The sequence below is a fragment of the Anolis carolinensis genome, chromosome 6, assembly GCF_035594765.1.
Source record: "Anolis carolinensis isolate JA03-04 chromosome 6, rAnoCar3.1.pri, whole genome shotgun sequence".
NCBI lineage: Eukaryota > Metazoa > Chordata > Lepidosauria > Squamata > Dactyloidae > Anolis > Anolis carolinensis.
The window spans coordinates 48,734,163-48,939,691 of NC_085846.1; the positions used below are offsets into that span (position 1 = coordinate 48,734,163).

The following is a 205,529-nucleotide window of genomic DNA, read 5'->3' on the forward strand; positions in this document are numbered from 1 at the left end:
TGGTATAATGTCTTAATAACTTTTTTCCCCCTTTGCATAATTAACTCCCAAGGACCTGCAGTTTGTTTAAAACCTATTTTAACGTCTTCTTTATAGCATTGTATTATTTGGTAATATTTGTCTTTTGTTGTTTTCCTTCACTATTGCATTTGTTCCAGATCTGTTACTACAAACTCATACGGAGTTGTGAGTCTTTGTTAAGATGCAGCTTCAAATGCACCTGACATAAAACATATTTATTTACCTTTCAAATAGATTTGTCGTTTATCCCTTTTTTCTGTCCAGTTAAATCTATTATTTATCTTTGAATAAGAGCTGGTACCTTTACTGTCTTATTTTTATATGAACCTGCAGAGGAATCAGGTTGTATTGAACCTGTGGTATCATGTTAATTTCCAAGGCAACAACCAATTATGTCAAAAATTCTACATTGTGAGACATGGCCAGCATTGCTTTTTAAAAGGTTGAGGTTGGTTTGTCCGATCAGTGGAAAGTCCTCAATGCAGCTGATTTCAGTGTCCTGGCCCAGTTCCATACACTTGTTTCCTTTTTTGAATGCTCCACATGCCAACCTTATGCTAAAGTTTGCTTCCCGATGACGTCAAGCCTGCTTGCTCTCAGCTTAAGATTTTAAGTTTTTCTTCTATTGTCTTTATTCTTTCCCTGCCTGCCACACACACACCTTTTAAATCAAAACAGCAGGGCTAAACTCTTTGTGTTAAAACTCTAGCATTTCTTGGAATGTTTGACTTTGACCCCAGGCTTACAAAACTTATAAAATATTGAGCAGAGGATGTGGTCAAGCACTCAGAAAGTTAAGAATATGAGAACAAAGCACCACCATTAAACAAAATGCCAGCTAGTGCTTTGTTAGGCATCTCTTATTATTAAATCTTCCTGTTAGCAACTGGTGTTCTGCATTTAAGCTACCTCCTGTGCCCACAGAGATTGGTCAGAGTAATATCAAGCAGGCTGATACTATTAAAATAGCCAGAAAAGAGACTGGGACTTGACCCGCAGTGGCTGTGGTCCCAGACACATGTCTCCCTGAGCATGTGCCACTGAATTCAGTGGAATTTCAGACTGCTATTTGTATTGTACATGGAACCTACTGTCTGTCTGTAGAGGTCTTGGTGCCTTCTATTGTATATGGCAGCATAGAAGTCCAGGATAGTTGTTTCCAAAACAAGCAGCCAAGGAAGACTCTACCATACTACTCATACAGTAGTATGTTTGCTGAGATGACATTCTTTTAAACATTATTTATTTATTTATTTATTTATTTATTTATTTATTTACAGTATTTATATTCCGCCCTTCTCACCCCGAAGGGGACTCAGGGCGGATCACATTATGTACATATAGGGCAGACATTCAATGCCCATAAACACATCGAACCGAGACAGAGACAACAGAGAGACAGACACAGAGGCAATTTAACCTTCTCCTGAGGGGATGTTCGATTCTGGCCACAAGGGGGAGCAGCTGCTTCATCATCCACTCTGATGACACTTCCTTACTTCCTCATTCCAACGTTGTAAATTAGTTAAACTTGCCTCCCCACTTTTATAAGTGGTACCTTATTTCCTACTTGATAGATGCAACTATCTTTCGGGTTGCTAGGTTAGCAAGGAGCAGGGGCTATATTTTATTTTTAATTGACGGGTGCTCACCCCGCCATGGTCTGGCCTCGAACTCATGACCTCATGGTCAGAGTGATTTATTGCAGCAGCTGATTACCAGCCTGCGCCACAGCCCGGCCCCAAAATTACATAGTTTTAAATGTTTTTCATGTACTGGCAATCATTTAATAATATAGCACATCTAGGACAAAAAGAAAGTGTTACAGGTAACAAGAGATTCAAGTTGAAGCTTAGTTATGATACACCTACATAAGACTTGTAATAATCCCAGTCAGTAGGCTGGAACAAAGATCTTTCAGATTTCACAATACTTCACAGTAAATTCCCTACTTAAGACACACATGCATTTGCCAGGCAACCTTGGCTAGCACCTATCAGCCACCCAAGGTCATAAAAACAGCATCTTCAGCTATTAGACCATGTTAAAACCTATAAAATATATAAAAACAGTAGAGTCTCACTTATCCAACATAAACGGGCCGGCAGAACGTTGGATAAGCGAATATGTTGGATAATAAGGAGAGATTAAGGAGAAGCCTATTAAACATCAAATTAGGTTATGATTTTATAAATTAAGCACCAAAACATCATGTTATACAACAAATTTGACAGAAAAAGTTGTTCAATACGCAGTAATGCTATGTAGTAATTACTGTATTTATGAATTTAGCACCAAAATATCACGATGTATTGAAAACATTGACTACAAAAATGCATTGGATAATCCAGAACGTTGGATAAGTGAATGTTGGATAAGTGAGACTCTACTGTATACCATTCATGGGACAATATGTCTACTTGTAAATGTGGTTTAATTTTACCTAGGATGCTGTAGCTCATTCCTGAAGTTATGCATTTTCTTATGCTTTGGCTATTCTGTCTTTCAGAGTAATGTGGTGGTGTGGTTAGAGTGCTGAACTTTGGAAAACCAGGTTTCAAAATCCCAGCTCAACCATGGAAATCAACTGGGGGACCTTTGGCAAATCTAAGGACTATCACACATGATGTAGTGTGCCTCCACTACTGGTTTCTCCCCCCCGACCCCCAAATCATTCTCCCATTCTTAGCCTCTGATGGGTAAAATCAATAGCGTCCAATTGTGCTACCTTTCCATCACATACTTTAGTGTGATGGGTCTCTTTTGTTTCTGTGCCAGCAGTAATGCGATGTCAGGGGACAGGATTCCTTCCACTCTGCTCTCCCCCTCACAATTCCAAAGCTAGCTGTTTTGCTTTTATTTTGTACATAGCTTTGCTAAAATTGCACAATAAGAAACCACAGGAAGGTGTGATTATGTGAGTATGCAGAATTATTAAGGTTGGACCATGAAATGGTGAACTGGCGCAACTGCACAATTGACGAGAGGTGTGATATTGATGGTGTTCATTACAGTATGTATCCATTATCTGTGGTGTCACAACTGTAGCAAAATAATGGATTGGTGTGATAAAGTCCATATTCTCTCTATCTGACAATAATGAACTCCTCTGAACAAATCTTTCCAAGCACCAAAACATCATGTTTTACAACAAATTTGACAGAAAAAGCAGTTCAACACGCAGTAATGTTATGTTGTAATTACTGTATTTACAAATTTTGCACCAAAATATCACGATATATTGAAAACATTGACTACAAAAATGGCTTGGATAATCCAGAAACTTGGAAAAGCGAGGCTTGGATAAGTGAGACTCTACTGTATATATATTTTTCTTCTTCCTGATTTACAGGGGCATCTTTCCCTTTTCAAAACATTATCTTGGTTAAAAGCAAGGGAGGCTTTGAAAAATAAAACACACTGATAAGGGAGGGTAAGAGGAGAGAGAAATATATATTGCAAGCAATGTCCTCCAGGCTCCGCTGCCCCGCCTTGGCCCCCTTATAAGCTAACTGAGGCTTTATAAGCTCAAAAAAGGTCTGAAAAACTCAGCTTATCTTTGGTAGTTTCTCTGTGCAGATAACACAGGGCATCTTTTGTCTACACAGCAGCAACATGAGTTTGCTCTTAACAGTCCAAAGTCTCATGGCATCTTTCTATCTTCTAAAATAGAGTTTGAGCTTTGAGCAGTCCCAGATCTGATCGTGTGGTCTGCAGCCCCTCCCACAACTTTAAAAAACATAGAGTAAAGAGAAAGTTGCATACCAAAACATACATATACAATACAGTAAGCAAACAGAATCATATGTAACACAAATTACTAGTGGAGGCTTGAAGAAGGTTTCTATTACCAACAGAAATGGCTCTAAATAATGCATTGCTACAACTCTCTCAATAATCTTTGCCCAAAAGGGAGTGTGTTGTAGTTGGTGGCACCTGAAAAAAACCAAGGGCCCCAAAATTAGTTTATTTCAAATCATTGCTTCCTTAAGGGCAACAAAGTTCATTCATTCACATTTTAAAAACACATTCATCACATCCTAGACACACTCAGTCCTAGCTTTTTTACTAACACTCATCAGCCAGAAGGGTTAAGAAGAAGAGAACACATGGTTGGACGCTTACTGCAAGCATTTTGTCCACATTCTCCTGCCACATCAACGAATTTTAAACAACCGACCCTCCTTCAAATCTTTACACCATCAATCTCATAAATTGAAATACAGATTAAATCTAGAGTATGCCTACTCTATGAAATAGGCCAATAGCAACTCATGTTGGAGTCCATGAAGTCTCAAGATGATCTACAGAATCAGCTTCAGTATGAATGATAACCCCAAGCTCGCTGTCATGGGTTGTCTTGAATGAGTAAAAGATTCATATCAACAAGTTTATCATTAAGCAATAATACCATTTTGGCTAGAGGACATAGTGGAAGAGTGACCTTGTATTTAAGAGGTGGGAGAAGTACTAAAAAGGAAGCAATACATAAAATCTGTATACCCACCAACCTCAATAGCCTTTCCACCACTCCCTTGCCATCTTTCAACCATAGCAGTCCAGGATATGTCATTCAAACACTAACAAATTAGAAAATATTCCCTGGTTAGATATTAAATTTTCTAAAGGCCTGCACTAAACAAGAAAAAAAGACTTCACATTTCACAAGGGCTGCTCTTAAGAGAAGACTGAGATTGTAGTTCTGACCAAATAATCTTTTCCAAGCAAAAAAGAAATCTTGTTGAACTGTGCTGTGAATGGGCTGCTTCTTGTTAATGCTTGTCTCTTTTTCTTTTCTTTTACAAACATCATGATGATGATAGGCCAATAAGCAAAAGACCCCAACAGAGCACTCCTATCTGTGTTAAGTATATATATGCACAAAGAAGCCCCTTTTGGTTTAAAGGAATGCACAACTTTAAAAATGCTCTGTAGCCAGGGTTGCTGTATTCATGGATTCAAACAGTCACAGCTCGAAAATATTCAATTTTTTTTTCCAATAAGCAAATTATGATTTTTCTATGTGCCAAACATTACACTGATGTAAGGCTCTTTTTGGCACTTGTTTTGAGTTGTTCACCATTTTCTATAAGGGACCTCATCTTGCTACATCGTTCTATATAATGGGTCTTGAGCTGCCACGAATTTTGGTATCTACAGGGGCCTTGGACAAATCCCAGCGAATACCAAGGTCCCACTTTACTAATGTATACCACACAAGGTTTCAAGGTTTTGGGGAGAAAGCCTGGAGAGACAAACAGAAGAAAGGTAAGCCAAACAGTTAAGCGTCACTAGAAGTAGTTGTAGAAAGGGAAAGAGGATGCGAGAGAAGGATGGGGAAGAAGAGAATAGCAACATGTAACAGGCCCCATCTACACTGCTACAAACTTTAACCTCATTGAATTGGATTATATAGCAGTATAGATTCATATCATCCAGGTCAATGTGGTTTAGTGTGCATTATATGAGTCTACAGTGATCATTATATTGCAAACTAGATGATATCACATTGGATGGGGCCTAGGGAGAGGGTGAAAGAAAAGATTGAAAGGAAGAGAAGGAATAAGTGTGTAGGCAAGAGTTGACAGGGCAACCAGAAAGAGAAGGCTAAGGAGAAGACTTGCACAGGCAACAATTGTTCTCACTGGGAGGAGAAAAAGGATGAGAAACAGGAAAAGATGAAATGAAGAATTAAAAGAGAAGGGATGAAGTGCCTTATAGACTTGTTCACAAATTCGGAGTAGTCGTACCCTTTGGCCAATCCAGCTTGTTTGGCTTGGCTGGATGCCTGTAACGGCAAGGACCCAGCTGTTACATTTTCCTGTCCATAATGGGACCACGCAGTCGCCGATCACGGCTCCTCCTCCCCTATTCAGCATCACAGTGGCATATGGCTTCAGTGTATTTTTTGTCTTGCTTCTGGCTTGGCCTCTCTCTTGAATCTTTTTGACTTTCCTTTTTTAAATTATTTTTTCTTTAGTGAGACTGGCTGGGAGTTGGGAAAGTACACGACAGGTGGGCGGGAGGGCTTGGAGCAGGGGACCTCAAACTTTTGAAGCAGAGGGCCGGTCCACAATCCTTCAGACTGTTGAGGGGCCGAATTATCATTTGGGGAAAAAAATACAAACAAATTCCTATGCATATTGCACATGTCTTCTTTGTAGTGCAACAACAACAACAACGAAAGAACAATACAATATTTAAAAATGAAAACAATTTTAACCAACATAAACCTATCAGGATTTCAATGGAAAGTGTGGGCCTGCTACTGGCCAATGAGATAGTCAAGTTAATTAGGATTGTTGTTGTTGTTGTTGTGTGCCTTCAAGTCATTTCAGACTTTGGCCGAGCCTAAGTCTAAAATTAATTATTGTTTACTACATTTATATCCCACCCTTCTCACCCCGAAGGAGACTCAGAGCAGCTGTATGTACAAACAATATATTATATTATTAGCATAGCACAATATTAGCATTATATATTACTATATTGAACTATACCACTATACTATTATATAATATGTAATATTTAACATATAATTAATATTATTATATGGTATTGTTATTAGTATTATATTGTATAACATATTATTATCAATATTATATGTATATACAATATATTCTATTATTAAAACTGATATAAAAATATTGTATTATAAAACTGAGGGCGAGGGCCAGGTAAATGACCTTGGAGGGCCGCATCCGGCCCCCGGGCCTTAGTTTGGGGACCCCTGGCTTGGAGAGTCACCCTTTTAGCTTCTTTTTCTCCTCTCCTCTCCTCCTTCAGAAAATACTTCTAAAAAATAATAATAATTAATAATAATAGTAATCACAGTAAACAAAAAGAAAACCTAATTCTCAGAAAACTCCTACACCTAGTTACCTCTCCTCTAGAGTAGAAAGTAGAAACAGCTTTAAGGAAGCATTATACACTAAGCAGAAAGGCTTAAGGGGGAGAAAGGCGGGCATCACTCCAAGCAGGACATGCACTGCAAATAAAAAAGAGAGAGAGGATTTTTTAAAAAGAAGCCCAAGGTAGGATAGCTCCAGGTCATCACTCTTCCTTCCCGGGGAAGTGGGAAGCTTCCTTAAAATGCCTTGGAAAGCTGCATGCAGGAAGAGAGAGTGCAAACCTGCAACACCTTTGTAATGCTTGTCTCCTCTGGAGTAGAAACAGCTTTAATGAAGCATTAAACCCAGGTCTTCTCTACAGACCAAAGGGAACGGATTGCTGATCTTAACTCTGATCCTTTTAAATCCAGGTCTTAATGAAGAATATAAGGACAAATGATGCTATTGCCTAAAATGATGTGAAGGGGAGCCTGGGGAGCCACCCCATTGCCACCAATGGGGTAGATCCGGCCATATTTTCCAGCTGTGGACCAAAAACGGCTATCTGGCTACCCACACATTTTCGGAAGGCACGCAAAAACGGATAAAGGAGTCTACCGGTATCCGGCCAGAAGAAATGGATCGAACTTCAGCCAAAATGCACAAGTCTAATGCCTTACAATAACAGGAGAAGAAAGAAACATGCACCCAGCTTGGTGCAACTGACATTCAGTTCCAATCTTTTCCCCCCGCAGTTTGGAAAGTGAGAACAGAACTCGAATAGTTAACAATAAAACAGGAGGACTAACAAAGCAGTAATTCCAGTAGTACAATATTTAGCTGATAATATATCACTACATTACCTACTCCCCAAGAATCACTCCTTGTAACCTGCACCTGGCTGCAATTTCAGAAGCTTGGAAAGGGGGAATAAAGGTGATGGCAAACATAGGATGCAAAAAAAACAGCACTCCTTCCCCAAAAATTCTCCCTTCACCCCAAGGCTCAGCAGAGAAAACAAGTGTCCTGAAATGTGAAAAACATAGTGGTTCACAGTACTTCCACAAAAGATAATAGATTTTCCCAAGTTTTATAAAGTCCGGGGTGGTAGGAGGAAGGGAGACTAATTTTGTTTTTGTGTTGCTATTTTCAAATCCTTGGAAATCTGCTGCAATTCATGCAGAGATCTATTTTTTGCTCACCCTTAGTTTAAAAGATCCTATTGGGTATACCTGGGCTCAAAGAAGTGTCCATTAACTAATTAATGAGCTACTCCACTGCAGAAAGCAAGTTTTTATTATACTGAACAAAAGGCAAGGCAGTTTTAGAAATGGGCGTCAATGCAGTTGAGAGACTGGAGTTGGGTGAAAATCGTCCTGAATAAGCACACATTTGGATTGTGCATCTTTAGATTTTAGCCAAGGTCTCTGCCATAAACACTCCAGTGTTGTACCTGTTTGAACAAATCTTGACAATATGCATTAAAACCCATGTACTGTAAAGTGTGACACACATGGGTTGGTGTAATGTTGAGTAAGTCCAATTTTCAAGAGTCCGAGACCAAGCACCAATATCAAATAGTTCATTGAACAAGTACAGCCAGCAACAATTCATGTTAGCTAGTTACAAACATATTCCAGCAAGAATGCAATAAAAGTAGCTGGAAAATACTTAGAAGATAAATCCACTCTTAGGACTAAGGATCCATTTCTGGGGGCTTTGTATAGAGAAGAAGAGGCTAAATATAACTACTAATTTATTCACAGATGAATAATTCAGCCAGTTTGGCTAACACCCATGCTGAGATTGCTTACAGCTTCCTCTCTGTTTCTAACACAGTCTGTCAGCTATAATGCATGGATGAATCACTAGGACACCTCTCCCCACTGCTCCCTGGTAAATGCCAAGGGACAGATCCTTAGCAGTCACGGATTGTTACAGATTTCTATATCTTAGACTAGACAATAGTGATCTTTCAATTCTCAGATTTGTTTGGTAGAATAGGATTAGAATAACACTACAGGCAAAATCTTTCAAATTCTCCATTGTATATATGACACAAGCCACACATATTTCATAGAAGTGAAAGACTTTTCAAATATAATTTTTGAATGAACCTCATTTCAATTGAATGTAATAACATTAATTTAGTTTTGGAATACATAAGAATATGTATAGGATATACACAGAATAAATGCATCATATTCTCTCCTTGATTTCAAAAATCTCAAGCTCCTATTACAGCATACATCCAGTCAGTATATGCAAGGGCTATCCACAAAGTAGATTACGTTTTGGAATTAAAAATGAACAAAGTATAGGAGAAAACATTTACCATATGCAGTTGAAAGCAACATTCAAATACCACATCTCACGTAGTCTCCATTCAAATCTAGACACTTACCATAGCGATGAATGAGCTTTGCAAATCCTTCCCCACTAAGTTCTGCCACTTGCATCCTCAACCACTTGTTTCCAACAATGGGGGCGTGGCTGGCAACGCAGCGTTTTGGCGACTCTGCGCAGCTACGGAAGGGCTGACCAGCTGGTTGAGGATGCAAGCGGCAGGATTTAGTGGGGAAGGATTTGCAAAGCTTATTCATTGCTATGGTAAGTGCCTAGATTTGAATGGCAACTATGTGCGATGTGGTATTTGGGTGTGGCTTTCAACGGCATATGGTAAATGTTTTCTCCTATACTTTGTTCATTTTTAATTCCAAAATGTAATCTACTTTGTGGATAACCCTCGCAAATCAAACACATTAACATAAAATGGGCTAACAGCATAATAACATGACTTCCTGGTATAAAAAGTTTACGAATCCCTGAAAATAACAGACAAAGCACCTCATCACATGGAGGTCCTTAAGCTGGGGGACAGTGGGGGAATCCGTTGGGCAGCAGGGGAAACCATCAGACAATGGCCCACATTGTCCCCTTACCAACACATGTAGTTTCCCATCTGTTCCTGGCTTGGTCCTGCTCTGTCCCTGGCTTAGTCAATGAGAACACGGGTGACCGTCCCTGTTCTCAAGGCAGTCTCTCAACACGCTGCAAAGACGCAGCCAGGATGGAGCCGCCAAAAGTAATCCTGCGTCATGAGATGGGCTCTGGAGGGCTGCATCTCAAAAGTTTCCTTGGATGGGGCTTTTCGCCCAAAGGCATTGCCTTACAATAATTGCACATCTGCAATGAATACAATGCCTATAACAGTGTAGTGTGATAATGCTTTAAGAGACAACACCTTGGTGGATTATAGAAATGTTTGGATTGGCTGAATAAAATGTTTGGAAAAGAGAATGATTTAATAGTCTCCTTGGATTCAAACAGACCAGTGCTTTCATTTTTCCTGTTCAAACATAATAATAATAATAATAATAATAATAATAATAATAATAATAATAATAATAATTTATTATCTGCCTTTTCTAATTGCTCAAAGTGGGGTACAACACAGTCAAACACGGTCAACATCAATGCATAGGTAAAGGTAAAGGTTTCCCCTGACATTAAGTCTAGTCGTGTCCGACTCTGGGGGTTGGTGCTAATCTCCATTTCTAAGCCAAAGAGCCAGTCTTGTCCATAGGCACCTCCTTGATCATGTGGCCAGCAAGACTACATGGAGCACCTATTAGGAATATATTAATAACCTGTTAGGATTATGATACCAATATGGTTAGATATTGGTGCAGAGTAACAAAAATACAGATGTCTAGGGGTTTATGTGAGCAGAGGTGAGAAAAAGCAAAATAGCCAGCCTCCCTTTCCTTTTAAAAGAGTCATGTGCATAAAATAAGCATCAGAGACATCAAAAATAAAATAGTAAAAATATGTTTACTCACAATCTTGTATTATGATGGTCATACAGGTAAAAACATCTTAGTTCCAAAAGTATACAGTTCAGGATACTACATATCTCTTAACAAGAAGTAACATCAGGCAGCATGGCTGGATGAAGAGCCAAAAGGAGGAAGAGCAAGAAGAGAGAGAACAAAAGAAAGTCTCTTCTTTTATGCCCCAAATTCTAAAGGCATATGTAACTTCCTGTATGTCTCCAGGCAATATACTCCCATTTCCCACATCACATGCAAAACCCCTAAAATGGTGCCATCAACTCTGGAATGCAGCTTTGGCTTCAGGTTACTAAGCAACAAACAAAACTAACTACATAAACCATCCCACATTGAAAATGCATGCATCATTGCTAGATAACCCAACAGCACCGTTACCTTCCCACAGAAGCAGTACCTATTGATCTACTCACATTTGCATGTTTTCGAACTGTTAGGTTGGCAGAAGCTGGGGCTAATAGCGGGAGCTCACTCGGCTCCCCGGACTCAAACTACCAACCTTTCAGTCAGCAAGTTCAGCAGCTCAGTGGTTTAACCCACTGTGCCAGCAGGGGCTCCACATAAATGCATACAACAAAATAAATATATCAGAACACACCACTATATAACACGATACAAAAATCAAAACATAGTGGCAATAGAATGCAAATCTAAAACGATTGCTGTATTTAGTCCTGTGTGGAAAAATTTCATTTTTTTCCTTGTTTTTAATACAGGTCTGCAGGCCACTACAAATTGTTCGCCTAAATAATAAAGTCTGAAATTAATACAGATCTCAAAGACCATGACAAGGCAGAGCTAACAAGCTTCAAATAATGTCATTACCTGATTGGGAGTAGTGATAGTGTAATACAATTAGAATAAAAAAAAATAACAAGAGAGAATGTTAATTTATGGTCCAATGACTAGTGTTTTCTAGCTGCTTTTCAAAATTACCTCTCAAAGGATTTTGATAGGGTCCCCCTCTCACAACGTTTTGTACTCAAGCCTATGGGTTTTTCCCACTCCAAAGTAAAGCAAAATAATGAAAAAGAAAAGAGTTGGACTAAATTAATTTTAATCATGAGCTTTGATAAATGCAGCAATGCATTTAGTCACTATAGCGAGTAATAGAGAAGAATGACATATTAAAAGTAACATTCCAAGCTCTACTGTAAAGCTCCAAGCTAAAATACAGAACTCAGAGATGTACTTAGCAACTAAAACATAAATACATATAGAGACAAGCTCCTGTTTCCATAAATTCGTTCAGATCTCAAGTCCCCACAGCACCCCCTCCCCCCAATAAATTCAAGTCTCATTCAACACACTACCTTCTTTACAGACCACAAAGACAAATCAAGCTATTAATAAATAAATACATGGTAGAGACTTGGGACCAATATTTTTTCCCTCAATTAAAACAGCTTCTGAATTTTCCATTTTGGTGAATGGAACACATCTTTGGATTCTTGATTTTTTTTATATTTTGATTTGGATATGAAATCCAGTTATCTCTGAATCTGTGTCCAGTCAGACTTGTTTAAAATCATCAAATCATCATGTGAACAAAATATGTTGGTTGATGCACAAGTATTTGTCCACTCTCTCTCATTCTTTCAAATGGGCTTTGATTCAGGATTTTCATCCACTGTATCCCTTTCCTGAAGGCTGCACTCCAACTGTTTAAGTTACTTTAGATTTGATCTTCTATTGAACCAGGATGCGAGTTTTGTCATTTGCACTTTGATAGATTTTGAAAATAGAAAAGAATATCTAAAAGCTATCCAACATCTTTCATAAAGGTTTACAAAAGTTTCACATATGCTTTAGATATTTTTTCCACTATAGAAACTTTAGCATTTTAATGCAAAAATGCTCTTTGCTCACTTGCTGTCGAATAGAAATATATTTTCAGAGGCATAGAAAAATCATTTTTCCAAGTTTGATTATCAGGAAGTTTCTCTGAAATCCTGAACATGGGGTGTAATGGGATGAACGGAAAATAATGATGGCAACTTTTGAAATAGAGCATAAAATAAAATGAAATATAAGAAAGTGAAAATTACTTCTACATACTATAAAATTTGACTACATACATTAATCATACATTATGCAATTCGAGAACTTCAAGTCTCTTCTTCAGATGGAATATGTATTTTGAAGCTGGAATAGACAATCAGTGAAATATATTAGTATATTATTCATTTTGAAAGTAGAATGTATTGATAGGAAACTTTTTAAAATCGAAAAGGTGGCAGTGCAACTTCTAAAACTAATCCTGAGGGCAGTGGGAACTAACAGGAGATGTCGATTGACCAATTATAAATGAATAAGTCCACGAGAATGACAGTGAGAATATTGTTATCATCCATATGTGGAAAGGGTCACACTGATCAATGAGTATATGAGAAGAGACGACGAAGAATCCAAAGATCCATAAGTATCTAACATTTCTTTTTTTGGCAAGCCTCTGGAGCTTGTGGTAGCCTCCCAGCTCCAGGAGTTTCTGGATGAGATGGATTATGGAGATCCATTGCAATCTGGCTTCATCAATGGTGGATCTGTGAGAAATTAAAAGAATTTTGGAAGACAATACATCAAATAACACAGGAAATCATAAGAATCAAATTTAAATTAGAACCTGAAATATATTTACTAAGCTTTACAAATTTTTAAAAAATGAGGACAGAATATTTTTCTACATAAGCACTGCAGCCAGACTAACAATAGCGAAAGTCTGGAAAGGGAAAAAAACTTCCTACTCCTGAGGAATGGTTAATCAGAATCTTGGACATGATACAAATGGATAAGCTAACACAAAAAATAAGAGAGGGTAAAAATAAAACAGACTGGACAGACTTCATAAAATTCTTGATAAAAAGAAGAATGGACTTCACAATAGACTTATCTACAGTATAAAACAGTTTAAGCGAAAGGAGACTAAGGGAAAATACCAATATGTAATCAACGAAAGAGAAAACTCTGAGGCCAAGATGGGAAGTCAACCAATATTTTTTTCTCTTTTTTTCTTTCTTTTTTTCTTTTCTTTCTTTCTTTCTTTCTTTCTTTCTTTCTTTCTTTCTTTCTTTCTTTCTTTCTTTCTTTTTTCCCCCTCCGGTTTTCTCTCTTCACCTATTTTCAAAAAACAATAATGTTTACAATGGTCCCTCTGTTCACTTACAGAAGTCCACAGTCAGAATAGTCCTTTTTCAGTCCACAAATCTGCTTCAGAGAAGCATACAGTCCTGGTTCTTCTCCCTCTTTTCTCAGCAGCAAATAGGCCTTAAAATAGCAAGACCTCTCTGAGTACACACTGCTCTCTCTTTACCAGCAGTACTCTATCAGCACTGAAAACTTGTCCAAACTGGTTCTGCAGCAGCAGAACAGGAACAGTATCAAATCAATACCCAGGTCTTTGCAGACTCAGCCAATCGGCTTCATGCACTTCATTTTCCAGTTAACAAACACAGCACAGTGTCTTTGCAAACCATGACACGTGTCTCTGTTGGTTCCACTGGGCCTTTCAGGGGCTTTCCATACCATCGGCCCTGATGTGCTTCAGGGCCAACTCTCTGAGATGGGGATTGTAGACACTATTATGTCGCAATGTTTTTGGAGAGGGAAAATCAGAAGACAATATTAGAGAAGTCCTGTTCATTGCCATGGTCATTGGTGTGTGGAGGCCCTCCAGTTTCATCTCCTTAATCCTAATCTTTCCCCAAGCGTTTGCATTGGCAATCATTGTTTTAATTACAAGCGGGCAACAGGGATTAACATCACACAAGGAAATTGGCCATTTTGCCCATCTCTACATGGGGAATTTAAAAATAAGTCAATTGCCAACTGGCTTAGGAATCGTTGGGGAAACCAAAACTTTAGAAATGGCAAAATACAGTAGAGTCTCACTTATCCAAGCTAAACAGGCCAGAAGAAGCTTGGATAAGCGAATATCTTGGATAATAAGGAGGGATTAAGGAAAAGCCTATTAAACATCAAATTAGGTTATGATTTTACAAATTAAGCACCAAAACATCATGTTATATAACAAATTTGACAAAAAAGTAGTTCAATACACAGTAATGTTATGTTTTAATTACTGTATTTACGAATTTAGCACCAAAATATCACGATATATTGAAAACATTGACTACAAAAATGGCTTGGATAAGTGAGGCTTGGATAAGTGAGACTCTACTGTAACTCAATCCCATGGCTGAAGCCTGCGTTGCGTGAAGGGCACCATGGGTTGCCGCTTCTTAAATGTGTAGAAACGCTGATTTTACTGTGTGAGATGAAGTTCCTAATCTGAAGCCTTTCCCAATAATATAACTGAAAGACCCTACTGGGATCCATTGTGACTATCTGAAGGCATTTTAATTGCCATGATGATGATGATGATGATGATGATGATGATGATGATGATGATGATGCCATGTCTCCATGCAGTGCAGTCCTGGGAATCATAGTCTTCCAAGTAACATACCCTTCTCCATACCCTGGTGCATTTACAATATGGAATTAATGCCCTTGAACCCCACTTTAAATGCCATGGGTCCATGCGATGGAGTCCTCCTGGGAGTTATAGTTTCCCAAGTTCTAGACCAGTGCTTCTCCCAAGTTGTTTTGGCCTTCAACTCTCAGAAATCCTAACAGCTGCTAAACTGGCTGTGATTTCTGGGAACTGTAGGCCAAAACACCTGGAGACCCACAGGTTGATAATCACTGGTCTGCACCCTTCTCTTGGTGCATTTGCACTATGGAATGAATGCTTTTGGACCCCACTTTAACTACAATAGCTCCATACTATGCAATCCTGGGAGTTATAGTTTTCCAAGGGGGAGAGGGAAGGAGGGGGGGGGAGAGAGAGAGACAGACAGCATGTTGCTTTCCCTCCCGGTTTTCAATAATGAGCAGGGAGAGGAATGGTGTGCAACTGCAATGAAAGAACAGGGAAAGGAAACAGAGATATTTAAAAGTGTGATAGAAGGCAGGGAAACATCTGTTTCATTACAAAATGGAGAAAGACTGAGCTCTTGTCTGCTCTCCTCTGCCACACACTTCCCTGTCTAATGTGATAAAATTGTTAGTAGGAATGGGGCAGCCTATTTTGAAAGATTTGCCATTCTTCCTTGCACATCGCAATAGCATTGCAGGTCGATCCCACTTTGTAATGTTCACAATTGCAAAACCTATACAAAAAATTCACATTTTATAAGATCTGGTTTTAGAATTAAACCCATTCCAAGAACTGTTGTTATTACTTGTAATTTCTTCTCAGACCTGTTGGTGGAACTCTTGTCTGTTTTTTGGCCTTGCCACATGTGTACACAACCATTACTATGATTCTCAGTGGAATTTTCCCATAAGCTCTGGGGGTGACATTTTGGATTGTGATTCAATAAAATATCAAAGGATACAAAAAAGAAAATAAGAGTCCAAATATATATATCTGGCGGCAGCAGCACCAAATATTTGCTTGGGTTTACTAAAGCCTTGCATTAAAAAGGTAAAGGTAAAGGTTTCCCCTGACGTTAAGTCCAGTCGTGACCGACTCTGGGGGTTGGTGCTCATCTCCATTTCTAAGCCAAAGAGCCAGCGTTGTCCGTAGACACCTCCAAGGTCATGTGGCCAGCATGACTGCATGGAGCGCCGTTACCTTCCCGCCGGAGCGGTACCTATTGATCTACTCACATTTGCATGTTTTCGAACTGCTAGGTTGGCAGGAGCTGGGGCTAACAGCGGACACTCATTCCCCTCCCGGGATTTGAACCTGGCACCTTTTGGTCCGCAAGTTCAGCAGCTAAGCTCTTTAACACACTGTGCCACCAGGGGCCCCTAAGCCTTGCATTAGTTGAGCATAAAAAATTCGGGAGTGAGACATGAGGAGGGGGGCACAATGAGTATTATGATGGACACCAAACATGCAGCACTCCAGATTGCAACCCCCATCACCTTTAGCCAACATGACACTGAGAGAATGTTGCTGCCTACAACAGCCACGTTTTTCCTTTGTCTTTGCACAAGATGATTGGATAATACTTTGCTGGTCAGACGTATCCTCTTCAACTGTTTCAGGCTGGTACCACTGGGTAGGTAACAGTTCAACAAAGGTGCATCCACAACCCTAAAACAACATTCATTGATGCTGTCATGCTTGTGTGCTTTTTCCTTTATTTTTTCATTGTCCAATGTTGTTGTTTATTCATTCAGTCGCCTCCGACTCTTCGTGACCTCATGGACCAGCCCACATCAGAGCTCCCTGTCGGCTGTCGCCACCTCCAGCTCCTTCAAGGTCAAGCCAGTCACTTCAAGGATACCATCCATCTGGACAGAATGGTCAACATACAAGGAAATGTTGGTAAAAAGGAATAACAAGGAAGGACTGAATATAAGAAAATATAAAGAAATCTCTCAAAAATATAAGCACATTTCTTGGCTGCATTATATGCAAATCAAAGAAGCCTTTATGATAGACAGGAAAATAGGATTCGAAAATCCCCAGAACTGCTGGGATAAATTATTAACATCGGAAAGAAAGAACATAACAAAACTGTACAATAAATTAATAGAAAGGGAAACTGAAAAAGAAGAAATAACAAATTCAATGGTACTTTGGGCCAGGAATATTGGGAGACCCATAAAAATGATAGAATGGGGAAAAATTTGGACCAAAAAATTAAAGTATATGTATGCTACGGAACTAAAAGAAAACAGCTTAAAAATGATACATAGATGGTATCTAACACCAGAAAAATTGGGAATAATGTATACCGACAAAAAGTGCAAAGAACAAACGGGGTCATAATTCCACATGCGGTGGAGCTGTAAAAGAAACCTAAAATATTGGAAAATGATTCATGAAGAAATTAATAAAATACTAAAAATAAAGTTACCACTGAAACAAGAATGTTATCTATTAGGGATAACAGACATGCAAGTGATGAAAGAAACAAACAACGACAAGCTCTTCACCTATCTAATATGGAGCCTCCGGTGGCCTAGAGGATAAAAGCCTTGTGACTTGAAGGTTGGGTTGCTGACCTGAAGGCTGCTAGGTTCGAATCCCACCCGGGGAGAGCGCAGATGAGCTCCCTCTATCAGCTCTAGCTCCATGCGGGGACATGAGAGAAGCCTCCCACAAGGATGGTAAAACATCAAAACATCCGGGCGTCCCCTGGGCAACATCCTTGCAGACGGCCAATTTTCTCACTCCAGAAGCAACTCCGGTTGCTCCTGACATGAAAAAAAACCTATCTAATAACAGCAACCAGAATAGTATTTGCAAGATTTTGGAAATTGGAAACTATACCCGAATGAGAACTTTGGATAGAGAAAATAATCGATATCAAAAATATGGATAGACTGACATTCTTGCTGAAAAAGAATACCGGCAAACCAATAAATGAGACAGACTGGACGTGCTTCAAGGACTATTTGAAGCGGGAATATTAAGGAAGATATTCAAAGGAAATGATGGGGTTAATAATACTGAACCATGGACCTATACCAATATTGAAACCGATCATCTTCAGATAAAAACAACAGGAATCCGGAAGGAAGCAGAACGGAAGGCGAAACAAATCCCCCCCAAGCCCCCCCTTTTTTCCTTTTTTTTCTACCCCCTTTCTCCCCCCCCCCCCACTTCCCTATTTCCTTCCCTCCCCCCCCCCCATCCCCTCCTCCTCTCCCCCACTTTCCTATCCTAGCCTACCCATTTTATGTACTGTTACAAAACACTTTTCAATAAAAAATATTATTTTTTAAAAAAAGGGATACCATCCATCCATCTTGCTCTTGGTCAGCTCCTCTTCCTTTTTCCTTCCTTTTTTCCCAGCATCATTCCCTTCTCTAAGTTTTCCTGTCTTCTCATGATGTGGCCAAAGTACTTCATATTTGCCTCTAATATCGGTGTAGTAAGGACAGAAGTGGATTCTGATGCCATGCACCTCTGAGGCTGTACTGCCATATAAAATATATCTTGAAATCAATGGACTCATCTGCACTGGAGAAAACCTGTAAGGTGCTGCCTGTTCTCTCTTGTTGGTGCCCCAGCTGTGTTGATGGGGAACCAAGGGAGAGGAGAGAGTAGAAGAGGAAAAAGGCCCTTCCTCTCTCTCTTCCTCCCTCCCTCCCCAACACTCCCCATCACCCCCAGATGACATCATGACACATGACGGAGAACATACAGGACCCTTTTCATGGCCAGAGACCACTGCGATATGGGTGGGGAGAAAGGATCTGCCATCCTGTGTCCCCAGGTCACCTGAGTCCATGAAATGCAGGATGATAGTGAGGATAGTTGCAACCGGTTCTGTTTGGGAACTGGACCTATGTTCTTTTGACTCAGCCAAGAAAACCTCCTTACCTCCTTACATCAACTGTAAGGTGTACCGTACTGCTTGGCTGCTACAAAACCTTCTCCACTTTAATGGACTTCAGCTACTGCTGCTTCTCAGACGCATAGTCATTTCCAACTCTTCGTGACCTCATGGACCAGTCTACGCCAGAGCTCCCTGTCGGCCATCACCGCCACCAGTTCCTTCAAGGTCAAGCCAGTCACTTCAAGGATACCGTCCATACATCTCGCCCTTGGTCGGCCTCTCTTCCTTTTTCCTTCCATTTTCCCCAGCATCATGATCTTTTCCAAGCTTTCCTATCTTCTCATGATGTGGCCAAAATACTTCAACTTTGCCTCTAATATCCTTCCCGCCAGTGAGCAGTCGGGCATTATTTCCTGGAGGATGGACTGGTTGGATCTTCTTGCGGTCCAAGGCACTCTCAAGATTTTCCTCCAGCACCAGAGTTCAAAAGCTTCTATCTTCCTTTGCTCAGCCTTCCTTATGGTCCAGCTCTCACATCCATAGGTTACTATGGGGAATACCATTGCTTTGACTATGCGGGCCTTCGTTGCCAGTGTGATGTCTCTGCTCTTTACTATTTTATCAAGGTTGGCCATTGCTCTTCTCCCAAGAAGTAAACGTCTTCTGATTTCCTGGCTGCAGTCTGTAGTCTATAGTTTATTATAAAACAGAAGTCACCTTCAGATGTCACAGTCAGGTAAGAAACCATAGTCTTGAATTTGTAAGGCCTGGCCAGGACTGCTGAGTAGGGTTCTTGAAAGTCTCTCATTCATGGTCCCAATGAGTCAAAGCCAAAATTTTTTTTAAAAAAAACAGTAACAGTAACAAATAAATAAATAAATAAATCCCAAGAAATTTAGCATTCTCATATCTGAGAAATTATAATGATAGACCTAAGCAATTTGAAGGTTTTTAAAAAAGATTGCTGTAGCCACTGTCAAAGAAGTAAGTCGTACACACAAACTATTATTATAATTACAGTGAAGATACTGATTCCCAGAGAAAGTCGTTAATGCTTGTCCACTAAAATCAATTGAGCAAAGTTGTAATAAGCTGATTTCCATAAAATTAAAACACGATTAGTTTTCTGTTGATCAGGGGAAAGTCTACTATTAATGTCTTTAAATAAACATGTGTATTGTTTCCATGCGCATTTCACAATTGGGCTTAGCAAAATAAAAATAACTTTGTCTACAAACTATTTCTTAGAATCATTGTTTCTGTACACATTTAAATTTGAAAGAATTATACAGTCAAATTGAAATGTGCCTTTAGTCTGTAATGGTGCCCAATGTGTGCGTGCACATCTGATAGCAACAGCATAGTTGCATCCATGGAAGCAAGAAATAGACTAGATCTTTATTTTAATTAAATAGTTAAGAGTCTGGGACACTTGATAATAAATTATATGACATGTAGAATGTATTTGCTGTAAGCTGTTTAAATGTTTACCAATGGGCTAGTGTTCTATTTGTTTGCAAAGAAATCTGATTAATTATTTTGCTACCAAATGTTCTCCGCAGCACATACTTTGCTCTCAAAATTAGATGTTGTAAAAATACATTAGGAATTCCTAAGTCAATATTGACCTAAGTCTTCTGCCACAGGTTTTAGGTAAATATATGCACAGCCACTCTATGTCTAATCCATGTGCACATAATTAGCAATTTTTATGAATTTTCAGTTTACATATAATAATTACTTTTATTGTACTTTTGACCACCTTTGAAAGTGCAAATACAAGTACAAAGGTAGATAGAAATGCATTTCTCTTATTTCCAATGAAATGAATGGGAGAGCAGAATGTTGTTATTGTGAGGACCTATTTGATGTGAGAAAATACAAAAAAAAATTAACTCCCTGTAGAAAAGTGAGTAATAGCCAGGTGAGACAGCTTAATGGTCAGAGACTAGTGTTTGCTGGGCTGCAGTAAGCCAGCAAGAATTCTAACTGCTGTGTCCTAAATCCTTATCTTAAATATAGTTTGAAGTTTTCGCCTTTTCTTCATGCACCATCCCAGTCCATGCAGAGCCAAGCTTAGAAGGCTACCCATAAAATCTATAGGTTTTAAAACAAAATTTAGAATCCTTAAATGCAAGAACTGGTAATTGGTGCAAAAGACATAGAATTAACAAATGTTAATGACATCAGAGAAGAAAACAACAGCAAAATTTTTTACAAGAAACTATTAGAATGGTAAACGGAAACAGAACAGATCAAAGAGTGCATGATAAAATGGGCTGCAAACATAGGGAGAACAATTAGATTGGAAGAATGGGAATATATATGGAATAACAAATTAAAGCAAACAGATTGTTGTGAATGCGCCTTCGGAGACTGTGGATGATAGTGGTGGGATCAGGAGAGGAAGGAAAAACCCTCGCGAGGAGGGCTTGTTGGAGGATTTGTTTAGGAAGAGGAAGAGGGTCAGGGAGACTGATGGGGAGTCTTCTGAGGAGGATTCAGATGGGATCTGGAAGAGGAAATGGATGCTGGGGAACAGGTATTAACGGAGGAACCGGGCACTGACTGGGCACGGGCACCGGAGATGCTTGGAGAAGCCCATGGATGCTGCTGATGCTGGGGAAGCTTGGGTGTCTTCAGAAGCAGATCCCATTTGGTCTGCTTGGAGGAGTGAGAGGGGGTCCACAGGTGTGGATAGAGTTGGGCATGGGCAGGATGATTGGGATTCTGATGAGGAATTTGGAACACCTGACCCAAGGGCATTGGCTGTGTGGAGTTCTGATTCAGATTAAGAAGTTGAGACACCTGCTCTTTGGACGTGGATAGTTTGGAAGCCCAGGGAGACCTGGATATATTGGGGTTGTTTGGCCATTATATCTTGCGTGTGGCAAGGTGTTGCTGGGCACCATTGGGTTTCCTGTGTGTGTTACTGAAGACTGGACTGGTACTTTGCAACAGATCTGCTGTTCGCCCTCGTTGCTTTGGCTCTCTGTGCCATTTCGTGTTGTGACCTTCTTGGATGACTTCAACCTCTTGGACCTTGGACTGGAATTTGACTCGGCTTTGCTCTTTGCTCTCAAATCATGGTTTGGCATCATTCTCTATTCGGTGGCTGCCTGACTGCTCATTCCGACTCCGGACCGGCTTGACAACACTTTCTCGCTCTACCCCTTTAACTTCTGGCTTGGCGTTTGTTTCTACAACGGCTTGGTGCTGCTGGCTTATCCCGACTCCGGACAGGCTCGACGACGCTTTCCTGCTCCGCTTCTTTAACTCCTGGTTTGGCGTGTGTTCCTGCAGCGGTTGCTGCGGGCTTGCCAGCGTCTCGCTGTTCTGCTGGCTTGTTTGCTCTTAACTGAGAGTCCTTTAGCCCAGTTTGGGCGTTTGTTTGGTTTTGAACTCCTTTTGAATGTTTAAGTTTTGGGAAGGGTTTGTGGGCTTCAATACTGCTTGTCTTAGTTTTTGCCCTCGTTTTTCGGCCCATTGTGAACTCTTGAGTCAAGTTCTAGGACTCTGAGTTTAATCTGGATTATATCTCTGGTTAATCCAGATTATTTGCCAGTCTTTGTTTTTGGGGTTTTTTCTCGCTCAATCTGCTTAATAACACTGAAAGTTAAGTGTTTTAAGCCTTTTTGTGTTTGTTGAGCTATTTTTGGACATTTGCTTTAATAAACTCTGTTTTGCTCTCTTATTGGCGTCTGACTTTTGACACAGATTCATATGATTTAAAAGAAAATTGGCTTAAAATGATGCATAAATGGTACATGACCCCGCATAATCTAGGAAAATATTACAAAAACATACAAAACAATTGTTGGAAGGAACCTTCTACCATATGTGGTGGTCATACACCAAAGCTAAGAAATATTGGAAAGAGATTCAAGAAGACTCCCCAAAAATCTTTGAGATAAATTTTCAAATGAAACCAGAGTATTATTTACTAGGGGTCATAGATGTGAGAATGGAATTCAACAAAGAAGTGCTTTTCAACTATCTAACCACGATGGCAAGAATAATGTATGCAAGGAAGTGGAGACAACAACAAATACCTACAAAAGAACAATGGTTATGCAAAATCTTAGAAGTGATGAGCATGGACAGATTAACTCAACTCCTAACAAGACATCAAGGAAGACCTAAGAAGGGGACAGATTGGCAATCATTTAAAACATATATGCAGAGAGAAAACAAGACTTTAGTCATATAACTAATATGAAAAAGACATGTTAATGGACAAAGACATAAATAAAAAGAGACGAGGAGGAAAGAGACTATTAAAAGATAAGAATATAAACCCAGCGAAGAAGAATGGAAGTACAACCCCCCCTTTTTCTCTTTTCTTTTTCCCTCTTCTTTTAATGCTTATCTATATAAAATGTGTCCACGTGTTTATCACATTTTCAGCACTGTTCTTTATAACATTTTGCCAATTTTGGGGGGTCACGTACCACTGGTACATCATTTTGTACCATTTTTCTTTGAGGTCATAGGAATAGGTATAGTGTAATTTGTAATTCCACATCTTTTCCCATTCTTCCATCCTTATGGGGTGGCCCAGATGTATCGACCATTTTGTCATGCAGTCCTTGACTTATTTCATTTCTGTGGCCCATTGTAACAAGATTTCGTAAATTTTTGTAATTGCTTTCTTCTTCATAAGCAAGATTTTTCCCAGATGGTATCGTTTTCTGAAAAGCCATTCTTTTTATCTTTACGGTAATATTCTTGAATCTGTCTGTATTGGTACCATGAAACATTATTGAATCGAGTCTTTATTTCTTCTTGCGTCTTCAGTATATGTTCTCCATTTTGTTTTCTCAGAAAATCCTTGTATGTTGGCCAATCTTCCCATCCTAGCTCTCCTAGCTCTCCTTTGAATAGCTTCTATTGGGGATATCCAAAGTGGTGTCTTTTTTTGTAAAATCTTGTTTTATATTTTTCCTATATCTTATTTATTTATTTATTTATTTATTTATTTATTTCCTGTGCTGGTCTATGACCAAAATAAATTATTTGATTTGATTTGATTTGATGAACGGTAGCTTTTTAGGGAAATTAGAAATGACTATGTGGCTGGGTATATTTTCCAGGGGGTCTGATTTCTCGATAACATTTTGAGAAGTTTTAGATCTGATTACAATCCAATCAGAATTAAATACATTGCTCCCTTGATTCCAAAAGATAATAAAACCTATGCTTCCCCCCTCCACTATTGAAATCAAGATAACATGGAAGTAAAAGTGCATGATAGGGTAGGTTAAATATGTAGCATGTTGATAATCCCACCTATTTGTTTAGGAATTTACTCATGAAACTGTGATAATCATAAAATCACAGATTATTAGAGGAAGTTTAGACCTGTGTTGGTGTGCACATTTCTTTACAGTTAATCAAACTTCTTCCAATATTATTTAAAGAGCTAAAGCTTAGTCTAGTAAAACATTATTTAACATTGCCGACTTTTCCCTAAAACAACTGATTTTGTAAAGCAACATTGCTCTTTTGAGAAGTGGTCCATATTTCAATTTCTACAACATTAGCTACAACAATTTTCTGTTTGAACAAGCACATTTTGCCAGAGCATTTTGTGACAGGAGTATGTAAATGGCTATTTTAGAAGCTATCTATTTTTTCTGTATGATTGTGTTGGTACTCACTTACAACTTAAGACATACATTCAAATGTAGTTTCTACTCTGTACATAATTATTGGAAGAATGCTGCACTGAAACTGATATTTTTAACTACAGTCGAGTCTCACTTATCCAACATTTGCTTATCCAGCGTTCTGGATTATCCAACACAGTCTGCCTCCCACCCAGATCCACAGCTGTTTCTCTAGGCAGCAAGGACTGAAACTTTTATGCATTTAATTTCTGACAATGTTGTTGCTGTAAGTTCATTTTATGCAATTCTTTCTTTATTTGTAGTGAATTTGTTAGTAGCCAATGTTTTTGTAGTCAATGTTTTCAATACATTGCGATGTTTTGGTGCTAAATCCGTAAATACAGTAATTACTATTTATTTATTATTTATTTATTTACAGTATTTATATTCCACCCTTCTCACCCCGAAGGGGACCCAGGGTGGATCACATTATATACATATAGGGCAAACCCATATACACATAGAACCGAGACAGAGACAGATGCAGAGGCAATTTAACCTTCTCCTGAGGGGATGTTCGATTCTGGCCACAGGGGGGAGCAGCTGCTTCATAATCCACTGTGATGGCACTTCCTCATTCCAACGTCGTAAATTAGTTAAATTTGCCTCCCCACTTTATAAGTGGTACCTTATTTCCTACTTGATAGATGCAACTATCTTTTGGGTTGCTAGGTCAGCAACAAGCAGGGACTATTTTTTTATTTTAATTGACGGGTGCTCACCCCACCATGGGCTGGCCTCGAACTCATGACCTCATGGTCAGAGTGATTTATTGCAGCAGGCTGCTCACCAGCCTGCGCCACAGCCCGGTGCTATTACTACATAACGTTCCTGTGTATTGAACTGCTTTTTCTTTCGATTTGTTTTAAAACATGACGTTAATTTGTAAAATCATAACATAATTTGATGTTTAATAGACTTAATCCCTCCTTATTATCCAACATTTTCGCTTATCCAACGTTCTGCTGGCCTGTTTATGTTGGATAAGTGAGACTCTATTGTATATGGTTTGGGTGCCCATTTTTATTAGGGGTGGAGAATGATTATAATTGTGGGGATCCAGATTCATTAGGAGAAAGTGATACTATGCCTGTTCTCAAATGTCTCTCTTTAGCAGGACAACAGTGAGAAGACATTCTGCACATATTCAAAGATAATGTTTTGTTCTGTTCACCATTGTTTTAAGGAGGTCAATAACATCACCCACATCATCAGAGGTGCATTTTCTTGTTCTTACCCTAATCTGAAATATTCTGTTGTATGACAGCAATGCCCCATCTACACTTTACATTGACTCTACATTGGACAGTCTCTATGCAAGTGACACATACCTAAACATTATAAATAGCAGTAAATTTTACATGCAAACCCCTTTATGGGTATCTCCTTTGGAAGCCTTCCAAAGGAGAGAATTGGGATGGCGAATCTGGCCTACTTATGATGATCTGCTAATAAAACAAAAAGGGAAATTTGAACTAAAAGAGGGGAAAAAACATTAAACTTATGTTTCCAAAGTGCTCCTGGTTCCACTTCAGACAGGTGTATGATCTCTTCAGGAAAGATAAAGAGACAGGTTTTGCAGATAGAAATGGCTTCTGGGATAATGTAATGAAGATCGATCAAAAATTAATTACAAATTTATATTAAAAAAATTACTAGAGTGGGCTACAGTAAAAGATCAGATAAAGGAGTGCATGGTGAAATGGGCCCAGAATGTGGGACACCAGATTCAATTAAAAAGTTGGGAGAAGGTTTGGAACCAGGGTCTGAGATATACCTATGCATACAACATGTGGGAGAATTGGTTAAAAATGCAATACAGGTGGTATATCACACCTTACAAAATTTCTAAATGCTATAAGAATACATCGGACAAATGTTGGCAGTACAAGCAACAGACAGGCACTTTTTTTCATTTATGGTGGACTTGTCCCAAAGCCCAACTCTATTGGAAAGACATAAATTAGGCTATAGAAATAATTTTAAAGACAAAAATCAAAAGAGAACCCGAATATTTCCTACTTGGAATGTTAGACTTTGAACATGATAAAAATAAAGAGATCCTGTTCAACTACCTGGTTACTGCCGCGAGAATAACATATACCAGGTTTTGGAGACAAAAGGAGATTCCAAATAAGGAGGAATAGTTAAATAAAGTCATAGAGGTGATGAACATGGATAGACTTACATACTGGTTATCTCCAAGCCAAGGTTTACCAAAGAAAGATACCAACTGGGACCTGGTAAAGGACTATTTAAAACAAATGAAATTTGATCCTTTCTGCTGAACAGATACAATCTTAGAGACTGACAAGGACAAAGGGGATGTGGTGATTTACCGATCTCTACGAATATTTTTTTTCTTTTTTTAATAACAAAAAACCTATGATGAACCAGTTAAAGTCAGATGGAAGTCAACAATTTTTATTTTTATTTTTTTTTTATTATTTTTCTTTCCTCTTATCCTATTTCCTACTTTCTATTAACAATAAATGCTCTCCCACTTTCGATGTGAAAACTTTATTACTTGCAAATATATACTTTTTTTCTACCTTCAAATATAAAATTTCTAATAAAAATATTTTTTTAAAAAAGAAATAGCAGTAAAATTAGATTCATGTAATTTAGAATTTATCAGGTGTAAACAAATTTTTCTTTAGTAGTTTTCTATTATGGGCAATAGTTTTCAGGGCTCTTTTCTTAATTTTATTTTTAAAACCCCTATGGAGAGATGGGGCAGAATACAAATAATGATGATAATGATGATGATGATTAAACTCTAAGGAGACAAATATTTTCAAACAAAAAATAAAATACAACAAAGTTTCGGCAATGCAATTGCAAGAGGATGATTTGCATTGAGCTCATGTATCTTTTTAATGACGTGTCGGCATTGAATTGTTGCCAATTGTATGCCGCCCTGAGTCCCTTCGGGTGAGAAGGGCGGGATAGAAATACAGTAGAGTCTCACTTATCCAACACTCACTTATCCAACATTCTGGATTATCCAACGCTTTTTTGTAGTCAATGTTTTCAATACATCACGATATTTTGGTGCCAAATTCGTAAATACAGTAATTTCTACGCAGCATTACTGTGTACTGAACTGCTTTTTCTGTCAAATTTGTTGTATAACATGATATTTTGGTTCTTAATTTGTAAAAGCATAACCTAATTTGATGTTTAATAGGCTTTTCCTTAATCCCTCCTTATTATCCAACATATTCACTTATCCAACGTTCTGCTGGCCCGTTTATGTTGGATAAGTGAGACTCTACTGTATTGGAAATAAATAATAATAATAAATATCTTCTCTAAACGCAATGTCTTGAATTAGGAGACCACACTCATAAAGCTATTCCTTTTCAGATCTCCACCCTTTGTAAAGTTAATGTTTTATAAGCTCAGAAAAAAAACATGCTAGTTCTGCTTTCTCTAGTCTGAAATTTGTGCAATGTTGTTGATGCCTGTCTTGGTGCAGCTGGACTTGTTTTCTATATGAAAACCCAGCATGACACATAAATGCTTGTTTGGATTTTCCCCTGGGGTATAAATCCATCTATTCACATAACAGTGCATTAAATAATATATTTGAGCAGTTGTGTCTTTAACTTTTAGCGATCCTCCATGTAATATTGCCCCCATTTTATTGCCAAATAGTTAAATTCCTCACTCTATGTAATTTTGTGCTTTCAGTACAGTTTATCAGAAGCTATTAATGAACTACCATTAAGGCTGCATGGCTGCAGAGTGGAGCAGATGAAAGCTGCTGTGGGGGCCCTGATTACAGACATTAAAATGGTGTGTATTGGCTTACTGCCGCTTCCCAGCAGGAAACCTTACTCGTAATTCCTTTGCATCTAGTCTCAGCAGGAGAAGATTGACAGGATTGAAGACCATGTCAACAGTGCTGCTGTGAATGTTGAGGAGGGAACCAAAAACTTGGGGAAGGTAGGGCTCTGCTCCTGCTGGCGAATCAATGGCACTCTGCCTCCCAGCAATCTTCTGTATTAACCCCATTGATCTGCCCATCTTTACTGTGAAGGAACCAGCAATTAAGGAAATAAGGAAGAAATGACACATAGGTAGGAGGGGGAGAGGGGAGGGAGAGAAATCAATCGTTCTCATAATGTTCTGTCACATCCAAACTGCCAGAAAATAACTTCTCTTGCCTAAAGCCTCATTATACAGATGCTCTGTTGCTGCTTTTAATGGAACATCAGCAAAACCAAGCAAGGGGTTAAATAATTGTCTCTCCAAGAAATGAAAGTGTGACAATGGCACATGTAGAGATCAAAACCCCAATAGTCAATAAGGAGCTGGCTGCAATCCTAACTTATTTGCATGAAAGAAAGTCCCACTGGAAACAAGAGATGTTACTTCCAAGGAAATGAGATTGAGAGCAGCATGTAAGTATCTCTTTTTGTATCTTCTCCCCTTCTTAGTTCAAACACCAGACAAATACAATTGACACATTTGCTGTAGAAAAGCCTCTCTACATTTGCCGTTTCCATTCATTTTACTTTCTGCTCAGGAGCCAAAGAAAGGTTAATAATCATAATATACTTTATTTATATTCTGCCCTATCTCCCCGAGAGGACTCAGAGCAGATTACAGGTATATACAGTAGAGTCTCACTTATCCAACATAAACGGGCTGGCAGAACGTTGGATAAGTTAATATGTTAGATAATAAGGAGGGATTAAGGAAAAGACACATCAAATTAGGTTATGATTTTACAAATTAAGCACCAAAACATCATGTTATACAACAATTTTGACAGAAAAAGTAGTTCAGTACGCAGTAATGCTATGTAGCAATTACTGTATTTACGAATTTAGCACCAAAATATCACGATATATTGAAAACATTGACTACAAAAATGCGTTGGATAATCCAGAACATTGGATAAGCGAGTATTGGATAAGTGAGACTCTACTGTACTTTATTTACATTCCGCTCTATCTCCCCGAGGGGACTCAGAGCAGATTACAGGTACATATATGGCAAATTTCTGCCAACCTAGCAGTTCGAAAACATGCCAATGTGAGTAGATGAATAGGTACCGCTCCGGCGGGAAGGTAACAGCGCTCCATGCAGTCATGCCGGCCACATGACCTTGGAGGTGTCTACAGACAACGCCAGCTCTTCGGCTTAGAAATGGAGATGAGCACCAACCCCCAGAGTCAGACATGACTGGACTTAACGCCAGGGGAAAACCTTTACCTTTACCTATATGGCAAATATTGAATACCGTTATACAATTGACAAAGACAGACAGTACATAAACAAAGGCAAGGCTTCCCTCTTTTTCATCTCCGGCATCCAGCTGTGCTCAATTCGGACTTGGGAAGGTGCTGTTGTTTCATTTTCCATGCCAAGGAGTCTGTCGTCCATGGACGCCTTTCCTGGTCGGATTTTTGCCAGCATGTTTTTTCAGGGCACCTTTTACGTTCCCGCCAAAGCGGTACCTATTTATCTACTTACATTGTTGTTTTTGAACTGCTAGGTGCGCACAAGCCGGTCTGGCAATGGGACCTCACTGTTGCACCCCTACACGGCAGAGGCACCTCAAAACCACACTGGAGCCCCAGAATGTAAGAAAAGCAAGCTGTTTATTGAAGATTACAGTGTTCCCTCACTTATCACGGGGGTTAGGTTCCAGGACCACCCGCAATAAGTGAAAATCCGTGAAGTAGGGACACTATATTTATTTTAATATTTAGACATTATTTTAGTAGTTAAACACTATTTTAAGTCTTTATCAACCAATCGTGTGTTGATAAATCGCCTCCTTCTCCTCCCGTTGCTGCTTGGGCCCCCTTTCTCTCCCTTTGGCTTCTCCTTCCTCCCTTCCTTAGGCTGTAAATTGTAATTTTTTATGATTTATAATAGTCTTTTAGAGTTTATTGAAAAACCGCGAAACAGCGAATCCGTGAAAAGTGAACCGCGAAGTAGTGAGGGAACACTGTATACGCAAGCAATAGAAAATCAGAGTTCAAAGTCAATGCAATAAAGCTTAAGTCCATAAGGTACCAAAATACTTGAGAATCTCGAAATAAGAGTCTATGAAAGTCACACAAAAGATCAGAGTCTAAACAAGATATCAAAATAAGTCCAAACAAGGTATCAAAATTAATCCAAGGCACAGGATTAAACTGGAATGCAGGAATCAAAGCACCAAGGAACAGGTTCAAGGCTGGAACACAAGACGGGATCTTAACTGGCCAAACTGCAAACTCACAGGTACAATAACTGGATAATCCAAAAATCCACAAGAGCAGGGATAAAGTCTGGAACAAGACTCAAGGCACAAGGCTGCATAAATTGACATAAAGATCCACAGGAACATGGAACAGGATTCTTGAAACAAGGATCTCTCTTTCTCTCAATGAGCAAAGTTACCACCTCTGAATCGTTCACAGAAGCAGCTCTTCTTTAGGATAATTTCAAGGCCTCTTCTCAATTTTCCTAATGTCGCAATCCCTTAATACAATTCCCCATGTTGTGGTGAGTTGTCATCTGCAGATAAGGAAAGTATTAATATCACAGTGGTTACTGTGTCCAGGCTGGATGTTTTGGATAGGCAGTCTAACCACCTAATCAGATTGAGAGGGGAAAGCATGTGTGATTGTCTCTTTAAGGAAGAGAATTACCCTGTTTGGAGTTCTGTCTCCCCATCAGACTCACACGTGGAAATACATTGATCTTATATTCATCACAAGATTAGTATTACTTTTTTTAATCGGGAGAAACAACATTATCCCAAAACCAAGAGATTGCTTGCCCGGTCTGAAGTTCCTTACATTAAAGGAGACTGGCAACAGTTTAAAACCTCATCTTCCCATGGGATCCTATTGATCTGCATGGAACCCCAGAGGATACAAGAGACAATGAGCCAGGTTAAAACCATTTCTTTTCATGGGATCCCATTGATCTGCATGGAACCCCATAGGATACAAGAGATTGCTGAAAGCTGAGCAATGAAACAGGATGGGAAAACTTTGATGTTTTCCATCCCACTTGTTTTTCAGTTGTAACAATGTGAGTAAAATGTGTTAAGAGACAGGAACTCTGAACACAATTGCTGGCCCATGCTCAGAGTTCCCTCCTTTCAGGGCATTTTAGCCTCTTTACAACTCTGGAACATGTCATGAGATCTGTGCCTTTCCATGCTAGAAAAGAGGCTGAAGTATCCTATGAAGGGGAAATTTCTCAATGTGATGAGGTCTATTGCTGGAATTCTCTCCTTTCAGGACACTTCTGCCTCTTTTCAACTATTGAGGGCTATTTATGACCGCCAGAAGTTGTTTAACAGATGTGATTAGTTTGGTGCCTCTCCATGCTTAAAAAGAGGCTGAAGTGTCCTACAACTGGGAAATTTATCAATGTGATAAGGTCATAAGCACCTTAGGAAGGCAGCTAAGGATTCAGGGATCAGTTAAGGCAAGGTTAAGTAACCAAATCTTGTGTTTGTGAGGTAGCAAGAGGGGGTGGAGAGAGAAAGAAAGGAAGTCTATATAATTTAATTCTAGATATAAATCTTCCTATAAGATTTATACCTGGCATGTATAACAGAGACCTGGTTGGACGAATCAGGTGGACCTAACCAAACTCAGTTCTGTCCTCCAGGTTACTCTGTTCAGCACCAGCCAAGTTCCGGAGGGCAGGGAGGCGGGGTTGCAATAATCTATAGGGATTCTATCCCCGTAACCAGAAGCCTCATCCCGCAATCTACCTCATTTGAAAGCGTCCACCTGCGGGTAGGAGACCGGGACAGTATAGGGATATTTGTAGCGTACTGTCCAGCCCGCAACACTACAAACTCCCTGACTGAGCTAGCCAGGGTGATCTCGAGCTTGGTGTTGGAGTCTCAGCGCCTTCTTGTTCTGGGAGACTTCAACATGCACGCAGAGACCACCCTGTCGGGAGCGGCTCAGGTTTTCATTGATACCATGGCAACCATGGGACTGTCCCAAGTGATTTCTGGCCCTACCCACTGTGCTGGACATACATTGGACTTGGTATTTTGCCAGGGATGGGAGAATGGTGGTGGTGTGGAAGAACTCTCGTTAGTCCCATTGTCATGGACTGACCACCACTTGGTCAAGTTTAGAATTACTGCAACCCCTAACCTCCGTGGGGGTGGTGGACTCATTAAGATGGTCCGCCCCAGGAGGCTTATGGATCCAAATGGATTCCTGATAGCTCTTGGGGATGTTCCCGCCTCCTCGGTAGGCGATTCTGTTGATGCTCTGGTCACTCTCTACAATGGGGAGATGGCCAGGGCAATAGACATGATTGCTCCGGAGTGGCCCCTCGCAATGCACAAAGCTAAACTAGCGTCCTGGTTCTCCGGGGAGTTGGCAGCGATGAAGCGCAAGACGAGGCGCCTAGAGCGCGTGTGGCAAAAGCGACGGAACAAATCAAATTTAGAACGGGTTAAAGCCCAAAGGAAAACATATTGCAAAGCAATGGCTGCTGTAAAAAAAACCTATAACAGTTCTAGAATTGAGGCAGCCAAAAGCCGTCCTGCCGAGCTTTTTAGAACTGTCAGAGGGCTGCTTAACAACACCCCTCAAACTGTGTACACAGACGACTCGGCAGAGAAATGTGAAGCTTTTTCCCAGTTCTTTTCAAATAAAATCGCTTTGATTCATTCCGAGCTTGACACTGCGGTTGATGCATTCTCCAAAGATGTAGCGAGAGCACCTGTTTGTCCTATTTTGATGGATTCATTTCAATCTGTGCAACCCGAGGACGTGGACAAGGTCCTTGGAGAAGCGTCCTAGACCCCTGCCCATCCTGGCTAGTTAAAGAAGCCAGACGGGGGTTGGTCGAGTGGGTAAGGGTGGTGGTGAATGCCTCCCTCCAGGAAGGCAGACTTCCAGCCTGCCTCAAACAAGCCGTAATAAAACCGCTGTTGAAGAAGCTATCACTTGACCCCACTAATTGGAATAACTTTCGGCCTGTTTCTAATCTTCCCTTTTTGGGCAAGGTCGTGGAACGCGTGGTTGCCTCGCAACTCCAGGGGTTCTTGGAAGAAACTGATTATCTGGATCCAGCACAGTCTGGCTTCAGACTGGGGCATGGAACTGAGACAGCCTTGGTCTCCTTGGTGGATGATCTCTGCAGAGAGCTGGACAGGGGGAGTGTGTCCCTGCTGGTTCTCCTGGATCTCTCAGCGCCCTTTGATACCGTACACCACGGTATCCTTCTGGGTTGCCTCGCAGGAATGGGCCTTGGGAGTACTGCATTGTAGTGGCTCCAGTCCTCCCTTGAGGACCGTACCCAGAAGGTGTTGATAGGGGACAGCTGTTCGACCCCACAACCATTGTCTTGTGGAGTCCCACAGGGTTCAGTACTGTCCCCTTTGTTGTTTAACATCTACATAAAGCCGCTGGGTGAGATCATCCGGAGTTTTGGAGTTCGGTGTCATCTGTACGCAGATGATGTCCAACTCTATCACTCCTTTTCTCCAGCTTCCAAGGAGGCCGTCCAGATCCTGAACCGGTGCCTGGCTGCTGTGTCGGACTGGATGAGGGTAAACAAATTGAAGTTGAATCCAGACAAGACAGAGGTATAGGGTTACAGGATATAGGGTTACAGCCTGTGTTGGACGGGGTCGCACTCCCCCTGAAGGCGCAGGTTCGCAGTTTGAGTGTCCTCCTGGACTCATCGCTGAGCCTGGAACCCCAGGTTTCGGCGGTGGCCAGGAGGGCCTTCGCACAACTCAAACTTGTGTGCCAACTGCGCCCGTACCTTGGGAAGCGTGACATGACCATGGTGGTCCACGCTCTTGTTACATCTCGTTTGGACTATTGCAATGCGCTCTATGTGGGGTTGCCTTCAAAGATTGTTTGGAAGCTGGAACTAGTCCAACGTTCCGCAGCCAGGTTATTAACTGGAGTGCCGTACAGGGAGCATACAACTCCTCTGTTGAAGCAGCTCCACTGGCTGCCTGTTAGCTTACAGGCACAATTTAAAGTGCTGGCTTTGGCCTACAAAACCTTAAACGGTTCTGGTCCAACTTACCTCTCCGAACGTATTTCCCCCTATGAGCCGCCCCACAGATTAAGATCTTCCAGTGAGGCCCTGCTCTTGGTCCCGCTGCCATCACAGGTGCATTTGGTGGGGACGAGAGACAGGGCTTTTTCGGTGGTGGCTCTGCGGCTGTGGAACTCCTTGCCAAGGGAGATTAGGGAAGCCCCCTCATTCATGTCTTTTAGGAAGCAGCTGAAGACCTGGATGTGGGACCAAGCTTTTGGCCCATCCTAAGATACGGTTGATATAATCTGATGTATTTGTTGGATTAATGTGAGGTTGAATACAGACTGGCTCTGACTTTTGGCCCAATGCTACTGCCCCTGTTGTAACAGTCACACAGTGTTTTACTGTTTTAATGGGGTATGAAATTGATTTTTAAGTGTCTTTTTATGACTGTTTGTTTTTACTATATTTTGTATTACATGTGGCATTAATCTTGCCATTATGTAAGACTGCTCTGGGTCCCCCTGGGGAGAAAAGCAGTATATAAATAAATAAATAAATAAATAAAAATAAGCTTTCAGCTAAATCCAAGTGTAATATGTTATATAATAATTCTTGTTTTTTAGGACATCTAACATGACAACTAAATAAACGTTGTAAGTTATAGTCATACTTTGTTTACAATTCTATTTCAAATAAATATTGTCACGCGTAATGATGGGGAAATACATCAGTGCAGGCTCATGATCTTAAAAAGAATCCCTCCCAAACACAAGTTGGCAGCTTGCCTGTAGCAGGTGCACTCCTGGGTGTAATGAGGGGCATTGAACTCCTTAAGGTTCCAAAGTGGCAGGAACTGCAGCTGCACTTGGTGGTGGTGTATTGGGCTTCCCAGGTGAAAGTGATGCAGAAAAACAGAACAAAGGATAATTTAAGATCTCTCCTTCAGCTGTCTAAATCCCCCAAGATGGAGTAACAGAGAACTGAGTGGAAGACTCTACAAGGCCTTTGCAGTTACATTTCCAAATCAGCTGCTCTATTTTAATACAAGAATAAGCTTCTAATCAGATATTAAAAACACTTCTTCTAATACCAATCTGCCAAAAGAGTTGACCACTATTATGGTTGTTTTTAAAAGTAACTTTCATTTATCAAAAGTGACTACAACTTCAGTTACATTGAGAAAAAAAACTTGAATGCTACAAGCAGGCCTGGAGCAGGGTTTCGATTTGGGGGGGGAGGGGCTGAGTCTGAGTGAGAGAGGATCTACCCTAGCACACCTTTTGTATCGTTATTCCAATACCCCAATGCATATGGGTCTTATATTAGAATGTTGTGAATGAGTCTTCTGAGGTTGTGAGTGATAATGGAGGGATCAAGAGAGGAAGTAAGAACCCTCGCGAGGAGGGCTCGCTGGAAGATTTATACAGGAAAAGAGTCAGGGAGATTGATGAGGAGTCTTCTGAGGAAGATTCATGTGGGGACCTGGGAGGGGATCTTGGGCTGGAAATGGATGCTGAGGAACCAGTGGTGACAGAGGAAGTTGGCATAGATTGGGCACGGGCTCCGGAGGATCTTGGGGAGGAATCTGGGTCCATGGATGCTGTAAATGCTGGAGAGACTTGGGTATCTTCAGAAGCAGATCCCACATGGTCTGCCTGAAGGAATGAGGGTAGTTCCACAGGTTTGGATAGAGTTGGGTGTGGGCAGGATGATCTGGACTCTGATGAGGAGTTTGGGACACCTGATCCAAGGGCATTAGAGGTTTGGACGTCCAAGGAAACCTAAATAAATTGGGGATGTTGGGACACTATGCTTTGCGTGTGGCAAGGTGTTGCTGGGCGCCATTGGGTTTTCTGTATGTGATTCTGAAAACTGGCTTGGGACTTTGCAACAGAAGTAAGTTTGATCCGGGTTATTCTGCAATGGAGGGCTGGAATTGTGTGGGTTTCCCTGGACTGCACTGTTATTACTATTTTGCATTAGCTGCTGTTCACCTTCGTTGTCTTGGCTCTTTGTGCCATTCCATGATGTGGACCTTCTTGTGACAACTTCACCCCTTGGACCTTGGACCTTGGACTGGAACTCAACTCGGCTTATCTCTTCGCTCCCAAACTCGGCTTGGCGTCGTTCCTGTCTTTGTGGCTGTCTACTGTTGCTGATTTCTGGCTTCGTTTCTGACCCTGATGCATTCTCCTTATCTCGACTTCGGACCGGTTTGACTACGTTACAGCGTTCTGCTCCTTTAATTCCTGGCTCGGCGTTCGTCTCTGCAGCGGTTTGCCGCTAACTCTTCAGCGTCTTCCAGTTTCACTTGTTTTTGCCGCTCACAGCAAAGAGCTTTTTAGCCTGGTTTGGGTTCTTGTTTCAGTTTGGAATCGCTGTTGTACTTCTGGGTTTTGGGAAAGTTTTTGGGGCTTCATAACTGTTTGCGTTTGTTTTGCTATTTTAAGCCCGTTTTGAGCTTTTGGGCTAAGTTCAAGTATTCTATGTTAAATCCAGATTATATCTCTGGTTAATCCGGATTATATGACAATTAATGCTTTTGGCGTGTTTCCTGCTTTGACTGCCTAATAACACTGAAGATTAGGTGTTTCAAGTCTCTGTTAATTTACTGAACTATTTTTGGACTATTACTTTAATAAACTATATTTTGGCTCTCAGTTGGCGTCTGACCTTTGACATAGAAGATAGATGGTGTATGAATTGAATAAACAAATGTTTACAAAATGCAAGGTCCATAATGCATTGATAGAAAATAATCTTCCCTTTATTTATTTATTTATTATTTTATTACAATATTTATATCCCGCCCTTCTCACCCAACAGGGGACTCAGGGCGGCTTACAATAAAACGCATATATAAAAATTATACAGTGCAATATAAATGATTGATTATGCATCTGATAGCTGAATGTTTTATTCTCCAAAGCAGATAGAAAGCAAAGACAGTTGGTTTATTAGTGTAGTGAAATTTAAGGTGTGCTTAGATCGAGGAACTTGTGGTCCTTCAAGTATTTATGAATATCTCTCAATTTTAGCCAGGCTGAAAGATGCTGATTGGTATTGGAGATTGAGCTCAATAATACATGAAAGGTTAGCGTCCCCCCAGCTTTTTTGCAACTTTTTTTTTGCTATTCTTCTATTGAGCAGTCATTTGGCTGATTGATTAGCCATCGATTATGTACAAGCAATGACTCAGTCTCTAATGTATAAGTACACCTACAAACTGTGAGCCCATGGGAGAAAATGATGCATTTTCAGTGTTGTTAAGCAGTCCAAATAAAAATATGGCAAAAAGTACGTTTTAACAAATAGACCAGATTATTCAAGCAAATAATCTGGATTAAACTAAAGATTCTTCAGTTCGACTCAAAACGTTCTGAATTGGCTTGGAATAAACAGCCAAAACAAAGCAAAGACTTGGAAACTCCCAAAAAACTCCCCAAAGTCCCAAACTAGCAATACAAACTTAAAGCCCCAAACGAGAACCCAAACTGGGCAAAAGAAGCTCTCCACTGAGAGCAACTAGTAAACAAACTTGAAGGCTGGTGTGAAAGGGAAAGCGGCTCCAAGCCGCTACGGAGGCCAGCACCAAGCCGAGGAATTAAAGGGGCAGAGCAAAGAAGCGTCGTCAGAGCGGTCCAGAGTCGAAACAGGAAAGCCAGCGAAAACTCGCTACAGGAGCTCAAGCAAACACCAGGAGCCCAAGGAGTGAAGCGGAGAGACGTCATCAGGACAGTCCAAGGTCTGGAAAGGAGACAGCGATGGGGTCGAGAAACAAGCCAGGAGTCAGGAGCAGTAGGTAGACACAGACCAGAGAGCAATGCTGAGTAGCGCTTAAGAGCGAAGGCAGAAGCAAGATCAAGTTCCAACAAGGTCCAGAGGTTGTAGACATCAATTCAAGGTCCACAAAACAGAATGGCACAAAGAGCCAAGGCAACGGAGGCAACAGCAGCTAATGCAAAATAGTAATAACAGTGCAGTCCAGGAAAACCCACACAGTTCCAGCCCTCCATTGCAGAACAACCCAGATTAACTTATATCTGAAGCAAAGTCCCAGTCCAGTCTTCAATAACACGTACAGGAGTCCCAGTGGCGCCCAGCAACACCTTGCCACACGCAAAGTAAAGTGGCTAAACATTCCCAATTTATCCCAATCCCCCTGGGCGTCCAAACACCAACGCCCAAAGAGCAGGTGTCCCAATTCCTTAATCCGAATCAGAACTCCACACAGCTAATGCCCGTGGGTCAGGTGTCCCAAATTCTTCATCAGAATCCCAATCAACCTGCCCACGCCCAGCTCTATGCACACCTGAGGATCCATCCTCACTCCTCCAAGCAGACCAAATGGGGTCTGCTTCTGAAGATACCCAAGGTTCAGCAGTATCCATGGGCCCCAATTCCCCAGGCATCTCTGGTGCCCGTGCCCAGTCAGTGCCCACTTCTTCAGCCACCACCTGTTCCCCAGCATCCATTTCTTCCACAGACTCCCCATCTGAATCCTCCTCAGAAGACTCCCCATCGAGGTCCCTAATTCTCTTTCTGTGCAAATCCTCCAACGAGCCCTCCTCGCGAGGGTTTTTCCTTCCCCTCCTGATCCCACCACTATCATTCACAGTCCCCAAAGGCGCAGTCACAACAATAGCTGATGGTGAAGACTGCTGGGACCTATAATCCACCAACCTCTGGAGGACTACACAATCCAAAAACCTGACATAATACCCTGTTTCCCTGAAAATAAGACATCCCCAAAAAATAAGACCTAGTAGAAGTTTTGCTGAAGTGCTAAATATAAGGCCTCCCCCGAAAGTAAGACCTAGCAAGGTTTTTGTTTGGAAGCATGCCTGGCTCCCGCCAAACAAAACACCATAGCATGCAGGATTGGTAAATGTACATAATAATAATAATAATAATAATAATAATAATAATAATAATAATAATAATAATTATTATTATTATTATTATTATTATTATTATTATTATTATTATTATTATTATTATACATCACACAGTCCTAGACACTTGGGAAGTGTTCGACTTGTGATTTTGTGATACGAAATCCAGCATATCTATCTTGTTTGCTGTGTCATACAATAAAATAATAATAATAATAATAATAATCATAATCATAATAATAATTTTATTTTTATACCCCGCTTCCATCTCCCCAGAGGGACTCGGGGCGGCTTACATACCAGTTGTATATGGAAATAATGATAATAACAAGAAATTCTTGACAGGAGTCACAGTTTGTCTGGTTTAGTTATGTTGGTTTGTGATGACAACTACTGTACAGTATAGAATAAATGTTCATTTTTTTTGTTCAACAATAAATATAAATTCGTCTTCATGGAAAAATAAGACATCCCCTGAAAATAAGACCTAGCGCATCTTTGGGAGTAAAAAATAATATAAGACACTGTCTTATTTTCGGGGAAACACGGTAGGTCATAGTGGGTGTGCCGGCATATATAGTTCACTCTTGTTGTAGTTTCAACCAGGAATTGAGGAAACTATTAAAATCACTGAACAATCCCATCATCCTTTCCTATTGACAGAGCTGATGAGAACATCAGTCTGCTACCAGGATGATCTCTTATTCCTCAGTCCAGATTTATGTTCTCATTTGTCTAGGGCAACACCTGAGCAGGATAAACTTTTCCAAATTGTAAATTTTACCTTGTGCCCCTTTCACAGTCTTTTGACATCTTATCACCAAGGAATGTGCAATGAATAGTTGATGCTTCCTACTAGCTATTGGATTGTTTGTATTTCCTCCAGAAACACATGTTCATAGAAGTATTATTTCCTCGATAGTTGAATAATCAGTGCCACAGTTTAGCATCAGAGATCTTACTTAGCCAACGGGAGGAGAGCAGTGGAAGCGCTGTGCAATCCTCTTGCTCTGCTCTGCAGATTATCTCTTGAATGAAGTTGAATTCCAGATGGGTGAAAATGTACAAGGAGGATTTTCCTGTTCACAAAATCATAGAATCATCGAGTTGAAAGAGATCATATGGGCCATCTAGTCCAATCCCCTGCCATGCAGGAAAAGCACAAAGAACCCTTGAAAGATGGCCATCCAGCCTCTGCTTAAAAGCTTCCAAGGAAGGAGCTTCTACCACACTCTGAGGCAGAGAGTTCCACTGCTGAACAGCTCTATGTCAGGAGGTTCCTCCTAATGTTCAGGCTGAATCTCTTTTCCTGTAACTTGAACCCATTGCTCCGAGTCCTATTTTCCAGGACAGCAGAAAACAAGCCTGCTCCCTCTTTCTTATGACATCTTTTCAAGTACTTAAACATGGCTATCATGTCTCCTCTCAACTTTCTCTTCTACAGGCCAAACATACCCATTTCTATAGGGTGTTCCTCATTGCGCATGGTCTCCAGACCTGTGATCATTTTAGTCAATCTCCTCTGGACACCTTCCAGTTTGTCAATATCTCTTTTGAACTGTGGTGCCCAGAATTGGATCCAGTATTCCAGGTGAGGTCTAACCAAAGCACTGTTAATTTAAATTAATACTGTTAATTTAAATTCAGTTCTGAGTTTTAAAAAAACAATAATGTCTTTGTTGAACAGTGGAACTCTCTGCCTCAGTGTGGTGGAAACTCCTTCCTTAGAGGCTTTTAAACAGAAGCTGGATGGTCATCTTTCGGGGGTACTTTAATTGTGCTTTTCCTGCATGGGGGTTGGACTAGATGGCCCATGTAGTTTCTTCCAACTTTATGATTCTATGATATATGATTTTACCAAATTCTGTAAATTCAAGTCAGTATATCGGTAGATCATCTCTGAGGCCATTATTACCTGAGGCAATAAAGTTTCTGATGCTTGACTTTGTAGATTTTTAGTAACATATTAAAACATCAAGCACGGAGATTTATAAGATCAGCTTTGTGTTTTCCAAGCAGTTCCTTGCTGGTAAGATTTTATATGGTTTCAGTGATATGTTCATTAAGCTCTATAGTGATGTCTTCGTTCAACCATTTGCCTATATTCTCATCTTTCAGTTGTCTTTGGCATTTGGCTGTGTAGTATGTAGTGTGGAATATAAAACACATACTCTTCTGTTGTGTAACAATATCTGCTCATGTCTGGAGATTTTTTAGGACTATGTCTTTAACAAGATCCATAAGTAGGCATTTCTCTGTGACTGTTAATAATTCTGTTGATATTTTTCATGTGTGCTGTATTGTAGTCTCTACATGCTGTGCAGAATTCCACTGGATAATAGATGAATTTCAGCGTGAGAAATCTTTCCTTCATTAATGTTTTAGTTATCTTTGTTTGCTATGGTAGTTGAGCTTGTTTTTGGATATACAAGATTTGCCAGAACATTTTTGAACCTCCTGTTCCTCTAACATTTATTACTGACCTCATTATTAAGGGTAGATTAAAGTATTTGCTTGTAGAATATCAGGATGAAGTTGAATGGCAGAACAGGAAGGTGATATAAGGGAACATCTAAGTTTTTCTTCCTGGTAGCAAAACCATTGTTAAATGCAACAAAATACAGAAACTACAAAAGAGCAATACCCTATTCACAAACCAAAACACACAGAACACACCATGCAAGTTTTTGAAGCTCTACTATAGGCAAAAAAAAAAATTAAAATCATACAAACGCAGCAAAATGATGGTATTAAGTGCCACAAATCTATATTTTGTATCAGATGATGTTTCTATTGTAGTTCAGTTGTTCTAGAGGGATTGGCCAATGCATCCATGTCAATGTATGGTCAACATGGCTCCCCTAGAATGTGTTTCATTGTTAAATGCAGTTTGCTTTGTTTTATAGATTTGTCATGTCTACAATCCTTTTAATTAAGACAGTTTTTTTCAAAAACACCCATTCTTTGGTGGTGCTTCTTTTAATTCAATTTCGGATTTTGTTTAGCTATTGAAGAAATTAGAAATGCCCTTATTTGATGCTTCTTTATCTGCCATTGCAGAGACAAGGGGACACATACATGGGTTTATGGGTCTCAAGGATGTGTGGAATAATTTTGACATCTTCAATACATTGAAATGTTCTATAGGAAGTTGACATTAAGTCATTTTCTTTTGTAAAAACATGGCATACCTTGGATGGTTGTTACACTTGATGGTAAACAGGCTTTAGCATAGCAGGTTGAACCACCAGCTGCAATAAATCTTGTCAATCAAAAGGCGGACAGTTGAAGCCCAAGTCATGGTGAGCTCCTGACATTTAGCCTAGCCTCCGTCAACCTAGCAATTCGAATGTGAGTAGATAAACTGGGAACCCTTAAAAAAGCAGGGAGGTGTTAAGGCACCCATAAAAAAAGTGGATGATTCGTTATGAATAAAGCTCTTCGGCAGAGAGATGGAGTAACACGCCCCCGCCCCCCCCCCCCCCCCGCCCATGGCCGTAACCAAGCAAAAGCCTCCAAGAAGCTGAAGTTGGGGGAAAACCCTATATACCTCTATCTATGTTTGTCTGTCTTGTCTGTTTTTAAAGGCATTGAATGTTTGCCGCATATGTATGTGGGTCTAAACTGGGTCTAAACAGGATTAGAATTGCTTGTGTGCATAGTGTCCCGAAAACTTTAAACAGTATCCACTTTAAAGGCTAATAGTAATTTTGGTGAATATTTGAAGGCTAAGTAAATACAATACTGAAGAATAAATACGAGGGTTATCCAGAAAGTAGATTACGTTTTGGAATTAAAAATGAACCAAGTATAGGAGAAAACATTTACCATATGCAGTTGAAAGCCACACCCAAATACCACTTCTCGACAAAGTTGCCATTCAAATCTAGGCACTTATCATAGCGACGAATGAGCTTGGCAATTTCTTCCCCACAAAACTCTGCCGCTTGCATCCTCAACGCAGCATTTTGGCGCCGATGCGCAGCTGCGGGAAGGGGTGACTGGCTGGTTGAGGATGCAAGCAGTAGAGTTTTGTGGGGAAGGAGTTGCCAAGCTCATTCATCGCTATAAAAAGTGCCCAGATTTGAATGGCGACTATGTTGAGAAGTGGTATTTGGGTGTGGCTTTCAACTGCATATGATAAATGTTCTCCTATACTTGGTTCATTTTTAATTCCAAAACGTAATCTACTTTCTGGATAACCCTCGTATTATAATGCTTCAGTCAGAATGATAAATTCCATGTTAAACTACAATTTTATGTAAGATGTTGACACTGCCATCCTCTTGTAATTTCACGCTTTTCTACCATTGGAACTTTTAACCCTGCTGAAAAACACACCATCTGCTATTCCTGCAATCTTATTTATGTGAATAATAATAATAATAATAATAATAATAATAATAATAATAATAATAAAATTACGATCTGTCAACTGCAAAAGGCTACCCTACTGGGATCTGCGCGCATCATCCGAAAATACATCACAGTCCTAAACGTTTGGGAAATGTTCGACTTGTGATTTTGTGATATGAAATCCAGCATGTCTATCTTGTTTGCTGTGTCATACAATAAAATAATAATAATAGTAATGTTGCCTATTTTATCTTTATTGCACTTTATTCCTTTAGCTGGCCATAGTTTCCTTGTGTACGCTTTCCCTAGCACTTTAATGGGACAATAGTTCTGGTATCTACCTCTCCCCGATTGTATCTGACACTACTTGCACTTTCTTTGGCCCAGTTCTGTTTAGGAGCCAACCCAGGATTTTATCAAAGCATGTTTATTGTATGTGACCTCATTTGTTCTATGACTTGTTTTATTGTTGAGTGTTTTTACATTGTCTGTTTTGCCTGGGCTTAGCCCCATGTAAGCCGCCCCGAGTCCCTTCGGGGAGATGGGGCAGGGTATAAAAATAAAATTATTATTATTATGATTATTATTTGAAACACAACAAGATGAGTCCACAGCAGACACTGCTGGCTGTTGTACTGGATCACACATCGAACACTTCCCAAGTGTCTAGGACTGTGTGATGTATCGGTGAATAATGCGTGCAGATCCCAGTAAGGTGGCCTTCTGCAGCTGGCAGATGGTAATTTTGTTAATGCCGATTGTGTTTAAGTGCAGGCCAAGGCCTTTAGGCACTGCACCCAGTGCGCCGATCACCACTGGGACCACCTTGATTGGTTTGTGCCAGAGTCTTTGCAATTCGATCTTTAAATCCTCATATCGTGTCAGCTTTTCCAGTTGTTTTTCTTCAATCCTGCTGTCCCCCGGGATTTCAACATCGACAATCCATACTTTGTTTTTAACACGATCGTGAGGTCAGGAGTATTGTGCTCCAAAAGTCTGTCTGTCTGAATTCGGAAGTCCCAGAGGAACTTGATGTGTTCATTCTCTGTAACTTTTTCCGGCTTGTGATCCCACCAGTTCTTTGTCGCAGGCAGATGGTATTTGTGGCACAAGTTTCAATGAATCATCTGAATAATTATTATTATTATTATTATTATTATTATTATTATTATTATTATTATTATTATTATTTTATTGTATGACACAGCAAACAAGATAGATATGCTGGATTTCGTTTCACAAAATCATAAGTCGAACACTTCCCAAGTGTCTAGGACTGTGTGATGTATTTTCGGATGATGCATGCAGATCCCAGTAGGGTGGCCTTTTGCAGTTGACAGATCATAATTTTGTCAATGTCTATTGTTTCCAAATGCCGCCTGAGATCTTTTGGCACGGCACCCAGTGTGCCCATCACCACCGGGACCACCTGCATAGATGATGATGATGATTATTATTATTATTATTATTTCCCGCCCCATCTCCCCGAAGGGACTCGGGGCAGCTCATATGGGGATCAAGCCCAGCAATACACAATAAAATACAATCACATAAATACATTTAAAACACATAAACATAAAATCATAAAACATACAATACATTAAAACATACTCAAGCAATAGCTACTAGTCAGGAGCAGGAAACATATTTATTGAATGCAGGAATATAGGATGTCATCTGCAGCACATGGGTAAAGCAACCACAAGCCTGCAAACATGGTTCAGGAATCTTAGATCTACTATTCTAACCAGGAAACTAAAGCAACCAGTGGCTGGCATTTCAGCTTCAAACATCAGGCTATTTTCCCGTTTTGTAACGACAAAACAGAGTTTGTCGTCAGACAAAAGGGAGTTTAGATGTAGAGAATAAAAAAATCTAATACCAAATGTCTTTAATTTATGAGTATAATACTAATATTCGGTAAGAATGCTGATAATATAGTGTTCTAAACTGCCACCTAATATGGAGCCCAGTTTCATCTTTGACAACTGAAAAAGGAAGAAGCCAAAACATTTTCTTCTTGCTGTGGATTTTTATAACTGCATTCTTCCAGATCCAGGACAAACTAGGTGGATCTGTTGTGACTTTCCTTTTAACCCCCCTCCCTCGCACATACATACACACACTGACTATATGAAAAAGAATTGAGGTCAAAAGCCCCTTTGGAATTTAGGAAACATCTGGAGAAGAAGTGCTGCATGACAGGATTCCCTTGTTCTAATATTACATGGAGACTATGACTATGAGCACAGATTGTAGTGGTCTATGCAGGCTGTGGCAATCTTGCTAATTTTCTGCTAATTGTATTCTTCAGCACCACAGACCTCAGCTGGATGCAATACTACAATAAGTGGAAAGGAATTCAATTGACCTCTATTATACAGGTAAGGCCTGATCCTTCTTGTGATATCTTCTGTCATAATAATCTATAATCCTCCTACATACTAAGCCAAGTTTTTGTCTACAGAAGATACTTGCAAGATTTTATGCAGAAGCAGGTACTCGCTTGAGATAAATACTTAAAGCCAAAATCATTATTCTTCCTCACATTTTTATAGAAGAATCCCAAATCAGTAAATGTATTTCGCTCTTTGCAGTTGGTGTATTCTGCTAATACCATATATTGAAGATGATCTAGTTATTGTTTCCCCCATTTCATATAAGATGACATGGGGTGTAAATTCCTCAATATACATAAAATACTACACATTCCTGTTGCCAAGCAATAGACAGTAACAAAGAAAATTGAAGAAAATTAAATGGTGTTTTAGTTTTGTATTCCAACACAGCTAGTGCTTATATCATAATCTTAGAATTGTTTAGTTGTATAGTTTAATGTGGATTAAAAATAGATACAATTCCTGAAAGAAAAGGCAATGGGGCAAACGTAATGGGATCACTCAATTGTGATCTTTACTTGATAGCCATCCTATGGTCTGTTAATAGTAGGGCTATAGTCATCTTGCTAGTTAAATTAACAATATCCAGAATAACCAGAAACCTGGTTATTCTGGATATTGTTAGGAAACCTGGCAGCAATAGGAAAAGAGGATAGGTTCCTTTGCTGAGCAGTATCATGATGGAAGAACAGGAAGAAGAACAAATAAGTGCAGATTTTGCATCAGCGTTATACATTACTTCTTGGACTAGAACGTACTACTAAATTCTAGGAGTTAATCCCCCAAAGTAGCTTGTCCAAGCTCTGGTTCTCACAACAAGTTATGTTTGGTCTCCAAAATACTTCATGATGGTGCTTTTAAATTAGTTATGCCATAATGTTTTCTGACCAGAAGACACTAGGCATTTTGAGAAAGCATCAGGCACCATCCCAAAATGACTATCATGGGAGGTATGCATTTGTAAAACAGCATGGTCAGGCAGACATCTATTTTATAAGGTCTCAGATCAGAAGTAATTTGTCCAGGAACATTAATCTCATCTTCCACAGAAAAGAAACACAATATTTTCCTCAAATCGACTATGTAAACTCTCAGATCACATACAACATTGTAAACCAGTCAGGCCTTGAAACTGTAAGACCATTAAATACTAATCAAGGTGGCAAATTACAACATTCACACGTGCCTCAAGCAGACAAGAGTTCTTTCTCCCACCCTGGACATTCCACTGGTATATAAACCTCCTTTGCTAGTTTCCAACATACCTCACAACATCTGAGGATGCCTGCCATAGATGTGGGCAAAACATCAGGAGAGAATGCTTCTGGAACATGGCCATACAGCCTAGAAAATTTACAGCATCCCACTGTAAGTTATCAATTGTTCTTATCTTTCTCTCCCAATTCCCTGCCTGTAGCTCCCACCCAAACTTCACAGGCCGAAAACACAAAATAAACATGCTAAGGATATTCATTCTTTTGCTATAAAATGCAGTTTTTCCAGTCCTTTACCAAAGTGATTTGATGCATTTTGATAGTTTCAATCAGGACAGAATAGTCTACTCCTAGCCAACAATGTGCTGCCACATACAACTCATTTTTCAATTTCTTCTTTGGTACTTTTTGGGTATATATTGATCAGAAGAGGGTGTATGGCGCTGTGGAGCTCTATTACATTAAAATCCAGCATCTAGATGTTACAGAAAAGTAACTCCATAGTAGGAATTGTTAGAAAATGGAGAAAGAAATAGCTTCATTTTAGGAAAGGTGGCAATTATTTTTGACTTTTAGGTTTTCAAAAGGGTAAGCAAGGAATGTGCAGAAGAAAAAGGTGTGTAATACCCGACAGCAATCAGGGAGAATTTTTCCAGTGATGGATGTGGGCAAAACCTGACTATTTTAGCATCCATTAGGAAATCATTACTCAGATACGAATATGTCATTTGATATTGATCTCAAAAAGATTTTTGAGGGAAATACAAAGTATGTGAGAGGCACAAAGACAATGGGCTGCTTTTAAAAGAAAAGATATGCACCCCTTCCTAGAATCCGAGGATCTAAAAATGTTAGTGCACACAATGGAAACCTCATGGTTGGTCACCTGCAATTCACTTTAATTTTAAGTTGTCAATTTTAATCTGCATTTCATTAGTAGATTTTAACTCTTATTTTAACTCTGTGTATCTTGTTGTATGTCTTTTAATACTGTTTTAACTCTTGTTTTACTCTATGCTACAAAAGGATTATTGGAAAGCAAATTTCAGGTGGAGGTGGGGAAAACTGTGACTGTCAGGTTTCATGTAGCTCAACAATGACATTTCTATGCTCCTCCCTCCCTAATGTGCCCCAAATATGGGGGGAAATTCCCATGATAGGCTTTTTTTTCAAAGCAGAAAGCAAACCAGAAGTTAGACTGCATGGGGAACTTTTTTAATAGGAAAAAAGGCTGCATGTGTGTACAGTAAAGAATGTGAAGGCCTTCAAATTTGCTAAAATGTAATCCTGGATCTATACCCTGCATCTCTGGATTAAGGTAGCAACAAATAGTATTCACGTAGCATCTTCTATTATAGCTTTTTTCACTGTCTTGAAGTGCCAGAGGAGCTGGGATTTAAAAACTAATTTGCAGCTTTCAACATTTTCTAGATAATTACGATTTTTTTGTAATTGTAAAATGATGAAATACGATTTCAAATCAAACATTCAGTTTGTAACACTTTATAGCGAAGAAGCATATTTCCTTGCAGTGTTTCCCATTGTTAATGAGTAAAAAAATTCTGAAAAATTAAATATTTGTTATCTCGAGCTTCTTTTAAAATTTCCTTTAAAAAGTTAACCCTAACACCAGAGCCCCCGATGGCACAGCGGGTTAAACCACTGAGCTGCTGAACTTGTTGTCCAAAAGGTTGGTGGTTTGAATCTGGGGAGCGGGCTGAGCTCCCAGCATCTGCCAACTTGGCAGTTCAAAAACATGTAAATATGAGTAGATCAATAGGTACTGCTTTGGTCAGAAGGTAACAGCGCTCCATTCAGTCATGCCGGCTACATGACCTTCGGCTTAGAAATTGAGATGAGCATCACATCCCAGAGTCGGACACGGCTGGACTTGATGTCAGGGGAAAACCACATCATATGTTTAGACTTTGATTCAAAGTAGCTATCTTATGGTTGGTTTCTCATGTTCAGTTGCTTCTGTCACCATTGCTTCTGTTTTCCTTATGATACACACTATAAAGGATGGCAGCTGAATTCACATGATGCCAGAACAGTGATCTTATTTTCTTTTTAAAATACATGGTTTTACTAAGTAAAATACCAACACACAAATACTGTAAAATTGTAATTTATTCCCTTCCAAGAATCTAGAATATCCCTTCAATAACAAATTAACAGAATGTTTTTTCATGTGGAGGAGAAATATAAGGCAGTCATACTACCAGATGACACCAGTGGAAACCCAAATGTTCTGTTTAATGCAATAGTGCAAGTTAACAGCAAGTTGCTAGAAATGATAACACCTTCATTTGGATTAGAAAAGTTTTACAGAACAATCTGCAGCAATAAGAACTTTGAAAAGATGCTGTCCAAAATGGCCCACATATTTACAAGCCCCAGAGAGCAAAGAAAAAAACCACAGAATATGAAAATATAGGTTTCCTATTTCCACCCCACAGGAGTCACTGCTGTTGTTTGAAAGGCTTTGTGAGATGGTTTCAAGTTTTCAGAGTTCATCTTTTTCTCGCAATAAAGTGTACCTATGTCCACTGGGTGCTAGCTTCTGGAATGAACTCTCCGGTGGGCTGCTTACTATATCTTGAAATGGCTGAAAACAAGAAAAACATGTTTTAAACCAAGCCACAAATATTAAATGTACTAAATAATAATAGGAATTCTGTTGATAACATCCACATGCATAACTGGCTGTTACATGTGCATGGTATCTTTTTTGGAAGAAGCACAAGGGGCTAATCAGTACACCTTTGACCAGTATCCATGTCCCCTCCACCAGGCATCATATCAACTCCTGCAAATAATTGGATGCAGCGCATCAGAAGAAATGTCAGAAGAAATACAGCTGAGACAAATTGTAGCTTCCACTAAATGGCTGCCTCCGTCCTCCCCTCTTCCTCTTTTGCCCATTAAATAGTCATAGCAGTGCCTCATAAGTCTTGACATCTGCAAGAGGAGAAGGAAGAGAAGTGTGTGTGTAGCATTAATACTTCACACACATCAGGACAGTTGGGCAGTTGGGCAGCCAGATAAGGAAAGTTGGGAGTTGAGACTAAATTTTTGTGCCCAAATAAAAGGGGTTGTGTGTCTTGCAATGGAAAATTGATCCTTTCGAAAATCAGAGCTCAAAAAAAGGACGTCGTCCTACAATAGATGGTGCCCTATATTCAGTGCAATACAGTATTATTAAGGGTAAACTCGTCTAGCGGTTAAAGTGGCCAGTGAAGAAGGCATCTGCATTGTATAATATGTTAGAGTTAAACACAATTTACACAAGATTTTATAAATACCAAAGAGCACTATATAAATGTTAAATATTATTGTGACTATTATCTGCCACTATCCAAAAGTCTTAAATAAAGAATTCTGCTGAAATTATTCTGAGGGAAATATATCTATTTACAGTCTCAACAAAAAGAATCCAGAGGGGAAAAAAATTAATCATGTTTTTAAGGAACGCTTAATCCAAATAGGATGGCATAAACTGAATTAATTGGACAAAAATATTTGTTGAAAGGTGCTTGTTTGCAACAGGGCTGAGATGATTATTTTTTGCTAGTGTTGCTTATTAAAATTAAAAATAGTACTTTAGCATATCTTATTATTAAAAGACTAACAAGTTAGGTTATTTTTTTTAAAAAAATCATCATGTGAGAGACCCAGATATCCTGAAAAACCAGAAATTTAAAAGAAGAAACACCCCCTCTTTCGAGCCCAATATTTACTCTTAATCATTTTGTTTTTGCAGGACATCCTGCAGCACATTTTGGTATATTTTTTCAATGAATATCTCATCGAGTCTCAACCAATTCAAAATAGTTTGTGACAACCACAAAAATGAAATTTCTGGAGTAGAATAACTACTTTCAAAGTAAGTACCACACAATTAAACAGGAAATAACACTTTCAAACCAATAACAAAAATGTTTCAAATTTTGTTACATAGTGTTATCAGTCGTCAAATTAATTTTTTAAAAGAAATTATTTTGGTAATATTGTTACTTGGTAATATAATAGAGTTTCCTGTAACAAAGAAGCAGCAGCAATTTTACTAGTAATGTGTTACTTCCAAGCTTTGCCTTTTAAAGCAGCATAACAATGCCAATTCATCTCACCTAATTCAATTTCACTTTTTGATATGGGAAAATTCAAGATCCCCATATTTTTATAGCAAAATCTGCATCTGAGAAATATTGTGTTTTTAAACAACCAATGCAGACTCAATAGCTTCATTTTCATATGAAAATTACACCTTGAACTAATCATTTTCATCCTGCAAGATCATATAAGGCAGGGGTCCCCAAACTTTTTAAACGGGGGGCCAGTTAACAGTCCCTCAGACCGTTGGAGGGCCGGACTATAGTTTTTTTTAAAAAAACTATGAACAAATGCCTATGCACATGGCACATATTTTATTTTGAGGTTAAAAAAAGAAACAAATACAGCCTCAATGTTAATAATAATAATAATAATAATAATAATAATAATAATAATAATAATAATAAAAAAAAAAAGAGGTTTGGAAGAAACCCTTGGGCCATTTAGTCCAACCCCCTTCTGCCTTTCTGCACCAAAAGCATAGCAAGGAACCCCTGACAGATGGCCACCCAGACTCAATGTTAATAATAATAATAAAACAATGGAAACGGTTGGAAGAGACCCTTGGGCCATTTAGTCCAACCCCCTTCTGCCTTTGTGCACCAAAAGCACAGCAAAGCACCCCTGACAGATGGCCACCCAGACTCAATGTTACTAATAATAATAAAATAATGGAGAGGGTTGGAAGAGACCCTTGGGCCATTTAGTCCAACCCCCTTCTGCCTTTGTGCACCAAAAGCACAGCAAAGCACCCCTGACAGATGGCCACCCAGACTCAATGTTACTAATAATAATAAAATAATGGAGAGGGTTGGAAGAGACCCTTGGGCCATTTAGTCCAACCCCCTTCTGCCTTTGTGCACCAAAAGCACAGCAAAGCACCCCTGACAGATGGCCACCCAGACTCAATGTTACTAATAATAATAAAATAATGGAGAGGGTTGGAAGAGACCCTTGGGCCATTTAGTCCAACCCCCTTCTGCCTTTGTGCACCAAAAGCACAGCAAAGCACCCCTGACAGATGGCCACCCAGACTCAATGTTACTAATAATAATAAAATAATGGAGAGGGTTGGAAGAGACCCTTGGGCCATTTAGTCCAACCCCCTTCTGCCTTTGTGCACCAAAAGCACAGCAAAGCACCCCTGACAGATGGCCACCCAGACTCAATGTTACTAATAATAATAAAATAATGGAGAGGGTTGGAAGAGACCCTTGGGCCATTTAGTCCAACCCTCTTCTGCCTTTGTGCACCAAAAGTACAGCAAAGCACACCTGACAGATGGCCACCCATCCTCAATGTTAATAATAATAATAATAATAATAATAATAATAATAATAATAATAATAATAATAATAATAATAATAATAATACTGGAGAGGCCCCACTAAGGCCTCCAGCCCAGGGAGAAATCCGAAATAGCAATATACTCCAGATTTCTCCCAGGACTGGAAGCCTGAGTGGGGAAAGAAACTCTCCCTCACTCAGGCCTCCAGCCCAGGGAGAAATCCGGAGTATATTGCTAATCAAGAATAGCAATATACTCCAGATTTCTCTCAGGACTGGAAGTCTGAGTGGGGAAAGAAACTCTCCCTCACTCAGGCCTCCAAGCCCAGGGAAAAATCCGGAGTATATTGCTAATCAGAAATAGCAATATACTCCAGATTTCTTCCTGGACTGGACGTCTGAGTGGGGAAAGAAACTCTCCCTCACTCAGGCCTCCAGCCCAGGGAGAAATCCGGAGTATATTGCTAATCAAGAATAGCAATATACTCCAGATTTCTCCCTGGACTGGAAGCCTGAGTGGGGAAAGAAACTCTCCCTCACTCAGGTCTCTAGCCCAGGGAGAAATCCGGAGTATATTGCTAATCAGAAATAGCAATATACTCCAGATTTCTCCCTGGACTGGAAGCCTGAGTGGGGAAAGAAACTCTCCCTCACTCAGGCCTCCAGCCCAGGGAAAAATCCGGAGTATATTGCTAATCAGAAATAGCAATATACTCCAGATTTCTCCCTGGACTGGAAGCCTGAGTGGGGAAAGAAACTCTCCCTCACTCAGGCCTCCAACCCAGGGAGTAATCTGGAGTATATTGCTAATCAAGAATAGCAATATACTCCAGATTTCTCCCAGGACTGGAAGTCTGAGTGGGGAAAGAAACTCTCCCTCACTCAGGTCTCTAGCCCAGGGAGAAATCCGGAGTATATTGCTAATCAGAAATAGCAATATACTCCAGATTTCTCCCTGGACTGGAAGCCTGAGTGGGGAAAGAAACTCTCCCTCACTCAGGCCTCCAGCCCTGGGAAAAATCCGGAATATATTGCTAATCAGAAATAGCAATATACTCCAGATTTCTCCCAGGACTGGAAGTCTGAGTGGGGAAAGAAACTCTCCCTCACTCAGGTCTCTAGCCCAGGGAGAAATCCGGAGTATATTGCTAATCAGAAATAGCAATATACTCCAGATTTCTCCCTGGACTGGAAGCCTGAGTGGGGAAAGAAACTCTCCCTCACTCAGGTCTCTAGCCCAGGGAGAAATCCGGAGTATATTGCTAATCAGAAATAGCAATATACTCCAGATTTCTCCCTGGACTGGAAGCCTGAGTGGGGAAAGAAACTCTCCCTCACTCAGGCCTCCAGCCCTGGGAAAAATCCGGAATATATTGCTAATCAGAAATAGCAATATACTCCAGATTTCTCCCAGGACTGGAAGTCTGAGTGGGGAAAGAAACTCTCCCTCACTCAGGTCTCTAGCCCAGGGAGAAATCCGGAGTATATTGCTAATCAGAAATAGCAATATACTCCAGATTTCTCCCTGGACTGGAAGCCTGAGTGGGGAAAGAAACTCTCCCTCACTCAGGCCTCCAACCCAGGGAGAAATCCGGAGTATATTGCTAATCAAGAATAGCAATATACTCCAGATTTCTCCCAGGACTGGAAGTCTGAGTGGGGAAAGAAACTCTCCCTCACTCAGGTCTCTAGCCCAGGGAGAAATCCGGAGTATATTGCTGATCAACGTATTGCTAAACCTGGAGGAAACACACCTTAGTAATTAATAATTAATTAAATAATAATTAAAATACCTTTTGATCAGCAGTAAAAGGCAAGGCTCCTCCACAGCTTATGCAGGGAGAGTGGGGAGCCAGGTGAGGCTCAAAGGCTCATAGAGCAGAAAAGTGGCCGGGAAGGCGGAAAGGCAAGTCTCCAAGGCTTGTGCAGGGAGCGGGACAACGCAGGAAAGGGAGGAAAGCTGCCGCGGGCCGGATAAATGGCTCCGGCGGGCCGGATCTGGCCCGCGGGCCTTAGTTTGGGGACCCCTGATATAAGGCCTAACTGAAGGGAGAACTGTAAGCTCAGATTCAATAGAAAACTCCAGGAGTCTGGTCTCATCCAGTAGAGAAGCACAGAGATGCATTTTTCTTACCTGACCAGGTGCTACATCAGTTGGATCTGGACCATGGTGAAATTCCCTGTGCAGTTTCCCCGAATGCAAATCAAGTACAAATTGCTTTAGTTTGCCATGAACTCTGCAACAAGAAATGGACAAATTAAAGTATTAAAAATGAATTGAGTCTGAAATCAAGTACAAAAGAATTGGCATTTTAAACATCCTTAAGCTTTTTCTTTAAACCTTCATATTTTTCCTTTCAATTATGAAAGCAACTTACAATCAGAGATTAACTGGAATATAGGTTTACGAGCCTGCTTAAAAGCTGTCAAAAAAGGACCCAATGAATGCCTCTCTAAAGGCTTCTCACCACCAGCATCTGCTGGAGAAATTATGAGGATGGCCTTCCAACAAGGTACAAATCATGTGGAATTCACAGATTATTCTACTACTTTTGGTCCTTCTATCTAGTTGGCCTCACTCTCCTAGTAATTTTTATTTTTCCATGCATTTTATACTTATATTTTTCTCATTTGCTTTTGCAACTTTTCCCCTCTAATATGGCACCAGGTGTTTGACAGTTAATGTGGAATCACAGGAAACGTTAAAAATACATTATTACTCAATTCCTAAGCAAAATGTAAGTTCAATATACTTGGTGTGCACTAGCCATACCTCACATATTCCATATATTTTAAAAGACAGTAATATAGAGTAGGGAGGTGAAGTAAGGCCTGGGGTTGGATACCCTATCTTTTTTCCCTTCCTTATCGTCTGAGGACACAGCAAGCATTTTTTCTCTTCATTAATTCCCACAGAGCTAGGCTACCCAATAACTTCATTGTCTGTTTCTTTCAAGCCCCCTGCTCACCACAATACAGCAGAGACCAGCAGGTGCCAAGTGCACAGTTTAGAAATACAAATGATTGTCAGGTAGCTGTATTGACAAAAATGCCTTTGAAAGCTTCTCCAGTGCTTGAGTAATTGCACAAACACCAGAGATGAACACCAAAGGGATATCAATTTAAATTTCTTCTGAGGTCATTTACTGTTTCTCCACGCTAAAGACTGCTGGAGTACAGCAGGCAGTGTTATGTGTCTGGGAATTGCCACAAATCTTAAGATAAATGACTCAACTATTACTGAATGTAAATTAAAAGCAAAGGTATCTAAAACGCTCTACTAGGAATCTTAGCACGGTGTTACAACCATCTTCTGACAACAAATGAACCCCCGTCAAAGATGCACCCTGCATGTGTGCAGTCTCTATTCTACCAAATGTAAAATGAGCCTTTTAAAGGGAGAGGCCATAATAACACAGACGCAAGTATTTGTTGTTGTTTATTCATTCAGTTGCTTCCGACTCTTTGTGACCTCATGGACCAGCCCGCGCCAGAGCTCCCTGTCACAAGTATTACTGACATATTATATGTTGCTCTGTAATATGTCACAGTACACTCCAAAACAAAATGATTAGTATTTTCAAACAATAATTCACCAGATGTACGATGAATTATTTACACCATATTGCAACTAATAATTTGTTTTATTTTGGTAAACTTTGTAAACTACAGACTAGGCTGATTTTGCCACAATAAATCACCTACCTGCATTGCTCCATTTTCTGATTCAATTGTACAGTATTATAACTGTAATTACAATAAGGCTGTGTGTGGCTTATGCTCAGAATTAAAATAGACAATACCATGATAAAATACTAGTGAAGTAATTATGATGATGGCTATGTCACAATTTTGATGCTGTGGATTGTTATGTCCTGGACATGTACAAGCCTTGGCTATTATAGTGGCTGGGTAATGGATATTAATCCTGCAGAGTATCTGTACTACTTTACAGTTCATTTGGAGAATTTCTATCAAGCACCTTAAATTCGCAGCCAGGCCTTTTACTGCTGCGGGCCTTTAAATTACGGGACGTATTCGCTTGTTTCCTTCTTTTCTCCTTTAAAATCATCTGAAAATCTTATCTCTTCTGTTGCTTCTTTAAAAACCCACAGTGGCTACTTGATCTAAAATCCTGTTGGTGACATGCTGCCATAACCTCCCATTATGCCACTGTATGTCCTTTTTTACTTCTTACTAGACACTGCAGTTGTCTCTTCCTTAAAAAAAATCTGCTACAAAATTTTAATCAGATGGTGCCCAAGAGCTTCCTATCTCCACTTGGAAGAAGTGCAACTCTATGCTGCATCGCTGTAATGGTGAATGTCCAATTGAATAGATGTCCATTGCTGGTGTAGATTTCCATTCCATCAACATGATACAGAAAATCTCATTTTAACAAAGTCGTTTTACAGGAGCCCAATCCAAAACTACTTTTCTTGTATTTTGTCTAGCTGGAAGCATTTTATTATTTGCAGCATTACCTTTGGGAAGATGTTGAGGGAGGCCTGAAGAAAAATAGACTTTCAGTATTGGGTTGCTGCAAAGGGAGCTACTTCTATAACCAACATAGAAATTTAGTGAGCTCTACCTCCAGAGGAACAGAGCTATCTCTGCTCTGATAAATCAAAGATTCTGAGAGAGAGAAAAAAGAAAGAATGCTAGTTGCTCTGGCTCAGTGTCTGAGATGTAATGAGATATAATCGTGCCTTAAACACAGATAGAAAATGTGTGGAATTGTTGTTGTTGCTGAAATACAACTCCCATTGGCCCTCACCACTAATTATATTTCTGGGTGATGGGAGTTGCAGTCAGTCTATCACCCATTTCATTACCTCCCTCCACAACTCTATGTCTCTTTAGATTACTTATCATGTAGCTCTCCAAAGACAAACAGCAGTCACCAAACCAAATGGAGTGTTCATTGAAAAAATATCTGCCATTTGTTTTACACAATACATATAGCAATAATTTAGTTCTCTACATACAAACAGCTATCCTTTCTCTTATTGTTAAAGGCTAGATGACAAATATATAAAGAAATGTACTCACGTCAAATCACTGATGTCTGAGAAGACATACATGTGTTTAAAACTGTCAATAGCTATAACAGGACAGTCTGCTGGAGTCTTTTGAATGTGGAGGAGTGGATGTCTAAACTTATCACAATCAGCATGTAAAAAATTGATGGTACCTTGAAATTCAAAAAGAGATTTTAGGGTACAAAGGTAAGCCTGGAACATCATGGCTATCAACATGTAAGAGCATTACATTCTAGCATCATATAAAACATTAAAAAATTGGTAAAACAATTAACCAAATAGTGTAATCAATTTTCTACATAAGCAGAATTTAAATGTAGCAGAAACAATGGTAACAGTATCAGTAGATAATGTGCATAAAATGTCTACACACAGTTCTACAGTGTTATGTTAGCAAACATGGAAATTAATTTGGAATATGTTTGCAGTATACACTTTTTCAGCCAAAGGTTCCAGAAAACCTAACACACAATAATTGTGTTTATACAGGAAACATGCTTGAACGCATTCTCCATTTGATTGTGGAGAAAACATAATTCATCACTAACATTATGATGTTTCATTTTATTGGAAAACAGCTGTTTGGTCATATATCTGAATTGCTTTCCTTACCACCACTGCCCTATCACACCTATTATCTAAGAAGCATGTTTATTCTTTAGTCAAATCACAGTCCAACCCTTCATTGAATGTATGAACTCCAGCTGGAACAGACCTACACAACATATGGCCTATGGGCCACTTGTAGCCCGCCAAGGAGTTTTGGGCAGCCTTCAAAAAACGGATATAAAAGAAAATACAGATGAAGCAAGTGCTTTGTCCATGCATAACATGTGCCCGATATTACCCAGTGTTAACCTATTTAACCTGCCTTCCACTAGTCATCATGTAACTTGGCAGGTGGATTGTCACTGCACACTCTCTTTTGTTTAATGTCTTGTGGCAAACAAATTTCATCAGTCCGTCTCTAGTCTGAAAAAAGCAAGTCACTGCATTTTTTTTTGCTGTGTTTTGGGTCATCACTGGCATGGAACTGACACCTTGCAGTGCAATGAGCTGCAGCTAGCTGCTAGTTAACAGAGCTTTATTCTTTGTTTCTGACAATCGTAATGTACACAAAGTTAACCTTAACATAAAAGGCAATACCAACCTTTTTCACTTATTAACTGTCGTGCAACTTCCTGCTGGAACTTTTCTAAACTCTCTGCATCATCTTTCATATGAAAGAGTATAAGAAAAGGAAGGCCTTCTTCTGCAAGTTCCTATGTAAAGAAGGGAAATTTATTTCATTTTCCTAATAGATTTTATTGACAGGCAACATTTGCTATTTGTTCATATAGTTCTACGCAGGAAGTCAAACAATTATAGCAAAACTTGTCACCATTAAGGCTTCTAGTGCAGTTTGACAATTTAATTGCCATGACTCAATGCTATGGAATCATAGGAGTTACCAAATAGTGCTGCTGCTTCCCCAAATAACAACTCTTAGGGTTCTGTAACATTGAGTCATGGCTGTTAAAGTGATATTAAACTGCATTAATTCTACAGTGCAGATGGACCCATAGTCACCACTTGTCAGCACCAAGTAACATTTTACTTGCTTAAGTAGTTTTCTATGTTTAGTCAGAGAAACAAACCCACTTCCACCCGCAAAAACAAAACATATACAGTGTTCCCTCACTTATCGTGGGGGTTACGTTCCAGGACAACCCGTGATAAGTGGAAATCCATGAAATAGGGATGCTATTTTAATTTTAATATTTATACATTGTTTTATTTACCCCACTGCTGCTGCTTCTCCTACTCAGGGCTGCCCCCTTGATTCGGGCCAGCCATGTTGCTCTGGCTGCCTCTGCCAGGGAAGAAGGAACGCTGTTCCGCTTGGTGAGTGAGAAGGAGGGTGGGTGAGAGAGTGAGGGTGGGTGGGAGCGACGGCAGAAGAGGAGTCTGGCTGCCTCTTCCAGGCTCTTCTGCCGCTGCTTCCACCCGCCCTCACTCTCTCACCCGCCCTCCCTCTCTCACCCACCCTCCCTCCCTCCCACCCTCCCTCACTGAGCAGAGCAGAGGCAGCCAGAGCAACATGGCAGGCCCGAAGCAAGGGGGCAGCCCTGAGGAGACGCAGCAGCAATGAGATAAATAAATAAATAATTTTCCTGCAGAACAGCGAGTCTGCAATAAGCGAACCGCGAAGTGGCGGGGAAACACTGTACACACAAACTGCTTACGTAATACAACCATCTAGCTGATACCTTTATTTTTAATAGCTGTGGAGTAGGAAAGTTGAAGACCCTAGGTTTTGCAACAAACTGGACAGTATATTACTGGGATAGAAAGTTTCATGCAATTCAAGTGACACATTTCATCTGAAACATTAAATTAGGAATGGAAAATTTTAGCCATGTATGGTCCCCCAGGAGTGTTTTGTAAACCCTACAGCAAAAATAAAGTAAAATAAAATAATTAAAGATTCTTTGCTTCCAGATGACCTCTGGGGGCATTTTTGTGACCAGAATGTAATGTCCCAATAACTTCCCTGTTGCAAACAAACTTATTATGGGTTTAAAATGGCCCCAAGGGACAAACACGGTCAAAAAGCCTGCACATTCTGTAGATGGCACTTGGAGGTAAAAACTAGCTTTTATTTATTTATAGCCCGGGTGGGGGGTAGAGTAGAGGGAGCACTTGTCCTTCTTTACTGTTTCAAGTAGACAAATAAAGTAGTAGTTATAATATTATAACAGGAAGGATTCTCTCTCTTCTCCCATCCTGCTATATCGCATGGTTTGAGCTCTTTATTAGAAAAAATAGTCAGAAATGAAAACCAGTCTCTAGAGTTAAGCTGTCTTTCACTGGTTCAGCTTTCCAGCAGGGAGACATATTGGACTTTCTTAGTCTTAGAGTTGTATGGATACAGGAGGAGAGTCTGAAGAAATGTTGCTAAGAAAAATTCCTATTTGGAATGACCTGTCACTGAGAGTATTTTGTTAAGTAAATAAGAGCACAGCATAGTAAGAGCAGTTACAGAACTTTACACACAATTATAATGATAAGTGGTGGTTTTTAAGGCTCAGAGTCTGACTATGTTGTGGGAAAAGTACACAGAAAATTGATCATGAAGTCCTAAAGAAGCCAAAATACCCAACATCTTTCACATAGCAAAATGCAAATTCAGCACAGCTAACAAATGCTGCAATTAATATGTAGTTTAATACTGTTGCAGTAAATATTCAGTTTTATTTTTCTTATTAGGGAAATGTTGCTCAACCAAAATTGCCAAAGCTCTGCCATGACAGCATTTTCGTAAGGAGTCAAATGTTTTCGATCATTTGCATGTTGTAACGCAGCCATAATTAACTTATCTGTGCTTTTCCTGTTCAAACATCTCCTTCTGGGCCAGATAGGAGCTCGGGTGGGGAAGGGGAGGGGCCTTCCCTTCCCAGAGTGTCCCTTATTTTTACCTTCAACACCTGGCAACCCTTCCTGGCAGAAGTACATTTCTAGTCACTTTTATGCATGATTTTGAAAATCAAGCAGTGGATCCATAGTGTGTTGGAGTGAGAGGGCAGAAATTTGCCCATAGACATGCTGTCGTTACTTCCCCCTTCTCCTATTTAAGAAAATCACTAGACATTTCAACTAATTAGCTGGGATGGACAAATTGACAGTGTTGATTAAGGAGAAATCCTTGAAAAAATTCAAGAAAGAAAGACTGGGTACGTATTTGCTACTTTTATACAGCAAAGATGGAGGCAATCTTCAATTCCTGATTTTCTGATATAGAAGAGTGTTATCAAAAGTAGAAAAGTAGAAATATAGTTATAGTTAAAGGGACAAACAAAAAAATAATCAACATTCAACAAGCAGGCTTATAGATTTATTTAGTAAGCATTTGTATAGAATGTGTGTAAGTTGTATTTTGCAGATAAAGCTGTGTTCATTACTTTTGTATGTAATGAAAATGGTAGTTTTAATTTCTACTGTTGTATTTTATAAGTATGTTTTTTCTTTGTATGTTTGAATAAAAATAGATATTTAACAACTTGTTTTCAGTGACCTGCATGCATTAGATTTTATCAGAATTAACACATAAACATGAAAATGTAGAAAAATGGAAGGATTAAGCACCTACCTCTCCATTCTCAAACGTAATTTCACGAACAAGAGGAACACATTTATCTTGAGTCCATGCATAAGCCAAGTCAAAATTTGTCATTGAACCCAAGTAAACCATATCAGGAGCATTTTCCTGTTAAAAAGAAGTTTTCAAATTATCTTTATCTATATCTATATCCATAATAAAAGTGAAAACCTACGTGTGTGTATGTGGCACGGTGTCTGCTCAAACAGACAGCCTCCAGCCCCCACAAACAGGCTATAGTTCCCAGTGCTGAGAAGCCAGCAAGTCACTCCCTTTCACTGACATTGCAGTTACAGTGAGCTTCATGAAAATGTATCCCAACCCCTGCCAATGTCCTGCCCAAACACTATGGCTCACCACTCAAGAAATGCTTTCATTTGGGGACCATTTCATCCTAGATTTTGCATTTTCCTCTATCACAGGCAGGAATCCCAGGGTTCTCCATTGGTGTGGAATTTGCATGACCCTGCCTATTGCTCTTCCCATTCAAATCTGTCTGCATAACAAACACAGCACAACTACACTTACTGGAGGATTGACTCCACATGGTGGAAGTTGTAGTTCACCCTGTATCAAGTCAGAGCACTGTGACTCCTACTGGGGAATGTAGAGTAGTTGTACTTCACCTACACCCAGAACGCTATGAACCAAAACAATGATGGGTCTGGGACAAACTTGCCATGCATACCCGATATGCCCAGATTTGAATACTGGTGGGTTTGGAGGGGAATTGGCCTGGACATTTGGGAGTAGTAGGTACTGGGATTTATAGTTCACCTGCAATGAACTGGACCAAATTTGGCACACAGAACCCCAATGACCCCCTTTACGTCCTGGTGCAGATTGGGGGAAGATATACCTAGGATGATAGGACTTACAGTACCTTCACTCACTTCCTGAGACCACTGCAATTGACACGAATTACAGATTTGGACCAAATGCCACGGTTGAAAGCTACCGAGGTGGCCACTGCCCTTGTGGAATGTCCCTTGACATGGAGGGGGCTCTTTGCCCTGTATCTGGTAAGCCATTCTGATGGTGGCTACTTTTGAGAAAGAGCCGAGGGGAATTACGGAAAGGAGCAGTTCTACTTAAGTAGAAGGAGAGGGCTCAGCGAACATTTAGAAGGTGAAGAAAACATTCTAGTGGTGAAGATGGTTTCTGGAAGAAAGCTGGCAATACTATCTCCTAAGAGGTGAAATAAGGAGGCTCTCTTTGGAAGAAAGGAGATGTCAAGCCACATCACGACCTTGTCAGAGTGGAAACGGATGTATGGCTCATCTGATCGGAGGGCACAGAGCTCGCTTGCTCGACGGCCAGAAGTAATAGCGACGAGGAAAGCAGTCTTCCATGTGAGATATGCGAGGTCGCATGTAGTCATGGGTTCGAAAGGATGTTTCATTAAGGCTGCAAGGACCAAATCCAAGTGCCATGACGGTGGGAGAAGGATATGGGGAGGGTTAGTGTTCTTATATCCTTGTAGGAAGAGTTGAATCAGAGGATCACAGAAACAGGATGGTAGGCCTTGCTTACGTCTGTGAGCTATGATTGCGGCAAGGTAGCATCTGAGAGATGATAGAGATAATCCTGCAGCTGCCAATGAGGCTAGGAACTCTAAGAGCATAGATATCGGTGAGAGTAAGGGATCCACATCATGTAGGTGGGCAAAGTTAGGAAATCTGTTCCACTTAGCATATGATTTCCTTTTGGACGGTCTGTGGGCCGCCTGCAAGATGTCCATTACTGCCTGTGATAGGAGTGGTTGTGGATTCGCCATGCCGTGAGCCGAAGGTACTCGATGTCGGGGTGGCATAGAGTGCTATGGTTCACTGTAAGAAGGTCTGGGGACCGTAGTAGGGTGTGATACTCTCCTCCCGCCATTGACAACAGAAGGGGAAACCAAGGTTGGCGTGACCACCATGGTGTCAGGATGATACAGTTGGCTGAGTTGTTGTAAATTTTGGCTACGACTTTTGTGAGGAGGGGAATAGGAGGGAAAATGTACAGTAGGGGACCGTTCCAGTTGAACAGAAATGCATCTTCTAGGCAATGATTGTTGGGACTCTCATCCCACGAGCACAATAAAGTTGGCATTTCGTGTTGGATGGAGACGCAAAGAGGTCGATGTGAGGTTTGCTCCATGCTTTGAAGATTTTGGAAATTTCTTCCTCGTGGATGGACCACTCGTGGGAGGTTGACGTCGTGTGGCTGAGGTGGTCCGCCCTGGTATTTTCCTGTCCTGGTAAGTGTATCGCAACAAGGGAGATGTTGTGAGCAATTCACCAGTCCCAAATAGTGACGGTAAGTTTGAGAAGTGAACGGGAGTGGGTACCGCCCTGTTTGCTCACATACCACATTACGGTGGTATTGTCGGTGCATACTTGAACAGTGGAGCCTGAAAGAATGTCGCGGAATGCTTGAAGTCCTTTGAAAAGGGCTAGGAGCTCCAGGACATTGATGTGGTACTGCAGTTCGTGGGCATTTCATCGGCTGCGGACTGAGAGAGTGCCCGAAAATGCCCCCCAGCCATGCAGGGAGGCATCAGTTGTAATGATTGTAGAGGGTCCCACTGGCCGGAATGGCATTCCTGCGCATACATTGGCGCGTTGACTCCACCATTTCATTGCATGCCGAACGTGTGATGGAAGACACAGGCAGATGTGTGGGTCGTATTTGGACAGATTGAAGACTCGTAGGAATCACGCCTGAAGTGATCGCATTCGAAGGCGGGCATGTAGTGTCATTGCTGTCGTGGAGACCATATGGCCCAGTTTGGTCTGTATTTGAATTGCCAACATCGTGGGGGAATGAAAGCTTCGAAGAAGTGCTGTTCTGAGGGCACGGAAGCAATCGTCCGGTAGGCGCGTTGTGCAAGAGATGGAATCCAAGGATGCCCTGATGAATTGTATGTTTTGGGTTGGATGCAGGTTGGATTTCTTGGTGTTGACTACTAATATTATGGTCTGGAGAAGGCAGTGGGTAAGATGAATACTATTGAGAAGGGCTTGTTCTGATCTATCAACAAAAAGCCAGTCATCCAGATACGGATAAAGCGTGACCCCCTGCAGGCGTAGGTGGGCTACCACTGCTGCCATGCATTTTTTAAACACACGAGGTGCCGTGGAAATTCCAAATAGGTAAAACTCTAAAACAAAAGGTGTGGTCACCGACCATAAAAGCTAAATACCTATGGTAATGGGGGGGGGGGGGCTATAGCTATATGAACCACGCTCCCTTGGGTAACAAAGGTAAAATTGTGGCAATAGAAACCATCCGGAATTTCCGGGCATGGATATACTGGTTAAGGGGTCGCAAGTCCAAAACAGGACGCCGACCACCATCCTTTTTTGGAACCAAAAACGAATGAGAAAAAAATCAATGAGGAAAAAACATAGGATGTAGAGGGATGACCGACCCTTTTTCTAGCAAAGCAGTAACCTCCTGCCATAACAGTGTGGATGGAGGAGTAGTTTTAATGCAGCCTGTTTTTGGCTGTGTATGAAATTCAATAGAATATCCCTTGGCAATGACCTCCAAAACCCATTTATCTGAGGTAATACGATGCCACTCGAAAAAGAAATGTGCCAGTTTATCTCCAAAATAAACGTCAGACTGTTGAGTATTAGACACAATCTTGTATCTGGAAGAGGAAGCAATGCCATTACCATGCATGATACCCACCACCAATGTGAGAGGGGTAGGTAATGGGAAGGGGAAAGGTTGAGGGATGTTAAAAACATCATCTTGCTCTAGGTTGATAATGCCCCCTGCCCTACTGATGAGAGCGGCTTGGCTGTTGTTGCCTGAGAGGGGGTGGTTGTGATGACTGCGGGAGTTGTCAGTTCCCAGTAGGGTATGGACGACATTAAAGGATGAAATCTGTGAAGCTCTGTTCCTGGGTGGATAAGCACCTTGAGACATGAAGCCATATTTAGACATCGTTTTCTTCATCTCTTGTGTACTCTTGAGCTGCTCATCTGTGTCTGGATGAAATAATCCATTGTCGTGGACAGGAAGGTTCTCTGCTGTGTCTCTACCGTCTTCAGATAATGTAGAGGCACGCAACCACTATGTCATGCCGGTGAACCGCAGTAGCGGTCGCAAACATTCAGCCGGCACCATCTGCAGTGTGCTTTGCCATGTCCTTCTGTGCCCTGGCAAGAGCTATTGCCTGTTGGTAGTATGCTTTAGCCATGGTACAATGCTCCTGTGGTAAGGTATCAATGTATGTAGACAAATTTTTCCACAAATAGTCTTGGTATGAAGCCATGTAGGCTCCCTAATGAGCCAAGCGTTTCACAAAGCCAGCCATAAGATGGGCCTTTTGCCAAGGTTCTCAAGTTTTCGCCCTTTTTATCAGTTGGTGTGGGATGAGTCCTTGAAGATAGTCTTCCCTGGATTACTTAAGATAGTCAGTGAACTGGGTTGAGGAGGCTTTGTTGCCCATGGATCAGAATCAAGATCTACTTTATACAGGAGATCGCTGTGCTTAGAGACTGGAGGTACCATCAAAGGAGAGATATCAGGGGTCCTTGCTAACTGCAACAGAAAAGGCAAAGCTGATAGAGGTAAAGAGGAAACAGAAGGTAGCTGCTGTTCAGAGGGGATCCTCAATAGGCTTTTGTGGAGTGGGTACCAGCAAACTCAGGGCTCATGACAAGCAAGTCATGGGGGCAGAAAAACCTAGGAACTCTTCAGGTACCGAGGGCTCTGGTTGGGAAGGGCCTTTTTGTTCTTCCACAGAAGAGGAGTCTGAATCCGAGGCCGAGAGATATGGCATATAAGGGGGATTGCATAGCAGGTTGTACGTCGTGAGGAGAAAGTATAGGTTGGGCCCGAGAGGAACGAGGGCTGAACATAAGGCAGAACAGGCTGCAGCTCTGAAGGCCCTGGTATTGGCCCAGCTGACGGTGGGTACTGTGCTGGGGTGATACGGTCTAGGGATGGGATGGCTAGTGTGCAAGGTGGAAGCTCACCCTCTGGAACGGAGCACGATGGAGTTGCCTCGATCCCATGAGGTGCTGCTCACGTCTCCCCCCATTTCGGGGTGAACAGGAGACTGCGGTGGTCTGTTGCGGGGGGTGGGTGGGCTGAATTTGAAGGGAGCAGGGCCGCACGCTCTCCCTGAGCTGGAACTGACAGCGCCCAGGTGTACTCTGTCCCTAGGAGGGAACATCCCCTTGGTGTGGGAGGAGCCTTCATCGGCGCATCGACGCTAGGCAGCGTCGGGAGGCCTGGCTCTGCCGAAGCAGGGCGGTGTTTTTTCTTTTTCTTCTTCTTCTCCGGCGCTGAGTGCTCCTGGGCAGAGGGAGACTTGGAAAGGTGCCTTTTGCTTGCTACAGAGTGAGCAGGAGAAGGGAGAGGCGCCGGGGGAAGAAGTAGCGAATGGCCTGGTGTCAGAGGTGCCGAGGGATTTTGTTGAGGGGTCTGCGGAGGCAGCAAGGCTCGCTCGTAAAGGAGCGCCTTAAGTCTCGACTCCCTGTTTTCCTTGCTTGCGGGGTAAAAGCATGGCAAACAGAGCATGAGGCGACCGAGCGTGCCTCCCCTAAACAAAGGAGGCATTTATCATGTTTGTCTGTGTCTGGAAGCTTACCCACGCAAGACAAGCATTTTTTGAATACAGAAGTTGTTGTAGTGAAGGTAAAAGGTAAGAATGTTCATAATACTACTGCTTACAGCAGAAGAAAAAGGAACTGAGGCCATGACCTTGCTCAGGCATATATATACCCTCTGTGGAGGGAGCACGGGGCCATCATTAACTTATTATAATCAGCTGTTAAATGTTCCGACACTGCTGTGCACATGCACATCAACTACTACATGTGCGGTTTCACAGAGACCACATGGGAGAACCCAGGCACCACTGGGTCCCCAAGCTAGTCCATAAATAAATACAAAGGAAGAGCTTGTAGCACTTAAACATAACCAAGAGCCAGGCCACATGATAGTTCTGTAACAGGATCTCACAGAACCCTGTGTCTAGCAGATCAGATTACAATGATTCCTTCAGCAATCAATGATACTGAGAAAGGAGCATGAAAACTCACAACAGGTGGCTGCTGTAATATATGGTGGGCAAAGCCTAGACATGATAGCAGGAAAATGAGAGAGCTCATCTCCATTTTTATGCCCAAAAATATCTTTGAATCAGATATAATTCAGAATGTAGCTCTTTAAAGCTGTCACCGTGCAGTATTACTCTTGTACCTGCAGGATTCGTACCTGCAGTTTCACCTAACCACAGCCGACAAAATATGTCCTTTCTAAAAAATGTCTAGGTCACCCAGGCAATTCAATGGTATGCTTTTGATGGTAGTAAACAGAGTTGTCATGGATGACCTAGCATTCAAGATGACTCTATGATAACTTCTGGGAGCAGTTGCTAATTTCAATAGGGCTTGTTATTGTTCACGTTTTCCTGTTTCCATAGTAAGTGCAGGAACATTTTCCCCTGTAGACATAGGACCATACTGTATATGTTTTCTATTATATCATTTGATGTCCCCACAGGTTCAGTCCAAAGGGAATATTAATGCAGCTGTGCCAAAATACAGTATCAAGGTTTTGAATCCAAAATATGGCAAGTCTTAGCAGGCATCTAGTACAGCTTATTAATTCTGCAGTGCAACCATTTGGAGTGTTTTAAAATGACTAAATAAAAGAAAGGTCCTAAGGATCTTTGAGATAAAATATGCCTGGTGCAATCGTGTTTTATAATAGCACAAAATTTCACAAAACATAACACACCAAAGTTCACCACTTATTCATGCCACCTCTCTTGATAGAGATTCCATAATTCATGCATAATCTATTATGCTGGGGAGTGCTTTTTTTCGCAATTTGACTGCTAAATCCATATAGCACCAAGGGTGGTATCCAATTAGCCCTTCTGCCAATGGAATGGCTTTTGACAATGGACAAGGGCCAGAGTTAGTTTCTCCCTTCAACTCTCTGCATGCTGTTCCCGTTTGCCCCAGAGGGTTGGGAAGCTCTTCTTTGTCAGGTGGACAAAGAAACTGCAAGGAGGAAAGAGGAGAAAGAATACCATAGTACAGTATTAAGTCAATTCATGCAACACTGAATTTAGCCTCAAGATTCTATACTGACTGTTTGATGTGCACACTGCTGAGATGAAAACTCCCTCAGTGATAGGAAACATGCTTTGTATGTAGGAAGTCCAAGTTTCAATCCCTAATATCTCAATTCTATCTGGGAACAGACAGTCATCCTTTTGGTATTACCAATCGCTAGGATTATGAATAAAAAACAAGCAATGTGTAGTGCTTTGAGGTCAGTGCTAAAGATCAGATTTTAAATCTTCACTCAGCCATGGAACCCACTGATGACTTTGCATAAGTCATGTTCTCTGAGCATCAGATAAAGGTAATGGCAAGCCTCCTCTTAACAAATCTTACCAGGAAAACCTGTAATAGAGCTGCCATTAGCCAGAATCAACACAGAGGCACATAACAAAGGATTATGAAGGTATAACTACTTCAAGGATTTGAAGTAGCAACGGTTATGTCAAATAAGGAAAAACATATTTCAACTTACCCCAGGTGGCTTGTAGATTATGTTGTCTCCACTAAATCGCTCTGCTTTAGAAACAGACCTAAGGCAGATATGTGCCATTTAAGGTTATGTAGCTCATTTAGGGGGGGAAAAAGTAAAACAGCCTCCTCTGCAAACCATACTATGTTATTTTCCCATTACTGAGTGTGAGGAAGATATAACTAAAGGATAAATGTGAGGGAAGTGTCTCTTTAAGAACAGGTTTTATAAGCAAGGGCTCCTGCATAATATTTTATAGCCCTGATTAATAAGATTTCTCAGGAAAAGGTATCAGAAACAATACATTCTATAAATCACATATTCATAAATGTCAACTCCATAGATCAAAAGCTTATATCTAGTAGTTAATACATGAGGTTATGACCAACCACACAGGATTTATGAAATGTAAAGGGGGAAAAATCTTACCCAAAGGCAGCAAGGAAGACACAGTCATCATGCAAAATATTTGCTACTCTTTCAAATATCCTGTAATTATCAGACTCTTTTTGTTCAAAATATCCAATAATGTTTCTTTTGCTGCGCTGTAACACAAAACAATGTAAAACAAACTGAGCTGTTGAAAAAATAACAAGCCATTTAAGTTTATTCTACAGTCCTTGAGATATTAAAAAGGACAAGGCACATCTCTGCTAACAAAATCTCTTTGATTGTGCACTGCTGCATAGCAGGAAGTTGGACTGAATGACCCTTCTGGTCTGTTTCAATTGTAATTCTATGACAGAGTGAAGATCATTTTCAAAGTCTTTTTGTACTGTCCTTTCCTCCTTATTCTCTGTCAAGCTGAACTTTTTTCAGCAGCACTGACATTGGGAGGATGGTGAAGGTGAAAGATGCTGAAAAAAATGGACATTTGATAACAGTATTTCTGTAGTAAACAATGCAATAAAGCTTCAGCTGGAAAAGAATGGGATTGTACTCAAGGTGATCCTACTGCAGCTGGGTGTGTATGTCTATACTCATAGAAGGCAATGTAAACAACAGCTGTCTCCAGAATCCCTGATATCAATAGTAAAACAGTGAGAAAAGGGGAGAGCATATAGCCCTGCCTGCAGCATTTTTAAAAAAGCATAGACCTATAAATATGATACCAAAATGGTAATCAAAAGTGGATGCTGGTAAAAGAAAAGATTATCTCTGGGGATATTTGGAAGAAGCTTTTAGGTGGTCTTTAAAAGTGAGTTTGTTCACTTTCGCAAGGCTTGCAAATATATTTCATATATGCATACCGTTAGCTTTGGAGAAAACATTTGCTGAAAGATTCTGAACAGCTCTCCTTTTTGTGATGTAAGATTCTACCCCTATTATTTCCATTTTACTCCTACTCCAGTACCATTTTTTTGGTTGAAGTAACAATACCCCAGAACACATTTACTTCAATACCTGGGGTATACGTATTTGTTAAAATAAAATACCTGAAGATAGAGGGGAGCCAGCTTTATGATCACATACTCAATTTTACAGTGCTACAATTTCTGTGAATGTTTTTGTTTTGTTGCAATATGGATCAGATCAAGAAAATTACAAGATGACAATAATTTTACAAATATGAAGAATCGTTTACACTAATAAGAAAATGAACCAAATGTCATAAGTGGGCAAAATACGCATTTCAATAATATGCATAGCCATTCAACATACCACAAATACATGCATTCAGAGGGAGACTCACATCAAGAGAGTTAATTTCTTCCAAGCTTTGCACTTCTTGAATAGGATTACTTTTCTGTTGTCGGATGTAATCTGCTATTGCTGTCACTGATCTCTGACCCCGATATTCCCTCTTCATCATCATTCCATTTCGAAACAATTTTAGGGTTGGATATTTGCTTATCCTGTACCTTTGAGCAATATCAGCTGAAAAGAAATTAGAAACATATGAAAGATAGGCAAACTGAAGTGTCTATCATTAGTAACCTTTCCATATAAACATATATGTTTGGTATCATTCTTCTTTTTCTATATTTTAAATAATATCTCAATGGAAGTAAATGAAATTGTTCTTATAATCCCATATGCCTCTGGAATATGGATCTATCAGAATCCTAAATAATTTTTCTATGCATTTCTTTTCACTTTAAACTCCGGGTATCATTCTGCATAGCTATTTTGGTGTATTATAAACAGATTTTAATACAATGTTGTGTTTTTGCTGTGTAACCACTATCAAATACATACTTGAGGTCTAGCCACAATGTTATTAATAACATATTATTTTGCTAAGTGCATCAAAAAGACATTTACAGCATTATGTGCTCCAAAAGTTAGATGTCAACCCCAGATCAGAAGTATAGGCAGCAGAGAATCTCACTGCTTCTGGCTATTTTACAAATGAGAACATTCTAAATAGTCACACTTTTAATAACATACTTGTCTTCAGTTTAAGAACCTCATGGTACTAATTGGTTTCTGACTGGAGTAATTTACCACTTCAGTTTATTGGAAAAATTAGCTTCATTAGTTTGTAATCATCAACATTTTTAAATTGCTGACATTCCTAAATTACTGACATTCCTAATTTCAACTGTCTTACATTTTCTTTAAAGCTTCTCTTAGTCAGCACTAATCGTTTTAAGGTCTCTCAAGTCTGTAACTAATATTTCAAAGAGATGTATCAAACAGGTTAAACTAAACATAATGAAAAGAACAAAATTATATCTAAGACAGTTAAAGAATATCTTATATCATTTTCTTGTGCTAGGTATATGGCACAGCACAAGACAAAAGACAGCGAGGGCAAAGGTAAAAAAGAGATCTGAAACAAAAACAAATCAAAACATCCACAAGTGAATATTATCAACTTTATGTTGTATAGAAGAAAGACAATAAATAAAGGCAGCTTGTCTTGAAAGATCCTACTGCATATACAGTAGAGTCTCACTAATCCAAGCCTCGCTTATCCAAGCCTCTGGATAATCCAAGGCATTTTTGTAGTCAATGTTTTCAATATATCACGATATTTTGGTGCTAAATTTGTAAATACAGTAATTACAACATAACATTACTGCGTATTGAACTACTTTTTCGGTCAAATTTGTTGTCTAACATGAAGTCTTGGTGCTTAATTTGTAAAATCATAACCTAATTTGATGTTGAATAGGCTTTTCCTTAATCCCTCCTTATTATCCAAGATATTCGCTTATCCAAGCTTTTGCCTGCCCGGCTTTTGCCTACTGTACTACCTTCTTGAATCTGATCATGCCCACCATGTCCTGGTTTTCTGGTTGTTGATGTTGGTTGATGTATTTTTATGATGTTTTAAATTATTTTAATTAGATTATGTGTTATTATGTCTGTGTTTTAGCTTGTAATATTTGTTTATGCTGGGCTTGGTCCCCATGTAAGCCACCCCTTAGTCCCTTCAGGGAGATGGTGGCGGATATAAAAATAAAGTTATTATTATTAAAGTTATTATAAAGCCTTTTTGAAAACAATTCTTCCAACTGTCTGAAGCCCTGAGATTGTCCCAAAATAGCTCCACAGTGTTATGGTAACATAGTTTGCTGCAGAACTGATGCATTTGGATGCTCTCCTACTTCTTCCTTAATCCCTGGTCTTCAAAATGACAGCCTTGTATCCACCATTCCACATGTTCCTGGCTTCATTATGGAACAGCAGCTCCAGCATGATGAGCAGTGCTAAGGACAGCGTATAAGGTACTGACAGCAATGACAGTGGTGCAGCGTCTTCCAACAAGGAAGACTAAAATGTTTTTTAAAAAATTCTGAACACTTCTGTACACGTTCTCAAGTTGGTTTCAATATAGTTTTATCAAAAAAGTTACTGTTTCAGAACAAAAAAAGTTTTTTCCTCCTCATGTAATAGTTGCACTCCCCTTTTTCAAATAGGTGTGACTATTATGCAATGAAATATGGAATTTAAACAACATGATTTGAAACTAAAGAGTTCTTCTTATCAATGGTAACATTAAAGCATTGATGAATGTCCTTTTCTAGAAGAAGGTAGAAAACATGCTAACAAACATATTTATAAGATCTGGGTTTTAAAACAAAGCACTTAAATATGATTGTGCTTCATTTAGAAAGTTAAAAATGGCCAGAAGCGGTGGAAATTTTAAAAGAAGGTTTTGAAAACAGAATGCATCTTATTTTGTGCTTATGAAAGTATTTCTCAGAATATTAAACTGCTGGATGGTGAGATTACAGTTTAATTGGGAAAGTGCTTTGTTTACTGGAAAAGAAAGTACTAAATAAAACAAAGAGATGTTTGCTGTGTTGTTGGAGCTACGGGTGCTTATTGTTAATTTGTCAAAAAGACAACATACCGTTTTATTTGTTCTAATACTACAATCTCATGGAAAAGAGAAGACTTTCAGATGAAAAAAATAGAAGAACTAGAACTATAAAGGGAGTGATCTAACTTTCATTTTCGCTTACATAATTTACAACAATTTCTAACAACATAGCAGGAAGGGCAAGTTGTTCAGAAATGTTACAGAAATTATTGTAAGAGATTAGATATGTGATATGGTAAATAACAATTCGGCAAAAATGAAGAAAGAATTGAAAGAAGATTAGAAAGAGATGAATGAAATTAAAGGAGTACATCAAATGACTAGGAATATAAAAGTAATTAAAATTTATTAATGACCAAGTGGAAATTCTAGAAAGTGAAACCAATATAAATAAAAAGACAGATGACACGGACTTCCAGTGTGGCAGTGTGGCATGGGGGCTGGCAGGGCACTCTGAGTGCTCTCTGAGTGCCAGTCCTTTCCAGCGACTTTGCAGAGCAATTGCAATTGCTTACTGATGCATTGAGGTCAGAAGGAACGCAGAGCCTTCAGATCACCAAACCGATGGTTGTGTGAGGCTCTCTCCCCTCAAGGGTAGAGCCTCTGGGACCTGGATAAGGTGACCACAGGACAAGCGGGTTGTGGAAAGGGGAACCAGGACTCCGGCAGGAAGATCCCAGGCTAACAGCTGCCCCATACACATTTTAAATCAAAGAGAAGACGAGTTGACAGCTCAACAAAAGAATAAGTTTAGCGAAATTATTCTCAATCATCGTAAAACAGCACCTGCCAAAAAAGTAAAAGAGTAAGTATAATTGAAGACAGAGAGATTTAATAAGGGAAATTTTAATTTAATCCATTAAAATGATAAACTCAACTAGCGACCCTCGCAATATACTAGGGCAGGTTCCTGAAAAGCCCTTGAAGACTCAGAAATTTAGGGGAGATGCCATGAAAAGCAAAACAAAGCATAATGACTGACCTTGGGAAGAAAGTATTTTTGTCTACCAAGTCCTTCTTTAAACAAAGAAGGACAGAAGAGCCTTTCCGGCAGAAGTAAAGGGAAGGGGTGAGGCAAAGGATGCTGGCAGAGTAGGCAGAAGAGGGAGGAATGGAAGAATGGAGGAGCGGAGACTGAAGCAAGGGTGGAAAGAGTGACTGGAATAAGCCTTGAAGAAAGGGCAGAAGTCGGCAGGGGAAGATTCCAAGAGACATTGGTTCGGAGTTGAGGGGGAAAAATACTCATATTCAATATCTATGCACCGAATGGCCCCAAAACTACCTTTGCAAAAAAATTTAAAAATCTAATTTTAAAAGAAGAACTAATGATATTGGGAGACTTCAACGGAGTAATGGACACTAAAATAGATAAGAGAAAAGACTTGAAGAAACTAAAAGATAAAACAAGAGGAAAACTTTCCATTACTTTTTAAAACCTATTTTACAAATTAAACTTACAAGATACCTGGAGGCCACATCGCAGGGGAGAAAAGGATGACACCTTCTTCTCAAACAGACATCAAAGCTGGTCCAGAACTGATATGGTATGCAACCCAAATATATTAACCACAAAGATCGGGAAAATAATTTTTTTAAACCCAGAACGCATTCAGACCACTGCCCCACAGAAGTCATTTTAAATCAATTCCAAAGACACAGAAAATGGCGCCTAAATGAAAATCTGTTAAAGAAAGAACAAGACATAAACAAAAACAAGGAAATTATAAAGGAATATTTTGCAATTAATGATACACCTGAAATTTCAATGCAAACAGTATGGGACGCCAGCAAAGTGGTGATGCAGGGCCACTGTATACAACAAAATGCTTTAAGAAATAAAAAGCGAGACAAAGAAATAAAAGTTATGGAGGAAATTTAAAAAGTAGAAAGAAAATCCCAAATTACACAAAGAACTTCTTTAGAAACAGAACAAATAGCAAAGAAATTAAAATTCATTAAGCAATACCAATTCCAGAATGCCAATAAACCCGGGAAATGACTAGCAAGGAAAAAAAGGCAAACTCAGCACATGACAAAAATATGTATAGAAGATAAAGTTTTCACAATAAACAAGGACATTATTAATCAATTCAACAAATTTTATAAGAAATTGTACTCAAAGGACCAGATGAAGAAAGAAGATATATCACAATATTTGAGTGAACAAAAACTACAAAAAAAAAATCAGACTATCACAGAGAAACCTTAAAGAAATAACAGAGGAAGAAATTTGGCAAGCTATTAAAAAAACAAACCTAACCAAAGCACCAGGTCCAGATGGATCTCAGCTATTTATTATAAGTTATTTGAAGAACAGCTAATCTCTATTTTGAAGAAGATAATGAACCAAGTGTTGACACACCAAATAATCCCAGACTCATGGAAGAGAGCGACTATTACAATGATTCATAAAGAAAAACCAGACCCTACCAACGTAAGAAATTATAGACCAATTACATTATTGAACACAGATTACAAATTATTTGCAAACATACTGGCAGAAAGACTAAAGAGTATCTTAAACGATTGGATAAAAGATGATCAAACTGGATTTCTCCCCCAAAGACATATAAAAGACAACGTTAGAACAATTATAGACACAATTGAATATTATGAAAAGAATAACAAAAAAGAATGCACCCTAATAGCCTTAGATGCTGAAAGGGCGTTTGATAATGTGAACTGGGATTTCTTCCTACTCCTGATAAAAGAATTAGATATGGACCACTATTTCATAAATGCGATAAAATCAATTTATGAATCTCAAGAAAGCCCTAAAAGCTTTGGGACCCGCCTATTTCCGCGATCTCATCTCCCTCTATGTACTGGTGTGGTCCTTTAGATCCTCCGGGGAGGCCCTTCTTTCGCTCCCACCACTGTCTCAGGAGCAGTTGGTGGTAACACCCCGCCTTTGGAACGCCCCCCCCCCCTCCAAAAAAAGATACGGCTAGCCCCATCAATATCCTCTTTCCATAGGGACCTGAAAACCTGGTGGTTCCCGCAGGCCTTTGAAAACTATTAGTTCCAATTCCTACCTTGGCCCTTGGCTAGGACCCTACTTGCACTTTACCCATCTCTCGGCCCAATACAAGGTTGCACTAGTTTTAATAGCTGCTCAAGAGGCCTTGAGATGGAGTAACCCAAGCTCAAGAGGCCTTGAGATGGAGTAACCCAAGCCCTATCCTGGCCACCAGTTTACACTTTACCCATGTTCACTGCTGCACTAGCCTTAGCTCCAGCGTCTAGCTCTGGACTCCAGCTGGTTAGGCCCATCCTGGAATTTTGTCCATTGGTAATTGAATCTCACCCAATGGATTAGCGCTGAAACAGGTTTTAAATTTTAAATGAATATGTTGTATTAAATAGTAATTGTGTTGATGTTTTATTATGGTTGTGTTGTATGTTCTTGTTTTGGTAATTGAATGTTTTACTTATGGTGGAAACCGCCCTGCGTCCCTTCGAGGAGATAGAGCGGTATTTTATTATTATTAAGAAGCAAAACTTACAATAAACAGTCATGAAGCAAACAGCTTCAAGATAAACAAAGGAACCCTTATCACCTTTATTATTTATATTATCACTTGAAATTCTAATGAACAAAATAAGAAAGAATAAAAGTTTAATTGGAGTGAAGAAAAGAAGAGAAGAATACAAAACATGGGCTTTTGCCAATGATTTGACATGTATAGTAGAAAACCCACTAGAAAAAATACAAAAATGGATGACAAAAATAGAAGAACATGGGAAAGTAGCAGGACTCAGAATAAACATCTCTCACTAACGGGTAGAATATCAGTCATCAAAATGAACATTCTCCCCAAAATGTGATTTCTTTTTCAAACTATCCCAATATTAAGAAACTGACAGATTTTCAAAACTGGAACAAAGACATTACCAAATTTATTGAGCAAGGGAAAAAACCAAGAATAAAATGTATAAACCTAACAGATGAGAAAAAAGGGGCGGCTTCAGCCTCCCAGATCTGAAATTGTACTACGAAACTTATGCCTTGGTGAGAATAAAGGAATGGACCAATTTAAATAAGATGAAAATATTAACATTGGAAGGATTCAACCTCAGAAGAGGATGGCATTCGTACTTGTGGTACGATAGAAGAAAAGTCGAAAAGAACTTTGGTAACCACTTTATAACACCGGCATTAATTAAAGTTTGGGAAACTATTCAAATAAGAGAGCTAGTTTGGGAAAAGTGGCCGAGATACAAAGAAATACTGATGAAACAGAAAGGTAATTATACATTAAGACCACAAAAACAAATAAAACAATTTTATATAGGATTTATGGAAAAAGAATCTGTATGGGCCAAAATAATCCAAATAGAAAAGAAAGCAATTACTAAGATATACAAGATATTATTACAATGATCTATAGAAATAGAAGTAGTGAAAGATTGCATGACAAAATGGGCCACTAACATAGGACACCCAATTAAAATGGAAGAATGGGAAAGAAGTTGGAACAAAAGATTAAAATATACTATTACTTATGCATTTGACCTAAAAGAAATTGGTACAAAATGATTTACTAGTGGTACATTACCCCCCAGAAATTGGCAAGATGCTATAAAAACATGCAGGACCCGACAGCCAACCTGCCGAGGGAGAAGGGGAAGAGGATCACCGGGAGAAGCGCCGGGGGTAGCCTGGAAGCCCCACTTGGGGGCTGCACTGCCCCCATCGCTTCGCCCAGCGATCCTCTTCCCCTTCTCCCTCGGCAGGCTGGCTATCAAGGGAGAGAAAGATGAGGATCACCGGGAGAAGTGCTGGGGGTAGCCTGGAAGCCCAGCTTGGGGGCTGCACTGCCCCCATTGCTTCTCCTGGCGATCCTCCTCCCCTTCTCCCTCGATAGTCAGCTATCGAGGGAGAGGAAGACAAGGATCGCTGGGAGAAGTGCTGGGGGTAGCCTGGAAGCCCCGCTTGGGGGCTGCACTTCCCCCATCGCTTCTCCCGGCGATTCTCCTCCCCTTCTCCCTTGGCAGACTGGTTATCGAGGGAGAGGAAGATGAGGATCGCCGGGAGAAGCACCGGGAGGCAGTGCAGCTCCCAAGGGATGCTTGCAGGCTGTCCCCGCTGCTGCTCCTGGCAATCCTCCTCTCCCTGAGCGAGCCAGTGAGCGAGGGAGGGAGGGAAGGGTGAGCGAGGGAGGGAGAGAGCGAGGGTGCCCAGGGCCTCGGATAATACGGACACTCAGATTAGTGGAGCTCGGTTAAGCGGGTCTCTACTGTATTACCAAACAATAGGATAAGCAGGGGCATGTGAGCGTAAACCAAGCTTAATTTTTTCAAGGAAATCTGCATAGGAAATTTTGCTCTAAAGTTCCACAACTCTGGATGTTACATCCAGGTACAAGTTGCAATAATCCCCATGATAAAATCTGCAGATTTTAGGTGTCATCTAGCAGCCAGTTCAACACTACATTTTCCCACATGACCAAAAGCCAAATACCTCATGTGAAACAATCCTACATTTCACAAACTATATGGAAACTCTAAGAATGAGGTTCAATAATGGTAACGAGTAGTGAGCAGTCAGTAGGAGTACAAAAACACTGTGTGAATTTGGAAGTTCTATTTCACAAAATATAAAAAATGCAAGGACATGAAATGCTGTTTGAATTCATTCACAAATCAAACAGAGAACATTTTAAATAGTTTCATTAAACCCTGACACTTGATACAACCAGAGCTAACACAATCAGAACTACTTTAATATACTTTTAAAATTGAAAATATAGAAAAGCAAATAGAGGCAAAGTTATGGCTGTTTTATTCATCAACATATGTTATAGTTCATACTTAAAATATTCTTAGACATTCCCATTCACATCAAAATTGCTGCTCTTTGAAACAGATAGAGCTGCCATATTGAAGAATGACAATTGGATTTACAGAGAAGAAAAATGAGGGAGGAAAGAGGTGAGGTGTAAGCTTTAAGCTATACATTCAGTCTGCAATCCAGTAAACCCCTCTATATAGGTGCATGAGCTTCCATATGCCTACAGCATTTTATTTATTTTAATGTTAATGTCTAGTGTTGTATTTTATTAATATCCTTCCTTTCTAGCAAAGTGGTACTCAAGGAACTCAGCAATAATACAATATAAATTAAATTTTTAACAAGAAGCATTAAGATTTTATTTTCAACAAGACATTTTACAAGACCACACAAAAGATAGAATTACCAATTAAAAATAACAAATAAAGATAAAGGCAACTGTCAGATTCCCTTTAGATGCAGGCCATCTTACCTGCCTGAATAAAATATATATTTGCCTGCCAGTAGAAGGACAATAGAAAGTATAATAAGTAGCAGAACCTGGAAGGGGCCACCAAGAAAGTCTCTCATGTCCCTTAAGAAGTGCCTCAAGGTTGATGAGAGCATTAAGACCCTCTACTGAAGATACTAAAATCCACACAAGCTTATATAGAAGATATTTTCCAAATAGCCTGGTTTCAAGAAATACAGAGCTTTATATGTCACAAGTCTGTGAATTACTGTTTTTCATTCATTCTAAGGCTCACATTTTCCCCATAGAAATGGGGTACATCTTAGAATCATGGGTATGTGTATAGTTTTTTTTCTGCTGGTAATATAATGTGTGTCTTAAGAATCAAAGAAGGATAGCATGCCTAAAAAAAGACTGGTAGCCAAGCTTCTCTAAAAAGGGACTCACATGCTCCCTGTAACAGGTCCCAGTCAAAGACTATGGCTGCAGCATCCCCATACAGAGCTAACACAATCAGAACTACTTTAATGATTATAATTAAAATTTAACTATGGCATGTATCGTCATGGCCAGATTTAACTAACAGTAACTGCCACTGTTGGCACATGAGTTTCCCTTTGAAAATGCCCTCTTGATCACAGTCATTGCCTGGATATCAGAGCCTGGAGTTCACTTGAACTACAACCTTGGAACTATAAAGATAAGATAATAGATCCCACTCCATTGCCAGAAGTAAGAGCAAAACAACTTAGAAACAAAGGAGAAATAGAATTGCATGTTATCAACATGCCAACACTTCACCCCCACCCCTCAAGCATGCCAAAACCAGTGCTAATTCCATTTAACTGGCAAGACTGATACATCGAAGAGGGAACTTTCAGGCAGTAACCTCTGCATTGTGGGGACTGATTTGTATGGTCCACTACAAAAGACAGTTTAATCCAAACAATTTTCTGATACTTCTGATGGTATTTCCAGCAGTTTAATCAGACACTGCTACTGCTTGCAAAATGAAAATAATCTATGCTTTTGATACGACTGCTCTTAAATATCCCCAAACCATGCTATAAAACTAGGTATAGGCAGTCCCCAAGTTATGAACAAGATAGGTTCTGAAGGTTTGTTCTTAAGTTGAATATGTAAGTCGGAACAGGTACATTTGTAAAGTGTAACTCCGGTTAAAAATATATATGATATATTTTAGCTTTGGATATCATAGGGAAGAGTTAATACCCCTGTGGAGTTTGTTTTGCTGTCTGTGCCCCTGTTGAGAAGATTTCACCTCAGTCTCTGTCCCTGTGATAATTGTATTTGGGGGGGGGGGGGGGGGGCTTGTTGTAGAAACAAGGATTGGTGACGCTTTTCCCCATGATAACTCTTTCAGGAGTGAATTTCCCTTCCTAGGGGTAGATTTCTCTCACTTCCTATTGTCTCATCCCCATTCTTAACTATGAGTCATTTGTAAGTCGGCTGTAAGAAACATATTTGATATCATGGAAGAGTACAACAGATTCATTACCTGAAGTGCCAAAACAAGATTTCTCTTGCAGACTGAAGTTTCAATTTTGGGAAAAATCAGAAGGAATTATCTACCTCACAACTAGGTTTAAAAATACTTTCCTTCAATAGGAAACAGTGTACATGTTAAAACATTCCTCCTTTTTAAAGAAAAGTATAACTGCTTTATCAGCATCACTTCTCTTTGTCAAATATAATTGCTGTAAAGACACTTCGATACTTTAATTTGTTCAGCTATATTTAAAACAGTAACAGTTAAAAATAAATTACTCACAGTGCTGATCACAATCTACTCTGGCAAATACAACTTGATTCTTATTTGGAAAGTCTTCATTAATAACATTAGAAGCTTCTTCAAAAATAGGATGCAGCATTTGACTGAAACGACACCTGTTGAAAGAGAAAACACCAAGTAAACAGCATTTACTCAAAAAAGAACTAGTTGAAAACAGAAAGCCATTATAACTATGAAGGTGATGCATTGCTTACAATACAAATTCTACAAAATATAAGAAACTAGATTTCTTTGTGGAAAAAAGTAAAGAATGAGCTAGGTTGAACATGTCTGAATGCAAGGTAAAAATCACTAAGTTTCCCCCTTTAGTGAGGAGCAGGAGAGGAGCTCCAAGAAGTGTACAGAACTTTGAAATTTGTAATCTTGTAGAATGAGATATCATTTGGCAACACCAACGAAGTATAGAGAATGGTTTTATACCAGAATTTAAGAAAATGCATCTGAACAGTATATTATAATTATTTTTAATATATTTTATCTTGTGTTGCTTTTTGTTCTGCAATTTAAAAAGGTTGAAAACAACAAATTACACTAATAGATTAGTCTGAAAAAGTAGAAGCACTTACCAATCAGCATAAAAATTCACTAAAGCAACATCTGCATTGTCTGAAGGGAAAAAAGAAAAACATTTTGTTTTGACAGCACAAAGCCTACAAAGGTAACAAAACCAGTGCAGGGGGGAAAGAAGAGGGAGCAACTATCTTGACAGTACAGCTTTCACAAAGGCAAGAGAGAGGATTTGGGCCTGTCACAATTCATAAAGATTTACCGGTACCCAAACCAGTTTACTAAGTTAGCTTTCTTCTCTATTTATCTTCATTCTAAAAAGGCTTTCCGTGTTATCATAATTAAGATGTCACTCAGTCAGTTCTTTCTGCAGCACATTGATCTGTGCAGATAAAGCACTCTGCAGTGTTTTTCACTGGTCGGTGCAAATCTCATTCATTGAAGGGTGAATGCTCTTGAAATGCATAAGTCTGATCAATGATCAGTGAAAGTCTTTAAGTAACAGCATGCCTAATGCAGTGGGTCCACTTGGCCCAAATGTTCTTCTATTGTTATTGAGCTAATCCACTTATTTGTGGACACTATGCTACTCTCCCAGTATTCTCCTTTTCAGCATGTTGCTGTAATTTCTTCAGCTGCTACAAAGATTAAGAGACTTCATTACTTAGATATTTTTAAAATTGTATCTTTTTATCTTGTAAAGATATCTTGGATGCCAGTTTTACGAAAGGATGGGGAAAATATAAAATAAATAAAATGTAATACAACTGAGCCAGGACTCCTTAGTGCAAATCCCATCTCAGTCACAGACTTAGTCAAGTGGTTTGGCCAAAATAGGGGAAGAGAAACTGTGGCCCTTCATGTCATGCTAAACCTCAATCACCATCAGCTTCAGTCAGCATGGACATTAGTTAGAGGTGATGGGAACTGTAACACAAGATCCAAAGGGTCCATCCCCCGGTCAACTCATAACAGTTTAAAATTACCCAACGATACTGGACCCTTACAATTCTTAAAGTTGATTTAACATTAACTCACAGCTTTACAGTTATTAGTACTGAGATCACAGACACAAAACACTCCAAGTGCTCTAGATGCAATCTTATTCCCACACCCTTTGTAACACAGATACTTTAATCTTCTTTTACAAGCACCAAGACAGTACTAGGATCTTTGAGCACTGCACTATCACCAGTTCACTTTGAGATACGGGGTACAAATGTATACATAATAAAAAATAGTTTTGAATTAATATGCTTTCTCTCTTCTCCCTCCTGCACCTATGGACTAACAATGAGTTGAATTCGGATTAATTTACACTCTAGACTCATTATAATCAATGATACAAATTAGTCATAATAATCAATTTATTCATCCTTCAGTTTACTGACACTAACACATAAATCAAATGCGTTTAGTTTTAAATCTGCATTATGAAAGGTTCCCTCATCTTCTCCAGTAATGACTGAGTTCCAAATATAGCTGAGCTCAATTTTGAAATATGGCATTCTTCAAATTATTCAAAAGAATGTATTTTAAAATAAATTCTTTATTTTAAGACAACTTTTGATTATCAAAGCCAAGTTAAACCAGCCACAGAATGCATGTAATAAACTACTTGAGAAGATAATGTCCTTGAGTACTTACTTAATATATCATCTATGTTTCCACTGTCAAGGCTTGTTATTTCACTTCTTGCTGGATTAAAGAGCCAAGACACCTGTAAAAGGGCAAACATCAGAGTATGTGTGGGGAAAAAACTTCTTACAAACTGTTCTGTAAGCTACCATGAATAAGGCAGATGTAAATTTTTAAGTGCTCACCGTTCAGGAAAAAAATGAGTGAACAAACATGCCGAATTTTTTTCCCTCTTCACAAGAAGCTTAAATTCTTAAACTGAGAGCTTCAGACTCCTTTTCTTTATCAAATAGGACCAGGGTGCAACAGTAAACTTCACTAGCTATTATCAATGAGGCTTATAAAGTACATGTGCAGTACTAGTATAGTATTTGTAACCATTGAAATTCAGCTAAGTTCTAAAAAGCAGAAATAAATTTTTCCAACTTATTTCAACGAAGTGCAATGTCAGGACTGTAATTAAATGTTTCTCTACAATGGGAAGTGTATATGGTGTGATGGAAATGGTGCATTATTTTCAATTGAGATTGCATTATGATAACACAACTAGGTTTCTGAAATGAAATTTTTAAAGAGAGTAAACCTAAAGTCATGCCCCACAAAGTATCTAGTTTTGAATAATATTAGAAGCATATTCGGCACCCATAAATTCAAGAAACTACCCTGGAGCCACTTTACAGGACAGCAAAACAAAACTGATTTATACCCTTACTAGCTGTGCCCGGCCACACGTTGCTGTGGCATATGGGAATCCTTTGTTGGCCAGGAGGAATGGCAGTGAATAGCCTCGCTGCTTCAAAGCCTGGCTGCTCGCCACCTAGAGGATCCTTTGGTCGGTCAGCTTCAATAGTACAGAGTAGTATTGCTGTTTGAAAGCCTGGCCGCCTTCTACCAAGGTTAATCCTTTGTTGGTCTGGTTGAATTGCACTGAAAAGCCTTGCAGCTTCAATGCCAGGCTGTGTTATACCTAGGGGAAACCTTGTTTGGCGAGCTGGAATAGCACCTTAAAGAGCCGCTTTGAAGTCTGGCTACTTCCTTTGTAGGGGAATTCTTGTTTGGCCAGCTTGAATTGCACTAAATTGGCGTGCAGCTTAAAAGCCTGGCCACTTTCTACATACGGGCATGGAGTTTTCTTTTTCTTTTTGATGGTCAATCCTTGGAAAGTGGTTAGTTTTTGGCCAAATTTGGTGTGAGTTGGCCCAGTGATTTTGGTGTTAACTTGGTCCTAATTATGCACACTACATTTGTATATATATAGATTTATCTCAGTGAGACTTTATGAGCAGCTTTTGAAACTTCTCACAATAACATGGCTTCAAAAACCATTTTTTCTTTCAGATAATAAGCCTGAAAAGAATTGATCTTTTAATGCAGAATGAAGTTTCCACAAAGGGTAATAAGAAATGTACAACAGCCCACAAGGGATTACTCAAATAGTCTTCAACTGGTAGAGATATAACTCTTCTAATATTGAAGGTAACACTATGGCTTGAAACCATAAAAACATGATCCTCTGTGTTAGTTTTGGTTTGGGTCCAGACTATTTGAAAAACCGCATTTCCGCATACAAACCAGCACAAGAACTGTGGTCAGTGGAGGTGGCCCTGTTCTTGGTCCCACCCCCGTGCCAAGCGTGGTTGGTGGGGATGAGAAAGGGGGTTTTCTCCGTGGTCGCTCCCCGCCTCTGGAAGTCCCTCCCAAAAGAACTAAAAATGGCCCCTCTCTCCTCTCCTTTAAACAGCTTTTAAAAACCCATTTATGGATTTTAACATACGGAGAGGAGGAAGACTTGTACACCTCTATATATATCCTTACCTACATATTGAACACCTACCTCAGCCGGTTGAAAGCTGTAAACTATTTAATATTTTTAATGTCATTTTAGTTTAACTTGTAAGAGTCTTTTAGGTAGTAACTGTGTGTGATGTGCCATATCAGTTTATATTGAGATTGTCTTTGTTTTTTGTTTTGATTTGATTTGTCGTTTGTCTGTTTTTGGCACTGAATGTTTGCAGACTTTGTTACTTTTGTTGGAAACCACCCTAAGTCCCCTCGGGAAGATAGGGCAGGTTATAAATAAAGTATTATTATTATTATTATTATTATTATTATTATTATTATTATTATTATTATTATTGCTATTGCTATTAGTATTACTTTATCTAGATGAGATACATATACCTGAACAATTAGACTTCACTCCCCACCTGCCTGCCATCTTTCTTTGGCACTGTGGAGCTTGACTCAGCTAGGAGACAAATCAAACCCTGTAGCACCCAAAGGGCAGTGAACTACGGCTGCAACTTGCATGTGGGGAAGAACAAAATACCAATTTTGTCTTTCCCAAAAGGGGGGGGGGCAACTATCATACGATGGTGACTATTAGGTAATGAAATACAGTAGCTGCTGCATTTTGCACTACCTAAAAATTCAGAGTCTTGTTCAAAGACAGTCCCACCTAGAGGGCATTATAACAGCCTAAACAGGAAGTTACCAGTACATTTATAACTGTGGCTAGGTTATTCCTGTCCAAATTACAAATCTGGGACTCCAGTAACAACATGGATCTAGGAATACTGCCAAACTTCATTCCTATTTTCTTGGGGGGGGGGGGGTTGAAGTAATATTCAGAGAATTACACAATTCTCAGACCCAACTCAATCAACTGTTCACCTCAGTCAAAGTTAGCTAGAAAAAAACAAGTTTTCAAAGCTTTTCTGAAAGACATCAATGTAGGTGCTAATTTAATTTCTCTCAGGAGAGCCGGGGGAGGGGGGGCATGACTGAAAAGGCCCCCCTCTCGTCCCCACCAATCATGTTTGAGACGAGGATGGCAACGAGAGTAGGGCCTCTCCGGTGGATTGAAGAGTTTGTGCAGGTTTGTAGTAGGAGATGCGATCACAAAGATAGGCTGGACCCGAGCCGTTGAGGACTTTATAGGTAATAGCCAGCACTTTGAATTGGGCTCGGACATTTATCGGCAGCCAGTGGAGCTATTTCAATAGGGGGGTAGTCCTCTCCCTATAGTTTGCTCCTATTAGCAACCTGGCTGCTGCTCGTTGTGGAGTTTCCGAGCCGTCTTCAAAGGCAGTCCCACGTAGAGTGTGTTACAGTAATCCACTCTGGAGGTAACTAAGGTGTGGAACACCGTGGTCAAGTCAGACTTCTCGAGGTATGGTCACAGCTGGCGCGCAAACTTTAATTGTGCGAAGGCCCTCTCAGCCACTTCCAATACCTGAGCTTCAAGTGTCAGCGCCGTGTCCAGGAGGACCCCCAAGCTGCGGACCAATACCCCGATTGGCCATGTGACTGACCAGGAGGACCTCTGTCTTGTCTGGATTGAGCCTCAGCTTGTTCACCCTCATCCAGTCCACCACAGCAGACAGGCACTGGTTCAGGACACAAGGGGCTTCTTTGGAGTTTGGTGAAAAAGAGTGTTAAAGCTGGGTGTCATCAGTGTAGAGATGGCACCCAACCCCAAAACTCCAGATGACCTCACCCAGAGGTTTCATGCAGATGTTGAAAAGCATGAGAGAGAGAATAAATCCCTGTGGGACTTTACAGGTCAACGGCCAGGGGTAGGAGCAGGAGTCTCCCAGCTTCACCAACGGAATACAGCCCTCTAGGAAGAAGTGGAGCCACTGCAAAGCAGTACCCTCAATACCCATTCCAGAGAGCCGACTCAGAAGGATACCATGGTAGATGGTATCGAAAGCCACTGAGATGTCCAAGAGAAGCTTGCCCAAGAACAGGAGATTGGAAATTGGGCAGTAATTGTTCAGCAACAACGGATCAAGGGACACCTTTTTCAGGAGAGGTCTTACTACTCTCTGTTTAAGGTTAGATGGAAAACGCCCCTGATCCAACGAAGCATTCACAATCGTAGTCAGCCACAACACCAATCCCCCGCTGGCCAGTTTTACCAGCCACGAAGGGCAAGGGTCCAGAGCGCAAGTAGTCGCCCGCACAGCTTCAAGGATCCACTTGACATCATCCGGGCGAACAATCTGAAACAAATCAATTAAAATCGGACAAGCAGATGCCTCGGTTACCTCCCCTGGAACTGCTCTAAGTTTGGCATCTAAGTCGGAACATATCCAATCGACTTTGTCTGCAAAGTGATGGGCAAACTCGCCACATCTGGCTGTCGGGTGGTTAGTGGTCTCCTCCCCCCATGTGGACGGAGAACCTCACCAACCACCTGAAACAGCTCTTCCGGTCTATTAGTTGCAGATGCAATGTGAGCAGTCGAGAAAGCTTTTCTGGCTGCCCCCAAAGCCATGGAATAGGCCTTAAGTGAAGCTCTAGCTTGTGTTCGGTCGGGCACACTCCGAGTCCTCCGCCAGTGACACTCTAGTCTCCATCTCGCCCGCGTCATCTCCGCCAGCTCATCAGTATACCAAGAAGCTGGGTTGACTCTGCATGACGATAAGGGCCCTGGTCACCTTGGTGTTATAGAGGTTGACCAAGGCCTCAACAGGATCATCTGCTTGCATGCCAAATAAATCCCCAAGAGACATCAGGAATCCATCGGGATCCATTAGTCTCCTGGGGCGGACCATCTTAATTGGTCCTCCACCCCTGCGGAGGTTTATGGTCGCAGTTAGTCTAAAACTGATCCAGTGATGATCTGTCCATGACAATGGAATAATTTTTTGCTCTTCCACTCCAATATTTACCCCGTTCACAATAAAAACTAAGTCCAGCATATCCAGCATTATAGGTGGGTCCAAAAATCACTTGGGACAGACCCATGGCTGTCATGGCAACCATGCAGTCCCAGAGCTGCTCCTGATAAGTTGGACTCCATGTGGACATTAAAGTCTCCCAGGACTATCAGTTGCTGGGGCTCCAATATCACACTGGAGACCAACTCAGCAAGCTCTGGCAGAGAGACAGCTGTGTCGCGGGGTGGACGGTACACCAGCAGAATCCCCAATCTGTCCCGGTCACCCACCTTCAACAGGAAACATTCAAACCCAGAAGATTTAACATTACAAAACTTCCCAGTATTTCAATTGGAACTGTGGGCCTGCTTTTGGTTGATGAAATAATCAAGTTAATTAAGACTGTTGTTGTTGTGTGCTTTCAAGTCCTTTCAGACAGAGGGCGACTCTAAGTATAAAGTTTAAGGCAGAGTGTGGGTAAATGACCTTGGAGGGCCGCATCAGACCTGTGGGCTTTAGTGTGTGGACTCCTGTTTTGATGTATCTGCATTATCTGGTTTCAGTGTTGCTTAATATGAAAGTTGTTAGGCTTTTTAGTTATGGAACTATATACTATGCCACTTTGATTAAGGACAATATCATGTCAGAGTGGAGGTCCCTGTTTTGCTATTGTCCAGTTTTCTCCTGCAGAATTCTGGGAAATGTAGTTTATGGAAGCAGAGGACCTCGATGGCTGAGAATTTAAAAGGCCCTGCCCTAAACTACATTTCTCAAATTCTGCATAAGCAAACCGGGCAATAGGGAAATGGGAACCTGCACTTTAGAACTCTAATGTAATATCGTTTATAAAGTGATACAACTTCTACAGACAAGGATCCACTGGGATTAATTAGAACAATATATAGATTGTTCACAATGAGGCACTTTATCTAACTACATATGTTTATATGGTTGGTGATTTTAAAGTTCGAATGAGCTCTGGTGATACTATGTTAGCACATTCTAGGTATCTTCAAGAAATTAACCATACAGTAGGACAATCTTTCTTTATAAAACAAAAGGGTGTAACTCAGAATTTTTGGTATATGTCTGGCTTTTTTAGAATGCCAACATAAAACTTATTCTGAACAGAAGATACAGGCAGTTCCCGAGTTACAACACCAGACTTACAAATGACTCATAGTTAAGAACAAGAGTTATAATGTCTGTCAATGGACTTGAGATTATTTACAGTAGAGTCTCACTTATCCAACACTCACTTACCCAACGTTCTGGATTATCCAACACATTTTTGTAGTCAATGTTTTCAACACATCGTGATATTTTGGTGCTAAATTCGTAAATACAGTAATTACTACATTGCATTATTGCCTATTGAACTACTTTTTCTGTCAAATTTGTTGTATAACATGATGTTTTGGTGTTTAATTTGTAAAATCATAACCTAATTTGATGTTTAATATGCTTTTCCTTAATCCCTCATTATCCAACATATTTGCTTATCCAACATTTTGCCGGCCCGTTTATGTTGGATAAGTGAGACTCTACTGTAGTTATAAAAATTATAATTTTGTGTAAGACTCCCTCCCCGTTCCAACAACATACACTTTTTCGCATTCTTTCTTTGTGACATATCAGACATCTGTAAAAATGCAACTAACCAATAAAAGCTTTTCATGACAAGAACAGGGGTGAGACAACAGGAAGTGAGAGAAATCCCTAGCAAGGGAAATTTACTCCTGAAAGTGTTATCATGGGGAAAGGTGTCTCAATTTTAGCTTTATCACCAATCCTTGTTTTTATAACAAGTCAATTTTTTCAAAATCCAATTATCACAGGGGCAGAAAGTAAGGTGACATCTTCTAACCAGAGGCACAGAAAACCAAACAAAACACCCTATACAGCAAAACAACACCCTATGCTATCCAAAGCTAAAATATACTGGAGTTTTGGCTGGAGTTACACTTAAAAAATGAACCTGTTCCGACTTATATACATATTCAACTAAAAGAACAAACCTATAGAACCTATCGTGTTCATAACTTGGGGATTGCCTGTACATCAGATTATGTGACTAGAGTTTCATCTGGGAGAAGTGTTACAGATTATGTTTTTATCTATCAGCCACTTCTAGGTTTAAGAGCCTTTTAATATTGATATACAGATAGTGATCAAAACTTGCTAGTTATAATTACTTGGACAACCACTATGAGATTTTTTTCCTTAGTTTCATAGGTGCAGGATCGAATGAACCAAGAAGACTGAGGGCAAATTTGTTTCTTTTATAGATTGTCAGGAGTTGTACCAGAATATTCACACCTCTCTTCCGGCTCAAATAAAAACTCTATTTTGGGAGAATATAAGGTACTGGGTTGCTGTGAGTTTTTTGGGATGTAGGGCAATATTCCAGCAGCCAGACACGGATGCAGGTGAAATGCTAGGAGAGAATGCTGATCGAACATGGCATACAACTTGAAAAATTCACAACAACTCAGTGATTCCGGCCATAAAAGCCTTCAACAATATAAGGTACCGTTTGGGATAACATTATTTTAAACGAGAATTTAAAGAGGTTTCCAGAACAGCAATTCTCCTTTTTAATGGACATCTTGAGAAACTAAAAATTTTAAGGGGAAGAGACTGGGAGGATCCACCAGCTGCAACTATGGTCAGGAGCGATGTACAGCCTATGAGTCGCATATTGGCTACTTTATTGGATTGATATGTGAAAACCTTCATTGTGTTATGTTGTGATAAAGAAGATGGAATGAGTTAGAAAAGGCCCTAAGCCGTTGTTTAGGCCATCCTGTTAGCAACAGATCCTAGTTACAAAGACTAACAGAATTTTTTTTTCTCTAGACATACTGTTAAGGCTTAACAACAACACCAAAAGCACGACATAGGAACCATCTTAGCAGATCTTGGGAATTTTATCTTCCCTATCTGGATTTAGGCTTGAGAACCCAAGGAAAAGTGTGACTGGTCTGACATTAACTGATAAAATAGATAGTCCCCATAGCATTGCAAAACATCATTGTTAATAATAGGAGATATCTATTAAGACCGCTGTCTTAAGTTTCTATTTCTTGGTTTTGTGGAGCTAAAACTAACATAGGATCCCCTGACTAATTTTAAAATGGTACATTTTTTATCATTGAATTAAAATTTACAGTGCTTGAAATACAACTTTATTGCTTAATTATTAACAAAAAGGCCTTTAACACTGGAACTTTTTGGATAGAATCAGTTATGTTTATAATCTATTTGACCAAACTCTCAGAATGAAGCTAATCTTGAATGTAAAAGAACAATAATTTTATGTATAAATATAGGTACAGGTTTAAAACAATACTATCAATACAGAAGCATGATCCTTTGGTGTAGAAAAGAATTCCACCAGACAGTAATTATACGGTTTTAAAACTACATCAGCTTTAAATGTCAGCTAGAGGTAATCCCTGAGGTGCCCACATACTCACTGAGCTGTCTTCACTAATTAAAGGATCATTAGTAAGAAAGAGCCCTATGCTGCTTCCCTCTGTACCACATACTGTCATAAATATCTTGGGGTAAAACAAAACATCCTTCTTTTACTCATTTAGCATGAAATCCCAAATAAATTAACTGAAAACCTTTAAGAAGAATACATTAAAATAGAAGCATCCTATGATTTTTCAGAATTTAGTGTTAGCTCACACTAAACAATAACAAAATAATTAAAAATTAATGAGGTATGGAACATGTAGGTGGCATACAGTAAAACTCTTTGTTACTGATAATAATTTGGTGGGGTTTGGGGATGATTGACTTTGACATCCAGGAGTTATAGTTCACCTGTATCCAGAGAACATTGAACCCATCTGATGATGAATCTGGATCAAACTTGGTACACAAATTCTACATGGCAAACTGGGAATACTGGTGGACTTTGGGGGTGATTGATCTTTAATTCTGGGAGTTATAGTTCACCTGTATTCCGTGAACCCTCTGAACCCCACCAATGACGGATCTGGACCAAACTTGGCATATGGGGCCAACTCGAGGCGATTGACTTTGGCATCAGATGGTTATAGTTCACCCTTATTCAGAGAACACTGAACCCAGATGATGGATCTGGACCAAATTTGGCAGAGACCCAACATGGCCAACTGTGACAACTGGAGGAGTTTTGGGAGGGTTGACCCAAGATTTTTGGGAATTGTAGTTCATCCACATCCTTATGCATTTTCTAATGGGAGCATTCATAAAAAACAAAAGCAAAGACTGAGTTTTTTCTAAGAAATAGCATAACATATGACCAAACTGATATTACCTAACATCCAAAAACAAACAAGGTCCTTTTCAAATAACCCGGGCATTGCCGGATATCCAAGCTAGTCACATATATAAAATTCAAGAACTGAAAGCAAAGTGGAGACCTTCTCATATGGTGTATCCTATGGTAATTCTCATACAGCAGCCAAATGAATAATTTTTTATTACTGACTGAAAATATTTTAAGTCTTCAAATAAAAACTTCTCCTTCCACCAAAACTTTCACCTCTTCTCAAACTTCTCCTTTTGACCTCAGGCGAAAAGAGCATGCATCAATGCAAAGTCATAATTCTTTTTCTAATACAACATTCACCATAATTCAAGAAAAAGGGACTAGAATAACTTCAGGTAAGAGTTTAAATCTACATTCTGATTTGTCACATCCTTCCATTTCAACTAATAGCCATCTATGAGATTAAAACTATACTATGGAGCCATACATTTTGACATTTTTTTGTGTATTTACCTTGGCTCTTGTAAATATAAAAATAAATAAGATCTCAAAAAGTCCATTTTATTTAACCCTGATGAGAATCACTGATGTAAAGGCATTCTACTCCCGCAATAATCTCAGCTATTTAATATATAGGGTAAGGAAAAACTCCTCTTTTCAAGAAAAATTATCCCATGAAATATTAGGACTTATTAGGACGGAGTGATATGCTTTTTAAAAGAAGTATTAGGACTGAGTGATATGCTTTTTAAAAGTTTTTATTAACTCAAAATGCCAGCATGAATATGTATTGTTATGTAAGAACATCTATATAATTGATAACAATCCCTTTTCATGCTGCTTTTAAAAAATCAAGTCAGGGGAACTGTGATTTTTAGCTATGATCATATTTTTATGGATTTTAACTGTTAATTTTTAATACCACTGATGTTTAATTGTTTTAATGTTTGTATATTTGTAAATTGTAAATTGCATTGAAATGCTTTTAATGTAACCTACTTTGAGTCTCCTTGTGGAGAGAAAAAGTGTATAAATAAAGGTATAAATAAATGATTATTATGATGGCAGTATATATAGGTTTGCAACTGCTTTTACGAAGAATTCAGGTTAATGACAGGCTGAAGCCATCCACAGCAGAGCAGTAGTGGGACTCAGGAAATCAATCACTCCTCAGTTAAAGATAGCTCAAATGTGTCATTATCTTCAGTCTTTTTAAAGGTAACTTTCCATGCTTACTATTCAAACCAATCAACATATGTTTAATAAGCATCATTTTACTGCACACATTAGTACATTTACAATCCCACAGTTGTCTCCATCATACTAGTATCATACAGTATTTCTCCCAACAAAATACATGGGAATAACTGCAGAAATCCGAATGTGGCTCTTAAGCCAATTCAAGACCTGCACACCCTTCTTCAAAAGTTTGAAAACACTGTGAGTGGAGGAAAAGTATATTCACGGATTACTGTATTTGTGCCACATGAGAGGCTGCCCTATGCTACTGCTACTGCTAAAAGAAACGTTGATGACACCAGTGTCGCTGGGAGGAAATCAAACTGGCCGGGTACCTCCTTCAGGGGAGATAAAACGGGGTATAAATAAATATAATTTTTTCTACTCAATTTCACAGATGCTAAACTAGATATAGAAAGTTAAATGCACATGTATATTTTTATAACTACATGTTAAAAGTAAATTATAGCTAGCTCCTAGGATGCTTAAAATTTTATATAATGTGATTTTATTTTGCAATGATATCTGTTTTATATGAATTGTTGTTTTGTAGATTTTTTATATGAATTGTTGTTTTTACATTGTTTTTAGGCATTGAATTTTTGCCTATTTATTGTAAGCCGCTTTGAGTCCCCTCGGGGAGAAAGGCGGGGCAAAAGCGATGTAAATAAATAAATAAATAAATAAATAAATGTCACTGTTTTACAGCTAAAACAAAAAAAAAGAACCCAGAATATAAAGCTTGTAAAAAAAACCAGTCATCTATTCTATTCTCTACCTAATTTTAATAAAAATGGATGGCGAGGGAGCTCACTTTCTGCACATTGCAGGAAGTGCAAGTCAGAAGAGAAGGTCTAGCACCCTGAGGCCCAGGTATCCACAATACAACATATCAGGGAGAAAGAGGTCGCCTTGGACCCAGCAGACCAGGCTCTTGCAGGAAAATCATACAGGGAATCTCTCTGGGGATGAGGTCACTCCCCTCTAAGGAAACACTTTGAAGAAAGTTACACACAGATGTAGAAAGACCACTAATCATTACATAAGTCTGTAGTTACAGAATCAATTTGAAGCTTTCTCTAGCATCAGTTATGATGCAGAACAGCAAGAAGTGCAATGGTGTTTGTTCAAAGAGAATGTGCAAGTTTCAGCACATGGAATGGTACCTGTTAAACCTCAAAAAAGATGTGTGGTGATAGTAGGTGACCTCTACATGCCTTGCAGACAACTTCATGGTCCAGAAGATGAAAGCGATAACAAGGAGATTTTGGGTTTTTTTTTGTGTGTGTCAGGAGCAATTTCAGAAACTGCAAGTCGCTTCTGGTGTGAGAGAATTGGCCATTTGCTTGATGTTTTGCCTTCCTGTGGGAGGCTTCTCTCATGTCACTGCAAGGGAAGCTGGAGCTGACAGACAGGAGCTCACCCCACTCCCCAGATTCGAATCACTGACGATTGGTCAGAAGTCCTGTTGGCATAAGTGCTTAATCCATTGCACCACCGGGGGCTCCTATTTTAGATTTGGTCCTAACCATCACTAATGGCCTGGTTGATGGAGGGAAAGTAGCAGATTCCTTAGACAAAAGTTCTTCCAAAGTTTGTTACACAGATAAAGGGGACATCAAGCATAGTCAGACATGCATTCTAGAAAACTGACTTCAGTAAACTTAGGGAAAAACTGATTGTGATCCCATGGTCAAGAATGCGTGTCTGACAAATGAGATCTTCCATTCATCTGCCTTCCGGATTCAGACCAAATTTTAAGCCCCTCTGAGGTCCAGCTTGGTATAAACCCAAGCACTTTTTTTAAAAAATTTTTTTTAATTGAATTCAACATTTATCCAAATTATGGCATACATAACGAAAGGGTGGGCAGTGAGTGGGGAATACGGGAAAAAGAACAAACATAAGCTGAAATAAAAAGAAAAGACAAAACAAAAAAGCAAAGAAAAAACAATATAATATAACTATAACTAAAAAAAAGACTTCCATCTATTGTATGTTGTATTACATAAATTCCATCTATCGTCATTTCTTCTTCTATGTAGTCCGTCTCCGGTGTCACCTTTCCATCTTTATTGCCCAGTCTGGAACAGTTATTTTCCTTATCCCAAAGTCATTTTTAACCTCATATCAATACTTTAATTTTCTCATTTTCTAAGTATCTTTTGATTGGTTCCCAATCCATTTGTCTTTTTGGTATACCTTGATTATTTACTAACAAATAAGCAATTTTTAGTAGCACCCATGTCCACCATAACATGCACTATGACAAGCCCTCTTTTGGCAGACCACAAGGTGACCAACAACAGGAACAAAACTCCAGTCTGAGGCCCCGGGGGGGGGGGGGGGGGGGTAGCAACAAAACTGGCAAGCCTCTCTAGGCTCGGTCAAACCCTTCCCCTGCCGTCTTCTGAGCACATCCCTTAGTCTCCCAGTCTCTGCCACTGCTGTCTCCAACATCGCTGTAGCCACCCTCAGCATCGGGCATTTCTTGGCAGGGCACTTCCGGGAATAGTGCCCAGCCACTCCGCAATACCAACACAAGTTCAACTGCTGGCGTCTGGCCTTCTCCGCTGTATCAATCTTGGGCCTTACATGGCCCAGCTGCATTGGTTCTTCTTCATCACACTGAGTAATGGGTGGGGTAGGCCGCCACGGAGTGGAGTTGGTCGTGCCCTGTGAGGGCGTGACTCATCTAGCTACATGCTCCGTTGCCCCCTGGCCTAATCACATTTCCGAATTCAAGCCCTCAAAAAACTATCCTCACAGGATCTCATCATTCCATCCCACTTGCTGAGCCAGCACCTCGAAATCCACAGTGTATTGAGCCAAAGGCATCTCCCATTGAAATAAATGTCGTAACTTGCGGTCCACCATCTCCCATGTCACTGGACTTCCCCAAATTTCCTGGATATGGTCCAAAAAGTCCTGGACCGTATTCAGCTTCACCTCCCAAGCATCCATTAAAGCAGTAGCCTAAAGTGCTGCTGGGCCATCTAATAGGCTATAAACCATAGCTACTTTTAAATCTTCTGTTGGATATTCTGCCTTCGGAGCAGCCAAATACATTGTCCTCTGAAAACATGTACCTTTGAAGCCTCTCCACAAAACTTGGAAGGCAACGCCAAAAAGGGCTGCCACCCTATTTGAGTTCTCAAAGTCTTCAACTCTCCCAGTTCAATCAGAAACTCATCCTGCAACTGTTGATATTCCACAGCGCTGATCTGGTCAGCATCTGGAGGACTCCCTCCTGCAGCTCCTTCGACTGACATCCTGATGTTAAAGGTTCAGAGGTGAGGTTGAATGTGGTCAAACTGTTGTATCCCAGAGCAGGAACCCCTCTGACCTTAGACACCACAACAATTGAGTATAATCAGCAAGCAGTTTATTGAAGAGTATACGAGAGCCAAGCAATAAAAATGATGAAAACAAAAAGATAGCTTCCATAGATAACAATTTGTCCATGAATCTTCAGGTACAAAGATAAAACACAAGGAACAAGGTTGCAAAATCCACAAGAACAAGGCAGCATAAGATCCCAATACTCAGAACAGGAATTTGGCAAAACAGGAACCATGAAACTTGAAATCCACCTGAAAGCAAGACTGTCATGAAAATTCAACGTTGACCACACTGAGATAAAAATCATTCCCTAGTCTCTTATAAAGCCTTTCCTGTCTCATGCAATGAAAACAACACATTATGTTTCACTTTCCCCCAGATAAGGATTTATTTTCTCTTTTTCCCGGAGACCGGACCTGTGAACTCTAGCTTCGTTTATAAAAGGCTTGTCTTCTATCTTCAAGCTCATTAAATTCTGAACCTGACAAATCATCCTCAGAAGACCAATTCTCGGAGAAAGACTGCTGAGGGCCTATCTCCAGAATTTGGCCCTGATCATCCACTGTTCAAGAGAAACCTCAGGCCTTGGAGCCAGGCCTGTCAGGAAAACCATCATTCCCATTACCATCAGACACAGGCCCAGAAATCACAGCATCCCCATTGACATCGGACACTATCACATGTATCACAGGCTGAACTACAACAGGTGTGATGAGGGTCAAATGATAATGCAGTGTTCCTCAAAAGCAGAAACATGGGCACCAATGTAGGTTTCTGAAGAATTGGTTACCATATCCTGGTAATTAGTAGCATAAGTATGGTGCTAGTCCTTCATACCAAGAGCTTGTGAAACAAAGTTCCACTGAATGTTCTTAATTAACTTATTGTGGCCAATCTTTTCTCTACTTTTAGAATATACAATAAAGCACAAATATTTAAAATACGCATTGTTTTGATATTAGAGTTTTTGTAGTCTACAAAGATACATAAGCAAGGATAAGGAACTAGTTTTAATTACTATAATTTATTAGAACAATTTCTCAAAATGTTTGCATATATATGTGATGTGATGCGGCTGCTAAAAAAGCCAATGGGATTCTGGCCTGCATCAATAGGGGAATAGCGTCTAGATCCAGGGAAGTTATGCTCCCCCTCTATTCTGCCTTGGTCAGACCACACCTGGAATACTGTGTCCAATTTTGGGCACCACAGTTGAAGGGAGATATTGACAAGCTGGAAAGCGTCCAGAGGAGGGCGACTAAAATGATTAAGGGTCTGGAGAACAAGCCCTATGAGGAGCGGCTTAAAGAGCTGGGCATGTTTAGCCTGCAGAAGAGAAGGCTGAGAGGAGACATGATAGCCATGTACAAATACGTGAAGGGAAGTCATAGGGAAGAGGGAGCAAGCTTGTTTTCTGATGCCCTGCAGACTAGGACACGGAACAATGGCTTCAAACTACAGGAAAGGAGATTCCACTTGAACATCAGGAAGAACTTCCTCACTGTGAGAGCTGTTCGACAGTGGAACTCTCTCCCCGGGGCCGTGGTGGACGCTCCTTCCTTGGAGGCTTTTAAGCAGAGGCTGGATGGCCATCTGTCGGGGGTGCTTTGAATGCGATTTCCTGCTTCTTTGCAGGGGGTTGGACTAGATGGCCCATGTGGTCTCTTCCAACTCTACTATTCTATGATTCTATAAAAGATCAGTTTATTAACTGAAGTGGAAAACAAAAACTAATTGTTTATTTAGGAACAGAATAGTCATATTAGTATAAGCATGTACTGTGCAACATGTGCCCATTTGAATATGCACATGGTGCTCTAAATGTCCTCAACTGAAGTTTAAAGGAAGTCCTTCTGAAACTAACTAGATGATTCTTCCTTTTAATATGGTACTAGCAAATATCAGAATTTACATCTAATTGGCTTTTATAAGTAATGTGATTAAATCAAGGCTACAAAAGCTACTGGTAATAACTGCTAGTAATGTTTGTACAGCTTTGGAATACTAAGAATGTAGAGAATATGAATTTTTAAGCAACAATGCTGATACAATATTTTTGCTTTCTCTGTAATGTCGTCTCTTTCTTTCTTTACCTCTGTAGCTCAATAAATGTTAGTTTCATGTGCAATGTCCTGTAAATATCTTTTGAAGTTTTGCCTCAGATTGTTCACCTACAACAAATAAGGCAGTCCTAGCCAATCAGAAATGTTTTCTAAAGCTTTGGGCTGTCTTCTTTTAGTTTAAAAAAAGATCAAGAACAGTATTTCCTAGTATACTGTCCTTTTTGTAGACTACCTTCCCTTGGTTTCTACCACAAAGATTCTGAAGCTCATTTTAAATACCATTACCATACTGAAAAGTATTAATGGTTGAAAAATCCACTTTTAAAAAACAGGCAAGTGAAATTTATTCTTTACTACAGGATTTTGTTTGCAACAAACTTTGCAACAAAGCTGACACTTCTGCATTTAATTCCAAATGTATCTTTCATTTTCAAGGCAGGAAGAGTATTGTATACTTTTGTGTGTAAGGAGAGGTTTGGATACAGTAATCACAAATGTACTATTGCAAGTTCTTGTTCATGACTACAAAAGTTTTATTTCTTCCACAAATGAGGCAGCTGTGAAAACAAGAACTTTGAGTAGTAAACACCTGCCTTAGATGGAATTGTACATGTGACACAAAATTGGAAGCAATCTTACTAATGTCTGGGTGGTCTTTCATCCAAGTACTAAACAGGGCTATCCATGCTTAGTTTCCATGATCAGATTGAACTTGGTGCCCTTTAAGTTTTGTATTCCCTTACACATTTGAGCATAACATTTTTAGGAGTAAATGTAAGCCAATTAATCAGGAGATTAATTCAATTATAAGCAACCATAATTTTAATAGCTGCTACTTAGGGGGCACCAATCCTTTTCTGTAATTAAGTTAAATGCCCCTTAATCAAAATACTTGCAACCAGAAATGTTTTGGATTTCAGATTTAAATATCTGTATTTGTATATATATGTACATAATGAGATTATATTGTAGATGAAACCCAAGTCTAAGCATGAAATTAATTTAAATTTCAGATACAGCTTATTCACACACCCTTAAGACGATTTTTTGAAAACTCTAATTTTGTTAATGAAACAAAGTTTGTGTACAATTTGTCCCTGCCTGTTTTTAAAATCTGTTTCTTTGGGATGAAGCAAACTAAATTCTATACTACCTTCAATGAACCAATTTAAGAGTTTCCGCCTTCCTTATTTTCATTTTGCATTTTTTAAAAACAGGTACTTCCGTTTTAAATGCCCATATTGAGCTGGAGCCCATCAGAAAGCAAACGTGTCACTACCTCAGCCACCCATGTGGGCAATTCTGGAGTGTTTTGGATCTTAGAATTAGGAATGAGGGATGCTTAACCTTTACTGTAGTTTGATGAGCCATCTACCACACTGAAGAGGTTACTTGTTTTTCAGCTCTACATGGGTATTTAAAATGGAATTACATATTTTCTTTAAAAAGGAGAAATAAGGACTTACAAAGGAAGGAGGAAACTTCCAAATTGTTCACTGAAAGCAGCATGGGATTTTGTTTGCCAAGTACTGTATGTTCAAACCAAAGAAACAGATTTTTAAAAAATAGGCAAAGGTAAATTGCCAAGATTCATGACTATGTTGAAAAGCCGGACACTGCTGCTTGCTGTGAAAAAATATTCTTTACTTGCGTTCCACACCTCATCCTGATATGTGCACCTTTGCCTGGGTTTACACTGACATATAATTCAGTTCAAAGCAGATAATCTGAATTCAAAAACTGGTTTATATGGCACTGTAGATGGGGGCCTTTCGGGGGGGGGGGGGTAGGAAAGAAGCCCCTTAACAACATTAGCTCACTGATTCCTGCTCACACCCATTCCGAGCAATGCATATTCTTCTACTACAATCTTGCTTGAACTTTGGAAATATACTTAGGGCCTCATCATACTTGAGCATGTTTCCACTTCAATCTACTTTAAATGCTGTGACTGCCTCCTGCAGAATTCTGGAGTTTGTAATTTAGGGAAGGGCCTTTAAACTCCTAATCCAGAGAAGCCCCAGAATTCTGCAGGAGGCAGTCACAGCATTCAAAGTAGATTGAAGTGGGAAAATGCTCAAATGTGATGAGGCCCTATCTCAGTTCTCACGTTACAACAGTGGATGTGGCTCTTAATGTAACATGCCGCATTATCAATGGATGTCTACACCCTACACTGCTGGAGAAATTATACTGTTTAGCAGGTATTGCACCACCTGATATCCGCTGGGAAGTAGCAGGCAGTAATGAAAGGACCAAGGTACTGACATCTCCGGCTCATCCTCTGTTTGGATATAAGCGAGCTTGCCAATGCCTTAAATCAAGAAATAGTTTTCTAAGATCTACAGAGATATTCACAGTAACACCTCAGCAAACAAGAGTCCAAAAGTGACAGGCTAAAATCCAGAACCTGAATCAGTGACTGTTGTCTGTCTTGTCGTTATAATCGGCACTGAATATTTGCCTTATATGTGTTCTGTGATCTACCTTGAGTCCCCTTCGGTGTGAGAAGGGTGGAATATAAATGCTGTAAATATATAAATAATACCGGATGAGAAACTCCCTCCTGGGCACACAGAAGACTAGGCAACTTGGAAGGTGCTGCACAGACTGTGCTCTGGGACCACGAGATACAGAGCCAATCTTAAGAAATGGAGTCCACGACATGCAAGTTTGGAGAGGAGAAAACCATGGACCACTTACTACAGTGCAGTCTGAGCCCTGCCAGATGCACAATGGAGGACCTTCTTATAGTGACACCAGAGGCACTCCAAGTGATCAGTTTCTGTTCAAAGGAAATTTAGCATAACGCCAAGTTTTTTAAATTGTGTTTGTCGTTTTTTATACATGATAACTGTATTCTCAATTCACTTATTTATTTACTTACTTAGTTTTATATCCCCCCCCCTCTCTCTCTCATTTAGGGACTCAGAGCGGCTAATATAGGGAAACCCTTCAATGCCATTCAACATACACCACATCGTAGTCAAAATCCAATTCAATAAATACATATAAAATGTATCCAGCTAATCTATAAATGATAATACGAGATAAGATAATTAGTAAAACTTCTGATTAAATTTAAAACTGCCACTTTCCCGTTGCCATATTCCATGTCCATTGCACGTAACCCAATTTAGCTGTTGTCTTCCCCAAAGGCTTCCTTCCACAGGAATATTTTTTATTTGTTTTCTGAAGGATAAATAAATAAATCTCAGTCCTACATCACACACAAACTGCAGTCTCTCAAAAGAACCTATGACTTCGATTTTGGCAACAGTTTGAAAGGACTCCCATACTGCAACAGCAGCAGCAAACGTTTTATTAAGGTCCAAAGTCACTTATTGCAACGTAGCATATAAGGTATGTAGGTTAATGATACCTACCCTGCTCCCAGATCCAAATAAATTGGGAAAACAAGACCCTAGTAAAACAAAAGAAAGGCCAACATGACCGTAACACCTGGGCGCTATTGATCAATGCCTCGCTGGACAATAATGCTCAACACTTCTGGCAACTTTTATCAGGAGCCCTGCGATCCTCCCATAGAGCCCCAAGTTGTGTAATCTCAACTCATGTATGGGAAGACCATTTTAGACTCCCATATTTGATACACATATGGGAAAGGGGCCTTGATGCGCAAAGCTGGGGAGGAGGAAAGATGGTGGTCTTTCTATGGAACCAAACCCAAGAGTCAATGTGCCTTATTCCCATTTCAAGGCCAAAGGGATAGAAGATAAAATGAGAAGGTTGGTAAAAACCTTTGGAAGCATGCCTTCCAGTCGCCTGTCTACTCATGGCAACCTTATTGGGCTTAGGACAGGAAAAGGCACAGGTGGATGAGCTGAGCCCTCTCCTTCCCAAAAGAAAGTACAGTAGAGTCTCACTTATCCAAGCTAAATGGGCCGGCAGAACCTTGGATAAGCGAGTATCTTGGATAATAAGGAGGGATTAAGGAAAAGCCTACTAAACATCAAATTAGGTTATGATCTTACAAATTAAGCACCAAAACATGTTATACAACAAATTTGACAGAAAAAGTAGTTCAATACGCAGTAATGTTATGTTGTAATTACTGTATTTACGAATTTAGCACCAAAATATCATGATATATCGAAAACATTGACTACAAAAATGTATTGGATAAACCAGAACCTTGGATAAGCGACTCTTGGATAAGTAGTTGTTGGAAAAAGCAAAAGCGCTTACTCTTCTCTGCGGGAACATCCCACATAGAAAAGGGCTCTCAGGGCCCTTCCATACAGCTATATAAACCAAAATATCAAGGCAGAATAACCCACAATACCTCTTTGGAGGGGTTATCCGAGGCCCCTTCCACACAGCCCTATATCCGAGAATATCAAGGCAGAAAATCCCACATTATCTGCTTTGAGCTGGATATATTGTAGTGTAGACGCCAATAACCCAGTACAAAGCAGGGATTTTCTGGGATTTTCTGCCTTGATATTCTGTGTTGTATGTCTGTGTCGAAGGGCCCTGAGTCCGCACTGCCATATATCCCAGTTCAAAGTGGGTAATGTGAAATTTTATTCCGCTGTGTGGAAGGGGCCTCAGAGAAGGGCCCCGGCTGCAGAAGCCGCACCCTGACGACCAATTCCGGGTGCGAGGCGTCGGGAGCCTATCAGGAGGAGCCACACCAGCTTCCCGAAAAGGAGAAAGGCAGGAGAGGGCGCAAGCTGAAGCAATGCCCCTCCCGCCCCGCTCGGGCACAGCTGAGGCCCTCAACTCACCAGAAAGAACAGGAGGCGGGCGCCGGGCTGCGGGAAGATGGCGGCGGGGGCTCTCATGGTGGGGGCTGCTGCAGAGGAGAGGGGGGAGGGAGAGAGCGAGAGGGAAGAAGGAAGGGCGGGCGAAGAGCTCCTAATCTCTTCTCTCTCCCCCGGCCTCCGGAGGAACTGCACGCCGGTCGCGAGCTCCACAGATAGCCGCCGCCGCAGGAAGAGGAGGAGGAGGAGGAAGAGAGACCGGCCTCACTCACTCGCTCGCGCTACCCGCCCCCTCATGCAAACGAGCCACACTTCCGGGTTCTAAATTCGCCCCGCAGCCTGCCGGGAAATGTAGTCTCCTTGGAAGGAAGGCGCTGGATTGGGACCAGCGCCCTCTCTGGTCAGTGAAGGGAGTGGAAAGAGAAGGGAGAAAAACCAAGAGAGGGGGACTGAAGCCACTCTTTCCTGTGAGGCATAGTTCTGAGCGTCCCAGAATGCACTACGGAGAAGGGATGACGGCAGGGCGGAGGGGCTCGTTTGGGACCGTCCTTCGTGTTTGGCGGGAAGGAGGCGCCGGGGTGAGGTAAGTGGCGCAGGGCATCGCGAAGGGGAGGGGGCTGCGAATCGCTTCAGGGACTGTTTCCTCCGCTCCTGGGACTGAAGGGCGCCTCCTGCGAGGAGAGGGCGGGCCGGGCTCACTCCCTGGAAGTTCACTGCAGCCTCTGGTGACTCAAGTTATTATTATTTATTTATTTTTACACCGTTTTTCTCCCATGGGTGGGATTCAAAGCGGCGAACAGTGGTTAAAACAGCAGAAAGTTACATGACACAAAGCACAACAACATAACCCCAAATGAAACCAATAAACAAATACAGTAGAGCCTCGCTTATCCAAGGTGCTGGATTATCCAATGCATTTTTGTAGTCAATGTTTTCAATATATCTTGATATTTTGCTGCTAAAGTCGTAAATACAGTAATTACAACATAACATTACTGCGTATTGAACTACTTTTTCTGTCTAATTTGTTGTATAACATGTTTTGGTGCTTAATTTGTAAACGGATAATGCACAGATATCTATAATAATACAGAACAATAATGTATGTGTATATACACTCTTATAAAACTCCCCAAGAAATGTAATACGAATCAGGTTTCTACAACTCTGCTGCTGCTGCTCAGTCGTTTAGTCGTCTCCGACTCTTCGTGACCTCATGGACCAGTCCACGCCAGAGCTCCCTGTCGGCCGTCTCCTCCCCCAGTTCCTTCAAGGTCAGGCCAGTCACTTCAAGGATACCGTCCATCCATCTCGCCCTTGGTCGGCCTCTCTTCCTTTTTCCTTCAATTTTCCCCAGCATCGTGATCTTTTCCAAGCTTTCCTGTCTCCTCATGATGTGGCCAAAATACTTCAGCTTTGCCTCTAGTATCCTTCCCTCCAGTGAGCAGCCATTGGGCATTATTTCCTGGGGGATGGACTGGTTGGATCTTCTTGCGGTCCAAGGCACTCTCAGGATTTTTCTCCAGCACCAGAGTTCAAAAGCGTCTACCTTCCTTCGCTCAGCCTTCGTTATGGTCCAGCTCTCGCATCCATAGGTTACTATGGGGAATACCCTTGCTTTGACTATGCGGACCTTCGTTGCCAGTGTGATGTCTCTGCTTTTCAGTATTTTATCGAGGTTGGCCGTTGCTCTCCTCCCAAGAAGTAAACGTCTTCTGATTTCCTGGCTGCAGTCTGTGTCTGCAGTGATCTTCGCGCCTAGAAATATAAAGTCTGTCACTGCCTCCACGTTTTCTCCCTCTATTTGCCAGTTGTCAATCGGTCTGGTTGCCATGATCTTGGTTTTTTTTAATGTTTAACTGCAGCCCGGCTTTTGCACTTTCTTCTTTCACCTTGGTGATAAGGCTCCTCAGCTCTTCCTCACTTTTGGCCATCAGAATGGTATCATCTGCATACCTCAGGTTGTTAATGTTTCTTCCAGCAATTTTAACTCCAGCCTTGGATTCCTCAAGCCCCGCATGTCGCATGATGTGTTCTGCGTACAAGTAGAATAGGGAGGGTGAAAGTATGCATCCCTGCCGTACTCCTTTCCCAATCTTGAACCAGTCTGTTGTTCCGTGGTCAATTCTTACTGTGGCTACTTGGTCTTTATACAGATTTCTCAGGAGACAGACAAGGTGACTTGGTATCCCCATACCACCAAGAACATGCCATAGTTTATTATGATCCACATAGTCAAAGGCTTTAGAATAGTCAATAAAGCAGAAGTAGATGTTTTTCTGAAACTCCCTGGCTTCCTCCATTATCCAGCGGATATTGGCAATTTGGTCTCTCGTTCCTCTGCCTTTTCTGAACCCAGCTTGGACATCTGGCAACTCTTGCTCCATGTATTGCTGGAGTCTGCCTTGTAGGATCTTGAGCATTACCTTACTGGCATGGGAAATAAGTGCCACTGTACGGAAATTTGAGCATTCTTTAGCGTTTCCCTTTTTTGGTATGGGGATATAAATTAATTTTTTCCAATCTGATGGCCAATCTTGTGTTTTCCATATTTGCTGGCATATGGCATGCATCACCTTGACAGCATCACCTTCTAAGATTTTAAACAGCTCAGCTGGGATCCTGTCGTCTCCTGCTGCCTTGTTGTTAGCAATACATTCTCTTCAAACTATATTGCATATAACAAAATTTCAGGATATCATAAACAAAGGTACAATTTCCATGGAAGTGATAACGAAACAAGGGGAACAACCTGGGAGACCTTGTTGTGTACCAGTTCTTGGCGTTGAGAATCAAATGAAGAATTCCTTTGAATACAGAAAGTTATTTTGGAGACTGAATATCTTCACTACAATTGACATTGGCCCATGATTCCACGCAACTCCAGGAATAATATGGACTTGGTTGTCTCTTTATGTCTGTTATTTACTCCTTGAATAGTATACTTCGTTAGATTATGACATGGAAATTGTACCTTTGTTTATGATATCCCGAAAGCAATTTTGTTATATTTTCCTGCTTCTTGGCAGGGGGTTGGACTGGATGGCCCATGAAGTCTCTTCCAACTCTACTATTCTATGATTCTATGATATGCAATATAGTTTGAAGAGAATTATTCTAATATAGAGTTGTAGAAACCTGATTTGTATTACATTTCTTGGGAGTTTTACAAGAGTGTATATACATTATTGTTCTGCTTAATTTGTAAAATCATAACCTAATTTGATGTTTAATAGGCTTTTCCTTAATCCCTCCTTATTATCCAAGATATTCACTTATCCAAGGTTCTGCCAGCCCGTTTAGCTTGGATAAGTGAAACTCTACTGTAGCATCTTGCATAAACCAAATACAACACTTAATAAATACCACATGTCCTATTAAAAATTCCCTGAGATAGCCAATAGTTGCCTGCTCGTTTCCTATTATGGGTCATCGGGAAAGGCCTGCTTCCATTGGAAGATTTTAACTTGTGAGCAAGTGGCCAGTAAAGAGGGAGCCCACTTCCTTGGGAAGGGAGTTCCAGAGCAGCGGGGCCACTACGGAGAAGGTCCTTTCTCTCATTCCCACCAATCGCACTTGTGACGGTGGTGGGATCGAGAAGGGCCTCTCCTGATGATCTCAGGGCTCATGTCGGTTGGTAGGAGGAGATGCGATCCCTCAAGTAGGCTGGCTGCCTCTTGGCAGATGACACGTGCTACATGAGCAACAGGTTGACCACAGCCAGGCCTTTAATTAACCATCAGGGCCCTGTGGGAAACGAGGCAGCCACTCCAGGCAGCAGGTTTGAGACAGCAGTGTAGGTAGGTCCTGAGGGCCCTTCCACACAGCCATATGGAACAAAAAGGGTAGATTATCTACCTGGGGAGTAGGCTGTGCACGGATTTGGAGTGGTTGGTTCCCTTCGGGCAATCCAGCTTGTTCAACTTGGCTAGATGGCCGTAACTGTAAGGGCTGAGCCATTACGTTTTTTCATCCATAACAGGACCACGTGGCAGTTGATAACGACTCCTCCTCCCTTGTTCGGCACTACTCGGTGCGGAGAGGCTGCTGTGTGCTGCTCGCACAGGGTTTCCCTGTGAGCCCTGCCTGATAATAATAATAATAATAATAATAATAATAATAATAATAATAATAATACTTTATTTTTCTATCCCACCACCATCTCCCTGAAGGGACTCGGGGCAGCTAACATGGGGCGATGCCCAAAACAAAACAGAATAAATCAATTACAATGAATATCAAAACAAAACAGTAATAACATAAATAAAATAAAATAAACAATTTAAACATTTTAAAAATACAATAAAACACATATAATCAGAACAAATGAGTAATAATACAGCATCAACCACTGGAGTTAAAAGGGGTCGGGCATATAAAACACAATATCCAAAGCTTTAATAAAATGCATAAACAAGTGTCAGAGAGTCAACTGGGATAATATGGGATAAGGTAAGGTAGGAAGGGATTAAACTGCTAAGAATGTCTCGGTGAAAGGGTCTATCACAGGGGTCCTCAAACTTTTAAAGCAGAGGGCTGGTCCACAATCCTTCAGACTGTTGAGGGGCCGAATGATCATTTGAAGAAAAAAAAATGAACCCATTTCTATGCACACTGCATATGTCTTATTTGTAGTGCAAAAACAACAACAACAACGAAAGAAAAATACAATATTTAAAAATAAAAACAATTTTAACCAACTCAAACCGATCAGGATTTCAATGGGAAGTGTGGACCTGCTTCTGGCCAACAAGATAGTCAAGTTAATTAGGATTATTGTTGTTGTGTGCCTTCAAGTCATTTCAGATTTTGGGCGAGCCTAAGTCAAAATTTATTTATTTATTATTTACTACATTTATATCCTGTCCTCCTCACCCCGAAGGGGACTCAGAGCGGCTTACAATTTATATCTATATACAATATATTATATTATTAGAATAGAACAATATTAGCATTATATATTACTATATTGAATTATACCACTATATTGTAATATTATTAGTAATATTACAGGTAATATATAATATTAATTAATATTATTATATGGTATTATTGTTAGTATTACATTGTAATATTTCTATCAATATTATATGTATATACAATATTATATTATTAAAACTGATATAAAAATATTATATTATAAAACTGAGGGCAGGGGCCAGGTAAATGACATTGGAGGGCCGCATCCGGCCCCCGGGCCTTAGTTTGGGGACCCCTGGTCTATCATCTTGGTAAATTAATCAAACGCACACTGAAATAGCCATGTCTTCAGCTGTTTCACAAAGCCAGACAGGGTTGGAGCCAATCTAGTCTCCCTAGAGAGGGAATTCCAAAGCCGGGGGGCCACTACAGAAAAGGCCCTCTCCCTCGTTCCCCAGCAAGCCGAGGCTGCGATAGTGAAGGAAACAAGAGGAGGGCCTCCCCAGATGATCGAAGAGATTGTGCAGGCTCTTAGGGTGAAAGGCGGTCACAGAGGTTGGACCAATCAGAATAGAATAACGCTGTGACATGTCTTACGCAAGCTGTGTCTATTTAATGGGGTGACCATCTCCATTGCTGTCAGTCACGTGCTGGCTGCAGTCCAGTTGCCTTGCTGCTTGCCTCTCTGCTTTATTTTTTTGGCTTGACTTGGTCTCTCTAATGAACCTTTTTGATATTCCATTATTTTCTTGATTCTTTTTATTTAGTGAGACTGACTGGGAGTTGGGAACGTGTGGGATGGGTGGGTGGGGAACGCACAGGCATTTGGGGACTTGGGAGAGCTTCTTTTTCTCCTCCCCTCCTCTCCTTCAGAAAATACTTCTAAAAGATTATTATTATTATTATTATTAAGAATTAATAGCAAATAAATTCCTCATTCATAGAAAACTTCTATCTTTTATCTAGTTATCTACATACCTATAATTTTATTCCTTTGCAAACAAGTTTTGGGCTTCAATCTGTGGAGAAACTTTGCCAGAACCCATTGTCTCTCCTCCTCCTTCAGAAAATATTTCTAAAAAAGAATTAATAATAATAATCCCAGCAAACAAAAAGAAAAGCTTCGTTCTCAGAAAACTACTACCTAGTTACCTACCTATTATTTCTTTCCTTTGCAAACAAATTCTTTCTGTTTATATTTCTCTCTGCTCTAAAAGGAAAATAAATTCCTAAAATTAGGGGATGTCCCAAACGTTATGAAACTTGGTGGGCTAACAGTGGTTGGTGTGTCCTGCAAATGTGGTCATTTTCATCCTGATAGCCCTAAAAATCATGGGAAGGGGAGCCCATGAAGCCCTCCCCATTGCCGCCAGAGGGCCAGATCTAGCTGCATTTTTCGGCTGCAGACAAAAAAATGGCTATCCAGCAAGCAGCCTTTTTTCAAGAGGCATGTGAAAATGAATCTGCAGCTCTCCTGGTATTTGGCCAGCAGAAACGGATCGAGGTTCAGCCGAAATGCACAAGTCTAGTGAGGAGCTTGATAGGGGGAGTGTGACCCTCTCCTGGACCTCTCAGCGGTATTCGATGCCATTGACCATGGTATCCTTCTGTGGAGACTCGAAGGGATAAGTGCTGTGTTACAGTGGTTCCAGTCCTTCCTCCCAGGCCAAACCCAGAAAGCGGTCCTGAGGGAATCTTGCTCAACCTCATGGCCAGTGAGCTGTGGAGTCCCGCAGGGCTTATCGCTACTCCCCCCCCCCCAAATGTTGCTTAACATCTACATCAGTGGTTCCCAACCTTTTTTTGAACAGGGACCACATGACCAGGCACCACTTTGACCACAGTAGTATTAAAAGGGTTACGAATCAGTTTTTGGTCAACTTTAGATTCAATTTGGTTATTTGGCATACTGATTCAGACAATTGCCTTGGATAGACCACATCAGTTTTAGTTCTGATACAGAACATAGAACATCCAGTAGTCACCATGTGCTCGCCCACAGAAAACCATATTTAATAATCTAGAGCTGATGTGGTCTATACAATTCAATTTTCTGAACCAGCACCCCAATTTTCTGAATCAGCAGGTCAAACATACTCAGAAACAAGTCTAACATCTGAGGCACCAAAATGTGTATTGGCCAGTATAACGCATATATAGGCAGTCCCTGAGTTACAAATATTTGACTTTTTGGATATTTTGATCCACGTGACAAAATAATTTGACTGACAAAATGCCTTGGGCAAGACATCTGTACTAACTAATAGAGATGCTCTAATTGTAATGAAACATAGTCCTGTACCCTGGAAATTAATATATCATTTCCTATAATTTCCCATCTTTCACCAAAGTATTAGTCTCTTCTGAATTTGCATAGCTATATCTAATGGGTCCAATGTCTAATGTCCAAGTGGAAACTAACCTCCTGTAGTTTTGTTTTGCTTTATAAAGGGAATGACAATATTAATATCAAAAAGTCTCTTAATCCAAATGTTAAACAGGTACTTTTTTCATTCAGTAATGTTCGAAAACTCAACAAAAAAACAAGCCAATTTTGAAAATCTAATTATCACAGGGACAGAAAGTGAAGTGAAATCTTCTGAACAGGGGCACAGACACCAAAGCAAACAACACAGGGGTGTTAACCCTTTCCTATGCTATCCAAAGCTACATATATAAACACTGACACACACACACACACACAGTTGGCTGGAGTTACACTTAAAATATACCTGTTCCAACTTACATACAAATTCAATTTAAGAGCAAACCAAAATAACCTATTTTGGAGACTGCCAGGGACGAAGTACGGTATAGTTAAATTTAGTGGACTTACTTTTGAGTAAGCATGGAAAGAATTGCACTATAGGGATTTAAAAAACAAAGTTTCCAGCTAGATCTGGAAAATAATTAGACCTGTAATATTATTGCAAATCATAGTGATATGTTTCAAGATATCTGCCAAATTAACAAATTGATAACTATATTCTGATCAATTTGTCATTTTTGAAGTGCTCCTAAAAGGCAGTTAGTTCCATGTTGGTTGCCTTAAATCAGTGGTTCTCAGCCTGTGGGTCCCCATGTGTTTTGGCCTACAACTCCCAGAAATCCTAGCCAGTTTGCCAGCTGTTAGGATTTCTGAGACTTGAAAATTAAAATATCTGGGGACCCACAGGTTGAGAACCACTGCCTTAAAGTAATGTAATTTGGATGTTACATGATTGTGACTAAGTTATATCTGCCTTGATTAAGGCAGGGTACCACTGCCATATCAATGTAAACTGCCAAAATATAATGCTGTATATGAAGGAGCAATGTTGCAGCAGATTCCTCAAACTCTTATGGTGGAGTTCATCTAACAATATTACTATAATCTATATAGCTATTTATTAGGCAACTAGCTGTACTCGGCCATGCATTGCTGTGGCCCAGTCTGGTTCAATGGGAAATAAAGGATAGAGAAAGAACAGGTTTCAGTTATATGTGATTTCACAATCCCTGTGGGTAGGCAATATTTGTGGTGGTTCCATTGTCTGTGCAGATATGGAGATTGTGTGGTTTGGTGATTCTGGAACACAGAAGATATGAGATGCATGTGATAAGCAATCCGTGTCCTTGGGGAGAAGGACAGGGGGTGTGGCTTCCTCGTTGGCCATGCCCCCGTGTTATTTTCCTGCTGGGAGAGGCCATAGGCCCCTCCCAGGGAGCAACCTCAGTGCCTCCCCCTTCTCCCTATTATTGAAAATCTGGCTTCCAGTATTCAGAAACTCTAAAATAAAGAAACACCACTCAGAAAACAGAGGAATTGCAGACACGAAACAATCAGGGCCAGCTAACTCCTCCCAACAAAGGACTCCCCCAAGCAGGAAGAAGTCAGGCTTTGAAGCTGCAAGGCTATTCAATGGTAATCAAGCTGGCCAGTTGCAACATTCACACTTGCCTCCAGCAGAAAAGAGTTCTTTCTCCTACCCTGGACCTTCCACAGATATATAAAGAGAAACTTCCCACAGGATGGTCAAACATCCGGACGTCCCCTGGGCAACATCCTTGCAGATGGCCAATTCTCTGACACCAGAAGCAACTTGCAGTTTCTCAAGTCGCTCCTGACACAGAAAAAGTGCAATAAAATATAATTATAATATAATAATATAATGTGGTGCAGGATGTCCAGCAACAACCATTTTTTTTTTGCAGCTTAATAAACCCTTCTCCATGTTTTTATGATAGAATCCTAGGAAAAAATGACATTGATAAACCTAGGAGCAAAAATCATAGTGTTACATAGTGTAATATGTTATAATATAATATATAATAATAGTGTAATGCAATTATAATATAATTATACTGTAATACAGTGTGTGTGTGTGTGTGTGTGTGTGTATATATATATAAATGTAATGTGAGTTTTTCCCATGGAGCAAACAACAAAACCACTGACCAAATCACACCAAATTTGGCCACAAAAGATATAGTCATCCAATCTATGTCTTTCAATCAAATAAATCTAGAAATATAAAGTCCAAATAAAGAAAAACCACCAAAAACACAAAGCGGGGGGGGGGGGGGGGGGAGAGAGAAGGATGAGGAAGTGCCATTCTCCACCTGGCTGCCAGTCAGAAGGGTAGGCCCCGCTCCCTTTACACTCCACCCATTTCGTGTCCTAGCAAACAGGGGAATTCCAGACAGGAAACAATCAGGGCCAGCTAACACCTCCCAACAAAAGATTCCCCCAGGGAGGAAGCAGCCAGGCTTTGAAGCTGGAAGGCCATTAAATGCTAATCATTCTGGATAATTGCAAGATTCATACTTTCCTCCAATAGACAAGATTTCTTTTTCCCACCCTGGACATTATTGCACAGGGATATAAACCCCACTTGCCTGGCTGCTTCATACTTAGGGGAATCCATTGTTGGCCAGCATGAATAGCACTGAATAGCCTTGCATCATCAAAGCCTAGCAAATCCTCTGTTTTCTGAGGGCAACAGCCTTTCTCTTTGAATGTGTGCGCTGAAACGCTGCATTTGGGTACTTCTTAATCTACACATACAGTAGAAGAACAGAAAATATTGCAAAGAACAACATTCTGAAAATTGAAATTCCAGACATGAAACAATCAAGGCCAGCTAACACCTCCCAACAAAAGATTCCCCCAGGAAGGAAGCAGCCAGGCTTTGAAGCTGAAAGGCCATTACATGCTAATCATTCCGGCTAATTGCAGCATTCATACTTTCCTCCAACAGACAAAAAAGGGAACAACCAGAAATATTGTATATCAACAAGAAGAAATAACATATACTAACTACCACTAATTCCTCAATACTTTCGCCACAGCAACACATGGCTAGGCACAGCTAGTAATATAATAATATAATAAGTATAGTAATAAAATATTATAATAATGTAATACAATTATAACAATATAATAAGTAGTGGTATCTCTTGGTCACCTTGCTGGGGCCCATGAAAAGGATTTTCACTCTCAGTATCCCTCCTTTCCATGGCTAGGCCACAGAGCCTCAGCTTCACATAACTCCCCAAGCTGAACTGAGTGGTGAGGAGGTGGATCTAGCCGTCTCTTGCAGCTCCGCCCATGCTGGCTGCTAAAGGGAGGAGACTACTTGGCCGTTGCTAGCGCTGTTGCTAAGGAGAGGTGCCATCTGCTATGATGGTTGCTAAGGGAGGAGGAGACTGCTTGGCTGTTGCTAAGGGGAGGAGCCATCTGCTACAACGGTAGCTAAGAGAGGGAGTAACTGATTGGCCATTGCTAAGGGGCATGATTTTACATGTCTCAGGTGTGACAGGTTTGTGATAGTAGGTATGCGAATACCTTAAAACACTCGTCAGTTCGAATGCTATGTTGTGTCTAAAATTCATAGCAATCGGTGAAGTAGTTTGGGAGATACGAGGTCCCCACAAATGGACATTACATTTTTATTTATATAGATGGGTGAATGCTCATCTATCATCATAGCAAATCAGAAAAAGATGCAAATCTTTATTGAGTAAAAGGAGAGACCTGCTAAAACCATAGTAAAGCAAGAAGTGCATTATTTATTATTTATTTATTACAACATTTATATCCCGCCCTTCTCACCCGAGAGGGGACTCAGGGCGGCTTACAATAAACACACATATAAAAATTATACAATACACTATAAATCAGATTAAAAATTATTAAATTACATCAACATTCATAAAAAACATTCTAAAATACAAATGGACATGTTCAAGTTCAAAAGACTGGGTCTGTCAATTGAGTGCATTAATATGATTTCCCATGTTCCTCATGCATCCTTTTAAAGGTCTTTGAGGACTTGGAAGCACACAATGCCTGTGGTGTATGAATGCACCCGGTCCCATACATGTAATAAGAATGAGCTCTGCCAGATATTTCATCTTTTCTTAAGTCAACAGCAGGCAACTGTGGAAGCCTAGATTCCCAAGGAGTCCTTGCTCCCACTGAGGTCCTGCAAAAAAGGGAAAAAATGTCTCCCCCACCCCCCAAAATACCATTTGGGGAGCAAGAGTAGCATGTTTACAATATTTTAAAACCAAGATGAGGCCCTTTTGACAATAGAATACTTTCTATTCACTTCTTTTAAAGAAAGACCTTCCCCTGTCTTAAATGGGCTCAGAACACAGAAATACAATGGAAAATGCCCCTTCTAACCCCCTTCACCCCAGAAGGCATTTGGAGGCAAAACGCTTTTAAAATGATCCTGGAGAACCACAAAAACAGCCCTAGAGGTGCATCCTATGGGCTGTTTTTTGGCCAGTCCAGGTTTAGGTGAAATTGAGCTGGATAATCATAAGGGAAACATAATAAACAAACATTCTTATGCATAGACTGCTATGTAGAGATCCATAACACAAATATCACAATGGCATTCTGACATTTTGAGGGAGCTCAAGGATTTTCCAGATCTCGGGACTCATGAGGGAGTACATCTGAGAAGCAATAGCTTGCCTGCGACCAGTGAGATTAATGATCAAGGATTTTTTGTTCAGGTGCCCAGGTCCCATTCAACACTCTAATGAAGAAATATTGAAGTTCCCTTTGAAAAACAGTGTAAGGTTTATGAAGTTCCTCTGTATTCATTATCCATGAGATTCTTTGGTTTGCCACTTGTTCCCTTAAAAAATATCTTCAGAATTTCTTATTTCCCTTTTTATAACATGTTCATGAAAGTAAATCTTACTGGTGAGACTTTTTTCTTTCTTGGGTATAAATATTCAACCTCTTCCCAGTTTCTCTTTTTTGTTGTTGTGCCAAGATTGAGCTAAATTTGAGCTAATACTACTGTTAATTCTTTTCATGATTTTGTAGTCCCTCTGAGCTTTAGTCTTTTCACATTTTTTAAAATCTCAGGTTGCTTTGAACACGAGTCATTTATTTATATATCTTTTTCCAAACAAAAAGAGTGCAATCCTAAATAAATGAAACCTATTGAACTTAAATCTTCAGTAGGGGCAGTCAAATTATATTCAATTATGTCAAAAGAAATATCAACTAGAATAGAAGTTAGATTTCACTTGCATTGCAATAATATGTAGTAAAGATTATTGGTTGACATCTCTCTTTCAACTGGATTTCCTCTCAATTAAAGCTAAAATGAAAAAGTGTCTGGAAGTCCTTTCCCAGAGAGTCTAGAATGGCAGTCTCCTTCCTATCCTTCCATAGGCATGTGTATTACAGTACGTTCTTAGAAAATACACCAGGCCTTCCTCTGAAGTGGGAAAATGCAGGTTTATTCAGTTAGGACCTCGGGTGGATCACTCCAACACAAATTGTTGAAGACCCCATATGATCTTTGAGCAAAGCATTTATACTGTTGGCATACATTCAAAGCATTCCAGGGCACTATATATAGTTTTTGTTGGTACAGAAACATCTGCCAAGGTGACACAAGCAAGATGAAGTATACAAAGGATGTATACTTCTTTGTGTGTACTATTCATTCCCTAATCACATGGCACCCCCTACTGTCTCAAACAACATAATGCAGTTGAAAATGTCTATGATTTTACGGACACCCTTTCATTCCCCCCTTTGATACTCGGACTCCTGCAGGAGGAAGCATCACTCTTGATTGGTGAACATTGCAAGTAAGGCTCTCCTCATGGTCCTGAGTAATAGAATGATTCACAAGATTTTGAAGGAGTTTAACAATAATAGATAAGCAGCACAACACTAGCACTGTAAGCGATACCAAGATGCTGAACAACAGAAAAGAGTATTTTATCCATTGGATTGGGAGTGGGGTATGAGCAAAAGACAGAAAAATGTCCTTACTTCCCCCTCTCCCCCCGGGTCACAAACAGATACACAGATACACAGAGGAAAGAAGTGACCAAGAACAATCAGATGTAAAAAATAATAATAAAAAAGAGGAAATACACTAAGTTCATCAAAACTCTACTTGATTTTCCCCCTTCAAGCCCCACATTCATTCAGGAACAACCCCACACACATTCCAGTAAACAGCCATCTCAAGCACTTCTCTCTCTCTCTCTCTCTCTCTCTCTCTCTCTCTCACACACACACACACACACACACACACACACACACACACACACGCATACTGACAAAGTAAAACCTCCCACAATCTCCTTTTTTCCTCCCTCCCCCCCAACCTGTCCTGGGGAAATTAATTTCTTGTTTCATCCACCCTTTGGAAAATTAGGTTTCGGATTTTACCCCCCCCCCCCCCCGGTGATTACTCCCAGCTTTATCTCCCCTTACAGTTTGAGATAATATATCCCTCCCTTATTTTTGATACCTTTCCCCCTTTTTTTGTACTTGCCTGATTTTTTTCACCATTTCTTATCAGGAAGGGCATATACAGCTCTCTGGAATCAGCTAGGCCACCCAAGGATGACCGATCCCTTGTTTCTAAAGAGACAGCTGGGTAGTGCATTTCATCATTGGGCCTGCTCCGCTGATCTCCAGGTGCAAGATCCCATCAATCCCAAATGCCATTTGGCGTGTTTTCAAATCCCGGATGAGCCCCCATTTTGGTACGGTAGGTTCTTTGAAAACACAACAGGCCTTCCTCTGAAGTGGAAAAATGCAGGTTTATTCAACTGGAACCTCGGATGGATCACTCCAACACACATTCCTGAAGACCCCATATAGTCTTTGAACAAAGCATTTATACTTGTTGGCATACGTTCAAAGCATTCCAAGACACTACATAGTTTCATTGGTATAGAAACATCTGCCGAGGTGACATAAGCAAGATGAAGTATACAAAGGACCCTTCCTTCTTTGCATGTACTGTTCATTCCCTGATCACATGACACCCCTACTGTCTCAGACAACATCATGCAGCTGAAAATGTCTGTATGATCTTACTGATCATACAGACCCTTTCATGTGAAAACTTTTTTGTTTGGGTAGACCTTGGAAGACTGATTGCTCAAGGGGAAAGAGCCTAGCAAAATGTGTTGAGTTTTTTATTTGCTCTTTTCTTTGTAATGGTTTATGGCTTTAACCAGCTTCAAATTTTTGATAGTTTAAATACAATTTAACATTTTTATTTTGTGAAATGTTAGCTGTCAATATGTTTTCTTTTACTATCTTGAGTCCCAAACTTGAAAAGAGTGAATAATAATTTTTTAAAATTTAAAAATCTTTAAAAGCAGTGCTATATTGTACAATATTGAACTTCTCATTCATAAAGCTTTTCTTTTTTTGTTTTGTGACCAAGTTTTGTGTAGGTAATAGTTGCTATTATTTTTATTGTGTTCATACAGGGCTGACCTTTGAACCATTATAAAAGATTATGAATGTATCTGAGACCTGGCTTTTCAGTGGTTCCTCACTAGTATCTCAGGTTCATGCTGCTGCTGTTAATGGACACAAGAGTGCTCTTCTAAAGCAGATAGCAGGTAAAAATGTTCTCTCCAGTGTAAATAATGTACTGTACTTATTTTGTTCTTCCCTTCTAACAGCACTTCCTCAACTTTAGTTCTATTGAATATTTGAATAGAAAAGGAATAATAATAGGAATAGAATAGGAACAGGAATAAAAGGAATAGAAAAGGAATAACTCGGGGCGGCTTACAAATATAAAACAAGCATACAATGGTATCAAGTACAAAAAACACGCAGATAAAAATTAAAAAGCATAAAATAAAATCACAATCATTGTAAAACACAGGTTAAAACACAGCGATGAAATCATAAGATAAACTGGGCATAGTGCACTGAGTGAAACTTGTAAACATGAAGGAAGTTAAGGTGCTATAAGATCATGGGGAGAACCTTAAACTGGGGTGAACTCCGTGGCTATATCGAAGAGTTAACCAACAGGTACAACCTGTCAGAAGTAACCGCTAGTATAAGGGTTTAACGTACAATGAGCCGTACTTATTCAAAATGATAAGGAAAATAGTATAGTTTGTTTTTTTTAAGGCAATTACAAGCCATGTGCCATTTTTCTCATCTCTGTATCTATTGGTATAGTACTATGTTTTGAAGGGCAGAAGTTCAGATGGCATAATTATGCCAGCAATGATACTCCAACACCCCATCAGCCAACTGAAGGTCAGATGACAGGGAACAGAGAGAAAACTATAGTGAGAATGAGATTATAATATATCACCTTGGTGTTATCTATACTAAAAATGACTTCTGGTTAAAAAAAACACCACAACAAAATAGACATAAAAATAAAAATGGCCAGTGCAAAATAACTAGTTATTTTGAATTAATCTCAGTTGAAATTAGTGACACTCATTTCTGATTGCATAGATTCGATTTGAAAATTCATTCAACTGACATGCAAACTTAAAACTTGTAGTTAGAAATGCAAACAAGATTGAAAGTCAGTACTACAATTTGAAATGGTATAGAAACCTGATAAAAACAATGAAAAATTAAACATTTTATTTGTTATTATCCTTATTTTTGGTCTTTTGTACTTACTCGGTGTTTTCCAACTTTTACTATTCAATATATATCCCAGACTTCAGCTCTCAGAAGCCCCAGGTAATTTGCTAAACTGTGAAGAATTTGTAGCAGTTTAAAGTTGAAAACATTTGATGGGTCAGGACCACTCCTGATTGGTCACAAATAACGGGGGAAATTTGTCTCCTTATTCACTTGCCAGAGCATGACAGCTCTATTAGTACTGTTGCTATGAAACCATCACTCCTCAGAAAAATAGACCCAGTTCTTTCTTCCTCTGGGTTGCACATTTATCCACTGACTACTTTAAGTAGTCTTCATCTATACACACAATAAAAGTTAAAATATGCATGCATGTGTGTAGATGGGGTGTCCACTTACACAGACAAGTTCCCACTTCCACAAATAGCTATAGCTCCCACTACTCAGGAGACACCAATGACCCTCCCTTCAATGACATTGCAGATTATAGTGAGCGCCATGAACATGTCCAAGAGCCCTGCCAATGTCCTCCACAAACACCATGCTGCCCACAACCCAAGTGAATGGGGACAGTTTCATCCTAGATTTTCCTCATTCCTCCTTCACAGACATCCCACTGTTTCTGACTTCCTCCATTGGTGTGGAATTTACATGACCCTGCCCACTGCCTCTCCCATAACCCTTTCGTATTCTTTTCTATGGCACACAGCAAACAGAGAAATCGATCAGTAACTGAACATACTGGAGACGTTTGGGGATAATCCATCATGATTTATAGGAGTTGTGAATACTGGGCTGTATAGTTCACCTGCAATCTAAGAGCACTCTGAACTTCACCAATGATGGACCTGGAACTAACTTGGCACACAGAACCCCTATGATCAACAAAAAATACTGGAGGTCTTTGGAGGGATTTATAGAAGTTGTAGTTCACCTACATTCCGAGCTTATGAACTCAAACAATGATGGAATTGGGCCACACCTGGCACACAGAGCCCGCATGACCAGTAAAAAATACTGGAGGTCTTTGGGGAAAATACACCTTGATTTGGGGTAGTTGTAGTTGTAGTTCACCTTGGCAAGAAGGATCAATAAAGCTGTTTCCAAGGAGTTATCTTTGTGAGCTCGCTTTTGTGTCCGAGATCTTCCAAGGCCTGACATTAAGCTAGTTCTCACTTTTTCCTGCTCATCTCGTGAGGAGTAACCTGTCTGGTGAGAGCAACATGTTTACAAACAGAGCTAAAGACCTGTTGGAGCCTCTGCTTTCAGAAAGGCACCTTTCCAGCCCGCAGAGTGCCGGAGTTTCGGAGAAGGAGGGAAATTTATCTCCTGCTAGCAATGATGCTGGTGAGGATCTTATGGCACCCTGGATGCCGCTGACTTCCACTGAAGTGCCATCCGAGAAGGGAGTGATGGTGAGACGGAAGATTCCCATGGCGGATGATGCAGAGTTAGCAGGAGGAGTTCGCTCAGAGTTGAAGAGGCGATGAAGAGGTCGATGCGATGGAACAAATACTTCAGACTTTTTCCTTCCAACTGAATGAAATGTAGAAGGAGGTGACGGCACCCTGGATGACAGTAGCCGAGCAGAGAGATCAAAGGAGATCTCGCTCCCGGGGGGAGCAGCTTCCTGTCCATCAGGCCGAGTGGAATTTATGGATGTCGATGAGGATACACAGCAACAAGGTATGTCGACTCTCCCAACGGGTCTGTCAGGGAGAAGCCAGATGCAAGTCACACCAGGCAAAGATTCACGCCATAGGGGCAAACCTAAAAGATGTCGCTGCCAACTGGCTGATGCAAATGTATGACACTCAAGCACCCGAATTAAGAAGGTTGGATGATTTCTTGGGAGCCCTGAGAGAGAGATTCCAAGACCCCATAGCTGAGGAGAAAGCTAAGGGACAGTTAAAAAGGATTTACCAGGGAAATAAGACTGTGTCTGAATATGCCCTGCAGTTTAAAGCTATTTCCGGAAGAATTAGAGACAGGTCGGGGACCACCAAACTGGAATACTTCTGAGCAGGTCTAAGGGCAGATGTGCTTGAATGGGCATTGCATTTGAGGCAACTCCAGACATTCTGGAAGAGTGGATCGTCTTAGCCGGAAGAGTGGAATGTGACAAAGAACGGATGCCTCGCAGTTCCAGGGAAAGTGGCAGATTCAGACATCCGGCAACAGGAATGTGGCACCCCTCTCCCCGAAGCAGATCAGCGATCAGAGAAAGAAAAGGGAGATGAGGAGTGTGCTTTTCCTGCAGCTGCGAGGGGCACAGAGTGGCAGAGTGTTCAAAGGTGGTGAACCAAGGGATAAAAGGAGGCAAGCCTCCCATCCAGAAAACTCCGCTCCCCGCTCCCAAGGTCGCAAAAGGAAACACGTCCACAGTAACTGAGTCGGCTTTAGCCCCCAGCCAGCTCCCAGTGGAAGAAATGGATCCAGAGGGGGGAGAAGAAACAGTGTGGGGGTCGGGAAATGACAGTGATCTGCTTTAGACACACGCAAGCAGATCAAAACCTTCCAGGGCTGTGAGTTGATAAAGCTCAATTGTGACATTGTGAGGGTGAGAGTGGGATTGCTAAACCCCATAACAAATTGCCGAGTAGAGGCAGATGCTATGCTAGACTGTGGATGGCACCCAGTGTTTAATAACCAACACTGGCAGAACAGTTGGGAGTGAAACCACAACCTTTAAAGATACCCGTGGTATTTTCACAGTTAGATGGATCCCCCGCAAACGGAATTCCAGTGAAGGAAAGGATTTTTAGAGATTACAATGGGGACACATAAAGAGACTTTGCAATTTGTAATTTCAGCAATGACTCATTAGCCAATTACACTAGGAGTCCCATGGCTAAGATGGCAAAACCCTCAGATTGATTGGAAAAGGGAAACATTCACCTTCCATGATGGGAGTTGTAGTTTTGAAAAGACCCGACAGCCCATCAGGGAGATAAAAACTGAGGGGATCATAGCTGCCACTTCACAAGATGTCCCATTGGAGGATATACCAAGTTTATATCATGATTTTGCAGAGGTTTTCAGTGAGAAAGAGAGTGATCAACTGCCACCTTACAGACAGACAGATTGCGCCATTGAGATAGAGCCAAATTCTAAACTATCAAGCCCAAAGTTGTACGCCATGTCTGAGCCGAAGAAAAAAACGCTCAGAGAGTTCATTGATAAAAACCTGGAGAGGGGGTTCATTGAGCCAGCAAATTCCTCCATGGCGGCCCCTGGTTTAAAAAGCTCACCACGTGTTTTTATGCTATTCATCAATGAGATTTTTCATGAATTGCTATATAAGGGCGTGATTATTTACCTTGATGAGTATGAGTTCCACAAAATAGAGTTGGACTATTTGGGATTCCGCATTTCCACCAAAGGGTTGGCAATGGATCCAGCCAAAGTCCAGGATGCCTTAGCATGGGAACCCCCTAGGACCCGAAAGCAACTTCAGGGGTGCCTAGGGTTTGCTAACTTCTATAGGCAGTTCATTAAGGACTTTGTAAAACTCGCTCTCCCCTTAACAGATTTATTAAAAACCAAGGGTAGAAGAGAAAAAAGTCACCTGAGTCAAAACTGATGTGGACCCCTGAATGCCAAAAGCCCTTGAAAAGCTATAACATAGATTTACTAGTCAGCCTATTTTCATATAATTATAGAATCGTAGAATTGGAAGAGACCTCACGGGCCATCCAGTCCAACCCCCTGCAAGAAGCAGGAAAATCTCATTCAAAGCACCCCCGACAGATGGCCATCCAGCCTCTGCTTAAAAGCCTCCAAAGAAGGAGCCTCCACCACAGTCCGGGGAAGAGAGTTCCACTGCTGAACAGCTCTCACAGTCAGGAAGTTCTTCCTGATGTTCAGGTGGAATCTCCTTTCCTGTAGTTTGAAGCCATTGTTCCGCGTCCTAGTCTCCAAGGCAGCAGAAAACAAGCTTGCTCCCTCCTCCCTATGACTTCCCTTCACATATTTGTATATGGCTATCATGTTTGATACATGCCCGGTTGGATAAACCTTTTGTTGTCCATTGTGATGCATCGGAGGCGGCTTATGGGGCTGTGCTGTTACAGGCTGATGATAACGGACAGTTAAGGCTTCTTATTTATCTAAAAAGTTCTCTGAGACTGAAAAGTGATGGCATGTTTGGGAAAAAGAGTCTTTTGTTGTTCGAGCGGCACTCGCACATTGGCGCCATTTCCTGGAAGGGGCTGAAGTTCCCTTTGAGGTATGGACAGATCATAAGAATTTGCAAGGCCTGCAAACTCCTCAAAGACTAAATGCTAAACAGTTGTGGTGGGCCCAGTTCTTCAGCCATTTCAATTTTACCTTAAAATTCTTCCCGGAAAAACAAAATCAGTTGGCTGACGCACTTTCTCACATGCCGGCGGCAGACTATGCAGCCCCATGCGAGTTGGGAACTGTATTTTCCAAACAACAGCTGGGACTGTTAGTGCAGACCAGAGCCAAAGCCCAAGACAAGCCTCCCCCTGCTGGCCAACTTGCTGAATTGTTGGAGTTGAAGGTAGTGGCTCAAACGGACGAATGGCTCCAAACCCACAAAGGGGAGCTATCCATGGAGGGGGAGTTGTGGACATATGGCTCTAAATACTATGTGCCCGCTAGTCCTCAGGGAAAACTGCTAGCCCAAGCCCATGATTCCAAACTTTCGGGTCATTTTGGATTTACTTTGAAATTATTGACTCGTCATTTTTGGTGGCCTACAATGTGCACGGATGTAAAAGACTATTTGCATGAGTGCTCAGTATGTGCGAAGACCAAACAGAAAGTGGGCAAACCCTCTGGGTTGTTACAACCAGTAGCCATGGACCCATATTGCTATGGACTTTATAGTGGACTTGCCTGAGAGGAATGGATTTAATACTGTATGGACTGTGATTGACTTGTTTTCCAAGCAAGCCCACTTCATACCCCTTAAGAGGCTCCCGTCTGTTCCTGAACTAGCTAAATTGTTTATACACCATGTGTTCAGACTACATGGATGTCCTGAGTGAATCATAACAGATAGGGGCCCCCAATTTACTTCTTGGTTTTGGAAGTCGTTCTTGAGTATGTTGGGAATTGAGCGGGCCCTTAGCCCAGCGTTCCATCCCAAAACAGACGGTGCCACGGAACGGGTCCAAAAGACTCTTCAACAGTTCCTCAGATGCTATAGTACCTACCAACAGGACCAGTGGGTTTCCCTGATGGACATAGCAGAGTATTGTTACAATAATTCGAATCATGCCTCCACTGGGATATTACCGTTTAAAGCAGTGGGGGGCAGAGATTCCCCCCCCCTTCCCAGCTCTGAAATTAAAACCTTCTGATGAGGGAAAACCGGGAGACTGGGGGACTAAGGTTGCGGCCTCCTGGCCCCAAATTAAAGCCACATTGGACTCGGCCAAACAGGATTACAAATAATTTGCTGATAAAAAGAGGGCCTTACAACCAGACTTTAAGGTAGGAGACTTAATATACTTGTCTACGAAATACCTAAAGTCCACCCAGCCATCTAAAAAACTTTGCCCTAAATACATTGGACCTTTCCCTATTTCTGCTGTCATCAACCCTGTGGCTGCCCATTTGCAACTACCTCACACTTGGTGCAAGTTCCATGTCAGTTTGCTGAAAAAAGCATGTACCACTCACAAATGGAGCCAACCGGACTCAGACCCTGTTCCTATTATGGTCGGGGCCCACACTCATTTTGAAATTAGAGAAATTCTGGACTCTAAGATGTCTTGTGGGAAATTGTATTAATTGGTCCAATGGGTTAGCTGTTTGATTAATATTTTGACTGGATTTAGTCAGAACTAGCTTTCTTTTCTACTTGGAAAGAAGGATCAATAAAGCTGTTTCCAAGGAGTTATCTTTGTGAGCTCGCTTTTGTGTCCGAGATCTTCCAAGACGTGACACAAAATAAGCTTCATGCCCCCTCCTGAGGGACATATGCACCTCCCAGGAACTCATAGTTATGCGTGAAGATGATGCTGATGGACGTAGATGCAGATGGACACAGAAAAAGAAGAAGAAGAAAGAACTTCTCCCCTTCCTTATGACTTTGGCCTGACATCATTCAAACATGGCAACGGTTCTAATTTGAAAGCAAGGTTGAAGAGGTCTCCTCCTCATTCAAAAAGGCTTGTGAGGAGCACCAAAAAATGAGCCTCTGGAAAGAGAAAAGAAGTACAGAATGTTTCCATGGTGATTCGCATGGAATCACAACACTATAAGAGTTCAGTCCCCTATCACACTATTGTTATAGCACTATCATTCCACTTGAACTGCCATAGAAACATTCTATGGAGTCACTGAATTAGGAGTTAGTGTTAGCTTACAGCAGAGGCAGAAGCTAAAGTTTCACTTCCAAGCAAAGAAACCAGGAGGAGTTATTTGCAAAAAAAAAAATGATACTATACTAAAAATCCTTGATCAATACTTGGGATATCCCCCTTCTCACATTAATGGGTGACAAGGATTGTGAGTATGCATGCAGAGAAATAACCGCCGCATTTGTAAAGCTCTCCAGCCATATGCTCTCCAGGAGCTCTTTGTTTTCACGTGATCTTCTGCTTTCAACTGTGTGTGCCAGGGCTGGGATTTATTGGTGTTTTATATGGCAAAGTGTCAGCTCACCACAGCCGCTCCTGAATGAACACACGAGACTCTCTGTGGTATCACCAGGAACTTTTACTGTAGGAAACATGAACATCAGAAAAGCCAAGAATGGGAGGCTCCGGCCAACCCTCCTTTATATACCCTCCCCCTCATTTGAACAGTCTCTTCCCGCTCAGTAAAACCCCGCGCAAATTCCCCGCCAAGTCCAGCAGCCGTTTCTCTTCCGAGTCCTGGGACGCAGGTGTCTTATCAATGTCAGTGACCCTGAAACTCAGAGCCACATCCAGGCTCTAGTAGCAGGGTTCTGACATGGCGTCCTCCTCCCCTTCGTCCTGGAAGGAAAAGATTAAACACAACTATTGTTCTCCGCTGTCCAGAGTTCCTTTATACTTTTTTAACAGGCTGCAATGGAATACCGGGTGTACCTTTCCTAGGTCCTTTGGTAGCCTCAGCTCATAGGTCACTTCGTTTATTCTTTTTGCTACCCTGAATGGCCCTATATAGCGTGGAGCCAATTTCTTGGATGGGAACCCCAATTTCAGGTTTTTTGTGCTCAGCCAAACCAGATCTCCTTCGCCCAATTTGTCCCCCTCTCGGCGCCTACGATCCGCAAAGAGCTTGTACTTCTTTTGTGTTTCCCGCAATGCCTCTACCACGGTTTGCCACCCTTGCTTGATTTTGGCCGGCCATTCCTCGTCGGTCTGGCCCTCCCCTTCCTTCCACTCGGGTAGCCTGGGGAAAGGTGCCACCTCCTGTCCGTATACTATTTCGAATGGGGCACGACCTGTGGCCGAATGTACGGCCCCGTTAAAAGCCATCTCAGCAAACGGAAGAAGGTCCGCCCAATCATCCTGTCTATAATTGGTGTACATCCTTAAGAATTGGCACAGTGTCTGTTGGGTACGTTCGACCCCCCCGTTGGTTGCGGGATGAAAGGCCGAGCTCAGGTTCCTTTCTGCTCCTAACAGCTGTAAGAATTTTCCCCAAAATTTTGCAGTAAATTGGACTCCCCGGTCACTAATTATCTTGTCGGGACACCCATGTAGGCGATATACATGCTTCACATACAAATCAGCAAGTTTTTCAGCTGAAGGGAGTTTTGGCAGGGCCACAAAGTGTGCCTGTTTTGAGAATAGGTCCAATATTGTCCAAATGTATCTGTGGCCTCTGCTGGGGGGTAGTTCGCCTACAAAATCCATGGCTACGCATTCCCATGGCCTCATGGGCTCCACCACCTTCTGCAATAGCCCCTGGGGCTTCCCCGGTGGTGTTTTTCCCTCTGCACATAATTCACACTGCGTGACGTACCCCCTGGCGTCTTTCCTCATTCCGGGCCACCAGCATTGTTTGGCCAACAGTTTAATAGTCCTGGTGGGGCCTAGATGACCCGCACCCTTGTTATCATGGTACTTCCTTAACATTTCTCGTCTTAAACATTCAGGAATATACAATTTCTTATTTACAAACACCAAATCCCCACACAATTCTCCCTTTTCTTTGTTAGTTTGTAACCATTTGTCCATTCCATACGCTCGCTTCAACTCTTCCTCCCATATTTCTCCTCCCCCCGTGGAAATGGCAGTACGTTTGTTTTCTTTGGCCGCTTGTGCTCGAGTTAGTACTGCCAGGCCCCATTGCTTATCAAGAAAAATACTCCCTTCAGATTCCTGAATTCCTCCCCCGTGCTGAGGCATCCGAGAGAGAGCGTCAGCGAGTATGTTATGTTTCCCCTGGAAGAATCTGAGTCTGAAATCAAAACGGCTGAAATATTGGGCCCATCTAATTTGCTTCGCTGATAGTTTACGAGGGGATCTTAGATACTGTAAATTTCTATGGTCAGTCCACACCTCAAACGGTGTTCCACTTCCTTCCAGAAAGTGTCTCCAGCACTCTAGTGCTTTTAGAATCGCTAAGGCTTCTCTCTCCCAAATCGGCCAGTTTTTTTCTGTATCGCTAAACTTTTTTGACAGATAGCCACATGGCTTCAGGTTCCCCCCCTCGTCTTTCTGTAGCAGAACTGCCCCATATGCCCGGTCTGACGCATCGCAATGTAATACAAAGGCTTTAGACATATCAGGGTGCTGTAGGACAGGCTCCTCAGTAAAACGCTTTTTTAGGGCTTCGAAAGCTTCCTGGCATTCTATTGTCCAGGTCAGTTTGGCCCCTGGGGCCTTCACTTTGGCTGTTTCTCCCCTGCCTTTAGTCTTTAACAAATCCGTTAATGGCAAAGTGAGGCGCGCAAAGTCCTTGATAAATGTTCTATAGAAGTTTGCGAACCCTAGGAAGGATTGCAGCTGCTTCCGTGTTTTGGGGGCTTCCCACCCCCTCACGTCTTCTACCTTCGCAGGGTCCATCGCCACTCCCTGGGAGGAAATCCTATACCCCAGAAAGTCTATCTGGTCTTTATTGAACTCGCACTTGGCAAGCTTCGCATACAGTTTTGCTTCTCTCAACTTTTGCAGGACTTCCCTGACTAGTTCTATGTGTTGCTCCTTAGTCCGAGATACTAACAATATGTCATCTAAAAAAACAAAGACTCCCTTGTACAACAATGGATGCAACACTTCGTTGATTAATTGCATGAACGCGGCGCCTCCGCCGCACAAACCGAAAGGGAGCACACGATAATTGAATAATCCGAATGCACAGGAGAAGGCCGTCTTCCACCTGTCCTCTGGTTTAATCTGCAATTTATGGTACGCTTCAATTAAGTCCAATTTAGTGAATATCTGTCCCTCCGATAACTGGGCGATCAAGTCCTTCACTAAAGGTAGGGGGTATTTATTTACAGAACTGATTGCATTCAGGCCCCTGTAGTCAATGCAGAGCCTCAGCGTTTGGTCCTTTTTGCGCCTGAACAACACAGGCGCCCCTAGAGGGGAATTTGAAGGCTCTATGAAACCCCTCGCTAGGTTTTTATCAATGTATTTTCTCAGTTCCTCCTTTTCCCTAGCCGACATTGGGTATATTTTTGCCTTAGGAAGCTCTGCTCCTGGGACTAGCTCTATCTTCACTTCAACTCTCCGCTTCGGTGGGAAACTGTCTGCTTCCTTCTCATCAAATACGTCCACAAAATCCCGATACTCTGGGGGTAATTTATCTGCCAGTTCTGCTATCCTGATAGAGTCTTCCTCCCCCCTTTTCCCCGGCTCCCTCTCCACTTCCTGGCTCCCTCCTTCCAACTTCATCCTGAAGGTCATGCTCTTATCCTCCCAGTTGATTTGCGGGTTGGCCTGCCCCAGCCATGGCATGCCTAGTATAACATTATAGCTGGCTATTTGTGATATCACAAATGATACCTTTCCTTCCCAACTCCCTATCTTACACTTTACATCTTCGGCACTGTACTTAGCTAATGATCCCGATGCTGTGGATCCGTCCAACTGCGAAAAAGCTATTGGGGATTCTAGGTTCGTTCTTTCGCATCCCAATCCCTCGGCTAATTCAGGGGAGATGATGTTCCTGGAACATCCACAATCCACAAATGCTTTGCAGGTTGCTTGTTTGCTGCCACTTTCCAGCTGAATGGGGACCACTATCATGGCTTTGTCCTGACTTACCAACCCCCCCGAGTGGTGCCTCATCGGTGGTTCTTCCTCGGCGCGTTTCCCTGCCACGGCTCTTGGTTTGGGCGGGCCTCCGCCTTCCCCTTTTCTCTGCCAGCACTCGGCAGCCCTGTGGCCCAAACGGCCGCACACGAAGCAGCCCCTCCTGCTGGTGCTCACGTTCCCTGTCGGCTCCGTTCTCCTCCCGGCTGGGGTTGATCCCTCCTTCCGGCTCCCCTCTTTCATCTGCGGCCGCTGCTGTAGCCCTCCTCGGTGCCTCCTCGCCTGGGCCAGCGATGTCTCGATGCGCCCCGCCAGCTGAATCCATCCGCGCAGTGTGTCAGGCTCATCACGATGCACCGCCCAGGAGAGGATCTCCCGCCTGAGCCCCTCTTTGAAGAGTTCTATCTTTGTCACTGCAGACCATTCCGGCACCTTTTCAGCGAGGCATTGGAACTCCTCCGCATACTCAGATACCGACCTCTGCCCCTGGGAGACGGTCTTCAACTCCTCCCTCGCCCGGATCTGCTCCAGTGGATCTCGGAAACGGGTCTCCAGGGCCCCCATAAAGCGTCGGAGTGACCCCAGACATGGGTCGCGCCGCGCGTGTAGTTGAACGTACCAGCTGGCCGCTCCCCTCTTCAACACTGCACCAATGGCCCGTACCCGGCTGGATTCCGTTCTAAAAGTGTGAGCATTGTCCTCCATATAGCCCCTCACCGTGGTCAGGAAAAAATCCAGTTCAGAGGACTCTCCCCCAAACTCGATCCTTAGTTCCTCTCGTCTCGGTAGGGGTCCCTGTGGTGGCAATCCCCAATTCTCCGCCCGTCGCAAGCCCCCTTGCGGGCCAGTGGGCCCCGGTGCTGCTTCCCTTTGTCCTGTGCCACGCCCGGCATTCGCCAGGGGCACCAGGGTCTCAGTTGGGAGCGTAGCCGGGATTCTCGGAGGCTTTTCCCCTTCGTCGTCACTCTCCTCCACCCGCGTCAGGCTCGTTTGGATCTTGGGCCGGGCACCGGGCTCCTTTCGCATTTCCCTTCCCTTCGGTGCTGGGAGGTCTGCAAAGCCCTGGCTGCTTCCCATGCTCACGTCCCACATTGAGCTAGCCCGAAGTTCCCTTCCTCGCTCCGGCTCCGCCAAAACCGCCAGGCGCTCCATCGCCCTCGACATCACTGCCAGGGTGGTCTCCATCGCCGACATCCTCTCCTCCAGAAACACCATCTTTTGCGGGCCTGGGGAAGGTGAACCTTCCTCTCCTCCGGTGCTATCTCCCCGCACCACTCCGCGCCTCTGGGTTACCCCATTTGGCTGGGCATAAGCGGTGGATGACGCCAGGGCCGCCAGCTGGTGGAACTCAGCGTCCGGCTCGGGAGTGGCCCTTTCCGACCTTCCTCCTCCGGCGCCCAAGAGCTCTTCATCCTCCACTTGCATGTTACACCTCACCGCTACAGCGGGATGGTGTCCGTATTCTTGGCTTAGTGTCAGCTCACCACAGCCGCTCCTGAATGAACACACGAGACTCTCTGTGGTATCACCAGGAACTTTTACTGTAGGAAACATGAACATCAGAAAAGCCAAGAATGGGAGGCTCCGGCCAACCCTCCTTTATATACCCTCCCCCTCATTTGAACAGTCTCTTCCCGCTCAGTAAAACCCCGCGCAAATTCCCCGCCAAGTCCAGCAGCCGTTTCTCTTCCGAGTCCTGGGACGCAGGTGTCTTATCAATGTCAGTGACCCTGAAACTCAGAGCCACATCCAGGCTCTAGTAGCAGGGTTCTGACAGCAAAGTGGCAATTCTGATCACTTCCAAAAAACAAACAGGGAAAAGGTTGCTGTGTGTGTGTGTGGAAATGAGAGATCCCAGTTCAACCTCAGAGGAAAACAAGATACACTCTTTCAAGAGGGAGATATACAATTTTGCAGAAGTTGAAATCAAATTTGAGACCAAAAAGAAATAATTTCTGCTTGCTTTAGAAGAGGATAAAGATGGTTCTCCTCATGGATCAAGGAGGAAACAATTATTCAAACATCTACTGCTTAGCAAAGTAATGTGATTTCATGATTTTGAAAAAGTCTTAAGTAATAAGTGTAATTAATTGAAATTTCACTTTTTGCAATATGGTTTATTTTCAAAACAGGTTAATTATAATTATACCTCTACTTGAAAAATGATGTGCTAAAAACCCATCTGTGGTCCTAAGAAGTTTTGTCTATTTTAATTTTGGCCCAAACTACTGCCAAGTTTCGCAGGTCTGCTTAAGAGTTTTCTGGGTTCCATTTAAAAATTGAGTTACCAAATAATTCTAAGCATCAGAACCTGACAAATGCTGTTAGTTAGCAGGGTGTGATTGAAGGGAAAATATGGCACAAATTATGATAGAAATTTACAGAGATTTTTGAACAAATACCACCATATCACAATATTTTTTCAGCTTTCACAGAAAAAGCTTTGCCACCTGAACCTCTGCCATGTAGTTAATGCTAGAACCTCTGTCACAACAAAAAGACAGGCCTAGGATTGTTAGAATATGGGTCATTGTTTGTAGCAAGCAGGGCATTGACCCGCTCTGTTACAGGTCTAACTATTAAACACTCTATCAAGCAGTTATATCTTTACAGAGTTTAGAAAGTAACCCTACGAGATAATAATCTTGGAAAGCAAATACTTCAGAAGAAATTTTATTTAGCAAATAAGACAGGGATGGCAGTGGGTAGAACACAGTGAGCACACTGTTATAGTGACTGAGAAGTTGTAGTAACCCTAGATAAGCAAAATTAAGAGAATGAAATACTAGTAGTAGAGTAGATAAAAAAAGGAGGTGCTGAAGTACGACTAGGCTATGAAGGCTGAAGCTTCATGATTTGGGGAATAAGACTAAATGATAAAACTAGAAAAGTAACAATCAATACAGAATAATTGCTGCATTAAATTATTGCAACATTTCGTAATTTATATAGATTAATTTAATTTGTGAGAAATGAATTAAGGACATATGTTCCTTTTAAGAGTCTTTATGTTTGGATTTATTATTGGACTAAATAATGGGGAAAAATATATTATAAATATGCCTTTTCCTGTCCAGTTTGTTCTAACATTTGTTTGTTAAAAACATATATATTTTGAATATTGTATCATAATTTATTTAAATATGCATTATTTTTTCATGCCTTTAAAATCTGCTTTATCACATTAACATGACGGTAATCAGTATCACTCACCTCAAAACAACAGTGGCCATATTCCAAATTATTGGAATATCTATAAACAAGGGGAAACTTAACAGTACTGCCAGCTTAATTAAAAAAATTGAATTACTCCCTGTATCAGGTCTAGACTTTGTCACATTTAGAGTAGAAATCAATCGGACATTAATGGTAAACTTAAATCCTATTGCTTTTAATAGGTCTACTGTGGAAGGACAGTATAAAATTATATAGAAGAAATTTTGTGTCTATGTCTACTTTCACTACTCATAAAGGAAATAGTTATGAATCAGTGAAGCAGACAGCATGTAGTTTGATAGGAGCTATGCAATACATGGTAGAAACTTATAAAAAAAAAGCCAGATTTGGCAGTCCAGATTTCTTGAAATATGTTGCTGTAAGACGTTAGGCTCTTAAAGATAACATCTAAGCACTTCATGGGCTCTCAAAAATAAGAAGACTTTGTGCCCCCATTAGATAGTTGTTTGCACTTACACTCCAGCACATACAGATTCTCTGATGACAGAGATTGTTGCCTAAGTGACAAAAAGATAGGTATGTTGTTCCCAAGCATAGTCACATTCCTAACCTTAGAAACCTGTTTTGATGATGAAGATTGTGAAGGTGGTCTGTCTCTTTACTAGGGGCAGAAATGCTCAGGTGTGGAGAAATCTTTCATAAGCAGAATGATTCTTATGCTTTGGAAGATATTCAAGCTATATTTTGGCCATCATGCAGGTGGGATTTTTGCAGTATAAATTACTATTTTAATGCTGATATGACATTGCCCTAGTGAATAAATTACTAATACAAATAGGTTAAACAGTTATATAGTCATAGTGGTTTTCTTTTTGTTATAGTCACATTAAGCTGTGTGTGTATCTGTATACATTTCAGTGGGAAAAGTAGAATTTGTTTGCTTATTATTTTATTTATGGCATTTTATACCATTTTTAATTTTTAAAATCTTCCCAGTGAGTTTTATTGGAAATTTTTTAACATTCGAAAATGTTGGACTTGAAACTGATTAACTGTTCTAATCATATTAAGCACATATACTGATGATTTTATTATATGTTAATATGATTAATCAGTTTCATTGTGCCTCTCCCTAAGTATTAAAAGCAAGTTGCATAATCTCACAGAAACTTTGGACACACAGTGTTATAATATTTTCCCCCCAGAATTTTTTTCTCCATTGTATTTAGTCTCTATAAGTGGCAGACATTTTACAAAACAGTACTGGTTCAAATTGTAGATAATACTTATGTTCGTAGTAGTCACAATATTGGTTTCCAATACATGTGAGGCTAAAGTGTCAAGGAAAGCATTTATCAAACCTTCTTGCTATAAAGCCATTTATTTATACTGAAGTGTCTGTTGTTTTTTCTCCTTGAAGGAATATTCAGATGATGAAAAACATCTTCATTTTGAAGATGTTCCTTCATTGGCTGAAAAACTTCTTCTTTTTGGAGCCAATTAAGGAAAACTTCACATCTTATTACAGCTAAATGGTTAAATTATGCCTAACTGGTACCAGCTATTCCTGCCAACTTTAGTTATTAACTTCTGTTTCTTATATATCTAGAAAAAAATCTTATATTTAATTAATCTTCTGTAAAGCCTATTAATTAATCTTCCTATTCACTTTCCTGTTGTTATAGGTGACCCTGATCTAAAAGACAAAGAAGACCAGTTTGGGAGAACTCCGCTCATGTACTGTGTCTTGGCAGACAGACTAGAATGTGCTGAAGCTTTGTTGAAGACGGGGGTAGACCTTAATAAAGCTGACCATACCAAGAGGACAGCTCTCCATCTTGCTGCCCAAAAGGTAACTGCAAGTACTAAAAAGGTGGTTAAATAATGATTACCCATGCACACACACACATAACTCGTTCTTCGTACCAGAAACAATGTTACTAGCATTTCTCATACAATAACATCCCATGTCTCCTTGGGAAATATGTGTGGTTTTTTTGAGAAAGGGAATATGGGCAGGGTTGTAACTTTTTTTGGCACTCTTTCCCCATTCTATTTTTAAGTGATTATGCAGTATTCATATCCTGTTATATCTGGGAGAACATGCCCATTTTATAGAATGGGATAAATCATTGTTACATTAAGCACACAACAAAAGTAAATGCAAGATCTACAGCTTGATTTTGTGCTTGTTTGGTAATTTAGACAGAATTTGTATCATATCTTGTTGGCTATAATTAGAGTTTTCCTGTTCTCTAGTCATCCTATTTCCAGCTTCAGCTCCCTTAGGTCTCCTGTATAACATGGAACCCAACTAGTAAAGGATCAGAGAGGACATTTGGGAGCAGTTGTGTTAATGGCCCTAGTCAGTCTTCATTCCAAATGTTAACCGGGGCTTTGACAGGATTGTCAGTGATGCCAGTCATAAAACTCTCTAAGGCTTCTAATGATAAAGTGGTCCCAGACATACACTGCACATAGCATTGCAGGGAAGGATCTAGCTTTGTTGGCCTCCAGTGATCATAATTCACCACCTGGAATCTGATGCAGAGGATTTGGATTGCAAGTGATTTATATGTCTCCCTATCTAAATCTGAGAACCTAGAGGCTGAGGCAGCTGAGAGGTTCTTTCTTCAGCAAGACTTAATGGATGTTGAAAAGATAGTCCCATCCTTTGAAGTGCAACAGAGAAGGAATAATGTCATAGAAGTAAATGACTGTTAAACAGAAAACAAAAATTGATTAAGCACCTAACATCCAATGTCAATCATTATAAATCTTCCAGCAGTTGCTGGGAATCTTCATTGCTTGGAACCTTTTAATTTCTCTGACAGCAGGTGCCATTAGTGCTCATGTTCTTCTTGGGATTTTTGACATTTGGATTACATATGCGTAATGTCTCTTGTTTTATCCCCCTTTCTTGGGTTATCTGGGCTATTAACTTCATGTTACAAGTTCTAGACTTGCTGAGACTGCATATGCACTTTTTTCATTTTCTGAGATCTTCCTGGAGTATGTGTGCATGATTTGGTTTTGCTTGATTTACCTGGTTTTGCAAGAGAATAATAGAATCATAGTATTGGAAAGGACCATAAGAACTATCTAGGCAAACTTCCTGCCATGAAGATATATATAATGAAAGCACTTCTGAAAGATACCCATATAACCTCTTTTTAAACACCTCCAAAATAGTATTTATTTATTTATTTATTTATTGCATTTATATGCCGCTTTCCTCACCCTCCCTCCCTCCACTCCTTCCCTGCCTCCTGCCTTCCCTTCCTTTCCTTCTTTCATAGAATTATAGAGTTGGGAGAGACCTGGTGGGCTATCCAGTCCAACCACCTGTCAAGAAGCAGGACAACCGCATTCAAAGCACCCTTGACAGATGGCTGTCCAGCCTCTGCTTAAAAGCTTCCAGCTGAACAGCTCTCTTTCACAGTGAGGAGGTTCTTTCTAATGTTCATGTGGAATCTCCGATCTTTCCTGTAGCCATTGTTCTGTGTCCTAGTCTCCAGGGCAGCAGAAAACAAGCCTCCTCCCTCCTCCCTGTGACTTCTCCTCACATCTTGATACATTGCCCTCATAATGTCTCCTCTCAGCCTTCTCTTCTGCAGGCTAAACATGCCCAGCTCTTTAAGCCGCTCCTCATAGGGCTTTTTCTCCAATCCTTGATCCTGGGACACAATCCAGCTTGTCAACATCTCCCTTTAATTGTGGTGCCCAGAACTGGTGTGATTCCAGGTGTGGTCTGACCAAAGCAGAGTAGAGGGGTAGCATGACTTTCCCTTCCTCTCCTTCCTTCCTTCTTTCCTTTTTCCTTTCTTTCCTTCCCTCCCTCTTTCCCTTCCCTCCTCCCTTCTCATTCCTTTCCTTCTTTCCTTCCCTCACTCCCTTCACAGCTTCTCTCTTTTTTCTGTGGCTCCTTCTTGTTCAACTCCTTCCTCCCTCCCTCCCTTCCTACATGGCTTCTCTCTTTTTACTGTGGCTCCTTCTCCTTTCTTGTTCAACTCCTTTCTTCATTCTCTCCTCCCTCCACTTCTTCCCCATCATTATCGGTACATATTTTTTGTGATTAATCACTATACTTTAATTAAGTTCAGTGTGTAACAATGAAAATACATCCTGCATATCAGATGTTTGCATTATGGTTCATAACAGTAGCAAAATTAGTTATGAAATTGCAATGAAAATAATTTTATGGTTGGGGATCACCACAACATGAGGAACTGTATTAAAAGGTCGTGGCATTAGAAATGTTGAGAACCACTGATCTAGATCATTAATAAAATGTTGATCAGAACCAGGCCCAGAATAGAGAAAGAGAGAGCAAAACAAGCACGCAGGAAGGAAGGAAAGAAAGAGGCAGGGATAATTTTTATTTTTGAATTTTACCAGTAGCTGCTGCATTTCCCACCCTTGGCTTATACTCAAGTCAATAAGTTTTCCCAGTTTTTGTGGTAAAATTAGGTGCCTCCACTTATATTTGAGTCGGCTTATATTCGAGTATATACGGGTAACTCAGCTTAAATGTCTTTGAAGGTATTACTTATCTAATTTGGATTCAAAATGACAGTATCATTTTGCTCTAGCATTTTGATCAAATACAAAGGTCACTCCAAAAGTAATGCACATTTTTAAATCCAAATTTTATTCTACATCTTTGCTATTTGCTGAGGGCACAGAAGAATCCTTCCATCTTCTATTCAGATTTAATTCAACCCGCTCCTGCATATGACATTGTCCTAGCACTTCTCCAAGATGGCTGCTTCTCTTGATATCCATCAGAAGCAGCATGCTGTAACTGAGTTCTTGATTTGTGAGAGTGAGACAGTGGGGAATATCCACAAGAGGATGAAGAAGGTGTACGGAGATGACACTGTTAATTGCATTACTGTTCATTGCTGGGTGTGCAGGTTATTTGCTGAAAAGAGGCATGCCAATATTCAGAATGCACCACAAAGTGGTAAATCACATACCGCCCAAACAACTGACAATGTGGAGCTCTTGAACAACATGGTTAAAGCTGATAGACACATAACTGTTAAAGAAATGTCACTCCAACTGGGCATTGGGGAAGCAAAGAATACTGAAACAATTGCAGTTGAAGAAGGTCTGTGCAAAGTGGGTCCCAAGAAAGTTGACATACAAGGAAATCCAAAAATCCATATGCCACAAACATTTTGGAGTGAGAAATATTAAACAAATCTACACTCAGGCCAGAATATGAGATGTCACATAGTCACATCTCTCAAGGATGAACACCATTGATGAGCACATTCTCGATTTGTTCTGCTAACTAGGTCTACCTAAATATAGAACTGTTATAATTCACCAGGGTGCTTGCAAGAATATAATGTTATGAAATGCCTTACTTACATCTACAGCATTCCTCTGATCTACCAAGTTTGTAACTCTATCTATATATGTATATGTAAATAGGCTAAGATTAGTTTAAAATGACTTGCATTTGAGAAAGCCATGCTTGCTTCTTGATATCATGGCATTTCATTCTAAATGTACAAATTGACTTGTTTTATTATCTGTTATACATCTTTCCTAACAATGATGTCAAATCAATAGTTGCTCAGGTCCTTTTTTTGTTCATCCTCTTGCTGCAAACATGCCCAAAAACCTTTTACCTTCATGGTAAATGTGCCAATTAAGATGCAACCAACAACATGGAACTGTTGGAGACTAGCCCAGAGGGGAAGTAAAGGAGAGAATTCCAGGAGAGCAATAAAACAAGCCTTTTATTGTTATCACAGCTGATGATAAGGCAAAACAGCCATAGGTACCTCCTCTAGTGGGTCCGTACTATGCAAATGGCTGTCGCAACATGTGCATAGCAAACAAAGAATTTATATCTCTTGGCTTATCTGAAATTGACCAATGGCTGAGGGTCTTCCTCACCTTCCACACCTACTTTGGCACAAGTGATACCAATGACTTAACTTGTTTCCTCTTAGCTTTCTTCTCTCTCTGGAACTTCCTGGAGAAAGGCACCAGCTCACAGGAAGGGAGGGGCACAGGTCCTGTGTTGCACATACTACTTTGGTTCATACAAAGTGCTTATATTGTCTATATAAAGGCTATATGATATATGCAGAAGCAAAGCTATGTTAGGCAAAAGTTTACTATTTTCTGGCTTATGGTCCCTACAGAACTATAGATTTAAATTACAGGAAAAGAAATTCTATCTAAACTTAACAAACTTTCTGATTGTAAAGGCTGTTCAGCAGTGGAATAGGCTACCTTGCTTGTGGTGGAGTCTCCTCTGGAGGTTTTTGAACCAGCTGGATGACAATATGCTGGCAACACTTTCATTGTGTATTCCTACATGCCTGTTGGTGTTTGTATGTGGATAACTTTGGAATTAAGTCTAGAAGGATGTGAGTTTCCATTTTAAATGTTTGTGGAAGTAATGCAGGAGATTAAGAGCCTTCGCTGTTGGCTGAAATCAAAACAGCATCAAATAGTTCTGAAACTGGGGAGATATTGTGAATCAGTTTGTGATAGGGCATTAGGATCTGGTGATCAAAAAGTGGTGGAAAGGAATGGTGGAGAAATACCCCTAGAATTGCTTTGTGTTGCTAAAGTTTTTTTTTCAATCAGGCATTATAAATATTAAAATTTTGGAGGAAGAACCACAGTTCAAAACATCTGAAATAATCATCTTAGTAGGCAAAACAAGACATTAGGAGCATTATCTTAAAATTGCAACATCTATGCATTGATTATTGTAAATTGTACATATTTTGCTGAGAATATATCGGTCCCTTTTCTTTGATGTTAAGGGAAGAGGTTTTGCACAGTTTTTATTGTGTAGTTCTATTTTACCATTTATAATTTTGTTATGTGTCCTGTATTTCCTTAATGAAAATGACATATTATGGTTTTTTAAAATGTTGATGCGTGCCTGTTTGAAATGCTTATGAAGGGCATCAGTGCAACCTAGTGGAGAACTGAGACACTGGCATTTGCATGTCTGGAATGTTTGTATTGACAAATGAGAAGTGTGTTATTGACATCCGTGTCCCTTGGTGATACTTCCATCCCATCTTACCCTTGCTGGTCAAATGCCTTAATTGTTCTGGCCTTTAATTCAGTCAAAGTTAGAGCACAATTGGAAGAGAGAAGAGAAGGAGCAGGTCTAGCAGAGAGTCAAGCTTGAGCTACAAAACTGCTGGCAACGATCAACCTGTCATAATGTTATGATTTGTTCATTTTTATACCATTTATTAGCCTTTACTTGTTGTGCCATTTGGCCTCCAGGGCAGATAAAGTGCTGTCTAATTTGGGAGGTTTGCTTCTGTCAGAGTGGCCTCCACAGAGAAGGTGTTAGCTACAGTGACAAATAATCAATAGCTGTCCTTGTCACGAGGAACGTGAGTAGTTGGGCCTTTCATCTGGAGGATTAGAGGTCTAATTGGATTGAGAATAGGGAGGGTGGGCTGTTGTATAACCCTGTCAGCTATGTGAAGTTGTCAAATGTCAATGTTATTCATACTGAAAAGGAGGTGGATGGTTGGCTTTCACAGCTTGAGAATGAAGTCATGCAGGAGCATTTGAAAATATAATACAAGTTGGGAGAATGAAATAGGCTAATATATACTGTGACCTCTTTCTGTTGTGATTTTGCATTCATGTAATTAATGAACCTTTTACAACGTGATGCTTTACTCTCTCTTTTTTTGTATTAAACTTTGCTGATAGCATATTACCTGTTCTAACTGGTGATTTAAGTCTTAAATAAAAGCAAAATAATTATTCAGACAGGGTTACGGTATTAATGTGAAAAATTCCAACTTAGACAATAGTAAGTACAGTAGAGTCTCACTTATCCAACATAAATGGGCCAGCAGAATGTTGGATAAGCGAATATGTTGGATAATAAGGAGGCATTAAGGAAAAGCCTATTAAACATCAAATTAGGTTCTGATTTTACAAATTAAGCACCAAAACATCATGTTAGACAACAAATTGGGCAGAAAAAGTAGTTCAATACGCAGTAATGCTATGTAGTAATTACTGTATTTATGAATTTAGCACCAAAATATCATGATGTATTGAAAACATTGACTACAAAAATGCGTTGGATAATCCAGAACGTTGGATAAGCGAGTGTTGGATAAGTGAGACTCTACTGTAACTATAAAGAAGTCAATTTTAGGAAGAACAATAAATAAAGGATTTCTTGGCCAATAAAATAATTGTTTGTAGACAGCTAGTAGTGGTAAGAGCAGAAATTGAAATTTTCCCAGTGAGATTCCTTGTAAGGAGAAGTTAGAACAAAATTGGATGCTTCTGGCAGAACATGGCTAGTTTCTGAAGACCAGGCGAGTATGGTTTAGCTCCTCAGCATGGAAAGCCAGGGAGGAGTGGCACTGAGCCCACACTGTCAGTGCCGTACTTCAATAGCTGAATGAATCCTGATATCAGGACTGCGATATCTCTTAATGAGTGACTTGCTGGTCCCTCACCTTTCAGACATGAATGAAGGTAGTTGTGGGAAGTGAGAGGAACAATAGACTAGCATCTATGACCAAATAATCTGCTGCCAGTACTTTTATCAGGTCTTATTATTCTGTTTATAGAAGTGTTGAGGGGAGACAGGATTAAACCCTCTGCTCTTTATTAACAGTAATGAGTTTAGATGTGTTAATATTATACATATACAGAGAACATAATTCCATTATTTGGTAGTCACCATGGTTTGCTATTTTATATTCCTTGAAGAAAAATGGTTGTGGTTTGCATGTGGTCCAATTAGTGCTGCAAACATAATAAAGAAATATCCTGCTAAGAAAAATGCTTGAATACGATGAAAATGTTTAATTCAATAAATCACAGGATTATATTTTAATGAGCTTTAACATTTTCAATTTAAAAGGCATTAAAGTGTTTTGCACCTCAATATCCATTATTCATTTAATTTGCACCAATCCCGATCCGTTTCAATTGTAAGTTATCAGCTGATAGAATAGTACGTAGTACCTTCTGATGAGATCTTGGTCTCATTAGTAACAGAAGGTGGAATACCCATAGTGTGGTCTTCCTAGGAATTTAGCACATCAGATCACAAGTGGATAATTGCCCTCTGAATACTTCCTTCCACCATGCTTTCCCATCTATTGCAGAATGGAACAGAGTAATGTTTCATTGCACTCAGTCTGCATGGCTGTGCATCAATTTTGCTATATAGTACTATTTCATAATGATTTTGAAATGTAAACATCTGTCATTGCAAAAGACATGAGAACAGTGGGGTTTAAAGCTCTCCATCTCAGCGCAATCTCCTTTTCTGTTTGCTGTAAGATTATACAACTCTAGAGTCCTATTGGGCTTTTATGCTGGTGGCCATGTAAGAATCTGTGCTGTTCTAGCTGCCCAAGTTCATCTAACTGACAGTATAGTGGGAGCAAGGCTGTAGCCAAAAAAAATGTCAGGTTAAAAAAAAACCTGGTTTAGTCATGAATTTTAACTGGTTAACCAAATCCCCACGAGTGTCCATTGAAGTTTATTGATGGAGCCTGATTTCTAAATTATTTTGTGTTAGGAACTACTTTTCATGATTCATTAAAAAATCAAATCCCCCCCCCCCTGATTTTTTCTCTGGTTTTGGCCCTAAGTGGGAGATATGTTTTACTGTTTTTGTTGTTTTATTTGATGGTTTCAAAAAGTGTAACATATTCTAAGTATGATAAACAAGTTTAAAAGGTAATGCAGTTTCTGCTGGAACTCACAGAAACAATACAAAAAGGAAATATGAATGAAGAGAGATTTTAAAGCAAGATTATGTGTCAGGTACATTCTTAATCTGATGTTCAAATTAGTTATTTGAATCCTTACTAAGACAGATAATATAACCTTCAGCTATGGGTAGAAGGCATTTGAAAAAGAGAGATGAGATCAAACAAATCACCTGTGAAGAAAACAATACATAATTATCAATTGAATTTTGTAGATTGCAAGAGATCTACAAAATGCAGCATTCTCTATAATTGTACTGAGTCAAATTGAGTCTATGAAATTGTTGCCATTGTAAACTTTTAAGTCTTTAAGGTGCTGTATTCTAGAAGTCTACATGGCTACTTGGTTGAAAGTTCTTACTGGAAAAATCTGTTTATTTTCTTTGCCTATTATGGATCTGTTTTCTCCAGAAGAACATACTTGTGAGATAATAGGGTTGTGCATTTCGGTTAAAACCCAATCTGATTTCGGTGTCCCAAATTTCAGTGTGGCCCCCAATCCATTTTCCGGAGCTTTCAGAACTTAGCAAGGTGAGAATCTTGGAACTTACAAAGCTCCCCTTTCCATCATTTTTAGTGCAAGAGCTTAAGAAACTGCCTTCTGTGATCCTTTCCCTTCTTTCTTTCAAGGAGACCTGAGTTTAAGGCAGCAGGCTTAAGAAACCACTAGGCATGTGCAAAAAATAATTTTTGGATCATATGCTTTATTAAAGCTGTTTCTGCTCTAGAGGAGACAGGAACCACAGGTATGTACAGCTCTCTCCTGCAGAAGGAGTTTTCCAAGGCATTTTAAGGGGGTTTCCCAGGGAAGGAAGCAGGATAGACCTGGAGGCATCCTATCCTGGGCTTCCTTTAAAAAGGCCACCCTTCTGTCTTGATTTGGAGGTGCCAGAAAAGAGAACTGGCACCTTGCCTAGAATGCCTTCTACCCCCCCCCCCTTGCTCTTTGATTCCGCCTCCAAATCAAGAGAGAAAGGAGGGATTAAGAAACCCAGCTTCCTGCAATCCTTCCCCTTCTAGTGGCTGCCTCTCTCTCCACACTCCACGTGTAACCAAAAGAAACTAAAAGTAGCCGGTTTTCGAACACCACTGTTCTGTTGTGACTGGGGGGCAAAGGCAGCGGAACCCATGCCGTTACGGGCATCCAAACCTGCGAAACCCATGGAAGACCATTTTTTCAAAACGGATCTGTTCACAAGCCTAATTGTTAAACTATCAGAGCCAGATGGGCTTCTCTTAGGAGCATATTCCAATGTTGTGTTGCTACCACCACAATTCATGATAACGTAGCAAACTGTTAAGTGAAGTTGAAGCCTTTTTAAAAAATGGCATTCTTGCATTGTCTACTGTATAAAAATACATACATAAATCTCTTTCTACATAAATACATTCCTTTTGAGAAAATAATGCAATGCCTTGTAATAGGATTAAATATTTTATGTGTGACACATTAATTTTTTTACTTTGAAAACCTTGCTGTAGGGGTGGTTTGGAGAAATGTGAGGGCATTTAACTATTTTAAAATGTTTTTAATTACAAAGTAACTGACAGCAACACTTAAGGTATAGTACATGTAGCAATACAATTCATGAAAATTAAAATTTAAAAGTAATTAAAAATAACACCTAACACTTAAGGTTTAACATATGTATCTACACAAAGTGTAATATGTAATGCAGGCCTGTACAACTTGTGGCCCTCCAAGAAGCCCTAGCCAGCTTGTCCAACGGTCAGAAATTCTGGGAGCTGAAGTCCAAAACACCTGGAAGGCCACAGCTTATGCAGGCACAATGTGATATGTATCAAGTAATACATGACTTTAATACAAATCGGGCCTCTGGTGGCACAGTGTGTTAAAGCGCTGAGCTGCTGAACTTGCGGACCAAAAGATCCCAGGTTCAAATCCCGGGAGCGGAATGAGCGCCCGCTGTTAGCCCCAGCTCCTGCCAACCTAGCAGTTCGAAAACATGCAAATGTGAGTAGATCAATAGGTACTGCTCTGGCAGGAAGGTAACAGCGCTCCATGCAGTCATGCCGGCCACATGACCTTGGAGGTATCTACGGACAACGCCAGCTCTTTGGCTTAGAAATGGAGATGAACACCAACTCCCAGAGTCGGTCACGACTGGACATAACGTCAGGGGAAAACCTTTATCTTTAACCTAATACAAATGGTGCTCAAATTTTGCCTTTTTAAATAATACTCCAGGAAAAACCTCTATAAATACTGGGGTTTTATCTCTATAGTAAGTCATCCCCAATCTGTACAAATGGCAACAAAAATGACCTTCGCAGACTGGAAGAACTGTCTCCAGTCCTTCTCCATGTTAACAAATTTCATACATGTGCTAAATGTCTGAAGAAGAATGATTAACATCTGGAATTTCATAAAAAGTTCTCAATTACTGAAATCTCATAAGCAAAAGTATTTCCTGACATGTAGTAAAAGCTCAGACCTTCAAAGAAAATTATAGTACTAATTATGACAGTACAATTTTTGTTTAATTTTGTTATTGGTTTTGTATATTTGTTGAATTTTTGACCTTGTCCAATTGCCATCGTCGTCATCATTTGTTCCCTGCCTCTCCTCGAGGTGAGATACAACACAGTAAAATACATAGATAAAAATATGAGACAAATGAGAATATATAGGCATAAGATTAAACACATTAAAATAATTCATACCAATAAAATGTAGGTTTACATTCATCGGTTAAAGTTGACTGGGTAGGATTGCTGGAACAGATAGGTCTTTAATTCTGTTTTAAATTTTGACAGCCCACTCTGCTGTCGAATCTCTTCCGGCAGGTCATTCCATGACCCAGTGCAGTGATTCTCATCCTGTGGGTCCCCAGATGTTTTGGCCTTCAGCTCCCAGAAATCCTAACAGCTAGTAAACTGTCTGGGATTTCTGGGAATTGTAGGCCAAAACACCTGGGGACCCACAGGTTGAGAACCACTGGCCTTGTGGAATGTCATATTAACAAAATAAATACTAGGGCTACTAGATGAGAGGCAACGGACCCCTTAACTTAAGTTTGGCCATTATTATTTCCAGGATCTCTACTAACACTATAGTAACAGAATCAGAAGTGAGCTGTATATCAAAATATTATCTGTATTTTCAAACCAGAAGTCTCATATTAATGTTCTAAAAACATCAGAGCAAAGATCAGTGAATACAAACAAACACCAGCAATTCTGTTTTAAAAGAAAAATTACACTGAGAAATAGCCTCTTTTCCTTCAGTTTAACAATGTTGGTACTTGTATCCTTTCACTATACACCAATGGATAGCTTTGCTTATTCCTGTGGAAACAGACAGAATAATATCAAGGTTGCATTGGGCATTTAGGAAAGAAATGTTGTGACAACAGTCAGCATTTGGAAAGGAAATGTGGTGGAACTGCTAGAGATGCGTCCTTTCTTTCAATGAAACCAGTTGATCACAGGAATGGCTTTCAAGTCATAGCAATGTTCTTGGCTGGTGTGCTCCCTCAGATACCTTGCCAGATGGATAAGCACTTTAGGCTTGGAAACGGGCAAATAAAATTGCTATTCAGCTGAGTTCTCTTTTGTGTGTTTAAGAGTTTTGTCTTTGGAGTCTTGGATGGTGAATGTGATGGTGCCAAAAGGGTACTTTTGTTAAGATTTAGACACACTGTTAAGATTAGTGTTGCTACTTTCACTATTGACTTGAAAAAGATTCATGTTAAGAAGAAATTTATATTGACTATAATTAAATTTAGATAACCAGTGGAATAGTGTTTTGCTATTCCACTAGTTATCTAAATTTAATTATATTCTGTCTTACATATGGCCCAAAATAATCATTTAGTTTAGAAAAGTCTGCCTTCTGTCATTCTTACTAGTAACATAATTCTATATATCTGCAAGGTATCAGCTTTGTCTGGCAATGTACCATAGTGTCCAAAAAAGCTCACAATAAGAAAAATGCTTGTGCCTTATAGTCTCTCTCCTGTTATCTTACTCACTTTTTGTCTGGAAATATGGGTAGATTTCAACATGAGCCCACTATGATTGCCACTATTTGTGAATCTCTTTGAGTATATGAAGAACTTATCATATAACCCTTTTCAAAAAGAGAGAAAGAACAGATTGTGGGAGCTTTCTCCAGAGGAACAGTGGATATGATCTTCACCTCACGACAGCTCCAAGAACAATTCAGGGAACAAAATCAAACTTTGTACATAGCATTCATCGACCTTGCAAAGATCTTTAACACTGTGAATCATAATGCTCTCTGGACTATCCTCTTGAAAATTGGATGTCCTAACAAATTTGTGAACATTCTGCGATTCCTCCATAATAATAATAATAGTTTTATTTCTTGCCTGCCTCTCCTCATGGCTCGAGGCGGATAAAAGCATAACTAAAACATAAACAAACACATAATCATTTTAATATAGTCCGTAAAATACATATATTAAAACATTTCCATAAAATCCATATTAAAATACACAAAACAAAAATCAGGCATACAGTGGAAGTTTAAAATTCATCGTTAAAACTGTCTGGGTAGGCCTGCCAGAAGAGATAGGTCTTCACTTGTATCTTTAATTCCGGCAGCTGATTGAGTCGTTGGAACTCTACCGGCAGGTCGTTTCACAGTTCTGGAGCGGCTGATGAAAAGGTCCTCTGGGTGGTGGTTGTTGTTACTCGGGTATTGGCTAGTTGGAGTAACTGCCCCCAGAGAACCTAAGTGTGTGGGGCAGATTGTATGGGAGATGGCAATCCTGTAGGCAGCCTGAACACAAACCATGTAGGGCTTTAAAGATCAAACCCAACACCTTGTACATTGCCTGGAAACTAATTGACAGCCAGTGGAGTGACTTTAGGATAGGTGTAATATGCTCATTCCTAGATGTTCCCTTAACCAATCTGGCTGCTGTATTTTGAACCAGCTGGAGTTTCCAGACTTGATACAAAGGTAGCCCAATGTAAATCATGTTGCAGAAGTCCAACCTTGATGTCACCAGTGCATGCACTACCATCTTCAGGCCTTCCAAATCTAGGAAGGGACACAGTTGGCATCTCAGCCGAAGCTGTTAGTAAGCACTCCTGACCGTTACATCTACCCTGAGCAGACATTTGGAGAGGTGGATCCAGGAGCACCCCCAAGATGCAAATACAGTCTTTCGAGGGGAGTCTATCCCCTCCAGGACTGGTTGACACACCTCCATCCCTAGATTAGGACCCTTAATGGCAAGCACCCCTGTTTTGTCTGGATTCAGTTTCAATTTGTTTTTCCTCATCCAGCTCATTATCTTCTCCAGACATTCATTCAGAGGAGATGCACTATCCTTAGCTGTGGCTGCTTTTGAAGGCATAGAGAAATATATTTGGGCAATATCAGCATACTAATAACACCTTGCTCCATGCCTACGGATGATCTCTTCCAGCGGTTTCACGTAAATATTAAAAATCATTGGGGATAGAAGAGTACCTTGTGAGGTACCACATAGCAGTTCCTTTTTTGAGGAGCAGCTATCCCCAAGCACCACCATCTGGAACCTGCCTGAGAGGTATGACCAGTGCCTCCAATACCCTCCCCCCAGGTTCTAGAAGGATATCATGGTTAATGATACTGAAAGCCACTGAGAGGTCTAGAAACACCAATAGGGACATACTCCCCCATCGGTGTTGAGATGCAGATCATCCACTAAGATGACCATATCAGTCTCAACTCTGTATCCTGCTCTGAAGCTGGTTTGAAATGGGTCATGGAAGTATGTGTCATCCAAGACTGCCTGAATTTGGAGGGCAACTGCCTTCTCAATCACCTTGCCCAAAAAAGGGAGGTTAGACACTAGTCTGCAGTTATTAAGGTCCAGGGGATCCAGGGAGGGCTTTTTCAGCAGTGGTCTGAACAGAATGGAAAATACCCTCCCTGAGAGATGCAGTAATAATTTGTTGTTATCAAATTTCATCTCCTCCTTGGACAACCAGCCAAGAGGGACAGGGATCAAGAAAGCATGTTGTCCTCCTTTGCTTGCCCCAGCAGCTTGTCCATATCAACAGTACTCACTCACCAATTGAAAATGTAATCAAATGTAATCCAACTCACAGAGTTGCTGGGCACCTCATTGTTGTCTTCCGCTCCAGTGATAGCATCTAAGTTGGCTCTTATGTGAGAGATTTTATCTGTGAGGTGGTTGTTAAAAGCGTTACAGCGAGCTAATGGGTTTTGTAGGTTTTGGGTGGGTCCCTAGTACAAAATACAGGTATGTACTGTATATACAATATTAATAGTAGTAATATTTTCCATCTACAGCTCTTGGATTCAAAAACTCTTCTAATTTAACCATAATCACTCATGATAATATTCTTAAAATCCATTTTTAAAAACTTTCCCAGATAGCTCCTGAAGACCAGATCTCTCAAACTTCTCTTTCTCGAGGTTTTGTTCCTAGTAGCCCATTCAACATTTGTCTCCAGTATCTTGCTCAGTTGTTTCTCCACTTTCTCCACTTCTGGTTCCTGTTTTTCATGTTCTGCAATCTCAGTCCACATCTGTTTTCTCCAACTGGCATATTGAGGAGGCACGAATAGAGGGCAAAAGGGAGAAACGTGCCAAAAGGAAGGTACATTAAGCAAATCCTTGTCATGGCCACCTTCCACCTGGAAACCTATTTCTTCACTGTAACAGACCACGTGGATCCAGAATAGGTCTCTATAGTCATTTACAGACACACAACCAAGAATCTACCCTTGGCAGACAATCATACTTTTAGTTTTTGTTAGTATGGTGTAGGATTAGAGCCACTGTGAGATTTTACTACTTTTTTATCCCCATTAGAAATAATTAATTTCACTTACTGTCTCTGAGACTACTGGAAATGAGAGAAAATCTATCCCTATGAAAGGAATTTCACCCCTGTAAGAGTTATCATGGGAAAAGGTGTCTCCACTGAAGCCAATTCTTGTTTCCATGACAACCCTTTTTTTTATCAAACTTTCACAGGAACAGAAAGTGATGTGAAATCATCTGAACAGGGGCACAGACAGCAAAACAAACCTTACAGGGGTGTTAACCCTTCCGTATGGTAATAAAAGCTGAAAAAATGTGTACCTGTTTCGACTTATATACAAATTCAGTTTTAAAACAAACATACAAAACCTATATTATTTGTAACTCATCGTGTCTCATCCAGCAGCTGTTGGGAGCCCCTCCCACCACTTTCAACTGCCATTGAATGGGAGGGATGCAGCCAGCAAAACACAGCTACATCATGTCTTGTGTATTACATAGAAGGATCCAAAGAAGTCCTCACTGGCAGAACAGGCAGATAATAATATGATGTATGTTACAATTGTGAAGGCGGATGAAGGCTGCAACAGACAAGAGGACACCAATCGTCATGGTATACATGGCATTGGATTATAACCTCTTTCTGTGAAGATCATGTGTTGGTTGCAGTGCACTTGGGATCGCCACACATAAAATAAATTCATGCACCAACATCTTCCAAGCAAACCAAAACCAACAAAATCATGTCATGGTGATCCAGCAAGTGGTGATGGGGGCAGGACTGTGAAATCTGGAAGCCCCTAGCTACAGACTGGGCAATGGACATGGTTTCAGTCATTCTAAATACAGTAGAGTCTCACTTATCCAACATAAACGGGCCAGCAGAACGTTGGATAACCGAATACTTTGGATAATGAGGAGAGATTAAGGAGAAGCCTATTAAACACCAAAATAGGTTATGATTTTACAAATTAAGTACCAAAACATCATGTTATACAACAAATTTGACAGAAAAAGTAGTTCAATAGGCAGTAATGCTATGTAGTAATTACTGTATTTACAGATTTAGCACCAAAATATCACAATACAGTAGAGTCTCACTTATCCAAGCTAAACGGGCCAGCAGAAGTTTGGATAAGTGAATATCTTGGATAATAAGGAGGGATTAAGGAAAAGCCTATTAAACATCAAATTAGGTTATGATTTTAAAAATTAAGCACCAAAACTTCATGTTATACAACAAATTTGACAGAAAAAGTAGTGCAATACACAGTAATGTTATGTTGTAATTACTATATTTACGAATTTAGCACCAAAATATCAGGATATATTGAAAACATTGACTACAAAAATGGCTTGGATTATCCAGAGGCTTGGATAAGCGAGGCTTGGATTAGTGAGACTCTACTGTATATTGAAAACATTGACTGCAAAAATGTGTTGGATAATCTAGAATGTTGGATAAGTGAGACACTACTGTATTCCCAAGACTATCTTTGGAAGACAATCATACTCAGCCAGGAGTGATTGCCAATGATGTTTGTAACCTGAGGACTTCTTATTTTATGGGACAACTCGTTGTACTATTTTTGGTGTTACTTTTCCTTACTTTTATCCAATGTGGGATACAAATTGGCTACTTAAGAGATTAAAATTGGATTTCCCAAACTCTTTGAGTAAACATCATATTGTCACATATATAATTCGATCGAAGACAAGCATGCTGCATCCTGTTTAACCTGCCAGTGCCCTAATTATTGCTTTCAAAAATGATAGTTATCACTAGTCGTTAGTAATCACTTATCAGTTGAAATTAACCTCCCTTCATTAAATTACCTAGGGAAACTACCGCTTTATGAAACTTTTACTTGCTCGTAGAGCAAACTGGATGAAGAAGGATTTGGAAGGAATTACTCCTTTACATTTAACTACCCGCCATAAGAGTCCAAAATGCTTAGCTTTGTTGCTAAAATACATGGCACCAGGAGAAGTAGACACACAGGACAAGAACAAGGTAAACAATACTGCATTGTTTTCATTATCCTTTTATCTCTGTTTTTTTCTTAGTAGTCTCTGTACAGTGTCATCTGAACAGAACAAACCCTGGAACATTCTATGACAGTCAACTGACGTGCATTTCAAAAAAGAGTTTGTGCCTTGACAAATGGAGATACTGGATTATATGAGTCTACACTGCCATATACTCCAATTCTAAGCAGATAATCTGGATTTTATATGGCAGTGTAGAAGGAGCCTGAGTCTTGTCTAGAATGAGTGAAAGACATTGTAGATATGTGTATATTATCACTGGAAACTATTCCATCTTTTGTTTTCTACTATTTCGGATATATTCTAACCTGAATTAACATAAAAAACTGTTGATTTAGATTGTATTTTGATTCAGCTTTCCTTTTGGATTGTACTATGTAATCTAGAATAGTTAAAATGGGTAGTGAGGAGTACCTGTCTTGTGTCCTACTTTTTCAGGTTTCTGTTTTATCTTTTGCCAATTACATTCCCTCTTTCATGGATGGTAATGTACAGGTCAGACAACAATATTTACCATTCTCCCTTCCTTGTACTTTCCCATTATTTTCCCCTTATCAGAGAAACCCTAACACTTGTGTGTGTGTGTGTGTGTGTGTGTGTGTGTGAGGGCACAAATAACGAATAAAACCACACAGGCTACCTGTTCTAATTCTAGTGTTTTAAAAATATGTTTTTCAACATTTTGTGTTTTTTTTTCTGTTATTCCCAGCAAACTGCTCTTCACTGGAGTGCATATTACAATAATCCAGAGCATGTGAAACTTCTAATTAAACATGATTCTAATATTGGAATCCCAGATATTGAAGGGAAAATTCCACTTCATTGGGCAGCTAACCACAAGGATTCCAGTGCAGTTCATACTGTCAAGTGTATTTTGGTAAGGTTTTCTGTTCCAATCATTATTCTACACACAGAGCATAGAAAATAAGAATCCCAGTGAATTCTACACACATCAGACTGCTCTAGAGCAGGTCCTGTTAAACTTTTCCACTTGTGGCTTGCTTTTTTCTGAGGCTGGGACTTACCCACAGTCACCCAATGGGTTTCCATGAGTGAATGGGAATTCAGACCCTGTATCCCAGTGTTTTAGTCCAACACTCAAACCACTACACCATGCTTGCTCCCTCAGTGACTAATAATGCTTTTAAAATTCTGTGGTTTTCCTATAAGGGCATTTTAAGTTTAAATATTGTTAACAGGTGTAGTTGTATTAATTATAAAACATCTTTTTCTGATTATGCTACTAAATCTGGGCTTATTGCCAATGCTTTACCATCTTTTATTGCTTACTTTATTTTATCTAACTGATACTTTAATCAATTAGGATGCCGCTCCAACTGAATCTCTGCTAAACTGGCAAGATTACGAAGGACGAACTCCCCTTCACTTTGCAGTTGCTGATGGGAACGTGGCTGTTGTTGATCTGTTGACTTCCTATCAAGGCTGTAACGTTACCTCTTACGATAATTTATTTCGAACGCCTCTTCACTGGGCAGCTTTGCTAGGTAAAGACTGAATGACAGGATTTCTAAGTTCTTTTTGACCTATTTTTTTACTCATTTTGTGAATACTATTTTTTTCATTGGCACCTGCTCCCTCAGGAAAGACTAGAAGAAGCTTAGTTGAGGTGAAGTGATTTCTAGGAAAAGAGACTACTATATTGTATTTAGGAACTTGTGTATATACATGGGAAGCTACCAAATGCCTTATAAAATTGGTGTCAAGATTAGTACTGTCTGCATCAGGAAAATCACCGTCTTGTAGACAAGATCTACCCTAAAGTGCCTCCATTTAGCTGGTCTTTCAGAGTCATTGGAATTGCACTATCCTTAACAAGACATTGCCCAACATTGATATAAAGGAAATTTAGTCCAGCACAATTTCCAAAGTTAAGATGAGCATAGAACACATGGTTGGTCTCATCCCTCCAAATAGATTGTCATCCTCTTCAGTTTACACAAGCTGAAAACTATCAATAACAAATGGACCAGATGGCATTATAACTACACCCAATTCTGCTTCTGCAAAAATGATCTAAGTTGAAATGTTTGTGGTATCTCCCTGCAAAATGTGCTGGGTTTTGTTTTTGGTGATGAACCTTTGCTGGTCCACCCTGGGTTCTTCTGAAGTTGCATTAAGAGGAGCTCCTCGTCCCTGTCCCACATACACTTATTCTTTTCTCTAGCATTTTGTAGAAAGGAAGTGCAATGGCGCCACTGGAAAATTGAGTTCTGCATCTGTGGATTCAAATAACCATAACTTGAATATATATATTTTTAATTCACTAAAGAAAACCTTGATTTTGCTGTGTGCTAAGCACTATGCTGATATGTAGGCATACCCTGCAATAGGTAAAGGTAAAGGTTTCCCCTGACGTTAAGTCCAGTCATGTCTGACTCTGGGGGTTGGTGCTCATCTCCATTTCTAAGCCGAAGAGTTGTCCATAGACACCTCCAAAGTCATGTGGCCGGCATGACTGCATGGAGCGCTGTTACCTTCCTGCCAGAGCGGTACCTATTGATCTACTCACATTGGCATGTTTTCGAACTGCTAGGTTGGCAGAAGCTAGAGCTAACAGCGGGCGCTCAAGCCACTCCCGGGATTTGATCCTGGCACCTTTCGGTCTGCAAGTTCAGCAGCTCCGCCACCAGGGCTCCTATACCCTGCAATATTTTTCCATAATATCATAGATATTCAGGCTTTCTACAACACTCATTTGTTCATCATTTTATATGAGGGACGACACTGTATATAATAGGACTTGAATATTCATGAATTTTGGCAGCAGTCTGAAACCACACCCAGTAGAAACTAGGAGCCCAGTATTTTTAGATTTACAAAATATATTCAGGGACCTGAAAAATATATTCAGGGGCATGAAATTCTTTTGAATTTCCAAATGTATGTAAAGTTTTTGCTACCATCTCATGGGATAAGAAATCTTAACTACATGTATCAAAGTAGGGAATATGGTGTTGATAACCTACTATATGTCATTACTTTCTTTTTAGGCCATGCGCTGATAGTTGACCTTCTTTTAGAAAGAAATAAGATTGGGACCATCCCATCTGACAGTCAAGGAGCAACACCTTTACACTATGCAGCCCAAAGCAATTTTGCTGTAAGTGAAATGAGTATGTTATTTTAAAATATCACTTTGAGGAAGATAGAGCTCTTTGTTCTTGGTGATTTCATTAATACAGTAGGCCTGTCTGTTTACCATAGTACTGATGACAGTACTTTCTCATATTAAACAGCCATTGGTTGTAGACAGATGATAGTTTATTAAGTAAACTTTGCAAGTTTTCTTTAAGACATGATCTATACATGTCTTTTTGTCCCAGTATCCTTTTTCTTCAAATAGTTGTTGCAGGGATTTTTGAAAAATACCTTTTAACTGAAAAGAGTGAGTAAATCCTGCAACATAAGTAACTAATCCTCTTCAAGACCTTTTCAACTTGTCTGAGTTTTTTTTAATGGTTGTCATTCTCTACCTATTTAATGTGTTTTAACTCTAACAGCCAGAGAAGTGGAAAGCTCAGGCTGTGACTGATAAAAAAAAGGGGGGGCAAGATCTCAAGCATAAATCCAAGAAACACAAAAGATTATTGCGTTAATAAAAGAAATACATAAAAATACCATCAATCTATAAATATGATATTTACAGCAAATATAAAAACAGAGAAATGAATATAAATATGATATCTATTAAATATATTTTAACTATTCTTTGGTTTAAATTTGCTACTAGCATATCTTCCCAGCATTGCCAGGGTATACATTTTCTAATACTTTTTCTTAGAAATATTAATTGTTCCGTTTATGATTCTGTGAAGGGTTCCATTAGAAAATGTAGCGCCAGGTACATAAACTAGTGATTTATAAAAGTTTCAGGACTCAGATTCTCAGCACAGATTAACTCGGATTAATTTGTTCCTCCATGCATACAAATACACTGCTGTGAATATAGGATTCTGTTTTATTGTCTTAAGGACTTCTTTCTCCAGCCCTCTTTCATCTTTGCCTGTCCTTCTGAGAAGGCCTCCCTTGGAGAATGTCTCCATGGCAATGATCTGGCCCTTTAGAAGAGATTCCTAGACTGTCTCCCTGTTTCATTTGTCATCTCTCTTTCCGAGTTAGCCTTTTTTATTTATATTGTTTTTGCATTTGAGTGCTGCATGCATACATACCTATCTATTTGTTTTGTGAGACCCTAGTCGTGAATAGGATGGATTTTTTTTAGTTGGAACCCTGACAGCATTTTAAGTTGGATCACTGAAAATATGTGTACCAAATTTGATCAAGGTGTATCAAGCCATGTAGGAGCCTTTGCAAAACAAATTTGCAAACATACATACATACTTCCACTTCCATATATAGATAGATAAATACATTGTTCATTTCTCTGTTTTCATGTGAACTATAAATATAATATTTATTGGTTTACTTTGTTTATGTGATGGTGATGCAACAGTGATTATACTACAACAGTATAGTATACATCAGTGTAGTATAGATCAGTGGCTGTTCCCAGACTTCGGAACTTGAAGAGAGACCCCCTTCTTGCATGCCTTTCATTAGCAGGTAAAAACATTTTTCTACCGTTAGGTATTTATAAACTGACCAGAGTTTGGCTTTTAAAGTCATTGTTGTTGGAATTTTTAAGGTGGGGATAAAGATTTAATACATTTTAATATTTTAATATTTAATGGTTTCATTAACATACATTGTTTAATTGTTTTTAAATTTTATAGTCATATTTTAATGCATATAAGGAGAAGGGGGTGGTAAAAATTAAGTAAGTAAACTACTGTCTTGATATCTATATGTCGAGGTAGGAACAGGGTAACCTTTCAGAAGTTTTTAGCTTCAACTCCCAGAAACAGTATAGTAAGGGATCTCAGTGAACATTTTGTATCTGGCTTTGTGGATGCAGCCACTTATCTGAGTCTATCTGTTCTCTGTGAAGCAAAAATAATCATGTAGGGTAGCTCTAAAATACCATGTACCTGCATTAATTGAGTTATACACTTATGCAAGTGAAGTGATGACTGAGACATTGTCGCTTTTTTCCTTGGCTAAGACTAGTCTTAAACTGTGTCTGTACAGAATTGAGACTCTCCTGCCTCCATGCTGGTGACATTGCCAGATTTTTATGAGGCTTGACTACATTTCCATACAAAATTATGTTTTTTTTTCTGTAGTATGATGTAGCAATAGCATGTTCTGAGATACATAAAGCCATATTTTCAATACCATTCTTACCTTGTGTATGTTTGTGCTCTAGGAAACAGTTGAAGCATTTTTTAAACATCCTTCTATGAAAGATGACTCAGACCTTGAGGGAAGAACATCTTTTATGTGGGCTGCTGGGAAGGGCAGTGACGATGTCATCCAAAGAATGCTGGATTTGAAATTGGACATTGATATTAACATGACAGACAAATATGGTGGCACAGGTAAAGTAATGTACAAAACAAGATGGTTCTTACAACATTTCTAGGGACTTCAATCTTATAAACACACAATGTGTTTGAGTTCACCCTGAGGGTGCCGTGTGAATGCATAAATCTCCCCTAATGAGCAAAACAGGATGAACAAATATGTTGAAATTCATTTAGAAAGAATGAAAACAGTTTCTGCTTCTCCCAGCACTTGGTGAATGGGGGGAAATGTTTATTAAAATATCTTACTGGGTGCTTGCAAGCATTGGTAGTTTGGTAGCCAAGGTAGTTTTCCAGATCCTAGCATAAAAAATTTACTGTATGAATAAACGGAAATAAATTATCGTAACTTAAATGCTAATTGATTCACAGACAAAGGCATTAGATATTCAACTTGTACACAGTCATAATATTTTAAAAGAATAAGTGTAATTTATTCATGATTTGTATTTGGGAGGAAAGGCTACATGTGATCCTGCTCTATTCACATAAAAATGTCTGTATATATGTGTTTGTGTGATGTTCTTATAGCAAAAACAAAAACTATATCCACAACTCTTTTTTTTTTTTAGCTACGTTCACGGTATGGTCTCCTTGGTCAAGCAGCTCTAATGCTGGAACATACCTCAGATTTTAAAAAAAGTATCTGTTGTGAGCAGCTTTAATGACAAACAGGGAGACTAATCCATTCTGTCCTTGCTTGAAACACTTTCTCAAGGGAAGAGCATCTTGTACCCCTCCAGATGTTGTTGGACTGTGTTTCTCATGAGTCATGGCTTGCATAGCCAGTGGTAAGGAATTATGAGACTTGAAATCCAACAACATCTGAAGCCCCGCAAGTTCCCACTCCTGTGACGTTCTATGCTTAATAGAAAGAATGGTTTGTCGCCATGCCTAATTTGGTCATTTTCACTTTGGAAAAATGTGAGTTGAAGGATATACTCTACAATTACACATTTTTCCCAGAAAGAACTGGGATACAGTTGCTATGACAATTGTTGGGTTAGACTTGGATCTGCCATTGCATTAGCATAGTTTCTTGCATTTGCTGATAGAGCGCATTCTCCATTCAACTGAAGTTTTAATAAAACCACAAGGCATGTGTATTGTGTAGCAAAATGATACCAAGGAAAAAGAATTTTGCTCTGCTTAGAGATCACTGTTGTAGGAACAGTACAGAGGCAGCTTTACTGCTTTGCCGTCACTGGCTGTGTACAATGGAGAAGCATCTAAGTGTTGATGGAACAAGGCTCCATTGTAACCAGCTGGCTGAAGAATCTCTTTAGTCATTGTGACTCTCTTCAAGAAAATTTGGCTTACAAGAAAATACTGAACAGAGACTTGGAAACAAAATGCCTGCGTCAGAATGAATGATGAAGGGGGAAAGAACCCGACCATGCCGACACAGGAGTTCTTTTACTTAAGTGCATTGTTACGTACGCCACACATCTTGTCTGGTTGAGTAGTTTACTGCCTTCTGTGTAAAGAATGTAATATGGAAAAATAGGATCTAGAGTACACTGTAGGGTCAACCCATGAAGCCAAATTCCATCCATTTGATGGTGGCATTCTCTAAATTTGGGACTGGTTATGAAGCAGCTCATCAAGAATAAATGTTCCGTAGTAGAAATATAATCAGAAATCAAGACTTAAAACTCAGCCTTTATTTAGTAAGAATTTACAGTAGAGTTACGGTTAACTGACTTCCGGTTATCCAACCTATCGTATTATTCCACGTGCCAGGCCCTTTGGAGGCTAGGCAACAATGCACATGGGGCTTCCCTAAGCCGAGTGCTCTCCGTAGGGACGAGCCTCAGCCCTCCGGTGAGCACTCGCCCCTTGGGAGGCGCCCCATGCATTTTGCTAGGCAGCAACGCACACGGGGTACTTCCCGAAGCCAAGTGCTTGTCATAGGGACGAGCCCCGTTCCTCCAGCGAGCACTCGCCTATTTGGAGGCACCCGTGTGCATTGCTAGGCAGCAACGTGCACGGAGCACTTCCCTAAACTGGCTTGCCGGGAGGGATAATAGGGCCTCCCTATTATCCGTTATTTCCGGTTATTTGTCATTCGGCCCACCCGTTTATGTTGAATAATCGGAACTCTACTGTATATTGATTTTGTCTCTTGGGTTTCAGTAGTTTTGGAATGTATAATAAAAAAAGACAAAAAAATAAAATAGTGAGAGCAAATGTAGGTTCCTAAACACTGATGTCTAGGTATCAGAAAATAAAATGGAATGTAACTAAAGCTTATGTGCTGTGTCCACAGTTCTTATTGCTGTCCTTTAATTTCTAAATTCCTTTCTTGTCATCTTTCAGCATTACATGCTGCTGCCCTTTCTGGCCATGTCAGCACTGTGCAATTGCTGCTAAAACATGCAGCCCAGATAGATGCTACTGACGTAATGAAACACACTCCACTTTTCCGTGCCTGTGAGATGGGACATAAAGAAGTGATACAGGCGCTCATTAAAGGTCAGCTGTGCAAAGCTATAAATGCCTTTATAGAAATACTGATGTCTACAGCTTTCAAAATGAATTAACTGTAATGACAAGACAGAATATATCATCTTGTATTTTTTATTATTATTTATTTGTCAGTGTAGTTTATTATATACTAGCTTGGGGACCCAGCAATGCCCAGGTTATTTGAAAAAGGCATTATTTGTCTTTGAATGTTAGGTATTCTCAGTTTAGAGTGGGTCCATTGTTGGTGGGGATCACTGTTTCTCTGGATGCAGGTGAACTATAACTCCCTTTTCCCCAAACTTGTCCAATATATTCTGTTTGTTATGGGGGCTCTGTGTGCCAAGTTTCGTCCATCATCGGTGCGGTTTGGAGTGCTCATTCATTGCAGGTGAACTATAAATCCCAGTACCTACTACTCCCAAATGTCCAGGCCAATTCCCCTCAAAACCCACCAGTATTCAAATCTGACATATCAGGTATGCATGGCAAGTTTGGTCCAGACTGATCATTGTTTGAGTTCATAGCGTTCTTGGTGTAGGTGAACTACAACACTAAATTCCCCAGTAGGAGTCACAGTGCTCTGACTTGATGCAGGGTGAACTACAACTTCTACCATGTGGAGTCAATTCCCCAAACTCCTCCAGTAAGTGTAGTTGTGATGTAAAATAATTTTTGATTTTTTGTATGATTTACAGAATTGAAGTATTTTGAGACCACCATTTAAATTAATATTTATTTATTTGCTTACTCAGATATTATAGCTTGAGCAATAGTTGTTTGATTGGTATAAACTAGATAAACTCACTGATAACAATTCCTAACACAAAACAATTCTTGGTGTCATGGCTTTTAGGCCTGTTCCTCAGGTTATTTGGGGCACTGATTCAGAAAATTGCATTGGATAGACAGCATCAGCTCTAGAGTCTTAGATAAGGTTATTATGGTTTTTTATGGGTGAGCAAAAGGTAACTGGTAGATGGCATGTTCTGTATATCAAAAAACTAGAACTGATAAGGGAAAGCCAGTACCATTTTTGGAATCAACAGGTCAAATATACCCTGAAACAGGTCTAATATTTGAGGCACCAAAATGTGTATTGGACAGTGTCCTTCTATTTAATTTGGTCTTTAAAATAAATCTTCCAATTGTCTATTGAAGGTTTTTCCTTCTCTGTCCTGAAATTCTTTCCAATATGTTCTGTCTGTTCTCAGTGTTGTTCAGATGTTAGCTTTGAAACTGGGTCCTAATGATCCAAGCAGTGAAGTACAGTATGTCCTGTGTTCCTTCTCATGAACCTCCCTTACAAAGAGCCCAGTATTATCCAGAGGCATTAGTTGTCTACTGCAAAGCATTCCAACAAAAAGACAACATTTCAATTGAATTACTTCCTTTAATCTTGGATTGTAAATGGAAATATTGAGCCACCAACCTCCATCTTCTTGGTTCCTTTTAAAGAAAAAAGTAGAGGGGGGGAACTCTCCAAGCAAAATATTTCTTTCTTTTGTATATTTTTTTTTACTCCCATCTACTGGAAAATTCAGGATGGATGAATGGCCAGAAATTTCTTTATAGATCCTCTTGATCGCATGTCCCTTTCAAATGACATTGACTAATATATGTGAAGTTTGCTGTTTCTATCCCTGCGTGTAGTGAGATCACTTGAATTTGTAATGAAATTATCATAGACAGAATGCAAACCTGGAATTTTTGAGGAACAAGAGGAACATTTTCCTCAGTCACATATGAAATGAATTATATTTTACTCCAGCTTGTATGTGTTCTTAAATGGGACTTACAGTGAGCCTTTGTCCCACCCATTGGACTGATTACATACATACCTGAATAGCTTCAAGAATATTGGTAGCACATCTTGAAAATGATCCATGTCTCTCAGAAAAATAGGTATACACAACAACACATAAAATAGGTATACTTTGTAACATCTCTATATTTGTACTAGCTGTGCTCTGTCATTCGTTGCTGTGGCTTATGGGAATCATTTGTTGCAGTGAATAGCCTTGCAGCTTCAAAGACTGGCTGTTTTCTTCTTATGCGAATCCTTGTTTGGTGAGCTGGAATACAGTGGAATAGGCTTGCTGCTTGGAAGGATGGGTACTTGCATTCTGGGGAAATGGTTTTTTGGCCAATTTGAATTGCATCTTCCGCTGGTTCAAAGCCTGGCTGCTTTCTATATAGGGGCATCCTTCCTTTGGCAGGTTGAATGGGACAGAGTAGCCTCGTGGCTTCAAAACCTAAGGGTTTTCTATCTAGGTTGGCCAGGTTGAACAGCACTGAATCGCCTTGCTGCTTGCAAGCCTGGCCGCTTATTACCTTGTGGAATTCTTAGTTGACCAGGTTGAATAGCAATGAATAGTCTTGGTGTGGCAAGTATAAATGCTGCAGTTAACCACCTTGATTAGCATTTAATTGCCTTGCAGCTTCAAAGCGTGGCTGCTTCCTGTGTTAGCTGGCCCTGGTTGTTTCCTTTCTGGAATTTCCCTGTCTTCAAAGTGTTGCTCTTTATTTACTGACCTGATTTTAGAGATGATATTGTTCTATATTATTATAACACAGTAATCATTATATATTATATTTATAATGTTATATTATCTGCTTAGAACTGGATTCTATGAGGCTCCTACACAACTGTATAAAATCCACACTGAACTGGATTATATGGCCGTGTGGAGTCAATCCAGTTCTAAGCAACGTGCTGTGGCATAGGAAGCAGCCTGGCTTTCAGTGTTAATCAAGCTGGGCAACAAAGGGGTTTATATGTCTGTGGAATGGCTAATGTGGGGGAAAGAACTTTTGTGTGCTTGAGGCAGATGTGAATGTTGCAATTGATCTCCTTGATTAGCATTGAATAGCCTTGCAGCTTCAAGATCTGGCTGCTTAGTACCTGGGGGAATCCTTTATTGGGAGATGTTAGCTGGCTCTGATTGTTTCCTGTCTGGAATTCCCGTTTCGGACCCTCCAGGTGTTTTGGACTTCAACTCCCACAATTCCTAACAGCCTCATGCCTCTTCCTTTTCCCCCTGGGTCTGATGCTGTTAGGAATTGTGGGAGCTGAAGTCCAAAACACTTGGCGGGCCCAAGTTTGCCCATGCCTGTTTTAGATGCACCCTGCTTCTCCCTCCCGCAAAAACAGAAGCCGGAGACCTTTCATGAGGAAGAGCAGTAATAATAATATATATGATTTTGCTGGAGCTGAAAGGGGACCTCTTATTCAGGTATTTCCTGCAGTGATATCTTTTCCTAAGTCACTCTGGACTCCATGGCTAGGCTTCTCTTCCCTCGCAACAGTTGATATGTTATTTTTCCCTCGCACGGGGGGGGGGGGGGGGCATTGGCGCATGCACTGTCGTGTCCTTTTGGTTTTGGGGGATTTTAAATTACTTCCTGTTTATATTTTTATGGTTTTTTGATGTGAAGACGTAGCTTGGGTGACTATGTCTTCTGTGGCCAAATTTGGTGTGATTGGGTTCAATGGTTTTGCTGTTTACTCCATAGTAAAGGGTCACATTACATTTTTATATATATACTAGCTGTGCCCGGCCACGCATTGCTGTGGCGAAGTATGGTGGTATGGGATATAAAGTATTGAGGAATTGGTGGTAGTTAAGGTAAAGGGTAAACGTTTTCCCCTGACATTAAGCCCAGTCATGTATGATTCTGGGGGTTGGTGCTCATCTCCATTTCTAAGCCGAAGAGCCGGCGTTGTCCGTAGACTCCTCCAAGGTCATGTGGGATGACTGCATGGAGTGGCGTTACCTTCCCGCCGGAGCAGTACCTATTGATGCACTCATAGTTGCATGTTTTTGAACTTCTGGATTGGCAGAAGCTGGGGCTAACAGTGAGGGCTCTCTCCGCGCCCCCAATTCAAACCTGCGGCCTTTCGGTCCAGAAGTTCACCAGCTCAGCGCTTTAACACGCTGTGCCATCAGGGGATATTATTTCCTAAAGGTTGTGAATATACAATATTTCTGATTGGTTTTTTTTTCTGTTGGAGGCAAGTATGAATGCTGCAATTAGGAAAAATGATTAGGATGTAATGGCCTTGCAGCTTTAAAGCCTGGCTGTTTCCTCCCTGAGTGAATTTTTTGTTGGGAGGTGTTAGCTGGCCCTGATTCTTTCCTGTCTGAAATTCCCTTGTTTTCAGAGTGGTATTGTTTGCGATATTTTGTGTGCTTCTACTGTCTGTGTCCCTGAGAAAACAGAGGATTTGCCAGACCTTGATGATGGGAATACTTTGTTGGGAGGTGTTAGCTGGCCCTGATTGTTTCCTGTGTGGAATTCCTCTGTTTATTTACTGTCCTGGTTTTAGAGATTATATTGTTCTGCATTGTTCTATCCCAGTAATTATTTCATATCAAAGTAGAATCTCACTTATCCAACATTCACTTATACAATGTTCTGGATTATCCAACGCAGTCTGCCTTTTCATAATCAATGTTTTTGTAGTCAGTGTTTTAAATTCATTGTGATATTTTAGTGGTAAATTTGTAAATACAGTACAGTAGAATCTCACATATCCAACATAAACGGGCCGGCAGAATATTGGATAAGTGAATATGTTGGATAATAAGGAGGCATTAAGCAAAAGCCTATTAAACATCAAATTAGGTTATGATTTTACAAATTAAGCACCAAAATATCATGTTAGACAACAAATTTGTCAGAAAAAGTAGTTCAATACACAGTAATGCTATGTAGTAATTACTGTATTTATGAATTTAGCACCAACATATCACGATATATTGAAAACATTGACTACAAAAATGCATTGGATAATCCAGAACATTGGATAAGTGAGTGTTGGATAAGTGAGACTCTACTGTCATTACTAAATAGCATTACTGCGCATGGAACTATTTTTTCTGTCAAATTTGTTGTATAATATGATGTTTTGGTGCTTAATTTGTAAAACGATTACCTAATTTGATGTTTAATAGGCTTTTCCTTAATCCCTTCTTATTATCCAACATATTCACTTATCCTACCGGCCTGTTTATGTTGGATAAGTGAAAGTCTACTGTTTATTGATAATCTTATATTATCTGCTTAGAACTGGATTATATGAGGTTCCTTCTTCACAGCTGTATAAAATGCACACTGAAGTGGATTATATGGTAGTGTGGAGTCAAGATAATCCAGTGCAAAGCAGATAATATAAGATTATAAATGGGTAATATAGCTGTGTGGAAGGGCCTTGAGTCTACACTGCCATATAATCCAGTGCAAATTAGATAATCTCTGAAAGAGGCCTAAGTGAGGCCTAAGTGTGCCTGTCCCCTAACTGAACCCTGGCTGTCCCTTGGCTGAGTTGGTTGCTAGGAGACCAAGTGGGCAGAGATTAGCCCTCTAAACTGGCAGCAATTGGATAAAAACAATTATTGCTCTCCCTCTAATTAGGACTTTGTTTTTCTTTTCTTTTTGCTGCATCAACCTGGAGGCATGGATGATGGGTTGTGTTGTCAAATTTCGAGGTTGCGGGGCCTGTACTTTTGTTGTTTTGTGAGTCACCGTGATGCCATCACTCTTTTATATATATAGATAGATTTCCATGAACCAACCAATTCCAAATTGTCAATTACGTCAGATGTTATTTTGTAATTTGCCTTGGGGGATCTTAATACTTTTCTCAGAAGTTCTATCTTTTGGGGAGATACCACCCCATTCCATAAGATACCAGTTATCATAGGGTTGATCTAACTATCCAAACACTTTATATAAAATGTTAATCTTATACTGATTTGGAGCATATCCCCCAACAACTGTGCATTTTAATGTATTTAAAATATTAATAAAATTACATTTTAAAAGAGGAATATTGGTAGCATTGGCTGTTTTCTGATTTTCTATTGAGCCTACATTTTCATATATTGCTTCTGAACCCATTCAAGCTAGAAACATGGTTGTTTTTAATATAAGCCAAGATTATCAGCAAATTGGAATCTGTAACCAGTATTGTGTTCTCTTCTCTGTATAGTTGTGATATATGCACTTCAAACTCTTATCATCACCTGTTTTTGATCAGTTACTGATATGATCAGGTGGCAGGCTTTGCCTATTAACTGAATGATTTGTTCTTCTCACAGGAGGAGCAAGAGTGGATTTGGTTGACCAAGATGGCCATTCTCCATTACACTGGGCAGCTCTAGGAGGAAACCCTGATGTTTGCCAAATTTTGATAGAAAATAAAATTAATCCCAATGTGCAGGATTATGCTGGTAGAACTCCACTGCAGTGTGCTGCTTATGGAGGCTACATTAATTGCATGATGGTGCTATTGGATAATAATGCGGATCCAAATATTCAAGATAAACAGGTATGTCTCTCATTACTGCATGTACTAGTAGGATTATCAGATCAAATACCACTTCATTTCTGCTGGCTGAATCTCTTGTCTGTAACATGATGGGTATGTTTGGACATAATGCTGAATCATGAGTCTCTGCTTCCATCTTCCCATATTTTATTTATTTATTTATTTATTTATTGCATTTCTATACTGCTTTTCTTAGCCCTAGGGGTACTCAAAGATATATACAGCATAATAAATGGCAAAAATTGAATGCCTCACATTTGTATAAAAAACAATATATTACATATCTTTTAAAAAATAACATATAACTATAAAATTAAGATCAATTAAAACTATACAGACCATCAGACATAATCATAAACAATTAAACTGATTTAGACATTTCATCAATCCCATGGTTTTCCTTTAGCTGCTTGAGAATTGCCATCATTCATTGAATGCCTGCTTACATAGCCAATTTTAAGCTTTTTATGAACGTCAGGAGGTAGGGTGGGCTAATTTAATTTTGCTGGGGAGGGAATTCCACAGTCAAGGGAACAATCCAAAGACCCTAATACCTCAACAGCAGAGCAGGCGGAGGATAACATGGTACATGTTACAATGGCTGTGAAGGCGGAAGAAGGCTGCAACAGACTGAGAAGCCACTGTCGTTGTGTAATCACACCACTACTGGAACCTCACTCTGTGAAGACTGTGTGTTGACTGGCCATGCACCGACCTCCACACATTAAAAAAAAATCACGCACAGGCGTCTTCCAAGAAAGATGGAAGACAATCGTCCTCGAACTATGAGGGATCGCCTAAGAAGAAGACAGGTGTCGTCAAACTTCAAAACTCCTTATGATCTCTCCCAGCCGCTTCATGTAGATGTTCAATTGTTATCATTATCATTATAAATTATAATTGTTATTTCTTTCTGGCGGGAACAATATAGTTAAAAGACATTATCATAACCCACCAGTTGTCATCTCCTCTAAACCTGAAAGAACTCAGAGAAGCCATCAAGCGATGTAAAACTGGTAAAGCACCTGGCCTAGATGACTTAATGATGGAGCAAATCAAACACTTGTGTGCTTGACACACAAACAGATTCCCAGAGTATGGAGGAAAACTAAGATAATTGCCATTTTAAAACCTGGTAAAGATGCCTCCAATGCCAGGAATTACCGACCAATCTCCCTCTTATGTCATCTATATAAAGTCTATGAGAGGATGCTATTAAATCAATTAGGACCTGTCATCGAACCTAAGCTTATTGCACAACAAGCAGGTTTCAGACCAGGGGAAAACTGTACAGGTCAAATTCTTCATCTGAGCATATCGAGGAAGGCTATGAGAAAGGCTGCATTACGGGAACAGTTTTTGTGGACCTTACAGCAGACTATGACACGGTGCAACATAGAAAATGCTGCATGAAGTCTACCATATTACCCGGGACTTTGACTTTACAAAAACTGTCCAGACCCTCCTAGAAAACCGCAGCTTCTATGTGGAGTTTCAGGGCAGGAAAAGTAGATAGAGGAGGCAAAAGAATGGTTTACCCCAAGGAAGCGTTCTTGCACCAACCTTGTTTAACATCTTCACAAACGATCAGCCACAACCACCACTCACAAAGAGCTTTATATATGCTGATGACCTTGGCCTTACAACACAAGCAAAAGATTTTGAAACAGTTGAAAACCAGCTCACTAATGCCTTGAAAGATCTCTCCAGCTACTACAAAGAGAACCACCTGAAGCCTAACCCTTCCAATACACAAGTGTGTGCTTTCCACTTACGTAACCGTGAAGCCAACAGGAAACTGAAAGTTACTTGGGAAGGCCAAGAGCTCGAACACTGTTTCCATCCTAAATACCTTGGTGTCACCTTAGACCGAACACTAACATATAGGAAACACTGCATGAACACCAAGCACAAAGTAGCTGCACGCAATAACATCCTGCGGAAACTGACTGGCAGCGCATGGGGAGCAGACCCACAAGTAATAAGAACATCAGCCCTGGCCTTGTCTTTCTCAACTGCAGAGTACGCCTGTCCTGTTTGGCACAAGTCTGCCCATGCGAAGCAGGTGGACATAGCACTGAATGAAACATGTAGAATAATCACAGGATGCCTTAAACCTACACCTGTTGATAAACTCTATAAGCTAGCTGGCATTGCCCCTCCTGACGTACGACGGGAAGTTGCTGCTAACTGTGAAAGAGAAAAGGTGGAACATTGTGAAAGCCATCCACTGCATGACTATCAGCCTCCTCCCACCAGACTCAAATCAAGGAAGGGCTTCATGAGAACCACCACTCCTCTTGATGTTCCTCCAGCAACAGCAAGGGTGTCCCTCTGGGCACCTAAACCAGGTAATCCCAACTGGATGGCCCCTCATGAGGGTCTTCCTCCAGGGGCAAACCAAGAATGGGCAATTTGGAAGTCGCTAAATAGACTGAGAAGTGGAGTGAGCACATCAAAAGACAACCTGGTAAGATGGCACTACCTGGAGGAATCTTCCACCTTGTGTGACTGTGGAGCTGAACAAACAACTGCTCATATGTATGCTTGCCCACAATGCCCTGCCTCATGCACGGAGGAGGAGTTGTTACTATGAAATATATATATTAAAATACACAAAGCAAAGATTAAGATACAGTAAAAACATGAGTTTAAATTTAATAGTTAAAATTGACTTAGGCCTGCAGAAAGAGATAGGTCTTCAATTGTCTCTTAAATACTGACAGCTCATTTAGCAGGCATTCCACAGTCTTGGGGCAGCCGATGAAAAGATCCTCTGGGTGACAGCCTCCAGACGTGTTCTGGCTGGTTGGAGTCCCCCCCCCCCCCACACACACACACCAGAGGACCTAAGTTTGCGGGGCAGATTGTATGGAAGAAGGCGATCCTGTAGGTACCTGGACCCAAACCATATAGGGCTTTAAAGATCAAAAATAGCACTTTGTACTTTGCCCACAAACCATTTGGCAACCAGTGGAGTGGTTTTAATATGGATGTTAAATGCTCACGCCTAGATGTTCCTGTAACTGGCTGCCATGTTTTGGAGAATTTGGAGTTTCTGAACTTGGTGCAGAGGTAGCCCAATGTAAAGTGTATTGCAGAAGGCCAACCTTGAGGTTACTTACTCTCTTTAGGTGCTCCTATTCTAGGAAGGGGATAATGTGTTAACAGTTTTATGATAGCAAAGGTGCAGCAGAAGCCAAACGTGGTCAAAAAACCAGAGCCAAAAATAGATGTGGCAGTTTCACCTTCTCTCAGACATAGAAACAAACCCTACAGTACAAACCTTCATACTCAGTTTGTGTTAGGAAAAATAATCTTATTCTCAGCATGGCATGGGAGAAGAAGCCTTCCACAATTACCGAACCTGTTGCAGGATGTGGCTAACTTAGAAACTTGCTAAATTTCATTGGAATAGGTACATGTATTTTTGTATTGAGCACAATCAAAGCTGATATTAACCCATAGGTCAATTAAATTTGATTAAGATTCTTACTAGGAGCAGTAAATACAGAAGCCATCACTTGAAGACAGACATGTAGACAAGGAAAAATAAACATGATTTCTAACCAATGTAGATACTGGTAAAGAGTAGTAGGAATTATAGCTCAATAGTGTCTAAAGGCTGCATGATTTCAACTCCTAGCATAATGTACTACATATAATCTCTGATCATCTCCCATCCTGTTCAGTCTGCACTTTTCACTGCTTGGTGTGTGGTTACAAGAGTTTGCATAGCTTGGGGAAGATCTTTTAATAAATTACCTTACAGTCCTAATGGCAACCGAAAATTATTTTCCACAGTTAATTGAATCTTCACCATTTCAGCTGAAATTATAATAATCCTTGCTGGTCTTTTATTTTTCAAAAAAGTTGTATATCATTCCTTTTATGTCTTGAGTCTCTATAAGCCACCTTGAGTTCTTATTTAAGAAAGAAAGGTGGGATAGAAATAAAGAAAATAAATGAAAGTAAAATTAATATTCTATGTCTGTATGTATATATTCAAAACAATCTCTATACAGCCCTAGTTTACATGTTAATATTTTTATATTGCTTGAGATTTCAAAATGTAAATTATTATATTCCACATTTAATAGGGAAGGACAGCACTGCATTGGTTATGTAACAATGGCTATCTTGATGCCATCAAGTTGCTGCTGGGGTTTGGCGCCTTTCCTAATCATATGGAGAACAATGAAGAAAGGTATAGTTTGCTTTGTTTTCTAAATGGGTCTTCCTTTAGCTAGATTATTAGGTTTAAGATGGTCTAGAATCTTACAAAAAGGCAACATTTATAAAATACTTTCAATGTTAAAAATGCTGTTAGTGTCTGCTGGTGTAATTCTGCATTGCCTCACTAAACCTATGGTGAAATAGCATAACTATAAAACATTAAGTTATGCTATTTTACCATGGTATGTCTAATTTGTTTTTAGTTGATACTTGTGTTTTAACTGTATTCTACAATGTAATTGTGACTGATTGGGCTTGTCCCCATGTGAGGCACTCCAAGTCTCTTCGGGGAGATGGTGGCGGCATACATTTAAAAAAATAAAAGAACCCAGAAGATGAGTCAAAGCCTCGGCTCCAAGAAAGGAAAGAAAAAAACCTTTACACCGTGGCAATTAGCTTCCCTTGGGGAGGAGAGAGATCAATTTAAGAGAATTAAAGAAGATGAACTAGACAATAAAAGTAATAAATTAATCATCCATAAGCCTTAGAAGGTCCCATCCTACAATACTTCCTAACATCTATACAATATCTGTATTTGATTATATTCTCCCCTCCTTCCACTGCTTTCAATTTAGTTTCCTTTTTTAAAAACCAAATACTCAGTTGAGCTTATTTTATGTTATGATCATCTGGAGATATCAAAACCACTTTTTCCTCCCTCAGAAACATGAAATAACACTGGTATGGATTTGTTCTTAAATTAAGAAGCAGTGTCTTGGTAGGATCCTGTTTAACCTGAGTTCTTACGACTTTAATTTATTACTTTTCTGTTTCGTTAGTTATGTCTGTGTCTTGTTTTTGTGCCAATAAGTTTAAGGCAACACACATCACTCTCCTTCTCACCATTTTATCCTCACATTTACACTATGAGATAGGTCAGGCTGGCAGAAGAAGATTCGCCCAAGATCACCCAGTAAATTTCATGGCTTAGTGAGGAACTCCCAGACTCCAGTCAAACCACAACACTAGACTGCCTCTCAGTGGTTGTGCAGGGAAATTTCTGGCATTTTCTGTAACAGGAGGAGCTGAATCTACTGAAATTATTCATTTTATATAATGAACAATTGTTGTATATAATGAAGAATTATGTAATATTGCCAGACTGTCTTGCAATCATTCTGGCAACCTTATATCTGGATGCTAGGAAGATTTGAGAGTTGAATACTTTAATGTTAAGCTCTTTGACAATAAATTATTTCTATTTTTTATTTGAAAAGTTGATTTTGCTAGAATGAAAAATGTAGGTTCTTGGAAGTATATATGTATATGTGAATCTGCAGGAGTAAAGACAAATCAGCACTGAAGCTTGCCAATACAATGATTAACAGCCAAGTCCTTGGATACCAATGTTATGTCCTGCATACTGAGAACTCTTGACTGATCTTTTTGTGCAAAGATTTCAGCTAGAATCAATATGATCCACAGCAGAAATAGGATTAAACATGCCTGTACCTTGACATGCATTATTAATTGGCTGCATATTTGATAAGAACCTTAAAAAACTGTTAGTTGTGTTTGTCAACAAACATATATAACAACACAGATGAAAACGTGAGACTGTTCCAAGGTACTTATATTAGATTATGACATTCACATCTCTTTTAAGTCCCATCTTTGTCTTGTATTTCTATTGACATTTCAGTTTCAGACACTCTGATCTTCTTTTTAGACAATCAACATATGGCAAGTTCAATTTCACTGGTTCCATCTCTTTTCTTTTGTCTTTTCCTGCATGGCATCCTTTCTGGTTATCATCAAGAGGAACTTCAATTTGACCATCCCATGTACTGACAGAAAGAGTTCCCACTAATGATTCACATACAGATCTGTGGCAGGTGGCTAACCTGTAGACAGTAATTGCCTGGCATCTTTGTCCTACTCAGCATATATTTGAATAGATTAACTGGATAATCCCAGCAATCAGGATAATTGGACTTACCTGAATATTGACAGAATTATTTCAGGAGATGTAGGAAACAGTTTTTATTTAGAAACATATGTATTTGTCTATTTCATTGTGTGTGTGTGTGTAAAACAAGCCGATACATACAGGGCCAAAGTCAGGAGAAAAAATGGGGGGGGGGGGGGTTTGAAACTGTTATTTAACGAATCATGAAGAGTAAAATAAGTTAGAAACGCAAAATAAGTTAGAAATCAGGCTCCATCGATAAACTTCAGTGGACACTCAAGACAGATACATTTTTATAGACACTCATGGGGATTTGGTTAACCAGTTTAAATTTATGAGTAAACCAATTTTTTTAAAAAAAAAACTGAACATTTTCAGGGGAAGTTTGAACTCCTAACTCCCCCCCCCCCTCCTTGGCTACAGCCCTGGATACATATGCAGAAGATAACTACTATATATGTTGAGGGCAGCCTCCATTTCTTTATCTAAGAATGGCTGTGAATGTATTGGAGTCCATATCAAGCTGAATGGTGGCCAAGACTCTTAAGGTCAATCCAGATGGTACAGTGAACTGTTGATTCATGACTTAGGAGGTCATGGAGGTGGCATGGCACCTGTAGCCCCTAGAAGGTTCAGGCTCATTGCTTGGGAGGTAAAATTACACTATGTCAGAAGATGTTTCAAATTGTCTGTTCCTGGTTTGAAAATGTTATTTCTTGTTTAATAGTGTACTTTGAAAGTAGTTGGTATGCTCCAGGAACTTGGTTTTTGTGACTGCCACAAACTATGTTGAACTGGTTGAGACTCTATAAAACATTCATTGAAAAACTGTAGCAAAATGTGCTGCAGGTAGCTCTGCAAAAACAAAGTTTTTGCAGTTTAATAAATTTTTCCCATGTTGTTATGATAGAACCAATTAGGAAATAACATTTATAACCCAGGAACAAAAATCATGTTACATAGTGTTATAGTAACAATTAATGTATACATATTTCAAAAGGTAGTACTCCATGGTTGCTGTGATGATGTACTTTTGATTTGTGAATAAACGTTGTTGCCAATGTCCATTGGAATAATTTTATCATTATTTTAGTTACCCTGCTCTCTTCTCCTCTGTGAATATTCCAGAATAATATCAGTTTACAACAAAAAAAATTGACAAAATTATAAATCAGTCTGAAAAATTAGGTTTTATAGTATTAGTAAAGAATGAATATTTTTTCACTGATTCCCCAAACTATTTTTGTAAATTCCTATTTAATTTCTCATTTGTTAAACTACCATCGAACTTTACAATTGGTGCATTATTATGTAGATATTATAGAACCATAGCATAATAGAGTTGGAAGAGACCACATGAGCAATCTAATCCAATCTCCTGCTATGCAGGAAAAGCACAATCAAAGTATCCTTGACAGATGACCATCCAGCCTCTGTTTAAAAGTTTCCAAGGAAGGGGCTTCCACCATACTCCGAGGCAGAGAGTTTCACTGTTGAACAGCTCGTACAGTCAGGAGATGTTTGTGTTATACTCGTTTTTACTCCAAGTCTTTTGTACCGTCTAATCTAATGCTCACCTCAAATTTCATGTGCTAGCGAATGTAATGTGCAATGGCAAAAAGTGCACTCTTTGTAATTTGGCTTAAAAAGGTGTACATTACAGTTGCTGCACACTTAGAATTCCCTCTTTAAAAACAAAAGTGTTAGAATACCAAAGTTTCCAGCAATGGAAAAGAAAACCTGGGGGGGGGGGGGGGGCGGCATCTATGCTGTAAAATGAATCCTGCCTTGACTCATGTAGTTTTACAACGTCTTGAGTTTTCTCTGCCAAAGGATGCTGGTGCCTCACCAAACTACAAATGATATGATTGCATAGAATTAAATCATGGCAATTAAATTTGAGGTGAAGTCCCTCAAATAGGAGATCTAGGTGCTCCTGAAGTAGCTTTCCCTTTTGCTTTGACTCAGCACTAAGGTTACCATATTAGGTGAATCTAATTTTAGAAAATTCAGTCTTGCAAGCAGGTTGTAAAAGTTCAAGTTGAGTAAATGTGACCACTCTTGGTTCCCGAACGATGGCATTAATACTGCCTTTTGGTTTGCATCATGGTTGTATTTATGTATTCATAACCTGTGATATATTCAAAGTTGTGCTGACTTCGGCCATTTGGACATTACCCTCTTAATGACAGCAACATGAACTTAAACTCCCATTTATGTATGTAGTGTCTTCTAGATCCAGCTTTTGTTACAGATAACGACTCTTATCAGTGACTAGTTTCTTCTGCTCTTCATACACAAATGCAAGCTGTACCCTTTTTAACACAACTAAATATTTCATAAAATATAATTGCATTTTTATTGATGACACAGGTATATAATTTTGAAAACTAGTATTAGAAATAATCTTTCAGCTGTTTTTTTAAAATTATGTATCTTTTTTGCTATTTTTAGATACACTCCACTTGATTATGCCCTGCTGGGAGGTCATCATGAAGTAATCCAGTTCATGTTGGAACATAATGCATTGTCCATAGCTGCCATTCAGGACATTGCAGCTGTCAAAATACAAGCAGTCTATAAAGGATACAAAGTTAGAAAAACATTCCAAAATCGTAAAAATCTTCTCATGAAGCATGAACAGCTGAGGAAAGATGCTGCTGCGAAGTAAGTCTGACATGTGCATGCAAAAGGCAAGGGTTGTTTTACCTTAAGCAAAAAATAAGTTGAATATTATAGTAATAAGACTTTATTTTAATCCACCCTATCTCCCTAGGGGACTCAGGGCAGTATAGAAGAATACATGCATTCAAATAATGTTTGCATTGGAATGGAAGAAGGTAGGAAGTTGATCTCACTATTAGGCAGCACTGTAGGTTCATATGCCTATGCTGAACTTAATATATAGAGCAGAGGTAAGGAAACTAAGGCCCGCGGGCCAGATACAACCCTCCAAGGCCCTCCAAGGTTATTTACACAGCCCCCGCCCTAAATCTTAGACTTAGGGCACACAAGTCGTTGATTATCTCATCAGCTAAAAGCAGGCCCACATTTCCCATTGAAGTACTGGTAAGTTTAGGTTGGTTAAAATTGTTCTTCATTTTAAATGTTGTATTGTTCTTTCTTTTTTTCTTTTTCTTTTTCTTTTCTTTTTTTTTTTTTTGCGTTACAAAAAAGATATGTGTAGTGTGCATAGGAATTTGTTCATTCCCCCCCCCTCCCCCCGAATTATAGTCCAGTTCCCAACAACCTGAGGGACCATGAACTGGCCCTCTGCTTTAAAAGTTTGAGGACCCCTGATAGAGAGAGTTCTGATAGAATACTGAATACTGGTTGAGATTTCAGATCCAGAGTTGCTGCTTCTAATCAATGTACATGTATGGGTTTCATGAACACAGCCCAATTAGATTTAAACTATACAGGGTGGAAGTTGCTTTTGTGATAAACCTTGTGTTATGAAATAACGTGCTTTGCCTTTCCAGCAAATTTCAAATGTCATCTAGTTGGCTGTTGTAAATTAATGTGGATGTTTCTTTGAATTTTATGTTATTATATAATTTTGTTTGACTACATGTAGTTTAATTTATTGATGTTAGGTTTAGTTTACTGGTGTTAGGTTTTAATTTGATATTAGGTTTTGATATTATTTTTATATGCGGGGTTTCTCTGGGATTTTATGTCAGTATTTGTTTGTTTACGGAGGCTTTGAATGTTTGCCATTGTATGTTGAAATCCGCCCTGAGTCCCCTCGGGGAGATAAGACAGACTACAAATAAAGTTTATTATTATTATTATTATTATTATTATCATTATTATTATTATCATTATTATTATCCTTTTCACCATAATTTGTAGATACTTTTTCTACTTCAACAATCATTGTGATGGTGGTTATTACAAGCCCAGCAATTATCTCCTGATGGTTTCACAATAACAAAAAACAAAGTAGAAATAAAATTTTAAAGTGAAATTAAAACAAGCAAATGGTCTATAAAGCTATCGCTTACCACAAATGGCATTTATGGTTTTGTCATAAACTAGAGGGGACATTGCTGTCACTCTTTTATATCCATCTGTGCCTTCTACAGTTAAACCTGGCCTGTGTTACTCGCACTTATAGCCAACTAACATCCCTTTTGACTCCATAAATCTCACTGTGAATATACATATATTTGCTCATGGAAGTTCTGAATGCACTATGATCACTTTTTCAGATAAGATATATCTTCTCCCTTTGGTTCAAATAATTATGTTAAATGTTAGAAAAGGATAGTAGTATCTCTCAGTGTCTCGTTGACCATTAACTTTTAAAAAGGCAATAACAGCAAACATTGCATGGCTTTAAATACATTACTGTATATAGATTTGGTGGAACTAAATGCAGTCATGCTGGCCACATGACCTACTTTGGCTCTTTTCAGCTTAGAAATGGATGAGCACGACCCCGTATAGTTGGACATGACTAGACCTAATGTCAAGGGAAACCTTTACCTTTACCTCAGTGGAACTAAACATTAGAAATGGAAAATAAAAGAAAAATGCTAAATAATGGTTTTACATATGGGCATAAATGTCAGAATAACTAGGCTTGTATGCCGTTGTTAATTCTGCAAATTCTCATGCTATTGATTTTTATTCATTACATAGCCCAACAAAACATTATTGGTGTCTTGGTTTTTAGGCCTGTTCCTGGGGATTTTTTGGGACACTGATGCAGAAAATTGCATTAGAAAGGCTGCATTCACTCTAGTTTCTTGGATATCGTTATCATGATTTTTTTATGGGCCAGCAGATGAAGTTTGATATAGGGCATATGTTCTGTATCTCATAAACTAGAGCAGATAGGAGGAAACTGATGCCATTTTTAGAATCAGCACCCAGCAACAGATCTAACATTTGAGGCACCAAAATGTGTGTTGGCCAGTGTTATTGGCTCTCTTGTGAAAGAAGAATACTCTGTTAATCAACATCTTGGATGACAGACATCAGGATGGTTTCTGCATTTTTTGCCACCACTTGCTAGAGATTCAAGTAAAGTCCATTATTTGGAAGAGACTTATCATTCCACCATATGTTGGGCAAAGTTGAGAGGGTTTTTTTTAATGACCCACCAGTGAAATAATGAGACCACACCAGAACATTGGGTAAACTGGGCCATCTTTATAGAGCTAGTTGCTATCACTGTGAACCAGAGATATCCATAAGCAAAATGGGGGAAAGAGTGTACTGATGTGGAAAAGGTAGTGGCAGCAGATATCCTCTTAACCTCCCCACCATCTAACTTGGGCAAAGACGCTAGTGTTCCAAGGTAAACCAAAACCTGGGTTGTTCCCAAGACCATATACACTTAGAAGGCTTCCCCAAGGTCTCCCCCTTCCCTAGTTCGAGCCCCAAGGTCAGGGGAATAAGGCTCAGGGTACCCCAAAGAAGAGTCTCTATCCATACATGTTCACCAATATCCATATCCACAAAAACCTGCAAATGGCAAAAATCCTATTTAACGGGGGGGGGGGGGGGATTCCTACCTAGCCCCTAGGCGACCAGTCAAACTCACACTACTGCAAAGGTGGGTGGGTCAACACCAAGTTTGGAAAGACAGGGAATGTTTTGTTTGACGTTTTGTTTTATGTCTGATATAACAGGTTGTGTTTTTAATTTAATTTTCGTTGTTAAGTCATAATTTGTTTTTATATGTTGGGTTGTTAATTTTCGTTATTATAGGTGCATTGTTGTGTTCGGGCGTTGTATGTTTACCTTTTATTTTTGGAATCCGCCTGGAATCCCTCCGGGGAGATAGGGTGGAATATAAATAAAGTTTTGTTGTTGTTGTTGTTGTTAAACAGTGGTATCTTCCTTTAATAGCTCTGCCAAGCCCCACCTCTCTTTGTCAGGTGCCCACGACCAACTCACACAGGTGACCTCATTTCCCTGTAGGCCATCAAATAGGTGGAGCTATTTAAGAAAGGAAGATACTGTTGTATAATAATAATAACAACAACAACAACAACAACAACAATAATTACTGCTCAGTATGTTTGTGCCTGTGGAGCTGGAATCTGCTTTTTAGGGTTATTTTTTTCAGGTTTATGAATGGCAAGATCATTTGAGCAAAGTTCGGAATTAATTACAAAACCCCAAGAAACATTGAAATTGTGGAGCCTTCTACCCCAAAACTGCCTGAAGATTGCTGGGGTCCATTCATATGCCATATGTTGAAATGTGTCAGGTGTAAGCTTAGCAAAAGTTACTTGTTGTCAAGACTAAGAGGTCTGTTATGCTAATTTGCTAATCTCATTTCTACTGTCCCATGTGCCTGCCAGTATATTCATAGGTTCCTTAATCAAAACATTACATCATGGTATTCACACCGCCTTCTCTGGAAAAATGATCTTGGTATTATTTTTCCTCAGCTCCTCCTTCCCAAACTCTGAACTGTTTATCAGCCCAGGTGCATAGCAGGCTTCTTTGGCTGTTCTAATAGCAATTTAACTCCCATCTAACATTTGGCTTACACATTTTTATATTTGTCAGTATGTATGCATGTAATGTTCTTATATTAACACTCTATGTTCACATTGCAGCAAATATATCCCCTAGATTGTGATGTTATTGTTTCTGATGGGACCACAGTGGAGTCCCAGCAGGAGGAAATAAGGTTTGTGGAAATTTTGTTCAGGCAGCTTGGTAAATTATAGTAACAGGAAGTATGTGGCTCTCTGCCGTTGGTTTAAGAGCCTACTCATTTGATTCTATTATGCTATGCCCATAAGTTAGCACACATGACAAAGTACTGTTTGTGCCCAGTTAGTATCTCTCCTTGTTGAATCACTGTCTGCTATATCCCTAGACATAAGGATGTCTGTCCTTATAGTTACCTGCTTGCTTTATTATCCACAAAACTCCAAACTTTGTACTAGAAATAATGTATGTACAACTTCTCCTTTTACTCCCTTTGTGGCATTGGCTCTGAATGAGCATCAGCACTCTATAACTTTCTAGGGGGTAAAGTCTCCGTGAAGAAAACCATATTTTGCTCCATTTTCCTAATTGCAGTTGCTCTTCCTAGCACCATAGAATTCAATAGAGACAGAATTGACCAGGACAAGTTACAAGGAGTCCCTAATCTAGTCAGTTTCACTTTTGTATTGTGTTTGAAAAGCTTCCATTACGCAGCAAAAGTTCTTTTGTTCTATAGGAACCTTTTTGTTTTGTTCTGTCCTAACTTAAAATTACGCTAGAATACAAGATGTTTTTTTTTTCCATGAGTCAGGTTCTTTGTCTGCATTTTAATATGGACATCATACATGTCTCTGAAATATTTGTAAAGCATAAAATGTGTTTGCCTTTTCTGTTTATACAATTCAATATTATGTTCTGGTTAGTCCTATTACAGATTCAAAACTTCCTTCCCTTTAATGGAAAAAAATCTTTCACGAGAAAGAGATCCCTTCTTCCACCAGAGAAGATGACTGTTTCTATTTAGTTGCTTATCAGCTCAAGTAAAAGGTGTGAGAATAGGAATTTTATTAAAGAAAAAGTGATGTTGTTAATCATCAATAAATAATTATAAAATGGATTTTTATATATACTGCAACTCAGCAACATTATTAAATGGAAAGTGGGCACCAGTGAAAAGGGATGCCACTTATACCAGACTCTTTGTAGGGGAGTCCTTGAGTGTGGGAGCCACAAATAATGCATGAGCTCCCAAAGATTGTGCGTGGGGAGGTCTTGGGCAATAAAGCCTGATCGCTCAAGCTTTGCATTGATTCTACTGGCATTTCTTGAATGCAAATCTAATAGAACCAGGTGGAAAAACAAATAGGAAATACCAAGTATATATACAAATATCTACAAGTCCATCTTACCTTGCCTTACTGCTTTTTTTGTGTCAGGAGCAACTGGAGTTGCTTCTGGAATGAGAGAGAAGGCCGTCTGCAAGGACATTGCCCAGGGGACGCCCGGATATTTTGATGTTTTACCATCCTTGTGGGAGGCTTCTCTCATGTCCCCGCATGGAGATGGAGCTGAAAGAGGGAGCTCATCCGTGCTCTCCCTGGGTGGGATTTGAACCTGGCAGCTTTCAGGTCAGCAATCCAACCTCCAAGCCATGAGGCTTTTATCCCCTAGGCCACAGGAAGCTCTGCTAAATACACACAACACTGTCCCATTTCACACTTTCTGAAAGTATTTGTAGTCTATAGCAAAGAAAAGTAGTAAGTTGTTATTGTACAGTGATATCTTGAGTGAAGAGTTTAATTTGTTCCGTGATTGAGCTCTTATCTCAAATCGCTCTCATCTTAAGACAAATTTTACACTGAAATGTGATTAATCTATTCCAAACCCCTACCTCGCCCCCATTTTTGTTACATGTTTTTAAATGAGAAAATGTATTTTATAAATAATGAATACTGTATAAATGCATGTTCATTCTGCCTTTTCCCTATCCCCTATCAGCATTACCCCATCTTCTCCTCTCAGAGGCCTTATCGCAGACATGGGCAAACTTCAGCTCTCCGGGTGTTTTAGACTTCAGCTCCCACAATTCCCAACAGCCTACCGGCTAGGAGTGAATATTTTTACCCCTATACTGCCAGCCAAAGAAAAAGGTGTTGGTTTTGTCCTTTACATGGTTTGAGTCCAGGCTTCCTACAGGATCGCCTTGTCCCGTACAATCCATACAACACTGAGGGCCTCTGGGAGATGGCTCTTTGACAGCTGTCACCCAGAGGACTTTTTCATCATTCGCCCAAAAACTGTGGAATGATCTGCCAGAAGAGCTCCAGCAGCTAAATGAAGTTAAAACACAACTGAAGACCTATCTCTTCCAGCAAGCCTACCCAGTCCATTTTAACTATGACTTTTAAATCACATTGTGTTTATTGTGTTTTAACCTTTGTCTCCAATGAATTTAGTGGGACTTAATCCTAGCTTAATGTGTGCAGGGCTGTAGCTTGAGACTTTCTTAACAGCCACTGGAATGCATGTATATCTGTATGAATATATATTTTTTCCAATTATATACTTCTTAATTAACTACATTCTGTTTATCTCCTGATGCTAAATATATTTCACATTATTTTACTCTACCCTATTTTAGTGTAAGAATAATCCTGTGTAGGTTAGGCTGGGAAGCTACTTATAATTGTCTTAAGGTAACTATAACATTGAAATGTTATAGGGAAGTTTGAGTTTGACAAGATCTGTATTATATATTGAGCAGAGGAGTTAGGTATAAACACAGAGTTCATACAGTGGTCTGTGAAAAAGCTATAATTTTGAGCTGTTTTTATATGAGCATGTTGATTTTAGAATAATATGCTGTTTAATATTCTAGTTACTGTTAATCATGCTGTTGCCATTGAAAAGGCTGTGCTCTCAGTGGAACACTCCAGTAGTTTACACCAAGGTTAGGAAGTCACTTGACAGCTTTTATTAAGTCTTCTCAATAGATCAGCTCAGCAAAACCTGCAAGTTGCACAATAATTTTTATAACATCAGGTTTTCCCTTCATTAGCACACAAATCTTCTTATTAGATATATGCAAAATACTTGTTTTTCTACTAAATGTAAACATGAATACATTAGATATTAGCATTTGTACATACCTATCCCACTATACCTATGCCAGAGCAAAATTTGTATATAATGTAATCGCAGATGCCGTGAAAAATGCAATATAAATTTTACCCAAAGGCCCTGCTAATGGGCTTTGTGGGCGCCCTTTTCTGACTCAAACAAGTTTGAGCTCAATCGACAGTAAATGTACTTTCTTATCTAGATAAATGTGTTTTTCTCCTCTATGTTCTCCTATGTTTTAAGCTGAATATCCAGGACCCCTAACATGCCTTGGCAGAGACTTGAAAATAGTGCATTAACATAGAAATATGCATGTGTATGTGCATTCAGCAGCATCAGAGCTGTGCACATGCATGCACACAAACACACAGGATATTATATTTATTGATTTGGGATTTCTTCTTTTTTCGGGGTTTCCTAAATCTCCTACATAAACTCCAGGATTTATCTTCTTACAATAGTAGTTTTGCGTATTCTTTTCCTTATTAATAAACAAACCCCTGGCCCCCCTGCCTCTGCTTTTCATATATGAAATAGTGAAGGTTATAGTACTGTGCAAGTGATTGTAGGGGGACTAAAGGCTTGTGTTTGAGCTAAAATAACTTGTTAATTTGACCGTTATTTGATACTGTATTCTTTAAGAACTCAACCAGACTGATCAAATGTGTCAAGATGTGAAGGTTTTCATAGCTGAGATTCAATCAATTTTTCTCTCCTGGCATATTTCCCAGTCATTCCCATCACTTATTGCAATGTTTTTCCCACTGCATTTCAATATATTTTATAATAATCATAAAACTGTATTTCTATTCCACCCTTTCTCCCCAAATTCCACATCTGGCTTTCGTAGTCTATTTGGGATTCCTGGAGGCCGTGTTGGAACTTTTTTTTTGAGGGGGGGTCCTCTGGTGTGGGAATTCACAAGCCATTTTTCTGATGAGAAATGGAACAATATTAGAAACAGGAAGACAAGGAGAAGACTGCAGAATTGTGGAGTAAATGCACATCTTATTACCCTTTCTCAGTTTCCCAAGCAATGTTTTTGCATTGTTTTAATATATTACAAATGTGTTACCTCTGTGATTTTTAATTTTTATAAGATGTGTTGAGTCCCAAATTAGGGAAAAGGTAGCAAGGTTCAGTTTAGATCAAAAACATCTGTCTCTGATGCAAACATTTGCTTTTTGAATCCCCTAAGCCACAGGGTCACATAAAGCATGCTCATCAGGGATATATGCTGTTGTATTTTTTAGTCTTCAGATTCCTACATGACTCCTTACTGAATGGAATTGCTGTGCTAACCATAGAGGAAGATCAAACATGAGGTGACAAGGCTATGGCTTCTGCTGTGTCTAGAAGTGTCTTCCTTGTCTTGTTTCTTTTATAGCGTGATGGAGGAGACCCCGTCTCTGTGCTTCCTTGAAAGATAAGGGAAATAATTGTGCTGTGAATAGCAAAGCCTAATTTATAAGTTCAGAATGGCAGAGAGGTCTATAACATGCGCAAAACAGACATCACCATGTCTGCTTGTGCAGTGTGGAAATACTATTATATGAGCTGAGCCGCTTCTCTCAGTGCCAAAGGCTGGATGTGGAAGTACTTTAACCTGCCCAGAGTGCAGTTTGTTCCTTAGTTAGCAGCTTGTCATGCATCACGTTTCAATCAGTTGCTGTACACAGACTACATGATAAGATAGAAATGACAGATAAAGTTGAGGCTTTTCCCCATCACCTTGCACCGAAATAATACCTTTTGCTCTTGCTTTTGAATTCCAAGAACCAAACAAGAGATGGCAGCTTGTCATGTATCAACAGTCTACAAATCATGTTACAGCCCAGAATGTTAAAGTATCAGAAAGCTCTGCAGTCTGATATCCAGTACCTGCCCTTCTTACATAAACAGTTTATTTGCTACCCCACATATGCATGCATGGCTCTGTGTGTCTTTAGTTCAGTGCCTGCATTTAATTTTTTTTCTTGCAATGAATTAATGTTTTTTCATTGCTTGTGGCATGACCAACATTGTCTGACCTCTGCCCACATTAAATAATGGAATCATAGAATAATAGAGTTGGTAGAGGTCGCATGGGCCATCTAGCCTAACTCCCTGTCATGCAGAAAAAGCACAATTAAAGAACCCCTGACAGATGGCCATCCAGGTTGTTTGAAAGCCTCCAAGGAAGGAGGCTCCCCCTCCCTCCAAGGCAGAGAGTTCCACTGTTGAACAGCTCTTATGATCAAGAAGGTCATCCTAATGTTCAGGTGGAATCTCCTTTCCTGTAATATGAACCCATTGCTCCAAGTCCTAATCTCCAGAGCAGCAGAAAACAACTCTCTCTTTCTTATGACATTATTTCAAATATTTAAACACGGCACTCATATCTCCTCTCAACCTTCTCTTCTGCAGGCTAAACATACCCAGTTCTTTAAGATGCTCCTCATAAGGCATGGCCTCCAGACCTTTGATCATTATAATCTCTGTTCACGTTCCAGCTTGTCAATAACCCTTTTGAGCTGTGGTGCTCAAAACTGGACACAGTATTCCAGGTGAGGTCTGACCAAAGCAAAATAGAAGCACCATGACTTCCCTTGATTTAGACACTATACTCCTTTTGATGCAGCCCAAAATGCCATTGACTTTTTTAGCTGCTACATCACATTGTTGGTTCATGTTCAGCTTTTGTCAGCTAAGACCCTAAGATCGTTTTCACATCAAAATCAAATCAAAAACCAAAATCAGATCAAACCAGGGAGCAAGGTTCAACACAAAGACTTGTTTTGCATGAAAAAGCTATGTATTTTTCACGTTTACTTCTTGGGAGAAGAGCAATGATGAAACTCGATAAAATAGTGAAGAGTAGAGACATCACACTGGCAACGAAGGTCCATATAGTTAAAGCAATGGTATTCCCCTTAGTAACTTATGGATGCGAGAACTGGATCATAAGGAAGGCTGAGTGAAGGAAGACAGACGCATTTGAACTCTGTTGTTGGAGGAAAATCCTGAGAGTGCCTTGGACCGCAAGAAGATCCAACCAGTCCATACTCCAGGAAATAATGCCCAACTGCTCACTGGACGGAAGGATATTAGAAGCAAAGATGAAGTACTTTGGCCACATAATGAGAAGACAGGAAAGAGAAGAGAAAAGAATGATGCTGGGGAAAATTGAAGGAAAAAGGATGAGGAGCCAACTAAGGGCAAGATGGATGGATGGTATCCTTGAAGTGACTGGTTTGACCCAGAAGGAGCTGGAGGTGACGATGGCTGACAATGGTGTGGGCTGGTCCATGAGGTCAAGAGAAGTCAGAAGCAACTGAACAAATAAACAAAAACATTTTTCACGTTATGTCTTAAAGTCATGAGCAGCCAAAGATCTATGAATAGAGACGTTTCAAATCAAAATGCTGCAGCTCAACTATATGAAGCCTTACCTTTTGTTTTCATCAGCTGTACCTCAGCAGGTATTAGACCGTGTAGCCAGATAAGAGACGAAAAATACAGTTGCCAGATTCATGTAGGAAGAGTTGATCCTTCAAATTTGTTGGTCCCAATGCATTCTGGGCTGTACTATTGATAACCAGCGCAGAATAAACAGACTAGGAAATACTCCATAAAATAAGTTCTAGAAATTACTTCATTTACTGCACAGTGCACTAGCTGCAGTTTTTGAATGCTTTTAGAAAACAGCCCCATGTAGTGTGGGTGCTGTTGGTTAACTTGGCTATAACCAAAGTATTTATTTCCATGGACAGATCTCTATCAGTAGAGGGTAAATCTGGCAGCACTTCTTGCCATGACCACCATCTGACTATATAGGAACAAAGCCAAATAGAAGCAAAGCCAGATTCCTAAGTGTTCTTATGCTGTGCAGTCAAAGCAGGCTCCTTTAGGAAAGTGCAACCCCATCAACAGTAGATTAAACTCCTAATTCTGGATTAGTTTTCTTTCATCTGAAATATATTATTTATCCTTTTTCATTCTCTCAATATAAATCAATATCTTGATACTGATATGTGTATGCGCTTCATTTCCAAATAGTAAGATATTTCAAAGCCCAGGATTCAGCCTCCTTAGAAGTAGATTAGAGGATGGAAAAACCTATAGTGTTTATATGGTGTAAGGTTTATGTGTGCACACATATACAAGGGTGAAAAGATGACACAAACATTTCACAACGTACCTGTGAGACTATCATAGTTCCGTAGGTTTTCTTCCAGAGATCAAAGTCAACTTTATATCTCTTCTTTTTTAAATCCAGCTCCAGGATAGACTTATCTGTTACAGACTCTATTTATTTTATTTTCACTGTATAGCTGGGGAGATAATGAATATTTATATATTCATTTGGTTTCTCTTCCCAGAGCACCCTGGTTTGTATATTTACATGTGTTTGTCGACACACATATTTATTTCCTGATGGAGCATGTGGAGTCAGTAATATATTTTTATTTAATCTAAATGTTCATTTTACACATTGTGATAAATATCACTTTTCATATAATAGACCATCTTAATGCTACTTACACGTTTTCCTTAAAATCCACTCTGAATTAACCCTTTCCTCCTCTCCTCACCTACAGTGATGTTAATATATATATAATTTAAAATAAAACATGGAAAAGTAATTAAAAGCCATCTCAACTCCAAATTGCAAAAGTGTTTTTTTAATCAGACACCATATCAAATTCCTGTAAGTTTTAATTTTATCACATACAGTAAAAAGTCCCTTGATGAATTTAACATTTACAACAAATGTTCTTCAAATCTTTATATATTTTTGATAGTTTTGTCAGAGTTAAATATAATATGTACATCATTTTGTAGAAGTTCTCTTGTAAATCAAAATTTATTTTATTCCTTGTGTCCATATCCTTTCCCACCTCTCCATCTCAGTGTTCTGCACAATATTTTTGAGCCCATTTTACCATACATTCTTTAAGTTGTTGTTCATCTAGTTTCATTTTCAATGATATTTTATATGTTTTGCAATTATTTCTTTTGGTCCATTGTACATTAAGCCACCTTTCATCAATTCTTGTTGAGTTTTGAATCTGTATTGCTCATTTTCAAATGTTATTAGTTTTTTATACGTAACCCGTTTTTGTCTGTTTTACTGAAGGTTTCTTGGCTTGAAATCCAGTGGCAGGTTTAATCTTTTAATACCATAAGTCCAGGCAAGGCATGAATTTTACATCTCAGAGGTTGGCAGAAAGGTTTTTACTAAGGCTCTTTCTACACTGCCATATAATCCAGATTATCAAAGCTATCCACATTATCTGCTTTGAACTGGATTATATGAGTCTACACTGCTATATAATCCAGTTCAAAGCAGATAATCTGGATTTTATATGGCAGTGTACAAGAGGCCTTAGGGCTCTTCCTCACAGCCATATAACCCAGAATATCAAGACAGAAAATTTCACGATGTCTGCTTAGAACTGGGTTATCTAGTCCACACTGCCATATATTACAATTCAAAGCAGTTAATGTGAGATTTTATTCAGCTATGTGGAAAACCCCACTTATCTGGTTTCCAAGAGACCTCACAACCTCTGAGGATGCTTGCCATAGATGTGGGTGAAATGTCAGGAGAGAATGCTTCTGGAAGACTCACAGCAACCCAGTGATTCTGGCCATGAAAGCTTTTGACACCACATTGAATCCAAGTTGTTCATGTAGGGCTTCTGTCTTTGCTGGTTGGTGTAGCACATAATTCCCACTTTCTTTGGTTTGCTGCTCCTAATGCTGTTAGGCCACACTTTGCAGGGAATGCCTGGAGATCATTTCAGCTTCTCCCCAAACCTGATCCATATGGTCTGTAGAAGACTAAGTTGAAAGCATTTGAAGAATATTAGTATTGTTTTAGTGTGTTTGATGTGTTTATATTGATAGTTTATGGAGTGCTTATTCATAGATTTGTTTATCTAATAAAAATGATTTCACGTAAGGTTTGGACCTAGCAGTACCCTTTTTGGAAAAGCCGTTCATACAAATCCTGAATAATATGGTATCAATATTCCCATTGGAGTCTGTGAGATTTATAAGGATACACAAACAGTGTTGGTTGAATACGTCTTTTATGTTTTTTTCCGTAAATGTCAGTAATTTGTAACATTCAGCCCAATCTACCATACATGGTTGATGTGAGGAATGGTAAAGTTCAAGAAACATCTGATTCTCCCCCTCCCCACCACACACACACATCCAAAGTTGTCTCATTTTAAGGACATAATAATGTACTCTCCGTGATTTCCCTAATATTGTAAATTTTGTTTTAGGAAACGGGAGGAAGAAAATAGAAGGAAAGCCTCTGAGATGCAGAAAGAAACACAGAATTCCACAACTGGCAATAACCAAGTACAGCAGGAGGATCTTTCACAGACCCAGAAGGGTTACAATTCACAGAACCCTATTCAGTATGGCAACATATTGCAAAACCAACCAGGAAAAAGTGAAAGAAGCTCAGCCACAAATAAAGTAACCATCAAGAATAAATGTCACCCCGCCAAGCTGCCTGGTGAAGATCACAAAAGACAAATGGGTTTGTAATCTTTCTGTTTCCTTTTGTCAGGAAGGTGCTTCTTTGAACCGAAAATCCTAAAACAATTCTCTTGTTATCTGGGCTATGATAGGTCACATAATTGAATCCATGGGTCATGACCAGCACTTTCCCTTCCCTTCAATACTATGTTTCCTTTTGCAGAGAAGACCCAGAAGGAGGTGAGCTAAGCGGTAAGGAGGCAAGCAGCCACCTCGCCAGCAACCAGGGCCTCTTTTCCCTCTCCCCCTTTTCTTATCAACAATTCAGATGATATGCAAATACAAATTCAGATGATATGCAAATACCCACCACCTTCCTTCTCCCTCCAGATCCTTTTTCTCACATGGGCAAAAAGAGAACTGGAGAAGGAAATGAGAAACTGACCTCTGCTGCTTCTGCTGTAAAACCATCCCTAGCTCACTTTCTCCTCCTCCTTCTGTTCTCCCTTTCTGCTTTCTCCTTCCTTCTTCTCTTCCCTTCTACCCTCTCCTCCTCTGGTCGCAGAATTTCTTCTTTACAGGCATCCTTTGGGGAGGATCAGGCTGCCTTTTTAGCAAGCCTTGCAAACACTGATTTTGCTCGATGGATCTTTTCAATTTCAGAAATAATTCTCTTCAAATTTTGATTCTAACAAACCTTAATTTATTAAAATCAAAAACAACAGTCATCTGACATTAAAAGTTCAAGAAGATATGCTTGTATCCTTTGCAGGAAGGGAAGGGTTAATACCATGTATTTGCTTTTGACTCCCCCTAAAGGGGACATGATAACTACAGTAGAGTTCCGGTTAACCAACTTCCGGTTATCCGACCTACCATATTATCCAACGTGCCTGGCCCTTGGGAAGCGCCCCATGAGCCTTGCTAGGCAGCAGCGCTCACGGGGCACTTTCCTGAGCCGAGTGCTCGCCGTAGGGACAAGCCCTGTCCCTCCAGCAAGCACTCGCCCCTTGGGAAGCGCCCCATGAGCCTTGCTAGGCAGCAGCGCTCACGGGGCACTTCCATGAGCCGAGTGCTCGCCGTAGGGACAAGCCCTGTCCCTCCAGCGAGCACTCGCCCTTTGGGAAGCGCCCCATGAGCCTTGCTAGGCAGCAGCGCTCACGGGGCACTTCCATGAGCCGAGTGCTCGCCGTAGGGACAAGCCCTGTCCCTCCAGCGAGCACTCGCCCCTTGGGAAGCGCCTCATGAGCCTTGCTAGGCAGCAGCGCTCACGGGGCACTTCCCTGAGCCGAGTGCTCGCCGTAGGGACAAGCCCTGTCCCTCCAGCGAGCACTCGCCCTTTGGGAAGCGCCCCATGAGCCTTGCTAGGCAGCAGCGCTCATGGGGCACTTCCCTGAGCCGAGTGCTTGCCATAAGGACAATCCCCAGTTCTCTGGCAAGCACTCACCTCTTGGGAAGCACCCCATGAGCATTGCTAGGCAGCAGCGCTCAAAGGGCACTTCCCTAAACCAGATTGCGGGGAGGGATAATAGGGCCTCCCTGTTATCCATCAGCTCTGGTTATTCGACATTCGGCCCGCCCGTTTATGTCAAATAACCAGAACTCTACTGTATGTTTAAACATTTGCAGAAAAAATGAACAAGAGGCATACATAAAATCTTTAACAGAAAGTTCTAAGTAAAAGTTTTGGTCTCTTGCATGTTTCATTCTCTAGCCTCAATCGCCTGCTTTAGTTATTTTTTATCATTTATGTATTAGAAGTTTAAACTACCTTTAAGCTGCTAATATCTTAATCTGAGAAGCTGTCATTAGGAAATAAGATCGCTGTTTCTGTTGTTATTACTATTATAATTACTACTACTGCTACTACTGTACTACTACTTCAATTGTTATCTTTTTCTTCCCAGAGGTATCCAAAACATGCAACAAATACAAGTCTGCCTGTGTTTCTTCCCATTGCAGTAAGGAAAATAACATGTCTACATCTCAGTCAAAAACAAAACACCAAACTAAATCTGCTTCATTATATGGTGATAATAAAAAGCCCATAGAGCATCCAAATGGCAGTGTTATTTGTGCCCAGAAAAGGCACAGCTTCCTGAGAAAAGCCACCAACTCAGAGGAGAAATCAGAAAATCAAAGTCAGTCAATAACCAGTTATATAAATCATTGTGAAGAAACAGCTTGTATACAGAACAGTAACTGCACTAATACAAACACAAAGAATTCAAGAGAGTGTAAAGGGATACCTAATGGGAACGCACAACTTCTCAACCTAAAAAGCAGGGAGTTAAATGATGAGAGGTGTTCTCCCGCTGGTTCCAGCAGGCCTTGCAGTGCCAGAAGGAAAAGCGGAAACCTCAGAAGGAACGATTTCAGTGCTGCTGTTACACACAACGTGATAAATAAGAAAGCTAATCCTTTGGTGTCCAGTAATGCAAGGACTTCCAGGCCTCTTTGTGGCAGAATGGCTCTGGATATTGGCCATGAAGGCAGTGCAAAACCAAACAGCAATGCTGCAGTGACGCCCAGGACTTCAGAGTTGTGCTTTTTTCCGCACAAGGGCTCAAATACAGAAAGTATCCCATTAGAAACCTGTAAGCAGGCAATAGAGAAGGAGAGGGTGCGAAAAGAGCTCTTTCGGGAGAAAAATCGTGCTGCAAACATAATCCAAAAGGCTTGGAGAAGGTAGGAATGCTGTATTACTTTCCAGCTTATTTCACTGCCTTATTTGATGTTTCATAATAGGACTTAGCTTGCCATTTACAGCTATGGTTATAATTGAAGTTTTGGTGTGCTTTGAGCAATGTGATCTCACAGTTTGCAGTCATGGCATCAAATGAAGTTATGAAATGCTTGTCACTAAAGGTGTAGAGAAAACTGTCTGCAATGTTGAATATGTTGTCATCCTCTTGCCATTTCCCATATTAACAGGGCATGTCAGCAAAGGTGTATGACTTTGTACACTTTCAGATAATAAAAGGGAGGGGGATTTGTGCATCTTGCTCTTCCAGATGTTGAATCCTTTTTTCAACAGTGGTTTGGCAATGGAAGAGTTCCAGTGTAACCCAATACAACTGTAGAAGGAGTAACAGGAGACTCGAGGGTAGATTTGTTCCATCGCAGTTAATCCCCTGTCTGCCCCAGCATTAGATGCAAGCACACACATTGCACTCTGCATTGTCTTATTTTAAGTGACAATTGATACTGTAAAGTAACTAACTGGTTTTTCTCAGTTGCATGTAATCTGAAAGGTAGACGATATGTGTGAGGGGAGTAGGGTTGTCAAATCTTATGGTTGTTATGGATTAATAATAATAATAATAATAATAATAATAATAACCTTATTTATGTCCAATTAAATGAGTGTGTGGATATAAAATTAAAAAAATAATTAAAATACAACAAATGCCCCGTATCCTCCACCAAATGCCTAATGGCAAAGAAATGTGTTAATTTACTTGTGAAAGGGAAATCCAAAGTCTGAGAGCAGCCACCGAAAAGGCCCTCTCCCTTTTTCCCACCAAAGGAACTTGAGAGATGATTCTCAGTATCTTGATATGTTCATAGAGAGAAATACAGTCCTTCAAATAACCTTCATTCCAACTTTTTCACGTTTCCTGTCCTTCTTTCACACACCCTTTATTTATTTATTTATTTACAGTATTTATATTCCACCCTTCTCACCCCGAAGGGGACTCAGGGCGGATCACATTGCACACATATAAGGCAAACATTCAATGCCATAACATAGAACAGAGACAGACGCAGGCACAGGCAGGCCTCGAACTCATGACCTCTTGGTCAGAGTGATTTGTTGCAGCTGGCTGCTATCCAGTCTGCGCCACAGCCCAGCCCAAGCCAGTCTTTCCCACTTTTCCTTATTCATATATACACACAGCATTTTCCCCAAAATGTATATTAAAATAAGCTATGGTGATTATTGGAAGGATACATTAGCACATTTACATTGAAGAAGGTTAGAATAATGATTTAATCAGAGTTGGACAGTCTTATCTTAAATTACAGTTTTATGTAAATATTCAAAAACATTTAACCTACTCATGCCTCAATTAATGTAATTTTATTGGTATCTATTTTTATTCTGAATTTTACCAGTAGCTGCTGCATTTCCCACCCTCGGCTTATATTCATCAATAAGTTTTCCCAGGTTTTTTTGGTAAAATTAGGTGCCTCAGCTTATATTCGGGTTGGCCTATATTCGAATATATATGGTAATTCATTCTGATGTAGTATATTCTGATGTTCAAACATTGATATTCGAAGTTAATGGCAGAATCTACAATTCCCCACAATGGTTCCTTCATCTACTAAAAGACTCTTCCTTTTATATACAGGAAAGCGATTCTATTGCAGGGAAATTTGTTTTCTTAAGTATCCCTTGTGTGAAATGATGGATTAACATCTCTGGAGCGAAAAAGAGGTGCGGTGAAATGGACATCCCTGCTTACATACATTTTCTTTTCTCCATCCAGATACCGGTTAAGAAAACGTTTTTTTCAGTTTTTTACTATTAAAAGACAGTGTAGAACAGATGAAAACAAATGGCGTCAAGAAACAGCTGCCTTTTGCATTGAAGTAGTGTGGAACAAGTCGTTGAGGCCGGCCCATTTAGAAACAACTCCTTCAGGCAGAAATCTGAAGTCTGTAAAGAAGAGCAGCTCAGATATAAACTCCACAGAAAAGCCATCTACCCTAAAGCAGATATATGGTAATGGTCCATGTTGTTATATGCTTAATATTTCCAGTGTAAGCCATCTTTATAATGAAATGTGATGTCACAAATCCTCCAGATTTAGAAATTCATTTTTAATGCAATATAAAGCACTGCCATAATACGTTTTAAAGACAAATGTTTTAGAACACTAGAACTAGAACATTGTTGTTAAACGTATTACTGGTGTGTGTGCTCATCTGAGTAGCTATATTCATTCATAGAAAAAGCAATTAACATAGTCTTACCTTGAAAAATAGAATATTAGAGCTGGAAAAATATTGTTCACTTCTGTGAGGGAAGTTGTAGAGATTGCTACACCAGATCGTACAAAAATGGCACTGCCATATTGTCTGTGAGGTCGTTCCACTGCCAGTTGCATTCCAAGAATTTTTGGTCTTCTCATTGTGATGTCTCTGTGTGTTTCCTGAATACATAGGATGTCACAAGAGATGTCCTCAGACATTTTGGCTAATAGTTCTTCCTTAGCAAGTGACAAACCTTCTATATTAATAGACATAATCGTTAGCAATGGTCTTGATAAAGACCTTTGGTATTCATCCATTCATCCAATGCTTTTGGGTTGAAAGATTGGCCGCTTACAAGAAACGTTGCCCAGGGGACACCCGACTGAAATTTACTCAATCTTCGAGGAGGCTCTTTCCGTGTCCCCTGTGAAAGCCACCCACTGCATGACTATCAGCCTCCTCCCACCAGACTCAAATCAAGGAAGGGCTTCATGAGAACCACCACTCTCCTCTTGATGTTCCTCCAGCAGCAGCAAGGGTGTCCCTCTGGCCAGCTAAACCTGGTAATTCCAACTGGATGGCCCCCCATGAGGGTCTTCTTCCTGGGGCAAACCAAGAATGGGCAACTTGGAAGTCCCTGAACAGACTCAGAAGCAGAGTGGGCAGATCTAAAGACAACTTGGCAAGGTGGCATTACCTGGAGGAATCCTCCACCTTGTGTGACTGTGGAGCAGAACAAACAACTCCGCATATATATGCTTGCCCACAATGTCCTACCTCATGTACAGAGGAGGAGTTGCTTAAAGCTACGGACAATGCAGTTGCTGTTGCCCGCTTTTGGTCTAAAACTATTTAGTTGTTTTGTGATTTCCTCTATTTTTTTCATCATTTTAAAAATGTATTTGTTATGCAATGCTTTTGACACGAAATAAATATAAATAAGAGCTGGAAAAGACCTCATGGGCCATCCAGTCCAACCCCCTGCCAAGAAGCAGGAAAATTGCATTCAAAGCACCCCTGACAGATGGCCATTGAGCCTCTGCTTAAAAGCCTCCAAAGAAGGAACCTCCACCACAATCCGGGGAGAGAGTTCCACTGCTGAACAGATCTCACAGTCAGGTAGTTCTTCCTGATGTTCAGAAAACAAGCTTGCTCCCTCCTCCCTATGACTTCCCCTCACATATTTATACATGGCTATCATGTCTCAGCCTTCTCTTCTGCAGGTTAAACATGCCCAGCTCTTTAAGTCGCTCCTCATAGAGCTTGTTCTCCAGACCCTTGATCATTGTGGTCCATGCTCTCGTTACATCTAAGATAGACTACTGCAACACGCTCTACGTGGGGTTGCCTTTGAAGACTGTTCGGAAGCTTCAAATAGTCCAATGAGAGGCAGCCAGGTTAATAACTGGGACAGCTCCCATATTGCGTCAGCTCCGCTGGTTGCCCATTTGCTACCGAGCACAATTCAAAGTGCTGGCTTTGGCCTATAAAGACCTAAACAGCCCTGTCTCAGTTTACCTGTCCGAATGCATCTCCCTCTATGAATCACCACGGAGATTAAGATCTTCCGGGGAGGCCCTGCTCTTGTGTCGACACATGAGAGGCTAATTGAGACATATACATTTTCCCCATCTCAAATCCTCTCCTTCCGAAGATCTGGCAATCTGTCCAGTCTCACGGAAAGAATGAACTCTCATCAGTCAGGTGTCAGCCGAAGTCGGCGGTTCAGACCTTTACTGATGTAATTTACAACTATGTACAGACGTGCAGCTAACACACATGCCTCTTCTACGGCAGAATTAATGGCGACTAGACTTATCAGTAAACTTAGCACCTCCCAAATTCCATTCTCGGTGACTTATGTACGCTATGTAGGCAAACGGAAGCTGCATTCCTGTTACTCTATGCAGTTAACCATTCCTGTGCTGGAATGCTTACCAAAGCACCACACACATTCACTTTAACATTGTAGTGTGTGAACATTTCACACACTACAATGACCATTATTCTGACATCTCGGTCCCGCCACCATCACAGACGCGATTGACGGGAACAAGAGACAGGGCCTTCTCAGTGACTGCCCCTCGGCTATGGAACTTCCTCCCTGGCAAGATTAGATCAGCCCCCTCCTTCCTGTCATTCAGAAAGATGGCAAAAACTTGGCTGTGGGACCAAGCCTTTGGGACAGTACAATAACGGCAGCAATAGGAAATTTCACCACTGACCAGATCCGGTACAGCTGACTTGTGATGATTTTAAATAATTGTTTTAATATGAAGATAACTGATTTTAGTGTTCATGTATATTTATAGTTTATTTTATGTTCTGGCATTGAATGTTTGCCGTATATATGTTGTGATTCGCCCCGAGTCCCCTTTGGGATAAGAAGGGCAGAATATAAATGTTTAAAATAAATAAATAACACTTGCATTACATTCACGTAAATAAAAAGGTGCTCTGCACCCCATACTCATCTTATAGGGCAGGCATTACAGATGCAATCTGATGTACTTGAAAGCTCTGAGTACTAGTCCATTAAGATTAAGATTTTCAGAGGAATGAAGGTTAAGATCATAAAGACAATAAGGATTTAATATTAACAAAAGAAGTACAGAAAGAGCCTAGATATGACATCATGCATACATTGGAGAAAACTCAAGAAAGGGTATGAAAAGGAAAATGTTATAGACATAACTATCTCTCTAAAATAGTGAAATAAATGTGATGGTAAAAGAGAAAAGTAAAAATAAAAAAGTAAAATGTGTTTATATGTACATGCTGGTCTGAGTACAGACGTGACAATTAAAGATTAAGTTGTCTTTTTATTTTTAAAAAACAGTTCAAAGTTAGCTTTTTATTAGAATATAGTACAGCAAAAGATACTAGCATGTCTGTTCATACAAATATTTGGAAAACTTCTTTTTAAAGGGTGCTCTCAAAAGGGAAGATTACATTATCCAATACGACCTCCTTCTTCAAAATACAAAGTTTGTGAACTACAGATGTTATCAGGTACAGTTCAGACCATATTATGTTATAGTACATTATAGGATTAGTAGTATATTATATTAGACCAGGTCTTTAAGCATTAAAATTGCTACAACAGTAGCAGAAATCAAGGCCCTTTCAGTGATTTTTCAGGGGAACTATAGTATAGAGTTGGCAAAACTGTTCAGAATGAGACCAGTGTGGATTCAGAAAGCAGTTCTCTCCTAACCCCATGGTTTTGGGATATAGCTTGATATCCAAATCCGGTTACTTTAGTTACACAGTGAATGCTGCCACACAGAAACAAAAAGGCTTATATTTCCTTATATCTCTTTGGGTTGTGAACAGGGCAGATAAACTATCAAAAGGTACAACTCATACAAGATATTTCACCCTGTTCAGAAATATTAAAGTTGCCCTCAAATCCAAAACATAAAAATATCTTGTGTACCAACAATTAATATAGGCTATTTTAATTTTATAATAAAATATGTTCCCAAAATTGGATCCTAGTTCATTTTGCATTTTCATGCACAACATGGTATGAAAGTTCTTGGATAGTGTTGGGTTGGGCTATAAAAACTGAAGGCGTTTTCTCAACCAACAAAGGTAAAGGGAAGAATAGTACAGTAGAGTCTCACTTATCCAAGTTTCACTTATCCAAGGTTCTGTATTATCCAAGGCAGTCTGCCTTTTAGTAATCATTGTTTTTGTAGTAAATGTTGCAATGTTTTGGTGCTAAATTTGTAAATACAGTAATTACTACATAACATTACTGTGTATTGAATGCCTTTTCTGTCAATTTCTTGTAAAACATGATGTTTTGGTGCTTAATTTGTAAAATCATAATGTAATTCTATGTTTAATAGGCATTTTTTAAATCCCTCCTTATTCAAGATTTTCACTTATCCAATGTTCTGCTGGCCCATTTATCTTGGATAAGTGAGACTCTACTGTATTTGAAAGTGGCTGAATAATTCTTGATGGCATACTCTAGTTGACATTATAGAATGGAAAGCTTGGTCTCATTTTAAAATTCAAACCAGATTATCTATGATTTATAACGGTAGATTATGTATTTATTATGAAAGACAGTTGCCTTGTCTTTTGCTTGTGTTCGTAGATGTAGGTTATTCATTTCATCTGCTAACAGTTGATTGCGTCTCTCTTCTTCTTGGCACTTTCCTTGTTGCTAAAGGCCTTTAAAAAATCAGACATGATTCTGAATGTTATACTCACAGACAAATTGTTGCACCATCTTGAAGAGTTAACAGAAATAGCTAGTTACAAATTTTATTTATTGAATTATTGGATTTCTATCCCACCATTCTCCCAAGATAGGATTCAAGGCAGTCTAACTAGCTGGAGTTATGACAGTTAGAATTCATCCTGGATGGCCTGAAATAATAGAAACAGATTGATACCTGCTTTCACTTAAAAATGCAGGTATATCTTAAAGCACTGCTTCTTAATTTGTAGGTCCGCTTCCAAATGAGGTCCCCTGCTTAATGTTGGGGTCCCAAAAAATTGGCAACAGTAAATGTTTTTGAATGTCACCCATTTACACAAATCTGTTAGCAACAAGGTACAGTGTTTACAGTGGATTCTGCAGAAAATGCTTCAGCTGTACTCCACAAAAAGGAAAATTAGTCTTTTAGCAAGCCCTGTAAAAGTTTGTTTTCAGTAAATGTTTGGTTTTTACACCTATTTTATATACTTATATACCTGGGGTCACATAAAAATGTATCGGGTTGAGAGAGGTCACGAATAGGAAAAGAAATCCAGTCCTAACATTTCAGACTGGTGATCTAAGACACATGACACAGAGTCTCCTGTTGGTTAGTCCCAATGAAAGGTAGGCCCACTCAATCAATTAATGTAAGTTGAGTCAACACACAAGTACCTCCTTTTGGTTAAATGGGTCTATTCAATGGGTTCAAAGGGGAGGCTATGGGAGGGAGGGTGGGACTGGGGGATATGAGTTTTAAAGGTCATTTTAATGTATTTGCTGTAGTTTCATTCTGTTTTTACCACACTGTTATTTGTTTTTAACTTTTGTATTGCTCTTTTTAAACTGTTTAGTGTGGATAGATGTTAGCCGCTTTGAGTCTCCATGGGGAGAAAGGCGGGATATAAATAAATAAATAAATAATACTCTAGGCAGCACTGATAAGACAATTCTGGGAAGAACTGAAGTGACGTCAATACTCAATGTGCTTATTAAGTAGAGAAAGATACAATATTTTCACTCCTCACTGGCCAAATGCAATTACAAATTTGTTTTTGGTTTTTTTCTAGGAAGCAGATTGCAGTACCTTTGCCTACTGGAAAACACAGGAAAATTTAAACAGTTTTCATACAACATGAAATCAACTAAAGCAGAACAAGCAAAGCACATAAGGTGCAGGAATGAAAGCAAAACTGGGCTATAGCAGAACATATCAGTTATGTAGCAAGATATTAAAGTTATCTTTAAGCGTATTTTATCAGTATGCCCGCATGGGTGATCTTAAATAGCTCTCATGTGCTACAACTCTCTTAAGAACTTGAAACAGTATGAAGGTTAAACTGTTTAATATCGGGATAGCTGGTTTATTATAAAATATTAGAATGCTGTTATCTTCAATATAAATGAGAAGCCACAAATCATGTTTTTTGATATTTGTATATAATTCATTTGTGTATGTTTGAATACTTCAATAAATTTCTGTACGGATGGGAACCACGATTTATGCATGTGCAACTGGGCCAGGGAAAGCAAACTTCTCTACTGCACTCCCCTATGTGCTAATTCACCAGTGTCTATGGGGGTCATAGACACATTGGTAGGGAGACCCTAGGTGTCTCTGAAGGTTCATGGGCACATTGATAAGGCCATTGGTTTCTCTGGGGGTTCATGGACACATGGGCAGGGATGTGTCTTCAGGGATGGAGAACCATGTGATTTGTGGTTGCCTTAAAACAAATACCTGTGAGCTTTGATATGGTGATCTTTAGCAGCAGCATTTCCTGGGCTTTGAGTTTTGGAAAGGGGTGCAAAGTGCTATAGAGCACCTTCTTTTCTGTCCAAAACAGATATATGCCAATGTAAGCTACACTTAACTAACAGGTTTCTGGCCAGTCTGAGCCCACATCCTCTTACCCATCTTTCCAAACCAAATTCCAACGGATCTTTCAAATAACCAAAATGCAAACAGCCAGGGAGCTCTATGACATCTCTTCACTCAACAAGTAAGATAAGCTAGTCTCTATTCTTCCATATTAGCAGCATTCATTGCTCTTACCTGCAAAATTACATCAGCCAACTCATTGGTTTTAACCATCACTTGCTTGAACATTTACTAGTTGTGGACACATTTTACTGTTATGTAAAATAAGAAAATTCACAAGAGAATATTCTTCAAAAAGTATTAGAGTCATACCACTTTCTTTCATTGTTTTGATTTTACTGTTTTGTTTATTAAATCTCACTAACCTTTTCCCTATCTTTGGGATGTTCCAACTAATGCCCTCTGCAGGCACATAATTTGCATGCGAGTACAGTTCATTCTCAGAACACTACAAAACAGGTAATCGAGCTAGCCTTTCACTAGTTTGACTAGATTCTATGTGCTTATTTTGTAACAATGTCATCACCACTGAGATCATGCATCACATTTGTAGCTATGATTAAGATTGATCTATGCTGTTGCCACCGAAATCCACCTTAAACTCCAGAAAGCCACAGCTTGAGAAGAGGACTTGCAACATCATCCTAAGCAGCTCCCTGGAGGTTAAAGTGAGTTTGGAGGTTCTATGATCATGGCAGTTACCATCATAGACCGGGTATAATTGCCTTCCAAGGGTAGAGTTTTCAGGTCCATAAGGAACCGAGGAGACCTATTCTGAATCCACATGGTCTGTCACATTGAGGACAGATGGCAGTCACAAGGGTTGGCCTGACGTGCCTTCCTCTTGGCATGTTTCTCCCTTTTTCCCTCTATTTGTGCCTCTTCAAAATCCATAGCACTGTTGATCACAGGTCAAATGTCAAATTAGTTCTTGGTGTTTGTACAATTTGTAGGTTAGTTTTAAGCCCATCTTTAAATCTCTTTTGTTGTCCACTGACATTCCGTTTTCCATTCTTGAGCTTGGAATAACTTAACTGCTGTGGGGCCGGGCTGTGGCACAGGCTGGTTAGTAGCCAGCTGCAATGAATCATTATTTATTTAATTTATTAGTGACATTTATATCCCGCCCTTCAAACCCCGAAGGGGACTCAGGGCAACTTACAAGTCATACGTACATATATAATATTATTTGTATAACACAATATAAGCATTATATATTGCTATATTGTACTATAAATTAGTAATATTACATGTCATATAAATATACCATTATAATAGTGTATATTATAATATTACATTACAATAGTGTATATTATAATCGTATACCAAAAGGTATGCTGCATAAAGTCTACCATATCACCCAGGACTTTGACTTTACAAAAACTGTCCAGACCCTCTTAGAAAACCGCAGCTTCTATGTGGGGTTTCAGGGCCAGAAAAGCAGATGGAGGAGGCAAAAGAATGGTTTACCCCAAGGCAGCGTTCTTGCACCAACCTTATTTAATATCTTCACGAACGATCAGCCACAACCACCACTCACAAAGAGCTTTATATATGCTGATGACCTTGGCCTTACAACACAAGCAAAAGATTTTGAAACAGTTGAAAAGCAACTCACCAATGCCTTGAAAGATCTCTCCAGCTACTACAAGGAGAACCACCTGAAGCCTAATCCTTCCAAGACACAAGTGTGTGCTTTCCACCTACGTAACCGCGAAGCCAACAGGAAACTGAAAGTTACTTGGGAAGGCCAAGAGCTCGAACACTGTTTCCATCCTAAATACCTTGGTGTCACCTTAGACCGAACACTAACCTATAGGAAACACTGCATGAACACCAAGCACAAAGTAGCTGCATGCAATAACATCCTGCGGAAACTGACTGGCAGCGCATGGGGAGCAGACCCACAAGTAATAAGAACATCAGCCCTGGCCTTGTCTTTCTCAACTGCTGAGTATGCCTGTCCTGTTTGGCACAAGTCTGCCCATGCAAAGCAGGTGGACATAGCACTGAATGAAACATGCAGAATCATCACGGGATGCCTTAAACCTACACCTGTTGATAAACTCTACAAGTTAGCAGGCATTGCCCCTCCTGACGTGTGACGGGAAGTTGCTGCTAACGGTGAGAGAAAAAAGGTTGAACATTGTGAAAGCCATCCACTGCATTACTATCACCCTCCTCCCACCAGACTCAAGTCAAGGAAGGCCTTCATGAGAACCACCACTCCTCTTGAGGTTCCTCCAGCAGCAGCAAGGGTGTCTCTCTGGGCAGCTAAACCTGGCAATTCTAACTGGATGGCCCCTCATGAGGGTCTTCCTCCAGGGGAAAACCAGGAATGGGCAACTTGGAAGTCCCTGAACAGACTCAGAAGTGGAGTGGGCAGATCAAAAGACAACTTGGCAAGGTGGCACTACCTGGAGGAATCCTCCACCTTGTGTGACTGTGGAGCGGAACAAACAACTCAGCATATGTATGCTTGCCCACAATGCCCTGCCTCATGTATGGTGGAGGAGTTGTTTAAAGCTACAGACAATGTGGTTGCTGTTGCCCACTTTTGGTCCAAAACTATTTAGTTGCTTGTGATTTCTTTTTCTTTTTTTTATTTCCATTATTTGAAATGTATTTGTTGTACAATGCTTTTGACACGAAATAAATAAATACCAAAAGGTCATGATTTTGAGGCCAGCCCGTGTCAGAATGAGCATCCAACCATTAAAATAAAAAAATAGCCCTACTTGTTGTTGACCTAAGCAACCCAAAAGTTAGTTGCATCTATCAAGTAGGAAATTTAGGTACCACTATGTGAGGAGGTTAATTTAACTAATTTACGACACCATAAAATCGTCCAGCAGCGTTTGGAATGAGGGAGTCGGCATCACAGTGGATGATAAAGCAGCTGCTCCACCTGTGGCCGGAATTGAGCATACTCTCAGGAAGCTGGAAAAGGTTAAATTGCCTCTGTGCCTGTCTTTGTCTCTGTCTCCATGTTCATATGACATTGAATGTTTGCCTTGTATGTGTACATTGTAATCTGCCCTGAGTTCCCTTCGGGGTGAGAAGGGCGAAATATAAATACCGTAAATAATAAATAAATGCTCTCTTCTCTTAGGCAATCCCTCGTAGTTTGAGGATGATTGTCTTCCATCTTGGGGGTGTGTCCATAGATCATAGAATCATAGAATAGTAGAGTTGGAAGAGACCACATGGGCCATCTAGTCCAACCCCCTGCTAAGAAGCAGGAAATCGCATTCAAAGCACCCCCGACAGATGGCCATCCAGCCTCTGCTTAAAAGCCTCCAAGGAAGGAGCCTCCACCACGGCCCCGGGGAGAGAGTTCCACTGTCGAACAGCTCTCACAGTGAGGAAGTTCTTCCTGATGTTCAGGTGGAATCTCCTTTCCTGTAGTTTGAAGCCATTGTTCCGTGTCCTAGTCTGCAGGGCAGCAGAAAACAAGCTTGCTCCCTCTTCCCTATGACTTCCCTTCACATATTTGTACATGGCGATCATGTCTCCTCTCAGCCTTCTCTTCTGCAGGCTAAACATGCCCAGCTCTTTAAGCCGCTCCTCATAGGGCTTGTTCTCCAGACCCTTAATCATTTTAGTCGCCCTCCTCTGGACGCTTTCCAGCTTGTCAACATCTCCCTTCAACTGTGGTGCCCAAAATTGGACACAGTATTCCAGGTGTGGTCTGACCAAGGCAGAATAGAGGGGGAGCATAACTTCCCTGGATCTAGACTCTATTCCCCTATTGATGCAGGCCAGAATCCCATTGGCTTTTTTAGCAGCCGCATCACATTGTTGGCTCATGTTTAACTTATTGTCCACGAGGACTCCAAGGTCTTTTTCGCACACACTGCTGTCAAGCCAGGCGTCCCCCATTCTGTATCTTTGATTTCCATTTTTTCTGCCGAAGTGAAGTATCTTGAATTTGTCCCTGTTGAACTTCATTTTGTTAGTTTTGGCCCATCTCTCTAGTCTTGTCAAGATTGTTTTGAATTCTGCTCCTGTCTTCTGGAGTGTTAGCTATCCCTCCCAGTTTTGCAAACTTGATGATCGTGCCTTCTAACCCTTCGTCTAAGTCGTTAATAAAGATGTTGAACAGAACCGGGCCCAGGACGGAGCCCTGCGGCACTCCACTTGTCACTTCTTTCCATGATGAAGACGACGCATTGGTGAGCACCCTTTGGGTTCGTTCGCTTAGCCAATTACAGATCCACCTAACCATAGTTTTGTCTAGCCCACATTTTACTAGTTTGTTTGCCAGAAGGTCGTGGGGGACTTTGTCGAAGGCCTTACTGAAATCCAGGTACGCTACATCCACAGCATTCCCTGTATCGACCCAACTCGTAACTCTATCGAAAAAAGAGATCAGATTAGTCTGGCATGACTTGTTTTTGGTAAATCCGTGTTGACTATTAGCAATGACCGCATTTGTTTCTAAGTGTTCACAGACCACTTCCTTAATGATCTTTTCCAGAATTTTGCCTGGTATTGATGTGAGGCTGACCGGACGGTAATTGTTTGGGTCGTTCTTTTTTCCCTTCTTGAAGATGGCTGAAGCGACCTATTCTTGATCTGCATGTTCTCCCGCAGTGAGGACATTGGTTTCCAGGTGGAAGGTGGTCCTAGTCAGGGTTGGCTTGATGCTCCTTCCTCTTGGCACGTTTCTCCCTTAAGCCCTCCATTCGAGCCTCTTCAAACTCTGCAGCACTGCTGGTCACAGCTGACCCCCAATTAGAGCGCTCAAGGGCCAGGGCTTCCCAGTTGGTTGGCTTTAAGCCCATCTTTAAATCTCTTTTTCTGCCCACCAACATTACGTTTCCCGTTCTTGAGTTCAGAGTAGAGCAACTGCTTTGGGAGACGGTGATCGGGCATTCGGACAACGTGGCCAGTCCAGCGGAGTTAATGGCGTAGGAGCATTGCTTCAGTGCTGGTGGTCTTTGCTTCCTCAAGCACGCTGACATTTGTCCACCTGTCTTCCCAAGAGATTTGCAGGATTTTTCTGAAGCAACACTGATGGAAATGCTCCAGGAGTTGAGTGTGACGTCTGTAGACCATCCACGTTTTGCAGGCGTAGAGCAGGGTTGGGAGGACAATGGCTTTATAAACAAGCACCTTGGTATCTCTACGGATGTCCCGATCATCAAACTCTCTCTGCTTCATTCTGAAAATTGCTGCACTCGCAGAGCTCAGGCGGTGTTGTATTTCAGTGTCAATGTTGACTTTTGTGGAGAGGTGGCTGCCAAAGTAGTGGAAATGGTCAACGTTTTCTAATGTTACACCATTAAGTTGTATTCCTGACATTGCAGAGGGATAGCTGGTGCCTGTTGGAAGAGCACTTTGGTTTTCTCGATATTCAATGAGAGGCCGAGCTTCTCGTATGCTTCTGCGAAGGTGTTTAGAGTGGCTTGTAGGTCTTCTCTGAGTGCGTACAGACTATGTTGTCATCGGCATATTGGAGTTCTATAACAGATGTTGTGGTGACCTTAGTTTTGGCTTTTAGTCTGCTGAGGTTAAATGATAAATAAATGATTGTAAGTGGCAGTAGGGTGTAGCTAACCATAGAGCATTTAGGGTGTACTGATTATTACTGGCCAGCACACATTTTGGTGCCTCAAATATTAGCCCTGTTTCTGAGTTTATTTGACCTACTTATTCCAAAAATGGCACCGATTTTCCCCTATCAGCTTTAGTTTTTGAAATACAGAACATGTCGTATACCAGTCTTCATCTGCTCGCCCATAAAAAACCATAACCATATCGACGAAATAAAACCTGATATGATCTCCCCAATGTAATTTTCTGAATCAACACCCCA

At 40.1% G+C, this 205,529-nt stretch overlaps 2 protein-coding genes across 6 annotated transcripts; one reads left to right on the forward strand and one right to left on the reverse strand.

The window, feature by feature from the left end:
• Positions 1-49,643: 49,643 nt before the first annotated feature.
• erp44 (endoplasmic reticulum protein 44) lies at positions 49,644-104,708 on the reverse strand. 2 transcript variants are annotated; one of them, XM_062984077.1, is made up of 12 exons: positions 104,471-104,676; positions 84,151-84,223; positions 82,563-82,602; positions 81,976-82,091; positions 71,356-71,540; positions 70,092-70,207; positions 69,666-69,723; positions 62,103-62,219; positions 59,124-59,235; positions 57,984-58,125; positions 55,066-55,168; positions 49,644-50,139 (listed from the first exon to the last, which is right to left on the reverse strand). In XM_062984077.1, exons 1-12 carry the CDS (start codon positions 104,525-104,527, stop codon positions 50,038-50,040), a joined length of 1,221 nt encoding a protein of 406 aa, XP_062840147.1. In that variant the 5' UTR covers positions 104,528-104,676; the 3' UTR covers positions 49,644-50,037. The 2 variants fall into 2 exon arrangements, with proteins under 2 accessions (XP_062840147.1, XP_062840148.1); XM_062984078.1 differs by lacking the exon at positions 49,644-50,139 and adding an exon at positions 51,434-51,836 and having other exon boundaries at positions 54,969-55,168; positions 104,471-104,708.
• Positions 104,709-104,848: 140 nt separating this feature from the next.
• On the forward strand, positions 104,849-199,320 carry invs (inversin). 4 transcript variants are annotated; one of them, XM_062984073.1, is made up of 17 exons: positions 104,849-105,029; positions 119,123-119,257; positions 135,292-135,458; positions 151,971-152,144; positions 152,889-153,056; positions 153,504-153,684; positions 155,191-155,300; positions 157,467-157,638; positions 159,943-160,098; positions 166,194-166,423; positions 170,524-170,630; positions 175,023-175,235; positions 188,426-188,688; positions 190,535-191,315; positions 193,124-193,359; positions 196,539-196,622; positions 198,897-199,320. In XM_062984073.1, exons 2-17 carry the CDS (start codon positions 119,152-119,154, stop codon positions 199,028-199,030), a joined length of 3,282 nt encoding a protein of 1,093 aa, XP_062840143.1. In that variant the 5' UTR covers positions 104,849-105,029; positions 119,123-119,151; the 3' UTR covers positions 199,031-199,320. The 4 variants fall into 4 exon arrangements, with proteins under 4 accessions (XP_062840143.1, XP_062840144.1, XP_062840145.1 ...); XM_062984074.1 differs by lacking the exon at positions 196,539-196,622; XM_062984075.1 differs by lacking the exon at positions 193,124-193,359 and having other exon boundaries at positions 198,897-199,035.
• The last annotated feature ends 6,209 nt before the right edge of the window (positions 199,321-205,529 follow it).

What these genes read in the sequence shown, in the direction of transcription:
- erp44 (XM_062984078.1), bottom strand. Translation starts at nt 104,527, where the DNA reads ATGAGAGCCCCCGCCGCCATCTTCCCGCAGCCCGGCGCCCGCCTCCTG. An exon ending in GTCTTCCTTGCTGCCTTTGG is followed by an intron (nt 69,724 to 70,091) that starts GTAAGATTTTTC and finishes TATCTGCCTTAG; the next exon opens with GTCTGTTTCTAAAGCAGAGC. An exon ending in AGTTCTCCCTTCAGTTAGGC is followed by an intron (nt 51,837 to 54,968) that starts CTTATATCAGGG and finishes GGGGACCCCTGC; the next exon opens with CTTATATGATCTTGCAGGAT.
- invs (XM_062984073.1), top strand. Translation starts at nt 119,152, where the DNA reads ATGAATGTATCTGAGACCTGGCTTTTCAGTGGTTCCTCACTAGTATCT. An exon ending in TCACTGGGCAGCTTTGCTAG is followed by an intron (nt 153,685 to 155,190) that starts GTAAAGACTGAA and finishes CTTTCTTTTTAG; the next exon opens with GCCATGCGCTGATAGTTGAC. An exon ending in GATACAGGCGCTCATTAAAG is followed by an intron (nt 160,099 to 166,193) that starts GTCAGCTGTGCA and finishes TTCTTCTCACAG; the next exon opens with GAGGAGCAAGAGTGGATTTG.